Source organism: Ptiloglossa arizonensis, chromosome 7 (genome assembly GCF_051014685.1).
Source record: "Ptiloglossa arizonensis isolate GNS036 chromosome 7, iyPtiAriz1_principal, whole genome shotgun sequence".
In the NCBI taxonomy this organism is placed as follows: domain Eukaryota; kingdom Metazoa; phylum Arthropoda; class Insecta; order Hymenoptera; family Colletidae; genus Ptiloglossa; species Ptiloglossa arizonensis.
Window position 1 is genome coordinate 4,397,501 of NC_135054.1, and position 216,115 is coordinate 4,613,615.

The 216,115-nt window shown below is 33.1% G+C and overlaps 12 protein-coding genes, 2 long non-coding RNA genes and 1 other non-coding gene across 30 annotated transcripts; 8 read left to right on the plus strand and 7 right to left on the minus strand.

Moving 5' to 3' along the window:
- Positions 1 to 25,744: 25,744 nt before the first annotated feature.
- Positions 25,745 to 32,263, minus strand: LOC143149399 (uncharacterized). The gene is made up of 7 exons (XM_076316738.1): positions 32,236 to 32,263; positions 32,116 to 32,174; positions 31,608 to 31,775; positions 30,717 to 30,920; positions 27,144 to 27,430; positions 26,606 to 26,834; positions 25,745 to 25,874 (listed from the first exon to the last, which is right to left on the minus strand). Exons 1-6 carry the CDS (start codon positions 32,261 to 32,263, stop codon positions 26,819 to 26,821), a joined length of 762 nt encoding a protein of 253 aa, XP_076172853.1. The 3' UTR covers positions 25,745 to 25,874; positions 26,606 to 26,818.
- Positions 32,264 to 33,384: 1,121 nt separating this feature from the next.
- LOC143149155 (uncharacterized) lies at positions 33,385 to 42,058 on the plus strand. The gene is made up of 2 exons (XM_076316290.1): positions 33,385 to 33,431; positions 40,631 to 42,058. The coding sequence occupies exon 2, from the start codon at positions 40,673 to 40,675 to the stop codon at positions 41,873 to 41,875; it is 1,203 nt and encodes a 400-aa protein (XP_076172405.1). The 5' UTR covers positions 33,385 to 33,431; positions 40,631 to 40,672; the 3' UTR covers positions 41,876 to 42,058.
- A 6,071-nt stretch (positions 42,059 to 48,129) lies between these two features.
- On the minus strand, positions 48,130 to 49,435 carry LOC143149624 (terpene synthase-like). The gene is made up of 6 exons (XM_076317194.1): positions 49,254 to 49,435; positions 49,028 to 49,172; positions 48,837 to 48,957; positions 48,591 to 48,730; positions 48,431 to 48,533; positions 48,130 to 48,335 (listed from the first exon to the last, which is right to left on the minus strand). Exons 1-6 carry the CDS (start codon positions 49,433 to 49,435, stop codon positions 48,130 to 48,132), a joined length of 897 nt encoding a protein of 298 aa, XP_076173309.1.
- Positions 49,436 to 54,676: 5,241 nt separating this feature from the next.
- On the plus strand, positions 54,677 to 58,713 carry LOC143148979 (terpene synthase-like). Its single transcript, XM_076315856.1, has 8 exons — positions 54,677 to 54,768; positions 54,860 to 54,978; positions 55,995 to 56,149; positions 56,236 to 56,380; positions 56,451 to 56,571; positions 56,684 to 56,823; positions 56,881 to 56,983; positions 57,076 to 58,713. Exons 2-8 carry the CDS (start codon positions 54,922 to 54,924, stop codon positions 57,282 to 57,284), a joined length of 930 nt encoding a protein of 309 aa, XP_076171971.1. The 5' UTR covers positions 54,677 to 54,768; positions 54,860 to 54,921; the 3' UTR covers positions 57,285 to 58,713.
- Positions 58,714 to 61,371: 2,658 nt separating this feature from the next.
- Positions 61,372 to 63,364, minus strand: LOC143149239 (terpene synthase-like). The gene is made up of 7 exons (XM_076316440.1): positions 63,308 to 63,364; positions 62,505 to 62,659; positions 62,282 to 62,426; positions 62,091 to 62,211; positions 61,852 to 61,991; positions 61,662 to 61,764; positions 61,372 to 61,577 (listed from the first exon to the last, which is right to left on the minus strand). The coding sequence occupies exons 1-7, from the start codon at positions 63,362 to 63,364 to the stop codon at positions 61,372 to 61,374; spliced, it is 927 nt and encodes a 308-aa protein (XP_076172555.1).
- A 1,566-nt stretch (positions 63,365 to 64,930) lies between these two features.
- Positions 64,931 to 67,027, plus strand: LOC143149291 (terpene synthase-like). The gene is made up of 7 exons (XM_076316514.1): positions 64,931 to 64,987; positions 65,636 to 65,790; positions 65,869 to 66,013; positions 66,084 to 66,204; positions 66,304 to 66,443; positions 66,531 to 66,633; positions 66,718 to 67,027. Exons 1-7 carry the CDS (start codon positions 64,931 to 64,933, stop codon positions 66,921 to 66,923), a joined length of 927 nt encoding a protein of 308 aa, XP_076172629.1. The 3' UTR covers positions 66,924 to 67,027.
- LOC143149289 (terpene synthase-like) lies at positions 66,962 to 70,974 on the minus strand. 2 transcript variants are annotated; one of them, XR_012992743.1, is made up of 9 exons: positions 70,833 to 70,974; positions 69,794 to 69,948; positions 69,573 to 69,717; positions 69,233 to 69,353; positions 68,896 to 69,035; positions 68,600 to 68,702; positions 68,271 to 68,509; positions 67,781 to 67,855; positions 66,967 to 67,180 (listed from the first exon to the last, which is right to left on the minus strand). XR_012992743.1 is itself a non-coding variant. In XM_076316513.1 (8 exons), the coding sequence occupies exons 1-7, from the start codon at positions 70,887 to 70,889 to the stop codon at positions 68,283 to 68,285; spliced, it is 948 nt and encodes a 315-aa protein (XP_076172628.1). In that variant the 5' UTR covers positions 70,890 to 70,974; the 3' UTR covers positions 66,962 to 67,855; positions 68,271 to 68,282. The 2 variants fall into 2 exon arrangements, 1 of the variants encoding a protein (XP_076172628.1); XM_076316513.1 differs by having other exon boundaries at positions 66,962 to 67,855.
- Positions 70,875 to 74,294, plus strand: LOC143149292 (uncharacterized). Of its 2 annotated transcripts, none has more exons than XR_012992745.1 (2): positions 70,875 to 70,933; positions 73,772 to 74,294. It is a non-coding gene; the product is annotated as an uncharacterized LOC143149292 (long non-coding RNA). The 2 variants fall into 2 exon arrangements; XR_012992744.1 differs by lacking the exon at positions 70,875 to 70,933 and adding an exon at positions 71,456 to 71,562.
- Positions 71,987 to 116,039, minus strand: Cad96ca (tyrosine kinase receptor Cad96Ca). 3 transcript variants are annotated; one of them, XM_076316510.1, is made up of 8 exons: positions 115,032 to 116,039; positions 85,715 to 85,965; positions 81,610 to 81,722; positions 78,762 to 79,185; positions 76,964 to 77,140; positions 76,141 to 76,491; positions 75,292 to 75,597; positions 71,987 to 72,935 (listed from the first exon to the last, which is right to left on the minus strand). In XM_076316510.1, exons 1-8 carry the CDS (start codon positions 115,084 to 115,086, stop codon positions 72,699 to 72,701), a joined length of 1,914 nt encoding a protein of 637 aa, XP_076172625.1. In that variant the 5' UTR covers positions 115,087 to 116,039; the 3' UTR covers positions 71,987 to 72,698. The 3 variants fall into 3 exon arrangements, with proteins under 3 accessions (XP_076172625.1, XP_076172626.1, XP_076172627.1); XM_076316511.1 differs by lacking the exon at positions 115,032 to 116,039 and adding an exon at positions 87,317 to 87,463; XM_076316512.1 differs by lacking the exons at positions 81,610 to 81,722; positions 115,032 to 116,039 and having other exon boundaries at positions 85,715 to 85,960.
- Positions 116,040 to 117,821: 1,782 nt separating this feature from the next.
- On the plus strand, positions 117,822 to 120,450 carry LOC143149427 (uncharacterized). 2 transcript variants are annotated; one of them, XM_076316765.1, is made up of 6 exons: positions 117,822 to 118,156; positions 118,425 to 118,584; positions 118,885 to 119,134; positions 119,426 to 119,603; positions 119,730 to 120,115; positions 120,293 to 120,450. In XM_076316765.1, exons 2-6 carry the CDS (start codon positions 118,454 to 118,456, stop codon positions 120,416 to 120,418), a joined length of 1,071 nt encoding a protein of 356 aa, XP_076172880.1. In that variant the 5' UTR covers positions 117,822 to 118,156; positions 118,425 to 118,453; the 3' UTR covers positions 120,419 to 120,450. The 2 variants fall into 2 exon arrangements, with proteins under 2 accessions (XP_076172880.1, XP_076172879.1); XM_076316764.1 differs by having other exon boundaries at positions 117,824 to 118,156; positions 118,304 to 118,584.
- A 239-nt stretch (positions 120,451 to 120,689) lies between these two features.
- Positions 120,690 to 122,261, plus strand: LOC143149428 (non-homologous end-joining factor 1). Its single transcript, XM_076316766.1, has 4 exons — positions 120,690 to 121,096; positions 121,243 to 121,561; positions 121,638 to 121,794; positions 121,867 to 122,261. Exons 1-4 carry the CDS (start codon positions 120,911 to 120,913, stop codon positions 122,132 to 122,134), a joined length of 930 nt encoding a protein of 309 aa, XP_076172881.1. The 5' UTR covers positions 120,690 to 120,910; the 3' UTR covers positions 122,135 to 122,261.
- Positions 122,262 to 122,884: 623 nt separating this feature from the next.
- Trnap-agg (transfer RNA proline (anticodon AGG)) lies at positions 122,885 to 122,956 on the minus strand. Its single transcript has one exon. It is a non-coding gene; the product is annotated as a tRNA-Pro (tRNA).
- Positions 122,957 to 122,983: 27 nt separating this feature from the next.
- On the plus strand, positions 122,984 to 176,440 carry LOC143149429 (leucine-rich melanocyte differentiation-associated protein). Of its 6 annotated transcripts, XR_012992778.1 has the most exons (9): positions 122,984 to 123,140; positions 123,242 to 123,469; positions 125,976 to 126,354; positions 128,468 to 128,637; positions 157,711 to 157,871; positions 162,528 to 162,767; positions 162,844 to 163,336; positions 170,108 to 170,503; positions 170,616 to 170,872. XR_012992778.1 is itself a non-coding variant. In XM_076316768.1 (4 exons), the coding sequence occupies exons 1-4, from the start codon at positions 123,081 to 123,083 to the stop codon at positions 128,545 to 128,547; spliced, it is 747 nt and encodes a 248-aa protein (XP_076172883.1). In that variant the 5' UTR covers positions 122,984 to 123,080; the 3' UTR covers positions 128,548 to 129,602. The 6 variants fall into 6 exon arrangements, 1 of the variants encoding a protein (XP_076172883.1); XR_012992777.1 differs by lacking the exon at positions 170,616 to 170,872 and adding an exon at positions 175,487 to 176,440 and having other exon boundaries at positions 162,528 to 163,336; XR_012992776.1 differs by having other exon boundaries at positions 162,528 to 163,336; positions 163,897 to 170,503; positions 170,616 to 170,873.
- LOC143149426 (uncharacterized) lies at positions 128,797 to 215,803 on the minus strand. Of its 3 annotated transcripts, none has more exons than XM_076316762.1 (18): positions 215,378 to 215,803; positions 198,353 to 198,589; positions 197,567 to 197,697; positions 196,074 to 196,722; positions 194,011 to 194,854; positions 193,147 to 193,224; positions 190,722 to 190,927; positions 190,099 to 190,334; positions 175,522 to 175,943; positions 164,656 to 170,476; positions 163,931 to 164,329; positions 139,700 to 139,854; positions 137,855 to 138,042; positions 136,002 to 136,104; positions 135,741 to 135,902; positions 133,844 to 134,076; positions 131,602 to 131,813; positions 128,797 to 131,018 (listed from the first exon to the last, which is right to left on the minus strand). In XM_076316762.1, exons 1-18 carry the CDS (start codon positions 215,437 to 215,439, stop codon positions 130,864 to 130,866), a joined length of 10,293 nt encoding a protein of 3,430 aa, XP_076172877.1. In that variant the 5' UTR covers positions 215,440 to 215,803; the 3' UTR covers positions 128,797 to 130,863. The 3 variants fall into 3 exon arrangements, with proteins under 3 accessions (XP_076172877.1, XP_076172876.1, XP_076172878.1); XM_076316761.1 differs by having other exon boundaries at positions 198,353 to 198,592; XM_076316763.1 differs by lacking the exon at positions 215,378 to 215,803 and adding an exon at positions 203,300 to 203,322 and having other exon boundaries at positions 198,353 to 198,592.
- Positions 139,578 to 144,213, plus strand: LOC143149430 (uncharacterized). Of its 4 annotated transcripts, XR_012992780.1 has the most exons (3): positions 139,578 to 140,200; positions 143,109 to 143,587; positions 143,786 to 144,213. It is a non-coding gene; the product is annotated as an uncharacterized LOC143149430 (long non-coding RNA). The 4 variants fall into 4 exon arrangements; XR_012992779.1 differs by having other exon boundaries at positions 143,109 to 144,213; XR_012992782.1 differs by lacking the exons at positions 143,109 to 143,587; positions 143,786 to 144,213 and adding an exon at positions 141,715 to 141,899.
- Positions 215,804 to 216,115: the final 312 nt, after the last annotated feature.

Below are 216,115 nucleotides of genomic sequence, written 5' to 3' on the forward strand. Positions count from 1 at the left end.
AACATATATTCATAACTCAATTTCCCCAAGAATTGAACTAGGTATAAATTGACCCCCTATATCAATTAAAATACTAAATCCATTTGATATCCCATTATTAAATTCTATCATTTTTACATTAACCTTTAGGCATAATTTTCTTTTGTTAGAAAATAAAATTTATAGAAAAATTTATCTTTTATACACATGATTATTAAGTATAATTTTTATAAGTCTTCAATTTAATGAATATAAACAATCTTCTTTTTCTATAAATGATGGGATTTTTGGATCAATTTTTTACATAGCAACAGGATTCCATGAATTACATGTTTTAATTGGGGGCTTTATATTATTAATTATTATAATTCGAATAAATAATAATCATTTTTCTTCAATTCGTCATTTTAATTTTACAGCTGCTATCTGATACCTACATTTTGTAGATGTTGTATGATTACTTCTATATATAATAATTTACTGATGAATATATTAATATAAAATAAATATAATAATTAATTATGTTTAACTTATAATTAAATTTTTATTGCTTAAATATATTTAAAACGATTCATATTTTCATTAAAATAATAATTATTCTAATTATTCCCATAATTATTTTTATTGCAAATCACTTATTTTCATTAACCAATTTTAAAAATCGAGAAAAAATTTCTCCTTTCGAATGTGGATTTGACCACTATCAGAAAATCGCCTACCATATAACATTAATTTTTATTTAATTGCTTCAATCTTTTTAATTTTCGCTATCGAAATTATGTTAATTGTTCCTATAATCACTACTCTTAATAAATATTATGAAATAACCACTTTTTATTCTTTTATTTCTATCATCTGAATTCTACTATTGACCCTCTGACTAGAATGATACATAAAATTTCTAAAATGACTTTAATTGAAACCGAAATAGAGGTAAATTATTGTTAATAATTTCATTGAATTAAATCTCCAATTAATTGCATATTGTACTATATATTGTAGTATAATACAATATAATTAATTTCGAATTAATAGCTTGATTTAATAAATCATATATCGAGAATATATATATTCTTTCTCCGTTTCTCCGTTTCTCCGTTTCTCCGTTTCTCCGTTTCTCCGTTTCTCCGTTTCTCCGTTTCTCCGTTTCTCCGTTTCTCCGTTTCTCCGTTTCTCCGTTTCTCCGTTTCTCCGTTTCTCCGTTTCTCCGTTTCTCCGTTTCTCCGTTTCTCCGTTTCTCCGTTTCTCCGTTTCTCCGTTTCTCCGTTTCTCCGTTTCTCCGTTTCTCCGTTTCTCCGTTTCTCCGTTTCTCCGTTTCTCCGTTTCTCCGTTTCTCCGTTTCTCCGTTTCTCCGTTTCTCCGTTTCTCCGTTTCTCCGTTTCTCCGTTTCTCCGTTTCTCCGTTTCTCCGTTTCTCCGTTTCTCCGTTTCTCCGTTTCTCCGTTTCTCCGTTTCTCCGTTTCTCCGTTTCTCCGTTTCTCCGTTTCTCCGTTTCTCCGTTTCTCCGTTTCTCCGTTTCTCCGTTTCTCCGTTTCTCCGTTTCTCCGTTTCTCCGTTTCTCCGTTTCTCCGTTTCTCCGTTTCTCCGTTTCTCCGTTTCTCCGTTTCTCCGTTTCTCCGTTTCTCCGTTTCTCCGTTTCTCCGTTTCTCCGTTTCTCCGTTTCTCCGTTTCTCCGTTTCTCCGTTTCTCCGTTTCTCCGTTTCTCCGTTTCTCCGTTTCTCCGTTTCTCCGTTTCTCCGTTTCTCCGTTTCTCCGTTTCTCCGTTTCTCCGTTTCTCCGTTTCTCCGTTTCTCCGTTTCTCCGTTTCTCCGTTTCTCCGTTTCTCCGTTTCCTTCTCCGTTTCTCGGTTTATTTCTTCGTTTCTCCGTTTCTTTCTTCGTTTCTCTGTTTCTTTCTTCGTTTCTCCGTTTCTTTCTTCGTTTCCCCGTTTCTTTCTTCGTTTCTCCGTTTCTTTGTTCGTTTCTTCGTTTCCCCATTTCTTAGTTCGTTTCTCCGTTTCTTTCTCCGTTCCTCGGTTTCTTTCTTCGTTTCTCCGTTTCTTTCTTCGTTTCTCCGTTTCCTTCTCCGTTTCTCCGTTTCTTTCTTCGTTTCTCCGTTTCTTTCTTCGTTTCCCCGTTTCTTTCTTCGTTTCTCCGTTTCTTTGTTCGTTTCTTCGTTTCCCCATTTCTTAGTTCGTTTCTCCGTTTCTTTCTCCGTTCCTCGGTTTCTTTCTTCGTTTCTCCGTTTCTTTCTTCGTTTCTCCGTTTCCTTCTCCGTTTCTCCGTTTCTTTCTCCGTTTCTCGGTTTATTTCTTCGTTTCTCCGTTTCTTTCTTCGTTTCTCTGTTTCTTTCTTCGTTTCTCCGTTTCTTTCTTCGTTTCCCCGTTTCTTTCTTCGTTTCTCCGTTTCTTTGTTCGTTTCTTCGTTTCCCCATTTCTTAGTTCGTTTCTCCGTTTCTTTCTCCGTTCCTCGGTTTATTTCTTCGTTTCTCCGTTTCTTTCTTCGTTTCTCCGTTTCTTTCTTCGTTTCTCCGTTTATTTCTTCGTTTCTCTATTTATTTCTCCGTTTCTCCGTTTCTCTCTCCGTATCACCGTATCTTTCTTCGTGTCTCCGTTTCTTTCTTCGTTTCTCCGCTTCTTTCTTCGTTTCTCCGCTTCTTTCTTCGTTTCTCCGTTTCCTTCTTCGTTTCCCCGTTTCTTTCTTCGTTTCTCCTTTTCTTTGTTCGTTTCTTCGTTTCCCCATTTCTTAGTTCGTTTCTCCGTTTCTTTCTCCGTTCCTCGGTTTATTTCTTCGTTTCTCCGTTTCTTTCTTCGTTTCTCCGTTTCTTTCTTCGTTTCTCCGTTTCCTTCTCCGTTTCTCCGATTCTTTCTCCGTTTCTCGGTTTATTTCTTCGTTTCTCCGTTTCTTTCTTCGTTTCTCTGTTTCTTTCTTCGTTTCTCCGTTTCTTTCTTCGTTTCCCCGTTTCTTTCTTCGTTTCTCCGTTTCTTTGTTCGTTTCTTCGTTTCCCCATTTCTTAGTTCGTTTCTCCGTTTCTTTCTCCGTTCCTCGGTTTCTTTCTTCGTTTCTCCGTTTCTTTCTTCGTTTCTCCGTTTCCTTCTCCGTTTCTCCGTTTCTTTCTCCGTTTCTCGGTTTATTTCTTCGTTTCTCCGTTTCTTTCTTCGTTTCTCTGTTTCTTTCTTCGTTTCTCCGTTTCTTTCTTCGTTTCCCCGTTTCTTTCTTCGTTTCTCCGTTTCTTTGTTCGTTTCTTCGTTTCCCCATTTCTTAGTTCGTTTCTCCGTTTCTTTCTCCGTTCCTCGGTTTATTTCTTCGTTTCTCCGTTTCTTTCTTCGTTTCTCCGTTTCTTTCTTCGTTTCTCCGTTTATTTCTTCGTTTCTCTATTTATTTCTCCGTTTCTCCGTTTCTCTCTCCGTATCACCGTATCTTTCTTCGTGTCTCCGTTTCTTTCTTCGTTTCTCCGTTTCTTTCTTCGTTTCTCTGTTTATTTCTTCGTTTCTCCATTTATTTCTCCGTTTCTCCGTTTCTCTCTCCGTATCTCCGAATCTTTCTTCGTTTCTCCGTTTCTTTCTCCGTTTCTCTGTTTATTTCTTCGTTTCTCCGTTTCTTTCTTCGTTTCTTCGTTTCTTTCTTCATTCCTCCGTTTCTTTCTTCGTTTCTCCGTTTCTTTCTTCGTTTCTCCGTTTCTCCGTTTCTCCGTTTCGCTTAAATGATTATAATATTATAATTTCTATTATAAATCATTTGATCTATAGTTAAATTAGACACTAATACTGTAAATACATATTTAATATATTTTTTAATCTCTTCAGCCTCCAGAAGAATTTTATTTATGCTATTTCCTATATATAATAATTTACACAGAATCGGAAACAAATCTAATTATTTATTTATAATAATTTTTTTTTTCACTTATCTTAAAAATTGGGATGTACTCTTTAAATGTTCGATTCATTTCTTTAATTTATTCATTAAATTGAATCAATCTATTCTTTATAATAACTTTAATAAAATTAATCCCTGTAATTATTATAGAACTCATATTAAAATTTAATAATGAAATTTATTTTAGTTGCCTAATTAATGTAATTATTGCCCCTATCATTTTCTTAAACAAAAAAATCAATCATAATAATTCTAGGATATTCATCTGTTATACCAGCATCTATTATAGTTATTTTATTAATAATTAACAAAAATACATATTTAACATATTTCATTTTATATTCAATAATTTCTTTAATTTTAGTTTTTATATTTAAAATAATAAAGATTAATTCTTCTTCCTTATTTAATATATTAACCTCTTATAAAAGAAAAATTATTTTATACTCAATAATTATTATGTACACAAATTTCCCACCTATAGCAGTCTTTATACTGAAATAAATCGTCCTAGAATCATTAATAAATTCAAGAATAAAATTCACCGTGGAAGGTTAATTTTAAATTTATTCGAAAGATGAAACATACAAAAGTTTGCACAAAAGTATTTATTTATTTTATCGCACGGTAGGGAATATCATACAAATGGAAATACTTATCTCTATGGTCGGTAAATTGCACTTGTCGCGCCATCTATTTGTGGAAATTAGAACAATTCCTCGACAAACTTGAGCGTTTCTCCGCCAGGTGTTTTCACCCCTTAAGTGTAGTTTAACCCTTTCTCCAATAGATGGCAACGCATGTAATTACCACGTTACAGGAATTTGTAATTGCGGGTTCAGAATATATTTGCATACATACAAACTATAATTCCGATATGTAGAGAAATATTCATTTATTTTATCCCACGGCTGTTTCGATCGTATTTGTTCGATCTAGCCTAATATTTAAAGAAATTGATGGCTTTTTATACCGAAACATTGTCAAAAATTGTTTAATCTACGGTCCAACGACGGTTGTTAATAATTATGATAAATAAATGTCATGATATTGCGAAGTCTGCGAAGGCGAACGGTTTCAGTGAATGTTTGTTCATTTCAGCGATTGTTATTAACATTTACGCATGTTCCCTATATTAATCGAACAATGTGCATCTTATTTATCGATTGTAATTAATTAAGAAACTTATCGAAATTGATTTTGATCGAGACTCCACGTTAAAACGTGTTTCGTAAAGTTTTAAAGCACGGAAAGTAACAATTGTTCATTAGATAAATTAATTTAACATTTGTTTAATTTTTACAATTTACACAATATGCGTAGAAGTGGTAGTTTTTACACAAAAGTGCCAAAATTCAATTAATCGCTTTTTTAGATAGAAAAATCACCGCGATAAATACTTGTGAATCGATAATCGATACGTGTAGCCTTGAGAATGTCAGTTGGATCTCAAGGAAAAATTCCTTCGCGAACAAGGAATATTTCAGCGAAATGATATTTTACGCCATTATTTATACTAGGACATTCTTAATAATTGTCTAATGTATGATCCTACGACGGTTGTTAATAATTATGATAAACAAACATCAAGATATTGCGAAATCTTCGAGGGCGAATGGTTTCGGTGAATATTTGTTCATTTCAGCGATTGTTATTAATATTTATGCATGTTCCCTATATTGATCGAACAATCTGCATCATATTTATGCATTAAAAATGATTGATTCGCCTCTAGCAATTGATTTTGATCGAACTTCAAGGTAAAGAGATGTTTCTTGAAGTTTTAAAACATGGAAACTAATAATTGTCTATGAGATATATCAATTTAACATTTGATTAATACATGAAGAATCGAAATTTTTGGTAAAATAAGTGAATAAAAAATAATTATTATAAATAAATAATTAGATTTATTTCCGATTCTGTGTAAATTATTATTACAGTAAATAGTATAAATAAAATTCTTCTGGAGGCTAAAGAGATTAACAAATATATTAAATATGTATTTAGAGTATTAGTGTATAATTTAACTATAGCTAAAATGATTTATAATAGAAATTATAACTATTATAATCATTTAATCGAAACGGAGAAACGGAGAAACGGAGAAACGGAGAAACGGAGAAACGGAGGAACGGAGAAACGAAGAAACGGAGAAACGGCGTAACGGAGAAACGGAGAAACGAAGAAACGAAGGAAGAAACGGAGAAGCGAAGAAAGAAACGCAGAAACGAAGAAAGAAACGGAGAAACGAAGAAAGAAACGGAGAAACGAAGAAACAAGCGGAGAATCGGAGAAATAAATGGAGAAACGAAGAAATAAACCGAGAAACGGAGAAATAAATGGGGACACGAACAAAGAAATGGAGAAACGAACAAAGAAACGGAGAAACGAAGAAAGAAACGGAGAAACGGAGAAATAAATGGAAAAACGAAGATATAAACTGAGAAACGAAGAGAGGAGCGGAGAAACGAACAAAGAAACGGAGAAACGAGCAAAGAAACGGAGAAACGGAGAAATAAATGGAGAAACGAAGAAACAAACAGAGAAACCAACAATGAAACGGACAAACGAAGAAAGAAACGGAGAAACGGAGATAGAAACGGAGGAACGAACAAAGAAACGGAGATACGAACAAAGAAACGGAGAAACCAACAAAGAAACGGAGAAACGAACAAAGAAACGGAGTAACGGAGAAATAAATGGAGAAACGAAGAAACAAACGGAGAAACCAACAATGAAACGGACAAACGAAGAAAGAAACGGAGATTTGAGATAGAAACGGAGAAACGAACAAAGAAACGGAGAAACGAAGAAAGAAACGGAGAAACGAAGAAAGAAACGGAGAAACGGAGAAATAAATGGAAAAACGAACAAAGAAACGTTTCTCCGTTTCTCCGTTTCTCCGATTCTCCGTTTCTCCGTTTCTCCGTTTCTCGGTTTCTCGGTTTCTCCGTTTCTCCGTTTCTCAGTTTCTCCGTTTCTCCGTTTCTCCGTTTCTCCGTTTCTCCGTTTCTCCGTTTCTCCGTTTCTCCGTTTCTCCGTTTCTCCGTTTCTCCGTTTCTCCGTTTCTCCGTTTCTCGGTTTCCCCGTTTCTCCATTTCTCGGTTTCTCCGTTTCTCGGTTTCTCCGTTTCCCCGTTTCTCGGTTTCTCCGTTTCTCGGTTTCTCCGTTTCACGGTTTCTCCGTTTCTCCGTTTCTCGGTTTCTCGGTTTCTCGGTTTCTCGGTTTCTCCGTTTCTCCGTTTCTCCGTTTCTCCGTTTCTTTGTTCGTTTCTCCGTTTCTCGGTTTCTCCGTTTCTCCGTCTCTCGTTTTCTCCGTTTCTCGGTTTCTCCGTTTCTCCGTTTCTCCGTTTCTCCGTTTTTCCGTTTCTCAGTTTTTTGTTCGTTTCTCAATTTATTTCTCCGATGCTACGTTTCTTTCTTCGTTTCTCCGTTTCTTTCTTCGTTTCCCGTTTCTTTCTTCGTTTCTCCGTTTCTTTCTTTGTTTCTTCGTTTCTTTCTTCGTTTCTCCGTTTCTTTCTTCGATTCTCCGTTTCTATGTTCGTTTCTCTATTTCTTTGTTCGTTTCTCCGTTTCTTTGTTCGTTTCTTCGTTTCTTTGTTCGTTTCTCCGTTTCTTTCTTTGTTTCTTCGTTTCTTTCTTCGTTTCTCCGTTTCTTTCTTCGATTCTCCGTTTCTATGTTCGTTTCTCTATTTCTTTGTTCGTTTCTCCGTTTCTTTGTTCGTTTCTTCGTTTCTTCGTTCGTTTCTCCGTTACTTTGTTTGTTTCCCCGTTTCTTTGTTCGTTTCTCCGTTTCTTTGTTCGTTTCTCCGTTTCTCGCTTTATTTCTTCGTTTCCCCATTTATTTCTCCGTTTCGCCGTTTCTTTGTTCGTTTCTTCGTTTCTTCGTTCGTTTCTCCGTTACTTTGTTTGTTTCCCCGTTTCTTTGTTCGTTTCTCCGTTTCTTTGTTCGTTTCTCCGTTTCTCGCTTTATTTCTTCGTTTCCCCATTTATTTCTCCGTTTCGCCGTTTCTTTCTTCGTTTCTCCGTTTCTTTGTCCGTTTCTCCGTTTCTTTTTTCGTTTCTCCGTTTCTTTGTTTGTTTGTTCGTTCCTTTGTTCGTTTCTCCGTTTCTTTCATCGTTTCCCCGTTTCTTTGTTCGTTTCTCCGTTTCTTTCTTCGTTTGTTCGTTTCTTTCTTCGTTTCTCCGGTTCCTCCTTCGTTTCTGCGTTTCTCCGTTTCTCCGTTTCTCTGTTTCTTCGATTCACCGTTTCGACTAAATGATTATAATAGTTATAATTTCTATTATAAATCATTTGAGCTATAGTTAAATTATACAGTAATACTCTAAATACTTATTTAATATATTTTTTAGTCCCTTTAGCCACCAGAAGAATTTTATTTATACTATTTACTGTATATAATAATTTACAGAGAATCGGAAATAAATATAATTATTTATTTATAATAATTATTTTTTGTTCACTTGTTTTTCCAAAAATTTCGATTCTTCATGTATGAATCAAATGTTAAATTGATATATCTCATAGACAATTATTACTTTCCATGTTTTAAAACTTTAAGAAACATCTCTTTACTTTGAAGTTCGATCAAAATCAATTGCTAGAGGCGAATCAATCATTTTTAATGCATAAATAAGATGCACATTGTTCGATCAATATAGGGAATATGCGTAAATGTTAATATCAACCGCTGAAATGAACAAACATTCACTGAAACCGTTCGCCTTCGCAGACTTCGCAATATCTCGACATTTATTTATCATTATTATTAACAACCGTCGTTGGACCGTAGATTAAACAATTTTTGACAATGTTTCGGTATGAAAAGCCATCAATTTCTTGAAATATTTGGGTAGATCGAACAAATACGATCGAAGAAGCCGTGCGATAAAATAAATGAATATTTCTCTACATATCGGAATTATAGTTTGTATGTATGCAAATATATTCTGAACCCGCAATTACAAATCCCTGTAACGTGGTAATTACATGGGTTGCCATCTATTGGAGAAGGGATTAAACTACACTTAAGGGGTGAAAACACCTGGCGGAGAAACGCTCAAGTTTGTCGAGGAATTGTTCTGACTTTCATCAATAGATGGCTCCACAAGCATTATTTACCGACATTACAGATGAGTATCCTCTTTCGAATGCCATTGCCTAAAGTGCGATAAAATAAATGAATATTTCTCTACATATCGAAATTATTGTTTGTATGGATGCAAATATATTCTGAACGCGCAATTCCAAACATTTGTACCGTGGTAATTATATGGGTTGTTCTCTATCGGAGAAGAGGTTCGTTAATTTTCGCGATTTCTGTTAACATTTATGCATGTTCTCAATATTAATCGAACAATGTGTATATTATTTATGCATTCTAAATAATTATACTTATAGAAATTGATTTTCATCGAGATTCAATGTAAGAACTTGTTTAGTAAAGTTTAAAAGCATGAAAAGTAATAATTGTGCATTAGTCCAATAATTTAACATTCATTTAATTTTCATACTTTACACAGTACGCGTAGAAGTTATATTTTATTCTCAAAAGTGCTGAAATTCGATTAATCGCTTTTCTATATAGAGAAATCGTCGTGATAAACACTTGTGAGTTGATAATCGATAGGTGAAGCCTTGATTTTGAGGTATTAAAGATTTTTAAATGTATAAAGGAAGGCTAGAATATACCGTGGAAGGTTTAATTTTACATTTATTCGAAAGATGAAACATACAAAAGTTTGTACAAAAGTATTTATTTATTCTATCGCACGGTAGGGAATATCATACAAATGGAAATACTTATCTCTAATGTCGGTAAATTGTACTTGTCGCGCCATCTATTTGTGGAAATTAGAACAATTCCTCGACAAACTTGAGCGTTTCTCCGCCAGGTGTTTTCACCCCTTAAGTGTAGTTTAACCCTTTCTCCTATAGATGGCCACCCATGTAATTACCACGTTACAGGGTTTTGTAATTGCGGGTTCAGAATATATTTGCATACATACAAACTATAATTCCGATATGTAGAGAAATATTCATTTATTTTATCGCACGGTTTCTTCGATTGTATTTGTTCTATCTAACCAAATACTTCAAGAAATTGATGGCTTTATAGCCATTGTTTATACCGGAATATTGTGAAAAATTGTTTAATCTACGGTCCAACGACGGTTGTTAATAATTATGATAAATAAACGTCAAGATATTGCGAAATCTGCGAAGGCGAATAGTTTCGGTGAATGTTTATTCATTTCCGCGAGTTTTACTAACATTCATGCATGTTCCCAATATTAATCGAACAATGTTCATCTCATTGCTGCATTACAAATGATTAAGAACTTATAGAAATTAATTTTGATCAAGCTTCGAAGTAAAGAGATGATTCTTAAAGTTTTAAAATAAAAAGTGAAGTAATTTATTACTATAATTTGATTTAAAAAATCAATTCTTTTGTCAGACATCTAATGATTTGATTTAATTAAATATTATATGAGTAGGTTAAAATTTAATTTTGGTTGTTAATTCAATTAATAAAGTTTTAATAATTAGTTCTTTCCACAACAATTGGCATAAATCTGTGATTAGCTCCGCAGATTTCAGAACATTGTCCGAAAAATACTCCAGGTCGATTAGTAATTAAATTTATTTGGTTAATTCGCCCTGGTACTGAGTCTATTTTTAAGCCTACAGACGGAACAGTTCAAGAGTGAATTACGTCGTTTGATCTTGTTAATATTCGAATTAGTGTATTAGATGGAATAATTATTCGATTATCTACGTCTAGGAGACAAAAAATGTAAATATTATTTAAATCTCTATCTATATAGGAGTCAAAATTTAAATTATTAAATTCTGGGTATTCATAGGATCAATATCATTGGTGCCCAATTGATTTGATTGTTGAGTATACGGGTATTCATAGTTCATCAATAAAATATAGGGTTTTTAAAGAAGGAAGTGCAATTACTCCAATAATTATTATTGGAATTAAAGTTCATACAATTTCAATATGATGATTTTTAAGTAAAAATCGATTGATAAATTTATTAGTAAAAATATCTAATATAATTATTAGAGTTAATGAAGAGATTATAATTATCATAATTATTGTGAAGTTGTGAAAAAGATTTAAATTATCGGCATATGGCGAATTGGGGTCTTGGAAATTAATTATTTTTCAATGGGACATTTTTAATAAAAATATTAAATTTTATAAATGAATCTTAAATTCATGCACTAATCTGCCATATTAAGATTTGTTTTTAATAATTAGAAGAATAGAGAGGAATGAGTGGTCTTTTGGGGAAAAGTTTTGGGGTCATTCTAGTGATGATTGATTAAATTTAAATATAGCTAGACGTTTAGTTATAAATCTCTCCAATATAATAAACAAGAGTAAAATTATTCTTTTGAATGAAATTATTGAGCCAATAGATGATAATAAATTTTCACAGTAGTAGGAATCCGGGTAATCTGAATAACGTCGAGGTATTCCTATCATTCCTAAAAAATGCTGAAGGAAAAAAGTTATATTTACCCCAATAAATATTATATAAAATTGAGTTTAAAGATAAAATTGATTTAGGGTAAATCCTGTGAATAAAGGGAATCAATGAATTAATGAAGCAATAATAGAAAATACTGCTCCTATTGACAGTACATAGTGGAAATGAGAGACAACATAGTATGTATCATGTAGTATAATATCAATAGATGAGTTTGATAATATAATTCCTGTTAATCCTCCTATTGTAAATAAAAAAATAAAGCCAAATTATCAAATAATAGAAGGATTAATAATAAGTTTTGTCCCGTAGTACATAGCTAGTCATCTAAATACTTTGATTCCTGTGGGAATTGCAATGATTATAGTTGCCGAAGTGAAATAAGCTCGTGTGTTTACATCTAAGCCTACTGTGAATATGTGATGTGCTTACACAATAAATCCTAGAAATCCAATTCCGAGTATTGCATAAACTATCCCTAGGTTCTCAAAAGTTTCCTTTTTCCCTCTTTCATTGAAAATGATATGGGAGATTAATCCAAACCCGGGTAAAATTAAAATATAGACGTCAGGATGCTCAAAAAATCAAAATAAATGTTGAAATAAAATTGGGTCCCCTCCCCCAGTAGGATCAAAGAAGGAAGTATTTAAATTTCGGTCTGTCAATAACATAGTAATAGCTCCGGCTAATACAGGTAGTGAGAGAAGAAGCAAAATTGTAGTAATTAATACTGACCAAGCAAATAAGGATATTTGATCGAATTTTAAAGCATTATTTTTTATTTTAAGAATTGTAACAATAAAATTAATAGATCCTATAATTGAAGAGATACCTGCAATATGCAAAGAAAAAATTGTTAAGTCTATAGATGAAGATGGGTGATAAAGATTTGATGACAAAGGAGGGTAGATTGTTCATCCAGTTTTCCCGAGCCTGGGAATAATAGTGTTGTAAGAATTAAAAGTAATAATGAAGGGGGGATTAGTCACAATCTTATATTATTTATTCGGGGAAATGCTGTATCAGGGGATCCAATTATTAAGGGAGTTATTCAGTTTCCGAATCCTCCGATTATAAATGGTAAAACTATAAAAAAAATTATTACAAAAGCATGTGATGCTACAATTGAGTTATAAATTTGGTCGATATTAATTCAAGTTCCTGGCCTATTTAATTCTATTCGAACTAGTATCCTTAAAGAAGAACCAATTATACCAGATCATATAGCTGATATGAAATATAATATCCCAACATTTTTGTGATTTGTTGAATACATATATTAATTATGTTAAAAATTAATATAACCTGTATATCATAAATATAAATATAAATATTAAAAAAGTTATAAATAGATAGTAGCTTAGAAAATTAAGGTTAATTTTGTTAAATATTTTTTATTTAATTGAAGGGAAAAAATATAAGAAGGATATATTTAAATAATTTCATGATGTAATTAATCTTATAAAAAGATATACAATTATTAAAAGTATAAATTTTATTCTTGAATTTATTAATGTTTCTAGGACGATTCATTTCAGTATAAAGAGTGCTATAGGTGGGAAATTTGTGTACATGATAATTATTGAGTATAAAATAATTTTTCTTTTATTAGAGGTTAATATATTAAATAAGAAAGAAGAATTAATCTTTATTATTTTAAATATAAAAATTAAAAGTTAAGAAATTATTGAATATAAAATGAAATATGTTAAAAATGTATTTTTGTTAATTATTAATAAAATAACTATAATAGATGTTTGTATAACAGATGAATATCCTATAATTATTATGATTGATTTTTTTGTTTAAGCAAATGATAGGGGCAATAATTACATTAATTAGGCAACTAAAATAAATTTCATTATTAAATTTTAATATGAGTTCTATAATAATTATAGGGATTAATTTTATTAAAGTTATTATAAAGAATAGATTAATTCAATTTAATGAATAAATTAAAGAAATGAATCGAACATTTAAATAGTAGATCCCAATTTTTAAGATAAGAGAATAAATAATTAGATTTATTTCCGATTCTGTGTAAATTATTATATATAGTAAATAGTACAAATAAAATCCTTCTGGAGGCTAAAGAGATTAAAAAATATATTAAATAAGTATTTAGAGTATAAGTGCCTAATCTGACTATAGATCACATTGATTTATAATAGAAATATTAAATATTATAATCATTTAATCGAAACGGAGAAACGGAGAAACGGAGAAACGATGAAACGAAGGAAGAAACGGAGAAACGAAGAAAGAAACGGAGAAATCAAGAAAGAAACGAAGAAACGAAGAAAGAAACGGAGAAACGAAGAAATAAACCGAGAAACGGTGAAAGAAACGGAGAAACGAAGAAAGAAACAGAGAAACGAACAAAGAAACGCAGAAACGAAGAATGAAACGGAGAAACGAAGAAATAAACGGAGAAATGAAGAAAGAAACGGAGAAACGAACAAAGAAATAGAGAAACGAACAAAGAAACGGAGATTCGAACAAAGAAACGGAGAAAAGAACAAAGAAACGGGGAAACGACCAAAAAACGGAGAAACGAAGAAAGAAACGGAGAAACGAAGAAAGAAACGGAGAAACGAAGAAAGAAACGGAGAAACGAAGAAAGAAACGGAGAAACGGGGAAATAAATGGAGAAACGAAGAAATAAACGGAGAAACGAAGAAAGAAACGGAGAAACGAAGAAAGAAACGGAGAATCGGAGAAATAAATGGAGAAGCGAAGAAATAAACCGAGAAACGGAGAAAGAAACGGAGAAACGAACAAAGAAACGGAGAAACGAACAAAGAAACGGAGAAACGAACAAAGAAACGGAGAAACGAACAAAGAAACGAAGAAACGAACAAAGAAACGGAGAAACGAACAAAGAAATAGAGAAACGAACAAAGAAACGGAGAATCGAACAAAGAAACGGAGAAAAGAACAAAGAAATGGGGAAACGACCAAAAAACGGAGAAACGAACAAAGAAACGGAGAAACGAAGAAAGAAACGGAGAAACGGAGAAGTAAACGGAGAAATGAAGAAATAAACGGAGAAACGAAGAAAGGAACGGAAAAACGAACAAAGAAACGGAGAAACGAAGAAATAAACGGAGAAACGAAGAAAGGAACGGAAAAACGAACAAAGAAACGGAGAAACGAAGAAATAAACGGAGAAACGAAGAAAGGAACGGAAAAACGAACAAAGAAACGGAGAAACGGAGAAACGGACAAAGAAACGGAGAAACGGAGAAATAAATGGAGAAACGAACAAATAGACTGAGAAACGAAGAAAGAAACGGAGAAACGAAGAAAGAAACGGACAAACGAACAAAGAAACGGAGAAACGAAGAAAGAAACGGAGAAATAAATGGAGAAACGAAGAAATAAACGGAGAAACGGAGAAAGAAACGGAGAAACGAAGAAAGAAACGGAGAAACGACCAAAGAAACGGAGAATTGGAGAAATAAATGGAGAAACGAAGAAATAAACCGAGAAACGAAGAAGTAAACCGAGAAACGAAGAAAGAAACGGAGAAAGGAAGAAAGAAACGGAGTGACGAAGAAAGAAACGAAGAAACGAAGAAAGAAACGGAGAAACGAACAAAGAAACGGAAAAACGAAGAAAGAAACGGAGAAACGAAGAAAGAAACGGAGAAACGAAGAAAGAAACGGAGAAACGAAGAAAGAAACGGAGTAACGAAGAGAGAAACGAAGAAAGAAACGGAGAATTGGAGAAATAAATGGAAAAACGAACAAAAAACGGTGAAACGGAGAAACGGAGAAACGGAAAAACCTAGAAACGGAGAAACGGAAAAACCGATAGACGGAGAAACGGAGAAACCGAGAAACGGAGAAACGGGAAACGGAGAAACGGAGAAACGGAGAAACGGAGAAACGGAGAAACCCAGAAACGGAGAAACGGAGAAACCGTGAAACGGAGAAACGAAGAAACGTTTCTCCGTTTCTTTGTTCGTTTCTCCGTTTCTTTGTTCGTTTCTCCGTTTCTTTGTTCGTTTAACCGATTCTTTGTTCGTTTCTCCGTTTCTTTCTTTGTTTCGCGGTTTCTTTCTTCGTTTCTCCGTTTATTTCTTCGTTTCTCCATTTATTTCTCCATTTCTCCGTTTCTTTCTTCGTTTCTCCGTTTCTTTCTTCGTTTCTCCGTTTCTTTCTTCGTTTCTCCGTTTCTTTCTTCGTTTCTCCGTTTCTTTCTTCGTTTCTCCGTTTCTTTCTTCGTTTCTCCGTTTCTTTCTTCGTTTCTCCGTTTATATCTTCGTTTCTCCATTTATTTCTCCGTTTCTTCCTTCGTTTCTCCGTTTCATTCTTCGTTTCTCCGTTTCTTTCTTCGTTTCTCCGTTTCTTTGTTCGTTTCTCCGTTTCTTTCTTTGTTTCTCCGTTTCTTTCTTCATTTCTCCGTTTATTTCTTCGTTTCTCCGTTTCATTCTTCGTTTCTGCGTTTCTTTGTTCGTTTCTCTGTTTCTTTGTTCGTTTCTCCGTTTCTTTGTTCGTTTCTCCGTTTCTTTCTCCGTTTCTCGGTTTATTTCTTCGTTTCTCCATTTATTTCTCCGATTCTCCGTTTCTTTCTTCGTTTCTCAGTTTCTTTCTTCGTTTCTCCGTTTCTTTCTTCGTTTCTCCGTTTGTTTCTTCGTTTCTCCATTTATTTCTCCGTTTCTCCGTTTCTTTTTTCGTTTCTCCGTTCGTTTCTTCGTTTCCCCGTTTATTTCTTCGTTTCTCCATTTATTTCTTCGTTTCTCCGTTTCTTTCTTCGTTTCTCCGTTTCTTTCTTCCTTTCTTCGTTTCTTTCTTCATTTCTCCGTTTCTTTCTTCGTTTCTCCGTTTCTTCCTTCGTTTCATCGTTTCTCCGTTTCTCCGTTTCTCCGTTTCGATTAAATGATTATAATATTTATTATTTCTATTATAAATCAATTTGATCTATAGTTAAATTAGGCACTAATACTCTAAATACTTATTTAATCTATTTTTTAATCTCTTTAGCCTCCAGAAGAATTTTATTTGTACTATTTACTATATATAATAATTTACACAGAATTGGAAATAAGTCTAATCATTTATTTATAATAATTATTTTTTATTCACTTATCTTAAAAATTGGGATGTACTCTTTGAATGTTCGATTCATTTCTTTAATTTATTCATTAAATTGAATTAATCTATTCTTTATAATAACTTTAATAAAATTAATCCCTATAATTATTGTAGAACTCATATTAAAATTTAATAATGAAATTTATTTTATTTGCCTAATTAATGTAATTATTGCCCCTATCATTTGCTTAAACAAAAAAATCAATCTTAATAATTATAGGATATTCATCTGTTATACAAACATCTATTATAGTTATTTTATCAATAATTAACAAAAATACATTTTTAACATATTTCATTTTATATTCAATAATTTCTTTAATTTTAATTTTTATATTTAAAATAATAAAGATTAACTCTTCTTCCTTCTTTAATATATTAACCTCTAATAAAAGAAAAATTATTTTATACTCAATAATTATTATGTACACAAATTTCCCACCTATAGCACTCTTTATACTGAAATAAATCGTCCTAGAAACATTAATAAATTCAAGAATAAAATTTACCGTGGAAGGTTTAATTTTACATTCATTCGAAAGATGAAACATACAAAAGTTTGTACAAAAGTATTTATTTATTTTATCGCACGGTAGGGTATATCATACAAATGGAAATATTTATCTCTAATGTCGGTAAATTGTATTTGTCGCGCCATCTATTAGTGGAAATTAGAACAATTCCTCGACAAACTTGAGCGTTTCTCCGCCAGGTGTTTTCTCCCCTTAAGTGTAGTTCAACCCTTTCTCCAATAGATGGCAACCCATGTAATTACCACGTTACAGGGATTTGTAATTGCGTGTTCAGAATATATTTGCATACATACAAACTATAATTCCGATATGTAGAGAAATATTCATTTATTTATCCCACGGCTTCTTCGATCGTATTTGTTCGATCTAACCAATTATTTCAAGAAATTGATGGCTTTTTATACCGAAACATTGTCAAAAATTGTTTAATTTACGGTCCAACGACGGTTGTTAATAATTATGATAAATAGATGTCACGATATTGCGAAGTCTGCGAAGGCGAACGGTTTCAGTGAATGTTTGTTCATTTCAGCGATTGTTATTAACATTTACGCATGTTCCCTATATTGATCGAACAATGTGCATCTTATTTATGTATTGCAATTAATTAAGAAACTTATCGAAATTGATTTTGATCGAGACTACACGTTAAAACGTGTTTCGTAAAGTTTTAAAGCACGGAAAGTAACAATTGTTCATTATATACATTAATTTAACATTTGTTTAATTCTTATAATTTACACAATACGCGTAGAAGTGGTATTTTTTACACAAAAGTGCCAAAATTCAATTAATCGCTTTTTTAGACAGAAAAATCACCGCGATAAATACTTGTGAATCGATAATCGATACGTGTAGCCTTGAGAATGTCAGTTGGATCTCAAGGAAAAATTCCTTCGCGAGCAAGGAATATTTCAACGAAATGATATTTTAAGCCATTATTTATACTAGGACATTGTTAATAATTGTCTAATGTATGATCCTACGACGGTTGTTAATAATTATGATAAACAAACATCAAGATATTGCGAAATCTTCGAGAGCGAATGGTTTCGGTGAATGTTTGTTCATTTCAGCGATTGTTATTAACATTTACGCATGTTCCCTATAGTGATCGAACAATGTGCATCTTATTTATGCATTAAAAATGATTGATTCGCCTCTAGCAATTGATTTTGATCGAACTTCAAAGTAAAGAGATGTTTCTTAAAGTTTTAAAACATGGAAAGTAATAATTGTCTATGAGATATATCAATTTATCATTTGATTAATACATGAAGAATGGAAATTTTTTGTATTTTCCTGATACCAAAGGTTGAAATTCAGGCAAAAATTTTAGAAAATGTTTGATTTTGGGACTCTTGGTGTCAGTATACGATATGGGAGGAAGTGGCACGATTTCGCGGATTCTTCGAATTGACGTCAAATGCCAAGAATTTCCGCGAATCGGAAATTTGTAGGACTTTCGAACGAATTTCTGAATCATGGATCCCGATTTTCTTTGTATCAGGAGAACATGATAGTCGAGGACATATAGTTTTAAGTTGTTTTACCAGTTTGATAGGATCGGGTTAAAGAAATGGAAACAAATAATGGACAAAAATAAAGTTTCTGTTGTCAGTAAAATTGATTTTATTTCAATACATCAATTCATCGGAAATACAATCGCTTTTCTTGGATCCATTAACATATTCGCACTTTCATACTCATTACAAAAATGTTGTTCTTTAAAGTACTCTACTTGTAGAAAGTACTGTACCGTAAAGTACTTTACTGTACCGTAAAAATTACTATTCTAAATTCGCAGCCGATTAGCTCGGTACTACCCACGACGAATAATTATTGTTCGTCGCGAGTAATACCGATTACCAGGTCTCACCACGTGGAGGTTGCTGCGAGCGGAGACCCGGAGAGAGATAGATGGAATCAAAGTTCCATCGATCTCCCTCGACACGCGATACAAACGAAGATACTAAACCAAAGAGATGGAAGGAATCAATTTTCCTTCGATCTCCTCGTTTAATTCTGCCGAGCAATTACATTATGGAAAAATTAGGCAAAAGTGGGAAAGACGCGACACGAACCGTGCAGTTGGTCCTACTAGGTCTATCCCGTTTCCCCTTCGTGGTTCCGATTCCAGAGAAAATGAACGACGCCTACCACTCCCCTAGAGGAGTGCCCCGTTTCTCCATCTTTACGACGAGAGGGTCTTATTTTGGAGGCTTTCGCAGGGATCGGCAAAAATGCCTGCTCCTGTGCTCGCAACATGCCCCCTCTGGAAGCGGACACACCGGAAGAGACGGCGATAGACCGTTCGGACTACTTACACGGCCGGCCACTTGCTTGTACAAAAAGCAGTGGTGACCGGACCGAGGAACGAGGAAGCGAGCAAAATTAAGCTAAAGATTGGATAATTGCTTGGCAGATCACAGCCTTAAAACTAACTTATTCTAACTGCAGAGATAGAAGGAATCAATGTTCCCTCGATCTCCTCGTTTAATTCTGCCGAGCAATTATATTATGGAAAAATTAGGCAAGATTGGGAAAGACGCGACACGAACTGTGCAGTTGGTCCTACTAGGTCGGTCCCGTTTCCCCTCAGTGGGCCCGATTAAAGAGGAAATGCACGACGCCGTCCACTCATATAGAGTGCCCCGTTTCTCCCAACTCCGCGTCAGGAACCACGCAAAGCGTGGACCTGACTTACGGAGGATGACGAAGAGAGTGTCTTGTGGCACAAGGGCTTCCGCAGGGACCGGTGCGAACACCTGCTCCTGTGTTCGCAGCATATTCTCTCTCAAAGCGGACGCACCAGAAGAGACGGCGATCGAGCGTTCGGTCCACCTCCACGGCCGGTCACTTGCTTATGCAACAAGCAGAGGTGGCCGGACTGAGATACGAGCAAGCGAGCAAAAAGAAGCTAAAGATTGGATAATTGCTCGGCAGATGACAGATATTCGTACATGGTGACCTTAAAACTAACTTAGTCTATACTTGGAATTAACAGTCCCGCGGAGGATGCAATACATCAGTCCTCTTCGTTCTTCGTTCTTCGTTTTCCGATACATCTAAGAGAATGTATCTAAGAGAAACCTAAGAGAAACCTAAGAGAAACCTAAAGTCAAGGCATAATAGAAAATAGAAATGAATTTGGTTAGTGGAAAAAAATAAACATGTAAAAACAAGTAGAAATTAAAATCAAAGAACAAATGAAATGAATTAGACAAAGAAACAATTAAAAAAAAAAGAAAGGATTGAGAGTGTGGTCGCCAGTACTGACCACCGCCTACCGGCGGCCAGTACCGGTTACCAAGGTTGGAGGTTTTGTGTCGGCGCGATTTAGATGCGCAGAATTAATTGTTGAGTGAAATTTGATGGAGATGTAATTGCAAATTGTTTTTACGCCCTACAAATCTGTCATTAAATCTAAAATGGAATATGACTACACATGGTACTCGTTTGTATTGGCAAATTCAAAAGATTTTTTATTTCCTGGATACCGAAGATATGATTCGTAATGTATAATGATGACCGAATTAAAGATTCTTCGCATAAATGATTAGGAAATATATTTTGATTAAATTTTATGAAATCCATTAAGAAACTACTCAGTTGTTGATAATGGTAAATCATTGGTAAAATATATAAAAATAGTAAAAGAACTAGTCTTTTGTATGGAAGAATTTCTTAATTTAATTTGTAGTATAGTTAAAAGAAGATACAAAAGGAGAAACTTTAGGTAATAATAGATTATGAAAATATTTTATTATATCACCAAACCAGTATCAAGAATTCAAAGATTTGCATAATCACTTCCTTACCCGCATGATCATATTTACGAATGATTTTAAATTGAATAATAATATTTATGTGGGTGTATAATGTGTTGTTTAAGTATATTACAAGAATTTAGTCGTGTTACTTAAAATGGCAACCCTATTTATAGCGAAATGTGTTGTCATAAAATTGGTTGTTGAGTTTGTCAACATGTATTCAACTCATATTTAATTTGTAAAGATTAATCTCCTGCTATATTCTTGTTTCTATGATTCATGATTTGTAATTAATATTTATATTTTCAGCAACGGTTTCACATTGCAAATTATGTTTATTTTTAATACCATTCCTCTGCAAAGCAGTAACTGTCTCGCTTAACTAAACATTAATGTCACCAGAATGTCTTCTAACAATGTGGTAGATGCTAATGTTGTAGGGGGCACAATATGAAATTTAATGCTAGCGTATTCTTAGTATAACTACTTAGCATATGCTTGTAATTCTTAATTTTAACTGTTTAATACCACTATAAGGTGTCATATTAAACAGAACAGACTGATACATGCAATATAGAACAAAATCTTTTTTAACCACTGCTGGTACACGCTGACATACTTATTTAATGCTCTAAAAACATATATTTTATAACAAGTTTAAGACAGTAGATATATTTCCATCAAAGGAGTGAGACATTATAAAAAATGCAGTGTAGGACAAAGCACATAAGTTTGTTTAATTGTTATATATACAATAATTACTAATCACATATAATGATTCACTTTGTTAAAGCAAGGAATGCGTAAAAAATGCATAAAAATGGCTGCAAAACGTCAGTACTCTTATAGTTTTTGTCTTGCTACTTTTTCTTACTGTAGATACTTTGCACTCTTGTTTTTTAATTTCATGACATTTTCTAGAATTTGTCGTAATTTCAATACAAAAAATTAAAAAAAAAAATATATTTATTGCTGTAGATAGAATAATTAGGCTTGATTTTAGAAAGATCTAAAACTGACACAAGTCTCCTTTAGACTTCTTGACAAAAGAAGCTATTCTCAAATCTTTAAAACCTCCTATCAGCCACATTCATATTTACAATGTAGGATAAATTAGTTGTAATACTATTTATCAGATTGTATAATCAGATATGTCATTATTTCGGATATCCTTAGGATATAATACATTATTTTCGTATGAAACAATACATATTTCTTCATTTTGCGAAGAAATAACTGGACTATACTAATTGTAAGAGCTAGGTTTTGCATTTATTTAGACACTGCCATGTATCAAAATATTTCTGGTCTCTAGGTCCGGTAAAATAATATTTTCCATCTTTTTTTATTTTGTATTATTTTCTACACTAAGCTCTTCCGTGTTTTAACATGTATGAAATATTCCATGAAACCAATGACGAAAATTATTCATGAAAGCATATATGCTCAATAAGTAGCCTGCTCATCAGTCTCCTAAAAATCACATACAAAAATATGTTGCGTGTAACACCTGCTTTACAAAAATTCATATCAAATTAGGGACACAGACATTTTGGACAGACACAGATGTGCAGAATCATTATGTTATTGGCCGCATTGCGAACTGATTCGAACCTTCCGCAACGTCTAATGTAAACGGGACTAACCTACTTATGTTAGATGTGATCAATCGTTTGAATCGCTATGAAATAACAATGCTCTGACGATAGCATTCCAATATTTGAAATTAAAAATTGATTATTAATGTAAAGATAAGACTATCCTTTATTATACACATTTCGTTGTATCTTGAGAATAAATTCTGTAACATTTCATCGAAATAAAATAAAATATGTAATGTTTATAATTGATTACCAATTTAACGCATCATTTTTTATTAAACATATATTATGTTCGGATAATTCATTTTTATACATGTAGCTTATATGATAAATATAATATTTTATCCAAATTATATAAATATATGAAAGTATATTACGTATATTTAACACATCAGAATCGAACCCCTGTTATTTATTTCCGTTTTCCTCGACTCTGAATATATCAGGACGACAGTGGAAGAAAATGAGAGCAAGTGAGAAATAGTATTCGAACTAGCAGTTTCATGAAATAGTATTGATAGACAGAGGTCATCTAGAAAGATAGTACTACGTGTAGACACACCTCTAAGCGCTTTAGCATGCAAGACCTTGACGTAGGTGGAGAAAAAAAAGTAACGTCAAGTGAATTATACTCCCTTAAGTTGGTGCGAATTTCTGTAACTATACAGGTTATACCATTTATATAGAGTATTTTCGAAATTGTGGTGCAACCAGAAATGAGATTAATTCCAGTATAAAAGTAAGCCAAAAATAAATTTAATTAGGTAAAAACAAAATCAAAGATTCCTAAATTAAAAGAATGAATTATAGTAAATACTTTTTATGTTTAAGAAATATATTGAATTTCAAATTAGCATGTAAAATTTAAAAATAAAGCATTATATAATATTTCACGCATATGCCTAAACAAAGAAGCATTGAATTTTTCCAAACGAATTTAGGTGAATTTGTATCAGACACTTTCTAGAGGAATACCAACATAGAAAGCAGAAAATCTAAATTTTCTTCCGATAAAAAACAAATTTATAATCCAAAAATCCATTGAGGAAAGCCAAATCCTTTTCATTTACTCAGACCAGATCATATTTGATAGCAAAATAAAAAACACCAAATAAATACAAATTTTTCACATAAGAGTGTCAATAAGAATTCAAGATCATCACCTTTTATTGTAATAAAACTATACATATCGACCTGCAGTGACTATGGTTTCGTGTAGGAAAGAGTAAATGAAGCCAAAAATAGGTCCGTTGAAGTATGTACTTCAACTACATCTAACAATATTTTTGACATAAACGGTATTTTTAAAAATATTCCATTTGAACACTTTGTATGCTCCACCCTGTATGTACACCATGTCCACGAGAAGAATGTTGCCTAGGTTCAGTAATTTTTCCTGTACGAACAGAAAGTAACCAGTTCCGGATGCCTGAGGGCCTTATTCTGGGCCCTCCTTTGGTCAGGCATCTTGGTTGGTGCCAGAACTATTTACTTATTTTCTACTTAAGCAGAAAAAAAGTACTACACTCTAGTTACGTACTCTTTATAAACCAACAATAAATAAAGCAGCTGTTTTTATATTAAAAAGTTAAATTTTCTTTTTATTTAATTAAGGATAATTTATGACGTACGCCTAAAATTACATACCATTATCTTCATTGTTTCAAGTTTTAAATCTGCAGAAGTTCATTAAAAAATATTTATCTCTACACAGATACTAAATATATATTTTATAAACAGAATAAAGCAGAAACTACATTTATGTTAGGTAAGTATTTGTTTACCCATGGAGCAACTTCAAATTGTTGCTAGAAATCATAAAGATTGTTCTATTTTTCGGTGAGAAGTAACAAAGATACATTCACAAGTAACAATTTGATAAACTGATTTTGTTAAAACTTTTGTATGAAATAGTTTTGACATAAATATATGATCTATGTGAATCTTTTTATGAGTAAACATCTATTGAAGAGATGAAAACTACTTTCAATGTTAAATCTGAAAACTCTCAAAATCAAAGATAGACAACCCATTTTATTCAATATTTTGGAGATAAAATGTAACAAATTTTAAGCATGAAAATTATATAATTTTTAAGCAAGTAGGCAGATTTCAAAAATGCCTATTTACTTAAATTTGAATAAATTATAAATACAAAAATTTATATTATAATCCAGGAAATTAAAATTTCAAAATATATGTATTTTGTATTTTAATTACTAGTTTATATACAAGTTTACACGAGAATAGATCAACATTTGTCTAGAAAAATTAGCAGTGAAAATATTAATTGAGAACATGTCGTTTAAGTAAGAGAGGTGGAGTCTGTAAGCTACTTATGTAAATAGTCGAATTTTTCGTTCAGAAATATACAAGTTTTGTATTTAAAAATTTTTTCCACTCGTAATAATTTCCAAAAAATTGAGCTAAATTAATTTTTTACCCTCAACTTTGAGAATTGTTTCACCTTTTCCAAATGTTTCTCGATTAAAAAATTTATTTTTGTAAAAACCAGTTTATATCAAAATTTCATGAAAATCGGTGATTGCCATTTGACGATATTCCCTTATAAATATTATATCTACATGTACTTAATAGTAATTTTTAAATCAGTTATAATGCAAAAGACGTGAGTACTTCGTATAAATCACAGAAGCTTGAAATCGTATCTTTAAGCTCTAATTTTTTGGTAAGTAATATAAAAAGAAAATAGAAATATGAAAATGAATAAAATAACTTCTTAATGATTTTGAGAGCAAAGTTTAATACTTTATTTCGACGTATCGGCTCAAATTGAAAGCCTTCTTTAGGAATATATTTCTTATTTTAAAACTTTGCATATTTAAAATATAAAAACAATAATATTGATTATAGTAATAAATAGTAGTATTATTATAGATTGTGTATGATAATCAACCAAAACATATACAATGTGTGTGTAACTTCTTAACTTTGTATAAACGTTTATTAGAGATTCTTATTTATAAAGAATAAGTCTTTCTGTTCTAATTTAAACGCAATTCGTAAACCACTAAGAGAAAGAAATTTCTTTCATCTTGTTTTACCTCCTTTAAATTTGTGTTAAGGATAAAAATTGGACACTATTATTGTAGAAACATCAGAGAAAGAATAATATTATGATAATGAGAAGCAAGTATAAAAAAATTAAGCAGGTTCGTAAGAAACAACTAGTAATAGTTAAAAATTGTTAAAGTAACTCATTGTGGTTCATGTTGGTACTTAATATTTATGTAATTTTAATACATGTGCAAAAATAAAACACAACCAATTTTTTCTTAATATTACAAGAATTTGGTTTTACCCAGCTTCGTGTTAGATTACTTTCGTATAGTCACTGTGCAAATGCGTCATTGCGCTTTGCTCTAGAAAGGCTCCAGTTCACCGAACCGTAACGCTACGTTAGTATAGGTAAATCACGATTTCAATGTAAATGTCAGCGAACGTGACTAAAACGTATTATTGATAAAAGATCATTGACGTAATAACGCTAGGGTGAGACAACTGAAAGCAAAAAGCAGTTTAGGAAAGATTTGAGAATCTGAAAATGATATATATAAAAGGTATAGTTTAATAACACTGTGACATATCCATTATCGGAGACAGTTTTTAAATATTCTTCATTTCTTAATTATATACGATAGATTTCAATAAAATTTATATTATTTTATTACTATTCTAAATATCTTTGTAATTACTTAGCTAACTTTTTCGAGCCAAGAAATTAATTATACTGTTATAATTCTTTAACATTGATTTGCTCTGTTGAAAAGTTTAGCAGAATTATAGAAATCCAATTCACTATTTGGAGTTAGTATCGTACTATTTACGTTAATACTATTTATGTTTAGTATTAATTCAAGAAAAATGAAATTCAACGAAATATGATCCTTCTTTCAGATATAAATACGTCTCTCAATATGTACATACATAGGTATATGAAAGATGTAAGCTCAAAGAAAGTTTAAAAATATATACTAGTTTCAGTAATAATTATATCAATATTTAATATAATTGTATGCATTTATACAATCGAAGGATATTTCTTCTTTTCTATGAAAATTGCAACAGAATTTGTAAATTGTAGAAAACATAATTTTATGTAAAATGATTCACCGACAGTAGTTATATAACTCTCTATGCGAAAAATTTCAAACATTTCAAGAGAGAATATTCAATAATTCATGCTTATTTTGTATTCATTCATTTGTCGATACGAAATCAAGATTGCATACCAGGAATGTATCGGTTATTTCTTTCAAATATGTTCTTCCGTTTCGTATCATCGATCTTCAAATCTTGAAAATTATTCAAGCTACGTGTGTTTTAATTCATTTACAGTTACAAAGTTTCAGTGTAAATTTATTTATACTTAATTAATCGATGTAGTATAATATTTCGATTTCCACAAATCTCTCCAAAGCCGCTGATTTCATTAATTTCTATTTTTAGTCGGGCACGCACCTGTATACAAAAGGAAAAATATAAATTATTTTCCAATTAATTTTCTACACGTATTGCATAACCGTTACCGGAAAGAAATCAATTTTTACTAATATAAAACAAATCCAACTTATTTGTACCGTAAATTATCAATGATATATATTTAAATAAAATATGTGTCTTAACTAAGTGTAACAATGAGTAAATGTTTTATTAAAATTGATTGAATAATTCTGCTGTTATTGCTTAGATTCATTGTATCTGTTTAATCGAACTATCATAAATATTTACAAGTATTTGAGAAATATTGATCACCAATTGATTCATTACCGTTTGATGATCCTCATCCTCCTAAAGTTTTCTAATCGTCTTTTGTTCCTGTTAGCGTTAACTTTCGCTTCACTCGCAGCAGCATTTGCTTTCGAGGCTGCTCGTTTCGTATTAGCAAGTTCTTGTCTGGCAAGTTTCAGCTGAGTCGTCAATTCTTCGACCCGCCTCTTGGCTGCGTCTAACAATTCCTCTTTCTCTCGCAAAGTTTTTTGAGCTCCATTTGCGGCAGCTTGAGCATTCGCCGCGTTCGCTTTAGCCATTTGCATTGCGTGTGTTAGTGTCTTTAACTGCATTATAACCAAGGAAATAGAAAAGTAAGGTGATCGACTCATTCGACAAATGCTGTGAGAAATAATTACCGGGAACTTATGAGGCCATGTGTTATATAGAACAATAATATAATGATTCGTAAAGAAAATGGAGTTTTCTCAACGATCAGTTAATCATACATAAAATATTCAGTACGGTTACAACGTCAAAAACTTCGTAGGAACTTCGCAATCTTTGGAATCGTTCTGATGGAAAGTAATTTTTTGTCAGCTTAATTAATAAAAGGTTTTACCTGTACAATTTGTAACGTCCGAATAGATTAAAAATGTAAAGAAAGGATTTCATATGAGTTAAAGGAAGTACAATATCAAAATTTCTAATCATCAGAAATAATAACATTGTGCTTTTTGAAAAACGAATCACCTTCAATACTTGCGTAATCGCAAATACGTTTTTACGTAAACGATTCGATTGTTCAATTTTACAATATACTTCTAATCTTTCTTTCAGATTCAAAAAGTTACTATTTTCTATGTAATGTGAGTAATTGAGAGTTTACTGGAATCTCTGTTTCATTGTTTCCAAGAACAAAATCATTTACAAAAATTTAGTGAACAGACAAAATTTTTCTTCCGATACTAGGTATCTAAATGAATGTAACTGTGATTATATCTACTTGTCGGTTAAAATAGAATAAATAATATTAAAAACTGCGTGTTTTTATGAGTGTTTAATACGGTTGTCGTATGTAATTCACAGTCACATTGGATATAGAAGAATCGGTCAATCAATTTGCTAGGTTCGAATATAAATCCAGACCTTTCATTTATTCATGAAGCGTTCAAAATGATCAGACCAACTGGCAAACCTGGATAAATTTCATTTAAAATTAAAATAAGAAATAACTATTTGAAATAACATTGCAGTCTTTTATTTTTCGCGAAATTACTTGGAAATAACTGATGATGTCGATATATTTGAAATAATAAGTATTTCAAATAATAAGTATTTCAAATAATGAAGTGATACCATTAATTAGAAATAACAGATATAACAAATAAGTTTTGAAATAATCATGTTGCCATTTACATAATTGATATATATTTCTTTGTCTAACATAAAATTTATTCGTTATTTGCAAATAGAAAGTTACTAATTTTTTAATCAAGTATGTAATATAATATTTTCGTTTTACTTTTGTAAGTATTAGAATATGGTTAACGATGTATAGGAATCTATTGATTAACGTTGTATATTTGTGATTCATGTACGTAAATTATTGTTACATCGTATACTTGAACTTATATAATGAGAGTAAGGTGTGAATATGGAACAGGATTCTGATACAAATCAGATCCTTATTACTTCATTAAGTTCTACGATGTGTTGGAGATTGAAACAAATAGAACAATTAGTATGCCCTGTCGTCATTAAAAAGAAATGGTGCGATTTGCATGTTTTTTTTTCCAGCTAAAAAGTAAAAATACCTGTATTTGCTCGCCTAAAAAGTTATCTAAGGAAAAATTCGTTTATTTTTTTCTTATACTAATTGACAAGTGTAATAGGTTAGTTATAGAGGTATAATTACCCATAGAATCGAGCTTCAGAATACTGTATTCAGTTATTTGAAAATATCATTTCCACGACAAGACTTTTAAATTATTTTAAAAAAAGGCGAAATTTGGTAATATGAACCGGAATAATTAAGGTCGAATTAAAATGTTTAAGAAACGTTTAGTACATATCAAGTTCACATTAAATTTGATTACATAATCCTAATTGCTTTAAAAAAATTCATACAATAAATATTTTTTGTAGTTTAAAATCTTTTATTTTCTAATTTTTTTATTTAAAGAATTTTGAAATTTATTATGCTTTTTTTACCTTTTCAGCTCTGGTCTAAATTACCAATTCATTTTCTAAAACCATGTTTTTCATCAAGTTTCGTAAAAATAGTACAATTTCAAAATTAATTGAATTTTCACATTGAGAAACTTTTGAAAGCATCCTTGATTTATGAATTACCATTTTTCATCATTTGTTAATGCAATTTTTACATTTTTTAATAAATATATGTTTCCCTCGAAACAAAAAGGATGGTTCATATTACTATTTTCTCCCCTAAGTATATATTATAAGCGATGGATATGCAAAATACCAATAAAGTATATTTATTACATTAATTTTTTTTATAAAATCATTATTAATATTTCATTCTATCGTTTAAATAACACAGACATGTCACCTATTGAAAGATTTAGAATCATTTCATTTCCGCACCATATTAATTGTTTTCAAGAGTATCGCGCTATTTCAAATATAAAGTTGTTTTTAAAGTTATTTCTAGGATGATTGTTATTTGATAATATTTAAAAAGTGCCCAGATTGTTACCTAAGCCATTGATAGATTCAATGTCAAATAATTTAGAATACAGGATATTTTTTTTAAAGTCAGCATTTAGAATATATCCATTAATTTTACAAAAAACGAAGAGAAAGTCGAAGAAGAAGATTATTTGTTTTGAAGGGGTAAATATTCTAATAAGCAAGCATTCTTCTTTTTAGTTCCGTATTTTAAGAAATTTTAAGATTATCGTTATTTGTTTATATTGGCTGACATATTTTTTTATTAATGTAGTAGTGTAGCTCATAAAATAACACATTCATCCACATACCTATGTATATTAATATTCAAATAGTTTTATACAATAAAAATCACATTTATATGTGAAGTACGTACTTCGGTATGTATATATTTCAAAACGTGTCCAAAATAACTTTTCGTATGTTCGCCTGTGTTGTGGAAATGTAGTGAACTTAATTTTTTTTAATTATATAGAACCATTCTAAATACCTTGTAATATAATATAGATACACATCTACCCTGAAACGCATAAATGTTATATAGTGTCTTTTTCCCACATAAGTGTGATTTTTGTTCTTCAAGATCAATCGAAGATCGTCATATTGTATGTGGGTGAATTCTGTTTTTTTTTATATACCACATAACGCGAATTAAAAACTGTCGATAACCTTAAAATTCTATAAAATATGACTGTGAATAAAAATATTGACTCATCGGAATATTTATCTCTTCGAAACGAAAAATCTTCTCGTTTTACTTTTATTCGTATGTATCTGTAACAGAAACGAAGATATTTTAAATGCTCACGTTAAATGAAACACCTTGAAGATATCCACTTCAAATTGTAATTGCAACTAATTTTTCTAAATGAATTTGTTTTTATTAATATAAATATTAATACACACTGTTTGTTTAATTATTGAGCTAAATTGTATCACCTGATCTTGAGACTGCCGTGCTGCCTGTATGGCAGCGTTAACGTTGCCTCGCTCCCGTTGCAAAGACAAAGTTTCTTCTTGAACAACTGATTGAGCTTCTTTTACTTCTTCCTGTATTTGCTCGACTACCGTTTTCTTCGTCATGAGCGCCGCTTCTGCAGCTTTCGCAGCCTGCACTGCCTTTTCGGCAAGCTGTGTCTTTACCTGTGCGACCAAGTATATTTGTACATTTTTATCTTAAGAAACTTTATTAACATTCTTTAGTAGCATTTGTAAGTTATGCATAGTAAAATTATGAAAATTATGAGAAAGTAGATTATCAATAATACGTTACGGGATAAAATAATTGGGCTTTCATATAGATGTAAAATAAAATTGCAACTTTTTTTTCAATAGGATTTCGACCTTATTTATACATTAATTGATGCAGTACCTATAGAATTCTAATAAGCAAGAACGTAGTTGAAATCAAATTACTGCCACAATAATTATTTTTGAATTCCTACGTGGGAATTAAAGTACTTCTATCTTTTGCACAAGAAAAATTCGTCTAATACGTTTTCACAATAGTAAGTAATACTCACTCTCGTACAATAGACACAAGAATTTCAAATGTGGGAGACTCATTCTGATGTAATTGGATGTGTTACATAAAGGTAGAATTTACAACGATATGTTAGAAATCTTCTATTGAATCTTTACGAATAAAGAAAAGAATCACGCATTTAGGAAGTGGTACGCAAATATGAGTGAATCAAATACGCGCATTATTTATTGCTTCTTATTTTCAAATGACTGTTAATTTTTATTTCAGTGTTTCAGAATGTTTTGAAACCCATTGCCCCTTCATATTTTTCGGAATATAAATCAATATGAAACAGAAATATGTACTTGACGTGCAGCTTGCTGGCCAGCAATATTCTGAGCATCCGAAGCGGCTTTAGCTTCCAGTGCAGCTTTTTGTGCAACAGCGCTCATTCTTTCTGCAACTTTCTTGTCAGAAAATGATGCGTTATGGCAGAGATGAAGATTATCGACATAACGTGCTTCCCTTTGATTCTATAAAAATATAAAAACAATGCACGTTACCGATCGTCAAGAATATTATGCAGAAAATTTTAAATAGACGAAATGTCTATTATTAACAAGAATTTGTAATAATATAAATATATGATACTTGAACGATTATTTGGCAAAAAAAGTAATAGTCTCGTATTAATCCGTACTGCGCAATATGAATAAGTATATGTCCACAAGTAATGATAATAATAAAGGATAAATAATTGATTAAATTTAATTGAAACCGTTGCAGGTTAACAGAAGACTTTTCATTGCAAGATAACTGTATGCAAGAATAACAATGACGTAAATTAATGATTACAAATAACACTCGACTTACTGTGTTAACTGGAATCTTGTGAAATCTTCCGCAATCAAGATACTCGAACGTCAGTACTACTAAAAAGTTGCATTTACTTGGTTAGAAAGGGAAAATTGTTTAGTTTTTCACAATACTCACCCATATAAAGAATGTGGAAGAGGTACATGCTGCAGGCGCTCGATTTAAGTAAATGCGGGATTAAAGTTCATATAAATCATTATATAGAAAAATATGAAATTATGTGTTATTAGTAAGATGTGAGAATGTACATTGACAAGAGAAACGAATGAAGCACGGCTGTATCGAAATTTACGTATCGAGATACATGTGAGTGTACAATTTGGTTAAAATATTGGATTTACTTTTACATCTATTTTCCTACAACTTTGTACACTGTTTACAAATTTATATATGAACCGGGAGATGATCAAGGTTTACCATGTACTTCGTAATAAATGTAAAACGTATAAAATAGCAATTTTTTCATGAAAATTGAAACTTTTCTAATCAAAAATAGCAAATTTACTCGATTTGTGCTATACGTACAAAATATCTTTTCTTGTAGTTTTACTTCAAAACTTCAATGGTAGCCATCACCAGATTGTGTGTATTTATTTCTGGTTTACTGCATTACTCTAATATATAAATCTATTTCATCATATGTTTATATATAATATTTTTACAATGGTATCATGAGTACAATACAATACATATATGTACATTATTTAGGTACTTGTTTATCTATTTTTGTGAGTAGCAGCATATTAAAGAAAAATATATTATAAAAATACTTGTGTGTAAATTTAGAAATAATAAGACATTTAATTTTAATCAAGTGTATTTTATATAATATGGTAATCTTATATAATATATTATTATTCTAATGTAAGATTTTTATATAATATATTATTATATAAAAATTATATTATATAAAAATTATTATTTAATAAAATATGCTCTTTTAGCACTGAATTTGTCATATTATTTTTAAATCAAAATATTTAAAATCTGGTAAAATTAGCAAATATAATTTTTCTTCATTTACATTCTTAATTAAAAAAATGATATAAATATACAAATACGTAATTTAATGTATCATAAAATTGGTTTCGTAAAAGACTAAATAAAACTACTCTTAAACTTTAATCTTATAACATCAGAAAAAAGATAGCGGTCCAACCGTTTGTAATGTCCTCAACCCCTTCCGCAACTACCATCAGCTTAGACTAGTGCTATAAGAACTCCAATGACCAAGTAACTAGTATCAGTTCTTAGTTGTATCCTTAAGCAAACACAACACCGATCCTTTAACCGTGCGAACAGTTCTGTTATTCGTGAGTATTGACAATTGTTTGACAAGATTGTTAATTTCTATTCACGAATTTTTGAGATTTAAAAACAATTTACATTTAAAATAGCATTAATTTTGAAATAAAAAATTATACGTGATTTACAATCTTTTAAAAACCGATGGAGTACTATGTATTACCGCATTTAACAATCAATGTTGTATCGAATTTTCAAATTCTGTGTTTCAATTGTTTACAAAGGTGATTTCCATTTTGATTGATTGAAGCATGAAAAACGTGTTAATATTTGATTTTGGATATTATTCCAATGTTTAATATTACTTTAAAATCACATAACTAGCATTTATGATCAAAGTGTTGCTAAAACTACAATAATTTCAAAAGTTTTAGTCCTGAGTAGAGAAGTTTGAATTGTACTACTTCTTACTGATAATGCTACTAATTATCGTAATAATAACATTTTATAAAATATGCTTAATGTGCAAACATTTATTTACTTGTACACAAAGTAAAATATTCATAACTTCAGCATTCGTACTAAGATCACATTTGAAAATTTTATATTACAACATTTATGAAAACTGAAGCTTATAATTTATACGTATTAACTTGAATTAATAGAATATCACCCTGAATTACATTTTTATATCATTAGAACAGCTAATTTGTCATAGTGTTCGTATATCTAAATTTATTTGTCCATCGATTGAATGTACCGTTTAACTTTTTCTTTGTAATAAATATCTTAGTGGTAACGGAAAATGGTGAAGGATTGTAGTGGAATTTCTGCTGTAGGTGCCGGTATTAAGATTAGTATCTTGGTTGAAACGAATCAAGTACAAAAATTCGTGTCAAATATACAACATACTTTCACTTACCCACAGTGCAGTTTATGTGGTGAACGTGAAAGCAACTTTCGGAGTAATATCACACACCCTCCAATTTTCTGCTCAAGGCTAGTCACGATAATTGTGCATTGCATAAGAACATTATTCAAAATATATATTGTAGTAATGAAAATTACAATTAAGGATATTGCAACTTTTTATTTGAAAACCATTTTATTTAAAAGAAAGTATTGTAAATTTAAATTTCAATCTTAACATTTCAAAACTTTGAAACAAATTTTGATTACTTGATAATTGTTCACTTTTATTTTGATTCGCAACGATATGAATAATTTTTCCGAACGAAACAGCTAATGTGAAGGTAATAAAAGTGACCGAGCAATATTACTCATGATCCAAGAATTTACCAAGAAAGTCAATTCCTTGACATATTTTCACAATTTCAAAAAATTCTCAATAGAATTGTTTTTCGCGGGTATGAATGAAAGATATCTACATGAATTATACATTCAATCACGTGTAAAGCATAATATTTAGAAAAGATGTTTAGGTAAATATCCCGATTTAAATAAACCTACAGGCATGACTATTTCTACGAAAATATACAGGACTCGTTTCTGTTCGTTGAAATAATTATATTTCTAGGAATGTGTTCCTTATTTGTGTATTTCATTAGAATCACAATTTTTGCGTAAATATCTATATATGCAGTGAGGTCACTTATATATTTCGCCAACATAGATATCCAGCATTACCAGTTTTTATTTTACCTTTCCACATGGGACGTTAACTCATGTGTATTAGTTATTTTTCAACGACATATTATAAACATTTCACGTTTTCATTTCTTATTTTATTGAATTTTCTACTTTTAATTTATTATTCGTATTCGTAGAATTTATAACTTGTTTCTGATAAGATTTACTGACCCTGATAAGTTACGAAACAGTATATTTAATTTAAGTAAAAGATAAGAAAAAGTAAAGATCTTGTTGTTTTCATTGCAGCGTTACAGATTAAATGAGAAATTATTAACAAAACTGTGTATTGTGTAGATATAAAAGTGATATAAATAATTATTTACTTTATTTCACGTGCTCCGCTAATAATTAACGTTCTCAATCTTATTAGTTTTGATTAATTTGCAAATCTTCAGATTTTAGGATTAGTGTGTATACTGTTGTACGATACGAAAATTTTCTTAAAGTGTTAATTTTTAACTTGCCGATTAAATTTGAAAAAGTGAGTTAAATGAAAAGTTAAATTATTCCTCTTAAATAAGCGTCCCAAGAGCATATGGGTATGTACAATCACACGTTAATGCAAATAAGATCTGTCTCTACCGGTTTAATTATGCATTTACATGCGCACATTGCTTTCTAGAGCGTGACGGAACTGGACTTTTGGTTTTGAACCGTCGAGAATTGCAACAGAGTTGCACCGGAAAGGTGGAACGTGCGTCACGAATACTTTACGTCAGTCTGGAATTTCGTAAAAAGATATGAAATCAATAGTTTCAAAAGTTTATCCTTAAAGTGGCCCACATTAGATACACTTTCAAATGAGACACAATTAATATATTCGATAACATAATTCATGATACTTACTACTGCTAAAAAAAATTGAAGCAATTTATGGAAATTTCACTCGATATCAATTTTATTTTAAACCGAGGTATAACACTTTTAAGGAAAATATGCAATTCTCTTGTAACTATATGCACAATAGATTTCCATTTGTTACATAACGATGGTGTAATATCACGTATTTATGCATAAAGAAATTAATTGAATTGTATGTACATATTTTAAACAGAGATGATATACATACATACATGCATATATGAGTGTATTCTTTAAGTTTGAATGCATTCGTATAAAACTAAGTGCAGAGTTTATATTAAAAAGTACAAAATTTAAATAAAATATACTTAAATTTAGGAAATTAATATTTCTTTTTGAAAAAAAATATAAATAATAATTGTGATTAATTGAACGATATACTTTTCTACATTGATATCTAAGTTTTGATCATTGTTATGCCTTTTTCATTCTGACAAAGTTGGGTTATTTTTCTTCTTTATTGAAACATAGTTAAACATTAATGTAATTTCTGTAATTAGAATTAAGTAAAATGTGAAAATAATATTTGTAATGAGAGTCACGGTAATTGTTTAGAAAAGTCTCACCAATTTCGACGATTTTTGAATACGTTGTAGAAATTAACATTTTGAACAACTTTATTCTATACATATAACCACCGTTCGGCCTTAGTTTCTGAAACTTTTCCTCAAAAGGATCGCTGCTACTACATTGAATTCTATCTATACGTACGCGTCTGTGACTCTGTATACGTTAGTTTATAATTACCCCTTATATCTTGTTTTTATACAACGGACTAACGACCAAGTGGGTGTACTTAACAACCTGGTCGAGTTGCCGGCCGCCTTGAGGCGGCTGGAATAAAAACACATAACTCGAACCTTATTTAATCCTAACTATCCTATCTAGTAACTAATTTAATGGATTAGGTTCGGTATAGATTCTTTTCTTCCGGCCGCTGTGAGGCAACCGGCTACTCGGTCGAGTTTTTAAGTACACCCGTTATACGAGTCCATTGCTGGCCGCCTCGATGTAAATATCTATAGAAACCATAAACAATCGGCGACTCAACACTTAAATACAAACACACTGCGACAAATACGTATGCAGTTACAGGTAATATGCATTGTAATAGTAATAATAGTTTTTTGCAAAAATCTCGGAAACTAAGGCCGAGTAGCGGTTATGTGTATGGGTATGGGTGGTTCAAAATGTTGATTTTTAGATTCAATATTATGATTAAAAAATCGTCAAAATCGGTGAGACCCTCCCCCCACCCCGTTTTCTAAATAATTACCAAAAGTTTAATAGTAAATTATATTACTACATACGGTCTAATCAACATTTTATTTATATAATTACAGTATTGTCTCGTTATATAGGTCGTTCACTTGGGGAACAAGTACACAGGCAAATAAATATCGTTTTTCTTTTTAAAGGAAATTAAGAAACTATACAGCTAAAAAAATCCGTAAAATAAAATTTAAAAAAAGAAGGACGTGCAATTTTGGGGATTTGGAGGAAAACCATCTTCTGACGTGGTTTTTCGAACAGTGAACAATGAGAGATCCAGTCACTGATTTATTACCACAGGAAAAAGCATTGGAAATAGTAGAAAATAAACATAAGTTATACCTTATGGTTTTGCCACTGTTATGTGCCCTCTCACTCACTCACAGTCTGTTGCACTGTGGAGGGAATAAAGAGACAACTTATAATGCAACAGGAATGACAACCTATAACGAGACAATACTATACTAACATTTACTAAATATTCTAGTTTAAACAAAACATTGTCTAATGTTAATGTTACTGTAATATACGAACGCATTTAAAAACTGATAATTTTTGCACTAATTTTTGCAAACGAAATGTGACTCCATTACGTGTAGGATACATAGCAAATTATTTTTTTAGATATCTGTATTAATATTGTTCCATTCTTTTAGTCGTTTTAACAATCCTTTAAACATTATTTCAAGTTTGCTAATTTGTTCGTTTAATTAATCTCATAAATTCTCTATAGAATTCAGATCTGAGGACTGAAGTAGCGGTTATAATAATTCCGGGCAATTACATAATAAATATCCTTGCACTATACTTGTTTTATGTCTAAAGTTATTATCTTGGTAATATTTTGTTTACTTTCTAATTCTTTCGCATATAAATAATCGTAGTCTATTGCCAGACCTGCTGCTCTTATTGTTAGTTTTCCTATGAACTCTGTTACTTCCTTACTTTCGATATTTTGTACCGCTGACTTGAAGTCTCGCGGGACGGTACAGGGGCAAAGAAGGATTGGACTGCCCATTCCCACACGAGCTGCACATTCTGAGCCTTAGCCACGATCTTTGCCATAGTAATAGGAATAAATTTTAATTGAGTCTCCATTTTAACATGTATACGAATAAAAAGCTTGGAGACTATAAACTACTGAGTTTTCGTTTATGCTTATATTTAATGCATAAAACGTCTGTTTTATCACATGAGAATTATTTAATATAAAAAAAAATATTACGTAATATTAATAGTTTTTCTATAGGTGGAGTAACGAAGATGATTTTGAAATATAATTAACTTTCCTTAATGGAATCAAATGTTTTGTATGACACAATCCGACTTAACTCTAGTTATTTTCCACAAAAAAGTATTAAGCCGTTTTCCAAGAGACTATGTTCCAAAGGTAATAAAATTTTACATTCCTATTACCGTATACAAGAAACACAGAGCGAACCGAATAATAAAAATCAGAAAATTAAGTCTTTTCGTAAAGAAAAGTATACATCTTTTTAAGAAAGCAATTGATACATTTTGTCCGTACAGCAACACATAAAAGTTATTATATTATTTACCAAGAGATTGTTTGTATCTACATTCATAGCTGACCAAACATAAACTGATTAACTTTTATCTGAAACATTTTTTCATCAGATTATTAGAAGTGCTTGAAAAATCGTGGCGGCAGTTATGTACCACACATTGTATATAACTTCTTTTGAAATGAATAAAAAGTTCAGTTTTATTTATTTCTAAATTATATTTTTATCAAATTATTTTTGTTCCTGAAAAGAATTTTATTTACATCTATTAATAATTATATAACCAATGCTTTTCTAGCACATTGTAAAAAACCAGCAAAAATGGTCCTGTATTAGGTATAACTAATGTATAATAATAATATATTAAAACTACGCCAATGGAGCTCTGCCTGTCGCGTATTTCTTATTATTTCTCTCTATCTCGCTACCTTCTTCATCACTCAGTTCAGATGTGTCTGCAACTACTGCGATTAATAGCGAACTAGAATTGAAGGTGTGCGTGAAAATAGGTGTACCCCTTCCACTTTTCTCACATTCCTGAAACGGGATTCAAATCTATATAACTTTTTATCATTTTGATTATAACGATTAAAGTCTCTGACTAAAATTGATGTAGAGTATTTAGATAGGTGGGTAACATAGGAATGTCACAAAATTTAATCTAAATACACCAAAAAATTGGTTTCAACAAAATTAATATAGAAATATAACAAATGAAACAATTATTTTATTTTAAACTTTATACATACTTCATACATTTCACAGCTTAATTTAAAATTTGTAAGTTCAAGATTATATAATGATAATATTCGAAGGATGCAAGTAAGCGCTTGTATGAAATTGTGATAATGAAAAAGAAACCAATGAAAAAGTCATAATATAAATGAATAAACTTTTCAGAATGTAAAAACTTAATTCTAACTTGCACTTTGGTAATTCCCTGTAAAACAGTATGTTTTAGATAGTCGTTTGTACGTAAATCATATATTGGTATAAATACAAGAAGTTATCACCTCGTTTGGTTCATCTGTATCAAGTATATTTGTTTCTGTCCTCTTTCTCTAGACACACTTTTTCAAGAACGTTTTGTTCAGTGCCAACTATACAGATTAATAGCGATACTAGCCATAAGAATAGATGCATAAAATGAAATTCTGACCTTGTCCCGTATAATTTGCATATAAGTGAAAGAAACCTTGTACTTGCATTTGTGTTATCGACCTCTTTTCGTTTTACATATTTGCCATACAGTTATATACTTGCCATACATTCATACATATGTATTTAAAATTTCTAAGTAATCACTATCTAGCATGAATTACATTATGTGTAACATATTTCATTCAACAGATTAGATATACTATAAACACAGCGTTTATTGCTCATCGCAATACTAGTATTTCTATGTAAGGCACTCTAATTATTAAAAAATGACTGTCTTTCAATAAATTGTAAAGCTATGAAAAATGCGACTAAATTGTCTGCTAAAAGATTTTATCGTAATTGTTTTATTGATCGTTGATGAAAAATATTCCTTGTCCCAATTGATTTTTAGTGCCCTTGGGTTATAGCGCATCGTAACTGATTTTCAATAATTTTGAATGCCACAGTGCGCTTGGCTCGTTAAAATTAAAACAGTACATGCAATAATCAGAATCTAAAATCTTAATTGCTAATGTCTAAAGGAACAAGACAAGACCAAAAACTGCAAAATGATGAAGAACTATTCGATTTTTTCCCAACAAAAAATATGCATAATTTAATTTTTTCTAATATTTTCAGACACCTATATTTAAAGTTTCTCTAAATCGTGACACCATTTAATTCTCACGTACAATGAAATCTCTTAAATAAGAACGGTTTTGCATAACATTTAAAATGTGAAGCATTACTTATTTATATTATCGTCCGATACATTTTTTACATAAATTGGAATAAAAATTTTCTTCTTACAGAAATTCGCTTCTACGAAAGACGGCCCTCTAAAAATTCCAAAAATGAGGAAAATTGCACTACTGTTAGGATTTGTTTATTTGGTACAAGGCGGCCCAACCAAGAAACAACCGTATGACCAACAAGCGGCTAGTTACGAGTATGAATATGCTCGACGTGACCCAGGATTAGGGCTTGCTGACTCCCTAGCCTACGCAGAACCGGCTCCTGTTTTAGCTCCAGCACCAGTTAGTCATGGCCGTGCCCTTCCTCATCAAGGCTTTAGCGTTGGTGGACCATTAGTTAATATTGCAAAAGGAGCGGCGGATCAAGCTCATATACAACTGAGCAACCAGCAATCAGCGGCCGGACAAGCTGCATACGTTGCGAAAAACACGCTAGCTCAAGCCGCTGTTCAATCGGCCGCCACTGCGGCTGCAGCCCTCGCTGGCAAACAGATTGTCGTCCAGGGATTGGAGCAACAATCGCGAGATGCTCACGTATCAGTAGACGGTGAAAATCTACAGTTGCAACAAGCCGAACGTGCTGCAAGCGCAGCAAGGACTACTGCTAAGCAAGCTATGCATCAATTGCAAGTAATTACAGCAGCTCTGAACACGGCTCAAACAACGGTAGACCGTGCATCGTTAGCTGCTGCGGAAGCTGCAGCCGAATTGGCAGCACAAACCACTATGCTTGGTCAAGCAAAAGCAAGAGCAGAATCACTCGATGAACAACTGAACGTTGCTCGTCTTGATTACGAGACCACTCAAGTTGCTGCTCAGAAAGCTGCTACAGCAGCCGCGGCTGCGCAAAATAACGCTGCAGCTGCAGCTGCACATGTGGCCGATACTGCTGCTAATGCTGCGCTCTTGAGCCAAGAACCGGTGAATGTTCAACCAACTGTGAAACTTCCAGAACACAGTCCGCTCCGGGAACCTAGCGCTGTTGGTGTACCCGGCCCGCTTCAGAATCCCAGTGGTCTACTCGCATCCGGTGGACTTCACGACGCTGGTGTTTTGCGCGCCTCCAATGTCCTTCACGAACAAAGTGCTCTTCTTGGACCCGGCCCAGTCAGTGGTCTTCTCGCATCCAACGGATATCAGGAAGCTGCTGGTTATCGCGCAGCTAGTGGGCTTCATGAACCTAGTGGTCTTCTCTCACCGGGCGCACTTCAACAATCCAGTGGTCTTCATCGCTCCGAACTGCTCAATCTAGCGAATTCTTTACCCGTTGATAGTTACGATGTCAAAGGTTACCGCTACTAAGTTCCTTCAGATTGAACACTTTAGTGGAGTCTAGTTTTCGCCCCCTTCACTCTAAAAATAACGGAATATTATTATGTTCCATATATCAGACTGTAAAATAAAACATTGTTAAAATTTTTAATTCGGTTTCTTTACATTTTAACATTCTGCCGTTTTATCTATAATTGGAACACGTGTGTTTGATCTAGGATATAATATTAATAATTATCGTAATTGGACACTAATTTAAAATGTTCGTTCATGGAACATAAAAATAATATTTGTTATAAATTTATTTAATGATGCAGGTGTAAATGAAATTACCAAGAAATAATTTTAAATAAAGTATTCCTTTTTATAAATGGAATAAATGTAACATCAACCACAAAATTATAATCATAATATACACTGTGGGACAAAATGGTAGCACATCGTAAATGATTAATAATTTAAACATTATGAATACAAAATTTTTTATTACTAAATTGAAAATAAAAAGAAAACGTCATTTAAAGAGAATAGTTTACTACACATTATGTATATTCCTTTCCAACTATTCCCGAATAAATGTACGCATATCAGGTTTGGATAAAAGTACTTACATTTTTTCCAGAAATCGATATTTCTTATTTTAAACTTAGACCAAGTCTCATATGTGTAGCTAGCTAGTTATTGCTTCTACCAAGTAACTACACTTCTTGAGAGTATCTTTAAAATATTCAAATTTGAATTCCACATCATGTTTTTCTTTAATTTGTGATACCTGTTATCGACATCAAGGAACTAAACACTCTAAAATATCAGCTTTCCACCTCGAACAAGTTTTATCACTATATCTCACCACCTGGTCTCAGCTCTACCACTCAAACTTCTCAAGAGGAGGAGTTTAGAAGTTTATAAAATAAAAGCTACATTTACTTTATGTGCAGACAAAATATTATGTCGATCTGTCCATTAGTATTTGTAAAATAAGGTCAATTGTCTCGAAAAATCCATTTAAAGGTATGAGTAAACGTAACAAAATTGTTTTATTCCAGCCATCTGTTGTATATTTTTTGTTATCAAGTTCCTGGTTGTACCTTTGTTTCTTTAGCTATGGTTGTTCTAAAATCCCAGTCGGAAAGCTTGGCATTGAAAATGTAAAAAATTTGGAGGAATCGTGTGAATTTTCCGGAGAGATGTTTTTCAGGATACAATACACAATAGGAAACTATACGTCATTGCTCGACACAAAAATGAGTGACAAGAAATCCTCTCAATCTGTGGCCTGGTATAAATTCAAGTCGCAGTTTAACTCATACATTCCAGATAAAAATGGCGAACTGTGAAATGGGAGCAGTGACAAACGTAATTACGCATAAGGCACGAGAAATGCTTTTAAACCGAAGAATTTATTAAACAGCAATTATAAATTCTAAAATACACACATAGTATCTCGTATGCATTTTAAAAATAACTGGACTGCAGATGCATATTTACGCAAGATATGAAAAATAAGCATACATTACGCAAAAAATATACACATATGTACAGAAAGTGCAGGAAGTATGCAAGTAATATACTATATGTATACGACAATATGTACGATATAAATGTAGCGTGTAAAACATTATTTCGAACTGTAGTAACATTTTATTAAACACTTGGAACTATATCTGCTATTCAATTTGATGTAATTTAGCAACATAACGTGAAATAACGTAGATTGTATCCCTACGCAATTGATGACACTGAAACTTGAACGATTCTTTATGGTTGCCGCTGTCATGTGCCTCCTCACTCGTTAGAAGATTGTTGCACCCGCCGCGGCAAAGAACAGAATAACGGCAAAATTGAGGACTGATTCGTTGTAAGTCATGTTTGTCTCCCAAGTGGACGAGCTACAATGAGACAATAACTATACTAGTATGAAGCACAGTTATCGTAAACACGGTAACACCAACAGCGGTAAATTAATCAAATTTGTAGACGAATAGATTAGTATCCTGAATACTGGTGGATACTCTATTTCGTGAAGGTAAGTCATTATTACCAATAAGAGAAAAATTAGTATTATAAACAAGTAAAATATATACGATTTAGCTTTTATTATATTTATGGACACAAGAAATTAAATAACATTCTATATTTTAAAAGAATTAACAAACATTTGTACAATACAATTGTTATTACCATTTGTAAAATGTATATATATATACATATATATATATATATATTATATACATTAATACAGAATAAAAATTCACAGCACCTTCATTGTTACGTATAGGTTAGGTCTGTGCTCTGTTTTGATGCATGTCTAAACAAGTCTGAAGCATGTCTGAAGGAGCCTGAAGCCGGGTTATACTGCAGAGCTAACCAGGACAAAGTGCAGAGCTAACTAGGGCAGAGTGCAGAACTAACCAGTGCAAAGTGCAGAAACTAATCGAATCCGAGTTCAGGACTATCCGATAATGAGGGCAGAATTAACCGATAGATAGTGCAGGGCTAATCTATAGAAAACGCAGAGTTAGCCGACATGTACCACAGAACTAACCGCGACAGAGTGCAGAGCTAAAACGTTAATAATAATTCATTTCTTATTAGTAATGATTTACCTTTATAGAATTATGTATCCACCAGCGCTCAGAATTTTGATCTCGATACCTTGTTCATTTGAGGAACAGGCACGATTTACACCGAATGTTAGTGAGCGAGATGACATGTGACGGCAACAAACCATAAAGGGCTGCTCGAGTTTCAACGGCTTCGATTATATAGGGATACTGGAAAATAAATATCATTTTCATTAAAAGAAGAGTTATTTAAATTTAAGAAAATATCAATAAATTGCACTATTGCAATTATTATTGCAATTGTAATTGCGATATGTATGTATCGCAATAATTAATGTCACAATGTGTATTATTAGAATTAAATTATCATGGGCCGGAATTTGCAGTCTGTCGCACTTGCTGTGGTAACTACAAAAACAGTGGAGGCGTTAGAAAGACTACTTACAACGAAACACTAATGACGACCTATAACGAGTCGATACTGTATTACGATAGTTGTAGTGAATTAAAAAATGCTAATATATATTTCCGCTATTGAATACTATGTTGGCTATAAGCTAGTGACAAACAAGTCAACGCTTCGAGGATTTCTTTCTGAATGATCTCGTCGCTTCGCTCTCGTATTCGAGTAAGCCTTTCCGGTTTAATTCTTATTTCGATACGCAAGCTTGGCATATAAACATCCGCATTGGCCTGTGCTCCTGATCCCTCAACGACTTTTTCTACGAAATCGTCGAGGAGTCTGTTTTCCTGGCAAAGAACAAACACGTATCAATAACACTCGCCCACAGAGCGATCATTGAACCTGTTCGTAAAATGAAGCTTCAAATGTGTGTAGGATCTGTAGAGTCGGTAAACAGATGTAGTGGCGCCCCATAGAAGTAAGTTCGGGAACTATTTCGCTACAAACTCTATTGTTACATTTGTCTAGACAATCGTAATATTATAATTAAACTTAAACATTTATAAAATGTAAAAGTTATTCGTATACTCCCTGATTAAACTACATATATCATTGAGGTTGGCAAGATTACCTGTGACGGGGATATCGACATATACGTCTACAAACTTAAGTGTTTTGTTGCAATTGGCGCTACTAAATTCAATGTTACACATAGTTAAATAATTATAAAAATTCAAAGCACTGTATGAAAATAAGGAAAATATAAAATGAACCAAATACTAAATTAATTTATCTCTGATGTTTCATTTAATCAAAGGTAAAGAGTCAAACAAATTGAAGGAGTAATAAGAAATTGAATACAATGTATGATTGAGCAAAATTATTTGTAATTAATCATATTCAAGATAATGTGTTAGTTTATTGTAAATCCTTTTCGTTCAGTGTAATACCTAGCTAACAAAGTCAAATAAATATGAAATTAGGCAAAATTTGTTAAAGAAATGAAAACAATTAATTAAAACTTACGAATCAGGAATTACACATATTCATGATATAATAGACAAATGAATCAAAATATCTTATTAAAAATTGTAAATACTTAGCTAAGGAATAAAAGAAACGTTCGTAACAAAGAAGAAATAAAATTGGCTAATGTTTATGTAGAAGCACAGAAAATAAATGAAGCAGTAAAAAAAAAAAACAGAAAAAGTTGTAGAATTGTTAGCATTGGTTAGCAGGGGTTCAGTAGGCACCCGGGGTAGTATTTACACAGAGACATTGTACGAATTGAGACATCAGACTACCTAGGAGGCTCCTGAAAGAAAAAGTTTTTAATAACATATTGATGGGGTCTATTTATACCACCAAGAGTGTGATGTCACAGATTTACAGTAGTTCAATTGACTGTTTAATCTAACGGAAACATTGTTTCACGAACAAAGAATATGTCAGCAATATGTTAATATATTAAGCTATTATTTATACTAAGATATTATTAATAATTATATAAAGTATTATTTAATGATGGTTGTAAAATCTCTGAAAACCGATGCTTTCAATGAATTTTTATTCCGAAGTGCGATTTTTATTAACATTTATTAATGATTATTGGAATATTAATGTTACAATGTGCACCTTGTTTATGCATGATAAATGATTAATTTTTGTATAGAAAGTAATTTTGATGGAGATTTAAAGTAAAAGATGGTTACTGGGATGTTTACTGAATAAATAAAGTCCACTTAATACGTGGAAAGGAATAATTATTTATTAGATACATTAATTTCACATTTGTTTACATTTTACTCATAATTTACACGATACTCTACTACGGGTATCTGATTACTACATCGGATAATATTTGAAGAGCATAACACTCTAATTGCCTTATCCTTGAAACAAGTGCATCAATTTTAGAAAGATTATATTATAAAATAATAAAACAAAAAGAAATCAAATATTATTTCTTTTCCATACAAGCTCGTAAAATATATTTTGAAAATTTTACAATGAATGTGATAATAGAGTCGATGAAAAGAGCGACTTAGCATTGTACGTGCAAATGGTGTTGGTCAATGAGAGGTATTCCTTATCATTGTCTTGAAGTCCCGTGGCAGAAATGCAAGAAAAGGGGTACATCTATTCTCACGCACATATTTAATTCTAGTCCGCTATTCGTCGCGGCAGTTACAAACACATGTGGACACGCGGCAGGCAGAGTCCCATTGGCGTAGTTTTAATATATTTCTATTATATAGTAGTTATACCTAATACAGGATAACAACTTTTGCTGATTTTTTTACAATATGCTAGGAAAGCATTGGTTATACAATTAATAATAAAAATAAATCAAATTCTTCTCAAAAACGAAAATAATTTAAAGAAATATAATTTAGAAAGAAATAAAAATGAATTTTTTATTCATTTCAAAAGAAGTTATGTACAATGTGTAGCACATAAATGTTGCCACGATTTTTCAGGCACTTCCAATAATCTGATGAAAAAATATTTCAGACAAAAGTTAATCAGTCTCTGGTCGGCTATAAATTTAAATATAAAAAATGACAAGGAAAATTTTTTTATTGTAAAAAATCAAGATCATCTTCATTTTTTTTAATGAAAATGACATTGTATATTTTTATAATTCGTATTAAGACGAATTCAACGACTTGATATACCATGGCCTGATGATGACCTAGACTTCAGAAATTTAGGTTGATAGTCTCCAAGCTTTATATTTATGTGCATATTGAAATAGGGACGCATTTAAAATCTATTCCTACTACTATGGCAGAGACCTTGGTTAAGGTTCAAAATATACGGCTCGTATAGAGATTAGCGGTCTGATCCCTCTTTGCCCTTGTGCTGTCCCGCGATATTTCAAATCAGCGGTAAGGAGTATCTACGTTTGAGATAGTAAATTCAAATATATGTCAATGTGTGACCTCTAGCCATTGACAAAGATAGTTATATGATACCTTTATGCATTATACTTTTGTAGGCGCGTAAGTTTTAACGTATTAAATACATAATATATGTGTTCACTTATTCACGCGCAAGAAAGTGTTCTTTTTTTGTGCTCTACAATAAATTTTATTGCCATTGACTTGTATAATGTACAAATTAAAATGAATGGATCACAGTTCTATGATTGTGCTTCCTTAGAAACGTTCTGTCTTGAAAATTAAATGTTTCATATATATAACATGTATGAGACAAAAATAATAATTTCAACTGAATTAGGTAAGTACTTATGTTCATATCGGAAACCCAAAGAAGTGTAAAATAATTTCACATATAGGCTTTCTTATATGTTGCTAAGCTGTTTTATGCATCCAATTCATTGATTCGTCTAAATATGTCAATAATATAGGATTTCCTCCTAATCGTTGAATCTCATCCTTTGCTTTCATATTCAATTCTTCGAGAACAGTTCTCGTGTACGCGAAGGACCCGAACTTTTCCAGTAGTTTAACGCAATATCGTAGTACGTTAAGATCTTTAGTTCCCAGTTTCATTATGGCTTCATTTGCGATCATTAAGGAATAATACGGTATTTTTTTTTTTTTAAGAAACATAAGTTTCAAATAGCGTTACATATATCTGAATGAAGGATACTTATTAATCGTGTATCTTCCGGATGACTTCGTATAGCATGTATAATAGGAAAAGAAAAATTTCCTCTTGTTATATCCTCGCAGAAAGTCTTTTCTTCAGCGTTCTGTAAAACTCATTATTACGTAGCACACCGTCGATATATTAATCGATTCACACTTACCTTTTCGCTATATAAACTTAAGTAATCATTCCGAATTTGAATGTAAACGCATAAGATTTCAAGCAAGGGTGTGAAATTGTTTTTACAATTTGAATACAACTGCATCGAGTAAACAGGTAAGGACAAAAGTATGCCTAATTCTGCAACACATTTTGTATTTATCATTTCTTGAATTATAATAGTGTTATAGGTTTATCAATATATAAATTTATATAAAACTGATTCCTCTAATTATTACAGACTTACTTTGAATCACCATCTTCTTATATGCAGCTTCAGAAGGGCAGATGAAATGTTTTTTCCAATAAATTTCCATACCCAGACCCCTATGTGCTTTCAGATTAATTTTTCTCCACATACATGAAATCTGATCGCAATGTTAGTAAGGTTAAAATCAATATTTACAGAGAAGGATAAATTTTTCTTATACTGTTTACCTTCGGATGATCCAAATTCGAAACTTTTTCAAGGGAAATAACTATAAGGTAAGTAGCAGCATTTAATGCATGTGGTATTCCATAAACCTTATGAGCTACAGGAATCCCTCTCCTTATATCTAAATCGTCGGCAATATCATCGATTCTGTTCAAATTTACAGCAATTAATTAAACTGAAGTATTATAAAAACATATTCTTGAATTGAACAATATTTTGCAAACTTACACAACGCTTTTAAGTTGAAGTACTTCTACAAAATATGAGATTGCTTCAAGTTTATCTTTTGGTATATTTAACCAATAATTGAAAGCTTGTTGTAATTTGTTCCTGATACTATTTTCAGGAATTTGGCGAATGTAATTAATTGGTTCCAATATTTTCTGCACAAGAATATTTTCTCTAAACATTCAAACGCATGATCTTTCGATACACGAGTAATTTTATGCGATTCATTTATTATCACTTTGGTAGGGTTTATTGATTGCTACTAATTGTAATTGCAGTTATTATTTAAAGCTGCGAAAGTGACTATTCAGAGAAGCTCGGTATCACGAATCGTCGTATTCAGTAAAACAATTTCTGAATCACATTTCACGTATTTAATATCTAATAGGAATCTTATAGTAACCGATTTTAGACAAATGAATTCGGGGGGAACTTGATAAAATTAACGTCCATATGAAAATTTTAAACAACGAAACCAGATTTAGAAAGATATCACTTGAATAGGATGAAATTTATAAGAGATTGATATGATATATATGAACAAAATCGTCATTTCGAGGAGAGATAAAAGTATTAAAATTTCGTTTTCTTAATTTTTAAATTGCAGCCTTAGAATTACGAACTTGTTACAGTTTGGTAGGTAATATTAGGTTGTTAGGAAAGTAATTTCGTTTTCCAAAATGGAGAATATATAATTTAATAAAATGTTTATACATTCTAAAAAAATCGTGTTTCATTTTCACCTAAAACAAAACGAAATGACTTTCCGAATAACCCAATATTATATGAATAGTTGTATGTATTATAATGTTTCATTATATTCTACTAATGTTTTACTGCGTATGTTAATAAATAGATACAAGCAGCTGTTATCATAGTTTTCGATAGGACAACTAACGAGCTGTTTCGTGATAGTTCCTACCGAAATTTCAAAGAGAGAAATTGATCAGGTGCTGGTTGAAAACAAATTAAGGTGCGTCGTTTAATCGCAATATTCAATTTATGCAAGTAAACTACGAAATCTGTCTACGAATATGTTTCATAGTGTTCTTTTCCAACTTAGATGAAAAGTTTTGAAACGAATTAACCGCACAAGCGATGTACCTACTCTATATAGAACTTATGCTGGATGTTTGATAGTTAAAAAGATAGATAATGAAGTAAATAATGAAGGAATCGATTAAATTAAACTGTTAACTCAAATATTATCGTAGGAATACATTGAAAACTACGGTAAAGTATAACATAAAAGTATAGGTAACATGAGCAAGTACGAGTTATTGAAAAATATTGTAGGTACTCGAAAGTGAAGATGAATTCTTTCTCGATTAAAAGATGTCTTTTTATTCATCGAATAAGTTCTGTCCACACTTATCTATTGAAAATGTTAATTTATTCAATCTTGAGAACTACTTATTATTCAATCGTAGTTCCAATTTCGGGAACCAGCTCTTAATCTCGTCTCATTTATTACAACTCCGCTCGAATTCATGGTTTCGGATACTCGAAATTCGTGATTCACTAACCTCGTCTTCCTCCTTATCACCAGACAACGAAGAAACCACATTTTCGAACTTCTTCATTTTGTATTACAGCACAAACAAAATTAATGTACAACCGTGTATCGCTATTTTATATAAGATAAGCTGTAATCAGTGCATGCAATAAAGTAGGAATTTTTTCGTTTAATCCAATCAGTTAAGCATTTAATATGCTCTCTCATACGTCATTTTATTCGCTGTCACGACCTTTAGTCAATAAATTGTAATTTAAAATGTATAACTACAATATAAAGATTTCTATTTAATTTTATGTAATTTCATTCATTCCAGTGCGTTTAATTTTTTAAATTAGTACGATGAATATTAGTATTCATGTGTCGAAAGGGTCTTTTACTCTAGTATATTACGAATGGAATTATTTATGATTTGTTTAGTCATACGATATTGGTAATAGTTTTATCAGATTAATTTTTTTCATAAAATTAGACTGCTGCAAAAAAGAAATATTTTGACAGCAAGACTTAAATGAAAAAATATTTAGGTCATTAACTATAGTAAGTTGGACCTTCTTCTCATGGACGGATAATATATTATATATCGTACAAGATGATATCCGGGACGGTACAGAAGCAAGAAGGGTCACTCGATCCCTTTACCTATTGCCCACTTTAGAACTTCCGTAGTCATTATTGACATAGTAGTAGGATTCCTCTATTTGTAGAGGTTTCGTTTGATTGCTTCTTGCCGATACAGAAAACAGCGAATCCTGTTTCTTATGTAATTATTTTCTGTACATTTCTATTTATTTATTTATATGCTTAGTGAAAATTTACTTTAGTAACTATTCCCTAAAGTAACTTGTTTTTCCTGTTCTTTAAACAATTGCTATATTTTAGCATTAAAAGGAAATAATCGCTAAAACTTAAAAAACTAATGTGTTTTTGCTGATTTTTGGAGAATATCAGAAAATTTATAAAAATTGCAAAATGAATAATTTTTATCTCAACAATAACTGCCGCTTGGCTTTAATTTTCGAACTAGCTATACAATTTCTTCGAGCTAACAGACGACAGTCAGTGATGGATTCCGAGCAGAAACTAAATCATTGTAATCATAAAATTTAATACCTCTTGAACCATTGTTAAAAAACGCATTATATTAACTTTAAATTGTGAATGCAATACAAACAATTTATAATAAACATGTTTTTCATATTCTAAAAAAATTCATATTATTCTTTAAACATTTTAAGTAAAAGTTTTAATATTGTATCATGTTATATGTAATTACAGATTTAATTTGTTCTATTATATTATACTATTTATATATTTATTTATTTATATATCACATAAAATATTTTACTTATTTATGTTCTACTATTGCCCTTAAACTTGAAATGTTAATTCAAAATAATTTGTTGCTCGTCAAAAGAATTTTATAAAATTAATAAATACTTGTTTGACTTTCTATTATTGTACATGTAATAAAAAGTAAAGAAATTTTATAATGCACTAATAATAGTGTTCCACTTAGATTAGAATCTACGCCAATGTTTTAAGATCCACCGCTCGCTGTGCACCGTCTCACTTGCTTCAATACATCTCATTTCTTTTCTATATCAACACTCTTATTAGTATGTATGGGTACTTCCGCCATTTGTAACGCTAGCTATCTTTGCCCGAATTCCTTCCAAATATCATCAAGTCAGATATATCATATTACGCATGATAAATGGTCAGTGTTATTTAGTGGTGAACTAGATATTGTTAATAAGGTACAGAAAGTGTGTTTAATAAATGAGAAGTGCGCCACAATATGAAACGAAGACATTGTTTCTTCTTCCATATGAGTGCAGTTATAACTGGAACTACAACGAAGAAAATTAGTGAGTATTTTTTAAATAACGACATTTTAATAAGACATAGTGGAACTATACAATAAAAGTGAAACAATTCGTTAAATAAACATAAAGTAAATACAAATATCATACTGGTTATGGTTTCAATGATAAATATTCATTTATTTCATATATGTGCCAAGCTTCGTGAAGATTGGTTCATTAGCGTCGGCGTTTTTAGGGACACTATTTTAAAGAACGTATTTTTGGGAAGAATGAAATTAAAGTTGAAAAGCAACTGTATGTCTTTTGTTAAATGCAAATAAGGACCTCTCTCCCTTTCCCCGAAAAACTAAGTAAATAAACAAGCACTTTGTGTGTCATAAATTTAAGTGATGAAAGCGGTAGTGCATTCTCAAAATTATTTGAATACATTTGTGTTTAGTGTCAGTTTCATCGTAGAAACCGTAAGAAACTGATTCGAATAGCCGTGCAACGATAAAGTATAAAATATACAAAATTTACTTTTCTGCTTCGATAATTTATGTGTAGTATCTCGCAGATAACTGCATTATCATAACGTGACGGATCACTCTGTACCGGTAATTTCAAGCTTTGATGAGAATAACTTTGTAACATGACGAAGGATGAAATTAACAACAAAATTATTACCGAAGGACATTACTGTATGTAGAAACTGTCCTATCTAGCACCACCCATCAGGCTACACAAAAATTTTAGAAGTCACAGACTAATGCTTTCACACTTAATGTTCACCAATATACTAAATACACTTTTTTATATTTGCGAAGTCGGTGCCCTTTGTTATAACATTATTTCGAATCAATTTTCAATTTTCATAGAACTAATTTTGAATCTCTGTATTTTTAAACAATTAACGGTAAAGAAGACAAATAAGACTGTGTTTTCAAATATCTCTAGTGTTTTCATCTGGTTCCGAGACATACAATGATTTTAATGAGTGGATTAACACAAATGGCCATCATTTTGAACACAGCAAGTAACATCAGGTCGTATAGATAATATGAAAATTTCTTAAAATTGAATGACCGGAGAAGTATGGTTTATAAGGTTGTTGAATTTTTTTTTATGCACTACATCGATATCCATAAAAATATATGATGCCACTTAAAAAAATATCGATGGCCTTAAATTCTCGCAAAAAGAATGGCTTTGGATACACGTAATTTTTCAAATAGTGTAACTTGGCTCTGAAGGTTTTTTTCATAGAATCATAAGAAACGGAGATACTTAAACGTTCCTATTTAAATAGTCTAGCTTGCATAACCAAATTAATTCAATGATTATACTTTATAATTTGAATTAAATCAATATGTTAATAATAAATTAGATACGAAGTAGCAAAATATAACTGAAGTAATATTTCCTTCATTGATTACAAATTATTGGTCTATAATTACAAATTACAAATGAGTTTATTATTACTGATTACTCTTGTTGAGTAATTTACTAAAATGCAGTAAAACCAATATTCTAAACATGTAAAAATATTTTCATAAATAAAAACAATTATACTTCTCTTTTGAAAAGAAACTTTAAAACGCCATCAATTTACCAGATTTTACCTGGAAAAATAAAACATATTTGTGGTAGCATTTATAGGTATGTCTATACTAAACGCGTATCTACGCTACCTTTTTTTAAGCAGACTGAAGATATGTGCCAAAACAATTCCAAATTATATACATCGGTGCGTATCATCTCTTCCTCTATGACAAATTCAATTTCATAAGGAACTAATAAACGCATTTAAAAATTCATTTGCACGTGAGAAAAGGGATGTTACAGGCTCTATCCTTGTTATTTGTGACGATTTTCACACGTGCGCTTATATTTGAATATACGTACAAAATTGAAGTCTCTACTTGTGCTATCGATATTATTTGTGAGTAACTATTACATTAACTACTTGAAAGGTAACGTTCGAATAGATAAGATAATGCTTTCCATCTGTATTTAATGAATGCATATGTGCACGAACTGTCTCTTCGAAATACTATATAAGAACATTAAAAAGCAGGTAAGTCATGCTTGCACAGATACTTTGGACAAATCATTTGCGTCATTGCTTTGGGCGACAAAGCCAAAACGATAAATAAGTACGTTGCCTTACAATGATGATTACACTTTAAGCGTGAGTCTACTTACATTTTTTATCTCATTAGACTTTGCATTCTACCGCGAATTTCTAGAATTTATGGAAATATTCATTTTACTTGTTCTAGTGCTAATATATAACAGACTTGAGCTGGTAGTTTCAGTAGTTTTATTCGAGCTACAATACGAAATGGCGCAATATGAAAATGAACTTTACTTGTCGTTCGGTAATAACGAGGAAGATAAGGTTAGTATATCAGATGTTTCGGGTACTCGAAATCACGAAATCGAATGGGGGCTACAATAAATCGGATGTAATAAAGCTAAACTTTCGAAAACATCTCTCAACGAGAATAAGTCAGAATACCTGGCGGACTCCTCAGTTCTAACTTAGGATTGTAACAAAATAAAATTTTCGACAAATTTATTTGGAAATAACACTTTCGACGAGTAGAAATACTTTTATTTAAGTAAAATTTCATTAGTTTACATTATTCTTTATAAAATATTAAAAGTAATAACTGAATATACTGCTCTGATACTAAACGATGCTAACAGTTTATCCCAAACTATCTTTTCATTATTTATTTCTTTCTATGTTTCCGTTTCTATCAAACATCGAGCCCAAGTATTGTATTTCTCTACTTGCTCTGATATTGAAACAAGAAAGTAATAATTATTCTACTAGTAGTATTGTAAAATACAATGAAATTCATCATTCGTTCTTTATAAACGAAATTATCCTGGTACAAATTATCCTGCAGAAAGATAATAAGAGAATATAAAAGAATACATTCGTTCCAAATAAATTCGTTCAAAATTTAATTTTAGTTGGATGGAAGGTTTCCTAACTTGTATTATACACATACTAATTTTATCTGTCGCTGCTACATATTGAGTTACACGTGCAAACCGATTACTGGAAGAGTCCAATTGGGAAATGAAATCCAAAAAGTATATTTTTTGATACAAAGGCTCGGAATAACGAGTCATTGAAAATCTCTAGTTACATCTGAGGAACTCGAGCATTGTAGAATCCCGTGCATTCGTATGCAGCGTAGGTAATTTTAGGGTCTCGACCCGCGTAACTGCTTCCAGCCTGATACCCAAGACCTTGGATACGTAAGCGCATATCTCTAAATAGTAAACTGTGTTCAAGGAAATCAAGAAATCTGTCAAATTGACAGAAAGCGAATTTTGTAAAGAGATTTCTTTATGAAATAATCGCCTACTTAATAGTTTAAAGTGAATATCTTTTCATAGGCATTACTGGAACCATTTAATTATCTTGTGCCAGTCATTGGAAAAACGATCGATTTAAGATTATCAGAAGCTCTCAATTACTGGTTAAAAGTACCACAAGATAAATTTTGTGTTATCAGGGATATAATACAGACAGTTTATATTTACAGTATTTTGTGAGTTTGCAAAACGTCGTCCATTTTAAATAAAGCTTTTTCGTTTTACAATAGTTCGGTTTAATCAATTGAGACAAATTTAACAGAATCGATGATATTCAAGATGATTCCGAATTAAGAAAGAACAAACCTGTAGCACACAATATTTATGGAATAGCTGGTACAATAAACGCTGCGAATTACAGTCTACTTGTTGCTTTAGAGAAAGTTTTTGCTTTGCATCATTCAGAGGTGAGAAATGTCTGAAAAACTATCCTTTCTGTTTAAGCTTTGATTTTAATATTGTCATTAATACAATTAGAGTGTAAAAGTATATGGTGAACAGTTGAAAGAATTGCACAAAGGACAGGGTCTGGAAATTTATTGGAGGGATAATTATATTTGTCCATCTGAAACTGCGTATAAGAAGATGACCACTCTGAGTAAGTCACCATTAATTCATACGTAGATGGTTTTACATACATATCTTAATTTGTCGATAAATTTCTACCATTATTAAAACCATAGTAAATATAAATACCTTACGCATTACAGAAACAGGTACATTTTACAAACTAGCTTTGCGTTTAATGCAAGAATTTTCGGAATGTAAAGAAGACTTTTCATTCTTAATAGAAACCTTAAGTATTTACAAACAAATTCGGAATGACTACTTCAATTTATATCATGAAAAGGTAATTGTGCTTCAATCAATATATTACTATTCTATTTCATAATAATAAATTTTATAGAATGTTGATACCAGAACTTACGCCGACGATATAACTACAGGAAATTTCAGTTTTCCTATTGTACATGCTATACAAAGTCACCCAGACGATAAACAGATAATGAGTATCCTTTTTTATTCGATGTAAATAAGTTTATTTCGGAGTCATATTTCCCTAAACAAATACAATATTATGCCTTAATGTTTACGAATAAAGACATTTTGAGACAGCGGACAAAGGACATAGACATAAAACGATATTGTGTTAGTATGCTGAAAAAATTTGGCTCCTTTGATTACACGAGAACAGTACTCAAAGAATTGGATAAGAAAGTAAGGGAGGAGGTCCAACGATTAGGAGGAAATCCTCTATTGGTACAAATTTTGGACGAATTAATGAACTGGAAGATTCAAGATGTTGAGTAGTATATTAACAAAATTACATGTCACATTTTGTTATGTTTCAAATTTTATTTTTTTGTTTCTAAACTTTTTATGTGGAAAATTTATTATAACAAAATTAAACTATTTCGTACTTTGCTTGGTTTTACATCTGAAAAATGTTGATTAGGCTCCATGTTCTATCCATGGAGAATAAATATTTTCGGAAGAAAGCAAAGTGAAACTATAATAGGTTAACTAACTCTGTTACCTAAATTCTTTAACGTTTCGCGTAGCACAACCTGAATAAGTTTTCTGGCCATGAGGTCAGGGATGATTTTTGTTTGACCAACCAAATGTTTACATACACTCCGATATATCAGAATTGTCCTTGGCGTCGGGCTCTATGTGGTGCATAGATCCATTCACTTATATTGTCACACGCATACATCTGTAGCCGGCAATTATGAAAAAAAGTATAAGTCGTATAGGTGTATGAGTTTTAAAAACTCAAATATAATTAATGGAACCCAATCGCTTGTGAAGGAACTACAGTCTGTACAGGATGTATGGATCTCTAAGACGAAAAACAAATTAAACCGGGTATCCACTAATCGCGCTTTTCGACAATTATTTGTTATCTACCGGATTAACCGGTAAAGATGGCCAACATTTTCATTCGAATAAAAGTTTCGAGAAACGCATAGAAAATAAATAACATTTTATCCGTAACTCGTCAATCATAGAATTAAATATTCCTCAATGAAGAAATTAAACTTGAATTGTCATCTTCGCCATTTTTATTCTTGATTTAGGCCGAGCGATTCTTCGAAGTGTTACAGACGAATGAGAATGCGACGATGAGGTTTAAATTTTAATATTTTATATTTATTACTGTATCTTCGTGAGAAATTTATTGTCAATGAATTGATGAAGTTTTGTCAATAAATATGAGTCACAAACATGACACGTTCGAACTAATATCAATTAGAAGTACTGTTACGACGCGTAATCTTTGAAGTGGTATCGTAGTGCTACACGTTCTCACACGCCTAATTAAATTTGTGTGAGTGTATTATTAAGATGGACTTGAATATAAAGTATTAGGAAGAAACTATACTGAAATAATTAGACGACTACGGTTGAAGGTATCGCTGCATCTTTTATGTTTGAAAACTTGGCACGGAATCCCTTTGCTCGTTGTTAGCTATTTTATATGTTGAAAATAAAATAGGGCCAAGTGTATTTATGTACAAAAATTAATCTCTTCGGAGAAATATACATGAGGTCAAACTATGCATCGAAGTTATCTACACGTGAAGTGTTTACTTCACGCTGTAGATAAGAATTCGGGGGCCCAGGCAAACTACATCTGATACCCTCTTCTACACCTGAGTTTTGTCTCGCGCTGCGTAACGATCTAGCAAGAACGATATACCTTCCCGAGAAATAAAATATAAAGTTAAATACAGTACGTTATAGTTGTTTATTTTAATAACCAATAACTCCCTATATTATACATTCAGTATTGAATTTTATTGACCAATTTATTTGTGAAAGAGGTGGCAAAGATGGTATCTACGATCGTAAGTGGCGAATAGTTTGTGTGAACAGAACGGGAAACGTGGAGTGTGTGTATGCGTGTGGTTTAGGTTTTAAGGACGAATTAGGTTTAAAGTCGGATGTGGTTTAGTTTTTAGTCTGAAGATAGTAATGGATAAAGTCAGTTAAAGAACGAAATAGTGTAGCACGTGCGTTGTCTATCGATAGTAAATTTGTAATTCCACATATCATTCTTTGTAATAATAATTCCCACATATTATTACGCATTAGACGTTGGTATCCCAATATGTGTACGTTATCCTTTCAAAGATTCGACCATTAAACGATTATAATTCAATTAAATTTGTTACAATTGATATTGCTTTATTTCAATAGATTCTGGTAAATTTATTTTTAAGCAAATATCTCATTTAGATGTGCAATAAAATATCGATTATCAAAATCCGATTATTCAAACAGTGCGTATTATATTTTTATTTTGTAACTTATGCTTTTCCCATTTATAAATCAACATCGGGTATTTTTCTATCATAAGAAGCGAAGCATGAAATAATCAATGGACTTGAAGCAAGGTATGAAATAATTAATGGACTTGTTGCATCAAACACCATCAGTGTGTGAACGCATTTAGAACCAATTTTAGTACCATAAAATCAGCTCTGTGCCAGAATATACGTAAACACTATATATATATAAAACTGTTCTTACACCAGTTGACGGTTATAAATTAAAAGTGATGTTTACCCATTTCGACACTTTTCAAACAGACCTTTTTATATGTGTATAGGAATCGCGTCACTCAAGTTCATTTAAAGTGGAAAATATCTAACAAAATATTTATCATTGGAAAATATGTAATAAAATAAAATTGAAACTGTAAAAATGCATATACTTCTGTGCGTTGAGCCACTACGAGGCTCTCTAAAAAGGTTACGAGTGTTATCATTTTTCAATAACAATAATTCTTCTCTATATACTTGTGCAATTTAAACTCTAAGAGAACTGATCTCTGGAGGCTGTTTCCCTTCAAGTTTGATATTTCTTTATCTTTAATTATGATCGTAACTTCGTCTTATTGGAACTGTAGTACAATCCGTATTAGACGTTTCGTTGCTAATGAAATCAATTTACATTTCTTAAATCTGCATCCTCTTAAATATCATCCAGTCGGTTCAAATTTACGATTTGTAATTAAACTATAGTATAATGACTACGTATAATTAAAATGTATTTATAACAAACTTAGAAAAGGGTGCAGGTATGAATTATCTGAGTCACTTCGAGGATTATTTCAAGTTTAACCTCTGGTATATTAAACCTCTGGTATATTCATCTGCTGATCTCTTTTACTTGAATACACATATAAACAGATCTGTGTGCACGTGAAAAAAGAAAGCATTTTTTCCTTCCAAATATCCACTACAATCCCCTACAATTCCCTAAAGTATCTTACCAAACTAATTTCCACCGAGATTAATTAGCAGTTTCTCTCTGTGAGTGATTAGTGAGAATATGGTTACTTCCCACAGGAATATTCTATTGCAGATTTCTTTACGTCATTTGAAACGTGCTGTGGTTTTCTTTCTTCAGTAATTCCAGATTACAGTAAACAAATTACTATTTAGAAAAGTATTTCCTTATTTTCTAACACACATTGAGGAATCAGGAAACTGTATACTGGTCCTAATCTGCACATGCGTCGATCATATGCATTTGTCTGAAGTTTTGGCCATGCCCTAAGTGAATCCAATATGTATCTGCTGATTTCTCTTCATAAGCTAATTATGGAAAAAAGAATAATTATGAAAAAAACTCTGATTGTGTTTCTTTACCAAACCCATGCGTTGAAAATGAAATGTTTCACATTCGTAATGTGAATGATATAAAGATAATATTTATAAACGTGTTAGGTGTGTGCGTACATAATATATTTTAATCAGAAACATAAAAGAGCATAACAAAATTTTTATTGTTGCATATGTTGCTTTTTAAGTTTTCTAGTACATAATGTAGATATGAGACAAATATCGGTATAACTGAGTGTGAATGAAACATTTTTCGGATAGAGCGAACGGTATCAACCTGATATTTATAATAGCTTGTTCAATAAGTTTTGTCGATTTTTCCATTGTAAAAAAATACTACGACACTTCAACTTTGAACAATTGTAAATATACGAATGAGTCGACAGATCTACATAAAACTTAACACATGTTCATCAAACAGTAGTACCAACTTTAGAAAAATGAAACGACGAACCTAGTAGCTCAATTTCTTATTGAATGAAAAAACTTATCGAGCAACCTATTAATTTACAGTAGGATATCGGTATCGAGAATGTGCATGCAACATTGGGAACGGATTTGGAGATTTAGACTGGAGGAGACGAACGAGGCTGTCGAAGAAAGGGATTTGTTATGGATTTGGGGACGGGTCGTTGTCAGAAAGTCGAGACGTGTAAATTGTAAAGTAGAAATTTCATGCTTGAATATATTTTACATTATTATTATCATAAAAGAGGAGTACTGTCCTTAAACCTGTCTGAATGCCTGACAATCCTCCACAATAACTAAGCGCTCTCATCCTTCCAATTCATTAATTGGTCTAAAAATTGCAATAATACAGGATTTCCTTTTAACCGTTGGATCTCATCCCGTATTTTCAGATCCAATTCTTCAAGTACAGTTCTCGTGTAAGCAAAGGACCCATACTTTTCCAATATTTTAATGCAATATTGTTTTACGTCATGGTCCCTAGTTCGTTGTTTTAGAATGTCTTTATACGAGAACATTAAGGAATAACATAGTACTTATTTATTCGCACAAACATGATTCGAATAGCTTTATCAATAAAGGATACTTATTACTCGCGTATCTTCCGGATGACTCCTTATAGCATGTATAATAGGGAAACTGAATTTTCCTTCGGTCAGATCCTCGCAGTAACTCTTCTTTTCAGCATACTGTAAAAGACTTTAGTTAGTATATGATAAAAGTATATTATTAGCTATCACAACTTATAATTTAATATTCATTAAATCACATATTACCTCTCGGAGATATAAACTACAATAATCATCACGAATTTGGAAGTATAGACCAAAATTTTCTACCAAGGATGTGATGTTTTCTTTCCAATTTGAGAACTTTTGCATTAAAAGGACAATTAACTTGAAAAGTGCCCCTGTTTCTGTAACAAGTTCTCCCTTTATCACCCCTCAGTAATGCTAGAGGTTTAACAACGAATAAAATTACATGAAACTAGTTTCCGTAATTGTTTCAGCCTTACTTTGAATCGTCATTTTCTTATACGCAGCTTCAGATGGACATATGGAATGAGTTCTCCAGTACATTTCTATACCCTGACCTCTAAACAACTCGAGTGTACAGTGTGTATATATTTTTAGAGCCTAATCGTAATGTTACTACGGTTAAAAACAAAGCTTATAGAGAGGGATACTTTTTTCTTACACTGCTTACCTCCGAATGATCCAAAGCAAAGACTTTTTCTAACGCAATAAATGCAGCATAATTAGCAGCATTTATCGTATGTGCTAAGCCATAAACCTTGTGAGCTACAGGAATGCCTCTTCTTAAATCTGCATCGTCTTCAATATCATCCAGTCTGTTGAAATTTACGATTTGTAATTAAACCATAGTATAATCACTACGTGTAATTAAAATGTATTTATAACAAACTTACAAAAGGGTGCAGGTATGAATTATCTGGGTCATTTCGAGGATTATTTCAAGTTTATCCTCTGGTATATTAAACCACTGATTCAAAGCTCGTCCCAGTTTGTTTCTAATATTTTTTCCAGGAATTCGAAATATGTAATGAAACGGTTCCAATGTTTTCTGCACAAGAATATTTTCTTTAAACTTTCAAAGGGATCGTCTTTTGATACACGAGTAATTTCATGTGTAGGAATGTGTCCTTATGTAATGGGACCTTTGTGGCAACGGATTTTTGGTGAATAAATGCACCCGTTGGGATTACTAGATTAAGACGAAATTTATAACGGATTAATTAAGAGTGAATTTGCTGCATAATTAGAAGCACCTTTTTCTTTAAAGATATTTCTTCTTCACTTTCGAATAACATTTCTATCTCTGCTTACATCAAATGTGTTTTGCTCTTCTGTTCTTTCTCGACTTAATGAAAAGTTTTGAAACGAATTAACCGTACAAATGACGTGCTTACTGTAGACAGACGGTGTATACATTACATTTATGCTGGATGTTTTATAGTTAAAAATGTAGATAATGAAGAAAACAATAAAGGAATCGATTAAATTAAACTATTAGCTCAAATATTATCGTAGAAATACATTCCAAACTACGGTAAAATATAACTTAAAAGTATAGGTAACACGAGCTTCAGTTTCTCCTTCACACAAATGATCGTGGTTCCTATTTCGGGAACCAGCTCTTAATCTCGTCCCATTTCTTACAGCTCCGCTCGAATTCATGATTTCGGGTACTCGAAACTTCTGATTCACTAACCTCGTCTTCCTCCCTATCACCAGATAACGAAGAAACCACATTTTCGTACTTCTCCATTTCGTATTACAGCGCAAACAAAGCTAGTGTACAATCGTGTACCGCTATTTTATATAACACGAGCTGTAATCAGTGAATGCAGTAGTAGGAATTTTTTCGTTTCATCCAATCAATTAAGCATTTAATGTGCTTTCGCATACGTCATCTTCTTCGCTGTCAGGACCTTTAGTCAATAAATTGTAATTTGAAATGTATATGTACAATATAAAGATTTCTATTCCCTGCAATTAATTTTATATAATTTCATTCATTTCAGTGCGTACAATTTTTTAAATTAAAAAATTGGATAGTGGATTCATCAGTAAGGCATCCTAACAGACCCTGCCTTATACGCCAGGACATTGGGAAATGAGTAAGGTTTGCATACATATATATATAAGAAAGACAGAGATGTAAAAGAAATTGACAGGGAAAATGTCCGTAATTACACAGAAGGATTAGAAAAACAATTCTAGGAGAGAAATAATATATTTGGACCAGGAATCGACGAAATTAAATTCAAAGACTGTTATTAGTGATTCAGAAAACAATTTAACTAAAATATGAAGATTAATACTCGTTTATATAATATTAATTTAGCAATAAATTATTGGAGCATATTTACTTTAAGGTCGTGAAAAATGCTTCACTTATATCATGTTAATATGCCCCGATTATGTTTTTTTTAAAGGAATGAACTAATTCAGAAAATTTAGTTATTTTAATGTTTATTGAAATTAATTTAATTTTTAATTTTAGTGAAAAATTTATATCATGATTACTTTTCAATTTAATTAAAAAAAAAAGGAAAGAAATATATAAAGATTATAAGTATGTGTCTTTTATTATACAGCAACTTCAGGTGAAACCAATTGTCCCGCTAAATAAAAAAAAATTTTTAAGTAATTAAATTGAATTGAAAGTTTTATTATATAGCACAGTAATAATATTATATCAATATAATTTTTTATAGCAATGCAGGTTTCTAAAAGTTACTTATGTAATTGAATTCACGTTCGAAAATACGATTGACAAAAAAAATAGTTGTAATCTAAGGATGAATCATAAAAGATATACTTTGATCGTGGTTTCTCTTTTAAAATGTTTTACACACACATTAATCACCTAAATATTTTTTCATTTAAGTCTCGCAGTAAAAATATTCCTTCTATGCAGCAGTTTAATTTTATGAAAAAAATAAATCTGATAAAACAATTATCAACATCGCTTGACTAAACAAATCATAAATAATACCATCCGTAATACACTAGAGTAGAAGACCCTTTTGATACATGGATAAACATCGTACTAATTTCAAAGATTGAACGCGCTGTATTGAATGGAATTACATAAAATTAATTGCAGGGAATAGAAATCTTTATATTGTACATATACATTTTAAATTACAATTTATTGACTAAAGATCGTGATAGCAAAAAAATGACGTATGAGAGAGCACATTAAATGCGTAACTGATTGAATGAAACGGAAAGACTCCTACTTTATTGCGTGCATTGATTACAGCTCGTGTTATATAAAATAGCGGTACACGATTGTACACTAGCTTTGTTTGCGCTGTAATACGAAATGGAGAAGTACGAAAATGTGGTTTCTTCGTTATCTGGTGATAGGGAGGAAGACGAGGTTAGTGAATCAGAAGTTTCGAGTACCCGAAATCATGAATTCGAGCGGAGCTGTAAGAAATGGGACGAAATTAAGAGCTGGTTCCCGAAATAGGAACCACGATCATTTGTGTGAAGGAGAAACTCAAGCTCGTGTTACCTATACTCTTAAGTTATATTTTACCGTAGTTTGGAATGTATTTCTACGATAATATTTGAGCTAATAATTTAATTTAATCGATTCCTTCATTGTTTTCTTCATTATCTACATTTTTAACTATAAAACATCCAGCATAAATGTAATGTATACACCGTCTGTCTACAGTAAGCACGTCATTTGTACGGTTAATTCGTTTCAAAACTTTTCATTACGTCGAGAAAGAACAGAAGAGCAAAACACATTTGATGTAGGCAGAGATAGAAATGTTATTCGAAAGTGAAGAAGAAATATCTTTAAAGAAAAAGGTGCTTCTAATTATGCAGCAAATTCACTCTTAATTAATCCGTTATAAATTTCGTCTTAATCTAGTAATCCCAACGGGTGCATTTATTCACCAAAAATCCGTTGCCACAAAGGTCCCATTACATAAGGACACATTCCTACACATGAAATTACTCGTGTATCAAAAGACGATCCCTTTGAAAGTTTAAGGAAAATATTCTTGTGCAGAAAACATTGGAACCGTTTCATTACATATTTCGAATTCCTGGAAAAAATATTAGAAACAAACTGGGACGAGCTTTGAATCAGTGGTTTAATATACCAGAGGATAAACTTGAAATAATCCTCGAAGTGACCGAGATAATTCATACCTCCACCCTTTTGTAAGTTTGTTATAAATACATTTTAATTACACGTAGTCATTATACTATGGTTTAATTACAAATCGTAAATTTCAACAGACTGGATGATATTGAAGACGATGCAGATTTAAGAAGAGGCATTCCTGTAGCTCACAAGGTTTATGGCTTAGCACATACGATAAATGCTGCTAATTATGCTGCATTTATTGCGTTAGAAAAAGCCTTTGCTTTGAATCATTCGGAGGTAAGCAGTGTAAGAAAAAAGTATCCCTCTCTATAAGCTTTGTTTTTAACCGTAGTAACATTACGATTAGGCTCTAAAAATATATACACACTGTACACTCGAGTTGTCTAGAGGTCAGGGTATAGAAATGTACTGGAGAACTCATTCCATATGTCCATCTGAAGCTGCGTATAAGAAAATGACGATTCAAAGTAAGGCTGAAACAATTACGGAAACTAGTTTCATGTAATTTTATTCCTTGTTAAACCTCTAGCATTACTGAGGGGTGATAAAGGGAGAACTTGTTACAGAAACAGGGGCACTTTTCAAGTTAACTGTCCTTTTAATGCAAAAGTTCTCAAAGTGGAAAGAAAACATCACATCCTTGGTAGAAAATTTTAGTCTATACTTCCAAATTCGTGATGATTATTGTAATTTATATCTCCGAGAGGTAATATGTGATTTAATGAATATTAAATTATAAGTTGTGATAGCTAATGATATACTTTTATCATATACTAACTAAAGTCTTTTACAGTATGCTGAAAAGAAGAGTTACTGCGAGGATCTGACCGAAGGAAAATTCAGTTTCCCTATTATACATGCTATAAGGAGTCATCCGGAAGATACGCGAGTAATAAGTATCCTTTATTGATAAAGCTATTCGAATCATGTTTGTGCGAATAAATAAGTACTATGTTATTCCTTAATGTTCTCGTATAAAGACATTCTAAAACAACGAACTAGGGACCATGACGTAAAACAATATTGCATTAAAATATTGGAAAAGTATGGGTCCTTTGCTTACACGAGAACTGTACTTGAAGAATTGGATAAGAAAATACGGGATGAGATCCAACGGTTGAAAGGAAATCCTGTATTATTGCAATTTTTAGACCAATTAATGAATTGGAAAGTTGAGAGCGCTTAGTTATTGTGGAGGAATGTTAGGCATTTAGACAGGTTAAGGACAATACTCCTCTTTTATGATAATAATAATGTAAAATATATTTAAGCATGAAACTTCCACTTTACAATCTACACGTCTCGACTTTCTGACAACGATCCGTCCACAAATCCATAACAAATCCCTTTCTTCGACAGCCTCGTTCGTCTCCTCCAGTCTAAATCTCCAAATCCGTTCCCAATGTTGCATGCACATTGTCGATACCGATATCCTACTGTAAACTAATATGTGAAATCCACTAATAGGTGGTTTACAATGGATACACATACGTACGATACGCATGTAAGGAGATTGTGTTTAGAGTTACGGCAATTCCTCTTTGTTCAGGGTCTATCTTCTTAGATGTGCACGAGACAGATATAATATACGATTAATATAAGTGATACTGTAGAGTACCACTTATATTAATCTGTATTCAGTTATAATATAATTAATACAAAAACAAATTCTATTACTGGAGATATAAGAAGGAAAATGAAATTAAATTCACTCAATGATGTTCACAGGAAGATTGCTTTAAAGGAACCGTGAATGCTCATGGTCAACTTTTGTACGGTTTCCCGAAAAGAAGGGCGACAGAATAGTATGGGCTCTGCAGCGTCCCAATGCTGTAACGCGTCTTGATATAAGTACGGTGTAGCAGGGGGGGGGGGGGGGGCATCAGCAATATCTGTTTGCAGTTTTCAGTCTCCTCATGAAATCGTGCAAGTATAGTCACTATGAGTGTTTTAGTGGACATATTTTAGAGATTATATACATATATTTAATACATAGTAACCTAATTTCAATATATATGTCTTATGGAATAAAATTACCAATACCTTAATTTGTCATAGTGTCCACTGACTTATAGAGAGTAGTGTACACATACAGAGAGAATCTTCTGAGACTGGAAGCTAAAATGTTTTTTAAACAGTCAATTATATCGAATTAGGTTTCGATTAAAAGTTGCCTACTTATGAGGACTACATAATTTGATATTGCTAGAACATTTGTAAGTGAATGCTTAAACGTTGATTTTATTCGTTATTTTTTATTTGTATCAATCTCTTACGCAGTCCAAAGGTAAGCATAAAAAGTATAACAAATGTTAATATGTAATTAATACTGAACGTGTTACAAAAGCAACTATACTCTTCACGTTAAGTGTCCGTTTACTGCAACTGTTTTCAAATTGTAAAAAGGACTTTTCATCCTTAATAAACACCATAAGTGTTTACTATCAAATTCGTAACGACTATTTTAATTTACACAGCGATAAGGTAAGTGTAATTGCATAAATATATTGATGTTCTACTACATAACACTTACTTTTATAGTTCATTAGTTAATTTTTCCACATTCTTTCTGAGCAACTGGATTCCAATCCAATAAATCATCCAAAATTTCCACTAATAGTGGATTACCTCCTAAACCTTGAATCTCTTCTCTTATTTTTTTATCCAACTCTCCAAGTACAGTTCTTGTATATGCAAACGACCCAAATCTTTCTAATAGACTGACGCAATATCGTTTTACATTTATATCGTTTGTCCGTTGTTTAAGAATGTCTTAATTCGCCATCATTAAGGAATAACATGGCATTTGTACGTAAAAGTATAACTCTAAAATAAAATTTTCTGTATATAAATAAAGGATACTCAGTATCTGCTTATCTTCTGGATGACTTTGTATAGCATGTATAATAAGAAAATTGAAATTTCCTGTTGACACATCCTCAGCGAAAGTTTTATCCTCAGCGAACTGTAAAAGTAAATGTTATGTAGTAGAATATCAATATATTAGGTTGTTCGGAAAGTCATTTCGTTTTTCAAAATGGAGAATATGTAATTCAATAAAATGTTTATACACTCTTAAAAAATCGTGTTTCATTTTCACCAAAAAAAAAAAAACGAAATGACTTTCTGAACAACCATATTTATGCAATTATATTTACCTTTTTGCTGTGTAAATCAAAATAATCGTTACGAATTTGATAGTAAACACTTATGGTGTTTATTAAGGATGAAAAGTCTTTTTTACAATTTGAAAACAGCTGCAGTAAACGGACACTTAACGTGAAGGGTATACTTGCTTCTGTAACACGTTCATTATTTATTACTAAACTACAAATTTGATGCATTAATTGTGTACCACTGTTTCATATTCGCATACGTAATAAATGTGTAAAATTCGCAGTCTATTTTCAACTTTTATGTTTACTATAATGGTACAGATTTATCGACACATAAAAATATATGAAACTGTTTACACTCCGATTATTACAAACTTACTTCGAATCACCATCTTCTTATATTCAGTTTCAGTTGGGCAAATACACATATGTCTCCAATAAATTTCAATACCTTGGCCTCTGTAAAATTCCATCACCTGAGCTGCGTATATTGGTACTCCCTAATTGTAATAATAATAATATTAAGATCAATAAAAATTTACAAATGACTATGATGCTTGAGAAAGGTTTTAAAATAGGGTACAATAATCTTTTTGATTATTTTAGCATTTATTATAAAAAACATATTTTTCTACGTACAAATACATGCTTTAATAACCAAAAAGATAGCTCTATATTTAAATGAATACGAAAGAAAGAATTTTTATAATATTCCTCACCTCTGGATGGTTTAAAGCAAAAATTCTTTCTAGACCTATATGCACACCGTAACTTAGAGAATTGAGCGAGACACCTAATCCATAAACATTTTGTGATACAGATCCACCGCTTCTTAAAACTGAATTATCTTGGATATCATCGAGTCTGTAAATGTTCTGCTAATTAACGAAACCAAACTACAATGAAAACGCAAAAAATGAATAATACTTCGAAAACTCACAAGAGGGTAAAAGTATGGAGTATCTGTATCGTATCTAGAATCGCATCAAATTTATCCTTTGGTACTTTTAACCAGTAATTGAAAGCTTCTCCCCATTTCGGCCCAATCTCATTTCCAGTAGTTCGAAAAATGTAATTAAATGGTTCCAGTAATATCTAGAAAAAAGTATTTACATTCAATTTTCACATTCACAACTGCTTGATTAAGAAGTATAGCAGTACAATTTAAAAAAGATCTCTGCGATGAGAGAACAATGGCTTCTTTAACCATATGACATATAATAAAGAAACTATTTCTTCGAACAATCATTTCTTAAAAAAGTGTAAGATAAATAGAGTATAATAACGAAATTAATAAAATAAGTTGGAAAAAATAATATTTTTTATTAAAAGTTTATTCTGAATCGCTGTTTGAATTATTCTATTATGACCACCACCACCATCCGAATAATGTTGGATTCCTTTAAAAGAGATCGAACCGTTAAAATAAATCGAACGACTTGAGAGAAATTAAACGATTCTGATTAAGCTAAATGACTCGAAAAAAGACATGCAATGTAAATTCCGAATATTCTTTCAAACTGTTCAAAGAGTCCTCTATAACTGAATAAGAGTCGTTCCTGAAGTTGAAGGAAATAGTCATTCATTGTGTAAATATTAGTATCTCATCTCTTTAGATGGACTTTTACGAAAATGTATAAATGTAAGTATAATACATATTGACCACGCTACTCATGATCGCAACTATTATTGACTTAAACGAAAAGTTTTTACATTTCTTACGAAATGGTATTGCGTAGAACAATGGGAAGATTAGTGATAGTTTCATTTTTACATTAGTTGGCAATAATATTATTAATCATGTTTTTTAAACAAATACTTTTCTAATCGCATTAAATTAGAAACTGTAGAAATATGTTGTCTGGTACGTCTAAACATTCTCTTCAAAAAGTAAAATATGCATATTTGATCTTGCTCAATTTCGTGCAACTTCAATCGAATTCTTAAAATTGAGTATCCGACATCCTTGATATACTAACCTGGTCTTCTTTTGGATCACCAGTCAATGAATAAGCTTTCTGGTTCATCTGATCCATCGTACATTACAGCTAGAATGAATCTACTGAACTTGAGATCTATGGTAAGTATAAGATAGATAATTTATGCTCATAAATGAGCAGACTTTACCCGTGTGATCACACCAGCCACAGATAAAATTTTAATTAAGAATATCTTACGTCGAGGATCTACGACACACTTATCGATATTCCAAAGGTCAGTTTGTCAATGATCTGTAATCGTTCAAATTGAATATAGCTTTAAAAATTGTTAAGTCATCTACAAATAACAGTGATGAGCTGTGGTCAAGGTTACTAGGTAAATCATTAATAAATACATTAAAGAGAATGGGAGTCAAATGTGAGTCATGTGAAATGCCGAATATTACATTAATGGAAAAGAATAGGAGCCGAAGTTGCGAACAATTTGTCTACGCCCAGTAAAATAACTTAAGAGTCACGATAGAACTGGCAATGGGTATGTAAATCCCAATAAATGCAATTTCGCGGAAAGAAAATTAATGTGTAACTAAATCGAAGACCTTGTTGAAATCTGTAAAGATAGTATCTGTTTAAACGTTTTGTTTTAAGACTTCAGTTACCGTGTTACAGTAGGTAGCATGGTTAGTAACTAAAGGGTGTAAAGCCATATTACTCGAAGCAAATTAAATTGGCAATGGAAGATTTTAAGACAGTTGATTCGTTGTTGATGGTAAGAACTATTTTAGTACATTATACAAATAATAACGAATTTTTCTAGTCATAAGAAATAATTCCTTTCCTTCGTTAATTAACGGTCGTAACGTGTTGGACTCTAATTCTGGTCCCCTTTTGTGATTTTAAAAATATAAACATTGTTAAAATGAAATATATTTTTATGCTAAAATTTTATAATTTTGAAAAAGAGGTAAGATCAAAAACATTGTTTAAAAGATTCTTTAACCAAACTTGCATATAAAAATGCTTTTCATATCATTTTGGTATATATTATACATATAATAGATTCGTATACGCTATATTATTGCCCGTACTGCATTGTTTATTGTATTATAAACAGCAGAAGATATTTGCCAATATTTGACTTATTATATATTATAGACAGGTAGTGTTAACGACAGTTTTCATTTGTAGTAAAATGCAATTTATTCTTACTACAATGAATTATACAATAGTTTATCAAAAAACTTACTTAATTTATATGTACAGTTCACATTGGTGTATAGAAAGGGTTTATAATAAAGGTAATTATTTTTTAACTCGTGTATAGCGGTTTGTTTAAGTCCAGTTATTAGCTTTTAGGCCGTTTTTTCTTGTAATTTTTAATACATAATCACGTCAGTTTATGTCTATAATTAATATGCTCATAACTTAATAATTCATTCGAACTCTTGACTAGTTCACGACATTCACTTCTCTTTAAAATATTTGTAATTATATTCAACATGCAGAGCGTATAGAAGTTTGTTGTGCTTAATTATATATACAAGTTTACCGGCCACGTGAATTTTTTATGAGTTTAATCTCAAGGTAAAAGCTACATCGCCTCTAAAACTTACAACACTTAACAGATTTCAATTATAATATAAGTTATTCTTTGTATATACACACACCAAAGGGCATTTAATTAAGATCTATATAATCAGGTAAGAGCTATTAATGCTCCGTATAGTGAATTCGTAACTTTTACAAAATTAATGCTAAGATGAAAAACCGTACAAATCAGTCGTATCTGATAAAAACATTTAAGAGCCGAATATTTAATAATTTGACGTTCGCATCGATCGATTCATTCTTCTTTCAATTAAGTTTTCTCATTGTTAAAATTTCATGATATTCTAGGTACATTGTTTACAATTTTTCTCCACTGAGATTGAGCACATTATAATATGAATGATCTGGAAACCTATCTAATTCGATATAGTCGGTTTCGTCGAGTAAAAGACCTTCGGTTAGGCCGACGAGTTCCCCGAAGGATGGCCTACAAGCTGGATCTTTATCCCAACAATAATACATAATGTTATAAAGCTCTCTCTTGCAATGTTCTGGCCTATCCAGCCTGTAACCCTCTTTGATCCTCCTCATTACCTGTAAAAATAATTTCACATACTATTACATTTCGACGTTCCCCTTTAAAATATTCAAATCATAAAATTGAAATCAATTTTTATGACAACTCACTTAAACAATACGCAAAGAAAACCAAGGAGTCCAAAATCGACATAAATAAGACGATTTAAACGAAAGTTTTAATCAAGATTGGATTTAGCATTTAAAAACAACGAAATAAGTATATATACATATACATATTCAACTTGATTTTATTTTCAAGTTACAAAAGTTTTGTGTTCGAATCATTTTTTTGACAAATGGAGATAGTATAACCGAGTTCACTTGGTTATTTATAAATAATGCTCAATATCTTGCATGTTGAACCTTTTCGTATATTTTCCAAACATTATTCAATAAATGATAAATTAGTTTAACTTATTCATATGATAAGAGCACAACGTGTTGAGCATGTCAATAGTACGTATCGAAAGTTTAGGTTTTAAGTAATAATGGATCGCAAAATGCAATGCACACGAAGCAAGATGATTATCATGCTGAACATTCTTTTAATAGACGTGTACCAAATAATAAAATGTTTCACAGAATGGATGAACGTTTTGAGAATTTCCCTTGTAAAAACGAAAAGTAGATGCTAATAAATTAAGAAGTAAATATAAGAATTGCTAGTTTTCAAGACCAGACTCTCGACTACATTGAAACAATAATGGCGATAGTATTCAAAGAATATAGCAATAATAATGTCGTTTGTAGATTGAGATTTACACGATCGAGAACATCAATTGTATTTATAACATATTCAGCGAGTACAAAGATCTATTTAACGAATAATATGTTCTGCTTGGTTTTTGTAGATGTCAACATTCAGTACATTGTATCCTTTGTGTTTTTTATCAACAAAGTTGGATTCAATGGAGATGGAATACACTATTTTCGTAGCACAAATTATTGAATCTTGGAAAGTTCCCATGCTATCGTTCAGTCAAGATGCGTGCAACAGTTGAATATAAATAGATCAACAGTGTGGGAATTATAATAATTATTACTAAGAGAGTACACGTGTATAGCTAATATGACTCGATTTGACACTAACTACGCTTATAGACATCTTTCGATAACAACTCTTGACCAGTGTCATTTTGTCAACCTAGTTACACCTGACTAGAAGTTCGATACCACATATTTTTTGTGCATCGTGGCTAATAATATGCCTTAACTAAAAATTCTATGATACTTCTAGTAAGAGGTATACTAGCATGAAATATGAAATCAAAACTCATCATGTCTCTTTGAAATCAATGACCGAGTTTATCATCAGTCGTTACGTTAATACGACTATCACTGTCGTTATCAATATCCTTTGAACAATCTGGTGCATCGTCGATACAAAATTCCTTAAATTTCGAATAAATATCCAAATATTGTGGATTAATTTTACATAATCAATGTTATTAAAAACTATTTTTCTTAGATTTTGAGAAGAAAGTCTTAAAAACTGTACTTGATCGAGATTTGAAGAAAACTACAAAAATACGTTCATATGTATGCATACCTCTTTCTAAAATCAAATCTCATTCGGTGTTTGTTTAGTTTCAAGTTACCATAAACTTAACAAACATTATCCACGAACAATCGACGATGTACTATGTTACATTCTGCATAAAGAATAATGTAAATTTCTAAAATTCGTAACTTCGATATCTTATAAAAACAATTGTAAAGGCGATAGAGTAATAAGTGATGGAAAATATATTTGGCAGCTTATACACTCAAGGCCACTTGTACTCGTTTTATCACTATAGTGTATTTCAAATATCTTACAGCGTTCTTTTCCATGATTCCTTGTAAAAATTACAAAATTTAGATTCATTCTTAAAAGTGTTTTTATTTAGTTATTAGGCTGAAAGTGGTACTATACGTTTCGTCTTGGCGAGAGCTTTTTCTACCATAGAAAATAGTAAAAAGATGAAGAAGGATTGAAAATAGCAAAGAAAATTATATGTGTAATTAATCGTTTCATTATTTTTTAATCGTTTTCTTTTATCGTTCAATACTTCTTTACCAAGACACGAATCAAAATATGGATAAAAGACAAGTAATTAATTATAAGCGTTATGCCATCAATTTTAAGTAACAGTCTTGTAATGTCCAACGTAATTTTTATTTTTATAAGTATCTAATAATGCTTATTAGTTGGAAATATTTTAAACACTACCACAAAAGTATTTCTGGATTTATTTGTACAAATTCCATCAAAATCGTTTACTCGCTGACTGTAGATATTGTTACATTAAATTATACTAAAAAAAGAACGATATACGTTCATAAATTTATTCAAAAGCGTTTCTAAATTAGTAAACTTTAAGTAGTGTACCTCTGCTGCGGCTAAACCAGGATAAGGTGTAGACCCTAATGTGACGATTTCCCAGATTAATACACCGAAACTCCATATGTCCGATTTGACGGAAAATATATTATCGTACAAGCTCTCTGGAGCCATCCATCTGATTGGCAGTCTACCTTCGGACTTCCTTTCATATATTTGATTAGCAGCAACATCTCGGGCAAATCCAAAGTCTGCTACTTTACACGCACGATTCTCGTCGATCAATATATTCCTTGCGGCTAGATCTCTGTGTATTATTCCTTTGGAAGCCAAATACTCCATACCTTTGGCAATCTGGGCATACAAATGTTTTGTCAGTGATTCTTCTAGTAATTTCGAATACTTAAATCTCCTAAAATACGTCTGTTGTCCACAAAGATGCTAATAAATTTCTAGAAAGAGAATTTCGATTCTAAAAGGCAAATAATACGAAAAGAATCAAGTTTTTCCAAAGATACAGTTTTCGAAAATTGATGGTTATGGGAAATAGATATTTTGTTTAGTATAAACGTAGAAGGCTTACGTATAATATATCATTTTGAAACGAGCTCAAAATAAATTTTGATTTCAAAAAACAGACAGAGGATATTCCCTCAGTTTGTATCGAAAACATTTATGTTACATTTAAAGAATTTAAGTGTAAAAAAAATACGACCTTAAAGAAAGGCAATCCTTATCGTATTATCTGCCTTTTCGACTCAAATAGTTACTCCTTCAAACATTTTTTCATCCCGTTCGAAGCAACGAAAATAGTTTCCTAGTGTTAGATGAGCTACTTCAAATAATATACATCTGCTTGAAGAAACTTTCTCTACTTAATTTTATGTTATACAACACCTGATAAACAAATCCAGTGAGATCCCTAGACGTCAGTCCAGGTCCCCCATGATTCCTTTCTTCTCTGGACGCTCTCAGAAAGCTTTGCAACTTGCCCCCGCTCACGTACTCTAAAATGACGAACATTGGTTCGCGTTCGGTACAGCAACCTAGTAATCGGACTACGTTAGGGTGAGGATCCAAATTTTTCATGACTCGTAACTCCTGCGCAAGATCTAATCGTTCTCGTTCCGTGGCATTTTCTTTCAAGGTCTTCACTGCGACTATCGTTGCACCAGATTTCCCATCGATATCCAAGGCTTCGCATTTCCAAACTTGACCGAAGCATCCTTCTCCAAGGATATTGAAGACCTACGATAAATTCAAGAAGTAACTGCTTAGAATTCTTCATTAAAATACGGATTCTGTGTGCTTTTGAAAATACATGTGGTGAAAGTCAAGACATTGGTTTGTATATTTACAATCATTAATAATATAACTTATTTAAATTGAAAGAGAAATAGATATGCCAAATATACAGCGGTAATCAGATACTTGAAGACATTTTTTTGTGATTTTTGCTGATTTTAATCAGATTGAAGCAAATTTTATTTGAAATGAAAATCAAAAATAACTTGGAAGAACATTTCAGTCTTTTATTTTCTGGAACGTTACTTGAAAGTAAGCAAAATATCAATTTACTTGAAATAACAGGTATTTGAAATAAACATTGAAAAAGTAGTGTTAAGTTAATAAGTTTTTAATAATGCACATCATAAAGTTGTACAATTATAGTGATATAATGAAATAAAAATATCATATTCCAATTGATGCAATTACCAACCTTTAATCGATGTCGGGGAAATTCCCATTTATCTTCTTGTTTGTTCTGTGCACCAGCTTGATTTTCTTTTTCCCAGGGTTCGTATCGATTGTTGTGAGCTTTTGGTCCACGCCATCTTTTTAAAACAAGGGATGGATCGTCTGATATATTCGAGACACTAACCGAAGCTTGTTCTTTCTACGTAGAAAAAGAAAATTGTTTTAATATATATCTAAAGAATTTTACTTCCTAAGTTATGAAGCATTTTTTTCTATTTTGAGGTTTGTTAAACATTTGCTGAATATTCACAGTTTACGATTCTGAATCGTAGAAATTAACAATTGACAAATTGTTTGAAGAGTATCGAAAAAATATATAGAAATTAAATCAAGTATTTCCTCGATTTAACTTTAATACTACATGTATTCAAAAACGAAGGAACAAACTATAGATAATAAAGAACAGCTGCGTATAAAACTGCTGTTAAATGAACAGAAGAAAATGCATCACAAAATCGAATACAACATTTAAGAAATTATGCAAATGCATTCGTACAATATATCGCTGTAAGACTTCTATAAATTTATTGATAAGAAACGTAAATCATAAAAATAAATATCTGGGGAACTTTATTTTAATGTGAAAAGCATAAAATGGCTGTATTTTGCATAAGTGAATATCTAAAATCTTCGATATTCCATTTTTTCATCGAAGAAAGAATTCCTATCAAAATTTAATTTAGAATTAGCAAATTAATCACAATCCTAAATTTATAAACAGCTATATAAAATAAACTTGAATAATTTCATGAATGAAGTTCTTTCGTTAAATAATAACGACATATTTTGAGGAACATTTTTGTAGCAATTGGTCTACGTAAGTATCAATTTAGGCTAGTGTAATTTCATGATAACTGGTCTTCTCCAATATAAAATTTTCACATTTCTTTCGTCAGTTGATTAATTATCGTGAAACTATGAATATTTATAATAAATAGATATCAACGAGAAATTTATATACAATATTTTAACATTTTTATACTAAAATATTCACTGGTATTTACATAAAAGCCAGCGGAATTAGTGTCGACTTTAACGTAGACACGTTATTACGAAATTATACATTCTTTGGCTAGTTTATTTGAATAAATAAACAAGGGAAGCAAGCAATTACAATAATTGAAATAATGGTCCAGTAGATTAATCTTATGTTGCTCGAATATAATGCGAATCACCTACACGTAATTATTTGAATTTATCTAATAAACAAATAACAAGCGAGTTCCTAATATCACGAGATTAAAAGTAAACTGTGTTTCTATTACTCGATCATGAATCAGTAATTTGGAATGATTTAACAAAATATCACTTTAACGTTTACATAACTGTTTCATTACTAACATAATCATTTAATTATAATCAAAAGTGTAAATGTCTTGATTCCATTTCGGAATCAATCATTAATTATTTAATTACATTCGACCATTACATTATCGCTACAATCGCTTGTGTTATTCATTAACCATGAATATATTTACTACTCGATAATCGTAATCGTTAACCAGTGACGTACACGATAATTGTAATCGTTAATCGTTAATCGTTAATCGTTAATCGATTTACACTTTACCCAATACTGATTCCATTTTCCGAGAAGTTAATTGATATATGTTTAAATTTATTCCAACACAAGTTAATCTAACTACAAGTTGCTCCAATATCAAAATAAGTAAACCATGCTCGAACTCTATAGACCGAAATCTATCAAGACTAGCTCTCTGTATACTCTCTTACGCAATTTACAATGTTATCTCAAGTACCGTGTCTTCCTTGGACTTCCTACTTCCACAGAATTTATTTCGCAGGGACCAGGCGCCCATCCCGAGACCCACCACGAGTACGCAGACCGCCGTGATGGGTACCAAGGTCATCGCTATATCTTGGGGAGGCGGTGCCTCGGCAGGTGCAATTTTCGAACTGAGTGGCGGACCCTCGACCTCGTTCTCCTCTGTGGGCACCTCGGGGACACCGGTGGAGACACCACTGGCGTCACCCTCGTTCTGTTTCGTCTCCTCTGGCTGTAATTTTGTTGTTTTTGGTATATTCGACGGCACCGCCACTGGCGACGACGATATCACCGATTTATGAGGCAATCCCGGCCTGGGATAGCTCTGAAGGCTCGGCAAGCCCAGAAGAGGCGGCCGTATTCTGCCGGTAGGAGCGTGTTGACCCGGAAACGGGTTCCTGTCGAAGAAAAATCAGAGCAGAGTTAAGCAGCGCCCGGTTACCACTTTGAAACGATCAAGCCGGAAAGGGTATCGTCAACTAACTGGAGCATGAATAATGGAACGGGCCTCCACGGGTCCCCTGAAAGGTCGTGCACCGTTCCTTGTAATTTATCGACGAAACTTTGTAACGAGTTGGCTAGGTCCCATGGACTGACCAGGGCAAATGTCTTTTGTTTCAGACGATCTCGGGACTGGCTGATTAAAGAAACACGACGTTGGTGATCTCAAAATGTATTCTCGAAGAATGGAGAGTTGGTATAATAATAATAAATACAAGGATTTTATTATTAATTTAGAGATGCAAAGCGTGTTCACTTACGGCTGCGAAATAGTTCACAAGTTGTGGTTCGTTTTATGTTGCTCTACGTTTGAAACTTTATCGAATTTGATACAGTACGTTCTTTTGAGGTTTTATACTTTATTTTTATTTGTTACATATGTTTCTTATGCTTCTCTTAAAAGATTCTGCTGTCGATATTTAATCGTACGATACAATAATAGTCGAAATAAATTTATAGAGCCCGAACGGTAGATACGAAATACTGATGAATATCAATTTCTACGACCAAATGATTTTCGATATCAACTCCTGTGATTTATTGTTAGTGATTCTGTTATCTGCTCGTACAATTAGTACTCTTTGATATTAACTCATTCGTTAGGGTGGTTATCGATATCTACGTATAGTCATTGGTTTTCATAGATATTAAAGTCTACAAAGAAGACGCATAATAAATCTACTTGTACAACATGTAGGGCTTCGATACTAAACCATAGTAATTTAGCTAACTATACTTCTTAAAATGGATGGTCTTGAAATTAGGCTCCATCTTGGTACAAAAGGAGCTAAGATATTCTTCCTGTAATTAGTTCTTGAACCTTAATAGATTTTCAAGTGATTTTTATATTTAGGGAGTATTTGCGCTATAAATGATAGGAAGAAAAGTGTGAACTTTGTTTTTCACCCATTGGTAATTAATTATTAGATGTGTGATACCTACTGAGTGAGTGAAATTGTTGAAATCCGGGCAAAAAACTCGTAGACCGTTGATTTATGAAGTATGTAATGTATCTAAATGGTAGTTTTCAGATCATTTCATAAGTATTTGGATCGTTATATTCGGATAAATTTTATCGAAAAGAAACCATGTACACGTACTTACGTCGCATTACACGTACGACTTTCAGGAAGTCGTCTCAACTTTGAAATAAACGCTACCATAAACGTTGTCTATATTTACAGCGGTAAGTTTCTTTATCAAACTTGAAAAATGGATGACGATTTTTATAAATTTCCATCTCTATTTGCGAAACACCCTGGATACTAAGATATTTAGTAAGAAGAGGTTGATCCCAGCCCTGAATCACTAGCTGAGATAGAATTCAAACTTCACACGAAATTGACTTTTGAACTGGAAAGTGTTACGTTAGTAATAATAAACTCATAATAACAGAAAAACGGTCATCCAACAAAATATTTCTGTTAGATTTGAAAACTCGGACAAACATTCAATTAATGACTTTCTAAGAGAAGTCACATGACGCGTTTCGACACCACTGACATCAAATTGCGTTATAAGATAGAAGGCGACAAACATAAGACGGAGGCCAATGAATTACGTCATACGCAAGGATCACTTCAACCTACTACGAACACCAACGCAAATACATATTTCTGTCTGTTTAAGGAGCCATAAAATGATTAGACAATTGTTACAAGGAGTTTGCATAACTCTTCAGTCAGAAGCAGACAGCACGGAGCAAGAATCAAGAATAGCAAAAGCTTGAATATTGGCCCTATCGAGATTACCTTTGTGGGAGAAGTGATAACCTTAATGCGTTCCTCGGGTTTTTTCAACCCGTCACGTCCTCATTATATATTATTTTTGCATTTAATTAAAGCTACTGTAACAGATACAACAACACGATCCAGTGTTCCCTTAATTTTCTCATTATATTGTAAACTTAAAAACACGATTTTTATTTGGAAATATTTGGAAACATTTGGAATATTTCTTACCCAAAGATGTTGCGCGTATAAAAGAAAGCATTAAAGGTAAAAAATACATTTCTATCTTTGTATCCTGTTTAAACATTTTGTTTACCGCTAGACATGAGTTTTCAAGCACGGTGATAATGTACAGGACAGAAGAGATCGCACGTAGGTAACTAACAAATACGATGCAAGAAAAGTATACTAAATCTATTTCTTGATTAGAATACTGATATACGAACGTAAAAACTCATACGAACGTAATATACATATGCCCTTGTAAGCTCGAATGGTTTAAAACAAATTCTGTAAATATAGAGATGGCTGCGTAAAATCGGTTCACCGATCGACCGACACGACTGATTTTGTCCTCGACGAATAACCTACCTGGTGTGTCCTCCATTGGGGCCTGAAGTGTTCTTGATGGTGACGAAGACCTCAGTCTTTGTCGTGAGTTGACCGTCAGAGACGGTCACGTAAAGGAACAGGTTCTGCCCTCCCTGGAAAGAAGAAGCAAGAAACGTCGTTCAATCTTTGAACATCGACCATACGTAGCTCGTGTTACGTTCTCATCGTCTCGAAAGAAACGGCCGTATACGTGCGTGTTTTGCCCCCACCCCCCTCCACCCCTCCTACCCCTCCACGTGTAACGACGAGAACTCGTCCACTTAGATGTACTACAACGGCTCCTGCCTCGGCTTCTAAAGAGACGATTCATCGGTCTTTGCGCGCTTCAAAAATGACGAATGTTCACATGCACGACCGGTTGCGTATAATCGGAAATGCTCAAGAAAAACAACGTCGACCTAGGATTCAGTAGCGACGAAAATTATTACATCGCAATTTGCTGGCTTTACTATTCGTCTCGATCGACCGACTGCATTCTACAACTCTATTGGTTAGCCTCGTCGGACCATTTAGTTTGGACTATGTAAAAAGTTCAAACTGACATTGACACGTGACGTTTATTGATCTTTAAATTTAACCATGAATATTTACTCACTATTTTAATTGTTATCTCCGTGTTAATTGTAATATAGAGATATTTTGAACATTAATTCAAAATAATTTAATCGTCGTATGGTATTAAGACTTGATATTTATATGTTCATATTCATATTCAACGGTCGCTACTGAAACATTAAACAATACAAATATAAGTTTTGAAGGTAATATTATAACTATTGTAAGATACAATCATGGAAATTATCTATGAAAAATTATAATTGGAAGTGAATGGGATAGAATTTGTAGAAGTTATGAAATATTCATTGTAAACATGTCCTGGAAGGAGACAACAAAAGTGTTACGTATATGTTATTTCTTATAATTTCTATACATTACTGTAAACATTCCTGTAACATTTAGTTGGCACGCCTTTGACTCTAATAACATCTCTGAGACGCCCTTACATATTGACACTAATTTTTTGCGACAATAACGTCCACAGCTTTCTATATTACAATAATCTTTTGTTTCAACAACGTTTCGTTATTTATTTCACAATTATTTAATCTTTTATCCCTTTCGGACCATAAATACTCAACAGGATTAATGTGTAGGCGCTACAATGGTATGTATGCTCGAGGTGAGAGGTTTATTATACAGTACTTATTCTTTTACAATCCGAGCAATACGTTTTAGACGAGTCTAATTTTTCGATGCTTTATTGCAGATTTTCCTTCAACATTTACACATTGTATGTAAATACTTCTATTTATCTAAACTTCCATCTATAAATATTGAATTTCTCGCACCACTGGCTGCCGTACAATCTTACACCATAATATAACCACCACCATGCTTTACTGTCGGTTGTATATTTCGTATCTCCATATCGATGTTGGATCTTATCCAAATACAATTACGTCCATCAGAACTAAGATATTAAATTTGCCCTCATCTAAGAATATGACAATATACCAGAAAGTGTTGTTTTTATTAATATACATTTTCTGGATAAACATGTTTTCCGGGTGAAAATTTATTTTCGACCATGTTTGCAAATTTCGAGGGCAATGTATGCGAGTTCTTTTCATTATCTAAATAACTATCTTTTCTTTTCAGTGTTTTCTTAGTCGTCCTCTATGGGCTTCTTTTGCTATATTTTCTGCATTTTTCATTTCTTTATAATATATTAAATCATCAACTTACATCTACTAACAATTTTGCCTTCTTTATGAAGTTTTAATATTAATTCTTGCTTGTGCTTTTGTGATTCCGATTTTTTCGAATTTATAACATAAATTTTAATAACTTCGGAAAATATTACATCAAACATACTGAATAATGTCTTGTTAACATCAGTTGAGTTTGTCATTCCTAACATTTGTTGTGAAAATTCGATGTAAATATCGATCATCTCTAATTGTAAGCATTCAAATATTTTCGTGACTTCCTTTCAACACATGTTTGCAATGAATATTTTATAATTTTTATAAATATTATCCGATTCGTTTGAAATTTTATATATACATTCTTCATAATTGTATCTTACAGTTGTTATATTACCTTTAGAAATTAAAATGAATACATATATATGTATATGTTTTAGTAATAAGCGTTGGAATATTTTTGCAAGCTACTGTAAATCATATGGATTTAAAAATAACACTGCTCTAAGAAGCAGTACATACATTAATCTATTTGAATCTAAAGGAATAAAACATGATCAACCTTTTAAATCTTCTAATCAGCATTTATAGAAAAGATGTCGAATAGAAAAAGTATCACGACATTTTTTAAATATAGTTTGAATTTAATATTTTTTATTTAATAATTCTAGCTATTTATTATTATGGGAAAAAATGAGTTTCCTTTGATTTTTTATTTGTGGTGTAGTTAAATAGATTATATATCGACTATCTCGACTAGGAAATTATCATTTCTATTCACACTCCGTGTTGTTAAGCTTGTAATATTCCATTATAAAATTATAACTATACGACAATTACTAAAACCAAAATTAGGGGTTTAATACATATACTGACTATGGATCCGAAAATCTTTTCCTTTTAAGATATAAACTTTAAGCAGTAACTGGCATTGTATTTAGCAATTTGAAACTAAACATGGGAATTATTAGAATCAACAATAAGGAACTGTATCAATGAATTCAGCTCGTCTTCCCTCGGTACCTACTCTTCAGAAATTGTAAAAACTCATAAACAGTCTAAGCAACAAAATTAGCAAGAATATAAAGTGATTACACGTGTAAAACCAAAAATTTGCGGACTTGTATTTATTAAGTGTTCTTTGTTAGTTATTAAATATAGAATATGCATCTATATTTTATCCTCAGTCTACTGTTAACTTTTGAATGAAGTGAAAAAAAATTGACTCGCCAGAGTACATTGAAATTATTCGATCGATTCGTTAACGAATTTCATTGATCACGTAGTTTAATTGAAATATACGATAATCCACGATGTGTGATAAGTTCAATAATAAAATATAATAAATAAGGACGTGACTGGGATTCATTTAGAAACTTACAATCAGTAATCCAAGCTTCCTTTTCAAGCAAACTCTTCAATCATTTCAAAGGAACTAATTTTATAGAAAAATTAACAAACCTCAGACTTATTTAGAAATTCGATTCAATGAATCTTTTGTAAACATATACGATGAACTTTGATCATTTTACAACGGTACTATTGATTTTTAATGACGTGGAATTTTATATACCACACGTACTGCCATGACTAGAATTTAAGGTAGTAAAACCTCGATTAACCGAACTTGTTAAGAAACAGGATGTGCGAATAATCGAAGGCTCACCTTTTACAGCATAGAATGGCTCTTTATTAGATAATACTCTGTGAACAAAACCAAAGAAGCATTATAACTTGACAATCATCTTCATTCTCCATTCCATTTCTCAAGTTTTTCTATGGTGCTGCTCAGGTTAGGTCAGAGGTTGCTTTTAAACCTAATCCAAATTTAAGCCATGATGTTAAAATGTACAAATTTCGTTCTCGAAATTTTGCGAATGTATTTACAGTTGTTGTATTACCTTTAGAAATTAAAATGAACACATACATATGTATATGTTTTAGTAGTGAACCTAATTTCATGCGCCCAAATTTCTAAGGAACAGTATATGACCATTATGACTTTTTGAAAATAACAACGTACACTATAGGAACGAATCGATTAATTCGCTGTTCGAAAAATAAAGCCATAACGAGCAATCTTAACATCTTTCAGAGCGACTTTTCAAAGAAAAGAAAACTGTTAAAAGATGTGTAGATAAAATATTAGTTCTCAAAAATATACCGTATGTGTTTCATAAAATTAAATAATTTCCCGATGAAGATATAAAATTAAGGAAAGTTATGGAAATTTCAAATAAAATTGTTCTTTGCACGTTATCAATATCTACGGAGCGAATAACATTGCTTCGATTTTATTATTTAAAGCTATCTTCCAATGTTCAGTCGTAGTCGATTTAATAAGGTAGTAATTAAAAGGGATTAAAAACGGGACTCACTTTGCCTTTGAGGGTTTCATTAACGTAGATAATGCCGGTGCTATTGTCAATGAAGAAAGGAAGCGGCGGTTGCGGACTATCGTTTCCGTTGTAGTTGTGCCCAAGAGGTTCCAGACCATAGGTTAACTGATCCTGTTCATTGTCCTCAGCTCGGGCTCTAGTCACGACACTTCCTACGGGTTCTGAATCCAGAAGTACCAAATTTCGATCTATCCACATTACGGGTGGTGTGTTGTCGCTGAATTGACTTCCTGCGACAGAAATTAATTATCGGCTGAGTAATTGCATTCAATTCGTTTACAATGGTTGTATTCGTTCGTTACACTCACACAGTGTTTTATCTTTATCTCTTATTAAAGTATTCAATGCTTTATTGAAAATGTTTCACACGTTCAGAACAAATCGTACCACAAGCGGAGATAGAATGATTCTTCTTGTAAATGTAAATCGAAAACGAAAAATAAAATTTGTTAATACGAAGTTTCATTTTTGAGAAAATTAGTTGATTTTGAAATTTTTGTGAGGACATGTGTTATTGAATATAATTTGAGTAATAATTTATTACTCATTGTCTCTATTAGTGTTTTGACCAATTCTCTAGTTACTTACAAAACAAGTTAAAACTATGATAAATATCATATTATTGTTTATAAATATCAGCACAAGTAAGTAGAAATAATTGTACTTGATTTTCAATTTCCTTGAAGACGAAACCTCGAATCAAAAAATTATATTTTGCATTCTAGATTCATTTTTGTAAAAGGAATCCTACTCCACATCCGATTGTAAACATTTTTTTCCGACAGTATGCGTTGATATTTACATATCAATAAATAATAACGGAAACAAATGTGTTCATACAACCGCACTTGCCTTATATAAATTAACTTGAAAATTTATAACAAAACGTTTGCAATAATAAAAAAACAAGTAAGCACTTCGACAAGAAATTACTTGTTAATTTTATTAAGGTGCTATGCGTGTAAAATTATCGGTATGACGTAACGGAAATTCTTGACCTAATGTATACCAATACTCGAAAAGTTCGTGTATCAAGATGAATATCACAAATGATTCATAATGTTAGGAAACTTTCACCATACTTTTTCATCGTCTGGTTTTCTCTTCGCTCACTTCACATCTCTTGGAAGAGGAAAATTGGGCAAAATTATTATCCAAATAAAAATTTCAAGTAACAAGTAAAAAATGAAAAGATATTTAGTCGTTATTTATCAAATGAATATAATCAAATTATCTTTCTCAAAGATTATTAATCTCTTTGAAAGATAATTTAAGTCTTTTACTTGATCTTTTGATGAAGTATTTTTTATCAAAATAATATTTAACTCCGTGCCAAATAGTCTACTCCAATTTCTATCAATTTCTTTATATTTACTAACAAGTACTGACGATTAAAGAAACATCAAATTTTATTACCCTTCGTCTTAAAGCGTTGATTACTTTAACGTCATTGAAAAATTGTTCTTTACCGTTTTGGCAATAGTAATAAAATAATATCATTTCCATTAAGAAAAAGATTGCAATAGTTATTAAATATTCCATACTTTTAATGAAAATATTTTGGTATCGTAAAAATGGTACCTGTCACTGATTTTATTGGAAATCATACGAATCGAAGTCTATGTATTTTTTGTTCGAATTTAACTCGTTCGAAAAAAACGATGGAACAAAATGGCTTTCCGCTTGAGTTCTAATTAACTTCGGATTTACTGAAGGATAATGAGAGAGAGCCGCGGGTGGCTTGAGAGATCGGCCTTGATATGCATTCCTTCCTGGATTTCCAGTTCATATCGTCAAGTAGAGTGTAACCTTCCATGCTTCAACTTAAAACTACGATTTTCACATTTTCACTTGTTTTTTATATAAAATGACAGATTTTTCGAAGTACTTTCTCATTTCTTTGCTACTAAGAGAAACTTGACTCCTGAACATTTTTCTGCCAGAACGAGTTTACCGTTCACTTAAAATTACTATTTTTTGCTTTCATAAGCTGTTCACATTTAACTTTCATGTTCGAAGACTGATCGCTCCTCTTCGTTTCATTCACGATTAGTGGCAATGATTAATGTTTATCAAGCTGCAGTAATATAAATTAAAACTGATTTCTATTTTTGCTAACCAGCAGTTTTTACTGTCGAGCATTAAATATTTGATTATTGGTTACTGTTGTTATCGTTTCAATGGTTCGCGTAGTCATGAACTCGAAACAATTCGTAACAAAATAAAAGATATGTTTATTGTAATCATCAGCAGTCTTTTTATAACTGTCAATTGAGAGCTTGGAATTATAGGTAACAGTTGTAACATCGATACTTCAAGCAATCGGATTTTATACCACCGAGAACTAGCTCAAGCAACGAATGATCATATGCGACTCTGCTGCAACGCACGAACGACCGCTTATACAGAAGGCGTAAGAAATCACATGACAAGTGCATTCAAGAGTGTATGTATGTATGTATGCATGTATGCATGTGTGTATAAGTGAAAGGAGTGTGTTATTATGCACATAAATTGTGTTTATCTGTTCGGACAGAGAACTCTGATATGGTGTTTTAATTATGAAATTTATGATAGAGTTTACGCACTAGTTAATTATATTCTTTCCTCCTCCAATTTGTATATCACAGTTTTCTTTAGCTATGACAACTGGGAGATTATATTTCTGGACGATAATTCAGAAGAATTCCTTGAAGGACCGGAATGTATTTAATATAGGTTTAATAAAAAAGAATATCATGAAGATAGACATATTCTATAAATACATTTCGAAAGTAACAAAAATACTCCTGATGAACACCAATGCAAAAACTTTGTTTTTTAGATATAGTTGTATATATACTACATATATCAACAAATAAAGAGAAATCTAACATATAGCTGTATGGTGTGTTCTGCTTTTCGTGTTACTACTAAAATTAGTATTATAATTTTTTTTCAATAATTATGGATAATTTAGATCATCAAATATTTCGACATTCTTTTTACCATACTTTGTCATTTTATTATATCAACATAACTTCTTTCTCTGCGGAATGATGTACAGCGTACGTCTTTCAGTTTTTCCAGTTTATTTCGTTTTTATTTGTACTATATTGGATTTTAAGGTATACATTACATTTTGTGTATTTAGTGAACTTCATTTAATAAGATTATTTTATATTTTCTATATTTTTATTATAAACATATAAAACGAATGATATTTACGTTGTAATTCCTCATCAAACGGAGCTACACTACTGTCTGACAGCGGTGATGTAACTTCTACTCAAAAGATAACAAAAAAGGTGCCTAAATTGTAAAGTAGAACTTTCTTTGAAATAGTGTTTTAAAGTTTTTCACAACATTAAAAATTTATAGTATTATTTATATTATTTTTAATATTTTTCTTCGATAAAATTATTATCTTTAATTACTTACGTACTATTTTTAAATTATTGTATGGCATTTCATGAACATATACCTGTAATTTGAAATTAATCGAATAAGTAAATTTCGTTTTATGTAAATTTAAAGAAATTTACCAAACACCTTCAAATTTATTATTGCCTGAGGCGTTAGGTAATTCACAAAGAACTACCGGCTTGAGGGGTTAAAGTATGAAAAGACTGAAGATCGTAGTAAAGTATTATTTTGCTACCTGATCGAATTTTTACCTTGATAATTGAATTTTAGAATTCTTTCTTTTTGCTTCTTGGATTTCGGGAATCCTGTTTGGAAATTCTCGAAAAATATAAATTATGAACGAACATCTTTATTCAATATATAATTAATATTGGTAGAACATAATGAGAAACAATCGTTTTCTCATACGATGAGCATTACACAAATATAAGAAGAGAACTAAAAATTATCTTCTATTATAAACCGGAAGACACAAACAACATAACCATGTTTTCAAAGTAGAAATTAAGAACATAGAAACATATTAAAAAGCAGCTCAAAGATTGTAGAGTTATAAATAAAATATATTTAAATAAAACTAGAAATAAATATTCAATGCAAGTTTTTCATTTTATACTTTTTTTATTAAATAAATTACTTTAAAAATTAAAATTAATCACTGTTTTTAGCATACTTTTTTCCATAAATAAAAATTTATCTAATTCAAACTTGTTAACTTGAATTTCTAGACGGATCTCAAACGACATCAGAAGTTCTTAGGGTTAAAGTTAATATTTTTTTATGTATAATATACATTTTTACATGTATACATACAATTGTATATATTTGCGATACTTTATAATCATCTTTCTCAATACATATTTTCTCAGTACATTTTCAATTTATCCAAATCAGTTTACGGAAAAAGACCAATTAACAATATCCAGCGGGAAACCAAAATTGTAACACATTACTGCTTTGCATAATGTTACAGACTCGGGGCCAAACTGTGACATTATAAGAGGTAGATAGGTGAAATTTAATCGCTGTTATATCTCTCCAATTCGCTCGACTTTGTATACGATACCAGAGAAATAGTGAGAACGTGTAGCAAGTGGTGGGGATACCTTGTGACATTATGTGAGGCAGGACTGTACAACGCTACCGATCACGAAAGTGTTCCGTGTCACCAGGATAGAATAATTCGTATATTACGCCGTAATAGAAAGTTACATCGGGCATTTATTTACGATCCAATGAGTAAGCTGTATACTTTGATATCACACGCGCCGTGTGATAGAAATAGAAAGTGGGTATCTCGTGGTCGTCAGTGTATGCACGTGGGAGGACGTTAAAGCATTTTCCTTCAAAGATATGAAAGTACTTCTTGCTTTGTTTACACGCTTAATTTTACCCTTGGAAAAGCCGGATTTCCTTGACCGTCATCTGTTTATTTTTTCCATCGTATGTCCTTGGTCGCAACACTCTTACGCAAATTCTAGTTACTTCTTCTACTTTGTTCTCATTATGACGATTTTATAAAAAGTTGTTCAAATTCAATAGTGACACGACCGTTTGCTCATTTTTCTGGATTTCACCGTTTTATATTTCAAGTATAGGAAAGAAAATATCAATAATAAAAATTGGAAAAGATTATAAAAAATGATTTTCTTAAATATTGTCCTATATCTACTGTCCTACATCGTTTAACATATTTGACCCCATAAAATTACATTCTGCTTCAAATTATCCCTCAAATCATCTAAACTTTCTTTTTAATCTTCTGACAAATTTGTTTAATGTTGGTAATCATATCTTTCTTGATATTAAACATTTTCGTTAATTGTACGACACATTTAACACTTCTCAATTTATTATGTTTACGACTCGAGTTGTATTTCTATAGACAGGCATACACATCTCCACTTTGATGTCATTATTGTGTATGAACACTATCACTGTCATTGTAAACGGTTGGAATCAGAATGAATTTTTACTGTTAGAAAAGAATATTTTCTTAATAGAAAAAAAACACTTCACAAGGATATACTCTTTTTGAATAATAGAGTTTTACAATAACAAAGATTCGAATTAAGGAGATTCCACTACACATTGTATTTTCAATTTCACTTTTGGTACATATTGTGTTAATATATCAAGGACTTCTCATATTTGGTGCCGTTTTTAAAAATATAATGTTTAATTATGTGAATGCATTAAATTATAACATTTTATTATAATAATTTGTCAAAATATAGAATATTTTGTAGATATACAAACGTGTTATATGAGAAAAAATGTTTTATTTCCTTAGGCGTTGAATAATTTGCTTATATGTAAGCAATGCATTTATTTCTATAAGAAAACTATACATACTTCGTAGATATTTTCATCTGCTTACTCATTAACTGTATAATGAAGTACATGTTAAGCCTCATTTGCAGTAACAACTTTACTTAAGAAACATTGAAAATGTTCCCTTCATTACTGTATTGTTAATTATTGTATACAAATTCCCGTTAAATCTTTTTTTGGTTGTTTTTTATTACAGAACTTATGCAACATAAAATTTGATACGTAAGTATACTCTGTCATATTTTATTGTTACTTGTAATTAAAAAAAATTAAGCATGAGTGATAATCTTTATGCAACTTCTTATGCCTTCCTAAGAAATTAAATAGTTAGATATATAAGAAATAAATTACGTGCGTCTATATGAAACGCGTCCCTGTAAAATAATGAATATTTATTAATTTTATGTTCATTTGAAAAAGGTATGTTCATCAATATTATTCATCTATCAACATTTGTATCATGAAATAAGATGCTCTATTACACATGTACTAAGAATCAGTGTAATTATTATCTCATCATATGATAAAACTTATTATTTTAATATAATTACTGTATGATAACGGTAGTACTTTTTAAATGTAATAGTTATTTTACAATTATAATTTGGTAAGAGGATTTTCAAACCCTTTACAGAATTATCTCATGTTTGATTCAGAATCCAATTTAAATATCTATATGGCCTTCAAGAACGTTTTAAAAGAATAATGTCATTAATAATTCAATTTCTGGGTACGGTTTACAGTTATAACATCTCATTGATTTCTCTATTACTTGGAACTGTGAGATGGTTTCCCTTTACGGTCAATGAATTCAAAATGTTGAAAAATTCAGAGAAATTACTATTTTCTTTTGTATGTGCCAGTGTGTAGTTAATTTAAAAAGTGATAATATTAATTTGAAATAGTTGTAATCAATGAGACAGAATAATTTAATCCAAATATCGAAATATATAATAATTGTAATGGTTTAATTTTATTTCGAATATTCTAGAATAGAGTTAAATGGCAAAATTGTTTAAATTTACAAAAGCAATTAAATAATTAAATAGAAGGATCCACTGCTTTATTTTACACAACTGGCATAATATATACCAAGAGTGTATTTCAACAAAATTCAGTTTTTCGATTCACATTAAATATAGTTACATTCATAAGATACAGAGAATCGTCAAAGTATTCAAATGTTTGTAATTTAAAATTGTAATGAGCAAGATATAAAAGTTAAGCTGAATATTGTAATATAGATAACATTACAAATATAACAATGCACAACTACCTGATCGATACTTTATTATACGTGCCATAGATAATCCAAATGAGTGTTAAAATGTATAATGTGATATAATATTATGAAAATTTACCATTCAAACATTATTTATGGGTTCGTAATATATTTAGAAAAAATGTATCGTAATTATCACAGACGTTCTTCAAATTTTGCCAGTACAGTGATTACAATATTTATGTATTATTATAGATATAATAATCTGATAAAAATATGGCCACCATTTTGATATTCTATTTAATAAAGATAAGTCAACTTTTATACGAATTATAAATGAATAAAAACGCCATATAGCAATTTATTTATAACGTTTACTTGAATAATTCAAATATTCTCTTATTCGTTTAACATAAAGATCAAGAGTTACGTATTTTTTAATCATTCGAAATTTTTATCTAAATAAGAATTTTGTCTATGTCTGCTATTTGATATATAATAATTTTTAATTACTATTATTCGAAGATTTCTGCGGACAATTTACGTTAATTCTAAGGGAAAATTCTTGTTCTGAATAAAATATTTCTCCTCTTTCGAAGTAGCGAAGTAACAAAGTTAAACACCATTCCGTTAGCTCGCTAACAAACTGCGCGATCCTAGTAATTATTCGTTAATGTTACGGCATACCATTTGCCATTCCGAGAAGTTCAACTTTTGCTCAACGTGAGCATACCAATGAGCTTTCGTGCGAGTAAGAGAAAGTCCTTATTATCTGTCCGTTTCCTTATATTATTATTGTTCGGTTTCGCAACTTCGATTTAATTTCAATAACGTTGTACGATGGCCTTCGAGCACTCGTTTTCCTTGAGTTCTCTGCAATTTGCAACATGCCCGGTGAACTTTAATTGCACAAGCTTCACTTTACTTAATCAGTCTGGTTACACTGAAAATCAATCTAAGAGCATTTCTCCTATATTGATATCATTTGAGAGAATACTTTGCGTTTTATGAAGAATGTTCTTATATTTTTCTTGGCAACAAAGATCGCCTCTACATCTTCAAAGAAACTAATTACATCAGACTGGTTCGATTCACTTTTTTCTAGTGGCAAAGTAGACAAGTTATTAAGGCGGCTTATTTAAAATGCCTCACGCGATATTCGCAAAAAACTGTCACAGTCAAACTTTTAAAAGCTTTTCGACGTCTACGATTTATCCGAGTCTGGATGTTTTTGTCCCTACTTTGACAAGAAATATGAAGATATGCTTTCAATTTTTTCTTTAAAGAGATATACACTGGATAAAGAAAATGTTCGTACACTCGATTGGAATTTCTTAATTCATATATTATTATAATATAACGTATTTACTTATATACATCTTCTTTGTACTAATTATGGTGTACAAAATCCAGACTACAATTTACAATAGAAGAATTGATATCAATATTATTTATGTTGCGTAGTATTGAATTCGAAGAATAAGAACTGTGTAAAATTAGGTAGCTTAAAAAAGTTTCCATCCAGAATAGTTTTACTGTATAACTTAATACATAATTCACTACAACTAATTTATTTATCTGATTTTCAATAACTGGTATGACCTCTCATTGTCCATATGATCTATAAAGGTCTATCTTTCATCCCTGCAACTATTTTTTTTGTTACTTCTGAGCCAATAGAATTCCATTTCATAGTAACTGCATTCTTCCGTTGTTCCTTGTTTCTAACGGTGTGTCTTCTTATCCTTCTTTCTATCTCATTCCACAAATGTTCAATATGTATTTAATTATCCTGGTGCATTATAGAGCAATAACTCTAATACGTCTAGCTTTAACACGTTTTGATCTTACAGAAAAATTAAATCTTGTCCAAGATATTTTTCACTATATTTTAGATCGTCCTTCGATATGTCCAAATAGACATATTGATCAATAAATTAAAAACTTCCAATCCTTGATGCACTCATGTAACTCCAGATTAAAACACCTCCTCCATCATACTTGACTGTGGGGCACATGTTTTTGAGTTTTAAGTGTTCGTTTTTTTTCCTCCATACTATTGTTCTCTCATCAGATGAGAGAAATATTTGCGGAAATATTAAATTTCGATTCATTACTAAGTAGTATCTTTCATCCCTCCGCATCCCAAAAAGTTGGGAACATGATTTATTAACGTGATCTCCTGCGAATTCTAAAAGTAGGCGTTTATTTTTCTTACTAGTGTAAGGTTTTCTCCGAGCAACTCTATCGTGATATATACTTCTTTTCTTAGTACATTACTGATGGTTTTCAGTACAATACTTATACCATAGTTATTTTCAGTTTCATTCCTCAATGTTGGTGTACCAATTGATAAATAAGACAAATAAATTATACTGTATGCAGATTTTGTTGTTGTTTAAGTAGATCGCTTCATTATTCGTGCTTTTAAATTTTACTGGCAACAAATAGTATGCCAATTCTTTTTAACTGTTAGTATTTCTACTACCTTTATAAATTATAAGTCGTGAGAGAAAAGTGTTACCGACTACATTAGAATACTGTCATACATTAATTAAAAAATACTCATCGGGTTGTATGAAAACTTTTTTGATAAGTATGACTTATATGTATACATTTATTTTCATAATTCAGGAATAATAATCACTACTTCAATATGTATAATACTATACACGAATTACAAAGAATAAAACACAAATAATATTTTACATTTAATGACATTATCAAATTTACTGAGACAGACTATTCTGAAAGATGAAGTGTTTCGAAGGATTAAAGCACAAACGAGTAAAAATATTCAAGTAGTCATCTTTACTTTTATAATTAGAAACGTAGCTATTTTCTTTTACTTTTAGTTAGTAACATTTTAAATGAATAACCACTTAAAATGTATACGGAGTAAAGGGTATACATTTCTGACTGCATTATCACCTGCTATATTTGCTGTATTTGTATCGAATTATACAAAGAGAAAATAATACATTTCTTTAGAAAAAATGAAATATTACTATATCTGTTTTCAAAGAAACCTATGGAAAATAATGCACTCTGAAAAATAATGAAACTTAGGAGTGCAAAAGTATAGTTTTCTACTATTCTGTACATAATACCATTCCTGCAAAACAAACATGCAGAATGAAATGAGTAATTAATCATAAAAAGTATGTTATATTCTTCAATAAATCATTATTTAATCTAACATCTCTTAAAGATTTCTTTTTAGCGTTAAAGAATCTTAATTACAAATAACAGAAAGGTTGCAAGAGAAACTACATACTTCTAATAAGATAATAAGATATTAATAATAACTGAAATTAGTAACCTAATGGTACCTATAATGCTAGACAATCATTGGTACCTCGTTGCATTCGCTAAGCATTAAATTACAATATTCTAGTGTCTAATTCGAAATAAAGATGGTCATCCACGTTTGCTGAATGCGTGCGCGTAGAATTTTGATGCTTATTTTAATCCAGTTACGATCGGAAATTATTTCAAGGTGGATTGCCTAAGTTTAAGTAGTCGGTGAACGACGTAAATGAAATAAAAGAAACACGAAGAAATCCAATTGACATTGCCCAGGAAATGGTTAACCGTTTAATTAGAGTAATACGAGTATGATTACACGAAGGACGTTGATTAGAATCTCGATTTGAAGAAAACTCGAATCTCGGAATCGACATAGGCAAATTCACGTGTAGCTCCAAGCTGCGATCACTAAAATTTATGAATGTTACCCGACAACTTTCTTTGCCATGATAACCAACGAGAAAGATGGTAGGCGTTCTTGCGTTTATTTGTAAACATTTATAGTTACCTCCGGACCAGTTGGGCTTGTAATTAAGGCGTGAAAGATTAGACTTGACGAGATATCTAATTCAAATGTATGGTAATCGATGCTTAAAGATTCTTCATGAAGGACTTCTCTCGAAGGCGACATTTCTTTTTAAAGGTGCTCCAAATATTTTGGTTTTAATTCATTACGCAACGATATCAAAACTTGTACATTGATCGAAATATTACAATTTTGAATTTATTTTTTCGATTCGTACAACTGACGAAAGTAACATGGTGATTCTGGTCTTTTAGATCATAATTTCGCAATTTATTTCATAGAAATTTAAACTCGGTGTGGCATTCAATTGTATAATATTTTATCCTAAGTAAAACATTCTAAACTAAAGGTGTAGAAGATTTTGTAATTAAAATTCTTTATACGACCACACACTACGTGTAAATTTTAAAAGATCGCAAATTATAAGAAAGGGTACCCATCTAAATGTAAATTAACCTCTTACTAAGAACCCATAAATTGGCAAACGGGATGTTAGTTTATGGTTCTTTCCACGATTCTTCTATGGCTAAAATATGTAAATTGTTAACTCATTTATAAGAATCTTGTATATGTAATTATATACGAAGGAAAGACAAAGAGAAAGAAGTAATACAAATGCAACTTTTATTTTAATTAATTTAAATATACAATGTTTGAGGATTTATCCTTTATGAAGTATGAAGATATGTAATTGGAAAAAATATGTAAAAAAGCTGTACTGAATATTAAACGAAGATTATATAATAATTGGCATAAAGAGTACAACACTTTCCTTTATGTTGGATTCGTATCATTATTCTATGTTATGTTTATTGAATAATTTAAACAACGCCAGAAAAAATTGTAGCTGTATCATCGAACAATGGACAAAAACTGGAAAATTTGCTTACAGAAATAAAGAATATTACTATTAAAAATGATTAATTATTCATTCGCTAAAAAGAAACCAAAAACTTTTCACGAAACCGGTACTTTAGTTCATGTAATACCAACTCCCATAAAGCGAAATGTCTATTTTATATCTCGTTTATGCTTCAACTAAAATAAAAATTCAAACAGATTGAATATAGAAGTAGACACGAGGATTCAACTGTCTACTATCAAGCTAAATATTAAAGAGCTTTGTACGAATGTAAAACAATATTACACATCTAAAAATTACAATGTTTTTGTTCCACAAAGAAATACGATAACTTATAAAAATATTATAACAAATTAAGTATTGAACAAATAATCTACGAATAAAATTGAATGAATTAATACACACACACACACACACACATATATGTACAAAGTGTTAAAGTTTAATTTCATATGTATTTACAATTATAATGCTTAAAAGTTTTAATATGATAAACATCGATAAACTGAACTGATAAAGGAAAACTCTGTGCGATTTCGACATAAATTCTTAAGATTATAAAGAAGGTATCCAAAAAGTTTAACCTTTGATCTAGATAATCTAGACAATACTCGTACCTTACTCTAATCGGCACTATATTCAGTCACCGACTAAAGATAATGTGTGAATACATATTACACTCGTTCCAGTTTTATTCCATCGTTCCACGACGAAACCACTGTTCCCTTCTACACGTGATTTATCACCCAAGAATTATTGCAATTAGTCTCGAAAGATTGAAGTTACGCGAGGAAATTTCGAAAGCGTGGTTACCTCGGGGGCAGAAGTCTCCTTCCCGGAAAAAGGAAACGAATTATTGAAAGTTCTAATAACATTACGTTTTCTCCTTCACACCCTCTCCCCTTCCTGCGCGATAATAGTAGCCATTATTCACGGGAATACCGCGTAACTGTATTCTCACGGTGCAGTGACTTCAATACCGCTATAGTATTCGAAACACTGCTCGAAATAAAGAAGCGGCGCGCACCGCTGTCGCAGCTGCATTGTAATGCACCGACCGCAATAACAGAAGCTTTGCAGCAGTTTATGCTTATTGTTCATTTGTCCCGGCGCTATTCAACCTATGAGATTTATCGATGGCTGCATTGCAACACGAAGCACGAAACGACGTAGAACGCGGGTGAACGCTAGTGATAAGACTTTAATATGATTAGAAATCGATGACACTGGAGCAAGTCGATCCCAAAGTATCGAGCCATCTTATAAGTAACACGAATATTTTCGCCTTTTCAAAAAGGACAAAGTGAAGCAATTTATTTATAATCATTAACCGTTAATTTGTTTTCCCCCATTTCCTATAATAATATTGCATCCATCTGCCAATAAAAAACACCTGTATTTAATCTTTTCAACGAATATGGTATTACGTTGTAATATTTTAAAGAAATATTTTCATCTAAAAAATTATTTTTTATTTTATGTAATAAATCCTTCTCTTGGTGTATAAGCGTTCACGCAGAGAATTTCTTGGCGCGATTTAAAACAATTATTCTTTTTAACACGATTCTAAACATCGTGACAATGCAATTTACTAATGTATTTAGAAATAAATAGTTTTTACATTTAGTCGACCCTTCTGCAAACATTGGATCTGTTGTATCCAATATCCTGTGAAAAAATTTTCTCTTATATAAGATGATTCGTAATTGCTTGTTGATACTTGAACTACGAAACAGAAAATAAATGATAATAAAACGTCTAAACTTTATTGGCCGTGTTATGACAAGCTTTCTTCTTTACTACTGATGAAGTAAAATTGTTTTATAAGTGAAGATCGTGTACAATTTATAACGATTTTCGAAAATGATTTTCGAATTTTTTATAATTGGAGAAACAAAGTCAATTTAAACAACTATATGTTCATCTAATATTTTTTTTCTCCGGGTCTGGATTACCTAAAGTGTTGATGCGCAATTACGAATTACCCTGTATAATAATGTACCGTTCCAACTGAAACTTCGTCGTATCTTCAAACATGTGCCTACATAGTAACGGTAATATAGTCAGAAAAGAGATAAATACATATATCGATTTGTTCTTTCGGACATACCTACTTGTCGAATTTATAGGACAATTTGACACGATATAAATATTTAAAGGTACTGAATAGGTATATGTAGAGGCTCAAATGAATATTTATAGTAATAATAATTACAAAAACTGTAGTGATTGTAATTTAAATTAATTTGCAGTAACATTAGTTTAGTTAGTACCGTTAGAAGAAACAAAAGTCTTTTACCGTCGACGACATTCTATTTATTGTAACACTGATATTTTATATACCAAAGAAGTATAAATTTTTCGTTTTAATGAGTTTTTGATGGATTGTTTGTATTTCGGGTGAACAACAGTAATATTTTTAGATTAAAAACAGAGCTATAAAAGGTAACTCTATTTCATAAAATAATAACTTTATGTTTGATTTTTTTCTACTGTAAGAGAATTAGGTGTTAAATGTATTTAATAATATATTCGATATTAGATTGCTTTAACCAATATCTATTGAAGTGAAATTATACTTACTTTTATTAAAAATCTGTATTCCTTAAAATTCTTTTCAAAGCTTAAATAAAGAATTAAGTTTAACAATCTGATCTTTCTTTAAGGCCGTTTCTGCTTAATTAAAAAAGTTTATTGGTCACTTTATACATTTCATTTTTACTTATTAATGGGTTATAGAGAAAATCCTAATTGCTAACAGTAGTAGTTGAAATTTAATGAATTTTATACATGGATGGTTAAGTATAAAATTTCTTTCAAACTGTTTGAACCATATCTATATTGTATTTTACAATTAATGTAACAAGTTGTATAAAAGAAAGTTTGTTTAAAGGAAATTTCTATTCTTTCTTTTCAAGAAGAGAAATTTCAAATAATTGCTCGATATAAAACTGTATGACATTTACAACAAAATTATTATAACGCACAAATCCCTTTTCCCCGGTAACTAACATTTTCACCAGTACTTAATTAGTCGAAATGCATGCACACTCAAGTGTATTAATAACAAAAATTCCTTTAGAATTCCTTAATAATTTCAGTTAAAACACCTTGATCTGTGTTAATTGCAAAATAAGGAGAACTGTAAAGAACGGTCTTGAAATCTCGATAATGTCTAACTTCGTTTAAAGCGAGAAAGTGGGGATACAAAAGTTTATTATCAAATTCTCAGCTGTTCTGACCACTGACATTTCGTAAATTCTGAATCATACGATTAGTCGGAGCCACTTGGGGTTTTCCTACCAATCTTGTAAGAAGAATCCGTAAGAAGTAGAAAAATTCAATGAGCATAAAGGTTGTCGGGTATGGCGTGTGGTCAACGAGCAACGCGCCCCGAACAAGACGGAGAAAGTGGGACGATGAAAGTGCGACCAAACGACTGGACTGACACTGTCTGTATGTATGACTTCTTGCCGTCGAATCATGGCTTCTTCACTGGCAACGGAAATATAAGATCTACTTGTTGCCGAGTCAGGTGTCGCGTACGAATCGAGACCATTAGCGAGACTGTTGTCAATCGATCTGTCCCACTTAGTTAATTGCAGACGAGGAAAATTGTCGATGCGGCATTTCCTGAAACTCGGCAATTACTCTGAGGAACGGTTTCTGACGAAGATTTAGGAAACGGCAAAGATTTGCTACCTGACATACTTTCGTTTATTAACGCCTTTAATAGAAACTATGTTTGCGATGCGTGAACCATTTATACATCCCTAATTTACAATACAAGGTACTTCACAATTATAAATACAAACTTAATTGACTAGTAGAGATCATAAGAACCTTGGTAAACTATGAAAATCATTTTAGATAAATAAAGAGTAGAAATTATTTTCAAGGTGTATTTTAATTTGCAAATTTGAGACATAAATGCATAAGTAAATTGATAGCAATCACAAGGAAAGTATATTTTCAGAAGAATTGTTTTACTCGTGTCGATATACTAGGGCTTTTATGTTGTATATAAAATTTAAAAATCCGCAAATATCTTAATTTGAGTCAGTAGTTTTAATAAGGCTACATAGTTGTGTCATGGTGATATCACAGAAGGTGAGCACAGAAAAGAATGACACGTCAAAACGATATCTGCTTCGGTTTACTGTCAACCTTCACAGTATATTAAATCATAATAAATTGCATATTAAAACACCAGCATTATAAATAATATGTACAAGGTATCCATATAATGATTTTAAATTGAACAAGCTTTTCGTGCGTACTTGAGTATATTTGCCTTATTTTACATGAAAAGAATTAATTCGTGAAATTTTTATTTGAGAAATAATCGTTTCAAATGTAATAAGTTTTTCAATTTAAAAATCATTAACATCTTCAATATTTTCGAAATTCAAATTTTTAATAATTGTGCAGTGTATGATTAAAGAATTTATACATTGTTATGGATTTATTTTTAAGTATTTAATACATAATTTTATGATTGTATTAACTATAAATTGTTTTATTACATAAATAGAATATAATTGTTGAAATACTGAAATATTAGTTGGTAGACTATAAAACAAATATTAATTTTTTTAAAATACTTGGTTCTTGGAATTAAATTGTAACATATTACGAGATGATTAACAAAGTTTCCCAATACGTTTGATAAGTCACTCTTAACAAACTAGGTCATATGTAATAGGGGTCTATTCTTTTACCAAAAATAACTCTACGTTTTGGCTAGTATAGGCGAAAATTTAACTGATCTTGCCGAATCACTCCCATGATGATAAATGATGTCAAAAACTACGCCTTGTCTTACGGTATCATTGTGTATCGACCTCGAGCGGGTAATTTAATTTGATTCCATTATTGTCTATTTCTAGCTTTCTTTACACTCTGTCTGAAGGACAGAATTTAGGAAAAAAATTTACGCAGCAATATAATACACACACACCATTTCTACCAATTGTTAATATTCGTTAATAGAGATTATTTTCCATCAATATCTTATAACATTGATATCGTACTTGTTACATTCAACAGACTCGATTAACTAAACGAAATAAGTAAAGAGAGTAAATTAACACGTAATTTAAACAGTATAAATTTATAATGCAAATAATAACATATGAGCGCGCAAGAACTTATGGACTGACCTGATACTAGTGCAAAACAATATAAGTTTGATCATCATTTTGTTGTACAATTATATAGCGTAATGTTAGTAATGAAAAAAAAACTTGAAGCTCTGTAACAAATTAAGTGTTTCTTGAATCTCTAATTTGAAAGTTTGGAACTTCAATCCCAATTAGCTTCAATTTCTTAAAACTCTAGCTTTTCTTAGGAAATTGCATAACAGAAATTACGAGTCATATTTAATTTGATCACTTTATTCTATTCTTGCAACAACTCAACTAATTTAATTCTTTTTGTTGATAATGCGGTATATAATTGATAAGCAGAGGACTGAAAATACGAAGTAACTGTTTCTCGAAGATTAAGAGTCACTAATACTTTCTAGGAATTCAAGGAAATTTTGGACGAAGAGATTATTCTCATTGTTGACAAATAAATTTCTTTCTCAGGTGCAAGTGATGGGGAAATTGATATTCTTTTTGGTAATGTATCAAAGTGAACGGTGGACAGTTATGTTTATCAATCGTTTTAGTTGCAAGATGAACCGAAGCTGTCGCTAATGGGTAGAAAGTCAAGGGCTCTTAACTCTCTGATTTATGCCTTAGACAGCAGCCTGCGGTATGTCTTAAGCTTGATTCCCACTAGCGCTCAAAAGACACCAGGCTCAAGTGACGCTCAAACCACGCTTACATTCATGTGCATGTACCCTGACTTCAAATAAATATGAAGTACTACCACAAATGTATAGACTTCCGATTGGTAGAATGCGGTTGAATGCACAAACTGATTGACGATGACTCCAGTGCATTTGTGGTTGTACAAACAAGTAGTTTCGAGGCCAGGGTACATTAACACGCTCAACTATTTAGCGAGAAGACCGTATACAGTTCGAAATCTCTGTTCATTGTATCCTGGTTTCATATTTAAAAAGGATAGTTGTGTTCACAACTTTTTCTAACATGGATTTGATAATGATAGTTATCGACTCGAAGAAAAGACAAGAAGGGAAAGTATATACTCTTTCTCGACAATTAATTGACGACGAAAGAAATTACTATCAAAATTGAAGTTTTGCTCTTTGAAACTAAAGGCGACTTAAGAAATTAGACCATTAGATTTTTTGAAGTTATTGCACTTGGAATAAAAGTATAAATTGTTATTTTTGGATTGTCATTTGCATTACAGGGAAAGTACTGCAAATCATTCTTGAGCAAGCATCTTTGGATCAAAATAGATAACTCTTAGTTGCTCATAAATACAACATTTATGAAGAAATTATTCTGACCTTTACACAACATTCGCATTTTGTTAGATTTTTCATTTTCGTTTGCACAGTTTTTTGACCATTTTAAATGTGCACAATTATAAATACATTAAGAACGAATTAAACGAACTTTGTTAATACTGTACTTCAGAGAGTTAACTTCAAAAATCTTAAGATCAGAATCAGAATAAAAGGTTATTTTGTCTAATAATTTATGAACTTCTATTACAGTGACTACAGGTGGAGCTTTTCGACGAATGACTCATGGAGAACGGCTACATCGGTAAATAAGTAACGCGAGAAGCAACAGGATCTGAAAGTGAACCATTCGATTTCCTTCGCTCGCTTCAGCACTGCAAAAGTGCCCCAGCGATGGTTTCTCGTACCTACATTAAATTTCACCGGGAGGTATCCCTGGATAAGATCGTAAACAAATTGTATAATCTGAAAATAAAAAGAGCAATTTCACTTATCAGGACCAATTTAATTAACCGTAATATCAACGTTAAACTCTGTAAAATTTTGGTTATGGAAGTGTAATAATTCTATTACTGATGATGAATCAAAAATAGTAACGCAGAAACTGGTGATATCAATGAAAGTTAAGGTGTTAAATTAGTAATAGTAATGCAGATTAAAGAATCTTAGATTCTTGCAAAATTGAAAGCTATTTTTAAAACTGGATAAAAATATTACAGAAATGGAATAAAGTTAAATATACTGTTGCGACAGAAAATTGTCATATACATTGGCTAGGATACAAAATTTTACATCGCTTAAAAATTACTTCCAATACGAACACCATAAACTCAAATTTACATAAAAAAAAAACTAGATTCTCAAGAGAAAGTCAACCGAACATCGAAACCAAGTATCGTGTTGTAATTTAATATCATTTCGTTATAATCGTGATGAAAATGAGCATCGTAATGGCGTCGTCGAACAATTTCGTTGCCATGTGAATCTTGCTCGACGACGGAGAGTAAAGATCGGTTAATTAAAACCTGATATTTTGAAAGGATCGAATTCGTGGTATCGCCCAAGGTCGTAACGTCAAGGAAGAACATGTTCGTTTCCGGAAGCGGACATGTCAGGGCCCATGGGAATTCGAAAGGAGCCGCGCACCTTTTTTTCGTTTTACCTTTTGCTCGTTTAACGACTGCAGAGAACCGAACCGGAGAACTTTCACTTCGGTGAGGTCATCGTCGGTTCTTAAATATTCTTTAGCATGACGCTTCACTTTCATGCACGGCGACACGCACGAAAAATCGGTTTCGAGACGAACTACGAAACTTTAAAAAATCAACGCTCTTCAGGGACCCCTTCCTTTTTTTCCGAATATTTTAGCTCACCTTTCAAGACACATTGCGACACTGCAGAACAGTAAAAGATAAATTGATAATACGAACTATACGACAATTGGATGATACTTGTAAGCACTTTTTGAAACATTTATGATGGCATATTTCTAGAACAACGAAGTTCAATGTTAGATTCCTTAACGTTTAAATATTTTTTTCTTTTCCAACGATTGGTTCAATATCATTTGTGATATTATACATTAAGCAAAAGAATTGACTCAAAGGTATCAATCTTCTAAACACAATTTTAATATTCATCGAGTTCATAAACAATTTTTTATTCGTTATGTAAATGATCTCTTGTAATCTCGTGGTAGTATCGCAGATCAGATAATTTGCAACCTTACATTTTTTCGCATAATAGTTTTGATTCGTGTAATTTTACATTTATCTAACAATGATTGGTTAAATAATGTATAAAAAAAAAATTATATAATGTCCTTCTTTTCCCGAAGAAAAGATATTTTAGAAAATTTCATATACTTAGGATTTATATGTACATCATTAATTAAATTCTACTGGGTATCGCCTACTTATATAATAATAGTCAGTTCAGGTATGAATCTTGTAGTTTTTGGGGAATTCCGAGTGAACAGCAGTTCCTGTTCGCCAACGTGCTTATCTTATTTAGAGGGTTCAAATATCTAAAAACAAGTTAACAAGCACAGATTAAGTGCTAGTAGAATTTTTTATGCAACTGAAATGAAAAAGTCAAAAGAGAACATCCGATTCATAATGTTGTGGAAGTTCCAGAATGGTAATAATGCGATAGTTACGGCATAAAAAATGTGATGTTATCGATGAAGGTGCAGTAGCAGAACGTAGAGTATGGGATTGGTTTGCTAAGTTTCGTTCTGGAAATACCAGTTTCCAAGATGAACCTAAGCCGGAACGATCAACGGATATCGATGACAAAGTATGGAAGGTTCTAGTGGAACAAAATCCACACTGAACTAGAAAATTAGCGGATAAAATGAAAACATTCCAATTCAACATTTATCGAAACGCGAAAAATCCACAAAAGTCAATAAGTATGAGCTCCGCGCAATTTGACGGAGAAAAACAAAGCAAATAGAATAGCGGGTGTCACTTCGCTTTTGTCTATGAACAAAAATGAATCATTTTTTGATCAAGTGTATATCGGAGATAAAAAATTGATCAGATATGAAAATATCGTTCAGAAAAGATAATTAGTAGATGAAAATCAACAATCTGAGCCAGAAGTCAAAATCACTCTTCATGGAAAGAAGATTCTTCTTTGAATATGGTGGAATTGAAAAGGAATAATTCACAAGTTACTAAAACATAATAAGACAATTACAGCTGCGCTATACATTGAACAATTGACCAAAGTTCTAGAAAACTTATAAAAGAAACGACCAGCACTTGTCAATTGTAAAGACGCCGCGCTTTTGCATGAAAATGCTGAACTACATAAGATAAGAATCACCTCCAAAAAAGCTCATTTTTTTCCATTAAGAATTGACAAATTACCGAATAAATGGGAAAAAGTTATATTTATTGTAGTAACAGAGAATACGTTATAAATTAAGTTGTTTTATAACTCATTTAAAAGAGAAATAAAGTTGATACGAAAAAATGGCAATTACTTATGACTCAACCCGATATTGTCATTACTAAATTTATTTGTCAATATATAGTTAAAAATCATATATTGTTTTTTGAATAGATTATTTCAATTTGTGACGTCCGAGGATGACCGTTTAGATCAAAAACATTGTTTACTTAATCGAAAATTGTTTATTACAATAATGAATATTAAAATTATAGTTGTAAAGCCGATATCTTTGAATTAATTTAAAATATTGACAAACAAAAAATACTATTGATTTGATTTATTCAGCAAAAAAGTTAATTTTTTATAAATTTATAATATATACATATATATTAATATTATCACGAAAGAAAGTGTTTGATGCATTAAAAGTATGATACTTAAATTGATAAATGAGATTTATTATCATTTCGAAGCGTTTGAAAAAGTTCGTGAAATTTTAACTCCACCACATGGTAAAACCATGAAACCTATACTTGCTCCTAAGTATAATGTTACAAGATGCATATAGCCACATTAAGTTCCGCTCAAGACAGTGAAAAGATTTCAAGGCTTTTGTGTCGATCGTCAAAGATATTGTTTTTTAGTAATTTTGTTAATTAATATATTATTGCGACGAAAAGAAAAACATATTCCATATAATTTACAATATTAAATAAACTCCACAATATTAAATAATATTCTAAGCAACAATATTTATTACTCAAATATTATTTAGTTAAAAAGCAGTGAATTATAATAAAGTATTCCAGTTCAAATTTCAACTTACCTTTGGAATAAGTATATTTATAAATTATAAGTTAGTTACTAATATTGTAATTAATTAAGTCACGTTATAATTAATGTTTAAAGAATTAAACACAGTGTATGTATTAAATAAGTAAACTTAAAATGTACAGAAAGGTGAGTGAAAATAATGTCTAAAGAAGAACGACGCCTGAATTATTGCACAACAGCGTACATCTTTCTCAGTGAGATGAATGCTCGCATAAGGAGGATTATTCTACGCGCACTGCTATGTATTGTATATCGGGTGTATCACATTTTTATTACGTTTCGACAAATTACTATTTATTTGCTATTTTCACGTACTGTGTAAACAGATTTATTTTTAATATTATTTTTTTTTTAAACTAATATAGTTAAATAATTTAGTTACTTTGTAATAAATAAAATACTAAGCTTTCAAGCGTTTAACCTGTACAATAAATAATAAAGTATCATCGCGAACATATTAACAGTTTTTTATAATTAACGACTTCACGAACAACAACAAAATTTTATTCAATGAAACAACCGATCAATTATTATTTCACTTTAATCAGACTAAATTAAGTAAGTAATTGAATCCGGAAGCACTTAATTACATAGTCTATAAACTATTGTGCCTCATTAAAATTATTCTCAGTAACTAAATCATTCAGAAACATGACAATTTTAAAACAGAAGAAAGTGTCATAAACATTTTGGTACATTTATTTATAATTTTAAATGTTTTTCTCGAAACCATTTTTCCAGATAATTGACATGATTTTGTAAAAATAGATTTGTAACTTTATGCGCACAAAGTTAGGGCCTAATTTTCGTAGAAATTGCGGACAAAACGATACTTTTAAATCGTTTTCTTTTCATGTTCCAAAAGTGACAACTGTTAAAACAAAATCAATGAAACGTTATTTCGCTCATTGAACAAATTGTTCATTTCTTCTGGTTTGCATCACAATCATACCTATATAAATAATTGTTTAATTTCTCATTCAATTCATTGGGATTCTGGAATCGCATAAAGAGTGGAGGTACTTTTGTTTTGTAACGCACACGCAGCTTATATCTTTAAAACTGCTATATATTTTTCTAAAATAAATGTTTAAATAATTTTAGTTTCATAAAATTCCAAACATGATCTCTATTTCCGTATTTACATAAAAATGAGTTGCCTTTATTGTTTGAAAGTTTTATGAAAAATAAATCTACTTGTAAATTACGGTATTACTTATCCGGATGATTAGTATTACATTGTACCAAGTAAATTGAAAGCACTCGAGAAACTTGTTGGAAATCAGAGCAAAAAGAACGATCTATTGTGTTCGCGTTTAGCCGTTAGACAAAAAGAATGCGAGGAAGAAATACACGTGGACACGCGTTAATCGATGATCCAGGAATGCACGGCTTTTCTGCACTTTTATGCGGTATTCCGTGCTGATAAATTGCAACTGTATTCTTTCGCGAAAGAAGACGCATGCGTTTCTCTTCGCACAAGGAATTCGAGCGGAAAAATGTTTCTGCAAGGCTGCATGATGAAATAAAATAGTAAGGAGGCCGAACACTCACCGAACGAATTAACAGTTTAAAACAGCGAACCACATAACCGGGTCGCCAGACACCAAACAAGAACTCGTATCCAACCTTCACCGATAATCGAGCCTGTGTCTCGGTCGAAATACAGTGTCGTCAGAAAGTTTGAAAGCAAGTTGCGCTTTTGAAGAAATATATATATATATACGTTTGTGACTCAGTATGAATAATAGTGGAAGTTTAGTGAAAAAAATGTTTAAAACTAAAAAGTTTAATTTGATTAAAGGAAATATAAGAACCTATTACCTTCCTTTAAAACATAACTAATACCCCAGTACGTAAACAGGAATGATTTTAAAACAAGGATCTGTTGTTGCGCATTCATAAAATAGTACTTGTTCTTTTATTTTTCATATTTTCATTATTTTCGTGGTCTGAATAATTTCTTATCGAGGAGCTACCGATCTCGTATTAACGTTCTAGCCTTTAGTTTCTGAATATCAAGGACTGTGTTCAATATTTCCAGAAAATTCGACCAATTTATTGTTCGCTTTCTAAAAAATGATTTATAAGTTATTTTGGAGGATGTTAATCGTTAGAAATGAAGAACAGTGAAAGTCAAACATTAAATCAAAAGAAACCTTGATATATTAAATTAGTATTTTTATAAAAAAAAAAAAAACTCTGCATAAGTTTCTGTAATTACAGAAGTCTATGTGTACTGTTCGTAGACAGTCTTCGTAGTTTCCACAGAAGTGGATCATTTTAAATATTAAACATATTAGAAAGTACAAATAATCCCTATAGCGTGAAAATTGCTTTCCATACACGTGGAACAATTAACTGGACCAACAAATAATCAATTAAATGATCATTATGTTGTAATATCTACATGAAACACTTGGTGTAATACTAAGTTACTACCATAAAACAATTATTAAATTTAATAACGTTGATTGTAGCCGTAACAAACTGTTTTAACATTAAAATATTAAAGAGCTTATTATTTTAGTAATGAACATTATTAATTTTATTATAACAAGTTTTTTTACTTATAGATTTAATTATTCAATTTTCATTTAAAATACACACACATGCTAATTGTTACAGATTTAATCCTTCCTTATTTGCCATATGGAATGCAATAAATTTGGCTGTCTCGTACTTTTAGCCGATACTGTACATCTTGACATTCTTTTTTTGGAGTATTAACCCTTCACGTTCCATAATTTTTCATACAGTGTGTTCCAGCAAATTCCAATCAAATTGAAAATTTGCGAACTTGGTATATATGTCATACTTTCATAAAATTCAACGAAGTCTATGCATTGCTTCATAATACAATAAGTATTTTGTTTTCCAACTAAGTTTCACGTATCGAACTCTATCATAGTGAGATCTTATTATACAATAATTGTTTCAATGTGTTTCCTCTTGAATAAATAATAAAATATTACAGCTCCATAACAAATCGTACATACGAAATATTGACTTCTGATAGAACGTAGTTTCAGTTCATCGTAACAATTTCAAAGTTACGATCGTCAACGTATAAAATAATAAATTAATTATTGAGTAATAATATACTTGATAAATCACTTTTAGTGATTTTTTCAACATCGACGAAAAATGAAGATTCCTTTTTACAATTGTCATAAAATGATTTCTTTTCTTCTGCTAAGAATTAAACGATTAGAAAAGATCATACTTCGTATTTTTTTTTTTTAAATTATAATGATAAATTTCACTTAATGTTATTCTTCACCACTGTTTAATAATTGTTTTATCTTGCATCTATAATATAAATATCTCTTAAATTGTCTTCTAACACATATTGTATTACATCAATGCAAAAATGTTTCGCATAAATTTCTTTTATTTTTAATGGACATGCTTTGAGATAATATAGGAACGCAGAAAACGAAAAAAGAGTACCTATATAAACATAGTCTCGCATTTGTTTCGTGTCGAAACACATTCGTATTAAATTACTTAGCTTTATCATTGTCGATCGATCGAAATCGATTTTTTCGAATAAATGTAACTTTTGTCTTTACGAAATTTGTTTGTCCCATCGAAAATTCATACATCTATTCATCTTGTTTTAATAAAATGCAATCATTGCAAGTAACATTACACCAATGTTATTTTGAACCCCACTATACTCTCTAGAGAGTATAGAAAATTTCCCAGTTCAAAAGTTAGAATATAACGATAAAATGACAGTAATTCGATATAAAATCTAACTTCACACAAGTATACAGGTAGCTAATAAAAATTATGATACAACGTGAAAAGATGAAATCACATTCTTTTCACTCAAAAGAAGAAAAGATTAGAGAATGTACAAAAGAGTAGAATCTGTATCGAACATGATGCCAAAGGACGGCGGACGAAAGAGAAAAATGTCTTAAGCAAAGAGTAGCAAACGTTTCCCTTGCGCGAACTACGTGCAGTTCAAGTGAACAATGAGTCGGCGCACTATCGTGCGAAATAAACGAAGAGAAAGCACATATGGCCGAAGTAAAACGAACTTCAGAATGCGAACGCGCTAATGCATTCGGCCGCAACGGAGCATATGTGTTTTCTTTGACGAAAAGCACCGTTGCAACGCGAATCGCGGATGCCGTAGAATCGCGTCGAGAATCTGTTCAGATACGTTCCTAGGTATATCTATTAACGCGCGTTAGAACGTGTAAATTTCTTTGGTCCGCCGCGTGTTCCTTGCGTTTATCAGCCGATCTTCCGTTTCTCCATGCGTTCTTCGGCCACTCTCAGCCGTGCATCTTCGTAATTGTGTCGCAACTGTTATCGGCTATCGACTAACTGGCCCTCTTCTTTCGCAGATAAATCCACATTGGCTTCGCTCGCATCACTCCAACCTCAATGCCACGAAAGATTGAATTCGAAAAATGCGAAAAATTTTACGCAGGCACGAGTTTCGGCGAGTTTCTATTTATATTCGGAAACACAGGGCACCGGTTCAGTGCCGAGACTATTTTCAAATCATAGAAAAGTTTTTACTTTTAAAGTTTTCACTTGGATGATTTTTTTAAATTTTAATCTGCTTCAGACCAGAATTAATTTACCTCGATCAAAACTTTTTACGCATCTAAAGTACCTATCGATTTCATACAACTATACAAAGTGTTCACTTCAGCCTCAGTGCCTCGAAAGATTGAATTCGATAAATGCGAAAAATTTTACACAGGTACGAGTTTTGGCGAGTTTCTATTTATATTCGGAAACACAGGGCACCGGTTCCCTGCCGCGACTATTTTCAAATCATAGAAAAGTTTTTACTTTCATAATTTTCACTTGGATGATTTTTTAAAATATTAATCTGCTTCAGACCAGAATTAATTTACCTCGATCAAAACTTTTTACGCATCTAAAGTACCTATCGATTTCATGCAACTATGCAAAGTGTTTCAAAGTTAGATATACAAACTTTAAGCAAGTCTCTCCAACGTGTTCGAAAATTCGAAAGTTAATAATTTCAATTTATGTATAAAATATAAGACAAAAATTGATAACCTCGTATTGAATCCATAGTCATGTATTGGCTGACACACACGCCCTCGAGATATTGGCCCCTGCACGCTACAGAAAATAATTCTCCTTTACCACGCCGAAACATTGAATTCGTTCGCAAATGAACTCAACTTCGTTGACTGAGTATCTATTGTCGGGATTGAGAAATCTGTATTTAAATTCGTAAATCATAGACTCTGATTCTACAATACGTCAGCGCATTAAAATTAATTTGCTCCGGGTGTTACCGATCTCCTTTCTATCTTATTTAACCATAGCGGCGCGCTCGACGCTCTTAATGGTAATTTTTGCGACCATATTTACGCAACATCGACGTCGAAGAGAAAGGAATCGTCCGAGCAAGCGAAATCTATTGTATCGAAGGCGGCGGCTCGATGCAACATAGGAGGAATGTCGTGTAAGTGCGATACGCGATAAAGGTATACAATAACTCTGGCCTAACTATATTGTTCAACGTAACTGGATGACGACGAAAACAAGTACATGTGTTTCACAGTACTCGAAGCAATAACATTGGATTTCGTATAAGATTTTCTTTATCGATTAAACTCGACATTGCGGCCTCGGGTGTAGGTTTTCATCGAGAGAAGCATAATTCTAAAAAGTATATGCAGTCATGAATAAGAAAGAGAAGTACGAGGTAATTATTAAATTAGAAAAATGATAAAGTTGTCGCTAAATTACCCATAATGCAGATTAATCCATAAATTATCTATTATTCATTCGATGAATTAATCGCTCGCAAGGTAAACGTGAAAATCGGTTGTAAATATATGGCAATCTTATTTTTACATTTAGTAGAATCTTTAGAATCTTGATACTCGATTAATTCTACAGACTCTTTAATTATTTTACGAAACACACTAAATATGTATATTTAGAATGCATATAATAAGTTGTTCGATAAGTTTTATCAAACGACAAAACTTATTGAGCAATCTGGTACTTATATCGTTCAATAAGTTTTATCGAACGATAAATAACAGTATACGTGTAAAGAATAAATACTTGGAATATTGTTATTAATACTGTACCTAATCGCAAAGAAAATCGAAGAATCGAGATCCGTTAACTGAAACCAATGAATAGGCGCCCTAATATTTCTATCGTACAAATTGACGATCGAAATCATTAAGTTTCCTATGATTTCTCACTTGTCTGTATTTTATCATCCTTCGCACTGTATTCTAAATTGTTCAAAATAATTAAAGACATACCTACGAAAATATCTTGTAAAAACATTGCTGTAGCAAGCATAAAACGCTTCAATCATTCTTAATAGTTGGTTCATTCATTGTTTTGATCGCTTAATAGTTTTTAACGGTGTAAGAACAGAAGGAGGAGAAAGCAACGAGGCGTACAATCTACCTGGTCAAAGAATTATGAGCATATAAGACAATTAGAACTATTCTGCTCAACATAAGTCAATGTTCAAGAATGAATATATATTATATCCATACGTAAACTACGAAAACTGTTTATAAACAGTACACATAGACTTCTATTTAAAACTTCGTGAAAAATAGAATCTGCAGAATTACTTAAATGAAATGAATATTTCTTATGAAGTAGTATCGTTGTCGGTATGTACTGGTTCTCTTAATTTCTCACAATCAGTGTCTTTTACAAATTGCAATACTCTGCGTATCGTTTCTATTACTATAACTTTACATTATCCTAGGTATTATCCAAAGCTTTTCTGTTTATTAATCAATTGTGACTTTCGATTGTTTCTTTAAATTATACCAGTATATTAATAATTTCTTTATTGCATCTCTTTGAATTGTACTTATTTCTGACGGTTTACCATGAAATTTATGTTTCTACAGTCTGGTTTCGCACTTGTCCGAAGCGTGAATCGGAAGAAGTCTCCTCGACGCTTTCTCCGAGATATACATATTAGAAAGTATAGGCTACCAGTCGGTGGCTAAAAAACCACAAATACGATTAAATACCTCCAACTACTTGGAAGATAGCTTTTAAAACTTCAGTTATGCTCCAAACTGTACAATAGGATTAAAACGAAACCTTAATATTGAATATTATCAGTTCACACTTTCAATAAAAAGCATTAACAATCTAACGAAGCAAAGACATTTATCGAAGAAAAAATTGTTGTCATTGTTTCAAACGCAATGTGTACGAACCTAAGGATATCGTTTCTCGGTTTGGTCGATAAAAAATTCCGCTAAATGAATTTAGACACGAAATCATTGTCGTTGGCTTTCCAAGAAAGGAAAAAGCGCTTTTAAAAAACACGAATCGATCTCTAAGGTAAACGTCTTTAATAAAGAATTATTCTACTGTAATTCTTTTAAAGGACTTCCGATCAAATCGAAGTAGTTTCGATTACGAAATCAAACATTTTGAAACACACAGAATGGAATAAATAAATAGGTTAAATGTTGATTGTCTAACGGTTGAAACGTATAGAAAATAACTCACCGACTCCGATCCACAGGCACAGCGCCGTAATAACGATGGTCAATCTGGCAAACATTGCGCTACATCGGTCTATGATACATTAAATGTCAATGTAACCGCATTCAATCCGTTGATACGAGGTTCGATATGCTTGAGTCGAACCGTCCTAATCGGCAACAATTCGAGAGTAAGTTCCGGCGATGACATCTATCGAACTGTCACACATCGATCACACTGCTATGCGAACACATATGTCATTAATCCAGTAGCGAGCACATCTGTTGTTCATTTTGCGGCGATCTCTCACATTCTTCATATCCGAAGCCAGTTGAAAACCAATCGACGAATAATCATAGCGAAACACATTCCTTGGGCTCCGACAACGAAACGTAACCCATTCGAAGTAAAGTTTTCGAAACGATTTTCACGTCTACGTGCGCGTACGCGTGCGCGCGCGCGCGCGCGAGACCTTTCCGCGACAAATCAGAGTGATTTCGAATGCTCGCCTACAATTCGAAAACACCGTTTGAAAAGTTTTACTTCATAGTTTGGAATCCGAGCGACGTGTCTCTTAACCGGTCGGGACACGCGAAGTAGCCGCCGACTTTCTCTCAAGACGGATAATTAACCGGCACAGGTTTTTAGAGCGACGACACACCGCGGCGAAACACCTATTACGAATGCACCGAACGCGACTGGTGAACCGTCACTGACGTGAATTTCGAAAATCGCGTTCAATTTCTCGTCCTCGATCGTCGCCGTGCTCGGCTTCGAAATCGCTTTCAAGCTCATTACGATCCCTCGTTTCTTTCCGCCACCGGACGATCCGATCCTGTCAATCAATTTCTCGATCGCTTTTTCACTGGCCCGAAAAACTGACAGCTTCGTTACGAATCACTCTACGCGTTGTCAAGAACCGAGTACCCGTATTGATTCCACGCATCGTCGAACGAAGTCTAATCGCGATTTGGTGCCCCTTGATTATGCCACGATGCTACTCGCGGACGTAGCACCGACTCTACGTGCGCCTCGACGCGATCTGTTCAACAGTGCTGCGGCAGCCATGCCGATCAAACTGAACGAACGTGTATCATTGGCGTAGTCACTGTACTCGACGCGGTACCTTCACTTAAAATTATCCTCGTTTGATGTAGCTTATTAAATATCAATGTACACGTATTTTCCTTCGTTTTTCATTGTTACTTTGTTGTTCTTAATTGTCAATGTTTTCAAATTTTGCGTGTACAACGTTACAAAATTTAAACGACGTTTGCAAATTTGAATCGAATAAGATTCGATTGCTGAAAATATACAACTACTGAGATGCTGGTGATTTAGAATTAAGTGATTTATATAGAGCTACGTTATCGTTTTAGAAATTCATTAAAACACACAGGAAAGGCTACGCCATTGACTCACTGTCAGTTCTATAGAGTCTGAGAAAACGGCATTGGTTAACTTGCCTTTAGATTCTTAAAAGTATACACACTGTATACAGACAGAAAATAATTACATATTTCAAAGACCAAAGGCGGTGTTAATTGAAAATTTGAATTATATAATAGGATTTTTTTAAATCCCATGTGTGCTTCTTAGAATAATAATTAAAGAATTATTTTCATTTAACAATTTAAATTAAATTGTAGTCAAAATTATAATTTAACAATTATTGTAACTCACAATTGCACAATAATGAAATTGTTACACTTATAGCGTTACTTGTACCTTTCTTAATAATAAGAAGTTTTGGAAGTACACATTATACATACGTACAATACCTTTCTGCATCTTAGACATTTTATAATTAATGTGTGTGTGGGGGGGGGGATACACATTACATTATATACACACACGCACGCGCGCGCATTTATGCATAATAATATATATTTTGTGTGTGGGGGGGGAGGAGGGGGGGGGGGTGTACACATATATATTTAAAATATTATTTCTAATTGAAATTTTAATTAAAAACTTAATTATATATTCAATATATTGCAAATTATTGAATGTAAGATGCCACTTGTATATTTTTAAACTATATTATATCAGTATTGTTATATATTTTACACATTTTTGTTTACCATGGTATTCTTTTAAAAATTTCATTATTATTTGGATATATAGTAAGTCAAACACGTTAAATTTTGATTCATTCAGTTTCATCAAGTTTTACACCTATTTTACTTTTTGTTTACGTTGCACTATATACCTTAATAATCTTTACAATACTTATATAAAATTGTATACAATTTGAATTTATATAACAGCATATCTTTTAATAGAAAAATATATCATATATGTATATACAATATGTTACACATTGTTTCAAATACATCATGGATGTACACATGTATGTAGATGCATAATGTATATGTGCCTAAGAAGTACATCAACTAAAACAGTATCTAAAGATGCGAGCTGCGTTAACCGTTTGACGGTTGAATACCAAAATCAGGAGTGTGGGAAAAGAGTATAACTTTTATAGTGAATAAAATGCAATTCGATGTATCACATTGTATATTGAACATACATAATTATACTACTAACATTTGGAAGATGCAATTATATTTGTACTATTTTAATTTTCATATGCGTGTATTTATGTATCTTCAAGCATATAAGCTTCGCTACATGTTCCATACACCTATTGTGTCAAATGAAAATATTGTTATTATTTATCAAAATTTTAATTATTTTAGGAATATCTCAAACGTATATATAATACATATATATGCATCTACGTACACGTGCACGCGCGCGTGTGTACTTAATGTGATTACGAAATACATCCACTAATATGTGAAATATAATTCACAATTAATATATCAATATAATTTTGAAGAAAATAGATTCTAAATGCTATATCTAAACGTTTCTAATTTTGAAATCATGATTGAATTTCTATTCAGTATGAATATAGCAACTAAATTATTTCCAAAAATTCTACAGCTATATAGTTATATTTTGTTTTACATTATCAATGGCCTAAATGTAACCTTATTTAGGTGTTGAAATCTCAAAATTCATTGGTAACATTGAGGTTTCGTTATGTAATGGACGTTTTTAAAACTTGGCAGAGATATAAACCAGAAGTACAAACGTGCCTCTGCTTCTCAGTGATGGGGCAGAGAAGATTTAGAATTTCGGTAAGTTATAAAATGGTTAATTATATCCCCTATTAATAATGTTCCAATCTGGTTAACTTTTAGTGTCAATATTTTCCTATATTATAATTTTTATGTTTTGTGAATAATTTAACAATTATTTGATAATTTAACAATCATCGCTTTGAGATGGGTGCCCTTGTTGCTTCTCCGGAAGCAGGAGATGCATCAGTTAACACCATACCACATGTGAAGAAATGTTCTGCCATTATTGGTGATCACTCTAAGAGTTTTGTTTCTACAATGTCAGAAAAAGACACCATTAATCCAAGTGGTTTGATGCCTGCATCACATTATATTAATATCATGAACAAAAGTAAATACGAACAAATGTTATTGATGGAAAACAGTGCATTTGATGAAATGAGTAGTTCTACAATTCATGATAATTGCCAGTTCCCTTACTATAGGTTATTATTATTACTATCTTTCAATATTAAATCCATAAAACTAATTTTTATGTATAATAATATTTGTTCTATGAAACTATAAGACAGAAAGTACAGTAGTAGATAAACTTAAAATTACAAAGAAATAGAGACAAAATATTGTTGTTTTTACTATTGTATATATAATATTAAATAAATGTATTTATTACAATTTTATGTTTTATGTTTTACAAAATTTGTTTTTATTACTATTTATATAATAATAATAGTTAATAGTTATACACATGACATAATAATTTCCTACATAAATTTTTTCTGTAGGAGTAGTAAGAATGATGGCCAATTTCCAGATGCAGTTTTGGTAAAGGATGTAGGCATATCGTGCATGCTCCTGAATCAGAGTGTTCCTAAAATATCTATTCCAGAAGCAAACAGTTATCTAGTTAAACAGCTCAAAAGAGAATATAATGATTTATCTAACATTACTAGTAAAATAACTGCATATACAAAAGATATTTTAAATAATTTATCAAAGAAAAATCAAAGAAAAACTCAGATGATCAAAAAATTGGTATTTCGTTTCCAATTAAATTTTGTACTTTGTAATCATATAACTACTTTAGCTACATTTACATTGATGATAATATAAATATTTTACATATATAAAAATTTGTTTTTATAGAAATAATATTTCTGTATATTTGTTTGCTCTATATGATATTTTTATTAATTTATTAATTTAATTTTTGAGAGACTTCAAATATATGAGTTTTTATAAAATGTTTTTTACAATATCAACTTAAATTACAACATTCCTTTTTATTACATTTGTACACTTTATATACTTTATTGTATACTGTAGGTATCTTCAAAACATGCAATAGCATCTCAGTATGTAGACAATAAAGGCAACCTCTGCTTAAAGTTACGGCTTATCAGTAATGCTGAAACACAATGTAACCCTACAGAAATTGTTAAGGAATCTGATAGTACACTGCTCCAGGATAAATATGTTTCAAAGGGCTTATGTAATCAAAATTGTAATTATCACAATTATTTTATAATGAATTTAAGAAGCAAATAGAAACCCATTTTTTTCATCTATCAATTTATAAATTAATTTATGACATTTCATTGTGTTTATATTTGTATAATCACACATGTAGCAAAAAACAGAATTATGTATAAAGATCAAATGACAGTATGTAAAGAAAATTTTAAATTGAAGCATGAAAAAGAAATTCAAACAATATCCTCTGAAAAAAATGTGGAAACGAATACTTTAAAGTCATCATCACACAGCACCTCTTTTATCTATAATTATTTAACAATGAGGACAAGAAAGTCTTCAAATGATATGAAATCCACATTAATAAATTTTGACGATATGACTAAACATCAAAATAGTCATAAAAGTAACGCCAATAAAAATCGTAAGGAACATTCAAAAAGATGTAATCCAACAATATATACTAATTGGAAAGAAATTTCAAGATCAAAGCAATCTAAAAATAATGTATTATCTACCAGTTTCGATAAATCACGGGAAATGGTACGTTTAGTAATTATTTAGAATTTACTATTAATTATTAAAGTTAATTATGTATGTATATTTGTACAGATAGTAATATAGTGTAGAGAATTACTTTTTACAAAATGTAATAAGTTATATTTGTTTTGCTTGATTAAGTTTACATTTTAATTATAGTATAATCTTTTTAAATTATAGATGAATACAGAAGAAAAAATTGTGCAGAATCAATTTTTCAATTCAAATTTGCGTAACAATGTACCTGATACAGAGTTTCATACTGTTAATGTTCGAATTGTAAAACATAATAAGAAATGTGTATAGTTTTTGTATTTTTCGTTTTTTGTTTCACTCATATTTCATAAATATCTTTACACCGTTTTAATTAAATTTTGTTTATTTCTCTTTGTAATAAATATTTTATATTCTAAAGTAATATTATTCAAAGCATTTTCTTCTTGTAATTAAGTAATTCTGTTATATTAACTATTTACTCTACGTATGTTTTATGTGCAACAAAATCGATATTTTCATTCGGTATTAATTGCAAGTAACAGCTGTGTAGATGTATAAGATGTATTTAATTTTATTTATACGAAAAACGTATATTATACAATATTGTACACATGTACTGTGTAATAATAATTATTAATCATTGATCAATTTCAAAAACTATATAGTCAAAGATAAATACATATGTATTACGTTTCGTAAAAGAAAATGCTTGCTATAACAATATAATAGGTTATGTTATAGTATTTTTTTTTACTCAAAATCCATGTTAATTTTTATCAATAAGTTTTCGGAAGTAAAAATATGACGGAAAGTGTAATTTCTGATCAATACAAACAAGGAATAGTATGGAATGATTTTAAAATTAATAATGATGTTTACATGATTTCTGTTACATGGAGATGTAATACAGCTGAAGTTATTTTGACAAATCTCATTGAAATATGGATGGAAACATTGTCAAATGAAATTATTTTAGATAGATGCAAGGTACTAAACTGTAAAATATATTATTAAACGTATGTGGATTATACTTTATTTTGGAGTACTATCTAATCAAGGATTATAATTGCAATGTATCTGTATTCGTATGACAAAACTACAAATTTCTATATATATAATTTGTTGTATTTTAGAAATTAAATCCACTTTTGGATGTGAACGCTTTTAATTATAAAGAAGTTGTGGCAAATATTTTAAACAATATATCAAAATATATTGTTGAAGCTTCGGTTGAACAAATAAAATTACGTGCTCAGGTAGAAGGAGGTTCAATGAAATTTGCTGTGTATTTATCAAAAGGTACAAATCAAGATTTTTGGGAAACTATAACTAAACCTTTATGTATATCATCAATGGAAATTATTCGCCAGCACAAAGTGCTTTTAGATTTAATAAAGAGAAAAGATGAGGAAATTGCTGAATATAAAGCAGAAGGTGCTGAGTTAATAAGAAGTATGTTTCCTGTGATATAAGAACAGTTACTACTTTTTATTTTAATAAAAATCTAATATTTATTTAATTGATACAGAGAACATTGAAACAGAGACTTTTAAGGAAGATCATCTTAAAACAAATATTTTTATTCCCAATATTTTTAAGTGTACTAATGCATTCCAAGCAATGGTGAATTTTTATAATGCACTTAATTTAAGTAATGGTAGCGAATCTTCTACAAAATCTTTAAGGTACTGAAGACAAAAGGATACCAAAGTTTTAGGTTAAAGAATTTATAAAAATTTGAATATTTTTTATTACAGCGGTATTAGTAAAAATAATAAATTAGAGCAAATGAATCAGACTATAATTATTCCTTGTCAAGATAATAATAGACCTAGTGGGTCTAAAGAAGTTACGAGTATGGACATTCGCATCCAAAGAAAATTAGAAACTGTAAAATCAAAGTGTAAGAATCAGAATAAACAAACTATCAATGAAAAAGTAATTAAAAATAAACTGACAGCTACAAGTGTGATGCATAAACCAATTAAAAAATTAAAAAAAGGTTTGAATGATTTTATATTGTAGAACGATATATATTGTAGAATATAAAGCAATAATTTTTATGCAATATGCAATGAAAATATTGGAAGTAAAAGTGGTTTTATTTAAGGTACTATTTCTATTTTAAACTTAAATACATTTTTGTATAATATATTTAACTTGATACAAAAATTCAAATACAAAATTTTGAAATGATCAGATTAATAAATAAATACTTCAAATATTGTTTATAGAAAATACTGAGGTATTAAAGAAATATTTTAGTGTATATTATATTATATGCTATATGATTTGGTTTTATAAGAAAATAAAAAATAAAGCAAAATTAGATGGATATAAATATTATATTTAATTCGAATAATTTTATAGAGAATTCTGTATTTTATTGTACAAAGTAGTATATCTATAATGAAGAATGTAGCATATTTGTGATTTATTTAAAAATACTATTTACTATATAGAACATGGGTTGAGACTCATAAGCTCTTTATTTTTTTTTTTTAGTATTACTTCAGTTGTAAATATACTACTATCTAGAACTTTTATTGTATATAAGAAAATTGTACATAATAAAATTTAATTTTTTCGAATATGAAGCATAAAATATGTACACATTTTTAAAAAAGTAATTGTTCTATTTATGTATGATTTAAAAAAAAATAAAAAAGAAGATATGATATAAACTTTCGTTATTTAACGATTATCATTCTTTTTGACATTTTGATCTATTATAAGAATTGTTAAAAACAAAAAAGAATCGGATAAAAGAACAACGGGCTCGTCCGGGATTTGAACCCGGGACCTCTCGCACCCTAAGCGTGAATCATACCCCTAGACCAACGAGCCGCAGTTCTTACTTATTGGTTTCACTAGGGACATCTTCCACAATGGTGACACTGTCGCTGATCCAAAGTTATCAACTCTTATTATTTTATGATAATTTCTCATCGTATGATGTTGTGCACGAAAGATGGCGGAACGAAGCGAACAAGACTTTAATAGAACTGCGTTAACGGTGCGATGTGGCCGGGTAATTGATGTTTATTTTAACTAACGTATATCTAAAACGTTTTTCGGTGGAATTGTAATCTTTGAACGATCAGAGTATTACACGCGTTTTTATTGACCTAGGCATGGTACACGGGTCAACGCGCAGAAAAGATTCCCGGAGGATTGGTGGGTGTCGTCGGCAATGATTGCACCGGCTTAGATCTTTCCTACAACGAACTAACCACTATCACTGCTGTTAAATACTTCCAAAGACTGCAGGAGCTGATACTTGATAATAATAAACTTCGGGATCTTAAAACATTGCCCCGAATACCGACGCTGACCACTCTCAGTTTAAATAACAATAAGGTTTGTTCTTTCTTTTCTTTTATTATGAAATCTATTAACGGTGATAAGAAAGAGATTAGCTGTGGCGTGCACACGCCGTAAAAATAATAGATTAAATCCTTTATGAGTAATCTTACAGTATATCGCGGATTGTGAGTTATTTACATACATGTGCGTTGTAATATGATATATCGAATTTCCATAGATTGAAGTATAGTTATTGATAAAAACATTTGCATGTTATGTCTATACTGAACACATTCGATAAGTTTCAAAGTAGTACATAACTGGAGAAAGTAATACAAATATTGATTATAGCTTATCGAAATTTAAAAAAAAAAATAGAAGTAATTTATTTCATTAAGAAATAGGTTTTTATTAAAGGCAAAACATTGATAAAAAACACAAATCTCACTAAGTATTTATTCTGCAAATATTAATGTATTTTAAAAATTAATTTGAATTTCTATTACAAAAACTTAAAATTCTTAGTAGTATAACTGTTTAAACAGGTAAAATTATTCCAAGAATCTACAAGTTTAAAATAATTGTGTTAGAGGATCTTTACTAATTTTTAAAACATTTTAAGATTTAATAAACATTTTTACACTACTCTCACAGTCAAAAGATATTTCATTGTATATATTGATTAATAAAGAAGGAAATTATATCTTTGATTTCCTTTCTTTAATCTGAATTATTTAAATCAATATAAATATTTAAGTAAACAAACATTTGTGCATGGTACTGTAGCCTATTGCCTTGTTGAAACATAAATTTCTCATGAATTGCATTTAAATTTTGTTACTATGAATTTAATTCAAAATACCAAATGATAGTATGGATGAACAAGTCTGCTCAAAATATTCTACCTTTTGTAAAACCAATTTATTACGTTAAATTGTCTTCATTCTCAATTATGAAGTAGAGACTTCTCTATTTAAGTTTTCTTTGGATATTCACTAAAGCGTGATTTCTTTTTGTAGAGAAATGAAAGATTACAATTAGAAATTACAAAAGACATTAACGAAAATTTATATCATGATATTTTGTCAGGAAATGTAAACAGTAGTTATCATTAAGATGTATAATACGTATATGATTCTATACAATGAATTGTAAGACGAATTTTGGCAGTAAATCTTTAAATGCTTATATCTTTTTAATAAAGAATTTTCGGGCATAAGTTTATAGGATCTTTTTTCATTTACCTGGCCTCAGAAACACATAGTGTAAGTTTGATCCTGATCTTTTTGAGCACTCTGTATATTTGAGCTCAAATTTTGGTGTATTTTTTTTCTTTGTAAACAATATCAAGGATTATAATTCTCTAGTTTTATTATAATATTATTCAATATTTGTTATTTATTGCATTCAACAAATTTTTGATGATTAAAATTTCAAGCCAAAGATATACGATGCTAAACGTACATTAAACAGAATGTTTTAAAAATGATTACTGATTTTATCAACTAAAATCGAGAATTACTTATTGATTTTTATCAAGCAATTTCCAAATAAATATATTTGTATGATAATTAAACATAACTAATAAAAGTGTAAAAATTAATTCATATGTTTATTGCTAATCTGAAATAATTGTATTGTTGCTGTGAATCTTTTAGAGACTCTGAAGTAGGAATAAATTATACAGGCAGTATTGGTCACAATGCTTATGTATTGTTTACTGTTACTGTATTACTGTTTAATATAGTTGTATATCAAGCAGTGTTATATTTATTGTGGAAAATAATTGAAGGGACAACACGATTGTACACAAAGATACAGACCTTGATTTGTCACAAGTTCTGGTTGTATTGCATTCATCAATAGAATACTGTTGAGTAAAATTTTGTGATTTAAGTTTTAAGTTGCAATACATTCATGTAGTTTCTATTTTAAATTTAAATTTTAACTATAATTAAAACAGCATTTTATTAAGGTTTTTACTTAATATACTCTTAGGACAAACCAAATTTCTCCATAATATAGTAAAACTAACTCTGGTATTTCTAGAACCTAAATAGACAGAAAATTATGCATTTTCTATAAATTCTGAGACAATAAACAATCAATTACATGTTAATGTATTTGGTGTACTAATTTCAAATTAAATAAGAACTTTCAGATCCCAAATGTGTACGTTGTATGTACATGTAGGTCCTGATTAATTTTGTGGCCTCAAACATTTTTAAATTTTCATGATTTTTAATATAACCTGCTGAACTCATTTTACTACTGTAATTTCTACTATAAATCATACTACTTAATTGCAATAAATACTATTAATGGTTATTTTCCTGGCTTTAGGTGTTCATTGACCTTTGCTAAACTCATTTTGTTCATGCGATTTATACTACAAGCGATGCTATTTCAATATAGTAAGTGTTACTTTTGTTTAATTTTGAGGTTTTAGGCGTTTTTGAATTTGTACAACCTTCGTTAAATTTGTCCAAAAATTTGTCCGTACGATTTTTACTATCGTTTTTAAGTCATGTTAATTTTATTTCACTACTGAACTGTTTAGATATCGGACATAGACGGTGCTTTGAAAAGGATACAAGAATGTTGCCCAGGCGTGGTGTACGTGAGTCTGTTGGGTAATCCAGGATGTCCTGATCAATTGACCCATCCATCGTCCACAGACGATGAGGATTACAATCGTTATAGGCTTTACGCAATATACTTATTACCTTCGAGCCTTCGTTTCCTCGATTCGCGTTCAGTCACTCGTCAAGAAAAAATAGATGCTGAAAGTCGGGGAAAATACTCGAGAACTGTGAAACTGGTGCCAGAATTATCACCCAAATTTGTCGCCAGCACAATAGACGAGTTCGACGATATATTCTTCAATATTCGCTATACTCCTTTGCCAACATCGATTCGTGATCCTCTCGATCATAAAGGTACGATTTTTAACGTTATACTATACATTTCATCGTATATTAAAGATTTCCTCTTAATCAGAGGATTAACAGGTTTGGTGACATTTTTAAAGAATTGAAAGGTTGAATAATTGCAACATTTGGAACATGTCAGTTGAATAAATCGGTACTGGTTTAAAACAAATCTGCCAAACATTGCATAAGGACAGAAATCAATATTTTGTTAACAAATTGGTTACCAATTTAACATAACGTGAAAATTAAAAAGAAATCTAGAGAACTAGATTAGATATTAAATTTGTATCGTTATATTTTATAATTATTAATGTTGTGTTTATTCTACAAGTATCTAAATATCGTGAGTCTAATTTGTTCTCGTTGAGATATATCGTTAACCATTAAAGTGTAAGAGCTATGCATTCTTTTATTTGTATTTAATATTAAATGTAAAGACAACATAGTCTCTCGAAAATTGGACATTGTTATTCAACAAATGGCAATTTCAACTATCTCATAGATAGAGTACACTACACTACATTAAAGTACAATATTTTACCGCTTGTTATACGTACGTTCAATAAAAGAGTAAGAGTTTGATTATATTTTTTCAAGAGTTAATAATATATCTAATTTTATAGTTTTTATGTAAATAAATATTTGTAATAAAAATATATAATAGTTACATTCAAAGATGTGACACTTTCTTTTACTAAATGAAATTAGTTTTTCTTATGCTGAACGTATAATTAAATACTATATTAAGAAGTAATGTATATCCCAGGAGATTTATAGATTAAAAAGCAAGTCAGTTGTTAATAATTTCACAAATGATGGGAAGGAGGGAGAAGCGAAGAAAGCGATGTTTTCGTTAAGCTATTATTTTTCGTTTCTTCGGTTTACGTATACACATACATTATTATTTATAAACGAAGTGTAAGAGTTATTCATTATATTCGTTGTATTCACTACAAAAATTATACTCACGGGAGAAATATTTTGAGAGAACAGATTTGCATATACCAAAACTACCATATCGTGTAGCTCTTGAATTATTTTCAATATTAAATAGTAGAAACTAGATTTTCAAATTCTTCAAAGCTTTCGTTAACAATACTTGTGTATATTATTAAATTATGATTATTTAATTTCTCAAAATCGAGATGTGTTTTCTTCGTTATTTCGAATGAAATTTTTTAGATTCATGCAATTATTGGGATATATAATCCAATAAGGTACATTACTACCTATGGTTTATATTTAATTTCTTATCTAATTTTCGATTTCTTATTGGCACTCGTTCGCGTGGAAGTATCGAGGTTCCATTTATCGATGTTTTATTGTAATTGGAAATATTCCTTTGACTGTTTCTCCAAGTTATTTCGTGGTCTTTATAAGATACAGATTTGTTATAATTTTTTATAATAAAAGTTCTAATATTTCTGCCTTATTGAAACGACCAATTTTACTCCTTTCCTTCTCCAATACTTTCATCATTTGTGAAATTAATAATAATTGGCACATTTTATAATCTGTATTTCACCTAAGATATAATTTATCTATAGGATATTTGACGATTTCCAATTTTAATAGGGATGATAATACTCTTAAGAAAAATTAAAATGTACGATGTAGATAATATTTGATTTCTGAACAAACACAGGTTTGTTAAAGAAGTAGTGACGGAGCAAAACAAAGAAGAAGTATTTTTAGTTTATTAAAATTCATTAATATTAGTTTTGTAATTTCTACTGAATATTAATTTTTCAGTACCGGTGAATAGCATTGAAAAAAATATAACATATAAAAGATTGTTGTTCTTGTTGTTAATGTTCTCAATGTTGTTAAATTTAAATCGTCTTCGATATTTCTAACTTCGTTCCTTCGCATAGGTAATTAGAATGAAATGTTGGGTCTGTCATCATTATTCGACTTTAAATTTCACCGAAATTCCTTACTCGTTTATTTTATAGGTATCGCTGTTAGTTCTCTTATCCAGATGTTACCGTGTTCATTATAAGAGAATAAATATTTTTATCGAATTAATTCTATTTGAATATACGAAGGAACTATTTTATTGATATTAATGTAACATTCAAGAATAGTCCCCACGATGCGATTTACCTTTCTGATTTAGGAGCCTTTGGAAAATGTAAATATCGATATTCCGGTAAAAATTCTGAAGGAAATCGGTTTATCTCGAACAATGACTTGTGAATGCAGACCGAGCAAGTGTTTGCTTCTTTGGATAAAAGTTATGGCCATGCTTTTCTAACGAATGATGAAGACAGGAGCCAGGCTCGCAGAGTAAGTACGATTAAAACGATGCACAAAATCATTCCTACGCGTTCGATAGTTTCGCGACATTGAAAATCTCATTTACGTATCCGGTGTCGCGTTCGTTCAAATTGTTGCTATACGATCGCTACTACTTCTACGTTTAATTTCGTATCAAATAAAGCGCAATTCAGCCTGAATAAACGTATAAAACTTTTATTATCATGTACACCGAAGAGTGACATATAAATAGATGTCTGATTCAATTCCGTTCAGATCGATCGAACGTGCAGGTGTCACGCGGTGACTCGGAACGGAAACAGACGCGCGTGTCGTTAAATTTATCACGTTGCTCTTTCCTATTATTGACTTTATCATTAATTTAATTTTATTGGTCCTTAACGTACACAATATAATCACGCGACGATACTTTCAACATGCAACGAATTCGTTTCTCGACAAATCGCATTAAAAACACATGAAACGGAAACCCTCTTGTGTACAACGTTTCGCAACTCCCTAATCGATTCGACACGCACTCCACCATGCTGCTGTGCATCGCTCGAACCTTTTATTGAAAAACTTACGACGAAGGCAGTTTATAATTTCGATCGTTGAACCCTGTATTTAGGAAGAACCTTACGGATAAGTACACGATGCTATTATATTATACGCCTACATGCAATAACCGGAGACTCGACGTTGTATAATTAATTAAGTATGTATACGGTAGATTTTCGATTCACGTCGAACAACAGTATAAGTAGTGCTCGAATACTGGAATTCCAAGAAGGAAGTTTCCCGAGCGTATCAGCGTTCCGTGTTCATGTGCCAAATGCTATTTAGTTGGTCACACGTAACACCGACGCTGCCCTCGTGAATTTCGGCGCTGAACAACAGCTCATCCAAAGCCCCGTGGGCTTACCATATTGTATAATCCTACACGAATTGTATAAATATAACATTTGTATGAATATATTTATATATACTGGAAACCGGTCAATATTTAATTCCTTAAATACACCGTTCCATAGGTCTGGCAAAGCTCAACGCGAGAAATCGTTCAGGGTATCGTACACACTGGAAGCATCTTTCTCTCCAAGAAAGGCAAGTGTCTACAATGTATACCGCGTTCCAAACGTTGCGACTTGTTCTCCTTGGGTTTGTCTGTCTATGTTAATACTAGCTTTATCATCTTCGCTTAAGTTTCATCGATACAATTAATGGAAAGAATTTGTATTTAAACATTGCTTGGCACTTGCGCGATCGACAAGCATTTTTTAAGAAGCATGCGTTTGGAACGGGCTCATAGTACCAAATACCTCTTTAACATCCCTCTTCGTGAATAATACACTTGTCCACGAAGAACGTTCGTGCATCTTAAATCACGCAATAGTCATCCTGCCTCGTAGTTTGGACGGATGCCTATTAAAAATTTCGCGTCACGATAATGTACTATCGTTAAACTTATTCGAGAAGGGCGACGTTCATCGACGTATTGCACAAATTTTGCGCGCCTAATTTCATTAATTGATGTTTCATTGACCGTTCGATTAAGACCTTTTTTCCTTCGTAAGAATAGACACCAGGGAAAGAGAACTAAAATCATAGGCGACAAACAAACTGAATGAAAGAACAACATGAATACAAATATGTATATATATATATGTATAAAGAAAAATCGTGTCAAGGAAAATACGTATCGTGTGACATCTCATATGAACATTCGAAAACGTGATTGCGAGTAGGATACCTACGGAATGACGTACATAGGTTCCGCGAAAAAATAAAAGCTACGATAGAACTATAACGGTTACGATCATGTACAAATTAAACTCGACGTGAAATAAGTATTAATTTAAGAATCAAGTATCCGATTATTTGGACATTCCTCGGTATAGAAATTCCAAAGGGGTTAGGGGCAGTTTGCTGTGCCGCGTTGACAGCAGAGAGTCGTTAAAAATTTAGAGTGTGCCCTGGACAGGATACAATGCACCTACATCGCTCCTAAAGGCACTAATTTCCATTTTGAAAGTCGCGTTTCGATACTATCCATTGTGTGGCGCACTAATACAGCCACGTATGTACACTTAAGCTAAACTAGTTCGAAGCGTTTCGAGCTTCGTTCAGACGGAGACTCTCAAGGTCCACGATGAAACGTATCACTTAAGTACGAAAGAAATCACTGACACGCCGGGACGCTTTTCTGTTTTTCTGTTTTTTTCTGTTTTTTTCTGGTTTTTTTTTTTTCTTTTTTTAAGTACTGCTGTTCTTTCCGTGATTGTGCAAATTTGGCCTCAAAGTCACGGCACCCTCTACCCAGAAATTGGGCCTCTCGAGCATGCTCTGCCAAAGCGAGAGCTCGCGGCCGGTAGCGTCCATCCAGTCCACTGACTTTCCATAGTGTTTTCCTGAAAATTTGAATCAGTTTGCTTGTACGGTATTCGTTCGAGTGTACGTTATCGAAAACCATTGTTTACAAAAAGTGGTACGAGAACTGGAATTTACTAAGATAGATAAGGACTTCAATGTTAACTGCTTCGTATCTGAGTTCATTAATGTATCCGCACGATTACAATACTGATATTTAATTGCACGTCCGGTTTAAGCGTTAAGTTAAACGCGCAATTGTTGTCCAAGCTATTGAAAATACAAAAGTTGTTTTCATATGAAAATATAGTACTGGATTTGAATTTTTGCAAGATTGTTAATTATAGAAATTTGACCTCATTTTTCATTTCTTTTTTGATCATATTTGTGTTGCACTCGGCTTATTGAGAGTTTCAGGACTCATTTAACGAGAAGAATAATGATTTTAAATTTAATCACCGTTTTCAATTTTTCGTATGGAAGCAAATAGGAATTGACTTAAAGGCCTGTAAATTAATATCATAAGAAAGGAAATTGTAAGAGTAAATTTTCAAATGATAATAATCAGAGTATTATGATTGAAAATAAACATAGGAAATTTGGTTTCCGTAGAAATATATGTACCTGTGCCGAGGTTAAATCGTACTCCGCCCAAAAATTCGTTACTGGCAATACGATCGTGGTCCCAGACAGTTAGCTCCAGTCCACGTTCTGCCAGTTCTTGCAAACTCACGTCTTTATAAATGAAAGTGTGGCCCCATATTGGCGAACCACCAGATCTGCGAACCACTCCAGTCTTTTGTTTCCCTGAACGACCCTTGTCGGGTAATAAGTAACTGAAAATGTTAAAAGTTAGGAATTAACCAGAAATATTAAAAAATATTGAACAATTACTAATATTAGAGATTGTTGTAAAACTATGGGAAAAACATTAAGAAACAAGAAGGGAAATAGAACAACGATAAGAATAATAAAGAGGAACAGAAGAAAATGAAAACTGGATAACAAAATTGACATCGTGAAATAAAAGGAATGAAAAAAAGAGACAAAAATTATAGTGTAATGTAAAATGTAAATCACTTAGCAAAAGTCAAAAAAGAAATGAAGTGCATTTATTGCGCAGTACTATAAATAGGCGGTAAAACACACGTCGCAAAGATTAGTAAGGAAAAGATTATTAAAACAAAATTGTCATAATCTTGAGACAATTTTCATATATCTTCTGAGGAGGTTTGCCTAGATTATAATTAACGACCCAAAGTTCATAAAATAATACCTGCGTTGATTTCTTATACTTTGAATTATTATGAATGAAAGAATAAACTTTTATGGAAACAGATAATGCAGCACTCTTTAGAATTTAAAAGTAGAAACTCGCAGTAACAAAAATCGTCTCCTAAAATCATTTTACGGTGTCCTGCTTTTAAGTGCCAATTTTTACACTGAACTCAAGTAACGGGATCATCATCCTCGTCATCTTCCCCCCCCCCCCCCCCCCCCACCCGTCCCTGACAGTCCATGTTTATTCAGTGCGACCAATTGATTCACGTAACTGGCGATCACAGGTTCGAGCTAAAAGTAGGTAAAATTATTTTCTAGATACAAATTTCAGATAAGAAATAAAAAGTAAACAACTTTTTTTACGTTACTCATTGAATAAATATTAAAACTTGAATTATAGCATGAAATTGTATAGGACATTGTTACCTAATACATAGTTTAAATTGTATCTCTTCAATTTTTTTGTTATTATTTAATACAAGTTTTACCTAGTGTGAAAATAACTTAATATGAAAATTGTAATGAAAAGTATAGAGCAAAAAATGGCACATGATATTTTGTTTTATGCACTGTAACGTGAAATACATTAAGAAAAATTAAGCACGATTAATATAAGTTTTGGCCATATTCATGAAACTTGTAGGAGTAGATTTACCATAGAATATTTTTTACGTTTATTTTGTGCACACATCATAATTATTATAAAGATTATAAAAATAAAAGCTTATAATTATAAAATATAGATTGATGTTTTTCTAAAGTTATCTTGATTTCTAAATCATATCACAAATTTTTTAAAGTTAGGTCCTTTAAATTTAGTATTATGGGTTCAATGACATAAATACATTGTTTAGTAATTATTAACGTATGTTTTGTTTTCCTACTTTATATTCATAAAATATATTAATATTAACATAAATAAACGGCATTTAATCATTATTATTATGCGTTAGATATTTTGATTCTGTTTAGTTATTGATAAAATATGTATTCGTAAAATAATATTTCTTGTCAATCGTATCTTCCATTATTTTCTTTCACAAATGTACTGCTTTTAAAAGAGGTATGGTTTTGGAAATTGATATGTACGATTTAGGAAACTGGTTGCTTACATCGTGCCGTTTATACTATATTATATAAAGACTTCTATCTCATTAATTTGTTCTTGCTAAAAGGATTAACATATCATAATAGTTGTTTCAAAGATCAAACTACAATTTTCAATATTAATTTGTGTATAAATTAGAACTAAATAGGAAATGTAAAATAAAATATCTTAAGTGGTTTTAGCATTCTCCTATTATGTTAAACGAAGAAAAATTTATTTATATAATTGTTCAACCGTGTAAATCTCAATATTGTGTTTTTATTCGAATAAAATTTTTGTTTATCTCTTGTTAGAGTCGTTATTGGCCTCAGATTGCGATAAAAATTTTTATTTATCCTGCTGTCAAGTGAAATGCCGGAAAAGCTTAGATGCGTCGATCTTCGACTTTAATTTCGCACTGTTATCTATTTCGTATATCACGCATCGTGCACGCTAGAATATCTTTGGAATAAATTTTATCGTATTAAAAGAGAATACCTTTTGCAAAACGGATCACACGTGCCTGAATTCTTTCCCCTAGTTTGCAAGTTTCTGGCTTCCTTTACGAGCACGTGCAACGCGCCGCGACTCCAATTCTTCTTCGATTTAGAAGCACCACGATCTGATCCTATTTCTCGTTCACGTTCTTGTTGCGTAGGATCTGGTGGTACGAATTTTAAGCCGACGATTACCTCGCCCTTATATGCAACAGGATCGTCGAATGGTTCTGTCTAAAATTTATAATTTTAATGTAACAATTACCCCGCAAATATGAAGATGCTTTACGTCAGACTTACCAGCACGTATACTCAACTTTTTTAATTATTTAAATTATTTGAGACCTTCTATATCTTTCTATAAAGAACAATCGTTTCTATCAAACAACATCCTCAAAGAAATGGAACATTTTTCAGCCTGTCGTTCAACATGTCACAGAAAACAATTTTTTTATAAGTTCATCGGAATAAATAATTTGTGAGGAATATTGTGCAGAGGTAGAAAGTTTTTTTAATCAACTTAATTTATGTAATTCGTTTGAAAAATGTATTACGTAAAATGAGAAGAGAATTGAAAAATAGTGATCTTGATGGAAGATTTTGTTTTTTATTACATAGTAGCCAATATATGTAAATTTTGTAACAGCTATTTAATAAATAATTTATTCAAATATAATATTTTACTTCATAATACATAATATTAGAATTGATAGAAAAAATTGATTTTTCATTAAATAGTAGTCACAGTATAGAATTTATGTCTGCCATTTAACAGATAATTTGTATTACGTAACGTTAATAAATTATAGACAATATAGGAGATCTCGTAAAATAATTTTCATTTTCCTTACACATGCAATTGAATTGCAACACAGTGTAGTTGAAATATTACTTCTTTCTAGGAAAAAAGTACTCTTTTCATATAATTTTCTTCGTTCATGCTATTGCTCGAATTTGAATCTTTCGTGTATACTCAAAAATTGAATGCAAGTAATTGGAGTGAGAGAAACAGATCGTGCAATATCGTTTTCCTACTTCGAAATACATCGATTGGGATTATTAATGTAAATAAAAATAAATAAAGAGGGCTAATTTTCTTCTAAAGAATAATCGAGACCGTATCCAGACTTACTTTCTCCCAAGTCGTTTTCGCGTACTCTTATTTTTCACACGATCTACAATAGGTATCTTTTTCATTTGTTCTTTGCGACCAGTTATATTCAAATCACTGGCAAATGCTCCACGAAAAATAATTGTTTTATCGACATTATTTCATCCATATTACTCTACTATCACCATCTCTGACTGCGCGTTGATTCACTGACATATGCGGTCATCTCCTTTTATAGAACATTCGATCATTTATCCGGCATATGAAGTAAACAAAATGGTGGTTCGAATGTGTAGATTCAGTAAATACGTTATACGTGCAGACATAATCCTTTGAAATATAATTACTAAACTTAAGGGATGCGTACTACTTGTTAAAACGGAGATGAAAGTCTTACCAAATATACATTCAACAATCATTTGCTTTGGACTTAAAAAACATTTTTATCCACACTTGATGAAGCAACTCTTAGATAATATGCGTTCTGACTTTGTCTTTTTTGGGCTAACTTTGTGATTACCGATAAGTTATTCCGTAGACACAAATATTTCACGATCCTGAAATAAATGATTTTTATATCTATTTATTAAGTCTTTTTTGATTGTTTCGATGAACAGTACACGTTTCTGAAATCTCATCCTATCTTTGAACAACGTCTCGTATGCAAGTCAATGAATTTGTTTGTGGTGAACTCGTTTTACTCGATATCGTTGAAACTGTTTCGATGAGAGCATTGCCAGTGATTTCAATGCGACCCGTCTGCAACCACTAGCATTAGTAAACTTACTCTTTCCTGGAGTGGGTACCATTTTGGCGTGGGATCGTCGAAGATTTTATTTTCCAAGGGCATTTGGACCTCACCGAGGAAATCGTTGCGTCCAAACATGTCTGAATGCCAAACCGTCAGCCACAATGTTCTGGTTTCCAGGCCGCTCAGGCTCATATGGAACTGAAATGTCGTCGTGGCGAACCATCGAAACTCTAATTGTCATGCAGGACAACGAGGAACAGGCAGAAAGTTTAAGTAAAAATTATAGTGAGAGTTTACCTTTAACGTTTCGTTAAATTCAGGATTCAACGTGTGTTTCTTCACTTTCGTTTTTCGTTTGCCGCTCTTCGATTTGTCCGGCAATAGGTATACCTTCACGTACCTAGTGGAAGATTTTATGTCAGAACGGATGATTTCTGTACAGGACAGTTTCAATAATAGCAACACGTACGTATTTTACTTGGATATTATTTATGTATGAATTATAGTAGAATCTCGATAAATACAATCTCGATGGTTTCATCGGAAAACCTTGTCAGTTCTATTGATAAGTGTAAACGATGTTCGTTTAGTAGTAAGCGAAGCTTAAGGTGGAAGGAATAAACTAAATAGTAACAACCACTGGTGATGAAAATATACCGTTTCTTCTTCGAGTTATCACAAGTTAGAAACCGAGTTGAAACAATTCGGAAGTAGATGAAATCTAATCGCTGCTATCTCCAGGGCTCATTTGACTCTGTATCCACTAGTGTTGAGGTGAGAAACAGTGAAAGCGAGTGAAAAACCATGAGAGCGACACTTACTGGGTACGAGCAGTTCGACGAAATGGAGGGGGTAACGTTGTGACAACTCAAAGAGAAAACTATACTCGGGACTCCCTCTTACCGAATTGTTTACCTTGATCATTCTATAAATTTTTATCCCCGTTTTCCTGCAATTATCGAGATTCTACTGTATATTTTTTTTGTCATATTTTTAATATGTTTGCAAATTTGAGACAACATTAATACAAGCCGAGGTTACGGTAGTCGGGTCGCAAATTTCAATCGCCACATTTTTGACGGACTCAGCCGGAAACAAAGAATCAAGAATGAGTATTTATGCTGTTACGGTATCGACAAATTTAACTTTAAAAAACTGGAAAACTCATTTTGATTATTTTGTGTAGGTATCAAGGAAATTGATAGTTAATGAGTTTGAGTCTCTGAATCAATGTGTCTTTTGTAATATTGTTTTTTTTTTCTTCATTAGTGCAGTATTTGGTTTTAAATTATCTTAATGAGTACTTACTATTTAAAATATTAAAAATTGACGTACGATACGTAAGGTACAGCGAAAGATTACTTTATATTGTCATAAATTAAACTAACAATAAATAGAATTACCATTTCTAAGAATTTAGTATCAATAAGAATCCCTTTTTCGCAACAATGGAAAATAGTAATTAACTGTTAAAACAATGCTTTTCAAATTAAAGAAAATTATAATAAAAAGATGTAAACTATTGCTGTACCTGCTCATTTATTCAAATGGTCATTTATACTACTGTTTAATCAAATAATCGAGATGTATTTCTTCTGTTAACTAAATTTTTATTCTATATTTATTAATAAAAGATTGATTGAAATTAACGGTCTCACTGCTGTAATCTCTTTTCGTAAGTTCTGTGAATCTTAATTAAGGTAGTTGTAAATCCCTAATCGTTTATTATTCTATCGTGAAGGCCGATAAATAAGAACAGATATTTCTCGGATGCGATTGACACCATTGGAAAGTCCTAATGATATTAAATGCTAATTACAATTCTTGTCAAGTTGTACCAGAGAGTTAACGGAATTTTTATTTATGCCACAATTTAATAGCCAAAATTTTAATTCGTTACGAATTTCATCAAAGAAAATAGTTTATCGATAGTGAACTAAAGTGTGAATGGTTAAAGAGTGTTTTGATAAAAATAAAAAGAGACTGTTTAATATGTATGTTTAAGAAAGAGGTGTACTAACGTGTAGATTGGTCCTACAAACGGGCAATAACTATTAGTGAAGTAATACAACGATTAGTCATTTTAAAGATACATGCGATCGGTAATATTAGTCCGGTAAATTGTTTCTTATTAATTATTCATTACTTACGGATCGGAACGTTTGCGTTTAACGTCAACCGGTGCAAGATTCTTGCATTTTGTTACGTGCACCTCGAATGTTAGATGCTTGTAATCGTATTGTAAGGCGAATTCGACTTCCCCTGTAACGACAACCGAGCGACAGCACCGTCCCTCTCCAGCACCGCTATAAACCGACGCCATTGAATCTGAACGTGCCTAAAAAATTGGCAGTAAATACATGCATACATAAGTACATTATATATATTATTTTATCAGTAGCTATTTGTTGTGGTTTTCAGTGTGTTACTTTAGCTTTTTAATTCTTGAGCTAGAGTATACACGTACCTCAACAACATTATTCTACATGCTCAAGTTAAAGAACATGTAGAATTTTTATTTCATTTTCTTATATATTTATAAGTATCATTATTACTAAATAAATTGTAAATTTAACTTTCCTATTATAGATTAATTCGATAGCGAAAATGTTAATTGGGAATGTAACACTGTTAATTAGGGCCTCTGTTAAATATGTTCAGATTATTTACAAAAGCGGTGTTTAGATCGATTAGTTGAATATTAAAATTTTGTTCTTAATATTGAAATTCTTTATTTCGTCTTTTTTCAAAGCTCAAAATGATTAAGAACTTTTCACGTTTAAGCGTAACAAAATTCCAGCGTAAACAAATTTTAAAGTGCAAGAATTCTAGCGTATACAAATTCTAGCTTAAGAAAGAAACAGACCTTCTTCGTCAAATCCTGAGGGAAAATTGATGACTGCTGCATGTTACAAGAAAATTTAACAGATATATCTATACTTTATATATAGAAATAAGACTTTTGTGGAAAGACAAGCTCGAAGGGTGAAAATTATGACTTAATACGATTGAATTCTGTTATTATATAAACTGACATTCATTTAAAATGCAAATAATTTCAGAGATATTTGGAAATACGTATGATGCTATGGGATATACGGATTGGTTAAGTTTAAAAAGTTTTTATTTAAAAAGGATGGTGGTCCTTGCATTTAGTTCATTGAAATTTGTTGGGTTTGATTAGAACATAACGAATGTCCTCATTAATGTGATTTACTCATTAATGTCTAAATTTCTATTGATTTAATCCCGATTCAAATTTTCGTAGTTTATTTTTCTTTGTTTTTATGCGTTCTACGTTATGTATAGACTGTTTCAGATTGTAAGCGAGAATGACAAGGTAGGCACATCAAATTAAATTTTATTCATTACTAAAAACTAAAATTCTTATAATTTTCATTTCATTTTATCTTTGTCGAAGTATTACCAATCGACTGATAAGACCTTTTTAAAGGAAATGAGTGCAAATACGATTTCGTTACGGTATATTTATTTATAAATCTTTAGCGCACAAATAATCGCGACACCGTCACTCGAAGCTAGACCACAGCGTAAATTAGACCGAATGAAGTTGTGTTTGGACTCATTTTCAATGAAAAAATCCCACCACCCCATTGATAATACTTTCAAAAAGGTATCATGAAAAATATAAAATTTTAATTTTTACCAGTTAATGGGTAACTCACTCTGGCTGATAAATCAAGGGTCACGCGTTCTATAAGTCTTAGAGTAAGATAAAATCGTTTCCTGGAACAGAATCGTTTTTCCGCCTTTGTTTAGTTAAGTGGGGGATACTAGATTCTGACAGTTAGATAGAACGAAACCCAATGATAATAATACACTATATTCGAGTTGTCTGGGGATAATAAGAGTAATGCAAAGTGTGGTAGCTGTCGTCTGTCAACCAAATCGATTTTTCCTCCAATCGCATTGACATTTGTTTTTCTGTTGTTATTACGATATATTGTGTCCGTTGAAAATGTGCTAATACATACTCCAAGACTGGATAAAGATGCTCGTGTTGCAAGATGTCCAGAGTGTAATCCAGGCTCCATGTCATCAACGTCGATTACCGTGTGACTTGAGCCTGTTCTTGATCCTGCGCCAATGATCGGAGTGCTACACGCTTCTGACAAACTACTTCCGTCATCTGGAATGTTAACATCGAGAAAATCAAATAAGATAATCTGACATATTATTCGTTGGAGATTTTCTTAAAATAAGGTCTCGAATTTCGTGTTGTGTTTATGAAACGATCCACGTGCCTACAAATTCTATCTTTGCATTGTTGGAGCACAAAATTATACATTTGTCTTACTTAATCATGGATCTAAGACTGGGAATTAAAAATATAAGTTATCTCGACGGTATACTGTATACAATGAAAGTGAAAAATGGTACAGTGTTTTGTGCCTTCGTGAAAAAAGAAACGAAATTGGAAAAATTGGAAAAAGATACTAGTGACAATTTAATCTACCTACTTCATTGGTTCAGATGTAAAGTATACACAATTTTATTTTCTAGCGAAGAAAATTGTTAGAATATTGTTGAAGCTCTATTTATCTATCACGTATTAACGTCTTTCTAACCCATAAACTTAATATATAATACTATTAATCTATTAATGAAATTATTGTATATTACTCCCTAGGGATAAAGCGTTAGTCGACTGACTTGTTCCATTCTGGGCACCGTTTCTTGAATTTGCTTTTATTTGTTTTATTCCACGTTTGGGGAATACAACATTCCGCACCTCCGAAGCGGAGGATGACCACGTCCGTTGTGATTTATTTTTAATCCGACATTTGAGAAACGCCTCGGAGAGGGAGGACGATTCCCAGTCTCTTTCAGGTTGCTCTTTCGCATTATTTTTATTTCCTTTGTCCACCTTGGAAACCACCGGGAAGCTGGCGTCCGTAGATTTGATGTCGCTAATAGCGATACTCGACAAAGAGCTATCGCTACTCATCGACAGTATACTTCTCTCCAATTCGTTTGGATCTTTGTATTTCTTCCAGTCGTCTATTCTTACGTTACTGTCAACCTTTTCATTTTTGATTAGCGAGTCGTTGGATCTTGTACGCTTCAGTTCTATGTACTCTTTAATTTTCGGCTCGTCGAACGTTTCGTTTGGTGATTCGTCGTTTCGCAATACTTTTGCGCCGGATAAGTCGTCTTGAGTTTGCGTTTTAAAGCAGCAGGAACTGCAACGATAACCTGGCAACCAGGGAAAAGTCAAGTGTCGCGCCATTTTTCCTGTTTGGTCTAGGAACGATTGCACACGTCGAAAGTCGTGTACAGTTTGTTGTTGAAAATTTGCTACAGTTCTTCGTGAAATCAAAAATCGTTGCACGGGTTTACTTTAGTTTGTTTACAAAAAGAATCGAAACCACGCGTAAACAGAACGCATTCTCTGCGAGAAGTTTATCAAACACTCTCTTTAAGTTTTTCACCGGCGATTAACCCTTCATCGAGACGCGAGCATGGGCACTGCTGAGAGGATGCAAATCGAGGCGAAACGTTCGTAATACTGACAAGTTCGTTTGCTCCATGGTCGTTTCTGATAATCGACCGGGGGGAACGAGAACAACGATAAAGTTGTTTTTTGCTTTCTATCTTCCGGCACGAGTAATGCGTGGACTTTCACGTTCAAGGTTCCGTCGCCACGAAACTATGATAAGGGATGATATTGCAGCTACGCTTAAGTATTCTGTGTTAAAAATACATCGAGTTTATCGATTGTTTAATTTCGCATTATAACTGCGCCAAAAATAAGGTTTATCGACGAAAAAATTACGTTACAGAAAAAACGTTAATTCGATTGACTATCGAAAATATAATCTTTAGTACAAATATTTAATAAAGCATGATTTTATAAAGCATGATTTTATAGTTGTAAATCACAGTTTGGTAGAATTGAACGTAACTTTTAGTGAAAATGTTTCTTTAAGCGATTAATAGTAAGAGTAAACATTTATTGTTCATAGTATATCTCGAATGAAATTTTTAGGAAGAACTCTGGTATCTTTAACTTCGTCATTCTATAACTTCGAAACAATGAAATACCTGAAATGCAAGAAGCCCGAAGATTCTTCGAAAAATTTGTGCGAAGCATCGTTGCAATTAAAGAATGTGCACTGTGCGTTCATTTTATAAGCTTCACCTACTAATAACTCTTTATTAACAGATTTTAACATTTCCGTGACTCTAATTTGATATATTTACTTCATCGTTTCAGTAACTGTAGTAATACTTAGTAGGTTGTCCACTTTTTTCTTAGATAAAATATAAAAAATACATACAGGAAGATTTTAGACATTTTAAGTAATTTTTAAAGAAATTTTCGATTTTAAACGTAAAACACGAAGAATATTCGTATTTTAAATAGTTTTGTTTGCATCTTTACCACAATGAAAGTTAAATACAATGGGAGGCGACAGTGTTAAAAGATGACAATTCGTACGTTAATACTTATTTTATCATTCGTAATTCTAGAATGATGTAACATTTTCGGACAAATCTAAATTTAGTATTTTTCGCTAAAATGTAAGAATTAGCAGTAATTGTTAGAAAAAGAAAGGTAACAATTCACAATAGGTGAAGAACATTTTTCTTTTCTGTATTTTTCAAGAATATATCACATACTCGACATTGATTTGTTTTCATTTCGAGATAATATAATATTATCTCTTTGTAGGTGCAATAATAATTTAACTAATTTATATTTTTAATTCGATTAACTACATCATAATACTATTGAAGAGTTTCTGTCTATTGTATAATATCTTTTGGTTTTCCTTAGTTTATATATATTATATTATTATTTTATCGTTATATGCCTAAGGAGGATAATTCATATTGCCTGAAACGATGAAATATGATCGTTTTCAGCACTGGTGCTCATTGTACCAAAAAATCAAAATCATTTTACTTTTAAGAAACATCGAGAAGCATTATACGTAATGTGTTTTCTACGAATGCTTTTTAATTCGATTATTATTACTGACAATTGTATTTGCTATTCTATCATTTACTTATACAGCAGATATTTTACGTAATATATTGTACTATATTAATTACTTTCTTATTATTAACAATTTTCAAAGATTTGTCTTATTCAGATTCGGAGGATGTTATCATTAAAATATAATTATTATAAAATACGATACAATCTGTCAGTAAAATAATATTACTACTTTTATTACACGAATTATATCAGGCATAATGTATCGTAAATCTCACTATTATATAATAACGTTGAACGCCTTCGTTACGTATTCCATCAAATGTTTATACATTATTTCACTTCGATAATATTAGAATAAGAGTAATCCCGACGAAATACAAGAATGTGTAACCATTCAAAGAATTACAGAGATTTTTAGTATCGTATTTATATTTCAGATGCAATTTCTATGAGCAAGTGCGAGAAATGTGTGCCAAGGTGAATGGTTGTAGGAACTTCACGCGAGAAAGATGCCTTTCGTAACTCGTATGTTTTATGCTTCACATTTGCCACTTATTTAGGTATATTAGAAATCATTCTGCCATTATTAAAGAACTACGAGTTCGAGAAAACTCTTCTTTCTTCATTGAAACTGAGATAAAGTCGAAGAAAAAGCGATGTGAAAATTAATTTGACTCGATCCACTTGTACTTTAAAAGACCGCATTGCAGATCACACGATTTAGAAGCCTAAGTTAGAAATCGCGCGGAGCAAACGAAGTGAATACAGAAACTGACAGTAATTAACACGGATGACATTTAATCCGCAACTGATATTAATATTTATCAGTTTTCTACTGATTCTTAGGCTAATTCTACAGCATACAATGCAGAAGAAATTATGATCTGAGAACCAACTCTCTTCTATTCGTAGTAACGTAATTACTTCTTTCTGGTAGGCTGTGTTTACACGCTTTAAATGACACAAACATTTCAGCCGCATTATCAAGCAAGTACCGTACGGACTAATTAAGTTATTAAAGCTGTGGATTGAAGCGTATTCGTCGCGAATTAATGCGTGCACTGCAATGAAAACCACGTACTATTCAGTTTTCCAATTCTGTAATTCCCCGTAGAGCGAAGTGGCTGGAAAAGGTAACTCGTGCTATTCAAGCGAATCCACGGTACATGCATACATCGGTGAGTGGTACCACGTGTACACGAACAAAGACCCACATGGTTGGATAAATACCGTACTTGGAACGTGGCATACACGAGCCACATACGTGGGCGAAAGTTTTACAGAGTTCTGCTTAATTGACATTGGAACGTCATTTTCAACTAGGCATCGATATAAGACGATGAGTTTCCAAGAGAAATTTTATCATGAACTCCTTTAGGAAACTTGACGGTTGTTTCACGCTTTTACGTACAACCCTGAATCATATAACAGATCGTTCGATCATTCTGCGTTGTAACGAGGACTAAATAGTTCTGTTAAGAATGATCGACATCTGAACTTTCCAAATTGAAATGTTCCAGGATCGTGGATTTTTGATATATCGAAAGGAAATTTAGTCGAAATATTTTTTAATAAATAATTTGTTCATTAGATTTTTTACACGATTTGTAATTGTTAGTTTTAGAATCGTGGATTTGTTATTTCGAAATGACATTTACTCAGACATTTTTGTAAATAATTAATTTTTTTCATTTTTTAAATTATTTTTAATTGTTACTCTTCTATAATTTGATTTACTTTTCTCAATGTGTGAATACAAGAGACAAACACAGAATTTTTATTGATTCACTACGTAAAATGTAATTAATTATAATTAAATTATAATAGGTCGTAATTGTAACTAGATGTTATTAAACTTTCTTTTTAACATTTTAATAGCAGATATTTTTCATCGGTTAAACAGTAATTACTTCAAATTACGAAAAGAAATTGGTAGACTAGATTGAAACGATTGTGGAGTGTTTATTATTATTTGTTTCTTTTTTAGATATTCTATATATTAAGAAATCATTTCAATTTTAACGGAAAGTTCGTCGACTTACAGGAGAAAGATTCCAAGTATGAATGGAGCGATCGTTCATCTACAGTGCGGAACCAAATGATAGTACATATAACACAAATATGTATCTTTTATTCCACAATTGTTAACCTAAATATGTAACAACGTGAAAAGATATCCCAGTATACAAAATGATAACAAGTAATCGTACATAACGTAGATATACAGTAATAAAAGAAATCATTATATTAACATTATATTAGGCCCCGTTTACGATACAGGATATCAACTAAACGTTTACTTAACGATTTATATTTATTTGTTACCTTTCTTGCTGCTCTATTCTTAAAGGATGTGATATTCTAGCCATGTTATACTCTTGGACTGACTTCAACCTGAATCACTTATTAATTACAAAATTTTCATTATAGTTCCTTAACGAGGACCAAAAAATAAGGTAAAAATATAGATGTACGAATTGTAATTAATGTTCTAGAGAGTTTAATAAAAATTATTGTTTTCACTTTACCTATGATACATTCCGAACAATTAACGTTAGATCTATTTTATTGTTTTTAACCTAATCTAGGTTTCTTATTAAGTCGGCACAAGATTTCGACTATATTTATATATTCTAGCGAACAAGTAAGCTATTGCTAAGATAATATATATATTTTTTGATAAACAAGTATTATCCTGTTACCTTTAATATTTGCTATTTGCAATACAGAGTGCTTTTCTACTTATGCATCCTTTTTACTGTTTTTACTGATAGAAAGGTATAAAAACTTTATACCTGTTCTGTCATGGTAGTAAGCTCGTAAATGTATCATTATACAATCACTTCCTATTTAACGACTACTTGAGAGTAGTATTTTTAGTCTCAAATCATGAAAAAAGGAATTCGAAACGTCAGATACATTCGATTTGAACTTGCTTTTATCGACAAATATTATATTTCTCTCTTGTTGCAGAGCAACAAGTAGGAGGGCTGTTAAGCCAATTTTTTTCGCTGACTTTATCTTATTAGCAGATTTTTTGGTTTGCAAACGGTTAACGACCCCGAGATAAAATTTTTTACAATTTTAACTGTCGAAATATTTTTATTTTATAAGAAAACTATTTTTGAAAGTCTTTCTCGATTTTCTTTCTTTTCTCTTTTCTTTTCTTTTGTTTCCTTATACACTTTTTGAACGACTCTTGTTTAACTTTTCAAGGCCGAAATAATTTTCAATAGCATTTTTAAATTATCTTTTAATCCTTATGATATAATCTTTCGAGCCTTGCATAAATATAGGGTTTTCCAATAAGAGCGATAGAATTTGGAATTGTCACAGCCGCCATGTTTGTTATTGAATTATCAGAGTCATGCGATATTTGTACTCGATAATGTTTTACAGATCACCGAAGATTGATTACAATTTATTATCAAAATTCTTAATCGATTCAAACAACGAATTAGATTAACCTATTCTAACATGTGTTGGCCAGGTCAATGTAGAGCTAGAAATGAAGAGAATATTTTTGCACTATGGGAAAGTGTTGTCGAGATGTGTTACAAATTAATTGACACCACGACCTTCTCAAGAATAAAGCATTCCTCGGATTTTTTTGTCATATTTGCCTCACCAAATATAATCGTGGTGGTCGGTGGGATTAAACGATATTGCACTTCGTGCATAATGTCGTTAAATATTCTTCAAAATAAAACAACAAGCATCAGATTTTCTTTTGTGTTCATTTTATTTCGATTCAAAGTTCTGTCGCTCTTATTGGAAAACCTTTTACGTGTGTTTCAATTTTTGCAGAATCTGTACTTTGATTTTATCATTCATTGAACAATTTTGCTAGTTTTGTGTTAAATATTTGAATTTTACACAAGTATAAATTTTGCCAAGAAATCGAGTGGAAGAAATTTTCATTTATCGATCGCAGTTGGTTTCTTACTTAGATTTGGAATTAATCTCTTAAGTTGCCACGGATTTATAAATAATCAATGAAATTAGTTGAACGTGTTTGAAAATTCAAGAAAACTTTCTATTCGAATCACAGTCTAGCAACGCGCGATTTCCGTTCAACGTACAATGCCTTTTCAGTCAATCTTGCACCAATTTACTTTTCCTTTAGAAAACGCTATTGCGCACCCATCACTGATTAAATCGAGCACTCGCGCCGTTAGCAGGTATCAACTGAATGTTTTGCATCAATAAATGTTGGTTCGTAGTTATCAAATTACTCAATCGAAGCGCGACTTGGTTTAAACAAAAAGATAGTGATCACGATATATAAATACACATTTTCAGGAAAAATCATTCCCACACTCATTCATTCGTTGTGTAATACCGGTGCCTCTGAAATTTTGTAGAATTTACAATTTTTCACGTGGAATTAGTAATTCAAGTTTCGACTCTAGTTTAATCTTATCGAGTAAATGCGATGTACGTAGACTGCTGTTGTTGAACATTTTTAATAGGGAGCAATTTAATCGAATGTAACGAATTCTGACTGAAATTGAACAAATATCGTTCAACGAAATTACTAGAATATTATGCTATTTGTATAACAGTATACGAATAGTTATGAGAAGCAATGACGTTGAACGAATTTTCTTCACGCGTAACAGTACTGGTGGTTAACATTGACATATCGTAAAACTACAGTAAAATATACTGTTAGTTGCGACACAATTCGTAGAATTAGTTAGATAGCAGATAAAAGTATTTGAAATTAAAATAAAATTTATTAATATTATTTCGACAAAAGACACGAAGGTACACGTGCGAATGCAATATATATTGTTGTCCTGCACGAGACTTCAAGGAATTTACATATCGAAAATTTACTAACTTTGATTTTAAATATCGATTCGAAGTTTATAATCTCTCTTTTCAAAATGTTCTTGGAATATTTTAGGCAGAGATGGAAATTACTAATGTTTCACAATGCATCATTCCCATTCTTAAGATTAATGATGCTGAATCTTACGACGCTATGAAAGTTTACGACCGTAAGTTTATTAATATCGAGTACCGTGACCCCATGTCGTCGATATTGAACCGCCTGTATCTGAAGGTCATAAGCGACAATAACGTCATACGTTGGAGAAATTAAAAAGCATTTAGTCGAAGGATACTCGGTTACAAGCAATTTTAACGGTTCGTAAGGTGTTGGAAAATAACGTACGTGGCGCAATGACGTTAAGTAACAGTGTAACTGAAGTTGGATGTCGTGGAAAAAATCGATCGTTCAACATTATGTGCATTCTAGGCATAAGAAATGAACGGAGAAGGAGAATATTATTATGCCTTTTGCTCGTCAGCCAGGTACCGTTTCCTGATATCGCAAAAAAGTGACACGCATTTTAAAAGTCGTCGACACGAACCTGCTGACTGTGTCCGTCGACTTTCCAAGTAACGTTACAGTAAGTGCAGTACCTACATAGTTTTTCACTCTTGAAAATAAATTACGTTTCAAACGCATGTAACGTTGCTCACCGTTGCTCTTTGTTTACTGCATACTTAATTAGAGCGTGGCACTATTTTTTAAGCAAGCACAGCTGTATTTGCCATCATTGAATATTCCCGGGGTCCATAAATCAATCATGTTTACGAATATAACACATACATTAATTATGTTTCCACGTATTGTGTAAGGTATAATTTATTGCTAATATTTAGGACATTGCTAATAATAGTTAACATTGGGGACATTGCAAAGGATTTCTTTCCATTTCACAAAGAAAGTCTATTGAACAGAATATTCTAAAATTTCGAAAATGAATATTTGGAAGAATGATTGGAAAAATAGTTCTACATTCGCGTAAATGCATATGGGTAAACATTATTTTTCGATGCACTCCATTTATCCCTATTTTCCATAAAATAACATTCCATTTAGCGAATCGGGCAACTTCAACGAAAAGTGCTTATTGTCCACTCAAATGACAATAGCGCTAAATAACTTTTAAAGTAAAAAAATTGTTTCTTATTTTTCAATATAATTTCCCCTAAGACTAGTGAACTTGGTCTAACGATATTGCAACATCCTTGTGTCTTCATTATGTATAATCCATTGGAAATTGACGTCCAGTCAAGAATTTTTTCAATGCAGAGAATAAATATAGAAGTTTTGTGGATCTATATCGGGCGAATATGTGACATATGGAACAATTGAAAAACCAATTTTACAAATTTTAACAAAATTACCGATGCAATGCATTGTCGCGATAAAACACTTTCTTTCTTATCAGTTCGGGTTTCACTCAGTCCAATTGTCCAACGAAGCCAGCTAACGGATGATTTTAAATTATTAATTTAATAAATTATTTAATAATTATTAATTTAATTTATTTTTATAACACGATTGTACGTTTCCAATAGTGATTCAACCTCCCCTCTTTACAAAGTCAAGTTATCTTTGTTACTTAATCTGCAAGAACTTTCATATTCGATTATACGTCTTTTATAAAATTAAATATACGATTATAAGTATACGATTATACAATTAAATTCCAGACAGTCTACTTTTTCATATTTTCTCACTATAGAATGTCCTTGTTTGTTATTCATCCTTTACTTTGCATTTAAACATATGATCTTTTATTCATTGACACTTTGTCTATCTTTCTTAGTTTTTTTTATCTCATTTTGTTGTATATTTATATTTTGGTTTCGTGCATAACTTTGAGATTCGGTTAACCTTTTCAGATATATTGGTGTACATATGTACAAATGTAAATACATGTACGTTTGTAAGTTATTTATCGTAATATTGTAACAACTAAAATTGTGAATTCATAATTGCATTACTCAATGATATAATAGTCAGAAGATTGATAGATATTATAGGTTAATAACAATTTGAATTACTGTTTATTTCGAGCAAATTAATTCGTTTCTGAAAAGGTTGATATCAGCCTCTGGCTATATCTTGTCTTTTGTATTGTGTCACAACTTTTTGTTACAATATCTACACTTTCTTCCGATTGCGTAATAAATATATACGTCTGTACCTGGTAATAATAATAATCAAGTTTTAAGTCCATATTAAATATTATGTATCTTCCGTTTCGATCTTTTGGGAAGTTAAAAACATATTCTTTGGAACATGTTGAAGGTCTAATATATTACAGTACGTGGCATACTTCTATAAACATCAATGATTACTTTTATAGCATATTTTGGTTTTTACATCCTGATTGAATGCATAAAGTAGTATAAATAAGTACGTATGTGCCTGTTTCGTGTGACTTTATCGACAATCTCCGTGTTCGTTTGACATTCAAATATATAAATAACATAGTGTGCAGCTCAATCTGTTAGAGTTTATTAACGATGGAAAATCGTATGGATTAATTTCGTGGGAAACTTAAACGTCCTTGAGAAATTTATGATTATTGGTCCGGTATATATCGTTCATACCTTAAAACACATTCTAATCTACGGATTATTATTATATACTTTAGTATAAGTTTTCTTAAACAATTGCCGATTATGAAATTACTACGATTAAGTAATAAACATTATTAATACACATTAAAAATAATTACTATTATCGACAATTTTTGAAAATTATTCGAGTAACATCCATCATCCAACTATTTATTTAACCTCTTCAGGAACGAGTTACTTGTCTCGAAACAAGAAACAATTCAAACCGATACCACGATTCGTAACATCTACGGATCTTGTATCCGACACTCTTACCGTATTATTTCATTGGTAAATTTAAAAACTAACAAGTACTAGTTTCCCCTTAAAAGGGAAAATATGAACACAAAGGAATAAAATTTTCTCTAGATTATTTTTCAAAGAGTGTAACCCCTTCACGAATATATTTGTTACGAATCAAGGAAATTCTCAAATAATGCGTCTCGAAGGTTCGCACGGTGTTCGATCGAAGATGTTCCAAGTTCGTAGAACGGAAACACGCGTGTCTCAATTTCGTTCGTGGCTCGAACGTATCTCAAAAAGTAACCGCGGTATCGAGGTCCACGGAGCTAACGAGCAAAAACGGTACGAAGGCACCGCGAGCGGCTCGGAAGCTACGTTGTACGTGCTGCGCTCGCGTATAATGCACGAGTCATGCCGCGAAACGTGTACAGCATTATTACGATACAGAAGCGAGCGTACGTGTGTACGCGGTGTAACGTTCGCCACGTATACCTGTTACGCTTCTGTAAAACGGGCGATTGCGAGCGGGAAACGGCACAGCGTGCCTCCGACGTTACGACACGCGCTTAAATTCAATACCGAGTAGACCGGTCGTAATACCGCGTTCGTTCCTCGTGACATCGAAATATTCCCGAGTTCTTTTTCTATTCGGGCGCGCGCACGGAAACGCGAGCACGGTGAACGTATGACGGTATGCGCGCATAGGAGGAACACCCAGGTATGCGTGCATAATAAGCACGTGCAATAATAAGATGTAACAAATAAATTTCAAATTCTTTCGATAATTGCAACAATTATAATGCGATATTACAAATTACATCTCAAATATTATCAAGGTCCGAAGTTCTTAGTACAGGCTAGCTAGTGTACTGAACGAAAAACAAATTATTTGTTTAAAAAATGACTCGATTAAATTTGTGTTACGCTTCCTTTACATTTATTCTTATGTCTCTAGAAAATTCCTTTAATCAAAAGTTAAGACAACATTTCACACAGTATCATTTATTTCCATTTAGTATTTACGTTTAAAGAAATTGTACGGTATTGGGAGTATTTATAATAATATATTATATTATTTTCATTAATATATAATATTAATAATCGCATTTTATTATATTTGAATATGTTACTTCAAACATTGTAACTTGTTCCCCGATAGCTTCTTTCAAATCCCACCCCACTCGCAATCTTCGAACGAAAACTGACATTTATGATGAATTCTATTGATCTTTCATTTCGAACTTCGTCTAAAATGTTAAAACAAGCTTCTATGAAGTACTTAATTTAACGCTGCGCGTACGTGTATACGTACACGGAGCGATTTGGTGCGTTGCTGGAACACGCGGAATTATGCCAAGCATGCTCGAAGCATTGCGAATTAACAGGATCGGTGTAACGTTTGAACGAGGGTATCGAGACTGGACACCGAGATAGCTTGCTTCGTTTATTTCAGTTCAAGAAAGTAGTCGTCGCGGTCGCAACTGGTGCCGCGAAGCTTGCAACACGTTTATTGGGTTGCTGCAGGGATTATTCCATGCAAGGTTTCGTTGATACTTTCACCTCGTGGAAGCGAATACCTGCATTATCTGCGCAACGAAAGCTTTACCTCTGGACTGCATTCTACGGAGAAAATTGGTACAATAACTTCGGTTCTGTTAGCTAAGTTTCTCAGAGAATTCGAGTTTATTTTTGCACGATTGCGAACCAGGACACGGATTGCGATTTATTTAGAGGTACAGACGGGTTTGTTAACGAAAAGCGACTGGCCAATTGAAGAAAGTGTCGAAAATACGAAAGCTTATTGCAACTTCGATGTTTGTACGGAAACACTGTTCGTTGGAGTATGTTGGGATTGGTCACTTAGCAACCAGTGTTTTTCGTTTGAAAATGAGCTGTCCAATTCTCATAACGTGTTTCACTTATCCCCGCGGTAAAATAATGTCTCCGACACTACAGTTAACTTTATCAAGGATTTGACAATGGAACGTAGCATAAATGTCGAAATACTCTTCGAAAACGGGGCATGTCTTATACCTGGATTAAACAATATCAATTGTAAGAAAACCTCGAATACACTACTGAAAACAATTTCAGGCTTGTCTTTCTGGAGAATTTAAGATAGAATTCGGTATAGTATTTAATGTAATAATACTTCGACTCAATGTCCTAACATTCATAGCAGATGGAGTTTGAACACGATTGAACATGTTGCTAAGTGTTACAGTTATCAGCAAATCATTTCTACAGCTATAGTAGCTTTATCCCTACAGTTGTTTTTGCATCAAGTGATTTCGCCTATTTTTTTTAACATTAGAATTTCTAAAATGTTATATTTCTCGAATAAAAAAAGTCTGTGGTTTGAAGTTTATATCGCGTTTTTTTGTAGTTACTAATTGATTCCTTAAGTTGAATATTTCATTTTAGAAATATCTCAAATTATACGAATAGCACGAACAAGTAATATAAATAAATAATCGGATTTTTATACAATAATAACACAAATTTATTGGCATGATATAGAACTCTGAAATGCGATACTTTAAATTAATATATTCGGGTTATGCATAATTAATTTTTTCCAAATAATGGACGTCATTGTTTATTGTTAACAACTGTTGCTTGATTTATCTCTATGCTACATTGTTTATTTATTCGAATGTCACATAAATTATTGAACCGATTGAGATCTACAAACAGATTGTCCATAAAGTATAGGATATGTAATGCTTTATGAGTTCCACAAGGGCGTGAAAACTGGGAAGGCTACTAAAGCAATAAATTAACTTTATGAAACTTTATGAAAACGTGTTAAGTAAACACTACAAAATGCCAACGTTAAATTAAGTACTTCGGAGAAGGTTGTTTTAACATTTTAGACGAATTCGAAATGAAAGATCGATAGAATTCATTATAAATTTCAGTTTTCGGTCGAAAATTGCGAATGGGGTGGGATTTGAAAGAAGCTATCGGGGAACAAGTTACAATGTTTGAAGTAACATATTCAAATATAATAAAATGCGATTATTAATATTATATATTAATGAAAATAATATAATATATTATTATAAATACTCTCAATACCGTACAATTTCTTTAAACGTAAATACTAAATGGAAATAAATGATACTGTGTGAAATGTTGTCTTAACTTTTGATTAAAGGAATTTTATAGAGACATAAGAATAAATGTAAAGGAAGCGTAACACAAATTTAATCGAGTCATTTTTTAAACAAATAATTTGTTTTTCGTTCAGTACACTAGCTAGCCTGTACTAAGAACTTCAGACCTTGATAATATCTGAGATGTAATTTTTAATATTGCATTATAATTTTTGCAGTTATCGAAAGAATTGTTGTCGAATTTGAAATTTATTTGTTACATCTTATTAATAGGATTGTTTGTTTAAGTAATGTCCAGTGTCAGTATTTTTCATCGACATTGTTAAATTTAAGTACAATACTGTGAAATATACATCTATATTGATCCAATCTGTGGTTCTTGGACTATTTTCATTTGTGCTAAAATTATCTTGAAATAATTCCAGTTTATAATCTTGACTTTCAAACTGGTTTACAAACAAGACCTTCTGTATATTTAATCGACAGATATATACTTCTAGAATATGCGGTTAAACACTTAAGCATGTATCTACATAGGATGTTAAGGCGGAAGCTTGTATTCAATAGAGAATAGAATAAGTTAGAATAAAAAGGAAAACCATGTAACTACCTAACGGTCGAACACTCTAAGCTAAACAGAGGAAACAAACTCTTAACATGCAATGGCATAGTCAACTGTGCGCGAACGTATGGGATTCAACTGTAGAAATGCTAATAGTTGATAAATCACGTTAAAAATTAAAATAAACATAGTCGATAGTACCTTGTACTAACACGAACTCTCCATGACACACGCGCACAAAATGTGTAAATTAGAATTTCAGAATTAAAACTATTCTAGAGAAAATAGAGTATTTTACGAAAATGGTTCAAAAACGTGGAAATTATAATCTCAAAACTAAGAATGTTTGGAAAGATAATAGAATATTTTGCGAAAAAGTACAAAACAAAGAAAAATTGTCCAAACGACCCGCCATAGAAATTATACGAAACAAGACTATATTCAAAAAACATTCAATTAATAGTCTCCACAAAATATTTTAACAAAAGATAACGACCGAACAAGATGTGAACCAACAAGACAATATTTGCATAATAAGTTAAAGCAACGTGATAAAACAATTTAATATACTGAACTAGTTTGATCTTGGACTCGGAATATTAAAGAAGTTTTGAACAGAGAACCGTAACTTTTTGTCGTTTAAACACAGCAACTTTGAAATTCACAAAGAGAGAGGGAAAGGGTATGCATTTTAACGCTGAAACTGCGAAACTTAACGTTACACAATCTTCGAAGAAGAAGTGGCTCATGTACGGGTCAAATGTGCGCGTTCCACTTTGCTCCATGACTCGTAATTTTATGTAACAGTTCTCCCACACCCAGATTGCTGTTGTACATTGCTGGTACATTAACATTTATAAACATCTAGACATTTAGCAAATCATGTCAATGGTGTATCAATGTTACCACGATGTAAAAGTCCTTTCCAATAAAAATGATATCAGTAGAAAGTCTTCGTATCATATAAAAATCAAGTTGCACAATACAATAAAAGTTTTACGATGAAGTAATGTCATAAAATGAATATTCTTTTCATCTACATGCTTGTATTCATTGAAAAGTAATAGCTCGTGCTAACTACGAAAGTTTTATAAAGAGTTTTTTTAATCGTGTCCAGAGATCTTTTTCAAATTTGAAATACCACTAATTTTTCCGTTTAATTTATTCCGCAATTTCTCTATCAGATTGAGATAGGGTAATTATGGAAGTCGTTGCATTACTTCGAGTTTGTAATTATTTAAGATCTTCTTTCAAAAACTCTTACAAACCTTTTGCACAGTATCGTAGCTCATAATCGAGAACATTTAACCACTTCAGGAATACTGTTATTTTTTTGTTTTAATTATGAATATTATTACGAATATTTTCTCTTATCTTTGTCCTGTAAATAGTGTACTTGGTTTGTTTCATTTTATTAAAAAATAGCTAATCTATAATATATTGGACAGCAACGTATACTGATTCAACTGGACACATTCAAGTACTGTAACATGGAAATGACCACTAAAATTGTGGATAAATATGCACAATTAAATTTCTTAATAATGTAACACGACAACATTCTCATTCATGTCTCATTAATGATTTCAATCATTGCCTATTTCAAGTATAACAATTTGTCTCTAAAGTGATCAAGTTATCGAATATTTATGAACCACCAATTCACGTGGTATGTTTTCAAAGAAAAGAAAGAGAGAACGACCCGCAGAAAAATGTTCGCGTGTTCTCACTCTCTTGTTTGACTTGTAAGTGAAATTTCATTGTTCACCGCCATGGTGCCGCCGACAAATTAGTAGAGCAGAAGAATGAATGTGGCAAGGTTCAGTACCGGGAAGTAATGTTACAGAAACGAGCAGCGCAGTTTAATTTCTAATAAACACTTAACCGATGTATTTCATTTCTCCACGGCGAGATGGTTTAATAATACTCGGCTAATTGTGAGCGGAAGAACGTTTTTACGAAAACATTCGCTTTTTCTCAGCTCGGATTCGAGTAACGTAGTAACCCGGCTCAGTTGCTATCATTTTAAATTAACGATAGTTACAATACTGAGATTTTGGCAACGAAGAGTGAGACATTTCCATCGACATAGCAGGGTGATCTTTTACTTATTTTTATACGGAATATTAACACAAAAAATCAACATTTGACGAACGAAGGTATTCTTTAAACGGTTCGTATTTAATGCTCGAACGTATTTGTTGCTTTTCAGAATTCGAAAATGCCACATGCTTGGAGGTATTCAATTCTCTTCTTTAATACGTAGGTGCGAAAAGAAATTTGTAGAATAATTGCATAGGACTTTAAAATAAGGCTCTCTTTCCTGGAGCTTTTTTCAAACGTATTAAAAGTTACAGAAAATAGGGCAGGAAGTAATTCCATGGGCACAATAATATAAATATATAAACGGTGAAATGTGGTTGAAAGTATGTAGAAAGTGTGAAGAAGTTTGAACAATGACATAAAATTAAAGCAGAAAGAAGAGAAAGACTAAAAAATACTTAATATAATAGCGAATTTTCATTCACTGATGAGCTGATTACAAAATTATTTGTATATTTTTTATTTGATGATGTAATTCCATACAAAGATTCTTTCTATAGTTCCCTACAAGAGAAAATGTTAGTGTATTTGGCATTTGACAACGAAACAATGTACAAATTGTTAAAGTCATACAGATGCTTCTCAAAATATGTTTTATCAATCCCTGAATTAGTATATTCCCTTGAAGATACAAGAAAACGTTTTTCTATAGTATGTACATTTTCAGCAAGAATTGTACTCGTTTCTCTGCTGGTTTTAGATGAGATAAGAATAATAATACAGTTGTTAATCGCATTGCTTCAGTAACGTATTCTTGGAAATGCTTTCTTAAACGTTCCTTATACGAGTGTTTATGGGCTTTAGAATGATCGAGTAAAATTACGAGCAGATTAAGGAGAAGATTGAAGAATTTTATAAGATTAATATCTTAATCAATATTAAATACGAAACGGTTATAGTTAATTAATCGCAAATTTTTACTTTTAAAACACGTATGTTTGTTCCTTCGTAACTTTTCCTATTGTGTGCGTGTGTTGTAATTTTTAATGATGCTTGACTAACTTCCGAGGTGAACTAGTAGGCACAGATAACTTACATTATCGATCGTTTAAAAAAATGTTATAAAGTTGACGTGAAAAGTGCGAGACAACGAGTACAACAAATTATGAAAAATAGCGTAATATTTTAAGTGGGAATTATTTACTACGTTTATTATATACATTTTACTCAAAATTTATTTTTATTCAAATGGCTTCTTTCGTTTATATTTATGAAAATAATTTAATTTCTCCCCTTTGCTTTACACATATTTTTTTTCTATCCTTATATTCTATATTGTTTTAAGTTCTTTCTAGACAAATGTAATTTAATCTAACGAAGATGATCAAAATAATTGTACCGAAAACGTTGTACAATAAATTACTTAACTAGTAATATCACGACATATTAATTATTAAGTGATAAGTTTTGTTGCTCTACGTTTCCAACATAATCTTACTCCTATTTAACATAACTACTTTATTGTCCTTTCATGTTTTTAAAATCAATTTATTGCACACACACACAACATACAATACATTAATTTTATTTTTTACTTTTTGATGCTCAAATCCTTTTATATAACGTTGCTGTATTGTTTTTCAGGTAATGCGATGGAACTTGACACTACTTGAATAATTTTGATCAACGAGGACAAAGTAAAGAAAAAAGAAAACCTTTTTTAAGCAAACTTTAAGCAAATTTTTAAAAAACGTAATCAATGAAGTCAAAACTGCTTTTTGCTTACATTACTGTTATTAAAAAATGTAAATAACGTTGTTTAGTGGGTATTATTGATTATAATTATATAAATAATGATAGATTGCGTCATACGAGAAGTAACACAACGTTCATGAAACACGTTAAAAAACAATTATATATTTGTTTGAATAATAAAAGCAGCAAACTGCTGATTTCAAGGAAAATTAAAGACAAAATTTATCAACTTCGTTGTTCAGGCCTCTTTTGTAACTAAATATGTTTTCGTTCAGGTTGCACACAAAGTGAAAATTAAAAAATTGAGTTTATTTAAAATTTTTCACGAAAACAGCAATTCGTTGCTCTTATTATCTGAAAAAATACACAATTGTTTTTCAATGTAAAAAATGACTTTTTATGTATAACAAATTTATAAAACATGCTACTTAATATCTTTCAGTCATTAGTTAAGGAAAATTTCACTTCAGTAGCAATCGTTTCACTTTCAATTCCAGATATAATTTCAAAAATAATTTAATTGCAAATATTATTCGTTTAATTTCGATACAATAAAGTACTCGGATCTACAAAAATAAAAAATCTGCCAATATCGATCAAAGTGATGGGAAAAAAATCTAAAAATCGGAACAAATGCTACGGAGGTGTTTTGTAACTGTACACTCCAAACTAAGTTAGCGAGACAGGAAATCGATACACGATTGCCTGTGAATTATGATACAAGTAAAAATCAACCGAGGCTTGACCACAATCGAAACTTAAATAAGCCAACTTTCCGGTGGTATGCTTGCAACACCGGTTCAATATTCAATTTGTACTCAATTTAGTGGGAAATTGATTTGAATTCCAAATCGTTTGCAAGTCGAGATTTGTTATGACTTCGCTCAGTCTGCATTCCATTTCAAGCATTAAATATTCGATTGCGAATAAATCCTTGTCGAGAAAAAATCAATCTTCGTCCAATCGGAGAGAATTTTTTTAAACTGCTTCTAAATTTTTACCACGACGTTTACCCCTGTGAATATCTGGTATCAAGAAAATATAATGCGCGATAACTGTGGATACTAAAATTGTTTAAACGCGAATACTTTGTATTTCAACGATATCGTATCTACCGTTTTCGTTACCAACGAATGCTTCTAAAGGATTACCGCAAAACACGCCCTAGCACGGCTTCGAATAATTTGCAACATATTATACTAATTGACATTGAACAGTACAGCGTCTAATGAAAACTTAACAGGGGACAAGCGAGCAGCGAAGCTGCACGAAGTCCGATGAAAAAGAATTGCGTCTGATACATCGGAAGACTGCTTTTTCGAAATGAATAATACATTGCAGATCCCAAGATAGGTGCGCGATTACGATGTAAATAACAAACGTTACGGCATAGTGTAGAGGTAGAAACACTGGAGGTTGTCGAACTTTTACGGAAAAATTGTGAATACGACTGTGATACACACCGTGTAATAGTACTATTTATCAAGAAGTAAACGACACACTATGAACAAAGTTTATACAGGGTGTATCGTAACATGTGATGCTCATGTCGGCACTTCATATGGTACGAAGGTGTGCCATACATATTTGACCTTGTTTTCGAGTTTCAGCCATTTTTATACTCCAGGAATGTGGAGCTGCTTGGTTTCATAGGAAGTGCTCGAATTGGAATTTAATTATCACGTACAATTGAATTTGAGTATGTAATTTGATTTATGGAATAGAATAGTCAACAAACATCGAAATACATAGAGGACTTATCGAATATTACGTACAAACAGTTTAATAAAATAAGTTATATTAAATTTGTAATTATACAGGGCGAGTCGCAAGAAAAAGCATCTCGAAATATCTTCGTTGTTTAATGGCCTTTTCATAAACTAATTATGGTATTTTAAATAAAAATTATAGAACTAGAAGAACGTCGAAACTTACAACGTATTTTAAGTTATAGATTTCTTCGACCACGTTTCTCTAATGTTACGATTCTTATTTAAAATTTTTCGTTATTTTATATAATAATGAACTTATTTTCTGAAGAGAATTGATAAATGAGAGGGTTGGAGAACCTTATGCGAACTAGCTGGCCGTAAGATTACTAAACATTTATGATTTATCATAGCGATAATTGATACGATTCGCGATAAGTTTCGATTCGAATGTAGCTAGCAATTCGGCAGACATTTTCGTCGCGAAGAATCGCTTTGTCCGACCGCGCAACTAATTAAGCAGTTACGAATCACGTTGGTCTCCACGGTTATTGATCCACGCGAGTGCAACGGGGAGTGGTAGCAAAAGTAATTTCACCGTCTGCAAGGCGTGCGTGTTATTTTTCTTCTCCCATTGCCATCAAAACCGTTGGCTAAACAACATGACAGAGGAATAAATATACTCGGGTCCAAGTGTGTCTGTGTGTGTGTGTGTGTGTATCGGTAGACGCACGAGCATCGCGTAATGTCTGGAATCGTTCAAAAAACACTTAAGGGTGCGTCAACGATTTTGATAAGGACGCAATGCATAGCGCGACTCCTGGTATATAGGGTGTTCCGAAATATTTAGGACCTATAAATGTCAGCGGTGGATTTAGTATTGAATCAATACGAAATCGGTTCGCGTAAACACATTTTACGACGTACTATGTATGTCCTATTTTAACATTGTTTCCGAATTGTACCGAATTTTATATTTCAGTAACTGTATCAACAAACCGAGTATATACAATGATTTACGAAACTATCCAAAACGTTTTAATACTCGATACAATAATATTGTACTGTGATTTTTAAAATACTCTGAAAGTAACGTACATCTACTTGAATAATTTTAATACTTGTATGTCAGATACGTCTTCTTAATTGTTGGATTTTAATTTAACATCCATAAAAATTTCATAAAGTATATAATTTTCGAACAATGCAAACAAAATTAAGCATAGATCAAAATCTGTTATTTATTTCGAATAAGGTAATTTTGATGATACTATAGGTGTAGCAGAAACCTTTATACAATTTAAAAGTTTCCTTCCATGCATTACAATCGTTAAGCTATTAAATGATAATAACAATCGTAGCACTGAATGGTTACTTTCAAGTTTTGACACAGATCTTTACCAATGGTTACGCGCTTTATTTTTTTATGTCGTGAAACAAATGGTTCTGTAAATTATCGCGCAAATATTTTATATTATTCGGTTAAATTCTTTGTATTCCCATATTTCTTTTTATTATAACAGCAAGTTTAAAAGCACAGCTTAAATCTTAAAAGTTTTGATTCTCTAGCCCTTTGGATCCTCTTCGGTAAATATAACGCTATACTTAATATAATAAAATATGTAAAAAATGAACATTTGATACAAAATATAGTTACAGATGACAAATTTTATTTTACAAAGAATATTATGTGCAAGAATATTATACTTATAATTGACATATGCTAGATATTAATTAGTCAAATATATAAAGCGGTCTGTCTAATATAAAATCAAAACTTAAGTAATTCACATGTCCAATCAGTTTATTAAACTTTACCAATTAATTGTTACTTTATACTGGTTGTAAGTATTATTTCTTTGTAAGAAAATATATGTACTTTCTTATCTACATTCGTACTTTCTATTCAATCTTTCTTGTATCAATTTTTTCAATTTTTCATTTATTTTAGGTTATATTAACAAATTACTTAATTGTATTTACCGAGAAGGATTTAAAACTTGGGGTCGATATCAATATTAAGCACGTATGTATGTACGTAGTTATATGTACGTAATCTAAACTACGACCATTTCTGCTATAATATTTATAATGTATACTATAAACACGACAAGCAATTTATATACTTCAATTTCTGTTTATTGGAATGCTTCGATGTCTTTGATTCGATTCCAATTAAAATGAGTGCATGCTTCTTTGTTCGAGATTCACGGAACTACGAAGCGATGCAAAAATCGTACCATAGAAAAGTACCGATTCTAATGAACATGTCCATATTCGTCGAACAATTGTGACGTTACGATAGACATTTTGCTACACACGCGTTCGCATTCCGATCGAGCGATAACGAAAACTCGTAGCACAATACGAGCTCAAGTTTTAACGCGCAATAACGACGCAGAACCCTTGTCGCAAATTGCATACTTTCGTCGCTGCAAATTCGGATTCGATCACGTGAATAGGCTACCTTGGACATTCGTAGGATTGTTTCGAGCCAAATTTTCGAAGTTAGGCAGAAATTGTTCCATAATATATGAGACTCACTTCGGGGATAGTATTACTTAGTGTTTAAAAATAATAAAATAACTTCCAATGAACGTGTGTCCCGTTACTTGTCGTTGAAGTATTATATGTGTCGCAGCACAAAATAAACGCATTACACTTTAACAATAGTCTTGAACCAACAAAAAATAGTAAAGAGAATTCTGCAAAATATGAAGCACAGTTTAATATTCTTTTTAACGCGAAACTTGTATTTTTTTAAATTTACCATAAAAGGTTGGACGTTCCATAAAAAAATTTGAAGGTCACCTTGAAATTTTACGGAAAGAAAACGAGATGTCGGAAAAACCATTGAAGTAACTATCTGTAGCCAATTAATATGTAACTAGTATATCCGGTTGTAAACAATATAACTGTTACATGCAATCATTTTGTACGAAAGACAAATTTTAGAGGTTAGTGCCGATCGTCTGAAGCGTCTCATTCTGTTTACAGGAGAAGGAGATAATGGCTGAAGAAGACCAACAATCTAATATGTTTCTTGACACTGAAGAAAATTATATCGAGTTAATATTCCCAAGGATAAAAAAAATTGATCGTATTCTCGGCCGAATGCGCTGCACGACCGCAAAATACGAAGGGAAAAAACGATAGCCTGGAGAAGTTCGACAGTACGCATACGCAGAGCGTTAACGTTACACCGGTATATCGATTGTTGTACGCATCGAATGGAAGGTGACAGAGCCAAAGAAAGAATAGAAATCTCGTAATAAAACAGTTACACCTGTTACACTCCAGTAAATATTTTAAGGTGCTCGTGAACAAACCACGTTCTACTTGTCTCCATACTTACGGCCTCCCTCTCTATTGAAACCGAGCGTCGTTGATAAATTTCATGAAAAGTAACTTTCGCGGAACGAGTTACGATCCTTCATCGACGATTCTGATAGCACGATCTTTCTGGAACAGTATCGATCGCTCTAAGCGATGTTAATGGTCATGTTCTTTAATAACGATTCTCGACTGGCTTTACGATATTCGATCATCGAGGCATTCCGGTTTTAGGTCAGTCGCGATTATCCCAATTTAATATCACAAGCGTGCCCGATGAAAATATAACGACTATAGAGCCTTGGATACGATAGCTATTTTAGAAGACTGCAGGAACTTTTGTAATAGCGCTTTTAACGTGTGTAAATAATCGTGTCGGTCAAACGCAGAAACAAATAAAACGTGATTGGTCAACGAGCTAAGCGATGCACGTGGATGAGTAATTGACACAACGTGAACAGAGACCTGATGAGGTAAAAATTATAATCATTTTAGATAACGTGATTCTTTTTCGGAAAAATTAATCGCGATTGTAGAATTATACATGATTCGATTTAGCAAGTATCGATAAAACGATACCAAAACGTATACTATACTGTGAAACGATACTATAAAACAAAGTTAAGTATCCTTAACTTTCTTTCAGTCGAAGCGTTATTAATTTCACCCGAATTTAAAACTTGCAGAATACTATAAGAATTTTATTTCGCGAAAAATGTTTGTTCAAGAGTCGTCAAACCAAGCAAATCATATGTAATTAATTATAGATTGAAAAGGGTCGACAGTTCATATTATCTGCGTTGGCTAGACTTCTGACTAGACTTCCGATTTTAAAGGGCAGTTTCTTTTAACTGAAATGCCTTAGTCACGGTTACCAATAGTAACGTATCGTGAATAAACGTTGGTATTATGGTGAAAAGATTTCCTTGATATTTTTCATGCTCGTAGCTCTCTGTAATTACTTTGACGATCGCATATTCATTAGGCGAAACTTCCCTAATTATTCGCTTGTTTCTTCGAACCGTTTAAATAGCATATGTGGTAAAACAAACATGAGAGCAACTTACCAGACGTGAGAGACATCGCCTGTTGCCTCCTCGATCTCGAGTTCTCGCGTTTCCCCGCGGAAGATTGAGAGCCTGAAACCTGGAGTCCTGGAGCACTGACTGCACGTTTGGGTCCCCCGATCGCACCAGCCACATTGCTGTTTCTCGCGAAACCAGGCGGACGATATCTGGCTGATTTAACACCAGAATGCTGGGGCAGGAAATGATATACGCTGTGTGCCTTGTGCATCGTCGACGAAGGCGCGGTTGATGTTGTCGTTAAGCCAGCTGGTGCAGTGGAGGCTGGTAAACGTGGCAGAGAATTGGTCGCTGCTGTGATGGCAGATTGCATTCCACGTGGAAGAGTCGTTGCACGAGACTCGCTGTTGTATTCAAGTTCGTCCTCGGTGTCCTCGTCGCCTACAAATACCAACGTACGATTTTGCGACATTCGATAATCTTCGTTAGCCGAAAATAAATGAAATTCAGGGATATCCGAGACACCTTCGAGGACCAAGAGAAAGCATACTTCAAAGAATTTGCGAGACTTCCAGTAGAAAATGTTGGCAAAGAAATTGAAGATTTCGTTTGAATAATAAGTAATTTAACTTCGCTCCTGAATTTGAATTTACACTCTGAACTCAGAACGAGCAGTTCTGACGAAAGTTAGTAAGCTACCTATGGATAAGTTCATTTTACAAACAATGTTAGAAATATGGGAAAGAATAGAATGGTAATGAATTTACCAGATTCTCCCCTTGTATTGGCATCTGGAACAGAGGACCTTCTCCTGTTGCTCCAAATCCTCTCTTCCACCGATCCCCCACATCCACTGGCAGCACCTCCACTCCCGCCACCGATCGATCCGCAACTTCTAACCCTATCCAACTGTTCTCTAGAAAAACTTTTTGGATTGAACAACAGATCTCCAGCACTGCGACGTTTAGCAGCCATAGCCAAGGCATTAGCACTAGCACTAGCACCGACACTGACATCCCCGGAGCAAGCCAGAAGGCTGAGTTTTGTCCTGGAATCTGCTGCCATTAACGCGGATTCGAAGCTACCGCGCCAAGAAAACCTTTCATAATCACTAGCTTCTCGTTCTTCGCCTTCTTGGCCCGTTGAAGCTGCTGGATGGCTGTTGATCAGTAACAAAGGATCGTGCGACTTCGATCTGGGTAATTGCAAATGTGCCGACGAAGGTGCGTTTGTCGAGTCAGAGGTAGAATCATCGTCTTCCGTGGTAGATGCCGAAGACGGCGTTCGGTGATGTTGAGAGTATCGTCTCCAGCCCGTAGAGTGATGTTGTACAGTTGGTCCACCTTCAGAGACCTCGTGCATTAAGGCTACTAATCGGCTACCAATATGGTGCATAACTTTTGCGATTAATGGCGGGCTGCTGTGTGGTGTTGAATTGGCATCGGAGCTTACACCATCGCCAGCCATTTTCGTGAAACTTTGTACCAATTTTTGATACACGAAAGCGGTGTCTCTGCCCAGACACGGCGGTTGCATTCCAGTTGGTCCAGTTTTATCTTCTCTGTCCTTGTCCAATAGATTATTATTCGCCGCGGTGTCGAATTTACTGATAATTTGTTGACAGCTCTGAGAGATCTGTTCTTGTAGCGCAGAACGACGACCACCAGCTGCCCCCTCCAAATCTGAACTAGTGTAATCCGAGCTATCGTACGAATCGGACCACGTGTCCTCGGAACTGAGATATTCGACTATTTCTCGCACTTGTTCGTCGCGTATTCCCGGCACTGTTTTCATGAGCCTGGTTAACTCGTTCTCGAAATACACCAACTGTGGCGGTTTCGTACGGTTTTGCGAACATAGTCTAGCCTTGGTCGCGTACCCAGGTAATCGAGGACTGGGTGCGGGTGATGCTCCGCTTGAATTTGCATTGACGGTATTCTGATTCTGTCCGTTCGAGTTGGCGACCATAGTTTTGAAAAATTGTCTCATTTTTGACATCATTAAATTCGTTTCTTCGTCGCTGGACCAATTATTGAAACTGTCCTTCCTCGATAGTGAAGGGTTTGGTAAGTGAGGCAGTGTGGTGTGACTCAGAGGATGATCTACCTTGGTTGCGTTACTTTTTTCAACTCCGGGAGATCTTTCTGTCGAAGTTTGATTTGCATCTTGAGAATTTTCACCGTTCTCTTTGCCAGAACAATCCTTTCCAGACTCTTGATTAACTTCGGTGTTAACTTGAGCATCGTCGGGCAGTTTTTGGTGTTGGAGAAGGTCATCGCAACTGCCGACGAATCCCGAATCTCTCGATTGTTGTTTAGATCTTTGATTATAGGTTGACGAATCTCCGGAACTTATTTGAATACTTCTAGCAGAGTCTGCTTGCGATGCAGATGTCGCTGAAGTATTAACGGTGGTAGACGGCGAGGAGGAGGAGGATAATACACACTCGGGTTGCGGTGTCTTTGCTCTTTCCGAATCCTCGGAATTAATAGCTTCTGCTTCGTTTTCCATCACTACTTCTCCTACTAAGACCATTTCTCTGCTTGGTTCTGGAGTTTTGTTTCTGTCTTCTGATACACGCGGGCTCTGGGTTCCTAGATTTCTCGGTTTTTTCTTTTTACGTTTCACGGTATCGAACTGTCCATCCGTTCCGAAAGCAGCGGTTTGGCCGTCGTCTGCTCCATCGGTCTCGGTAGAGGAACCTTCCGATTGGCTCTCTTGTGCATCTTGATTTAGACTCAGATCTTGAAGAGAATTTTGCGAGCTTAAATTTTGCGAACTTTGCGTAAGAGCTAATAAATTGTCTAAGGACGAACTGTGCGATCTACCGGTACCTCTGGCACGAACCAGTTTCTTCTTCCTTTGTGCCTCTGGACTGGGTCTTCCCTCGGAGTCGCTTCCAACGGAACCGTCCGAATCGCGTCTATCTTGATCGAAACCAAGAAACTCTGATAAGAAATATTTCTCCAGTCTCGAAGAATTCAAGAACCCTTCACCTGAATTCGATCTCTCTTGGTTCTGTCCGTTGCCGGGTGCTTCATCCTGCCCGAGCGATTCCAAGCCTTCGGAATAAATGGAGGACGTTTCCGATAAACTATCTACTTCGCGCGAACCCATGCTCGAGTTGTTACCATCTCCCCCGAGACCGAAGAAAAAGTATTTCTCCAATTCAGAAGCAGACGGTGGCCTTTGTTTCTTCGATGGGCTACCTGTTGCCAGACTAGGTTCTGCTTCGCTTTCCTCGCAGGATTCTTCAACGATGGTATGCAAAGTGAAGTCAATAGCCTGTCTGTGGTAACCTCTAAGTTCTTCTTCACGGTCACCAAGATTATTCGCTTCGTCTTCCGAACTCTCTTCCGTAGCGGTTGTAGCGCCAGGTTCGTCTTCATCGTGCGAAACTTCTTCCACCCACGAATCGTCGTCGGCCAATCCTTCCTCCAATATCACGATCCCACCGTTGCCCGAATTGTCATCGCTCGATTGCGAAGAGGCACGTGCTCGCGTACCTTCGCGATGTTCGTTAACTTGACGTTCCTTCGAAGTATTTTCCTCGTTAGTTTCTTGCCGATTGGGTATTCTCGCAGAGTTTTTCACTGAAACATCGTCGCTTTCACTGGCACTGCCGACACTTAATCCGCTGTCAACTTCTGTTTCGGAATGATTCGTTATCGTACTGGCTAACCGTTTCACCATAAGAGGTTTCCTCGGTCCCTGACCATTTTTACGGTGAGGGTGCTCGGCTACGGCTTCCAGCGCCAGCTGGAAGTATCCAGCCAGACCCTGACTAGCCATATGCACTTCATCCGGCTCCAACAAGGTCGTCGTGTCCGAAGTGATGACGCTGACTGGTTGGTACGAGGCTTCTTGAGTAATCATCACGAGGCTTCTGTATTTGTTGTTGTTGTGGTGGTGGTTGTGGTTGTGGTTGTTGCTGTTGTTGTTGTTGTTGCTGCTACCGCCGATATTGTTGTTCTGGACCGTTGGGGGAAAGTGTTGAACGTCTCTGATGGAATCCTTCGTCGACACGGCAGGAGGGAATCCATTCTCCTTTCGAGTAGACGGGCGTCGCTCGACTGAGCGAAACCGTGTCGATACCCCCTCTTCGGTGCAGCTTCCACCGGCACCACCACCGTCGGTGCCACTACCACTTTCACCACCTCCACTTTGAACCTCTCCTACCACCTGACTAGAAGCAGGACACTCGCCTCTCACCGTGTGCGCGCCGCTGTCATGCGCACACTCTACCTTACCTGCGGTGTCTGCGCTCTCCGCGCTCTTGAAAATCTCTTGAATCTTGTTGGTTATTATATCGCCCACCGCGCTGCCCGCTGCCTTTGATTCGATTCCGTTGCGAGTCTCTATCGTTAGGTCGTTGTCTTTCGCGCCATCTTTGGCCTCTATTGTCATCGATTTTCCACCGTGTCTCGTAACGGATCGATCGTTCTCCATGGTAATCGGCATTGAATCATCCTGAATACGCGCGCTTACGACACCTTCGACGTTTGAATTATCGAACGGTTGCTTAACGCTCGATCTCTCGTACTGTATATTCCATTTCATTCTCTTCGATACGGTGGTAGCAGATTCGTCGCTATGGCCGGCATCCTTGAAACTCTTCACGGTATCGTCGTGACGAATTCTCTCCTCGTTTCTTTTGTTAAGTTTCGACAATAATTCGTTGTTCACCGCCAAAAATGAGAACTCGTTGCTGTCGTAATGGGACGAGACGCTGGCCGACGTTACTTCGTATTCGTGAAGCTCGTCGCTGCTCACTTCGCTTCCGGTTGCGTTCGTCTCGTTGCTCGTGAAACTGTCCGATCCAGAAAATGCACTCGCGTTCGCCGAAACGTTGAAGTTCGAATTCAAATCGGTCGGTGTGTCACGCTCGTGATTATCGTTGCCCCGATCGAGCATTTCGTTCGACATTATCTGCGATAAAGCAACGGAGTTATCGATTTCGGTGTCGCAATAATTATTGCCACTTGTTCGATCAAAATCCGTACTGTTCTCCGTGTCGTGAATCACCACAGGCGTCAAAACGCGCAACTTGGAAGTCTTGAAACTATTTTCTGGCGACGAATGACCAATGTTCAAAATTTCTTGCCCGGAGATTTCCAAAGAGTCTGGAATTATGTTTGGATCCCAGGTATCCGTCGACGAAAACTTTGACCGATTTTCCAAATCTACGGACGAGTTACTGCACGTTAACCGATTCGTCAACTCGGCTCGATCCATTTTTAAAATGTTATTTCCTATTTTATCGAACAATTTCTCTTCAAAAGTAATTCCCGTTTTCGCGATACTCTCGCCGGTATTGACAGTCATTGGCTCGATGCTATCGGGATCTAACGTTTTAACGGATTTAAGCTCGATCTGGTTCTCGGAGCAGTCGTTATCGCTCGCAATGTACATTTCTTCGGGCATCGCACAGTGTTGCAACAACATGGGATTCCGTTTATCGTTGTTCGTTTCCATGTTGCATTTCCTTCCGCGAACTTTACGTTTTTCGTGAAGATTTTCGTTTCGTTCCGGCACCGTTCTGTTACCATCGTGCGAGACTATTCTCTCCCTGTACGAGGATCGCGTCCTCGATTCCTCCTCCGAGTTGTCCCTATTGTTGTTCTCGTTACGAGCTTCGCTCGGGTTTTCGAAATTTGAATCCTCGCTGAAAAATCGAACGTACTGCAGTACCACCGGCTCTTCTTCCGGAAGAGCAGTCACTCTTTTCAATGTAATACCCTCCTCAGCGGCTGAATCGGAATCGTCGTCCTCGTCTCCATTGTCCTCGATGTCATTATCGCTCGTGAGAGAGTCATCGTTGACAACGAAGACCCTCGAGAACCTATGGGAGGATGAATCGTCTTCCAAGTCGCTGCTGTCCGCGGAGGATCGTCCCGAGGAGCTGCCAGAATCCTCGTGCTGGTACATCCTTTGTCCCCTTCTGCTCTCGAAGGACATACTCCCGGAATCTTCGCAAGCGGCTTCTTCGTCTTCCTTTGTCTGATTCGTTTCTTTGTCGTCCTCTTTACTCTTTTCGGGCTGTGGCTCGTCCAATTTTCCCCGAACCTTTGCAGACGACTGCTCCGAAGTTTTCGTTTCGTTTGTAGCTTCGAATGCAACCTCGTTCTGAAAAGTCTCCGCAGGTATCGATGGAGCAGAAGCTCTAGCGTCGTCGTTCTCGTCATGATTTATCTGCGAACCGGCTAATCTCTGTTGAAGGACTTCCGTCGACGGAATGGACGACGTTTCGACACCCGAGCCATACAAACGTGTCGTTAACACCTGTTCGGGTCTGAAAGTACAGGTCGCAGGATCGAAGACACCCGTTAACCTTGGATCGAGCCTGGTACCGTGAAGAGGTTGGTTGAATCGAGGATGCCAAGCGAACCAGGGTGCAGCTGGGTCGCCTCTCAACCTCAGTGTTCCTGGTTCAGCGTGAACATCGCTGTTGCGGCTTATCATGGAGGATGCGGCTGCTGCGAAGTCACCGGTCCAGAGAGCAGCTGGAACGGGCACCGGATATGGGACCGGCACCGGTATTGGCACTGGTACTGGGAGCACGTTCGCACTTCGTGAACCACCGCAGGCCTACGTAGAAGAACAATGGTTGGACATGTACGTATAAACACGTTGCAACGATGACGAATCGATCTACGTTATCGTGCAATTCTTTCAATCGAGCAGTCGTATCGATTAATGTAATTATCGACGATATATTTGTCAATAGATACGAGAAAATTGATGTCCAATGTAACGTTCGAACAATTTCTGTTGGGTAATTTACATCACCACTTCCATGCTTTCCAGGCCTAATTCAGAGCATCTCGGTGCGGGGATTATTTTCAAATTAAATTTTTGAATTCCTTTCGAATATGTAGCTTTTCTTTTCCACAAATTGTACAGATTCTCCCGTATGATAGTACGTGACGCGATAGTGTAGCGAATAATGGTGATTTAAGAAATAAAAAATAAAATAAAAGTAAAAAGTAAAAATTGTTGTTCGTGGTTTTATTTCCTAGAGAATCAATTTTGAAAATGTACGTGTCTTGTAGTACCAAACTACTGTTCGTGCTTGGGTTTGTAACACTGGAAGACCATGATTTGAATTTGAACGTGGAAAGAGAGACGTGCTAAGAATACATTCTACCTGTTAAGGCTCCAGTGAGTCTACCAGGTTTATGAAACGGGCCAAAAACGGTCGTTTGTTTCTTCGTGAATCGGCTGCAACTTTTCTATCTGGCATGGGACAATGGTATTAACCGAGTATGAAATGTCATAAAGCTGGTCGACGAAGACAGTACTGCAAAACTTGCGACCGTAACAGACTACCGGATGACCCGCACTTGTACGGATTTCGCGGGCCCTGGCCACTCCCTTTAAAATTGTATTGTCTCGGGTACGAAACCCAAGACCGACGCACGTTGAAAATCCCCGGATTTATGATGTGGCAATATTGGAGGTCAGAGAATCCTGACTAGAATCGATTAAGTCGACCTTGAACATTCAAATTAGAGTTTAAGGGTTCGCCCAAAATTCCTCATACAACTTGTACTGTTCTAAGCGTTGAGTTTGAAGAAATATAGATAACTTAACTGCCATTTGTTAGTTCCTGGCAAGGGTGATCCTTCGAGAATATTAATAGGCACACCGTGCACAAATACCCTACCATACCTGATCAAAGAAATATCGAGCATTACCTTTTGAATAACTAAATATGTAATCAATCGGGATGGTGATTATCGGCAGACGTATTGTTCACCGTAAAAGTGAATTGCTATAATTGCGTTTATAACAAATACTAAACAAATATTCAGACGTGCAGACAATGAGGTAGTAGAAATAAAAGAAAGCAAACTATTGTACACATTAATGTTTACAAACACAGGAACAAGGAGAAGTAGTACAAGTCGTGCAATTAGCAAGTGTTTGCGTGCCTGAAGAATTTTCGAAATTGATTCTCTTCGTAATAACATCTTATTCTTTGTGTAATTAAATTTTATTTTATATTTTCAATTTATCGTTTCGTGAAATGGCTTGTACAAATATGTGGAACAAGCAATGATCGTTTATAGAAAAAACATTGAGGAAATGGAAACAGCGTAAGTAGAAATCGGTTTTTGCAGGGAAATCGGGTTGAAAATTTTTGCAACGATTCAAGTTCGTGCAATAATCATAGTAACCGATCCAATAAGGAGCGCCATTTACACAGTATAGTTTCACTAGCTGTGGCCCCTACAACTTTACTTGTAAGTGACGATCCCTTCCATTTGGCAATGCATTGCAACGAACGAGGTTCTCACGCAATAATCGAGGTTCTGCTCTATTAGGGAAAATGGAATGTTTACGCGATGATGTGGAACTATTTTTCGTTACACAAGAGGAATAATTTGACATTACTTGGATCAGTTTTTAATTCTGATTGTACAGGATGTTCATAAACTCGCGTTTCAGATTCTATACGAACGCAGTGATCGTTAAAATTAACGGAAAAGTGTATGTAAACATAAATTTGAAACTCAACCCTTTTCAAATTATACGATAAAAATGCTTTTATTCGTTATAACGTCTCGCGTCTTTTTTGCAGACTCGAAAACACAAATTCTTTATTTCTTGATAACAATTTTGAATTCGTTGTTTCAATTCATCGAAAGCATGGGTTCATGTCAATAATACTACAATATACAATTACTCTCTGAAATGCTATTTTTACTTTATAATTTGGAAAATGTTGATTTTCAAATCAATGTTCACGAATATTATTTTTTATTCTTTCAATACATGCGACGAATCTATAAATACCCAGTATATGTGCGATGAAAATTATACCACACAGCCTTTTTTAAATTCGGTAGAGATTACAAATCGGTACAAGATTATTATTAAAGAGAGTCATACTAAAAAATGTACTTGTTATGAAAATAAACCAAATGTAAAACATCAAAAATGGAAGAACAAGAGAAAGAAGTAAATTATGTTTGTAAATCAATTCAAGAGATTAATCATTTTTCATTTCAATGCGTAGTAGCATATTTTGATTTGGCTGATTACTTTGTTCTATTAACTTCAAAAACAATTGTTAAAAATATATACTTCGATATTTGGTTTACAATTTAATATTCACCCAAAATGGTCCACAATTTTAACGAAACCAAGTATTATCTGCAGTTTGTAATATTATATCGTTACACAACAATTATAACTTATGCGTGAATTTGAAAGTATAAATTTATACACGACGCTCAACTTATTGAACATTGATGAAGTAAAAATTGCATGAAATTGATATTAAAAACAATATGCATCAACAAATGTGATCACACGTAAAGACATAGAAACAAGTATATATTGCAGTTATCAACGAATAAAATTGTTTATACTATACGTACAAATAATTTTTTGCAAGAGTACGTGTGGGAGATAGTATTTAAGTTATGAATTATTTTCGTAAATAATATACATTGAATAAAAATAATTGTCATTTCATACGATATAATAATATTTCATTTCATAGTTGTAATTCTGTAATTATTCCGTAAATAATTATCGATGGTAATGTTTTCAGACAAGGAAATTCTCAAAAATTTAAATATACCGAAGATAATTTTCTCAGAAACGGTTTACATGAGACAATAAATATAACTGTGTTTCAAGATCATTAAACATATATATTAACTTCATAATCTGTGTGTTTAAAATCTACTGTTCCATTACTTCCTGTTGAGGATTAATAAAGATCGTGTTTAGATAAAAGTTTTGCAGAATACTATACATACTATTTTTTGTAAAAAAATCTCTTTTCGCAAATTATTTGCAGTCTACAAATATTTTATCCTTTAAATGGTTCTAAATATTATATTCTTCTTTTATATTAGACTTTTAATTAACAAACTCTACTTGGAATTATGTGAATTAGTATAATAGGAGACAAATCAAATTACTTTTGATGTACTTAATAGGCATAGTTTATATTATTGCATTTTAATATATTGCAAAGTTTTATGTTACTATTATTGTTGTTTATTCAGATGGAAGTTGCAGCATCAACAATTAAAAGAAAAGCAAAATATGACAGACGCGACCCTGTTTAAAAAAAAGTAAAAGATATTTGTCTTCTTTTTATTTACAAATTTCCTAGATGTTCCATATTAGATACCATTTTTTAAAAATTGCTAACAGTGACTTTTTACTTCTTTTTTTAAATTCTAATTTGGAAATATTAAACTTTATTTTTTATAGTGCAATGTTGTTATTTACATCGAAACCAATTCAATGACCTATACTATCATGACTTTGAGATGAGCTTGACAATTGAAAAATGGGTTGAAATTTAAAGACTACAGAAACGGAGTAACTTACCTTATTTTATTGCAAATGCTCAAAGTGTCAACCACCTACATCGATGCATTTTTCTGCACAATAAAAGAATGTTTGAACTGCATTTTTTATAGTATTTCGATAGTATGTGAAACATATGTATGTATTATATATTTGGTACTGTGTACCTGACACAAAGTCGATATCAGAAAAACGCTTTATTTATTAAATCCTGCCAAGAGTTCTAGTTTAGTTCAAGTCAATCAGTATAATATTGTAGTTCGTTCTAAATATTCTAACAGCATTACTTTCGATAGATTGCTTAGAAATTTAGACAGAAATGTATCTGTACATCAAAAAGGAAAAAATTAATACTGGTTTATGGCGAAGCTAAATAAAACGTAGTCAGAGCATGTGATTTGTACGCAGAGTGGTATCCATTAAACAACATCCTTTGCGTGTGCAATTTCAAAGAATTGTAAATTTATTTCTTGACGAAGAAAGCGTTCCTTTACGCAAAAGAAGTGGATATAATATTGCTACAACCGAAGAGATTGAAGCTATGGTCTTGAAATCTATCAGAAATAATCCGCAAATTAACACTCGTTGCACAGCATGTTTCACATAATATCGAAATACCGTAAAAATGTAGTTCAAGCATTTTCTTATCGTATACAAAAATGCATCGATGTAGGCGATCGGCATTTCGAGCACTTGCAATAAAATAAGGTAAGTTATTCCGCTTCTGTAGTCTTTAAATTTCAACTCATTTTTCAATTGTCAAGTCATCATTTTTCAATTTCAATCTCAACGTCATGATATTATAGGCCATTGAATTCGTTTCGAAGCAAACAACATCGCACCATAAAAAATAAACGTTAATGTACAAAAACGTCAATGACCTTGAAAAAATCATTAAAATGACTTTGGTAAGACGATTCTTTGTTACCATCAGATGCACACTTTGAAACTATTTAAATAACTCTTTCTCGTTTTTCCTACCTTTCATAATAACAAAAATAACTTAGATGTTCAATTTAAGTTAATCACCCTATATATACATATTATACGTATGATACGTTGTGTTATATGAAACTTTTCGTAATTCAAATTTCGACTATCTTCGTAAAACTGTTATAGTATAAAATTCAAGAATATCTGTTCTACAAGAACAATGTCTAAAATAGTCCCTAATGAAGAGACCTCAAGAATAGTTATTCTTCCAATCGAAAAACATACTATAACGGAATTTATAAAAATGTTAATTGTTTCTTTCGATCCCAGCTTTTGTGTAACGTCCACTGGATATCTTATCTTACCTGGCAAGGCGTAGTTCCACGTCCAGGGCAACAGCTCCAATCCTGGTTGCTGTCGATCTCCGTTCCGAGGTTGTTTCTTCCGATAGTAACTGGTACACCAGGTGGTAGAGGTAAGGTTCCGCTCTCAAAATAATCCCAATCGCAGTCTTCCAGGGACTGCGTGTGAGTGCCACCACGTGGCAGCCCGTTCAGGAAAGAAGAACTAGAGCAACTGCTGTCAGCGTCGTCCTCCTCGCGTCCGGAAGACGAGTCCGAGCTAATGAAGACCAGTCGCCTGTAATCGACCACCGGCTGATCCTGTCCTGGGTTCCCCGTTGGACTGTGTTGTCTACCACCACGGCCGATCACGTGCAACGTTTGAAAGCCCTGGAGTTCTTCCGCGCAGCAGGTCCTCGCGTGCGATCGCCCTCTCCGTCGTGAACCTTTCAAACGTATCAGTTCATGTACACTTAGAACGTTTGTCGGTTGTCGATAAGATCGATGTAAAAAAAAAAAAAGAAAAGTAATTCCGATAATGTCCCGTTATCGACGCTATTAATGACTATTATCGCTATTGATTTCGATGTTATCGCTACTCGCTGGAGCCATCGACTTCGCTGATTAGAACGCTTCTGTTCGCAAAGCTCACACAGGATTCTAGGAAAGACCCTCGTTTCTGTCAATACTCGATATCAGAACATTTTTAAGTCTGTTTAGTTCTTAGGTGAAAAAAGAACCTTTTGGTATTACCACGTATAGTCTTAGAAATATTGTCGTGGATATTTTACTGTGAAATTATTAGCCAAACTTTAACGTGTTTCTTTCTTCCCAAGAATATTCTCCAAGATCGTAAACATTGTATTTTCAAAACGAACAGATCGATTGATTTACAGTTTTGTACACGTATAAATTACGTGCTCCCTATCGGCTGTACCATGATTATCCGATATTTGTAAAGATTATTTTTTTTAGCGCTCTTGAGAGTGAACAAAATTTTATTTATATATAATAAATATATTTTAATATATTTTAAAATTTGAAATTATGTTGTCCAGTATGTTTCTTAAATAAATCCAAAAGATTTTCAAATTTTTTGAACCGAGAATTAGAGAATTAGTCCTTACCCACTTCAGAGACATTTATTTCATTTAAAATAAACAACAATCCAAATTTACCCACGATATCTATTGATTTCTGGTTATGTTACTCGTAACTACGTGTTACCTTCTCGTGTTAGAATATTTAAAATAACTCGAAAACTAAATCAGATACTAATTTGCGCCGAACAAACAGAATTTAATATAAATCGTGTAAACGCAATAAAGTCTTTCAAAGGGTTTTGTATTTTCTACGAATAAAAACAGTGTTCGTAGCACGAGGGAAACTAGTCGGTTAAACTCAAGCCAGTGTCCTCGATCAGCGTATCGTCAAGTGCATCAACGAATTACGAAACAAATATTCCTCGAAGGTAATGATCCTGTTTACTCTTAGCCGTTAATGAACCACAAGCGGACTGCGCTTGTTAACCATTAAAGCTACGAGACTCGAATGAATGATTCAGAAACTGTTCCCTGTAGAGCTGGGTAAATTTTTTTCAAAATAAATACACGAAACTATATTTTTCAGCAGTATCATTTCGAAATAACAGGTATTTCAAGTAACGAAATCATTATTTTTCATTTAGAAATCTAAACCTTCGTTGCAAAGATTAAAAATATAAACCAAGAGAAATTTAACAAAAAATTGGGAAAACAATTCGAAATAATGTAAATTTGATTATAAGAATTATTAAGGTGTTTTTTTTCTCCTTTCGTCTCTTCATTCTATTTTTATTATAATTTTGTCGTATTGTGTTATATTATATATAATAATATTACGTATCGAATGTGTATTATAGTTTTAGTTTGTATCGCCTGAAAGGAACCAGCAAATGACCGAAACGTTGCCAATAAATAAATATAATTTTCACCATGAAAAGCGTGTACTTTTAAAAAATCGAAGAATCTACACTTTGATCGTCTACTTCGATACTTCGATACTTTGTATCGAATTTACAAATATTCTGGAATACGGCTTGAAATACAAAACCGAACGACCGAGAATTTTACGGAAAACAAATCCAATCTCTCCCCACCGTCGTCGTATTTGCATAATAGTCTCGACGCTCGCATGAACGCACGAGTGCGTAAATTTTTTTCTCAATTTTTCGCGCAAGAGGTGACAGGTGTCGAGGCGTCGGTAACATGGATGCGGTGCGAACAGGAAGAGTTCAACTCCGGTTCAACACATTGTGCTCGCTTTTTACGCGCTGGTGAATTACCTGGTCAATGGCACGGACCATCGTTTGTCCACGTGTATGATTTTCTGTGTTCACGAATGCGAGCGACGTTCCATGAATGGTCAGTCGGGTTCGGACACCAGTTCGAAGTGTTGCGTAGAGGGAAGAAAAGAAAGGGAAGGAGTGACGAGCGATGCTCGAACCGAGAATGAAAGAGAGATCGCGGTTGGTCTTTAACCTTTGTGCACTGTTGAAATAATTGTTACGCTGGAGCTTTTCGAGTCAAATTGTCCCGCAATGGCAATATATATATATGATAATATTTAAATAAATTTGGATCTCCATTCATGATAAGTGGTTTATTATAAATATGGAACAGAGAATTCATATTATTATACATACCATGTTTACGTACGGTGTAAATAATTCATTTAATACTAGAAAAGGTCGTAAATAAGTTTGGAGGCTTTATGAGTAACTTAAACTGAATGAAAGTAGAAATTTAAAACTAAATTATAATAAACGTAAACTAAGATTTATTTGTACATTTTTCATAAACAATTACTAAATGTTCTTTGCTTATACGATTTTTACGTACCGAGTGAACTGTACTTGCATTCGTATCGGTGGTGGAAGGACATACGGAATATCGTTTAGTATTTATTTTCGGCCTTGCAGCTATAAGCGATCTAGATTATAATGCATTACGTTTCTATATGTATTGACCTATTTTCAACAAATATTGATATTTTAGTAGGACGGTCTTACTACGAATCTAAGGTTTTATTAAATTTTGACCTAATTTGTTTAGAAATAATCGACGTTTATATAATTTTACATTATGCTGATTTGAAATTATCACCGTTCGTACAATACATTCGCGAAGAGCCGATACATCAAGCATATAATAAGACAAAGTCATTGTTCAACGATTTGTTCAACGGCAACAAATTTACATTACATATGTTTCTATTAATTGATCCAATGTATCTCTAGCATCTTTAGTAGAATTATATCTAATAACTTCTGGTTTTTGGTCCGTCTTAATAGAAAGTTTTTTTTATTATCGAGCATTGTACATTACAGTATAAATCGCGCACAAAATTTGTACTATGTTTGGCGTTCGGCATTTGACAACATTACTATAATACTATATGTAACTCTGATTTATCTCCGAATGTCCGTTTACGCTTGAATTATAACTAGCAATTATAAATTTCTTGAGAAGAGAAGTAAATGACGTGCTTTGGTGAATATTTAACCAAAAATAAATGTCCATTCTTTTAAACAAGAAATGATATCTTTGTTCAGATCAAATTAACCCGAACAGTACTAAGCTAACAAACATGTAAATCTCGTGTAGTACAACGCTAAATACATTTTTCCTTGCCTGGTACATTCTTCAAGTAGTGCTTATAAAAGTGGATAAATCGAATATTTTGTTAAAAATTTATTCAACGTTAAATATCGATTCTGGGCCAAATTGACCCGAACAGTACTAAGCTAACAAACATGTAAATCTCGTATAGAACAACGCTAAATACATTTTTCCTTGCCTGGTACATTCTTCAGGTAGTGCTTATAAAAGTGGATAAATCGAATATTTTGTTAAAAATTTATTCAACGTTAAATATCGATTCTGGGTCAAATTGACCCGAACAGTGCACAAGAGTTAAACGGAAACAGTATCGATGAAAGCATGTTGAGCAGCGCGTGTTACCCAAATCGGTGACACGCATTGAGAAACTGGCCGCTGCGACATTTCCCATCGGTGGAAATGTAAATGTCCGTTTAAGGTGTTCGGGCGCGAATCGCGAGCACCGGAGCTAAATTTACTAGCATGGTTCACTGATCGGTCTCACACGTTGAAAAATCGTTCCAATTTCGGATCGTAGATTATTTAGCGAACGGAATATTCTTAATGTGAAACAATCCTAAATGATTATTTCATTATTGTTCAGAAGTTCAAACACGCATAAACGACACCCGATTAGGACCTGTAATGCTTCGTAACTTCCACCAATAATAGAAGAATGGCTTAAATTTTGGATCGAAGACCATTCATTTTGACAGAATGTTCTTAACGCGTTGACCGCTGTACCAATTTTCCATACTTAACGATGTTCACGATATTTGTTCAAACCTTCTTGGGGTAAGAAGTAGAAATATTCGATAATTTGTCGATGTACTTGTTATTTTATAGTATTACGAACGATTTGCTTTCAAGCTATTTGAAAGTTTACATTAGGGTTTGTGTCTTGTGAGCGCTTTAGAGAATCGTTGTAACTTTGGGGTACCAGTCACCAATGACCATCGTGGGGTTTAACGTATTAATGTAGATCAATTTTATTTCAGTAGCTTGTTTTCGTTCGATCAGCGATTGTTTTCTGTTTACTCGTGATAATTGAAATATTTATTAATAACAACCGATGAAGATCTTTAATGGGTCGAAACGTAACGTTTCAGCTTTCAGTGATAATGAAAAATTCTCATCGACTTTGGATCGTAAATCATTCGGTTGACAGAATATTCATAATGTGAATCAATTTCGTTGGTTTCGTTTTTCATAAGCGATTGCTTTACTGTTTGAAAGTTGAAACATTTATTAACGTCATCCGATGAAGACTTATTACGGATCTGAACGCAATATTTCATCTTCCGGCTGTAATGAAAAAAAATTGCCCATAAAAAGAAGCCACGAAAATTGATTTACCTTGGTTTAATTACGAATGGCTAAGAACACACGAGAACAAAGAATGTTCTTAATACCCTTCGCCGTAATTAGACACTGTTAGATTTCCTTGTCGCGATTAATTTCTTTTCAGAGCGGTCATAACAACACGTTTAAAATAGCCTACTTTTGAGAGACACAGAATGCTGCACATTCGCGATATCATCTCTTCGCGCACGTTTATATGTTACAATTAATTTCCTCTATCGCTGCATTCCATCTCTACCAGTTTCAAACATCGCCGTTAAAATTCTTGAAAAAAAAGAAAGAAAGAAGAAAAAAAATAAACCAATTCGCTCCGTTTTATGTTCCGAAATCACGTAAATACCGAATTATTGTTCTCCTCGGAACGATGCAACGTTCCATTGTAAACAAAGCTCTTCCGTTTCCCCGGTTCACGAAATTGGGGCACCTTGATGTGCGTTCGAAGAACAATAATCGGCTCTCGAGATCATTTTCTCTCGGTGTGTCCGAGAAAAAACGAAATCTGAAATTTCGGCACGGGGAAAACGGAAACTCGGCGAACGGGGGGCTTAACGGAACATGACACCTTAAAAAGCGACAGGTGAGGACACAAAACTCGACACTTGGCGCTCTTCCGATCTCCAAGCCGAAGAAATTCACGAACCTCCAGGAAAATGGTACTCCTCGCGGTGTCGTTCGCGTCAAAGGTGCCGGGTGAGCGCGAACCTAACAACGGTGTCGCTGTTTACAATTTTCCAAACAACGTTGCGTCCCGCTCGAGAAGCCCGTCAACTCTTTTAGTTTCTTCGTCGATGTTCACTGCTTATCGTCCAAGTTCACGAGTTTTATCACAGACCGGCGAAACTTCGAAACCACTGCCGGTAGCACCTCGACTGAATTACTTTCGACTTTGCTTTCGTCATCGTGCCGAGGTAAACGACACTGTCAAAGGGAACACTGGCGATTCGCGTGGGCTACCGCCGCTAAACTGAGAGCGTCTGTGCCGTGAGGCACACCTGAATCCTACAGTATCGGTCACTACCTTACTACGGCAGAACAGCGTCTATAGTGGCGTCGCTATAATGCATTATGACGTGTATACCGGGTAGCGCGAACCAAACGGCCAACGAATCGGTCTACCGTAACGTCCGTGAAAATGACGATAACAATACTCGCGGTTGACAGCTGCGATTAATGCGTCGCGCTTTTATCTCGACCACCTTGACACAACCGAATCGCTTGGAACTAAAGCGCGAGTAAACGAACCATTTCTTTTTTTTTAACGAATTCGCGGATCAGTTTGAATACACGGACCCGAATATGCGTTTTTGAATTTTCCAGACAAAATTGGTTATCAATTTGGATATCGAGTTTGGCACGAAGGGTAACGGAAAGAAAAAAAAAACAAGGAATGTCAAAAATAGCTTTTTCGAGAAAATTAATTTTTAATACTTTGTCGTAACACGAAATTCATAGTCTGATCAGTCGTTAGAAAAGAAAAGAACTAAAAAATAATTGTTTTCTTAACCAATTTTTAAAACAGAACGTAAAATTTTTACTTTGTCATTCTATGTAAAAATGCTGAAAATGTGTATTCTCTATTTTTTCTTTTTATCCTTCGTATTAGAAGAGACACATATGTATGTGAATATTTCTTACTTGTTAGGTTAGGATTTGTAACGCAGATTGCAATTGATCGATATATGTACGTAAAAGATTAATTTAAAGAGTGCAAACTTTGGAAAACATTTTGTAAAAGTTTTACGATTAATAAATCTACGTGTAATATTATCAACGCGAACAATTCAAATTATTGAACGTACACGTAGAAACATCATTTTGCATTAATTTACAATGCAATCGCTTTAAACAAATGGTCATGGCAACGCAGCTAATTATTAAATATTTTTTATTCAGCAATTACGAGACAAACTCCGTCATTTATAATTAATGCGATATTTACTTAATTTTAACGAATTAAAATTGTACGTGTATTGTTTATACATTCAATTTTTTGTACAATTTCTGACGTACATATGTATGTATGTATCTATGCAAATACCTGAACAAACTATTTTTAATCCGATCGATAATACAAGTGTTTAATTACGTAACTTGACAATATATCGTGCGCCAAACAATGATGCACAAATAGATCTAAATTTGTGTTACGCAGACAGTAATCTGAAATGCATCGTATACATTAAAATTACTATTGAAATAAAGACTATACTTATCTACTCACTCCATAATGTACGTACGTGTGTATGTACCATTTAATATTTTATTCGAATATATCATTTGAATTTCATAAATGTCGCTCATTCTTTCATGTACGGGTTTCTACATTAGGCTTTTATAGGCTTTTACATTAAATAGTGATCAAGGCTGTGAGCAAGGACGAGGGCAAAATATTTGATAAATTATTGTAATTAAACTCTTATTGTATTTATCGAGCAATTTTATCGAACTGTTTAAGAATGTTTAAAATTGAATAACAATTTATAATATTTTAACGCGTCTACCTATCGATACCGAAATTCATCAAAATCAATGAAATTCAAAGAGTACGTCAATACTTATTATTATATTTGAAGAAATAGTGGGAATTATACATAGTATAAGAGTTATAACATTTCGACTAAACAATTTGAAATACCCATACATATGTATGTATATCAGGATCAGTTATTGCAATTATCGATTTCAATCTAAAAATGGACAAACGTGTTACACCGATGTCAATTTACCAAGCAGTGTATTAATAGTTGAAATCGTGGTGGAAATTATACAAGAATGTTAATACTTGGACCGAATAATTTGAAACATTCTTTGCAATTGACTTTTTGTATTCTCAGTCTTGAAATATTCATCGAGATCGCAAACTAAGGTTAATTTCGAACACTAAAAGTGTGCCTGTAAAGTATGCCGATCGAAGACGAAGTCAAAGCTTTCAGCTGATAGGAGAATAACTGAAAACCATACGAGGAACGACCGCGAGAACTTCGCGACGCCTTGTATAAGCGTCGCTGGCAGGTGAGCGGACTATAGAGCGAAACAGAGAACGTTGTTATACTATTATTTCTATGCTGTTTCCCTGGGCCCCGCTTCGCTTCGTCTCACCTGTTCGCTCTCCTGCTTCTCCCGCGCTACGCCTGCTCCTCGTCCACGTACTTACATACACTATGGAACAAAAATTTGCGTCTGCCGCACGAAAGGAAACAATCGAGACACCGGGTTTCCTCCTATTTCTTGTACTCGACAGGAGCATTATGCGATAAAGCAGCTAATTAATTAGAGGAAATTCAAGAGGTATAGGCGTATTACTCTTACATTTTAAATAGCGATGGACGTGCGTCTAGAGTGTATTAAGTTGTCGCGGACGAAATGACCGAAATCTCAACGAAATTTTCAACGACTACAGTTTCGATCAATTAAAAGCAAGTATTATCCAATGGATGCAGACTACATTTGATCAATAAGCGTATGTCTGTATCGAATAAATTTGTATTTCATCAACCGCTTCTTTCGGTCAAATACGCGATTCGTATTGAAGGTTTGTGTTTTCTAATCGACATTGAATGGCGCCATGTAGCGCTGTATCGCGGATCGATTTCTGCTAACTTCGAGCTTTCGATTATGGAACTTGCTTCCAAGAGAGAGGGTTTACGGATTTTTGAGACTCTGATCACTGCTGTGTCGTACATTAGCTTTCAAAAATCTTGAAAATACGTGTACGCGTGAAAGTTTTTGCAAGAGGCAAAAACCTCAATTCTCAAATTCTTTTATTTTATAAAATAAAATGATCAAAAACTAATTATACGAATAACAGAAAAAAAACCGTTTTTATTTTTATTTTTCGTCACGTCAAAGAATGTATCTTAAACTTTGAACGCATTTTTCACGAGACGTTGTCTTTTCCATAAACTTCCCTTCGTCGCTTTGGTATTATTTTTTAGTTGTTCATCCGTGAACATTTTTACGTGTTTCCGAAATCGATTATTTTATACGTAACAATTCGATATCGTGAATTTATTTTGATGTAAGCTCGATGGACGTCTCATTGCCTGTATTACCAAACGACTAACGTCACAGCTGTACTTTTTAAAGAAACTTTTCTCGGAGGAATAGAAGAAATTGCGTTTAAGTGACCTAAGTATGAATTTCGATGCATCCGAAACGAGAGAATGGAACTCGGAGTGCCGAATTCATTCGCGGTACAGTTCTTTTAGCTACGCTGCAAAATATTCCGAAGTTTTGGTTACTTTTGCGCGATATCATTTCGAAAGAAAATTGTCGATGTGTTCAGCGCGACTTTTACTTTAATTTTTGAATAGACTCCGTGGACAGGAACCCCATCCATAGTAAGTAAAGAACAACGACGACCGCGGTGTAGAAGAGCAAAAAATACATGGACACGAAGACCGTAGTTAATAGTTGGCATATTCTTCTCACGTCCATGGTTGCAGGATGTTGGCCTCTTCTTCCACCTCCCCAACTCTAGTAGGATGAATATCTCACACCGTGAAACGTACGATTTGCATTCGACTCGGTTTCGCAGTCACGCTTGTATCATGCGAAATTGCGGATAACGCTGGACATACCGAAAAAAATTCGTGGATTCGGTATGCGTGCATCAATGTTGTTTCTGTATTATTAAATGTAACGGTCTGCACCCACTATTTTCGTATTCTGTTGCTTATTTTACAATGATGCTTTTCCAGTTCAAACCATTGTCGTTGTTAAGGTTTCACGGTACAAATGTTGCGAACGTGGATGGTTTCAAATTTTTAATTCCGTTAACGTGGAGTTTCCACGGTTTAAACGTCGTTACTGGCGAAGTGCTCGGTTTAAAAGTTCCACGGTTAAAAATATTGTCGGTACTGAAATCCGCACGGTTTAAAATTTGTCGATGCGAAGGTACCGCAGTTTAAATGTTATCAATGCTAAAGTTCAATAGTGTAAATCTTGTCAACGGAGAGGTTCCACAGTTTAAATATTGCCAATGAAAGGATTCCGCATTTGAAACGTTGTCAATGTAGGGGTACCATAGTTTGCAGCGATCCACTTCTAGTATCGAACGTGTTTTGTTCCGTGTGGTATGTTTACACTTGTTATGTATTTTTCACTCGTTTACCGATATCAGACTTTTCGTAACACATTTCTTATCGGCTATTTTGTGTTTGAACTCTGATATAGGAATGATATAGCGCTGTTGAGGCTGATAATACTATTCTGCCGTCCGCGGGTTTCACGAGGAGTACTGACTGGTTTCAGAACAGTTGGTACGTCAAAGGCTTCGGTAATCGATGAGCTTATCGTCACCGAGAACCTTATGGCGTTGTTGGTGGATACTTTGGTAACTTTTAGATGCACGAAATAAATTGACGAGAAAGCTATTACTCTGGAACAGTGTTTTTCAAACCGAGAGTGCGATCCCTAGGGATGACGCTTTACAACCAAGGGAGCACGGAAGAAAATCTTTATTGCGGAAAGACGTAGATACTATAAATTTTTTTGAAATATAAATACACTCATCATCGGAACCTAGGCAATTGAAAAAGTATATTTATCTCGTGTAGCTTTAAACCTACCACATATTTCGGCCATAGAAATTTTCTTTTTTTTTTCTTTTTAGAGAAAGTTATCATTCTTTTCATTTTGAAAGAACATATCTATCATCAACGGCTGTTATCACGTTTTCAACTTCGATTACCTAGTATTTATAACGTAATTGGAAAATATTCTTTGTTCTACTAAAGTTGTAACTATTTTTTTGTCATCGAAGAGGGTCTACATCAGGCTCGAAATGTTTAACTTTGTATTTCCCTTTAAAACCAAAGAATAGAATCATTTAAATGTACAACAGTACATTTCGACTGCTCCAAAAAATAGAAAAATTTTTTTTCGCGAAAATTGGAACATTCTAATCGGAAGTCCAACGAAAAGATACTAATTTTTCCTCGTGTCTTTTACCTACAAAGATTATTCGTAAAATATTCAATGAGCAAATAACCGAAAATTACGCGTATATTTTTCGATATGCGATAAATCAATTTTAAAGGGTAAAACTAATATAACCGTTACTTTGAACGATGTAAAATTCTGTGTGTTATTTTTGATGACGTGTTTTTTTACAGTAATAACTGTTCTGTTTAACTTTATTTGTAAAGTTCCAGCAAAATTGTTTATAACTTTTCGAAAACTCAATCACTAGGAACTGGTTATTTTTTTTCGCGAGCATTACCGTTATTTGTTTACAATTTTATTGTGTTGTCATGTTTAAAATGATAATTACATGGCTGCCAATATAAATAAATTTAAAATATACGGTTTACGAAAAATAAAAAACATAATGTTCTTATCAACCTGGTGATAATCATGTTAATGAAGTAAATTGAAAATGTCGATAAGTCGATAAGACTTGGTGAATGTGTAAAACAGTTTTTTACATAAATATTTTATAAATATTTTACAATACTTAGGTACATATCTAGTATTCGCTTAGAGAGAATTTACAAATTCCGTAGAAGAGTTAAAACATTCGTAATAAGTAAAGGTGTTGTAAAAATGAGTGAACGAATTTAGAGACATATAATATTTAAAAAAATAACAATTATGTGTAAAATGTTGGATTTATATAGGTTTCCAAAGCATTTGTATTTTTTCATTGAATATTATTGATTTTAAAAATCTGCAGCGACAAGTTTAAAATATATGTTAAAGGATTCAAAATTTATGCAATTCTGTATTACGAAAATCTTTTGTGGAATGTTGAATTAAAGAGCTGTCTCGAAATAAATACATTGTGTGAATAATTATGAAACTGTCTCAAACGATAAATAAAAAAGAATTGTATCACTTATTTTATGCTACGTTAACCTATACTGTAGTACAATATAATAATATACGATATATAAATTATACGACTTGAGTTATTTCATTATCATCGACAGATTTATCTCGGTTTATCTCCATTGGGATTAATTCGCAGATTTGCATTAACCAGACATTTTTTTTTCTTTTCCGAATATAATGTGCTATTAAATTGAGTCACCTTGTAGAACGTTACATATCTCTTTTAAATCAATGCATAAATATTTTTATATTTGTATAAAACATTAACTTACTGTGTCCATTTTTTATTTAAGATTTTAAATGCTCAGTAATGATCTCAGTAATCTTTCACTAGAAATACAAAATTATTTCTTATTTGAAAGTCGTTCGTAATAATTGTGTTCCAGTTAATTATTATCCGTGATTATAACCAATGGTTTGCCGCATTTTATGAAAATTTTGTTTCCAATAGAAGCCGTTCATCTACCATAGACGCGTGAGAACGTTGAAAAATAATTGCACCCGCGTTACACAATTTGATAAACATGTTACAAGGAAAGAATGTATTGTACTTGTCCGTGGCATCATCGAATGACTCAAGTGCAAGCAAGTTAGTTGGTAGCGGCGCAGATAATGCTCCTACTTTCGTTCAAATTCCTATCTTCTGATCTAGGTGTTACATACTTGGATATCTTTAACACGATCGAAATTCGTTAAGCGTGTTTATAATATCGTAAAACTCAGCCATGGATTTACGAATAATCCACTCCATTTCGATTTACATATTAATGCCGGTGCCCCGGTGTAACCGAGCACAATGTCGAAACAAAAGGATTAAAGTTTCATTTACATTCACGTGAGCACGCGATTAAGTGTCTTGCACGCGAGTATATGAAACATCAATGCGGGGTGGCGGGCGCGAAAGCGAAATGTTACTCACTCATACGATAATTAGTATGTCTACGACTATTAGTTATGGCCGTGCCTTTTAAAGATCTAGAATACAAATGTGCCCGTGCTTGTTGCCACGGAATTAGTACCAGTCGCATTTCTCTATTGGCTTGTATCCGACTTACGAATATCGATGGGACTGAGACGTGTTTCGATAGCATTGATATATTTATGTTTGAAATTTATACTTTTGTACCAAACCGTTCCAAGGAATTTGTACAAACGGTTCGAGACTTATCGAGTCATGCGACTACCGTTTAATCGATACTTATCAATTACAAGTTTCACATTTGTTTAGTGACGTTTGCAACTCGTTAGAAATAAAAAGGGCAATAGTAAATGATAATATTGGAAAGTCAGTCTGAACGTCCATATACAATACATATATGTGTATGTATGTATGTACGTATTTATAATTGGAAACACTTTAAGTTAAGGTTTCAAAAACTGTTGTATTGCTTTATTTTGGATCGTGTGACAGGTCAACGAGGAAATACGTAACATCGAATTTAAAGAAATAAAAGAATTTATCATGAACGACAAAAATAAATTTTGAGACTATAGCCTGTATTACACGTTGCATTTTCTCTATTCAACCGCGCTGAATATTTAAGGCGTTAGAGAAAAAACAAATATACCAACCGATGTAACGATTTCCAAGTAAAAATAATTTCATATATTAAAAGTTTATCGTTAAAACTTTTGTTCACATTTTTTCTTTAACTTTGTGGGAAATTATTTGAGAACATAATATTTGAATCTGTTCTATCACTAAGTTGACTTAATTCTTCCATTAAATCACGATACTATCATTGAGATCAAGAATTTATAAAAATTTAAGGGATTCGCTCAAAAATAATAAGTCATGCAAATGTTTTACATGAAAGATAATTAAATATATGTTCAAAGGATTATCTAAATGAAGATTTGTTCCAAGTTATTCGAACAATCCACAGGTCTGATAGTAGACTAGTTACATCGTTGTCTTGTTGAGGAATCATTGTTACTTGTTTCAATTGTGTCGATAGTATAGAAATGCTAACAAGTATATCTGATTAATACCAATGATAACTTATTTCGATGCCTATTTGATATCTCAACACGATGCTTGACAATTAATGGGTATCGTGTATTAATGAGAATGTTATTGGACCTGTCCCGTCACTACATCGGCAAATAGTTAACGATGTTTCTTACGGTCCAAATTAAACATTCAAAGTTTACTAGAATCTTCGTGTCCAGGAAATTATTTTTATCGTCGATGTGTCAGAAATTGAAACTCTTTAATCGCTAGCTGTCGTTAGCTGAGTTTGAGAATTCAAGAAAGAATTAACAACCTTTTCTCTCTTAGCAACTCACCTCTAACATATAGAAGTAAAAATACAACGAAGAAGACATAGCTAATATTAATCATAAAAGGATACTTTGGCTTGGAGTTCAGCAAATCAATACTGCAATAATAATATTTTCCAAAGTTTACGGTCATGAAAGCATATTACTAAAGTATTAAAGTGAAACTCGTAAAATGTCCAGAGTTATAAAGGTCTGAACGTTTAGTAGCTATAAAACCTACGGAGGCCTCGAATGTATTAAGGTGAAATTCGTAAATTTGCTAGAATTCTAGAGATTAGAAGATTTACAGCTGTGAAGCTAATAGAGGATTTTATATTCTTTTCACTTCTGAAGTCGTTAGTGCGCTTTGTTTGTTGCGAAACAGGGTATCAAACAAACGTTCATTTCAGTGAAACGTAAGATCATGGACCGATTACAGCGAATTTTAATCATGATATTGAATTATCGATGCAGACGAAGTGAATATAAATTCATCCTGACGTACCTTGAGCATCGAATTGTCTCCTTCTGCGAAGCATGCTCCTTCCTTGAGAAGAAACGGGACCTGTTCTTCCATGATTATCATCGTGCGGCTCATCTTCCCCTGCACTCGTTGCACTATCACGTTGCACTACTTCATCACTTCCGATCGTCGACGGTACGGCGCCACTTCCGTTTCCACCAAAGAACTTTACTTTTCTCGCCAGTTCCACGTACCCGTGAAGACCCGTCTCGCTTAATCTGATCGTTGAAAATGAACAAACGAGAAATACATACGCGATACATAAGAATCTGACAATAAATTTTACAAAGAGATTCGTACAATAGCGTTTAACATTTGTTTACTTGATCGAAACAGAGATCGATTAACGATTTCTGGATTGCTTCCTATCGCTCGACTATTCTATTAATATATTCTCATAAATGAAATCTCTTTCTCTGTACATTTCCTTTTCCACGACTCGAGCCTCTCATGGACAAGTTTCAAGCTTCCGCGATTAGTCTACGACGATCGACTATTCCGATAGTGATTAATAATTCAAAGCGGCGCGTTTCGTTTGAACGGAGACGACCGTATAACGTCGAGCTTCACGTTTTAGGTGGTCGCGTGATTTAAGTTACACACACCTCACGCTCTCACTGCCGCTGCTCTCGTATCTCGCGCTGCTGTTTGATTCCCTCCTAGTTCTCGTAATTGCGTCCCGTATTCTTTGAGACGCGGAGCAAGAGTCCCCCGTTTTTCGCGGTAGGGCTGGAGTCGGTTCGCTTTCGCTCTCCCTGGGACTGTACCTCGACGATCTTGTACTTAATGGACTCGCCTCGGGCGACAAATGCTGTAAAAGGAGTTTACTTTAAGAGATTAAACTTCTAGGGCTTACGAGGTGTACGATAAAACGGAGTAGGTTGCCGTATCATCGAACGAAATTTTACGCTACGTCCGACTAACTCAATTTTTGGATCGTTGCCGGCTTCTTAGCAAACAGGCATTAAGAAATATTTAAATATACGACGTACAATGTAATTACTGTACGAATAATGAGATTTTTCAGTAACAGCTGAGCAATTGAAAAATTGGAAGTTGTGTGTCCCAAATGGAGTTCAACCGTTAGCTTTTATCCCTATTGATATTGTTGCGGTGCTCGGTAACCTCTAATAATTCTCTGTATTTTCTGGGAAAATATTCGCTAATTATCGACGATACTAACGAGATCGCCTATTTTAATGGCCTTTAAGTATGCTAAACGAGAAAGGTTTATGAGTGTTCTAGAGCGAAAAATAATGTTCGCTCACTCTTAGTTTTCAAGGTTTGATTATTAGAAACCCGAGTTTTCCTTTGATACCTTTCTGAGATTTAATCCAGATCGAGCCTAACTCGGACTCTGTTCGAACGATTATTTTTCGTTTGCGAATATTCATAAGCCGAGTTTAACAATAACAATAATTATTTATGTATGTAACGACCTCACCAATTTCAATTGGTCTTAAAGTATTGTACGTTAAAGTTAGAGGCTTATGAGTGTTAAGAAGCGTAATCTAGTTAGGTTTGGGTTAAATTTGTATCCGAACTTTAAATAATTCTACAATAAATTCAAATAATGGGTAAGTGGCAGTCAACGTGGGCATTACTTAATGAGGATACTCGGTGATCTTTTCCATTTAACATATCTTAAAGTCATTGAAATCGTTGAGATCGTTAATATAAAAAGTAATTATTAAATATCTTTTAATTTTATTCATCACTTTGATGTTATTAAAAAGTATCTTATATCCCGCAGTTTTCGAATGTTTTACTACGATTGATTGTGCAATATATATGTAGTTCAATTTGATGCATCTTTTGTATCTCTTGAATCGTGTATATTGTTGAAACCTGATCAGGATAACCACGGTAGTAACGGTGTAAGAATGTGAGTACTTGTCTAATTTTATTTTGTGCGCTGAAAATTGTTTTCCACTAATACGGGCAGTCGTGCTCTTTATACAGAACAGATAAAAAAGTTTCTATCCGTTTTTTGTATTTTTTTGTTTTGAATTTCTATATTCTGTTAATTGGTTGTTTTATATTCGCTATAGATAGATCAATTGAAGGATATTTTCCCAGAATATACTTCAACCTCACTGTAACCCACTTCTCGTAGTTACTTAATTGTTTCGGTGACCACTTAAAACATCTGTGGTTTAGTGACCAATGATCCGTAACCTGAATATTTTTATCTCAAATCGACAAGGACTATATAACACGCATCGATGTGTTATCTAACATTCTGATAAAGCTAGCTGCAATACCAGCAAAATATTTGAATGTCTTTCCCAAAGTACACTGTTTACACCCTTGAATATCTGCCCTACAAAAGTAGGACACGAAAAACTACTAAATTTGTCCTCGTTTGTTTTTTCCTTACATTTCTAGCAATTCCTCTCAAAACTACTCGGCACATTGTAAAACTTAATTTCCAATTGATTATTCGCTAGGACTTTGATCAATCGAGTTTCCAAAAATGTGAAAGGATATATAAAATATAGATGGACGTGTTACAAAGGACTGGTTGTACGAAGGTGATAATATTCATGAAATAAACGATTTAGATATAATCGCTACTGTTCAAGATGGATCGTACAATGAAAAACGAAAGGATGAAAAACGAGAAGATTAAACATCGGACGAACGTCAGAATTGTAGTCGGTGTCTTCAATATGGATCAAGATTGGACAAAATTAACAGAATAAATCAATTTTATACATGTGTGTAGAAAAATGTAAATAATCGAATTTCGTATATATGTAAAATTTTAATAATTATTTTCCATCTAAGTTGATCTCGATTTATTCAACTTAATTTATATCGAGTGAAATGGTTGCTATTGATTTACACTTGATTTCAAGAAAATATTTACCTCGCCGTTAATCTTTAAATTCCACTATATTTGCGAGCAGATTTCTTACGAATTTGACCAACAGTACGTATACTGAGGAAGGTTTCTATATAATCTGTTTTGTGTTAACGATAACGATACTCGATAGAAGTAGATAAAATGTGGATCGGAGAACTTACACTGGAGCACCGTTTGTTTGGTGTATCATCCGTATCGTCGGGATTGGAAAACTCTTCTTTTGACACCTTTCGCCTCACCTGAATAAGACACGATCGTGAAAACAAAAATACGTACAATCCCGTTTGTCCTCGAAGAAATAAATTCCCATTCATACGATAAACATTCAAACTCGAAAGTATCTACTTTACACTTTGCTAATTACAGTACCGTTCATAAATATTCAAACGATGAAGTAATGTTACCTCGAATGCATGTTTCCTAAATTTATTACTTATTCTCGGAAGAAAATATGCCATCTAGTACGTCTATGTCACAAGAGTAGAAAATAAACATAATCTATTCGAAAAGTTTACTTGTAGCTGCTGATTATCTGAAATTTCTGTCTACCGCGTACTATAAATGACTAATTATTGTTACTGTTATCAGAGATTCTGAAATGTATTTATCGCATATTAGAAATTACAGTCACGTGTTGTTTTATTACCCTGAAAAACTATTCGTTTAACAACATTCTAAAAGTCGATGTATCGATTGTAAATATGGCAATTAGACTGTTTCCGAGTCACGTTGTATCGGTGCCTCTTAACGGCATAAACGTAACACATATTTTCTTCCTACTATTTTACTCGTGATGATAAATTAACGATAACATTATTATTTTAACCGTAGCGTAAAGATTACCGGACAAAAGGACAGAGAGCCGTTCGAATAATTATAAATGGTACTGTAGATGCTCTTGACGTTAAATTTACCGAAGATAGTTCAATAATAAAATTCTGCTACAAAAGAATACAAAAACTATATCAACGCTCGGTAGTTCTGTATTTCAAAACCACGAAACACATTGGTCGTGATTTACTAACCACTTGGAAATCGTCAGACTTCTTTCCGTGAGGAAAATCCGCGACAGCCTTTTGTTCGTTCGTTCCGTAACCGGTGACGTCCGTATCAACATTTTCCAGGAAGCTTTCGGCCGATTCCTTCATAGAGTGAATATTGTTCTCGTTCTCCGATACTTGTTCCTCCTGGCCCATCGGGTCCTCTTCTTTCCCCGGGTCAGTCGGCCTCTTCTCCTCCGTTTCCTTCTTCTCGCTTTTTTCACTTCTCTTGACGCCTTCTTGTCCCTCGAGCAGTTTCTCGTCAGCGACAACGACGTCGAGCATCGTCTCTTCGTTGCTTACCGCCGCCTCGATTCTCACTCTTTCATTCTGGTCTAGGTAGACCGGAGTTTCCTCGTCGCGTCTCGTTGGCTCGCCATCGGGCGTCTCCTTGCTCTCTCTGCCCGTCACCTTCGTCCTGATGTGTTCGTGCACCGTCGACTTCGATTTCGACGCGGTTGAGACGCCCACGCGCTCCTCCGTCCTGTCCTGCTTCTCCTCTTTGCCAGATTGCTTTCCTTTTGCAGCGACGGCCGCAGCGGCGTTCGCATTTGAATTTCTGCTCTCCCTACCCACGTCCTCGCGGCTGTTGTCCCGCCGGAATATTCGAATGCCGTGCTTAAAATCCTCCTTACCGAACGCGAAGCCTTTCGTCGACTCTTCCTTCGAGTCCTTGCGGCTCGATTTCCAAACGGAGCGTATGTCGTCCTTGCTGTCCTGCCGCTTCAATTTCTCCTCCTTGCTGCGAGGCGAGAGCAGCTTCGGGATCAAGCTCGGCACGCTTATGTCCTCGCGACTGCGACGTAAATCGTCGGTGCTACCTCTGTATCTGGAAACAAATTTTACGAGTTTCAGCCGACGAGTTTCACGAACAGACGAAACGCAATTTTTATGTTCTTACGACCAGAAAAAGTATATATTTACATACGTATGTAAATATAATATATACATACACATACACACATATTCCTCGTACACACTATATCCACTATTTTGATTACTAGGAGCAAAAATACTAGAATTAATTTGACGTTACTTAAAAATTGAGCATCGGGTTGAAACTATCGTTCTCTCTGTACAGTTGTTTTCTTTGATTGGTATTTAGATTATTATTCGATTAATTATAATATTTCTTCGTTCAGCTAATTGATGGTTACTATTAAGATCTTTCTCGTTATCGAGTTCAATGTAAAGACGCATAGTATATGACCAGTTCTACTATCAGATCCTAAACGAAACACCGTAATTTTATGCTTTTACAGCCAAAAAAATGAACTATTTACACCAAGTCCGATGCGTCTTGCTTTCGAGTGATAATTTTTACACTGAATTCAGGTAACAGAATGATCTCATTTGTTATTCGCAACTGGGACTTACTTTATATTCTTTACGTAAAACCCTAAAAGTGTAAGCGGTGTATGTAGTTCTGTAAGCAATAGGGTTTTTAATTCAAAATTTTTTTATTTATGTCACTTCCGTTCTCAGCTACTCGCTATTAACTATTAACCATTAATATCAATTTTCTGTTTTAAGGTTCAGTCTTCTTTTATAATTCTTGAGTGCAGTATTTGCGTTCACATTACAGCAAGTTGCTTATATACGTACAAATGTTTTGGAAAAATAATACTTGAAAATCAACATCGTAAATTCGATTCCAAGGAATGCAACGTCAGCAAGACTCGAAAAACGCTACCGTGCAAGAATACACGTAATTTCATACTCCTTTAACAGAAAAGCATTTAATTCGTGGACACAAATTGACCAACTTGAAACCTAATTTTTGTATACGTGTATGCATTCGTTCGGGAGAATTTTGATATTAATCCCACAATGCTATTCCGCGATACCATTCCTTTTTCTCATTCGAGTGTTTAATTCGAAATGATTTTCGTTCGGTTATAGATGCAAATACATACATACGTAAAGTACCGGTGAAAATAATTTAAGACGTAAATAAAACTTAAATCGAATCGTAAATTCCGCGTCTATGAATAACGGAAAACCATTTACAAATGGAAATGAAATAACGACCGATAAATGAAAACTACCTTTGGGGGATGAGAGAACGTTTTGGTGATTCTTGAGGGCTTCTAATGTCCTCGAATTCTTTGGAGCTTCTTCTGAATATAGGAATGTTCGATTTCCTCTCGCCGTGCTTGGCTTGGCTCAACTTGATTTCCGGTGAAATGAATTTCGACAGTATCCTCGGCGGTTTTATCAAGGAGATCCTCGGTGTGTTTTGTTCTTGGTTACACGTCGTCTCTTCCTGATCTTCGGTCTTTGTTTTGTTGTTGCTCGTTACCGTAGATCGCTCGTTTTTCTTCGCTTTTATGGCATCGGACGATGGCACTTCTTCTTCGTGTTTACTAGGTATTCTTTCGAGGCGTTTCGAGTTCGTTCGTTCGTTGATATCGATTCGTGGGGCGGACTTTTCAGAAGAGATCGTTTCGTTTCTCGTTACTACCTCTTTGCACGGATCGTCTTTCGTAGGAGCATTATAGTCTTCGACTTGCTCGTTCACTTCCCGGCTAACTGGTCCTTTTTGATCGGAACTTGGAGCTTCCCCACCGACGGGTTTTACGATTTCGTTGTTCTCGGTACCGACGGTTTCTCGATACTCTTGACGACGGGACGGTAAACTTCGATATATTCGCAGCTCGGGCGATTTTCTCGTCGCGGACCAACGCGTGGGTGGACCTGCACGTAAAACACAGTCGATAATTTATTTTCTTCGTGCGATGAAATAAAAATAAAATAAAATATCTATGTAAAATTGTTTCTTTCGAATATGAAAGTTGCACGTGCAGTGCAACGCTTCTTCCTTTTCCTTTTTTTTGGAAGATACTCTTAAGAACAATGTGTTTAAGTATTTATTTACGGCCCGAAGACTGAAACTATCTACAGTTTTGTGCATTCGGTATTGCATTTAGCTAACTGCTTCGGCAACTAGGTTTCACTGATTTCACCAAACTGTTTACTACCAACGTACGATATCAATTGCATCATCTTGCTGATTACTCTGTAAGCACCGTTTTACGATATTTTCCGAGTCCGTAGGTTCGTATCGAGAGAGAAGACAGTTTATTGGTTCTAACGAAAAATATATTGCGCATCGAGCGATAATTTTAGAAACATAATTTTAGAAATAAATCTATCTGGATTATTTTGTGAGTAATCGGATGAAATTGACCTCTTGAGAACTCGCTAAATTTTTAGAAAATGTATACATTGTTACACAAACGTTTATCAAATTATATTAAAAACTATCTTTCTGTCTTTGTATATATTGTAATAGCATTTACGCAACGAACGTAACATTACGAGGGTGAATCTTAAGAAGTTAAAACATTGATAGTATAAAATATAATTTTGTACACTGTGCGATAAACGGTAAGTATTACGATTATAGAATATCGTAAATCGACAGTACAGTTCGATCGTAGAGTAATGTAATAATAACGAGTGTATGTAAAATGGAATAATATGTAAGCGATAAGCGGTTGAACATAACAAACAAACGAAATATATATACTAATCGTACCGTTGATAGTCCAAGCTCGTCGAATGCTATGCTTTAATATTTCCACAGGAGAGGCCGATGTTTTCCCATTTATAGATCCTTTGGACACTGAATTTCCATACGTCCATTTGCCCGATGCGACATGTAACTCTCTAAAATAATAAAAATTCAAAATGGTAATAATTATCGCCATTCCGCGAAGTACATATTTTACGTAGTATATTAAACATTTGTCAAGAGTCCCGATTTTTTAAAAAAACAAATCGATTCTTTTCTCTTTGCACTCTCCTCGAGTTTTGTGCGTTAAACTCGTGTCTTTAAATTCGATCGAAAGTAGAAAATGTTGCTCCGACAATCGAACAAATTGATCCATACCTCGAGAAGCGATTCGTTGTACACAATAATACCGTACAGCGAGATTAAGATTTATTATGAAATACAATAATTAATCTCGACCTTTAGACCCTTTTCGAAAGAAACGTATTTACGTTTTCATTTTCGACGACCACTCGAAACACACTCGACGAAACATCGATAACAAAAATAGTTCGTTCATGATCGATAATTGGTCGTTACTGGTTTACTCAATCGATGTTTCTTTCATCGTTACGAGCGGAACCGGTGGAACGTTCTTAAAATTTGATCGCTCATTTCAGGAACAACCTGTAGAGATCGGCCTATTGCGGGAAAGTTCGTAGAGATATACAAACGTAAATGGGGCAACAGGGCCAAGAGGATTGGAACGGAGTTACGAGTGTAATTCAAGCCGCACGAAAACGAAGCAGGAATAATGGCGAAACTACTCACGCGATCTTGTAGCAAACGTTACAGATCCATTCGACGTCTTTGTTATCGGCAAGGCTCCTGACCTCGATACGGCATTGTCTGCAAACTCTGTGCCTGCAGCGTGTACACGGTGCACCGGTGTTGTAAAATCTACCAAACGGTGCGCCGCATCTGGTACACTTGCGTCCTTGGTACGATAGTTCGCCCGACGCCTTCAGAAGTCCCCTCCTTCGTAGGTATTGCAGATCAGCCTTCAGTCTTCTGGAAAACGTACAATTTTTACCCACTACCCTCGGCGGCTTGCGCATCGAGCATCCAGCTCCTAACACAGATCCTCGCGCACACCGGTCTCGATCCGAGCGAAAAACAAACAAATCGATCGTTCGCTTTCTCTATAAACGACACTTGGTTGAGCCGCGTTTAGCCGGAACCTTTTTAACCGTATTATGCGTTTCGAAATATTTAACGAGCTCGTTGCCGCGTTTGTTGGGAAAATGACCGTGTTACGATTTCCATATCGTGATCGAGTATTCCCGATCGTATCTCGAGACGTTCTTACCAGTCCCGAAAACCGTCGATTTCGTCACCCGCGGCTTCGCGGTACCTAATTATCAACGTTCGCTGTTCGCCGATCGTGCGACCGTAATTATAAATCCCTGCCGTTTATTATGCGCCGTCGATTGATAAATGGTTGCTGGATTATTCATTCATCGGTGGAAACGAACGAGTCGCGACCGGTGACCGACTACCGGCGACCGCCGACAACCGGAGTGTCTCGATCGCGTTGTAGACACGCGTTCATTTACTCACGCAACGAACGCACGTGATGTTTTTCTCTGGTAACTGGTAGCCGTTCACTGCCTTCGGAAAAACACGCAAGATTTTCGTTCCCGTGTCGACACGGCGGGCAAAATTCTTCCACTGTGCGCGACATCGCGCGAAAGAAGCGCTCGAATCGGAAGCACGAGCGCTGCAGCACGCGATACCGGATATAACACGATCTCACCGATGATGTCCGTGCACTGCCGTACACTGCCCTGACCTGACCACGCGATCGCAGATCACATCGCGGCGTTCCCGTGAAATATTTGAACAACACACGGGACGGTACCGCAGCCTCCTATTTGGAGAAATAACAAGCAACGCGACGAATCTCGATCACGAACACGCGAAACTGTCCGAGAGCTAACCGCACTTCGAAATATTTTTCCACGTTGTATCTGAGTTTTCCCACCCGATGGTCCTTGTCGCGCGAGTTGTTTCAAGTGTTCGACACTGGAGAACAGACGACGAACGTTGAACAACGGGAAAAGGATATTCAGCGAATAAAACGACAGTCCTCACGAGTTTAGGCCTGGTTGACAATGACTCAGAGGCTGGTGTGCAGGCGGCGTATCTAGACCCTTTTGTTATAAAAAGAATCGACGCACCACGCAAGAAAGATTGCTACATCTTTCTAGTTGGTGCCAGCGTTGCGTTAGTGTATCTCGTAGGTGTTCCGCCGGGTGTATATCTAGTTTCCATTCCCCTCGCACAATGATAAAGCATATTAACGCAACATACTGAACGGTGCTACGGACACGATCGAATAACAATGAACGATATTTCCTTTTGCCTTTTAGATACTCCGACCGAGTACTCGAATACCTTTCTCCTTTCTCTCTCTTTCCCTCCTTTTACCTATTAGCGTTGCATTTACACGCACGCGGGACACAGCGAGAAGAAACGTTTTTGCACGGTAAACGTTTCCACTTCCAAAAGAGGCGATTTCTATGCCCGGCGTTGTTCACTTCTACGTGTTTGTTTTCAGCTTTGAATCTTGACTTCAAATTGAAATTGAAAGAAACAAAGACCGTTGTGGTAAAATTAATAATAACATCGGTTCCAGTGTCGTGACCGGTTATTTCGAATGATGGGCAGGAGGAGTATAAGTATTTAATTTAAAAATAATTATTCGTTTACGACGTAAAGTGCAACTTTCTTTTGTTTTTGTTTTTTCGTCAGTATATTCGTAACTTTGTGAACATCGAAGTAAAAAATGTTTATATTCTTTTATAGCGAGAGAGGCGTCTGCCACCTTGTGACTCCTCTCTCTGGTTGCGTTACTGGTTGATTGTAGTCGTAAAATTCCTTTGTGAATTTAGGTTATCCTCTTTTGGTTGTTTCGAAGACGATCACAAATTGCTGGTCGAAAACCTTTGACAATGAATGGATCGTTACACAACCAACGTTATTCATTTTATATTCACCATTTGGAAGGTCTGCTTAAATATTCATGTATTTGGTGTTTATTAATTCATGCACGATTTTGAAACATTCGTTCGAAAGTTGTATTTGTACTTTATTTTTAGAAATTATGTAATGTTCATAATCGCGGTGTACGAAAAAAAATCTTCCGATTATTTGTTTCCGATGCATTTTGCATTACTAGTATCTACCTATTTTGGATCAAGGGAGGATGTCTTTACGTTCAAGATCGTTGAATCGTATTTTACATTTAAATCTGTACCCGATTTTTAAACATTTGTAAAGAATGTATAGTTTCATTTAAATCTTTTCTAAAAGATTATGGTCATAATTGAAAGTAACTGATTGCTTGTAAATATTTTAAAGAAATTTTGTAAGTTTATAATCTCTATAAAACAGTTAGAAAATTGAATTAAGAACGTATATATAAAGAATAAATAATATAACGAAAAGAAACACGAATAGTAAATTTATCTGAATAGTTTACAAATGCGACGGTTGTAAAAATAAAATCTATCGTCGTAAAAGATGAAATTACTATGTACACAAATTATATACTGGTGTACATTTAATATGCAATTTCCCTTTCCTAAAAAGTAGTATTAAAATATTAATGTTAACGAAATTTGTAAAATTCGCCATCGTTGTATTTACGCATTCTTTGCAGCATTTTAGGCTTTGTTAAGTTTATATTTTTCTATACCGAAAAAGAATTAAATATCTGCTTGGAAAACATTATAAAATCAAAACAGCTGGCGAAGACTGTTTCTAATTTAATCGGGCGACATTAGACGCAAGCTAAATTTCAAGTAACTATTGTACCTAATAAATATTTAAAGCATGAAAGTATTCAGTTATCGCAAAAAAGGTCTATTTACTAGGAATAATGAATGTAAAACAAAAGTAGCTTCCTTTCAAGTCCTTTCATTCGATTTTTTATTTATACATACCGTTAGCCTACAAACCTTTAACCTGTATTCATGGAGAACATAGTTCGCGAGCGCATTTATTCTCACATCGTGGAATATAGAAAGCAATTTATAGTAATACTTTATCGTTATATTATATAATTCTCAATACGCTTTCTTCGAACGTAAAAATAATTATCTTACGAACGAATCGTTAAACCGAACTGAATTTCACTAATTTCGGTGAAAATTTTATTCAATGCTTCGAGATAATTTTATGAAAATCTTCGAGTATCTGATATCGCGAGAACTTGGAAGGAATAAGATAAATATCATACCTCCTCTATCGACCAATCGTGTTTATTTTCTACTAAATGTGACTAATAAATAAATAAATAAATGAACGTATCGTGCAAGATGATTAAATGTGAAAATTAATAAACTTATTCGTCTATTTATTCTTTGATTTATTATATAGAAATTCATTAACAGTTGAATAAGAATATAAAATTTCCAACTTATTCAATGACACACAACAATAGACGCGTTTTAATAAAATTTTGATCGATAAAAGAGACACGAAATCAAATGTTCTTTTTGATATAATCTTGTTTCGAAAACCCAAAATATACTTAAAAATTTGTTTAATTAGAAAACTGAGAGATCTCTATCTCTTCGCAATAAACCAATGTCTGGCTATAGGAGCATTTACCATAGCATATAAGTTGAATGTTTGCAGCATTTAAATCAATCGACTAAATTGTAATAGTTATATCCGGTCAGTTAAAGACTGTAGCCACAGTAGTATAAGCAAATCCGTAGAAACTGCGTACTGCGTACCAAGCCCACGCGTCCGCCTTAAGGGTACGAAAACTTGTGCGCAACTGTGCATCTATCCGTGTCAAATGTTTCCTTCTTACCGTTGACAAAATTTATCGAGCGCAATAATAGCTGTCTTATAAAATCCTTTGAAATTGACGATACGGGCATAAATCTGTATTAGGTATTTACCTAGGTGTATTTAAATAAGCGTTAATTCCATTAATTCTACCGATTTAAAAAGGAGACGTGTCACTTCACCGTATCGTGTCAGCGACACGAAAGGCATTCCCTGCACATTAACAAAGGAAAAGATGTTGAAAAATAATTATGTCGCGAAAATGTCCAAATTCGATGAAATAAATAGTCTGAAATAATCAGGAATAATCACATAACGAGCAAAGTATGACTGTAGAAAAACGTACTGTCGAACTGTGATGGTATGAAGCGAAATCTTTTCTGGAGGAAGTGTTCGAAAGAATTGATCTCTTAGAAATGAATTGCGCTACGAGACTGGGTAAATAGTTTCATTTTTGAAGACTGATCATTTGAAGATAAAATTGCAATCGCTGGATCCGAGTTTTCGGAATGCAATTAGAATTGCGATACTATTACGTTTTCGGAATACATATACCGATAAACAGAATATTCTCTGTCGATGAGTGGAACGTTATCATCGTTTGTGATCGCGAGCATTAAACGTTGGGTAACGAAACCGTTGATTCACCTGTTGTCCGTTTATCGTTGATCGATCGAAACATTGAAAAATTATCCGAATACACCGATACTTTGACCGATATTTTATCAAACGACAAAGAACGTTCAAAGTGTGCGTACCCAAGTGTCACATTACGACACGAAAAGAATTTAGTAGTCATCGTAGCACCACGGATTTTCTACGTTTACGGCTAACACCAATACGAAAAAACACATGCGAAAAAATACATAGAACCCATATGCCCCTGTGCAAAGTTAAATACAAATAGTATCATACCGATTCATCGATGCTTATCTTCGCGCTTGTCTTTCATTCTCGACATGTACCGTAAAAGCATAAAATCCGCAATGATCGTCGAGGAATATTCGAGAATCTCTCGAACGAAAGCTATTTATCCCGATCGATCTTCCAAACAGCTGCAACCTCCATCGGGAACGAGCGTTCCCTGGAATCGCGTAGTCGATTTACCATCGAGACGGTAGCATCACTTTTCTCCGATGATCGATGCACAAAAACCACACGTGACACGACACGAGTCCGTCTCCTCTCTCTCTCTCGTGCGCCAACTCTTTCATAACTGACTTACACCGAATACCAAATGGAATTATAATAAACCCGGGAGCAACGATGTCAACCGGCGAGCGAGTTCTCCGTTCGGCTTTCACCAATCCCTCGTGTCAAAAACACGCGAAATAACGAACCTCACCGAGATACACACCTACGCGTCCCGGCAGTATCCCCACGACCAAGTTTCGATCGGTCGAAGACACGATCCTACGCCGACCGCATCCGGTCGACCGAAACTCAGCCACTGCACTGCCCGATCGCTATCGGGACCACGATGTTCGCTTCGCACAATAAAACAAATCGACCGCGGTACAAGGTGGTGTCACTTTCCGTGACCATTGCCGAGCCCGATATTAAGGGCACACTCGTGTATAAAGCGATGTGTACGGCTTGGACCGTGCGGCTTCGGTCGTCCGCTTCCGTCTTCGCCGATCGTGGAACGCTTAAGGATAAGGATACGCCGCGGTAGCTGGCCATGTCCGGCCCATGGCAGAGACGATCGGTGCACCAGTGACAGCAAATGTTGCGGAGCCAGGTACGTACCTGGACCGCGCAGCCGCTTTAGGTCTTGGAGAACCGAGCGGAGAAGCAACCGGCGAAGCGACCAATCGGCGTTCCTTATCGTTCACGTAGGTGTACGCGCGCCGGCCGATGCACGTACACACGGCTCTCTTGGTATACCGGCGTATCGTATCGGTTGTTTAGCTCTCCGCGCGGGTTTTGCGGCTTTTGCCGCGCGGCTCGATCGAGGGAACACCGCGAACTTCAGCTACGAGCGATCTCTCCGCTCGGTACCTTCGGTGCGCTTCGCTCTGCCTCGGTTCGCTTCGGTTCACTTTGCCTCGTACTAGCGGGGGCGTGACTGGACGTACATTAGACGACAGTAATGCTCCGTCTGCGATGCCAACGACTGGATACGCGGACGCTAAATATGGCCCTTTTCGTCCGATTTTCGATCGGGAGGGCGCACTTTCCTCGCGGTCTGAACTCGTGTATCGGACGGTAGGTGTTGCTGGGTGTTTGGACACTCGAGGAAATAATCGAGCCTCCGAATTTTTTCAATCGATCTTTCTTTAACTGTACGTTTCCGGGGAATCGATAACTGGCGATCGTTGTTGTTTGAAATTCGCATCATTCGTTGTACGGTGTCCGGTGAATGCATCGTCGAGACTTTTTTTTAGAAATTGTTACTTTCAATTACGCAAATGTGTTGTTCCTTGGCGGTGAACACGATTCCAAAATTATGGGAAACTTAACGAAAGATTTGTCGGTGGATTTACAGTTTGGAAAGGTATAGCTTCCGTGTGTCGAAAGTGGAATTTTGAAAACAATTCGTTGAACAAAGAGAGGAAAAAATGAAAAAGTTTCGATTTTTTCCAAGAAAATGAAATAATATTTGGTTTTGGTATTCTAGTACTTTCGGCATGCAGAAGGTATATTATAAACTACAAATCGTGTTCATCGTCAAAATACTATCGCGATATTCATGTAATTGAATGAGATTATTCGTATCTTTTTTACGAAATTTTAACAAAACCAATACCCAATAACGATCGATGGACTGTGTCTGTTTCGAACGATTACATTTTTTAATTTTCTAAATAGGCTTGCAACATTTTTGTTTATGCACTTTTAACCTAGGCAGGAAGATTTAGCTGCAATAAAGTGCAATAAATCCTTAACGAACAAGTTGAGATCATTTTTATTTTGACCTTACTACAAGAATTTTCCTGTTTTATTTTGGGATCGCTACATTTTAACACGTAAGTTTAAGATACTTACAATTTTAACATTTGGATATAATATTTTTTAAATTGCAAATGTTTCTCAACCCAAATCATAAATTAAAATTTCCAATCGCTATGAAATTACTCTCGGTGAAAATATATTATTCAAACTATACGAACCAGCATACTCGATATGTTAATCGATTATTGACAACGACCGTTTAAGAAAAAATCGGAACGATATAATGGGGATACATTATTTTTTGCATTTTTCTTTTTTCTTTTGTTTTAAACGACATTAATATTTCATGACTCATTACCGTAGGTTTATCATTATGCTGGACGTAAATGTTTCATAATTTTGTACTCTGACTGCGTTTCTTTTTCTTGTAGCATTCATAGTGAATCACATCACCAGTGATTTTTCCACAATCAGTGCTTTGTGCAGAACTGATTTCATTGCAGAACACGAACTACCATATTAAATGAATTCCTATTCGAAGGTTGAAATATCAAACGTTGTAGCATTATTCAAGTAATATATTATATCTTATATACATAAATTATAAACAGTCTTAGATTATAAACAAATTAATGTCTTTTTCTTGATTCGTTTCAACTGCTTTTTCTTTCAAGGTAAATGTTTTTCATTTACAAATAAAACTTGATAGTATTGGATATTATTTTCTCTATATTTAATTAGAAAATTTATTTTTCTGTAAAATGTTCATTGTATTTCTTTCAAAGTTCGTTCATTTCGGTACTATTAAAAAACGTTAAATTAAAAAACGTTCTCTTAGTACCAAACACGTTGGACTTTTTTTAATAAATCGAAGACTATCTACTTTAACGAAATAACTAAAAAAACATCACCGAAAAGCTACATATTTGAAATAATTTTGAATTAATTGAAAAAATGTTATTAAATGCAATATTAATTACTAAAAGAGATAAGTTGATGCCGTGTTATGTGTGCACGAACCAATAAACATAATATGACGTGTAGAAGGGGATATAAGGGACTCTAGGGACTAAGGGACTATAAGGACTAAGGGTGTAGTCACTAGTGAAGGAACCGCTTTGTTCTCGAGAACAATTCTGCACAATCTAATTGGTCAAAATTGTAACGATCTTTTGCAAGCAAACAGTCTGTTTACATTATACACCATTTGTTTAAGAAGCTCTCGAACCGATGTTTTCATTCATATAGTAGAGACGCTATCCATTCGACTAGTCTAACTTTATGAATTACAAATATCTGAAAATTCGCATGCTTTTTTATAGCCATATAAATTCTTTAAATTCCGTGTAATGCTACGCGAATAAAACGATTCGGTGTCTCTCGACGTCACAAGCTTAACACGAAGCATACAGCAACTGGGAAAATTTGTTTTAAATAGAGAAACATATCAAGATCGTACGAGTTAATGAAAAATGTGTACGAAGATGAGTAATTCGCACTTAACCACTTTCGAGTAATTTTATGAAGAGGGAGAATCGTTAAGTGACGAGCCATCTGTTAGACATCCCATCGCAAGCACAAGCGACTCAAACGTTATAAAAGTTTGTAATCTTCCTAACAAGTGACACCCGATTATGCACTGCACATTGCATGAAAATATTCCAGCCCATACCGTGAGAATTGTCGATAAGTATCGGCAAGTACCGATACTTTTAGATCTCTCATATTTCCTTTATTAATTATATCTTTTATGTAAATGCCACCGTGAGAAAGAGGTTTAATACAATTTTGGAAACTGAGTACAAAAATAACTTCCAATGGCAGTTTCAACCTATCCAAGTGTAGGTTAACTATATTGAAAGTTTTTATTAAGGTATAATTTTATTTTTATTTCGGTTTTTATTCCAATAATCTGGTAACTCTTTAAATAGACGGAACACGATTCCTTTTGAACTTTTTTTTTTCGTCGAATAGAAAATGTGTGTAGTTAACGATGAAATTCGACGTCAAGTTTCAACGTTGAAATAAATATCTCAGCAGATTTCTGTTTGAAAAAATTTTAGATATTCTTTGTGCATTCTTTACAGCAAACTTGATACAAAGATTGTGCCTTTTATGATTCACTTCCTTTTTGTTTCTATCTTGATCCTTTCTCCGTTTATCCTCTTCACGTGAGAACTATCCATGATTCGAAGTAAAATACTGCACGATTTCAAGCAAGAAATTTTACATATAGTACCGTAAAGTTTTCACGGTTTCGTGCTTAAAATAATATGCTGCTATTGGAATAATTATTGCTAGCAATATATCCATGTAATATTGTATCTATATATGAACATTGTTGACCATTGTAGCGCCAGCCGCATTAATCACGACAATTAAAAATGTCTTTGTTAGCGTGTACTAACCAGCATTAGGTCTCTAATCTGTGATCGAGATCGCGTAATACTATCTGCTCGTATCGGTGTCTCAATAATTTATATCACGAAACGATTCAGTGAGGTTGTCGTTTCTTTCAATTTTTGATGTTTCTACATTAATGCGTAAATGAGCCCCGACCTGTAACGCACGTATCTCTCTCGCGATAGCTTGCATCCTAGAAATTATAAATAATTTATTGCTATCCGAGCATAATGTGCAATAGAACCAGTCACAGCTGGCTATGACTGATCTATAAATAGGCCAGTAGTAAAACTTTAGATCTGCGAGCGTTGAAAAATGTGTTTCTTTGCAATTTCACACGACGGTTCGTGTAATTGTTTGAAGACGAAACATCGAAGGGGCTGGAAAATCCTTAAATTTATTACTTGTTCATTAATTTCGCATTTAGACGAATATAACTACGATTTGTAGCTTACGAAGGTATGCGAGTAGTCGTAACGAAAATGAGCTAATGAATTTACGAAAACCAATTATCCGTTTTATTGAAAGTAATAAAGCAGTTTAAGGCAAAATTCCAAATTGCGTTTATAACTACGATCATTAGGTCGCAAATACAACTACTCGGTAGAATAACAAAATTCAATGTATTCCAACAACGTTAAAACACTACAGTCAAACTAGTAGGACTACATTAATCTAGCATGAAAACGAAACATTTGATTAAATAATAATAATAAGCGAACAAGGAATAAAAAGATAATCAAATTTCAGCAAAATTAGAAGTTTTCCACGATTACGACTAACGCTGTAAAAATAAAATTAAATTTATGTAACAAACAAAAACTTTTATTGCTTGTTTTCACAGTAACGGAAGATGTTGAAGAATTCTTTCAAATTTATATCAATTTCAATTTATTTAACGTTAGTATATTTTTCAGTATTACGAATAGCTACTTTTAACGTAAAGTTTTATTTTCATTCTACGTCTTTGATTGAAATATTTCGATATTAGATTTATTTAATATGAAATCTATAAAAATTGGAACAATTAGCGTTGAGATGAAGTAGCGGAAAAAATTATGAAAAAATGAGTCTCCCGCCGAAATCGACACGTACATTTTGTTATTGACACACCGAGTTGGACACGTTAAAGTATAATTACTATCTGTTAATATGTAAATCGTAGAAATACTAATGGCAATGATCCTCGTCAAAGTACCATTCTACAGTAGCATTCCTCTAATCACGGTAAATCCTTTTACAGCCACTCCAGGAAGAGTGACCCTGTCGTCATTTTCCATAAATGGTACACCATCAGTAGGAAACGAGTATCCGGTTATCTGTTCTAGTATATGAAGATAACCTGTTACATCGACTTTTGTAAATACAGTTCATGTATCGTACGCTAGTCTAAGCTTAAACATAATTTTCCACGTGGTGCGATTTATACTGCTGTCATAAAATCAATTAACGTCTCATGTTGACGGTATAACGTAACATATGAAGTGTAACATATGTTGGAATCTAGTTAGAAGCGATTTTTCATTGAAAAATAAAACGAAAATGTAGGAAAATATTTCTTCTACGACCATGAGCTCTACAATTACGCAGTTTAAGGTATATATGTAGTTGCAATAGCCTTCTATGTACATATATGTACAGTGTATAGGAATAATACTTTATGGTCAAACATACTATTGTTTTAGCGAAAATAGAGATGACCTTTTATGATTCAAAGGACAAGAATTATTCTGCGATCGAAAACGTTAAAAAACGTTGAATTACGTTTTCAAAGGTACATGCATTGAAATTTAACAAAATTTTCAATAATTACCAAGATAAGATTGGATATCGAGTCATATTTTTCAGTACACGAAAATGATAAAAAATTTTAGTTACACATGTACATGTTATCCTATTGAATTTATTTTGACTTACAAACATTGTTAATATTTCAATAATATTTATCGTAGACTGAGCTAGTATAGTTAATTCTATTTAAATATTTACATTTTGTTCTTGAGGAATAATGAGTGATCTTGCTGAATATTTGTAAACACTTTTATGATATTCTATTGCGCAGGTTACCTTCATACGATATTGAACGATGAATGAGTTCATTCATTTTGAAAATTAATTTATATCACGTTTTCGATTTACTCTTACACGTACTTCGAATTACTTTCGTTTTGTGCACCCACTATTCGTTACAGCACACCTTCTATATTCTCAGAAAGTATTTTATTTAAAATGTAAAATGATAATTTTAATTAAATGCTGCTCCACACTATCATTAAAAATCGTTCCATTGAGCAGTAATGAATTGTAACTGCAGACAAATTCAATATTTCCTCGTGCATTTAAGGGACAGTCTTTTGTCCGAGAATTTCTCAATAATTGTGCAATTATTGCACGATCCTTTCAAAGCGGAAAAGCATATGAAAATACAAAAGTCGATGACAAGTTTTCAATATATTAACACAGAAAGTAGAGCGGAAATGCAGGGAAGCGTATCTACCTTCAATAATTGCTATCCTTGCAATTATTGTACTCTGTCATTTAGGCTTTACGCAATGCAGAACAATTGCTTTCCCATCATTAAAATAATTAATTATTAGATACATAATAAGAGACGAGTATCCATTGCGTTTCATGTTATTCAATAAATTTCTATCTAGTCTGAACCATGAAACATGAAACCATCGAATAGACGATTTCGTATACAGTATTCTTCGTACATTGTACCTAGTACTTTTATCGTATATACATTAAATAAAAATCCAGTTCATTACACGGGTAATTTCACGTGCAGTTTATAAATGGCGCGCAGATTTAGAATTCCCCCTCAAAATACAAAAGAAAATGAAACTGTTATGCAGAAAATTTCTCTCGCTGTCGGCGTTACACGTTTATTTATCATCGCTATTCCGCATTCTAATCGAAGTTGATTCTTGTGGTACTATTCGTTATCATTGCGTAACGCTTCGATGTAAGTCGTATTATTAAAAATTTGTGTCGAAAGAAAGGAAGGATTGCGCAAATTTGCGATTTTTGCTACATTGCGCAGAAATATACATATATTTATTACGGGTCACAGAAATTGCACCGGCAATCGCCGTATGCACTACAGGTATGTACGGAGGCCGGAAGTCCCGTTAGTCAACCTTAAGGTTTAAAATTCGTTCCTCCAAGTATTACTTCGGGCTTACCTGTGCTTACATACGTGACTTTCTCTTCAAACAGAATCAGGTTCATTTATAAAACTGTGCTTCTTTCCAGTAAACCTCGAAAGAACCGACAAATGTTCAAGCAAATATTTACAGAGTGAAGCACATAATTCGTGGCACGAACAAAGAAAAATTGTTTCTTTCTGACAAAATTTTTCTAAGAGGTCAAAGTAAAATATTATGTTCAATTAAGGAAGGTTACGTTTTCGAGAAAATCTATTAATAACTCATTATTTCCGTTCGTGTTTGCAAAAATTGACAGTGCCATGATTGCGAAAAATACAACAAATTCCATATTTTATTTTCCATTGTTGTAGAAATCGTTGTAAATATCATCCCAATTGCTAGAGAGAAAAATTATGTTCAATCAAATAGAGGGGCATAAATTGATTTCAAAGTATTTTTAACAAGACTCGAAACAATGACGAACCTTTTTTAATAGATACTGGTTTAAACAATTTAAATGGAACTTCTTTGAAAAAAGTTCTCACGTTGTTAGATGTGACGAGTACAGATATGTAAAAATTGCAAATAAAAATTTTGATTCGAATAAAATTTAAAAAAAATGAAAAATAAAAAATAAAAATTCTTCTATTATTCTTAATCCGTATATTTTTACATTGAAACAGATACTGAATACATGCTAAGTATTTAACGATTTGTTATGTTACTTAATGTAAACATAACGTTTATTTATTATTTTCGTATCTTTTATTTGAAACAAATATAATAATAATATGCAACTAATATTGTATATAATTTATCATATTATCAGATAAAACTAGTATACACATGTGTATTTCAAATTTAATACGGTATGGTAGTTTTATACATTTTATAAAATGTTGCCTAATAAAAATTCTGAAATAAAAACTGCTTTCTTGAAGCTTTCGTTATAAAAGATTCTAAAATATCTGAAACACAAAATAACAAAAATATTTTTAATAATAATTTTTTTCCAATCGAAATACCACTCAATTCAACAGATACTTTCCTAATAAAAGAGTGTGAACTCTAACAGCATTTTTAAAAATAAAAGTCAACTGTTTCATTCCGTTAGTGAATTTCAATTTATAATTTCTCGAAAGATTTTCACAACTTTCTCATCAACTAATGCCCTCTTTATTCTTCGTGTCATTTGTCCATCTGGACAAAATCGATCGAGAAATCTTCTTTGGAATAAGAAATTGTTTTTGTCGTCGTTACAACTTAACAGGAACTAAGAATTAGGTAAGAGAGTAAAATGATAGAAAGCAGATTATTCCACTTGAACGTAATTTACCTACGCGTTTCCTAACTTTTAATTTCATAATCTTTGCAAATTATTATTACCACGTTTTTCTAGCATTGTATTTACCGACGAGAGTCCACAAAATCTGACGTTCACTTTAATTTATTTTATTATTATTCGTCAAAGTCGAGTCGTTAGTGGTTTCTAATATCTACATACGCACATAGATAATTTAATATAGTACATAAAGAGAATTTTCAGTGAAAGTCGTACGGAGCTGGAACTAGTTTCCATAACATCTTCAAGAAACTGATTGGGTTATAGCCCAATCAGTTGCGAAGAATTTCTCGATGAAAGCTTTAGGAGTCGTGCGAAGTACACGAACCTTTATGAAATAGTAATTAATCTAATCCAATTCAAACCTACTTAATTACAATTATTAATTCTACGAGCCCAAGAAACCTTTTCGAGATTAAAAATTAAATAAATATATGGATCAATTGCTTGTACCTACTGTATGCATTCAGAAAGTTGAATCAAAGAGTCAGACTGTGATATATCTGTGTAAATAGAACGCAGTTGGGTTTATTTATCACCGCATCACGGGAAAACAGTTGACGAGATTGCGATATCATTTGAAGCGTATGGTTGGAGCAGCTCGATTTCAAATCTAAGCTATATGACATGGCGAAAATCTTATTGACAAGGGGGTTCTGCGAGCATCAACAAAAGATCTGTATACGCTGTTTCGCTTACAGTTACTTTTACGGCAAAAGTAGACGTAACGAAAGTTATTGAAAATGAAATTTGTAGACCGACTTGTGCACAAATTTTTGACAAAATCGATACTAACCAAAACATCGATTCGATTCTTTTTGTCTTTAAAGGAGATAACGATGCCGAATTGAGAAACAAGATCACTTTTACAATTTCTTATTAGCGTGGAAGCTTCTTGCTTATTGTAGAATATTATTTTAAATATTTATTTGGAAAGTGAAATAATAAAAAGAAACGTTCAAAGATTTAATTTCATTTTAAATTAATCCTCGTTGAAATTGTTCGTTCGCGTTTTGTCATGTTTTTATTCGTTTACCGAAGCATCTCAAAGAAGAAGTCACGTTATCGTTCGAACGTGACTTTTGTAAAATAATCGTTGATAATAAAATGACTCTCACTTAGGATTAAAAGTTCCATTTTTGATATTGAATTTTTGTGACTCTTTTTAACATAAAATGAAAGTAAACGAAAATCTATTGTGAAAATTTTAGAGCCAACCGGTTATAATTCTCGAAAATATTCTATTACTCTGTTGCTTCTTCGAATTTCGAACAAAACCTCGAGAAATATACATTTTTAAATCGCTAAACTTTCCCAAAATGTAAAACGTTTTCGATGCTTTGCATCCAGCGTCTGAATTATTTCCCTCGATGCTTTCAAAAGTTCTAATACGTACGAGTACGTGTACAAATAATTTAAATAGTTGAATAAACGCAACGTGGAAGTAAAATCGTTAACGCACCGAATAAATATTCATACTTAAATTTCCCAATGACAGAACGCCTCGATGTCGTCGCAAGATCGCTAGACAAACGACACGGGAGAATATCGAATTGGATTTTGATTCGTTTCGAGCAATACGATACGTCCCTGAAGAGGTTAATGCACGTGGCAGCGGTAGAGCCCTGTTTATCTCTGCCCCAGAAGGTAAAATAGAAAACGTTGTACATTAGAAAGTACTAAAATAATTTTTACATTCGAATAATATTTCCTGTCACGGGCAAACTCGTGTAATTCAGCTGGTGTGCATATATAAATATCGCGGGTTCCTTATACCTCCGTGTGAAAGCGCCATTCCACTCGACTTCAGTTATATGCTACGACATACAGAAAGACGAGACTCTCGTTCGCACGGAGGGTCACAGCTAGCCCTGAGGGAGCAGTCATTGACATTGAGAGAGAGAGAGAAAGAGAGAATGGGAGGGGGTGGGTGGGGGAGACCGTCGGAGGAACGTGACTAATATCGCGGTGCTACCTCTATATGGAAGCTTTTCGCATTTTCTATTCGCTCGTAGCCATTTGTGGTATTGTCGATCACGTGGCCGATGTAAATCCAACGATGATTTTTCGAATTCGCACGAGGCAGACTGGTCCTTCGAGTTCCGCGCGATGAATCCGTCAATGAAGAGATATCGCGTACCGCGGCATTCGGACGATGTTAAAATATTGGTTACCGTGACGTTGATATTTACGTTCGCGTTATTGTTCGCGGGACAATATTCGGATGCAAGAACGAGGATGAAATAGAAATACAATTCACTCGAGCGATCACGGTGACGGTTACAACATTGAATAAATTACACGACGGAGTTGGATCAAGAGATGCCGGTAAGACGACGCAATTGTTACGCATTGTTAAAACCGTACGAAACACGAAACTAACGAATACGAAAAACGCAACGATTGTCGCAGATTGGATAATCCGTGTCAGAGGTTTTTTTTTTTATCGAAATTCCTGTCTTGTCGAAGAGGGAAAATATCGAAACGACGAGTAATTTTTGATCCCTTTCCCGACGCGAAAGTTGTCAGTCACCGTGGTGTCACCGCGTCTTAGGTCGCTTAGCTAGTTGAAAAGCTCCGGATAATATTAAAACAGGTTTCTCGCAAACGTCTTACTCCCGACGGTTTGGTATTCGACAGTCGCCCCGCTGGTTTGTGCTCGTCGAGGTTTGTCGCCTCGAGCAGCGTAGAAAGTATGTATAACGCGAATCACTTTGATAAACCGTAAACGGGTAACCGTGATATAAAGTATGTAAATAAGATTTGGTCGAACGCTTCGTCCTCGAGACACGTACGTCGAACGTATCCTCCGGCGGGATGCGAGAGCGAGTCGTAACGGAAAACGAGAAATTTCCCATCGCGGTACAGATTCGAACGAAAACTTTCGTGAACTCCGCTCGAGGAAGTAAACGACATTTCAGACGGGACGATTCAACGTTCTATCGGCCATACCACGGAACGATCAAACTCACAGCTCCCTCTTCGATCGTATTTAAGAGCGTGGTGTACGAAGCAACGCGTGAACCGAACTACGGAGGCAAACATTCCTGGATCGATCCTTCCGTAACAATAATCACGGTCCGTATCACTCGCATCGTTCGATACCGCGGATCGTTCCACACTTTCCTGACCGAGAATCGGTTCACGGAGAACCGTTCGAACCGTTCGAATCGATCGAAAAGAACACTTGTTCAACGTTACCCTTGCTCCTCTTCGGTAGCCGGTCCCTGTTGCGCGATGCGAAACACGTCTGTCGTCGACATGGTGCTCCGCTGTCCAGCACTGTTGACACTCGATCACGGGTCACATATCGACGTTGCCCGAGTCCGTGCATCCGACGATCGAGGATGATTCCTCCTCGATTCGAATCCAGGCAACGATGCCGCGCACTCGGCCGATCCACGTGTGAACGCGCGCAAACCGTGCAAGTTAAATACGTGTCCAGGTTGGCTGGCGCCCGTCAAGGCCTGGGCTGCCGCGGGAGCGGTGCTGGTACGCGGGATCGGTAGCCGACAACAGGTTGCGGGATCCACGGATTTTACACGATCCACGGTTGTATCGAGAACGATCGAAAAGCAACGAGGAGCGACGACGGCCGACTCGCTGCAGTCCCGCGTAGTGTCGCGACGAGAAGCGGTCGCGCCGCACCTTTGCCTCTGTTGCCGCTGTTCTCTTCTTTCTACCTGCGCGCATGCACGCACACCATCATTTTTCTGTAGCCCGTGTCTCTTTCTCGCTCTTCGCGCGCATGTGTGTGCCGCGTGCGCGTGCCCGCGTTCGTGCGCGCATACGTGCGTGCGCCCGCGCGCGTACCTGTGTTTGTGTCCGCGCGTACCTGCGTTTGTGTCAGCGTCCGTGGACGCTCGTCTCTCTAGGGACGAAACGCGTTCCTTCTACCTGTGCTCACGCACACGACGATTCGTAGGGATGCTATTAAGA

What these genes read in the sequence shown, in the direction of transcription:
- LOC143149399 (XM_076316738.1), bottom strand. Translation starts at nt 32,263, where the DNA reads ATGTACCTCTTCCACATTCTTTATATGG. An exon ending in ACAAGATTCCAGTTAACACA is followed by an intron (nt 31,776 to 32,115) that starts GTAAGTCGAGTG and finishes ATATTTTTATAG; the next exon opens with AATCAAAGGGAAGCACGTTA. An exon ending in CACGGCAGTCTCAAGATCAG is followed by an intron (nt 27,431 to 30,716) that starts GTGATACAATTT and finishes GTTATAATGCAG; the next exon opens with TTAAAGACACTAACACACGC.
- LOC143149155 (XM_076316290.1), top strand. Translation starts at nt 40,673, where the DNA reads ATGAGGAAAATTGCACTACTGTTAGGATTTGTTTATTTGGTACAAGGC.
- LOC143149624 (XM_076317194.1), bottom strand. Translation starts at nt 49,435, where the DNA reads ATGTTTAGAGAAAATATTCTTGTGCAGAAAATATTGGAACCAATTAAT. An exon ending in CGAATTTGGATCATCCGAAG is followed by an intron (nt 48,958 to 49,027) that starts GTAAACAGTATA and finishes CATTGCGATCAG; the next exon opens with ATTTCATGTATGTGGAGAAA. An exon ending in GGAAGATACACGATTAATAA is followed by an intron (nt 48,336 to 48,430) that starts GTATCCTTCATT and finishes TCGCAAATGAAG; the next exon opens with CCATAATGAAACTGGGAACT.
- LOC143148979 (XM_076315856.1), top strand. Translation starts at nt 54,922, where the DNA reads ATGGCGCAATATGAAAATGAACTTTACTTGTCGTTCGGTAATAACGAG. An exon ending in GTAATAACGAGGAAGATAAG is followed by an intron (nt 54,979 to 55,994) that starts GTTAGTATATCA and finishes ATCTTTTCATAG; the next exon opens with GCATTACTGGAACCATTTAA. An exon ending in TAAGAAGATGACCACTCTGA is followed by an intron (nt 56,572 to 56,683) that starts GTAAGTCACCAT and finishes TACGCATTACAG; the next exon opens with AAACAGGTACATTTTACAAA.
- LOC143149239 (XM_076316440.1), bottom strand. Translation starts at nt 63,364, where the DNA reads ATGGAGAAGTACGAAAATGTGGTTTCTTCGTTATCTGGTGATAGGGAG. An exon ending in TAAGAAAATGACGATTCAAA is followed by an intron (nt 61,992 to 62,090) that starts GTAAGGCTGAAA and finishes AACTTGTTACAG; the next exon opens with AAACAGGGGCACTTTTCAAG. An exon ending in GTAGTTTATATCTCCGAGAG is followed by an intron (nt 61,765 to 61,851) that starts GTAATATGTGAT and finishes AGTCTTTTACAG; the next exon opens with TATGCTGAAAAGAAGAGTTA.
- LOC143149291 (XM_076316514.1), top strand. Translation starts at nt 64,931, where the DNA reads ATGGAGAAGTACGAAAATGTGGTTTCTTCGTTATCTGGTGATAGGGAG. An exon ending in GTGATAGGGAGGAAGACGAG is followed by an intron (nt 64,988 to 65,635) that starts GTTAGTGAATCA and finishes ATTCTTGTGCAG; the next exon opens with AAAACATTGGAACCGTTTCA. An exon ending in GTAATTTATATCTCCGAGAG is followed by an intron (nt 66,444 to 66,530) that starts GTAATATGTGAT and finishes AGTCTTTTACAG; the next exon opens with TATGCTGAAAAGAAGAGTTA.
- LOC143149289 (XM_076316513.1), bottom strand. Translation starts at nt 70,889, where the DNA reads ATGGATCAGATGAACCAGAAAGCTTATTCATTGACTGGTGATCCAAAA. An exon ending in GTGATCCAAAAGAAGACCAG is followed by an intron (nt 69,949 to 70,832) that starts GTTAGTATATCA and finishes ACTTTTTTCTAG; the next exon opens with ATATTACTGGAACCATTTAA. An exon ending in TAAGAAGATGGTGATTCGAA is followed by an intron (nt 69,036 to 69,232) that starts GTAAGTTTGTAA and finishes AACGTGTTACAG; the next exon opens with AAGCAAGTATACCCTTCACG.
- Cad96ca (XM_076316510.1), bottom strand. Translation starts at nt 115,086, where the DNA reads ATGTTTGCCAGATTGACCATCGTTATTACGGCGCTGTGCCTGTGGATC. An exon ending in TTCCCCGACATCGATTAAAG is followed by an intron (nt 76,492 to 76,963) that starts GTTGGTAATTGC and finishes AATTTATCGTAG; the next exon opens with GTCTTCAATATCCTTGGAGA. An exon ending in CTGGTTTAGCCGCAGCAGAG is followed by an intron (nt 72,936 to 75,291) that starts GTACACTACTTA and finishes TTATTTTTACAG; the next exon opens with GTAATGAGGAGGATCAAAGA.
- LOC143149427 (XM_076316764.1), top strand. Translation starts at nt 118,064, where the DNA reads ATGGACGTTTTTAAAACTTGGCAGAGATATAAACCAGAAGTACAAACG. An exon ending in CTCAGATGATCAAAAAATTG is followed by an intron (nt 119,135 to 119,425) that starts GTATTTCGTTTC and finishes TGTATACTGTAG; the next exon opens with GTATCTTCAAAACATGCAAT. An exon ending in GGGCTTATGTAATCAAAATT is followed by an intron (nt 119,604 to 119,729) that starts GTAATTATCACA and finishes TCACACATGTAG; the next exon opens with CAAAAAACAGAATTATGTAT.
- LOC143149428 (XM_076316766.1), top strand. Translation starts at nt 120,911, where the DNA reads ATGACGGAAAGTGTAATTTCTGATCAATACAAACAAGGAATAGTATGG. An exon ending in TTATTTTAGATAGATGCAAG is followed by an intron (nt 121,097 to 121,242) that starts GTACTAAACTGT and finishes GTTGTATTTTAG; the next exon opens with AAATTAAATCCACTTTTGGA. An exon ending in AGGTGCTGAGTTAATAAGAA is followed by an intron (nt 121,562 to 121,637) that starts GTATGTTTCCTG and finishes TAATTGATACAG; the next exon opens with AGAACATTGAAACAGAGACT.
- LOC143149429 (XM_076316768.1), top strand. Translation starts at nt 123,081, where the DNA reads ATGGCGGAACGAAGCGAACAAGACTTTAATAGAACTGCGTTAACGGTG. An exon ending in TCAGTTTAAATAACAATAAG is followed by an intron (nt 123,470 to 125,975) that starts GTTTGTTCTTTC and finishes TGAACTGTTTAG; the next exon opens with ATATCGGACATAGACGGTGC. An exon ending in TGATCCTCTCGATCATAAAG is followed by an intron (nt 126,355 to 128,467) that starts GTACGATTTTTA and finishes TTTCTGATTTAG; the next exon opens with GAGCCTTTGGAAAATGTAAA.
- LOC143149426 (XM_076316761.1), bottom strand. Translation starts at nt 215,439, where the DNA reads ATGTCGACGACAGACGTGTTTCGCATCGCGCAACAGGGACCGGCTACC. An exon ending in TGTGATCCGTTTTGCAAAAG is followed by an intron (nt 131,814 to 133,843) that starts GTATTCTCTTTT and finishes TAACATTTTCAG; the next exon opens with TTACTTATTACCCGACAAGG. An exon ending in ACGATTTAACCTCGGCACAG is followed by an intron (nt 131,019 to 131,601) that starts GTACATATATTT and finishes TCAAATTTTCAG; the next exon opens with GAAAACACTATGGAAAGTCA.